Below are 288,358 nucleotides of genomic sequence, written 5' to 3'. Positions count from 1 at the left end.
CTTACTCAATAGCATATTCCAGCCCAGAGCTCAGCCAGAAATTTGCACATAAAGCAAATGATAAATACTGCATGAAATGGGCAAAGTTTGTCTTGTACCCTTCTGGATCTCGGTTCTACATCCTTCTCTTTACTCAACAGGCATTTGGATTTCTTTTTCTCTCAACCCATCAAAGCCGCTTGATAGAAATGATGGCAACTCGTTCGGAGGCATGAGAGGCTGATGGCAGCTTTTTGTGTTACTTCCCCAGGCATTTAATTTTTGGGGGGGGGGGTGGGGTTTAATAATTTTTATTGTGCTTTAAGTGAAAGTTTACAAATCAAGTCAGTCTCTCACATATAAACTTATATGCACCTTACTACATACTCCCACTTACTCTCCCCCTAATGAGTCAGCCCGCTTCCTCCTTCCAGTCTCTCCTTTCATGACCATTTTGCCAGTTTCTAACCCCATCTACCCTCCTATCTCCCCTCCAGAGAGGAGATGCCAACATAGTCTCAAGTGTCCCCCTGATGCAAGATAGCTCACTTCTCATCAGCATCTCTCTCCAACCCATAGTCCCAGTCCAATCCATGTCTGATGAGTTGGCTTCGGGAATGGTTCCTGTCCTGGGCCAACAGAAGGTTTGGGGACCATGACCACCAGGATTCTTCTAGTCTTAGTCCAACCATTAAGTCTGGTCTTTTTATGAGAATTTGGGGTCTGCATCCCATTGCTCTTCTGCTCGCTCAGGGGTTCTTTGTTGTACTCCCTGTCAGGGCAGTCATCGGTTGTGGCTGGGCACCATCTAGTTCTTCTGGTCTCAGAATGATGTAGTCTCTAGTTCATGTGGCCCTTTCTGTCTCTTGGGCTCATAATTACCTTGTGATCTTTGTGTTCTTCATTATCCTTTGTTCCAGGTGGGTTGAGACTCATTGATGCATCTTTGATGGCCACTTGTTAGCATTTAAGACCCCAGACGCCACACTTCAAAGTGGGATGCAGAATGTTTTCTTAATAGAATTTATTTTGCCAATTGACTTAGATATCCCCTGATGCCACGGTCCCCAAACCCTGACCCTTGCTCTACTGACCTTCAAAGCATTCAGTTTATTCAGGAAACTTCTTTGCTTTTGGTCCGGTCCAGTTGAGCTGACCTCCCCTGTATTGAGCGTTGTCCTTGTCTTCACCTAGTAGTTCTTATCTACTATCTAATCAGTAAATAACCCTCTCCCACTCTCCCTCTCTGCCCCTTCTCGTAACCACAAAAGAATGTGTTCTTCTCAGTTTAAACTATTTCTCAGGATCTTATAATAGTGGTCTTATACAATATTTCTCCTTTTGCATCTGACTAATTTCACTCAGCATAAGGTATTTAATTTTTAACGAGCATCAGAGGGCCCAATCTAGAAGCATCCACTTACAGGTGATTAGTGACCAGGGATAACATGGTGAGTTCAGAGCAGTGGTTCTCAACCAGGAGACATTGGCCATGTCTGGCGATATCTTAAACTGTTACTACTTGGGAAGGAGTGTGTGCTAATGGCATCAAGTAGATAGATGGCAGGATGCTGCTAAATCTCCCATAATTCACAGGATGGCTCCCCGCAAAAGAATTATCTAGCTCCAAAAGTCAATATTGCTGAAGTCAAGAAACCCAGGTTCAGAGAGTGTATTAATTTTTTTCTGCTGCTTGTAGCAATTTGCCACAAACATAATGGCTTAAGAAACACATATTTATTATCTTAGGGTTCTGGAGGCCATAAGTCTGAAATGAGTCTCAGGTTAAACCTAAGGTGTCGGCAGGTCTATGTTTCTTTTGGAGGCTCTAGAGGAGAATCCACTTTCTTGCCTCGTCCGGCTTCTGGAGGTGGCCCACTTCCTTGGCTCATGGCCCCTTCCTGCATCGTCAAAGCCAGCATTATCAGCTGAGTCCTTCTCAGGCACCATCTTTATAGTCCTCCTCCTTCTGTCTCCCTCTTCCACTTTAAGGACCCTCGTGATTGCATTGGGCCCACCTGATAATCCAGGAAAATCTCCCAGTACAAGGTCAGCTGATTAGCAACCTCAATTTCCCCTGTTGCCCTAATTCCTCCTCACCATGTGATACGACATATTTGTGGGGCTGGAGATTAAGACATGGACATTTGGGGGGCCACTGTTCTGCCTACCACAGTCTGTTATTGTCATACAGGCTATTGGTAGTAACCTAATCCTAAATCAAATGCATTTACCACCTTTATCAAGATGAATTTTCAAGTCATCTGAATAATGCTGAAATATGTGATTTTAACAGAAATAAGTGTAGACTGCTCAAGACGTATAATTGATTTCGTTCCCTTTGATTATAATTACTTAATGATCAAAGCCTTCCATATGACCTCCAATGACATTATTTACTGACCTGTAGGAGCTGTTAAAGGAGCCCTGGTGGTGCAACAGTTAAGTACTCGGTTGCTAACAGAAAGGTCGGCGGTTCAAACTCACCAGCGGCTCCATGGGAGAAAAGACCTGGCAATCTGCACCTGTAAAGATTAAAAAAAAAAAAGATTACAGCCTACGAAACCCTATGGGGCAGCTCTACTCTGTCATACAGGGTTGCTAGGTGTTGCAATCGACTCAACAGCACACAACAGCAACAACAGTAGCTGTAAAGGAGCCCTGGTGGCATAATGGTTAAGAGCTCGGCTGCTGACTGAAAGGTTGGTGGTTGAAACCCATCCAGTGGCTCCATGGGAGAAAGACTCGGCAATTTGCTTCCCTAAAGGTCACAGTCTAGGAAATCCTACAGCGCAGTTCTACTTGATCACGTGGGGCTACCTAACTACAACAACAGAAGCTTGTAAGGGCCCTGGGCTCAATCACACCCTCCTCCCAGTGTGGTTACATGAGGGATTCTATACAAGGATTATGCTAAATGGAGGGGACATTGGCAGCTCAGTCGGAGAATTTTCACCTTCTAAGCAGGAGACCCGGAGTCCTGCTTAAGAGTTCAGCTGCTAAGCAAAATGTTGGCAGTTCAAATCCACCAGCAGCTCCTTGGAAATCCTATGGGGCAGTTCTACTCTGTCCTATAGGGTCGCTATGAGTTGGAATCAACTTGACAGCAACGGGTTGATGCGGGACACCTGGGTGGGATTCCTGGGCAACGCACCCATGTGCAGCCACCACCTGTCTGGCAGTGGAGACTTGTGTGTTGCTTTAATGCTGAAGAAGTTCAGTGAGCCTCCAGACTACAGACAAACTAGAAGGAAAGGTGTGGTGATCTACTTTTGAACCAGCCAGGGAAAACCCTATGGATCACAGTGGTCCTATCTGCAACTGATCAGGGGACAGCAGCGTTTTCTTTCATTGTCCAAGGAGTTGCCGTGAGTCGGGGGCCAACTTGACAGCAGCTAACAACAACAACAACAACAAGCCAAATGGAAATCAACCTGTCTCTTCATTAAGCACCAGATCCAACAACTCCCAGTGCAGAGAGAGGAGATCCAAGACAGACTCCATTCCCCTTACCTGAAAATTAATGTGCCAGCCTAAATTTCCCACCCAGTTAGGTGGAGGTGGAAGACAGGTGAGAGCCTGGCTGGGCCCTCCCAGAGGAGGTTTCGTCAGGCGTGCTCCCCACAGGAAGCAGGGTGTGCACGAGCGAGTGCTGGTGGGTACTGATCTGTAGGCAGAGTGACCCTGCCCACCAATACAACATGGCCAGATGAACACCCTGAGCTCTGGCCAACCAATAACCATTTCTTGTCCATTTGGGACAATTTAGACAACTAGGTTTTGTTGTTTGTTTTAAAAGACTTGTTAGAGGGTTATATTTACCCTTAGGAGGCATGTTAGACTTTGGCGGCCCTGAGCAAAAGGATTGGGGTTCCCAGTAGTGGTGCAGATAGGGTGGTGGAGAAAGGGCTAGGGTTGGGCTCAGGAGGATCTGTGTTCTGGTGCTGGCCTTCCTCACCTGGGACCACTGCCTTATGCAGCCTTCCAGGGCCTGCGTTGTGATTCCTGCCCCTACTTGGCGTTCAAGCCCCAAAACAACCGAAGTTGTTGCCGTCGAGTTGGTTCCAACTCATGGTGACCCCATGTGTTGCAGAGTAGAACTGCTCCATAGGGTCTTCTTGGCTGTAATTTTACAGAAACAGATTTTCAGGCCTTTCTTCTGCAGCACTGCTGGGTGCATTCACACCATCAACCTTTTTTTTTTTTTTTTTAATAGCCGAGAGCAAATCGTTAGTGCCACCCAGGACCTTAAACCCTTTGCCGTTGAGTTAATTCTGACACATGGCAGCCCCATGTGTTACATAATAGAACTGCTCCATAGGGTTTTCTTGGCTGTAATCTTTGGAAGCAGGTCGCCAGGCCTTTCTTCCATGGTGCTTCTGCATGGGTCCAAATGACCATCCTTTCGATTAGTAGTCGAGGGCAAGCCAGTGCTCAAACCCCCTTAAAGCAGAGGGGTGGTGCATGCAAACTAATATTCTCTAGGAAATGTACCTGTGCATCAGTGGCCATTACTTTAGAAACAGAGCTACCATTCCAGGTCCATATTCCAGGTACTCTCCAGCTTTTGACAGTTGGCCCCTGTGCCTGGCATGTACCAGAGGCTGGGGTGCTGTTGTCATCTCAGGTTGTCATGTGAGCCTGGGCAAATACTCTCTTTTGGAACCAGCAATCTGGCTTATTTGAAAGAAAGCTTATAATGAGCATGTGCTTCAAACGAAAGAGTCAGGAAGGCCCTGCCAAAGCGCTCAGTTTGTCGTGTGTAATGCTCTGTGGGGAGGTAGCCTGGAAATTGCTTTTGTTAAGATAATGGGACACACAGAGCAAAGAGATGGAGGCTGCTGGCAGCCAGAGGTCTCCTATTTCTTCACCTTCAATTTGCAAGCGTCTGGGATGCCAGTTGCAATTGGCAGGGGCCGTTAGCAGGGGGCTGTTGCTGGACACTGGCCTCACTGCCTGTCTAGGCCTGCAGAGGGCTTGCCTTTCATCCTGCGGTCAGCCTGGACTCACTCTCCTCACTCTCCCCGGCTCTCTCTGCTCTATGTCCTGTGAGTGGTTAAGAGTAGAAGGCTCCCTGGCGCCTCCCCACAGGATGGAGGCATGTAGTGGAGAGGCTTGGAAACTTCAAAGGGCTCCCTGGACTTTGACTTCACCCTTTTAGCAGTGACCTTGTCGGGAAACGGGCCCTGATGGTGCAGTGGTTAAGTGTTTGGCTACTAACCAAAAAAAGGTCAGCAGTTTGAATCCACCAGCCGCTCCTTGGAAACCCTATGGGACAGTTCTACTTGAAGGCAACAGGTTTTGTTGTTGGGAATGTAAAAACATTTTCTACCCTTTCTTTTTCTCAATACAACTTTCACATCTTTAACAAAAAAAAGAAAAGAAAAAGAAAGGATCTTTTAAGGAATGATTTCCCTTAGCTTCTGGTACAAATTCACCTGCTTCTAAACAGGTGTACCTCCCAATTTAAGGTCAACAATCCATAGGAGCCTTGAGCCCCTCTTCTCCTACCTGGGCCCAACAGTACATTCTTACATTAGTTCCCCAGGGGAACTGGGTGGCTTATCCCTACAGAAATTTATTATCTCATGTTTCTGGAGGCCAGAGGTCTGAATTCATGGTGTTGCCAAAGTTATGCTCTTTTTGGCACTTTATTTTTCCACTTTTTGCCTGCTCTCCCTGGTTTTAACAGTCATCTGCATTGTTGACTCCCAAATATTTAGCTTATTGTATCTACCCTGAACTTCAGAATTGTGTGTTCAACTACCTGCTAGATACATTTGTGTGTCTATAAAAAAAAAAATAAGCCTCCCCAAATTAACATGTCAAAACCAGAATTTATAACCTCACCTTCTGCCCTCAACTGGCTCTTGGCCCTCGTCTTTGAGAAGCCCAAGCTTCTCCCATCCTTTGTTCCCGCAGGTTCAACCCACCACCGAGTCTTGCCACCTTTGTCCCTTTCATATTTCTTGAATCTGTCACCCCTCTCCCACCCTATTTCTATTGTCCTGGTTAGACTCCATTGCCTCTCCCTGGGGCCACTACTGTTCTTTTTGTTGCTAGCTGCCATCCAGTTGGCTCCTTACTCTTGGTGACCAACCCCATGCACAATGGAACTAAACACTGCCTGGTCCTCTGAATTGGACCATTGTAATCCATAGAATTTTCATTGGCTGATTTTGGGAAGTAGATGACCAGGCCTTTCTTCCTAAAGCATCTTAGTCTGGAAGCTGAAACCTGTTCAGCGTCATAGCAACATGCAAGCCTCCACGAACATAGGGCGGTGACTATGTATGAGGTACATTGACCAGTATTTGAATCTGGGCTCCAGCGTGGAAGGTAAGAATTCTACTACTGAGCCACCACTGCCCCCCAGGCTCCTGCTGTGTTCTCCTAACTCAGAGTCCTGCATGACCCAGGAATTCTTCTCCAGACTCATTTCCAGTATCTCCCTGTCTTGCCCTCTATGCTCAGTGGCACTTAATGACTTGTAATTCCTGCCATACACTAGTATGTCAGAGCCTGTACGTTTCCTAATCCTCACCTTTTTGAAGGGAATATCTTCCTCACACTTACTTGCTTTCTTAAGTTTCAAAACTCCTCTTAGATTTTCTTTCCTGCGGGAAGCATTCCCAAGATGCCTAGGACTATTTCCGTCTTGGTGGCACTACTGTATTATCCTGAAATTATATATATTTTTCGTGTCTTCTCATCCATTGGATCATTAGCTTCTTAAGACTAAGACATTTACATGCACAGGGCAAAGCCCAGAGTCTGGCTAATAGATGATAATCAATGTAGAAATTAGTTGTTTTGTTGTGGTTGTTTAAATCTGTTTTTTTTTTTTTTTCTAAATCACATACCCTGGGGGTATCCAAAAATATCCATTGGCATATAGGAAGAATACATTAGAATATCTATTTATATATTTCATCTCTTTAAAAAAATTTTTTTATATATACATTATAATGTCCACAATACACTTGTATAAGTACAGGTATGAAATTTAAAAATAAGTAACCAATAACATTAATAAATACAAATATTAGCTGTAATGGATGGAATTGTGTCCCACCCAAAATATGTGTCAACTTGGCTAGGCCATGTGTGGTTGTCCTCCATTTTGTGGTTTTCCTATGTGTTATAAATCATAATATCTGCCTGTGGTTAAAGATTAGGGTGGGATGTAACACCCTTGCTCAGGCCACATCCCTGATCCAATGTAAAGTGAGTTTCCCTGGGGTGTGGCCAGTACCACCTTTTATCTTACAAGAGATAAAAGGAAAGGGAAGCAAGCAGAATGTTGGGGACCTCACACCACCAAGAAAGAAACACCAGGAGCAGAGTGCATCCTTTGAACCCAGGGTTCCTGTGCGGAGAAGCTCCTAGTCCAGGGGAAGGTTGAAGAGAAAGACCTTCCTCCAGAGCCAACAGAGGGAGAAAGCCTTCCCCTGGAGCTGACACCCTGAATTTGGACTTCTAGCCTACTAGACTGTGAGAAAATAAATTTCTCTTTGTTAAAGCCATCCACTTGTGGTATTTCTGTTATAGCAGCACTAAATAACTAAGATATTAACACATACTAAAATATCTGTGTATGTGTGTGTTTTTCTTTTAAATGAGGAAGGTGGTTGATTTAAAATGGCTATACCTTGGCAAGCAAGAAATAGTTTTTTTGTGTAAAAGTGCTCAGTTTATTGTTTGGGCACCCACATCCAATGGCCCTTTCTCCCTGACCCATTAGAGTTTCAAATCCTGTGGTGTCAATCCTTTGGTTTTAAAAAATTAACGTTTAAGAATAAATGAGACTTAGCCCTTCCAGGAATACTTGCAAACATTTACAAAAGTAAAGAGAAGAGTGTAATGAGGCCATATGTGGACACCAGCTTCAGTAATGAACACACAGTCAATCTGGTTTCATCTACCCCACCCCAACCATCTTCACTCACTATTATTTTGAAAACACTTCATGAAATATAATACACACACACATTCATACACACAAAGAGAAAAGTGCATCTATTATAAACATAAAGCTCAAAGAATTCTCATAAAACACCTGTTGAACTAGCAACCAGGTCAAGAAACAGACCATGACTACATTAACAGTTGTTGGCCTTGTCCCCTCTACCAGTTATGATCGCATCCCCAGGGCGACCATTCTCTTGACCTCCACAAGTATTGATTCCTTTTATTTGCTTTGTACTTTAAATAAATAGAATCACGTTACTTCTCTATTATTTTAAGCTAATCCTAGGCATCATGTTATTTTATCCAAAAATATTATAATATGTGCCCCAAAAAGATGAGGATTTTTTTTTAAATGTGGCCAAAATACTATGATATTAAAATACTGTTCATATAATTAAAGTGGAAATTGTTAATCCCAAACACATCCCGATCTTGTGGAATGAGTGGAGAAGATGGATGGGAGATCCACATGACGGCCAGCAGTGTAGAGGGCTCTCCACTTGTGTGAGCTTCAGGACTCTCCAGATGCAGCAGTGACAACGTTAGGGACAAAATGTCTTGGCTCACTCTTTTGCTATGGTAAGTGCTTCTAAGGAGTAATCTCCTCAGCTGGTTACACAAAGTCCTCTCTGGGGGATTGTTGTTGTTGTTATTAGGTGCCATCGAGTCAGTTCTGACTCATAGCGACCCTATGCACAACAGAATGAAACACTGCCTGGTCCTGCGCCATCCTTACAGTCATTGTTATGCTTGAGCTCATTGTTGCAGCCACTGTGTCAGTCCACCTCTTTGAGGGTCTTCCTCTTTTCCGATGACCCTGTACTCTGCCAAGCAAGATGTCCTTCTCCAGGGACTGATCCCTCCTGACAACGTGTCCAAAGTATGTAAGACTCAGTATCGCCATACTTGTCTCTAAGGAGCATTCTGGCTATACTTCTTCTAAGACAGATTTGTTTGTTCTTTTGGCAGTCCATGGTATATTCAATACTCTTCGCCAACACCACAATTCAAAGGCGTCAATTCTTCTTCAGCCTTCCTTATTCATTGGGGGGTTGAAGGGTTGGAATTAGAGGGAGCTGATCCAGGCCACCCCTTCAGATGAGGACGAACATGCTTGTCCTACTACCCCTGACAAGCAGCAGCTCAGAAGGAGGAAGAACATATTCCTTGAGCGTTCACTTCAAGGGTCCTTGACTAGAGAGATCCTTTTACTTCCCACTCTTGGGGGCAATTTCACTGAAAAGTGTGGGGAAAGCAGATATCTGCTGAGGCCCTTCTGCTTCTTTGAGACTTAAGTGTACTTTACTCAATCCCCAGGCCACAGCCTGGAAGCAACCAGAGCTGTTCCCTTGGCGTCAGTTCTCTTCTCAGTACACTAATGGAGTCTCTCTTATGCCCTGTCAGCCTGTGGATCTCCATCCTGTCAGGTTTCCACAGAAAACGCAATCACACTTGCATTGTGTGAGCTTAATCACTTGACTGAAAGACTGCAAGGTTGAGTCAGAGGTCACCCCACCCACTACATAACCTACCTGCCTTTGACTCTCTTCTGTCGTAGGAAGAACCTGGGGGAACGCATTCTCTCAGGAGCAGACAGATGCCTCTTTTTCTCCCAGAGAGTAGTTCCACTGTTTCGTTTTCTGAAGCCCAAGCACTCAGGCTCTCAGCTACTACCTTTACAGCCTTAACTGGTAGCCATAACACTGTATATCCTAAGTATAGATATATAGATATAGAATGATACATTTATAGAAATATATATCTATACAATATCTATACAACAAATACGCACACATAGTTAATCCTAATTATTCTCAGATTCTGAGTTTGTGATTAGCCTACTTATTAAAATTTATTTGTAACCCCAAAATCAATACTTGTAATTCTAAGTTCTTTCTCTGCCTCTTTGGAATGTATGTAAATCTTTTTAAAGGCTGGATAAGCCTCTTGCCAATTTTGCAACCCAGGAATGTTTCCTCAAGGACCTGGAAACCATCTCTTTGAAATGTATGGTCGGGAACATAGCACCCCTACTTCCAGTTAGTTCCTGGGAGGACAAGAGCCTAAGTTCAACTGGCGTTTGGCTCCAAGTTGCAGACCTATTTCCGGCCATAAAGATACGAGATCCAGTTATTTATTTTTCTTTGGATAAAGGTAATTAGCAAACACAGGTGACTGTTCCAATTACCCAGTGAATTTAGGCTGAACTATGTATGACGAACGGTGCTGTCAAATCCGCTTGCCTGAGGACTAGTTATCATCTCTCTTGAGACTGTGTAGAAAATGGATTGCACCTGCTTGGCTATTTAAAAGGATAAAATTCCTTTCTGTCTTTGCAATCTCTTTAGTGGATTGCCTGTGATGCACTTCGTATTCTGGTTTAATGCTTACTTAATAATAAAACGGACTTCTTTCTCTTCTCCTCTTGTGGAGAGTTAGTCTGGGTTGGCAGGAGATTTCATTTTAATTATCCTTCCCAGCAACGTGCACAGCAGTGAACATTTCAGTTGCTGGACGTGCAAGTTCCCAACAGGTCAAACAAGGCGATTTTCTCCCTTCCGGTTTCAGCTCTTTTACTGTAAACAAGTGGCCTTTTCGTGTTCTAGTATTTGGCATTGCCTTTTTCACATTTTTGTGCTTTTTGTTGGTGATTTTGTGGTTTAAAATGGCCCCTAAGAGTAGTGCTGAAGTGCTATCTAGTGTTCCTAAGCTCCAAAAACCTGTGATGTGCCTGCCAGAGAAAATATGAGTGCAAAAGCTTTGTTCAGGCATGAGTTACAGTGCTGTTGGCCATGAGTTCAATGTTAATGAGTCAACAATATATATTAGATAAGATGCCTTTAAACAGGCATAAAACCAGGTTATGTATTGATTGGTTGACGAAAATGTAGTGCTCAGAGGCTCTCGGGAGCCAAATTCTGTGTTTTTCCTAGAACAATGGTTCATATTCACTAAATCAGTGTTTGTGGAGACTCTGTAGAGCATAACTATTATGAATATGGAGAATTGACTCTCTCCACACACACACATACACACATATGTATATACGTATATATGTATATATACCTGTTGCCATCGAGTCAGTTCTGACTCTTGGAGACCCCTTGGGTTACAGAGTAGAGCTGTACTCCATAGGGTTTTCTTGGCCCTGGCGGTGCGATGATTAAGCACTTGGCTGCTATCTGAAAGGTTGGCAGTTTGAACCTCTGCTGGAGAAAGAGGTGGGAATCTGCTTGCACAAAGATTACAGCCTAGAAAACCCTCTAGGGCAGTTCTTCTCAGACACGTGGGGTTGCTGAGTCGGAATGGGCTCGACAGCACCCAACAACAGCAATGATTTTTACCGAAGCAGATTATCAGGCCTGTCTTCTGTAGCCCCACTAAGTGGGTTCAAACCAGCAATTTTTAGCTTAGTACATACATATAATATTCATATTTAAGCCATACCTTGCACCAGGCACTGACTAGGTGCTGAGTACACAGGAAAGATCAGTCCAAGAGACTTTGTTGCCCTCCTGGAATTCTCACCTTAAGTGTTTTGTTTTTTTTTTTAAGAAACTTTTTATTTAGAATAGTTTCAGACTTACAGAAAAATTGCAAAGATAGTACAGAGCATCCCCATGCGCCTCGAATCCGGTTTTCCCAATTACTAACATCTTGAATTGTTGTCATCGTTAGGTGCTGTCAAGTCAGTTCTGACTTATAGCAGCCCTACGTACAACAGAATGAAACACTGCCCGGTCCTGCACCATCCTCACAATCATTGTTATGCTTGAGCCCATTGTTGCAGTCACTGTGCAATCCATCTCGTTGAAGGTCTTCCCTCTCTTTCACTGACCCTCTACTTTAACAAGCATGATGTCCTTCTCCAGTGACTGGTCCCTTCTGATAACATGTCCAAAGCATGTAAGACAAAGTCTCACCATCCTTGCTTCTGGGGAGCATTCTGGCTCTACTTCTTCCAGGACAGATTTGTTCATTCTTCTGGCAGTCCACGGTGTATTGAATATTCTTCAAAGTGGTTTTCACTAACACCATAATTTAAAGGCATCATTTCTTTTTTGGCCTTCGTGCAGCCTTTGCATGCGTATGAGGTGATTGAAAATACTGCGGCTTAGGTTAGGCACACCATAGTCCTTAAAGTGACATCTTTGTTTTTTTTTAACACTTTAAAGAGGTCTTTTGCAGCAGATATGCCCAATGCAATGTGACATCTTACATTAGTATGGTACATATGTCACAATTAATGAACCAATACTGATATATTATTATTGACTAAAATCCATATTTTGTTTACATTACCTTAGTTTTCACCTAATCTCCCTTTCTTGTTCCAGCGTCCCATCCAGGTCACCACATTGCATTTAGTCATCATGTATCTTTAGGCTCCTCTTGGCTTTAACAGTTTCTCAGACTTTCCTTGTTTTTGACGACTTTGAGAAGTACTGGCCAGGTGTTTTGTAGAAAGCTCCTTTATTGGGATTTATATGATGTTTTTTGAATGACTAGACCGGAGTTACAGGTTTGGGGATGAAGACCACAGAGGTAAAGTGCCATTCTCATCTCATCATATCAAGGGTATATACTACCAACATAACTTATCACTATTGGTGTTCAGCTTCGTCAGCTGGCTGAGGTAGTGTTTGTTGGGTGTCTCCATTATAAAGTTACTCTTTTATTTCCCCTTTTTATACTGTGATTTTTGGAAGGAAGTCACTATACACAGCCCACTTTTAAGGAGAGAGGAGTTACGTTGCACCTCCCTGCAAATTATCTACAGAAATTATTTGGAATTGTACTGCATAGGAGATTTGTCTCTTCTTCCCTGTTTACTTATTTATTCATTCATTTGCTTATGTATACCAGTATGGACCCTGGGATATTTATATTATACTTCGGATTGTATTATGTTATTTATTTTGTTGATCAAATCTTCCCAGCTTAGGGGCACCATGAGTCAAAATCAACTCAATGACAACAGGTTTTGTTTTTGGTTTGGCCATTGGGAGTTCTTTCAGATTGGCTCCTATGTCCCTTTAACATATCCATATCACTGTATTCTTTTTTTTTTTTTTTTGGGACTTCTTTTATTTTGGGTCCTAAAAAATGCTCCAGGATCATCTTGTATATCTCCTACCCCAGTTCTAGAATCATCCATTTCTTCAAAGAGCCTGGTTCTTTTCCTGGAAAAGGTACTGGAAACTAAGACCTGGGTGCTAGGTGTGTTCATTGCTACTTGGGTATTGTTGCTTTTAGGCCCAGTCAGCTGAAAGAGCAAGGAAATACATGCGTGTACACTAAGCCATGTTTTCAAGATGTTTTTCACTTTAGATGTGGTTCTTCTTGAATTCTTCTCCCTTATATCTGTTATAGGTATTTATGCACACCTATATGATGGGTTCATGAACATGAAATACCTACTAAATCATTATTATTCACGTAATGAATGAGTCTGAATGGACATTCTTTCCTTATCCTAATGATTTTATTTTATTTTTTCTATGAGAGAATCCATCTTTGTCAAGCCTGTGTCCTCACAGCCTCCTCAGATCCTCTCATGTGGTCCTATGTTGGGACTTTGACTCATGTTGTTCCTTTCACTTAATGTCCCTGGCTGGCTTGCTACCTCTGCTTATCCAAATTTTCCCCATTCTTCTAGGTCCAGCCCAAGTGCTCACTGCTCCATGGAGTCTTCCCTCCCTCCTTCTGGTCTCCTTAGAGCCCCACAGACTGGCTTGTGGTGTTCTTTGGGAAGCATCTTATCATTTGATTCTTGTATTGGGGGTGCACTTCCTCAGAGACCCAAGAACCTTTATGAAGTAGATGCACTTCTGTTAGTTTTGGGTCTTTATCTTGGTTGTGAGAAAAGGCCCCTTTGGACATCCTGGTGCTTCCTGTTTGCAAACCTTCTTAACAGAGTTTGGGAAAAAGGTTAATTAAGGAAACGGTACCACAAAGATGAAATGTATTGATTGCCTGACAAACTGTTCCACCTCAAACTCTTTGTGTAATGAGACAAAGAATAAATAAATAGAAATAGACAAGCTATGCAGGACTAATTCATAACTAATTTAAATTGAAATACATTAGTTCAAACTCCCAATCTCTTGAGAATCTTCCCTACAACCTACCTTAGACCCCCCAGAGAACACTGGGGGATGTAAAGAGGTGTCCTCTTTTCCTTGGACCAGGAGGCCCTTGATAGCATCTTGCATTATGTCCCTGGGATACACTAGTACAATGTTTCTCAGAGCATGGTCCCGAGAAAAATGGCTTCAATGTCATCTGGAAACTTTGTAGAAATGCTAAATCCTGGGCCTTACTGAAGGTCTTCTGAATCAGACACTCTACGAGTGGGGCCCAGCAATCTGTTTTAAGAAGCTCTCCAAGTGATTCTAACATTCCAGTTGTGAGAACCACTGCTCTAGTTGCTCGCCTATGTGTCTTCGCTCAGCTGGAAATTTCACCTTAACTATCTGCATATTTTCACTTGTGTCAGCTCTCTTGCTTAGCCGAGGGGTGTCTTTCCATTGTTTTCCTAGTATGACTTCCACAGACACACACATACATAGTCCAAGATAGGCCCACTGTCCCATGCAAGGACCTGTATATTCTTAGGGAGGGGATCTACATAGAAGACATCAACAGCTTTCCTCCCATGATACTAAAAATAAATTTTTTTCTTGAGTATAAGTTAAAATATATTTATCTTCCAGAAACAGAAAACTCAAGTCAAACTGGCTTAAATAAGGACTTTCTTTTATTATCTCAGGTAACAGGAAGTTCTGAGGTAGGCAGACAGCTGATTTGGTGTTGTGGTGATAGCCTCGAAACCCTAGGTCTGACTGTTCCGTCAGCCTCAGCGTTGGCTGTGTTCTCAAGCTAAAGCACAGTTCCAGGCATTCAGTCAGCCCCTTCAGCACTCAGAGTGCCTTTTCCCGTGGTTTAAGGAAACTTTTTCCAGCACTTTCCTGCTAAAATGAGTCTTCCCTTCATGCTCCCTCCATCAGAATTGGGAAAAGAAGTGAGGAATCTTGGTATCTGTAACACATATCTTCTGAATGGTTGAACTGGAGAGACAAGCAAATATCCCTTCTTACCTTTCAGACCTGACTTCAAGTTCGCAGAGCAGGCACACGCTGCCACAGGGTGAACAATAGCTGACTCAGCCCCAGCATGGCAGGGTCTGACCTCCAGAGGGAGCCCTGGGAGGCTGCCCACAGCTACCACTGCCCCTTCTCACCTGCCATGTTGACATAGCATAGGCCTCAGTTTTTCTGCTCAGTCCTCCAGTTTCCTACTGGCTGGAGCCCTGCAATTAATGCAGAACCCTGGTCCCCTCATTAACTCGTGTTTATATATACATAAAAACCAAACCCGCCGCCGTCGAGTAGATTCTGACTCATAGCGACCCTAGAGGATAGAGTAGAACTGCCCCATAGAGTTTCCAAGGAGCGCCTGGCGGATTTGAACTGCCGACCTAGTCGGCAGCGTGTATATATATATATAACCTGTTGCCGTCCAGTCGATTCCGACTCATAGCGACGCTATGGGAAAGAGTAGAACTGCTTCACAGTTTCCAAGGAGCACCTGGTGGATTCAAACTGCCGACCTTTTGATTAGCAGCTGTAGCACTTAACCAACTACGCCACCAGGGTTCCCATACATATATATAAAACCCAGACCCACTGCCGTCGAGTCGTATGTATAAAGTGAGCGGTATGTTTTAACACAGTGAAATAAATGTTCATTTCAAAAAGCCAACCATGCAATCGGCCAAAGCTAAGAAAGTATATTAAAGCTGACATGTGAACTCTCTTCAGATGAAAGGAATGAACAGCCTGCCTCTCTGGGAAGCATTGTGTTTCTAGGAAACCCACATACGGAGCCTTAACTAAGACATGCTATAGTTGTTCCCAATACGTCATAATCTGTTCCCCATCGTTCAAAAAAATATATTTTCATTACAAAAGGAATACATGTTTATTGTAGAAAATTTAGGCAAATCAGAAAGAAATACAGAAGAAAAAAACCTGTCATCCTATCATGCTACTCTAGATAGATAGATACATAGATTGTAGGAGCCCACGGGTGGTGTAAACGGTTAAGTGCTAAAATGTTGTTGCTAAACTGCCAAGTTGATTCAAAGCTCTGAACTTTCGGAAGCAGATTGCCAGGCCTGTCTTCCAAGGTGCCTCTGGATGGATTCAAACTGCTGTCAACCTTTCAGCTAGTAGTCAAGTACTTGCACCACCCAGGGACTCCTACATCTATCTCTGTTTCTCTCTGTCCCTTTATTTCTCTCTCTCCATCTCTATCAGACAGGTATAGATATTATTTACAAAATTGGAATTATACTATTTATAATATTGGCATTAAAGACCTTTTGGTAACATCATTTTTATTGGCTGGATAACATTATTATTTGTGTCAATCATCTTTTTCCAAGTCTGGCTGTGCTTCATAATCACCTGGGGAGCTTAACCATTTTTGTGACTTCCCGGGTTCCTTCCCACACATACTGCATCAGAATTTCTAGGTTTAGAGCTCGGTATTTTTGTAGACTGTGATTCTGTCACAGTCTGGCCCGCTGTGATCCATTTTTGGAGCCCTGGTGTCCTTGCGCCATCATGAGCAGTTTAAGATGGCCTGGCCCCAGGGCCACCTGCAGCAGCATGATGTGAGCAGTCAACGAGGAGCCCAGGCATCCTTCCGGCTTGTTCCTTGAGGGTAGTGTACTGAATCAGCCTCCCAGAGGACCCTGGCAAAGAAGAAAAATTCACTGAAATAGAGTAAGGCTTGGGTCTTCCTACATGTACCAAGAGAAGGAATGTGTGACCTCATTTTATAAATCCTCATATTTTACCCCATGCCAGTTTTTCACTTCCTAACAAATACAGCCATGAATATCCTTTCTATGTGTGTCTCTGATTATTTATTTCATCCTCTTCAGCTCTGTTATGGACCGAATTATGTCCCCCAGAAAGTTAAGCTAAAGTCTTAGCCCTTGCACCAGTAAATGTGACTTTGGGGACATAGGGTTTTACTTTTGTTAACAGTTAAATCAAATGAGGTCATGCTGCTGAAGGGTAGATCCTAGTCCTAATCCCTTCTTAGTGGCATCTTATAAAAGGAGAGTCACATACAGGGAAAGACAGCATCCACTTACAAGCCAAGGAATGCCAACAAATGCCTGGGGCTGCCAGAAACTGGAAGAGACAAGGAAGAATCTTCCCCTAGAGCAAACACAGAGGGAGTGTGGCCCTGCTGATGCCCTGAATTTAGATTTCCAGCCTCCAGAACTGTGAGACAATAACTTTCTGTTCTTTAAAGCTACCCACTTTGTGATATTTTTGTTACAGCAGTTTTAGGAAACTGGACAAAGTGTTTCCAAGGGCTGGACCTTATTGCCTATGTCTGGGTGTCTGTTGTGAAGGCATAACCCTGACTGACTCCCGCTGGCAGTGGACAGCCTCCTGTTGGCTGCGAAGCTTCCTCACACCCTCACACAAGCCCTTCAGGGTATCAGCTCACCTCACTGTGCTTTTGGGCTTTTGAATTACATAGTGACTCTTCAGGCATTTCAGCATCATGGCTCCAGTGGGCATCAACATTTTCTCACCTATCTGCTACCTATCCTACCCCCAGGGCCACCCCTTGGCCAGATGACCCCTTCTCCTGTGGTCTCTTTGGACCTGAGTGTCTGTGGCACTGCCCTGTTTCTCTGCCCACAAACACCCTCTGAACTCACACTCAGCTCCATCCAGCTTACTCCAGGCTGTGTCTCTAACTCTGACCTCCCCCCCAATAATGAAGTGATACTTATTCCAATGCCTGGCGCCTGGCTGCTGCTCTCTCCTTAAAAGCTGGCTCCTCTGGACCAGGTCTGGGTTCAGGGGCCATCGGTTCTACCTCAGCTTGGCCAAACTCTTGCAAGTTCCCCTCTTCTGTGCACTGCTCTCGCCCCCTCCCAGCTCATTCTCCTTTTCTTCACTGAATATAGGAGCTTCCAAGCTCACCTGCCAGACTGAACATCACCTTCCTGGCTCCACCCTCTGAGGTCTGTGACTCATCAGCACTCAGTGGCTTCAGACTCCATGCCGGCACCCAGGTCCTCTCTGGGCATCATAATGACTGACCTTCTTGCTGGCTGCATTCTGTGGTTCATGAACTGAGCTTAGCCTTCTAATTCCCTAGCACCTGTGGGGCAGTGGGGACTGGTGATACTGGCCAGGAGTTGGGGGTGAGCCCATCCTGTGTGCCTGGGGGAGTCATTGGCTCTTCCATTTCACCCACAGCTTGGACTCTCCCAGGCCTGATTTCCAGCTGACTCTGTACCCCTCTGGTGTCCATTGCTGATGCCCCCTAGCTGAGCCCATGCAGCCTGCTCAGTCTATTTCTGCTCTCACAGCTTTTCTTCCTAACCTTGCTCAATGAGTATTGGAACCAGGTCGTGTTAGATGGTCTCAGACAAACATTGAGTAAGAAAGCGGCCCCTTAGAGTGTATGATTCAAGGGGTATTAGACTAGGGACACAGTGTGATGGATAGTTTTATATGGCCTTTTTTGCCATGGTCTTGTAACTCTCACCAAATGATTGGATGGGACTATGCAAATAAGGTACTTGTGGCCCACCAAGGGGACTAGACAACTTGCTAATAATACAAATAAGGTGCATGACACTCTTGTAGGGGTTGGACCCTGCAAATAAGGTGTATGGAACCCTAACAAGGGGATTGGTCAGTTTTGCCATCCTGCTAGGCTTAAAAGAGAGCCAATCCCACAGCAGGGGGGGACCTCACTACCATCAAGAAGAAGAGGTGGGAGTGGACGGGTTCTTTGGATCTGGGATCCCTATGCCTAGACCCTACTAGAACCAGGAGACAGGGAGAGAAAGCTGTAACACCAGAGATGGCAAGATGGCAAGAAGCAGCATCAGAGAAACGGCAGCAGCAGAGGGAGCAGAGCCAGGAGACCAGCAGGAGACAGCGCCCTGAGCTTCCTAGCCCACAGAGTGAGAGAGTTGAACAGCTTCGGGCAGGAGGCTTGCTGGCAGAGTGGGGGACCTCTAGGCACTTTGTCAGAGCAGAGGCTGGGCTAAGGGGCAGAGGGGCAGAGAGAAGCCTGCCTGCCGGCACCACTGAGAATAGGCTGCCTTGATTAAAGACCTGTATCCTGAACTGTAACCTATTAAAAAAAATTACTTCCCTGATAAACCCCGGAACTGTAAGCAAGGCTTGTGAGTTCCGTGTGGCCATTGCAACACATTATTGAGCCCAGCAGAGAAGTAGAGAGCACTGTGGGAGGGACAGCTAGTGTCAGAATCTGTAAAAAGGTTGGAATTCATGGGAATAAGCTTTGGGTTGGTGATGCCGATCTCGAGTCTCCCTCCCCTTTGTGAAGTTATAGGAGGTCATACGCCTCCAGCTCACCATTTTTACAAGGTCCTCCCTAGCCCTCCCTGCACCGTTTCCACAATTAGAAAAGTCTTTCTTTAGAGTCAGAAGCCCTTTTGACTCTCTCAGAGTCCCCACTTCCATACAGACATCCTGAGAGGAAGCATGTCTTACATCTTTCTCAGGGGTGTTGCCCTAGCTGACAGGCAGCAGAAAGCGCTGTCTTTCTAAACTTGGTGCTGTTAGCTGCTGTTGAGTAGGCTCTGACCCATGGCAAAGAACAAGACCTTGCCGGTCCTGTGCCGTCTTCAGAGTCTTTGATATGTTCAAGTTCATTGCGGCAGTTATTGTGCCAATCCATCTCATTAAGGCTTTCTCTCATTTCTGCTGACCCTCTACCACTTGAGCAACAGTTTTAATTCTCCTGGAATCCAGATTGCTGGGGTCCATGGAGCTGGGGTGACCATCCAGGCCATTGTCCTTAGGTGTCCTTTTGAATTTTGAGCCTTGAAGAAACTGGTTTCTAAAAGTCACTTTTGAGTCAAACAACGGTTACATAAATTAGTAAAGACCGCTTGCCTTAGACATTATGTTCTTTTGAAGAATTAGATATGTGCAATCATTTCCAAGGAACAGACTCTAAAGCTCAGACTAGAGCTATTTTTTAGAGTAAATCAGTAATTATTTTAATTATTCTTCAAGACAATGCTGTATTTAATTCCTGATTTTATACAAATTGCTTATCAGTTTTGTTCTGACCCTTTTCCATGGCAATGTTGATAAAATGGGATATAAGAGTCTTTGGAGGCTCTGTTATCTTGTGGCACAGTGGTTAAGATCTTGGCTGCTAACCAAAAGGTCAGCAGTTTGAATCCACCAGGCACTCCTTGAAAACCCTATGGGGCAGTTCTACTCTGTCCTACAGGGTCAATATGAGTTGGAATCAACTCAAAGGCAACAGATACAGTTGACATGTTACTCTGATTTGCAAATCATATATTAAATAAACTTCAGTCAATTTCTATTATTGGTTTAATATGATTTTTGTTTTAACACGCCCATACTGTCCTTTTCTAGTGATTGGTTCTCCCTCATGATATGTCTGAGGTAAGTGAGCCAAAGTCTCAGAATTTAGAATATATCGCTAACCATTGTGCAAGGTATTTTTACTTGTTTCATTTCATTTCAATGTCACATCCCCTCCTGAAGCAAATATCAGTATCCCCATTTAGCAAGTGAGGAAAACAAGACTCATAAAGGATAAGCAAAATGTCTAAGCCACGTCACCAGTAAATGGGTATGAGCTTTGAACTGGAGCTTTCTGACCTCCTGCCTCATGCGGTGGGTCAGTGTTATTTCCCTGCCCTCACCTGGCTCTTCTCACCTCAAAGCCCCAGTGCATTGATCACCTTGTGGTCCATGATGACCTAGCAAACCCCCCTTGTCACCTTCAGTCCTGCCTCCCCTTTACCACTTTATCTCTCCCTCCCTCACTAGCCCTCCTGACTCCAACAAGGTTTGCTACAGTTTTATCCTGCTTTGCTTGAGAAGTGATGACTAGACCCTGCATGTCCAAGAAACTCACAGTGTTTCTGAGGAAGGCTTTGGGCCCAGGCGGAGCTGTGTGAACAACGCCCTTAGCGTGGAGCTTTCAGCCCAGAGTGGGCTGGAGCGTACACAATGCCTTGCCCTTTGTCTCTTAATCATTCCTTGGCCTTTCTGGTTGGTTCCTGCCATTGAAATCCTGTAACATCCAGTGAATAAAGAGCCATTGTGCTTGTTCCAAAACAGAATTGGGTCTCTCATTCAAATGCAGATAGGGAACTAGTCTTTTAGTCAGTGACTGTAGTGCCACTGTCCCCGGGATCCTCATCTCCCATGACAATAGCACCAGGTGCTGCCAAGGGCATGGCTGGCACAGCTGGAGGCCCACAGGAGGTGCCAGGCTTGACATCCTCTGGGAGAAGTCTTGATTTCTTGCCTTAGCCTCTGGGGTCTCCCAGCCCATTAGGTGGTGGAAGCTGGATGGGTGATGTTGCTGTAGGGTCAGGCCCCCTTTCCTAGGACTCTCAGTGACTTGTCTGCATATGCAGCCACTGATCTTGTTCCTGAATCAGGCCCTTGAGTATAGGTCACCTGAAGTAGCTACACTCTTTGGAAGATGCTACCTCTTACAGTGGTGCTTCTCAAATTTCAAGGTGCATAGGAATCACCTGGGAATCTTTTAAAACTCAGGTTTGGCCGCCACCTAATATTCTGCATTTCTCACAAGCGTCCAACTGAAACCCCTGTCCCTGCAAAAGACTAGAGACACACTCAGTAAGGTCACTGGGACCTTCAACCACCTGTGTATGGGATTGGGCCCTAAATTACGTTGTCAAGAAGGGCAAATTTTATTCATTTGTTCACCCAACAAATATGCAAGGAGTGTCTACTGTTGCTTAGGATCGAGGGATACCACAGGGATTTGGATAGAGTGTGCCTGCATGTAGTGTCCTGTGTGGAAGGCAGATAATTAAATTGATAATTAGAGCAGTGTGCTGAGTGAGATAAATGAAATGATAGGGGAAGTGCCTACTAGGGTCAGGATCTGTGACAAATGCAGACATTGCTGAAAAATGGAGAAGTGGTGAGGATGAAGAGAACAGGGGACAAAGGAAAGGCTGGGTTAAAGGTCAAAAATCTGGTTAACTCTGCAAGAACAGCAGGTCCAGAAGTAGAGAAAACAACGTGCTTGTCCAGATCTTGGGCTTCATACTTGCTTGGTACCAAGTGCCAAACGTCTGGTCTCTAATTAGTAGTACAAGCTCAAAGCTTCTCTTGCTCTGCTTAGTTTAAAACATCCCAACCCATCCCCAGCTCACCATTCCTTGGGGTCCCTAAGGGATGTTACCTGGATGTTCCACAAACTAGCCTTTCCAGCTTCTGCTAGGTTCTGGGCAGCAGGACAAAATCAGCCGTAGTTTCACCGTACTTTCTGTGAAACAATCCATTTTTGACAATTATGGCGCTCCTTGTAGCCTTGGCACAATCCCGGGGTAGGACCCAGGGACAACAGGAATGACACGCCCCCCCCGCCCAACATCGTCCCTCCCGTTCTACCAGAGCCCACCTCCCTTCACTCTCTCCGCAGGAGGTTTTTCATTCTCCTTGAAGCAACTGTCTGGTCCAGTGAATCTTAAGGTCATCAGAGCCCAAATTATGACACCACTGTGTTTTGAAATATTAAATAATTTAGTTCTCACAAGAAGACACTGACAGGCAGTATGATTATCTGCACTTTGAAGATGAGCAAACTGGGGCACAGGTAGTACTGCAACCTCCCTAACATCACTCTGCAGGCTGTGGCCAGGGCATGAGGTGCCACTCAATTAAGATAACTTGTTGTTGCTGTTGACTCTGACTCATGGTGACCTTCTATATCACAGAGCAAAATGTTGCCTGTTTCTGCATTATCTCCAGGATTATTGGCATGTTTGAGTCCATTACTGTAGGCATTGTGTCAATCCATCTCACTGAGGGCCTTCCATGACCTTGGCTCTTTGATTTGCCAAACAGGATGTCCTCCTCCAGTACCTAGTCTTTCCTGATAACACATCCAAAGCATGCAAGTCAGACAATGTTCTGTTATGCTCAATAAAGCTACCACAGGCTTATTTTTTGACGTAGATTGCCAGGCCTTTCTTCCTAGTCTGCCTTAGTCTGAAAGCTCCACTGAAACCTGTCCACTATGGATGACCCTGCTGGCATTTGAAATACTGTTGACATAGAGGAAGAAACGGAATTTATGGCTAATTGCCTCCATGAACAATTGCCTCCTTTGCCATGAGACCAAAAGAACTGGATGGTGCTCGCCTACCATTACTGAAGTTTTTAATCAAAGAGTCTATAGAAGAATCCTGATCAAAAGGGGGAAAATACATAGCAGAATTTCAAATTCTCGTTGAATCCAGATTTTCTGGAGCTGATGGAGGCTGGATGAACCCCGAAAGTATTGCCCTGAGATAATCTTTAAACCTTAAACCAAAAATATCCCCTGAAGTCTTCTTTAAACCAAACAATAGTTTAGCTTAGTTAATAAAGAATGCCATCTTTTAAAGAACTACCTATATGGGATCAAAACGACAACAGCAATTTGAAAGAGTAGATAGAAAACTTAAGGTCAGTGAGTTTATGGTAATGGGGGAGGAACAATTTGGAAAAGGAAGTTGAGAATGGTTGCATAATTTGAAGAATGTAATCAAGGTCACTGACTTGTACATGTAGAATTTTCAAATCGGTGTATATTCTCAACAATAACAAAAAAATAAAATAAGTTATTAAAAAAAAAATTATCCGTGACATAGCTTCCAGCACCGGAGCAGCATGCAAGCCACCACAGTATGACAAACTGAGAGAAGGGTGGCGTAAGACATTTACTGCTGTTAAATTAGCTTTCTCAGGCTGCTATAACAAATTACCTTAAACTGAGCTGCTTAAAACACCAGAAATTTATGCTTGCACAGCTCTGGAGGCTAGAAGTTTGAATTCAGGGTGTCCGGCACAGCCATGCTCTCCTGAAGGCTTTAGAGGACCACCTTTCCTGGTCTTTTTCAGGTTCGGTAGCTCCAGGCGTTCTGTGGCTCAAGGCAGGGTAACTCCAACCTCTGCCTCATCTCCACATGGCTGTCTTCCCTCTGAGCATTATGTCTTTGTCTTCACATGGTGTTCTCCTCTCTATGTCTCTCTGTATCTCTTCTTCCCTTTTCCTAAGGACATCGATCACATTGTATTAAGGGCCCACCTTACTCCCGTATGACCTCATGTTAATGAATTACATCTGTAAAGATGCCATTTCCAAATAAGTTTACATCCACAGGTACTGGAGGCTAGGACCTTTTTGGGAGACATAAATCCACCTATAGTAACTGTAGTCTAGCTCTAAGAGCGCTGCGCTGGGGCTGGAAAGACAGGAGCCTAGTCATGACTGCTTGCTGAGCAATTTACTCAGGCCCTGGGCCTCAGTGCCTTCCTCTGTGAAACAAAGGGCGGGTATTGCTAAGGTTCCTTCCAGCTTTAACTCCCCATAGCCCTTGTGGGCAGAAGTTGTTTTAACTTTGGCTCTTTGTCCATGATCAGTTACTTAGTAGAAGCATAACAGGCTGGGCACAAGCGGCATTTGCTGCTTTGAGGGAAAGTTAACTGATAAGGAACCTGTTTTGGTCTTTGCTGCTTCCTAAGGCATCATTTCCCTTTCTTCTGCCTCTACTATGCTTAAACCCATCTTGTAGCTTTTACCTAGGCTGTTCCTGAAGCCCTGAATATTCTGAAAGCAGTAAAGTGTGGGCATAACGTACCGTTACAATCCTAATACCAGTTCATGAAACAATCCATTTTTGAAGATTGTTGCACTGCTTGTAGCCTTTAAAACCAGTCCAGTTAAAACCAGTCTAGTTGCCGTCAAGTCAGTTCCAACTCTTGGTAAACCCATGCATGTCAGAGTAGAATTCTGATCCATAGAGTTTTTGATGGCTCATTTCTCAGGAGTAGATAGCCAGGTGGAACCCTGGTGGCACAGTGATTAAAAGCTTGGCTGCTAACCAAAAGGTTGGCAGTTTGAATCCATCAGCTGCTCCTTAGAAACCCTATGGGGCAGTCCTACTCTCTCCAAAAGGGTTTCTAGGAGTTGGAATCAACTCAATGGCAACGGGTAGTTGCCAGTCCTTTCTTCTGAGTCACCTGTGGGTAGACTCAAACCTCCATCCTTTTTAGTAGCAGCTAAGCATGTTACCATTTTATCACCCAGTGACTCCGTCATAATCCCAGCAATAGTTAATTAGGGTCTGGCTAAGGCAGGGTGAATGAGTATGGAGAAGAGGCAGAGAGTTTAAACAGGATCTTATGTCACCAGGTTTGCATTTGCATTTTAGAATCACTTTAAAGCACCATGAATGGACTGGACCTGTTTTCTCTGTTTGAATTATTGTATTGTTTCTTCTGAATTGTTTTACTGTTTAACGCACGTTTCATTGATTTTTGCCTCCATCCGGTGTTTGGGTTGAATTGTGTCCCCAAAAAGATATGTTGATGCCCTAACTCCAGACACCTATGAGTGTGACCTTGTTTGGAAAGAGGGTCTTTGCAAATGTTATCAAGTTAAGATGAGCTGATTCAGGTGGGCTCTAATCCAGTATGACTGGTGCCTCTTCAGAAGAGGAGACACACATGGAGAACACCATGTGATGACGGAGGTGAGATTGAAGTGATGCATCTACAAGCCAAGGGATGCCAAGGTTTGCTAGCAACGCCAGAGGCTAAGAGAGAGTCATTGGATGTACTCCCTCCCCTAGAGCTTTCAGAGAGGGTATGACCTTGCTGACACCTTGATTTCAGGCTTTGTTATGGCAGCCACAGGAAATGAATATGCCTGGTAATGCAGGCCATTTTCTCCCCTGCAGTGTCTGGAGGCCTGTCTCTACCCTACCATGTCAGCACTTTCTTAGAATGGTAGCAAAATGGGCACTCTTTTCCCATGGGCGCTCATAGTCATTTTCTGGGGCTCATCTCTTAAGGACCCTAACCCCAAATGCTAAACAGAGTGAGCAATGAGTGTGATGTCTCTACAGGTCTGCAGGAGTGTCTGGTCTCAACTCACCCCGACCCCCCACCCCCACCCCAAAGCCTCTGCTTCCTTCAAGCAGGCTGTGTTGTAGACAGGGCCCCTCCTTGTTTTTTGCTAGCCCCATCCATACTTTGGCCACGGGGGGCCAGCATCCCCTCTTTCCTCATCCGTATCATATTTTGGCAGAGGGGGACAAAACAATCCAGATGGCTAACAGGCTTATTAGTGAGGGTTTAAACTGGAGTCCACGGAGCCTGGTTCAGGGGCAAACACAAGTGACTGATACCACAATTCTCCTAGGGTTGGCTTTCTCTGAAGAACAAGGCCTGATTTCCGGAGCAAAGCTTGTTTATCCAACTCCTTCTTCCATTTAGTGTGGGTTTTTTCTCCCATGCAAAGGGCAGGTGTACCCTGACCCAACTGCTGGAGAAGTGGAGACACTGCTGTGTTCCAGCAAAGGGCCCTACTAGGGTTCATGCTGGGCGTTGAGTGTATCTCTATGTCCAGCTCTCATTTCCTTCCCTTGACTTTAGGGATTACTTTCTGGTGAGCAATTCTCAATGCCCATTGGCCAGTGTCTTAGTCTGCTAGTGCTGCTGTAACAAAAATACTACAAGTGGGTGGCTTTAAAGAACAGAAATGTATTGTCTTACAATTTTTGAGGCTAGAAGTTCAAATCAGAGCACTGGCTGTAGGCAACAGTCCATCTTTGTAGGTAGCCCTGGAAGTTCCTTGGCTTGTGGACAGACCCTCACATGGTCTCTTCCACCTATATGTATGTGACTCTTTGTGTCTATCTTCCCTTTTTAGAAGAGAGTAGTCAGACAGGATTGGGTTTAGGACCCACTCCACTACTCTTGTGAGAATCTACTCGATGGCACTGGGTACTGGGTTCCACTACTCTTGTGTGGCCTCATTAACATAACAAAACAGGGTCACATTTCCAGGTGCTAGGGTTTAGGATTTCAACGTATCTTTTTTGGAGACACAATTCTATCTGTATCAGTGAAGTTGAAATTCCCAATTTCCATTTTCTCCCCATTTGGGTCTGGTTGAATGAGACTCTGACAATGATGGGCCAGACAAGGCTTAAGGGAGCACTGTGGGGTGCTGAGGGGTGCTTCTACCTGGTTCTTCCCTCCACAGGGCTGGCTCTCTAATGGAAGGGGAGCAAGGGTTCCAGACCCCTCTTTACTTTCTCTTCTCAGCATAGCTGAAAAGGTCCGCAGTGGCCCTGGCTTCTGAAACCTCTGTTATCTCCTGCTGACTCCTGGGTCTTTAATAAGGGATGCTCACTAGGGGTTTATTTAATAACATCCACTGTGTGTGCCAGATTATTTGGCCATTTAGAGAGTTGAACTGTCGGTCTTAGATTTATCTCATTTAATTCATCATTTCTTCACTAACTGCTTTGGAGGGGAATGAGATAATTCAATACATTATAGCTTCCCATGTTATAAATTTTAAAGATTTGGAGTTTTAATAAAACTGGCTGGACTTTCTTCATTTGGGGTAGAAGTGCCTCATTAGTTTATTCATTCCACAGATTTTGGAGTGCCTCTTTTTCAGTAAGTGGACTCCCTTATTGAATGAAAGATTTTTTGAGCTCATCCTGAAATCCAGGCTGGGCACACTTTGCCACAGGATAATGTCGAACAGGGAGAAGCCACTTGCTTTATGATGCCTTAGGAGCTATTCCTTCTGGAAGGAGTTATAGCTCTATTAATGTCTCCAGTGACTATTTTCTTATTTCCAGGTCAAAATCAATTATCCTTGTTGCTCCTTGGGTCATATGGGAGATCTTCAGATAGATAAATGGTGCTGCTCAGCAGCTGTGACAGATGTGGGTCATGGGGACTTGGACGTCTCTCTCCAAACTTGCCCTTGGACTTTACTCGCAAGTGGGTATTGCCCCCAGGCCTGCATTCCTTGGACTGTTGAGCTGGCTTGGTCTATCACCTGTCCCCTCTACCCCCTGGCTTATGGGCCCCAAGTATCCTCAAGACTTTACTGAAGATAGGAACAGATGGTGCAATGAGTCAGTAAGTGGCAGGTTTTGTGAGGCATCAGCCAGGACCTCCTGCCTCATATGAGGCTCTACGTCTCCCAATCTTTCTACCTACCACTTTCTCATCCTTTCCGGGGCTTGACTTGGGCTAAGGCCTCTCACCATCTCTCCTCGCCATTTAGCCTGCTTTGGAGGTTGAGTCCACAAAGCCTCGTGGCTATTTCACCTCTATCCGGGCAACTGCTGCCTTCTTGGGAATGCTTGTTGTTGTGATGATGAACCAGGATTCAGGGTTTCCACTCTACAGCAACTCATGTATTTGGGCTCTTGTATCCAGAGCCTCTTTGCCTTTGCTTGGAAAAGTGTTATACAGACCATTACATCCCATAGTAAGAAAGGATCAGTCCCCTTCCTGGGTGGAAAGGTGACACTGAGAACATGCTTTAGGTCTCTCCTCCTCACAGAAGGAAAGTCAAATTCATTTTTTACTAGTACTATAATACCCTTAAAGAAATCTCCCTTGTTATATGGCCTGGAGAATTTTCCAACTCAGTATGGGTTTTACTGTGGGTGAATTTTCCTTTACCCTAATCTGTTAACCTCGTAGTAACCTGGGGAATAGCCCAAGGATTCACCTAGCTGATCCCTTTTCTTCCCAAAGTGCCAGTCTCGTAGAATTCTCTACATTATTCACAGCTTCTTCTCAAAGTTAGTAGTTGAGTCTAGCAAACTGACTTAAGGGATCTGACAGTTTAGTTAAGAAGAGGGAGAAATCTACACCATCATGGCGTTCTAGGTGATCACCCATTAAAACCTGATAATACAATGTGGAAATGCGTAGTGTTAACCAGGCACGGCACAGCTACCCACACAAATTAAGTCAAGGAACCAAACCAAACCTGTTGCCATCGAGTTAATTCTGACTCATGGCAAGTGCATGTATTACACAGTTGAACTGCTCCATAGGGTTTTCTTGGCTGTAATCTTTTACGGAAGTGGATCTCTAGACTTTTCTTCCACAGTGCTGCTGGGTAGGTTCAAACTACTAACCTTTAGTACATACTGTTTGTGCCACCCAGGGACCCTTACTTACATCAAGGAAAAAGGGTGTTGTTATAAGGATAAACATGGATGGGTCCATGGGTCTCTTTAAATTGACTGTTCTCTCTCTCTCTTCTTCTTTATTTCTATGCACAGCTGCTCCATTGTTCCTCCTTTGTTCATCAGCCAACTTCCTCTGTTTATTCTTGGGTTTTGCTTTCTTAAGGGCTTGAGATTGTCCATCATGACTATTTGAGCCCTATCACGTGTACTTTGAGTTTCAATTCTCATTCATTAGCTGACTCAGTCTCTTGGCCATAGTTTGCTGACCAGTCCATGGATGAGCAATCATGGATTGGGTGTCCATCCCTTGTCTAACCTGTTGTGGCCAAGGAGGTGCTGGGTCACATAGGAACAAACCATCTGCCTAAGTATTAAGGGTGCACAGGACTGCATTCCTTAGAATGTGGAGTGGGCACGGCAAGCACGCTAAAGTGAGCTCACCCAGTATTATTTTTGTTTAGTTATGGTGAGGATTGATTTGAGCTCTCCTCTCTCCTTTTCAAGTAAAGGGAGGAGAAGCAAGATAGACTGCTCAGTGTAAAAATGGCTCAGGCGCAGTGTCTGACCTCCTCCAACCCCACAAGGTGGGAAGGAGAACCCAGATCAACAGCCGAAGGCTGAATCCCATGAGACAGAGGTTAGACATGCCTCCTCTTTCCACCATCTTTACCTATTCTGACACCAACGATCCCTCCCACAGCACTCTCTGCTGGGTTTGATAATTCATTGCAACAGCCACACAGAACTCACAGACCATCCATACTCACAATTACAGAGTTTATTAGGGAAGTAAAAGTTACAATTCAGGCTCAGGAACACTCAGGATACAGTTCTTCCAGCAGGAGAGCCTTTTCCCAGACATGCTTATGGGGACCCCTTTCTCTGGCCATCAGTCACTGCCCAAAGGCGTTCATCTTTCTCTCTCTGAGGGCCTGGAAGCCCACTGCACAGTCTCCTGTTGCCAGGTGTCTCCTACTGGTCTCTCCTTCCTTGGTGGTGGTAGGATCCTCCTCTCTGCTCTGGAATTGTCTTTCTTTTAAGTCAAAACTGATCAATCCTCTTGGTAGGCCATAATTACCCTATCACATAATCACCTGAATGGGAGTTACAAGACCATGGCTAGAAAGGCCACACACAAAAGTAATTAATTCACCACACCCAGGGAAGGTGGACTCTGGTTGCTGCTGAGGGTACAAACTTCCCTTGGAAGGAGACTGGTGATCTGTAAGAAAATGCCACCATTCTTAAAAAAAAAAAAAAAAGGGAATCCTGCATATGCCAAGGATCTCCTGTTATGGCTGCTGAAAATGACTCTTCCTGGACTCTGGAATCTGGAATAAGTAAGGGGAGTGGGGGTCAGAAGGGGTGTTTCTCCGGTAACTCTAGCCCAACTTTATTCAAAGAGGACTATTTGGCTGGCTTCCCTTGGGCTAATTACAAGAGAGAAGCAAAAGTGGTTCCCCTTTTGTTTTACACCTGTTAAGGAAGCTAGAAGGGTATGTGTCTTGGGAAGGAGTGTATGGAATTTGGGTAGGGAGCAAAGTGAAAAATTTCCCTTTATTCGTGGTCTGCTGTTCTCATTAGAGTAGACAAAGGACTTTGTTCGTATTTTATTATGAATGGTCTTCTCATTTTTATAAATCAAGAAAAAATGCATAAACAGGAAACACTTTTTTTTTGGTGGGGGGGAGTTGTTTCATGTGCAGGTGTGATTATTTTTCCTTCCTTCACTCCTAGCAGGGAAGAAGGCATTGCTTAATATGATTGGTCTGAATGTGGGAAGACTTTATTGAACATACTCTGCTCAGCCCCTCCTTCTTTCTCTTGGCTTCAAGCTATCCGGGGTGTAGGAGTTTTCTTTTGTTTTATGCCATATATCTCAACGACGCAGCTAACCCTCTGCAACCAGAAAACTGCCCAGGATCGGGGCTTCCAGGGACTGGGTGGGCACAATAGGCAGGGTAGGCTAACCGCAGCAACAGCTTCTAGAAATTTAGTGGCTTAATCAGATAAATGTTTCTTATTCATGTCACTGTTCAGTGGGGGTTGGTGGTGGAGGGAAAGGTTCTATTTCATGAAATAATTCAGGGACCTAGTGTCCTTCCGTTTTGTGGCTTAATTCTCTTCTAAGTCCACAGAGCGTTCTTCATTCAGCTTGAAGACAGGGATGTGAGGGGAAAGCACGGGAGCCATGCATGGGAAGTCTATATGGACCATGCTAGAAGGCTGCATATCACTTTTCTCACTTTCTAGTCACCAAAACTGAATCTCATGAGTAGAGTTAGCTCTAAGGGAGATTTAGGAATACAGAGTGTAGATGTGCCCAGGAGAAGCAGAGAATACAGATATTTATGAGCAGTGGCTGTATATACCACAGTGAGAAAGTCTCATTCTGGAGTTCATTTTTAGTAGGCTCTCTTGCTTGCAGATACAAGCCACAGTTGTTAATAATAAGGGTGTTATTTTAATTCCCTTCTGTCATTCTTTGTTTTATTTTATAATCTTTTCAGAACTATCACCAGGAAGGGAGAAACTATTTTTGGTGCATGACCTCCAATATTTGGTACATGACCTAGGAACATTGAAAAATAAAACATAAGAGTTGAATAAGAATTTGGGAGGAATTTTGGACTTCAATTTCCTTTTAACTTTAAATCACAAGAGCAAGAGTATATGATTTTGGGCTTTAATTTCATTGGAAGCTAGTATCTTTGGACTTTAACTTAATCATTGAATTTAGTCATTGAACTTTGATTTCCTCCCAGAAAATTCATGATGAGAAGAAGTTTATATTTACATTTGTAACATCTTCTAATTGGCATTTTATTGCTGGATTATCTTAACATAGTCAATCAATCTCATTCTAGAACATGTAATAGTCTTTATTTAGAGTGACTATTTAAGTTGTCACCCAAATGAGGATAGTTTTGAGAGTGAAAGTTCTCTATGAATAATTACGCTGGGACAACAGGCATAAGCTCAGACTGTCTTGGGTATCTGGTAGGCATGGTCACCCTAGCTATATTGTACAGCGTAAAAGAATATAATTACCCATCGCCATTGAGCTGATTCCGACTCACAGAGATCCTGTAGGACAGGATAGGACTGCCTCATAGGGTTTCCAAAGCTGTAATCTTTACGGAAGCTGACTGCCACATCTTTTTCTGTGGAGCAACAGGTGGGTTCAAACCGCTGACCTTTCAGTTAGCAACTGAGCATTTAATCACTGCACCACCAGGATTCCTTAAAAGAATATAATTAGGAAAGAGAAATGGAATAGGCAGTGTATTTCCAGTCTTGTAGTAGATTTAATTAATAAGATTTTCCAATGCACTCAGGAGCCTTTTGAGGACAAATTTTAACTTGCCCACTAATGGACCCAGGAGGATACACAAAGGTGTTGTATCAGTCAGGGAAATAGAAAGCACACAAGGTATTTTAGGTGGAGGGGACTTAATGCAGAGAATTGGTTACACAGGTGTTGGAGGCTGAAAGAGCAAATGAAAGGGTAACACGGAGATTAGTATCTGCAGGCAGTAGCTACCATCCCTAAGACTGGGGAACAAAAGAGAAGTAGAGTTGTCCTAGGAACTCAGAGGAGGGGCTCCACGACTTGTGAAGGAATGAGTCTGAATGCTGCTAGCACCTCCAAGGATGCTGGTGAGGCTTATGCTTGGAGGACATGAAGGCATCCCCTCCCACCAACAACACCCTGCTTACCCCTAAGTCTGCCTCCCAATTTCTCGCCTGTTTCTCTTTTGCAAAACCTAACAGGAAGCCAACTGGCAAGGAACTCTGGGAAATGTGGTTTTCAGAGTCCCAGCCCCAGCATCACGAGTGGAGTATAGAAGGGTAAGCTTGGAGCTCAGCTCAGCTCAACTCCTTTCCCTTCTCTTGGGGAATTGGTTACACAGATGTTGTCCTCCATGTATAAATCTTACCAGTTCATTTATAATGTAATATTTATTGGGTACCAAATTCTATTCCAGGCACTGTTCTGGGCCCTGGGGATATAGGATTAAACAAAACAACGATTCGTTTCTCATGGGAGAGACAGATAATAAACAATAAAGATATATTATGTTTACTTTGAACATTAGGCAGTATGTTCAAAGGCGATAACTATTACTGAAAAAGATAAAATAGAGAATGGGGAGGGAGACAGGGACTGCTGGGTTGGCCACTGCAGTGTTAGATAATGTGATTCAGGGAGGCTTCACTTAAAAAATGTCATTTAAGTGAAGATTTGAAGAAAATAAGGAAGTTAGAGGTCTATTCTGGTATATTCTGGGAGAGGAGAGCAACTATACAAAGACACAAGTGGGAATGTGCCTGGTGTACTTCAGTAACAGTGGGGAGGCCAGTGCAAATGGAACTGAGGGAGTGATAGAATAGGAGGAGATGAGGTCGGAGAGTAAAGGTAGAGTAAAGGTCCTCCCAGAAAAAAATGAGAAGTACTATTTGTAGTCCACATTCAGAGCCCTAAAAACATCATGCCCATCTGGGGATTGTAGAACACGTAATGGTCTATATTTAGAGAAACTGTTTAATTTGTCACCCAGACAAGGATAGTTTTGAGAGTGAGAAGTCCGTATGAGTATTTATGCTGGGACAACAGGCATTAGCTAGGACTGTCTTGGGTGAACTGGCATGCATGGCCACCCTGGCCATATTGGACAGTGTAAAAGAATATAATTACCCATTGCCATCAAGTTGATTCTGACTCATAGCAACCTTACAGGACAGAGTAGAACTGCTCCATAGTGTTTCCAAGGCTGTAATCTTTACAGAAACAGACTACCAGATCTTTCTTCCGTGGAGTAGCTGGTGGGAATTTTGACCATTCTGTTCCTCAGTCTAAGCAATTGTTTTCCCCCAGTCCCAGACATTCCCTGAGCACCTTGTGCTGAGTAGGACCAGTGGTGCTCAATTCAGTAGAGGTAAATTTAATCATTGGGTTAACCTGTGGAGTGTTTCCTGGAGAAAAGCCTACCGATTAGTGTTTTCACCAGCTTTGCAAACAGACACAAGTGGACCGTTACATTGCTCATTTCACTCTGTCTAGCTTCAGTTTACACCCAAGACAGCAGAATTGCCACAGTGGCTAGTGCTACTGGCAAACAAGTGAGTACCTTATCTTTCTCTAAGAAGCAATATGGAGTCCCTGGATGGTGCAAATGGTTTAGTGCTTGATTACTAGTCAAAAGGTGGGGGTTGAAACCCACCCATATGCACCACAGGAGACAGCCCTGGAAATCTGCTTCCAAAACATCACAGCCTTGAAAATCCTGTGGTGCAGTTCTACTCTGCACACATGGGGTCCGCATGAGTCGGAATTGACTCAATGGCAATTAAACAAAGAAACAGCACTCAAAGTGTGGTCCATGGACCCTGGGATGGGTGTGTGGGGCCTTCCAGAACATTTCAGGGAGTCTGTGAGGTCAAAGTTATTGCCATAACAGCACTAAAATGATATTTGCCTTTTTCATTCTCTCGTTGAGTATAGAGTGGAATTTTCCAGAGACTACATGATGTGTTATAGTGCAACAGATTGAGTGCGGGAGCAGATCAAAATACTCCTTTTTCTCTAACTACATATTTGTGTGAGGCCTGATTTTCTTCATATATTTCCACCAAAACAACATATTGCAGCCGATTGAATGCAGGAGATATGAAAATCCAGCTGTCTTCTATCAAGCCGGAGTTAAAGAAATTTGTAAAAATTTAAAACAATGCCACTCTTCTCAGTAGACTTTTTTTTTTTTTTTCTGGAAATATAGTTACTTTTCATATAAAACAGTACTTATGTGAACATGCAATGAGTATTGCTATTTTAAAACAAATCCATAAGGAAATGTTAGAAAATTTTCACAGTTTTAATTTTTAATACAGTAAATATTGATAGGTGTTGTTGTTAGGTGCTGTCAGGTTGATTCTGACTCATAGCGACCCTAAGCACAACAGAATGAAACACTTCGGGTTTTGTGCCATCCTCACAATTGTTGCTATGCTCGTGTCCATTGTTACAGCCACTGTGTCAATCTATCTCCTTGAGGATCTTTCTCTTTTTCACTGTATGATGTCCTTCTCACTGACTGATCCCTCCTGATAACATGTTCAAAGTATGTGAGACATAGTCTCGCCATCCTTGCTTCTAAGGAGCATTCTGGTTGTGCTTCTTCCAAGACAGACTTGTTTGTTCTTTTGGCAGTCGTGGTATTATTCAAAATTCTTAGTCAACACTACAATTCAAAGGCGTCAATTCTTCTTCTATTTTCCTTATTCATTGTCCAGCTTTCACATGCATATGATGCCATTGAAAATACCATGGCTTAGGTCAGGCACACCTTAGTCCTCAAGGTAACATCTTTGCTTGTCAACATTTTAAAGAGGTCTTTTGGAGTAGATTTGCCCAATGCAATGCATCTTTTGATTCTTGACTGCTGCTTCCATGGGTATTGATTGTGGATCCAAGTAAAACGAAATCCTTGATAACCTCAATCTTTTCTCTGTTCATCATAATGTTGCTTATTGGTCCAGTTGTGAGGATTTTTGTTTTCTTTATGTTGAGGTGTAATCCATACTGAAGGCTGTGGTCTTTGGTCTTCATCAGTAAGTGCTTTAAGTCCTCTTCACTTTCAGCAAGCAAGGTTGTGTCATCTGCAAAATGCAGGTTGTTAATGAGTCTTCCTCCAATCCTGATGTCCCGTTCTTCTTCATATAGTTCAGCTACTCGGATTATTTGCTCAGCATACAGATTTAATAGTTATAGGGAAAGGATACAACCCTGACACACTGCGTTAGTTATCTAGTGCTGCTATAATAGAAATACCACAAGCGGATGGCTTTAACAAAGAGAAATTTGTTCTCTCACAGCCTAGTAGGTTACAAGTCCAAATTCAGGGTGTCAGCTCCAGGGCAAGGCTTTCTCTCTCTGTTGGCTCTGGAGGAAGGTCCTTGTCCTCAATCTTCCCCTGGTCGAGGAGCTTCTCAGGTGCAGGGACCCCAGGTCCAAAAGTTAAGCTCTGCTCCTGGTGCTGCTTTCTTGGCGGTATGAGATACCCAACTCTCTGCTTGCTTCCCTTTTCTTTTATCTCTTGAGAGATGAAAGGTGGTGCAGGCCACGCTCCAGGGAAACTCCCTTTACCTTGGATCGGGGGGTGACCTGAGTAAGGGTGGTGTTACAATCCCACCCTAATCCTCTTAACATAAAACGACAATCACAAAATGGAGGACAATGACACAATACTAGGAATCATGGCCTAACCAAGTTGATACACACATTTTTGGGGGGACATAATTCAATCCATGACACACACACCTTCCTTTCTTGACTTTAAACTATGCAGTATCCCCTTGTTCTGTTTGAACAACTCCCTCTTGATCCATGTGAGATTCCTCATAAGCACAATTAAGTGTTCTGGAATTCCCATTCTCTGCAATATAATCCATAATTTGTTATGGTCCACATAGTCAAATGCCTTAGCATAGTCAATAAAACGCAGGTAAATATCTTTCTAGTATTCTCTGCTTTCAGCCAGGATCCATCTGACATCAGCATTGATATTCCTGGTTGCACATCCTCTTTTAAATCCAGCTTGAGTTTCTGGCAGTTCCCTGTTGATACACTGCTGCAGCTGCTTTTGAATAATCTTCAGCAAAATTTTTCTTGCATGTAATATTAATGACATTGTTCCATAACATCCACATTTGATTGGATCACCTTTTTTGGGAATAGGCATAAATATGGATCTCTTCCAGTCAGCTGGCCAGGTAGCTATCTTCCAAATTTCTTGGCATAGACGAGTGAGCACTTCCAGGGCTGCATCCCATTGTTGAAACTTCTCAACTGATATTCCATCAATTCCCGGAGCCTTGTTTTTCACCAGTACCTTCAGTGCAGCTTGGACTTCTTCCTTCAGTACCATCTGTTCCTGATGATATGTTACCTCCTGAAATGGTTGAACATTGACCAATTCTTTTTGATACAGTGACTCTGTGTATTCATTTCATCTTCTTTTGATGCTTCCTGTGTTGTTTAATATTTTCCCCATAGAATCCTTCAGTACTGCAACTTAAGGCTTGAGTTTTTTCTTCAGTTCTTTCAGCTTGAGAAGTGCTAAACATGTTCTTCCCTTTTGGTTTTCTATCTCCAGGTTTTTGCACATGTCATTATAATACTTTACTTTGTCTTTTCGAGCCACCCTTTGAAATCTTCTGTTCAGCTCTTTTACTTCATCATTTTTTCCTTTTGCTTTAGCTACTGGATGTTCCAGAGCCAAGTTTCAGATTCTCTTCTGACATCCATTTAGGTCTTTTCTTTCTTTCCTGCTTTTTAATGATCTCTTCCTTACTTCATGTATGTTGTCCTTGATATCATTCCACAACTTCTCTGGTCTTCGGTCATTAGTGTTCAGTGTCAAATCTGTTCTTCAGATGGTCTGTAAATTCAGCTAGGATATACTCAAGGTTGTACTTTGTCTCTCATGTGCTTGTTCTAATTTTCCTCAGTTTCAGCTTGAACTTGCATATGAGTAATTGATGGTCTGATTTGCAGTCAGCCCCTGGCCATGTTTTAATTGATGATATTGAGCTTTTCTGTCATATTTTTCCACAGATGTAGTCGATGTGATTCCTGTGTATTCCATCTGGCGAGGTCATGTGTATAGTTGCCTTTTATGTTGGTGAAAAAAGGTATTTGAAATGAAGAAGTCATTGGTCTTGCAAAATTCAATCGTGACCTCCAGCATCATTTCTATCACCAAGGCTATATTTTCCAACTACCGATCCTTCTTCTTTGTTTCCAACTTTTGCATTCCAATCACCAGTAATTATCAATGCATACTGATTGCATGTTTGATTAATTTCAGACTGCAGAAGTTGGTAAAAATCTTCAATTTCTTCATCTTTGGCCTTAGTGGTTGGAGTATAAATTTGAATAATAGTCATATTAACCGGTCTTCCTTGTAGGCGTATGCATATTATCCTATCACTGACAACGTTGTCCTTCAAGATAGATCTTGAAATTTTTTTTTGATGATGAATGCAACGTCATTCCTCTTCAAGTTTTCATTCCCAGCATAGTAGACAATATGATTGTCTGATTCAAAATGACCAACACCAGTCCATTTTGGCTCACTAATGCTGAGGATATCAATGTTTATGTGTTCCATTTCACTTTTGATGATTTCCAATTTTCCTAGAGTAATACTTTGTACATTCCATGTTCCAATTATTAATGGATGTTTGCAGCTCTTTCTTCTCATTTGGAATTATGCCACATCAGCAAATGAAGGTCCCAAAAGCTTGACTCCACATCATTAAGGTCGACTCTACTCTGAGGAGACAACTCTTCCCTAGTCACATTTTGAGTGCCTTCCAACCTAAGTGGCTCATCTTCTGGCACTATATCAGACAATATTCCACTGCTATTCATAAGGTTTTCACTGGTTAATTCTTTTCAGAAGTAGATCTCTAGGTCCTTCTTCCTAGTTGGTCTTAGTCTTGAAGCTCAGCTGAAATCTGTCCACAATGGGTAGCTTTGCTGGTATTTGAATACCGGTGGCAAAGCTTCCAGCATCATAGCAACATGAAAGCCCCACAGTATGGCAAAGTGACGGATGAGTGGGGAATTGATATAATCCATATAAGCAAGCATAAAGGGATTCTGAGACCAAAAAGTTTGAGAATGGCTGCTCTAGAGGGTTTTGATAGGATCTCACATCAGCAAGTTAGTTTGTAGTCCTCAAAAAACCTCTTCAGAGGTATTCTTCCTTGTTCCCAGGCATCACTTAAACAGTTGGATGTATTTCCCAATTCAAAAAAAATTTTTAATTATCTATATACCCCGAGTGGTGCAGGAAACCCTGGCGGTGTAGTGGTTAAGAGCTACAGCTGCTAGCCAAAAGGTCAGCAGTTTGAATCCACCAGGCACTCCTTGGAAACTCTATTGGAGTTCTACTCTGTCCTATTGGGTCGCTATGAGTCAGAATCAACTCCATGGCAGTGGGTTTGGGTTTTTTTGGGTTTGGGTTTTTTTGGTTTTGGGTGGCACAAATTGTTAAGTGGTTGATTACTGGCTGAAAGTTTGGCAGTTGGAACCCACCCAGAGGAGACTTGGAAGAAAAGACTGCCCTGCTACTGAAAAGTCACAGCCATTGAAACCTTATGAAGTATAGTTCTACTCTGAAACACATGGGTTCGCCATGAATCAGGATTGACTCGACAGCAGCTGGTTTCCGTTTCTTGGTATGTACATACACATCTACTTTAGGTTAAGTTCTATTAAAAAAAAAAAAAACTTTTACTCTGTAGTGTAAAGAAGAAGAATTAGAAGTGTCTTGGGCTTACCAACAGTTATCTGGATAGCTGCAAGAGGTAGTAAGTTTGGACTTGTAGGAGACCACATTTTTCCTCAGATTGGGCCCAGGGGAACTGGATGGACACAGATGAAGTGACATGGCGCAGTTACTAGCCGTGAGGAACTGAAACTCTAACCCCCTGGGATGCTTTCAATCACTGGTTCCCAAGCACTGGTCCACTGAAGAGCTGCACCAGAACCACCTGCACCAGAATCGCCTGGGTTGCACGCTATCAATATAGATTTTCCGGCTCCACCAGAATCCAACAAATCTTAATCTCTGGGTCTGGGGATGCAGGAACCTATATTTTTAAAAAATACCTTGGGTGATTCTGTGATGCAGCCAGGTGTGGGATAGTTTGATCAGCCTCCTTAAAGTCTGTCAGGTAGTTTTTGAAGATGTATGAGTTATATTTCTCCCAGCCACACACCCTGGGCCCAAAATACCACTCTGGCGATCAAATCTTTGAGGTTATAAAAAAAACAAATCGGTTGCCATTGAGTTGATTCTGACTCATGGTAATTGCATGTGTCACAGAGTAGAACTCCATAGGGCTATCCTGGCTATAATCCTTATAAAAGCAGATTGCCACGCTTTCCTTCTGCAGCATTCCTGGGTGGGTTTGGACCACCAACCTTTTGCCCTGCCTAGCAATCTTTCTTTGAGATTAGGCAATACTATTTCCAGTGTCCCTTATTTGCAAATGCTTCCCTGAGGACTGCTGTATTCAGCTGTGCTTTGGGGGCAACGTGGTATATTATATACCCACCCCACCCTGAGGGGTGATAAAGGGCAGAAGGGAAGGGGAGAAGGAGGAGGAGACTTTTTAGAAGGATATAGAAGTGAGGCCAAGAGTGAAAGCTTGAGGATTCCAGGCTGCCTCAACAAGCAAGAAGTGGGTATTGATTTTTGCCCAAGTGACTTATGAGGCTTGATGGAGGAGCCAAGATGTTTCTGCAGACTTTGAAAAATGTTGGCATCAATGTCCCTGCTATCACTGGATGCTAATGCTGGCTCTCAATTCAGAGAATGAACCCAGAAGCATCTTTCAGCCACCTCTGCTGTTTTTTGTATGTGATTGAGACCCAGTTGATCACCCCCCTGTTCCTAGACTGGCTCCATTCTCTGCACAGCTTCCAGAATAATTGTTCTAAAAGGCTTTTTAAAATGCAGTTTTAGAAACTCATTTTATTGTGAAATATAACACATAATCCAGAAAAGTGCACAAAACATAAACACACATCATAAATAAATATGAGTTATTGTAACGTGAACACCCATGTAACTACCACCCCAGCTGGTGGTTACCCTGTCTCCAGGTGCAAGCCCTTGTACCCTGCATCATGGGTGCTGTGCCTCCCTGTCTCTGGGAACTGTGAATATAACAAGATTAGTTACTGTTCATGGCCTCCTTGACCCCTCTTTCCCAATCATACCTGACTTACCATCCCATGAATCTGTCAAAGCAATACCCAGTTGTCCTAGCACCCTGTATTCAAAAAACAAAACACAGCATTCTTTCCCTACTTCTCTGGAATGCTATCTATGAAACAAATCAAGCTTTCCTATATGTGGACATCTATTTTTCTGGGCTTTTTGTGCTGTTCCATTTGTTAATTTGTCTACTTTGGAGCCAATACCACACCTTTCATTATTATAGCTTTATGATAATCTCACTCCCTGGTCAAGCAAGTTCTCCTATTTTTTTCTTTCCTTATCAAGAATGTCTTTGCATTTCCATGTAAATTTTAGAGGCACCTTGTCCTGTTGGAACTTTGACATTGATTGAATCTTATAGATCAATTTGAGAAGAATAGATTAGTTCTTGATATTAAGTCTTCCAAGCAATAATCATGATGTATTCCTACATTTAATTAAGTTTACTTCAGTATCTCTTAATAGTATTTATGGTTTCTCCACAGGTATTTGTATACCTTTGTTGAATTTATTCCTAGGAACTTAATATTTTAAGGCTATTGTAAATAGTAACTTTTAATACATTAAAATTTTATTTGTTTTTATGTAGAAATGATATTGATTTTTATACACTGATTTTATATTTTGCAACCTTATTAAACCTCCTGATTAAGTCTAAAAAATTATCTGCATATTATTTTGGATGTTCCACTTAAATAATTATATCATTCACTAATAACATAGGTTTTATTATTCATTACCAGTCCTTTTACCTTTTAACTTTTTCCCCTTACTTTTACTGATTGGCTAGGATCTCAGTACAGTGTTGAACAGAAGTGAAAATGCTGACATTCTTCACTTATTCTTGATTTCAAAGAGAACATTTGCAAAGCTTCACCTTTAAGTACAATGCTTCCTGTAGGTTTTTGTACATACTCTTTATTAGACTAAGGAATTTCCTTCTATTTGAGTTTTCAAAGATCTTTTATTACACCTGAATATTGAGTAACTTTATCAAATATTTTTCCTGCATCTATTAAGTTGATAATATATTATTTTATCCTGTAACCTATTAATGTAATGAGTTATTTGATTGACTTTCAAATATTAAGCCTACTTTGGATTCCTGGGATGAACCCAACTATTTTATTTAGAATTTTTGCATTTACTTTCATGACAAACTTGGCTTGTGATTTTCTTTTCTTGTAATGTCCTTGTAGAGTTTTGGTATTAAAATTTTTCTAGTCTCATAAATAATCTAACAAGTCTCCCTTTTTGAATTCTCCTGAAGTATTTATATAATGTTGGAATTTTTTCACGTTTAAATGTGGGTGGAACTGACCAGTGAAGACATGTGAACTTTGAGTTTTATTCTGGGAAGGCTTTTTAAATAATCAATATATATATATATATTTTTATTAATAGCTACGGTACTACTCATTTTCTGTTACTTCTTGTGTCAGTTATAATAAATTGTCAGACTTATTTATATTTTCAGTTTGTTTTGGCATATAGTTCATCATAATATTCTCTATTTTTTGTTTTATTGACTCCAGGATCTATAGTGATAGCCACTGGGAAAAAAAAAAAAGTAATGCTGCTTATTTGTAGCTTCTCTTTTTCTTTCCCCGGTCAGTCTCACCAGAGGTTTATTTATTTTATTATTTTTTTTTTCAGAAAAAACTTTCATCTTTGTTGAGCCTCTCTATTTTATTTCAGTAATTTTTATTCCTGCCTTTGCTATTTTCTTCCCTCTAATTCCCTTGGGGAGCCCTGGTGGCACAGTGGTCAACAGCCTGGCTGCTAACCAAAAGGTCGGCAGTTCGAATCCACCAGCAGTTCGAATCCACCAGCTGCTCCTTGGAAACCCTATGGGCAGCTCTACTGTGTCCTGTAGGGTCATTATGGGTTGGAATCGACTCGAAGGCAAGGGGATAATTCCCTTGGGGCTTATTTTGATGATGTTTTCTAGCTTCATGTGATAGATGATTTGTTTGTTAATTTTTTATCTTTCTCCTTTTCCTTGAAGTATTGTTTTATCTGTATCCCACACATTTTAGCATATAATCCTTTCATTAGCATTCAGTACAATGGTGTTCTAGCTTCCATATGCTTTCTTCTTTGACAATAGGTTATTTAGAAGTGTATTTCCTAATTTTAAACATATGGAAATTTCCTGGTTATCTTTCTATTCTTCAGTTCTAGCATAATTACACTGTGATTAGAGAAACTACACTGTATGAATTCAATCCTTTGAATGTTTTGAAGCTTGTTTTATGGCTTGGCATGTGCTCAACTTTTGTAACTGCTTCACGTGGACTTGAAGAGAATATCTGTTCTGCAGTGGTAGGGGATGCGCTCTGCTGATGTTATCTATGTGGTACAAGTTATCCCGAGCCTTCCTAGGTTTTGTCTGCTTCAATTTCTAGAATTAAAAAAGGAGAATTAAGCATGGTAAAATTCCCCACTGTGGTTGTATATTTATTTGTCTTGTAGGCCTAACAATTCTTAAACATACATACTTTGAACCCACATTGTTAAATATATAGAAATTTGGGGTTATTTTCCTTATTCAAGTGTTAGTTGTTCTTATTTCTTTGCTTTCTTTAGAATTATTGGAATAATTTTATTCCTTTCCTTTTTAATTGTACTTTAGATGAAGTTTTACAGAACAAACTAGCTTCTCATTAAACAGTTAGTACACATACTGTTTTGTGACATTGGTTACTAACCCCACTACATGTCAACACTCTCGCTTCTTGACCTTGGGTTCCCTATTACCAGATTTCCTGTCCCCTCCTGCCTTCTAGTCCTTGCCCCTGGGCTGGTGCTCCCCTTTGGTCTAGTTTTGTTTTATAGACCTGTCTAATCTTTGGCTGAAGGTTGAACCTCAGGAGTGACTTCATTACTGATTTAAAAGGGTGTCCGGGAGCCATACTCTTGGGGTTTCTCCAGTCTCTGCCAGCCCAGTAAGTCTCGTCTTTCTTTGTGAGTTAGAATTTTGTTCTACATTTTTCTCCAGCTCTGTCTGGGATCCTTTATTGTGATCCTTGTCAGGGCAGTCTGTGGTGGTAGCTGGGCATCATCTAGTTGTACTGGACTCAGTCTGGTGGAGGCTGTGGTAGTTGTGGTCCATCAGTCCTTTAGATTAACCTTTCTTATGTGTCTTTAGTTTTCTTCATTCTCCCTTGCTCCAGATGGGGCGAGACCAGTGGAGTCTTAGATGGCAGCTCACAAGCTTTTAAGACCCCAGATCCTACTCACCAAAGTACAATATAGAATATTTTCTTTATAAAATATGCCAATTGCACTAGATGTTCCCTGAGAACATGGTCCCCATAGCCCTTAGCCCAGTAATTTGGTCCCTCAGGAAGTTTGGATGTATCTGTGGTGCTTATATGACCTGGACTTGTACAAGTTGTGCTGGCCTCCCCAGTATCGTGTACTGTCTTACCCTTCACCAAAGCTACCACTTATCTATTGGTCTACTAAGTGTTTTTCCATCCTTACCCCTTCCCTCCCTTTTAACCACCAAAGATTGTTTCTTTTTGTGTATAAACCTTTTCATGAGTTTTTATAGTAGTGCTCTCATACAATATTTGTCCTTTTGTAATTGACTGATTTCACTCAGCATAATGTCCTCCAGACTCATCCATGTTATGAGATGCTTCACAGATTCATTGCTGTTCTTCACCATTGCTTAGTACTCCACTGTGTATATGTACCACAGTTCGTTTATCCATTCATCTGTTGATGGGTACTTAGGTTGTTTCCATCTTTTTGCTATTGTGAGCAATGCTGCAAAGAACAGGAGTGTGCATATGCCTATTCGGCTGATGGCTCTTATTTCTCTAGGCTATATTCCTAGGAGTTGGGGGTTGCTGAATCATAGGGTATTTCTATTTCTAGCTTTCTAAGAAAATGCCATATCATTTTCCAAAATGGTTTTACCATTTTGCATTCCTGCCAGCAGTCCTTAAGAGTTCCGATCTCCCACAACCTCTCCAACATTTTGTATTTTCTGTTTTTTGGATTCATGCCGGTGATGCCAGAGTGCGATGGTATCTCATTGTGGTTTTGATTTGCATTTCTCTAATGGCTAGTGATCGCAAGCATTTCCTCATGTGTCTGTTGGCCACTTGAATGTCTTCTTTGGTGAAGCATCTGTTCATTCCCTTTGCCCTTTTTTTAATTGAATTTTTTGCCTTTTTGTTGTAGAAGTGTTAGATTTTTCTGTAGATATTACAGATTAGAACTTTGTTGGATTTTTCATAGCCAATTTTTTTTTTCCCAGTCTGTAGGTTCTCTTTTTACTCTTTTGGTGAAGTCTTTTGATGAGCATAAGTGTTTAATTTTTAGAAGATCCTAGTTATCTAAATTATCTTCTGGAGTTTATATGTTGTTAGTTATGGTTTGTGTCCTGTTAATGCTGTATATTAGGGCCTCTAGCATTGAACCTAGTTTTTCTTCTATGGTCTTTAGAGTTTTTGAGTTTATATTTAGGTCTCTGATCATTTTGAATTAGTTTTTGTGTATGGCATGAGGTATGGGTACTGTTTCATTTTTTTGCGGTATGTGCTTTGTTTCATTTTTTTGCAGATGGACATCAAGTTTTGCCAGTGCCATTTGTAAAAAAGACTGACTTTTCCCCCATTTGATGGACTTTGGGCCTTTGTCAAATATCGGGTAACCATAGGTGGATAAATTTACATCTGGGTTCTCAATTTTGTTCCGTTGGTCAATGTATCTGTCATTGTACCAGTACCAGCCTGCTTTGACTATGGTAGCTTTATAGTAGGTTCTGAGGTCAGATAGTGTAAGTCCTCCTACTTTATTCTTCTCCAATAGTGCCTTATTTGTCCAGGGCTCTTTCTTTTCCATATAAATTTAATGATTAGTTTTTCCATCTCTTTAAAGAATGTTGTTGGTGTTTGGATTGGGATTGCATTGTATTTGTACATTCTTTGGGTAGAATTGTCATTTTCTTAATGTTGAGTCTACCTACCCATGAACATGGTATGTTTTTCCATTTATGTAGATCTCTTTTGGTTTCTTGCAGTAGTGTTTTGTAGGTTTTTTTTTTTTTTTTTTTTGTATAGGTCTTTTACATCCCTAGTTAGATTTATTCCTAAATATTTTATTTTTTTTTTAGGGGCTATTATAAATGGTTTCCTGATTTCCTTTTCATTGTTCTCTTTATAGGTGTATAGGAATCAAACTGATTTTTGTATGTTTATCTTGTATCCTGCTAATCTGCTCAATCTTTCTATCAGTTCTAGTAGTTTTCTCATAGAGTCTTTTGGATTTTCTAAGTATAATATCATATCATCTGCAACTAGGGACAGTTTAACTTCTTCATTACCAATTTTGATGCCTTTATTTCTATTTCTTGCCTTATTGCCGTAGCTAAGACTTACAACACAAAGTTAAATAGGAGTGGTAATAAAGAGGGCATCCTTGTCTTGTTCCTGTTCTCAAGGGGAATGTTTTCAGCCTCTCTTCATTGAGAATGATATTGGCCATTGGTTTTGCATAGATGCCCTCTATTATGTTGAGAAAATTTCCTTCTATACCTATTTTATTAAGAGTTTTTATCAGGAATGGGTGTTGGACTTTGTTGAATGACTTTTCTGAGTCGATTGAGATGATCATGTGATTCTTTTATTTATGTGGTAGATTACATTGATTGCTTTTCTAATGTTGAATCATCCTTGTATACCTGGTATGATCCTACTTGGTCCTGATGTATTATTTTTTGATATAATGCTGAATTCTGGTGCCTAGAATTTTTTTTGAGAATTTTTGCATCGATATTCATGAGATATTGGTCTGTAAATTTATTTTTTTGTGTTGTCTTTACCTGGTTTTTGTATCAGGGTTATGCTGGCTTCATAGAATGAATTTGGAAATATTGCTTCCTTTTCTATGTTCTGAAATAATCTGAGTAGTACTGGTGTAAGTCCTTCTCTGAATGTTTGGTAGAATTCTCCAGTGCAGCCATGTGGGCCAGGGCATTTTCTTGTTTGAAGTTTTTAAATTACGTTTTCAATCTTTTCTCTTGTTATGGGTCTGTTCAGATTTTCAACATAACTTTGTATTAGTTTGGGTAGATAGTGTGTTTCTAGAAATTTGTCCATTTCCTCTAGGTTTTCAAGTTTGTTGGACTGGTTTTTCATTTTTTTATTTCAGTTGGGTCTGTTGTAATGTCCCCCGTTTCATTTCTTATTTGGGTTATTTGTGTCCTTTCCTGTTTTTCTTTTGTCAGTTTGGCCAGTGGTTTGTCAATTTTGTTGATCCCTTCAAAGAACCAACTTTTGGTTTTATTGATTCTTCTATTGCTTTTCTATTCTCTATTTCATTAATTTCTGCTCTAATCTTTATTATTTCTTTTCTTCTGGTGGCTATGGGCTTCTTTCGCTGTTCTCTTTCTATTTGTTCGAGTTGTGTAGCTAATGTTTTTTGTCCCTTTCTTCCTTTTTGATGTGTGCATCTGTTGCTATAAATTGACCTCAGAGCACTGCAAGGGAGTCCCCTGGAAGTGAGTCACCAGCTGAATGGTGCTGCACAACCCCTCCAGAAAGAGCAGAGATGTCATACAGCACCAGGTGTTCAGGACAAGGGTAAGAAAGGAAGGTAGAGGGAGACAAGAAATCGAGAAAAGAAAAGAAGAAAGAAAAAGGAAAAAAAAAAAAATGTCCCAAGGGAGCCCACTGGTGCGGTGTTGTGGAGCGGGGAAGTAGCTCCCAAACCTTGTGCTCCAGCCCATCTAGAAGTTGTGGAGATGGCACACGCTGCCAGGTACTAAGGAGACAGGAAAAGAAGGTAAGTAGAGAGAGACAAGAAACAGAAATGAAAAACAAAATGAAAAAAAAAAATGAAATGCCTTCAGGGATACCACTGGAGTGGCAGTGCAGACTGAGGAAGTGGCTCCCAAGCCACATGTACAATCCACCTAGAAGGCACAGAGATGGCATGCTCAGCCAGGTATTCAGGAGACAGGAAAAGAAGTTAAGTCGAGAGAGATGAGAAATGAAGAAATGAAGAAAAACAAAAAGGAAGAAAATGAAAAAGAAAAAAAATGGTCCCAGGGATCCCACTGGTGTGGTGGCATGGACAAGGGAAGTGGTTCTCCAGCTGAATGGGCTTCATAGCCTGTCAAGAAGAAGCAAAGATGGCACAGGGAGCCAGGTGTTTGAGAGAAAGGAAGGGAAGGATGTGAGAAAGAGGGAAGAAACTAAAAGAAGCTGAAAAAAGCAACACCAGCAACAAAGAAATGGTACTGAAGAGGCTGATTGGTGTGGACAAGGTGAATCCGAGTGGTAAGGTGCCGGTGCCTCCCCAGCCCAGCAACCTCGGCCCACTGGGAAGCATCGGGTACCCAGCATGGGGAAGAAGAGTAGGGAGCGGGAACGTGTGTATTGCTTGTTACTGGGTACTCTGTCTCTTGCTGGGAGCTCTGTGAAGCTGCTTTTTCGTACTCCCTGTCCGCTGATCTCTGACAGGAGTCCAAGATGGTGAATCTGAGCCATGTTAGCTGATGGGGACCTCCACTCTGTATCTCTCCTGGCTCTTTGTTCTCTGTCAGTTTCTTATTCCATTTGGTGATTGGTTGAGTTATTTATCTCTTCATTTAGCTTTTAGGGTTCCAGGATTGATATTTGTCCCTATTTTACTTAGCTTTTTGGGTCTTTGCTGTAGAAGGATGGCATGGTGCTTCTGTCTATAACACCATGTTAGCTCCACCCTTTTCCTTCTCTTTTAGTTTGGAAGTTATATAATTCTTTATTTCTGTTCTTTTAGTGATCACCCTGAAATTATAACATGCATTCTTACAGTATCTTTTTCTGATGTTAATCCATATTTTATCCTCATCCCAGGGAATTTGAGGTCCTTGGAACAACAACTGAACTACATTTAGTTTCCTCTAGATTTATATGCTATTATTATGTGTATTAATATTAATACTGAGTCCCCTCCTTGGAACTGCTTTGGGGCTTCCTGAGCAGTCTTAAAACTATTAGACTAGATGATCTTAATGCTTGGTTCAATTTAACATTCTACAAGCCTAGAATTTCACTTTTAAATGTTAACTGGACCACCTCTGTTGTGGGTAATGTATTCTTAAAATGGAATTGCAAATGAAATGAGGCATGGTTTTTTCAGGGTTTTCTAAAAGCAAGGAGGTCAGCACCTTAATAGTTAGAGCCACCTCTTTTCAATCAAATGAGATTGAAAAGCTGTGGGGGGGGAGCAATGGTAGACCTGCATGTCAGATGAGGTGTATTCAAATGATGGTGAAGGAGCTGGAGGTGCCAACAGGTCTGCAGCTCACCTAAGATAATTCTAGAAGAGAAGAATCACTTTATTTCCTGCTAAAAATATTATTTTCCTGTTTCCTCAGCAGACCAGCCAGCGTGGTATCCCTTTTCAATGCTGCTGATGCCAATGAAAGAGTCAAGGTCATTTCTGCATGTGTGAATAAAGTTGTTAGATGAAGCTAGGAAGAAAATTTAAACTGCACATTTGGTTAAAAAGGAACATCCCCCCCCCCCGCCCGCCACAATTAATCATAAATTAAAGCCATTAGAAAGGTATTAGCACTGAAACTTCAATTAAGTTATGCCCCACACAAGCCCTGAAAGCAGAAAAGTTTTTACCATTGGTATTTAATTTAGCTCATTAGAGTGGAAACACTTATTTTCTATAGGGTGGCTGCCTGTATTAGTGCATCTACTCTTGTTATCCTGAATTTTCACATGTCTCTGAAGCAGTGTGATAATGTAACCATTGACCTACTTGAGACCTTGGTGCATGAAGTAAGAATATTCTACAGAGCTCCCTCCTGGTTTTTCTGACTCCACTTGGGCATCAAAAGCTACAAACAGTGACTTCACACACTAAGCTTCTAATTTTCTGCAAAAGCAGAAACTATTTCTGAGCTGGGAAGTGATGCGTCTCTCAGAGTTCATAGTGATAGATAGGGAAGTCACACCTTCTGGAGGGCTAGTGGGTCATCCTTGAGTCCTTGTGTCATTGGTTCCCCTGGGAAAGAATTCCAGAAGCTCTGACCCTGGGGATATAATTTAAACCATTGCAACCTTACCACTTGTATCTATAAGGAGCCCACAAGATCCTCTACTTCAGTCTTGTATGATCCCATCTTGTGGATGAGACAACTGATGCCGAGACAGATTAAATGGTTTGTCCAAGGTCATAGACTAGTAATTACCAGCGTTCTCATAATGTTCAGAGAATGTCTCTCCAAGCTCAACAAACACATGGAAATGAGGTTTCCAGAATACATACCAACATATAGAATATTTCATTTTAATGACAGTTCATTTTGCAGCAACCTATACCATTGTCTTACTGATCTCCAGTCTTCTCAGGGAATGACAGACACAACATTACAACTACAAAATCATGTTCATAGTACTATTTGAACAGCATAAAGCCCCTTGTTCGACACTCTCCGTAACTTTAAGATTCTATTGATAGATGAGGTAGGCATGTAAAATCTTTTGCAGATGAGAACGTGACAGAGATTGAAAGCGTCTGTCAAGAGAACCCAGGCCTTCTGTTTCATGGTCTAGGATACCCGCCAGATTCTGCTCTGTTAATTGGCTTCCATGCAGACAGCTATTTCAACAAAAATTCTGTGGGTCTTCTGTGGTACATTTTCATTTAAAGTGAAATGTTGAAAAGTACTTCTCACCGTTCATAGCTTCCAAGGCTGCTCAAGTCTAGCTGATTGGACTGAGAGGGAGGCAGCCTTCAAAACTGTTGTGTAGACATGAAACTACAATATTCAGACTCCTGAAATTTAAAGCATAATTCTCAGAGAGATGATGACTGAGGAGTCTGATTCCTTCCTAAAGAGATGTTTCCTTAAAGTCAGAGTGAACTGAAGAGAGTTTATAGCAAAAATGCCACCATGACCTTAAACATGACATCTTTGGGTTGACACCATAATGAGGAATGGAATGTTATTAAAATATACTGAACATTTTAATGACTCCGCTAGCGGTAGGCCAAAAAAGGAAAAAAAAAAAAAAGATTTAAGCTTTGAATAATCCTGAGAAGGAGGATTTTGCCAAGGAGATTTTAATGTCAAGAACGTATGTGAAGCTAAATATAATGAGCTGAGGCACATCCCAGAGCTGTGGGTGGGGATGTGTACATAGTCAAATTAAATTATTCCATTTCCACTTACGGAAAAATCTGATGGTAAAAATTGACTGGAAAACAGTCACATTTCACTTGGATTATGCTTATAAATACCAAGCTCCAGACATGTCAAACTAAGCCCCACCAGTCCTTCCAAGCTGAGGTGTTAGATAGACAAAAGGTACAACTGCAAAAAAGTGTAAAGAGCTTACAGAAATATCATGCTTGGAAAAGCAACGGGAGTTCAGTTCCAACAAAAGAGAAGGTTCTAAGAGATAAAAGGAGAAGTGTCCCTGAGGTGTGAGGAACAGAGTCCAGAGAGGCCCAAGAGAGAATTCAGAGGGACGAGACTTCAGAGAACCTTAAGGACAGGGCTGGGCTCTGAAACTGAGGTCACGGCTTCATGACTCTTTAGCACTATTTTTATTTTCCCTAGGGGAGAAAAAAAAAGTACCCCTCAATTTTGATCTTACTTTGGAGGGCTAGCAATTGTGCTCTTTCCTCAAATCATTTGTTGATCCAGTGGGAGTAAAAGGTTGGCTGCTATCAACAAGCCCATCTGCAAACCAAGGCCAACAGCAGAGGAGGTGCCAATGCCTGGAAATGAATTTGTTGGCATTTCAAGGAAAAACATCTTCTTGGCTACAACTACTGAACCTCCAATCCAAACATGGGAAAAATTAAAAAAGCTAGACCTAGGTAAGTCTTTTATTTACTTCTTAAATTGTAATTAGAAGACTCCCATACAAGCCTGCTTCTTTCTTCTCCAGTGCTTGCCTTTTCCCTGCCTTCTCCAAGCCAGGACCTTGGGCCAGCGATGTCTCTGTCCACTGGGTTCTGGCGCTGGCCAGTAAAACTAAGGGCTAGGAGTGTTGGGAAGGAGGGCTTATCTCTCCTGTATGGCATGGAGAGTTGGCCAATACTTGCTGATGCAGCCAATACATGCTTATTGGGCATTTGCCTTGTGCATCCCCAAGTGATGACAGGAAGAGAGGGGAGAGTGCTTGGGTGCCATGCACACACCCAAGTTGCTGATGGGGAACCAAGAGAGGTGATGGAGTTCATCCTAGCACTGCTGCTGTCCTGGGACCTAGATGAATTCCGGTTTGGACAGAACCTGCATCTCATGCCTCTCGGTTCTCTCCTGGCAGGTCATTCTGGAATCCCGTGATTTTCGCTCCCTAGAGAAAGTCAGAATGAAGCAGGAAGGGAAAATAATTTGACCTGATGGAAAGGGAAGTAAGGATGTTAAGTGATAACAGTTATCAAGAATGTAGGTTCAGACACCATACAAGGAACTTTATCCTTCCCGCCCTTTCCTTCCCCATCACTTCCAGCCCTCCTTCCCACTGGTCAGCACCAGAACCCAATGGACAGAACCCTCACTGGCCAAGAAGTAGGAACTGTTATGAGACTCATTTTACAATGAGGAAACTGCTTCATTTTTATGGAAGTTAAATAACTTGCCCAAGGTCACAGACAGCTATGAATCAGCAATGACAAGTATGAACCTCAGCCACTGGCATCAAGTCCAACCCTTAAACCATTCTACTGTTTTATCTCATATTGATTTCTTGACTTACACACTGTAGCTTGTATAGGAAAATAGCTGTAAAAAGAGCAAAATGGCTGAGTGGTTGTCAGAGAGGTCTACTTGCAGCTCTGCCACTAATTATTCATATAACCACAACAATGTTGTTTAATTTCCTGAGCCTTAATTTGGTTACCTGTAAAATACCCCTTTGCAGTAGTGTCCCAGAATTGTAAGGCAATTCATTTTGCAGAAGCTTTGAACTAGACAGGTCCTCTAGGTGTGTCATGATTAAGATGGTTGCTACTGGAGGTGACGTGGTACAGTAGAAATAGCATTGGCCTTGGGTTGGGCCTGGGTTTGAATTTGTCATGCTAGGTAATGTTGGGCACATAATTGAAACTTTTGGACCCTTAAGTGTCTCATCTTTAAAATAGGGATGTTGTAACATGCCAGGAAGTTTTGGAATGAGGAATACACACACCGGAGTCCAAATGCAGTGGCCAACGGTGTGGTGGACCCAGGCAAGAATGCCCCTTACCTACAGGGGAAGCAGATGGAGCTGCTGAAGGCACAGTAGATGAGAGGGTTGATGGCACTGTTCAGGGCAGGCAGGTTCTGAATGATCACAGAAACATAGAAGCGCTCCTTGGTGTCTGGAAGAATGCTGAAATTGTCCAGAATATCAAAGAGGAAGTATGGGCTCCAACAGCAGATGAAGGCTGAGAGAGAAGAGGGCTGTTAGCTCCATCACAAGCCTCAGCTGAGGGTTTCCTCAGTCAGCCCTGACTGGAGCTTCATTTTGGAAATTCTTCGGCACCAGGGATCTCTCAGAAATACTGAGGTGGGTATAGTGTTTAGAATGGTGTATGTGTTAACATTGATGCCATGCACATGTATGCATACACACATACACACACACACTCACACACACACATCCTTGCTGATATATTTCTAAAACTGAGCAAACTTCCCGGGGCTTCTCTCTCGTAAAGGTGGATGAGGTTCCTACTGTTATGGAGTCTTTACTGAAAGCCTAGGAAAGCTGAGTATGGCCTTAGCCTCTTATCCAACATGGTGCTGAAGAGAGCAAACAAAATCCACTGGAGACTCTCTGGGAAAATACAGAACAGGAATCTTTTGACAGCAATTACTCCTGGTTGTAGGGTATGGCAGGTAAAAGAGATGGTACCCAATGTTTTCAAACTATAGCCAGGCTTAATCACAATGTTTTCAATTTTCTTTTCCATCTCTAAGTTGGCTGCTCCAGAAAACATCATCTACCCAACACACCCCTCTCCAAATTAATTGATGTGTATGAGAGCCTAATTCTATTTGATTCCAAACCCTTGGAGGAAATGAGTGGGAATTGGGGATCCATAGCTAAACAAAACACTCTTGGGGTTGACTGGATACACACATATACTCCCTTATTCTCTTGCCATGCCCTCTCTATCCTGTTTACCTTCCCATCTCCCCTACCAGGATTTTTTCTCAGAGAGAGAGAAGTGTGGCTTCCTTGGCCATCTGCCTACAGGGGCAAACTTGCCTCCATAATTGTTTGACTAACACGTGGCTTCTTTCTACAGATTTTGACAACTCATTAAAGGTGAGCAATTCAGACAAAAACACCACTGAACTCTGGTCTCTGGGTGGTTAATTCCAGTGTTGGCCTAGAAAAGTGGTTCTGGGAGGTTGAACTGCGTTGAATAGTATCCCCCCAAAATTCATGTCCACTTGGAACTTATGAATGTGACCTGATGCAATCAAGTTACAGTGATGTCATACTGGATTAGGTGGGCCCAAACCCAGTGACTGGTGTCCTTCTAAGAAGGAAATTTGGACACAGACACACAAGGAGGGGAGAAGGCCACATAGAGATGGAGTTATAAATTCAAGTGATGCATCTACAAGTCAAGAAATGCCAAGAATTGTCAGCAACGACTATGATTGAAGAGAGAGGCATGAAACAGATTTTCTCTCCCTCAGAGCCTCCAGAAGGAACCAAACCCACCAATAATCTGATTTCAGACATCTAGCCTTCAGAACTGTGAGACAAGAAATTTCTGTTGCTTTAAGCCACCCTATTTGTGGTACTTTGTTATATCAACCCAAAGAAACTAATACAGAGATTGTGGGACAAACTGCCTTTTGGGGTATTTTGAAAATATATATGTGTGTGGGGTTTGGTTGTCACAGGGATTCCAGTCCTCCTACACAGGGGTGCCGTCCCACCCAGCAAAGATTTATCCCATGTCCCATACATCCTCTGAGCCCAACTGAATGTTCATGTAGGGAGAAAATCCTATTTATTATTACCCATGTCTAGAAGCCTAACTGTGTTTTATATATAAATACAAAATATTTTTAATAAATACTGAATTTTTCCGAAATGCTATTCTCCTGAAAATGGAAGAAAGATTACTTTGTTTAATTAGGAACTTTACAAATCTGTTCACCTGCTCAGAAAATCAAGTCTACATTCAAACGCACCTGTATTGGTCTTCTTTTATAGCTGTTATCATGTCTAGGTGTAAGCATCTGACTGCTTCATTAGGTCTTCTAGAGGAGTTAGATTTACACATTGAAACCTGTGTTATAAATAATTTTCCTCCTAGTCCTTTATTGTTGGATCAGTATATTGGTTTTTAAAGAATTATGTTAGGTATATAATAAGGTTTACACATTTCATTTCAGGATGGCAAAGGGGGCATTACCAAATATTTGTTCCACAAAGGCCTGTTTTGGTCTGAGAGGCCTGTCGACATGGGCTGACCCTTTGGTGTGTGGTCCGGCTTTCTGACAGAAAAATCCCCTGGGGCCTGGGTATATGGCTCCTCGTTACTAAAGGCTATCTTGGCTCCAGTGCACATGAATAAGCATACTTTCAACATGCACCTCTGCTTCTGATTGTCTAGAATGGCAAGGAAGTCTTTGATCCACCTCAGATGCCTCTGATACAGGCTTTTGAGCCTTGGTGAGTTGTATTGCTTTATCCCCAGTTCTTCCTGCAGTGTCGTTTTGTGTCTATATTCCACTGGCTGAGCCATACTGCATTGGTCTGTTTGGCATTTTTGCAGTTGTGCTTTAAGAAGGTGAGACTGACTGTTTTGGTGATGTGACATGGAGGTAACATGAGAAATAGGCTTTCTTTTATGTTGTGCTTTCTTTAAGCTCCCAAGTGATCCGAGAGGGGCTGAGAGTGGCAGAAAGGCCTGTCTGGAGGACTTAGGCCTTGGAGACAATGAAAGGCACACAAAAGTAAAAATTATCACCCTCATAGATTCTAGCAGCAGAGACAAACAGTAAGCAAATCAATATATAGCCCATAATGTTAGGCAGAAGTAGGAACTATGAAGAAAAATAAGGCATTATAAAGACTAGAAGAGGTCTATTTTTGAAAAGGGCAATCAGGGAGGCCTTTCTGAGGAGGTGATGTTGTCAGGGAACAGGACTAGTTGAGGGAGTAAGCCTTGCCACCCAGAGAGTAGAACATTTCAGAGGTAAGGTGCCCAAGATGAGAGCAGCTGACATTTTGAAGAAACAACAAGGAGGCCAGTGAGACAAATTCCTTCCTTGGGTGGATTTTCCTCCTCCAGGCCCCAGATGCAAGTTTGCTTGGAATCTCCACACAGTTCTGCAACACATGAAGGGACATTGCTTACCGAGAATGATGACGACGCTATACTTGATGGCTTTGATTTTTGCCTTTGAGATGAGCCTTCGGTTGTAGCTGGTGCACAGCTTTCCATCTGTAGAGACAAAAGGGAAATAGGATGTCATAGTTTCTGTTTCTGTCAGTGGAAATATCAAAAGTTAGACCCACAGCTGTCATATGGATGTTGTTGTTTCTTAGTTGCCATTGAGTTGGCCCCCTACTCCTGGCTACCCCATGCACTGTCTGGTCCTGTGCCATCCTCATGATTGGTTGTGGCCCAGACCATTGTGATCCACAGGGTTTTCATTCAGTTCTACTCTGACACAAATAGGGTCACTGTGAGTCAAAATTGACTTAACCGTAACTGGTTAATAGCTTTAATCGTGTGTTGGCCATTGTTTAACGGTGAAACACTTGGGGGGTAATATACGAATACCCTGGAACGTGATCTTAATGAGGTCAGGCACTTTATTTCCTTCACTCCTGGATCTTCCAGACATAGTGAGTGATTAGGTAATAAATATTTATTGAATGAATCGATACATAGTTAAGAACCAATGCCAAAACGAAGGTTGATTTGAATGGAGAGAATTCAGTGAAATATCTCTTAGTAAAAGACGTGGACAGATGGCAAATTTGGGGATGAAAATGTTGAATGCAATGTCCCTTGACTCCGTGGAAGAGTTTTGGCTGGTAGGGCTTCTTCCAGCCCACGTGGCACTTTTGTGAAAATTAGGAAAAGGTATCCTTCCTCTGACTGGACAGGATGTGAGCCCCATGGCCCCCCACCGCCCAGCCCATAGGGGTCAAGGTGTACAATCCTAGCTGCGGCCAGGTCAGAGCCCACCAAGTGTGCCTAAGTTACCCAGGGCCAGGAGGTTGTATACTAGAGAGATCAGCTGCTTTGCTTATTTGTTCTCACTATGTTGTTGAGATTTCACATTTGAAATTTATTGTAATCCCCATAGAATATGGTCTGAAGTTTGTTATTGCTGTTGTGTACATTTAGTCAAGTTTGACTCATAGTTGATTCCGACTCTGACTCATGGCAACCCTATAGGACAGAGTAGAACTGCCTCATAGGGTTTCCTAGGCTGTAGTCTTTAAGGGAGCAGATCGCTAGGTATTTTCTCCTGTGTAGCCACTGGTGGGTTTCAACTGCAGAAATTTAGTTAGCAGCTGAGCACTTAACCATTGTACCACCAGGGCTCCTGGTCTGAAGTTTACCTTTGTGCTGTTTCCAATCCAGTCCAGTCCAATCCAATCCAATCCAATCCAGTCCAATCCAGTCCAATCCAGTCCAATCCAGTCCAATCCAGTCCAATCCAGTCCAATCCAGTCCAATCCAATCCAATCCAATCCAATCCAATCCAATCCAATCCAATCCAATCCAATCCAATCCAATCCAATCCAATCCAATCCAATCCAATCCAATCCAATCCAATCCAATCCAATCCAATCCAATCCAATCGGGATTCCAATCCAGTGCAATCCAACAGACCATCCGCTGGGCGATAGAAATCAAATAAAATGGCTAAAACAGAGTTCTTGTTCTCCAGGAACTTTCAGTCTAGCAGGAAAGATCACACCCTCTCCACAAGGCAGGGTAAGAGAGAAGAGACACGAACTGTGCCGGGAACAGAAAAGAGGGCAATAACCCCACCACTGTCTTCTGGGAAATGCAGGGGTGCATGAATTAAACTTTGAATGATGGGTGGGATCCCAGAAGGCAAGGATGGGGGTGTAGGCGTGGGATTGGAAAAGACTTGTTAAGCAGAGGGAACATCCTCAGCTCAGACAATGAAACAAGCAAACAGAGGATGTGTTTGGTCTGTGGTGAATCATCTTGCTTGCCTATAAGTGAGTGGGCTTGAGGGTGGGAAGAAGGGAGGCCTAACTGGGGAGTCTTTGAATGTCTTTGTGAGAAGTCTGAGCAGAATTCCTGAGGCAACATCAGGCTCTGGAAGTTTTTGAGCATTTTCGAAGTGTGAAAAGGACAAACTGCAATAACAGGAACAAGGGAATTTTTATGTGCAAAGAACTGAAATGCTAATTATAATTTACTCATATTTCCTAAAGTATATCCTGTCAGGTCACTCTTAGGCACTCTTAGAGCCTTCAAATTATTCTGTGCATTTCATAGAACCACAAAAACTCAAAAAAGCATCTGGAACATTTACAACTGTGTTTCTCCACTGGGAGTGATTTTGCTCTCCAAGAGATTTGTGGCAATGTCCAGAGACATTTTTTGTTTCATAACTGGAGGTGAGGGTGCTATGGACATCTAGTGCATAGAGGCCAAGGATGCTGCTGAACATCCTTCAATGCACAGGACAGCCTCCCCACCCCCACACACTAAGAATTATCCAGTTGAAATGTCAATAGCGTCAACGTTGAGAAACCTTGATTTTTTAAAATAATTTTTATTGTGCTTTAAGTGAAAGTTTACAAATCAAGTCAGTCCCTCACACAAAAACTTATGTACACCTTGCTAAAAAAAAAAAAAAAAAAAAAACTCCCAATTACTCTCCCCCTAAAAAGACAGCCCACTCTCTCCCTCTACTCTCTGTCTTCATGTCCGTTTCACCAGCCTCTAACCCCCTTTACCTTCTCATCTCACCTCCAGGCAGATGCCAACATAGTCTCAAGTGTCCACCTAATCCAAGAAGCTCACTCCTCACCAGCATTCCTCTCCAACCCATTGTCCAGTCCAAACCATGTCTGAAGAGTTGGCTTCGGGAATGGTTCCTGTCCTGGGCCAACAGAAGGTCTGGGGGCTGTGACCACCAGGGTCCTTCTAGTCTCAGTCAGACCATTAAGTCTGGTATTTTTATGAGAATTTGGGGTCTGCAACCCACTGCTCTCCTGCTCCCTCAGGGGTTCTCTGTTGTGTTCCCTGTCAGGGCAGTCATCGGTTGTAGCCAGGTACCATCTAGTTCTTCTGGTCTCAGGATGATGTAGTCGCTGGTTCATGTGGCCCTTTCTGTCTCTTGGGCTCATAATTACCTTGTGTCCTTGGTGTTCTTCATTCTCCTTTGATCCAGGTGGGTTGAGACCAATTGATGCATCTTAGATGGCTGCTTGCTAGCATTTAAGACCCCATACATCACTCTTCAAAGTGGGATGCAGAATGTTTTCTTAACAGATTTTGTTATGCCAATTGACTTAGATGTCCCCTGAAACCATGGTCCCCAAACCCCTGCCCCTGCTACACTGGCCTTCATAACACTCAGGAAACTTCTTTGCTTTTGGTTTAGTCCAACCTCCCCTGTATTGTGTGTTGTCTTTCCCTTCACCTAAAGTAGTTCTTATCTACTATCTAATTGGTGAATACCCCTCTGCCTCCCCACTTCCCCCCTCTCGTCACCACAAAAGAATGTGTTCTTCACAGTTTAAACTATTTCTCAAGATCTTATAATAGTGGTCTTATACAATATTTGTCCTTCTGCAACTGACTAGTTTCATTCAGCATTATGCCTTCCAGGTTCCACCATGTTATGAAATGTTTCTCAGATTCCTCACTGTTCTTTATCGATGCGTAGTATTCCATTGTGTGAATATACCATAATTTATTTATCCATTCATCCGTTGATGGGCACCTTGGTTGCTTCCAACTTTTTGCTATTGTAAACAGTTTTGCAATGAACATGGGTGTGTATATATCTGTTTGTGTAAAGGCTCTTATTACTCTAGGACATATTCCAAGGAGTGGGATTGCTGGATCATATGGTAGTTCTATTTCTAGCTTTTTAAGGAAGTGCCAAATTGATTTCCAAAGTGGTTGTACCATTTAACATTCCCACCAGCAGTGTAGAAGTGTTCCAATCTCTCCACAGCCTCTCCAACATTTATTGTGTTTTTTGGATTAATGCCAGCCTTGTTGGCGTGAGATGAAATCTCATTGTAGTTTTGATCTGCATTTCTCTAGTGGCTAATGATCGTGAACATTTCCTCATGTATCTGTTAGCTACCTGAATGTCTTCTTTAGTGAAGTGTCTATTCATATCTTTTGCCCATTTTTTAATTGGGCTATTTGTCTTTTTTTGTAGTCGAGTTTTTGCAGTATCATGTAGATTTTAGAGGTCAGGCGCTGATCGGAAATGTCATAGCTAAAAACTTTGAGAAACCTTGATTTTTTGGAAACTCTGTGGGGCAGTTCTACTCTGTCCTATAGGGTTGCTATGAGTTGGAATTGGCTCAACAGCAATTTTTTTTTTTTTTTTTTGTATCTTGGAAAGAGGAGTCCCTGGGTGGAGCAAATGGTTTGTGCCTGACTACTAACCTAAAGGTTGGCGGTTTGAACCCACCCAGCAGTGCCATAGAAGAAGGGTCTGGCAATCTGCTTCCATAAAGATTAGAGCCAAGAAAACCCTATGGAACAGTTCTATTCTGTGACACGTGGGATCACGATGAGTCAGAACAGACTCAATGGCAATGGATTTGGTTTGTTTTTAACCTCGGGAAGAAGAGTCGCTAGGTGGTGCAAACAGTTAAGGCACTCAGCTGCTAAAGAAAAGGTTGGAAGTTCAAGTCCTCCCAGAGGCAACTCAGAAGAAAGGCCTGGCAATTTATTTCCCAAAAACCAACCATTGAAAACTCAGTGGAACACAGTTCTACTTTGACACACATGGGGTGGCCATCAGTTGGAATCGACTCCATGGCAACTAGTTATTACCTCGGAAAGGGCACAGGCTTCAGGATCGGACCTGAACATACCCTCCAGCTCTACTAATTTCTAGCTGTGTAACCTCAGGCAAATCGTCTAAGGTCCCCAGCCTCAATTTTTCCATTTAAAAAATGAGGCATAGAATGTCAAACTCACAGGATTAAAATGAAATAATACACGCAAGATGCCAAGGCTCTTGCTAGAAATATCAGTTCCCTTTTTAGCTGGGATGAATGAGCTGGGCTGGATGGGCAGGAGGGATAAAGCTGCCTTCAGGGACATGAACAGAAGGTATTACAGCATTAGATATCTATTATACAATGTCGTTACCTGCATAGGGATTATACACATCAGTGAACTATCAGGGTGGGATTATACCTATGAGGGGCAAGTAAAGAAGACAGAAAACCAAGTTATATTCTTTCAACGTGTCCCTGCTTGCTGGCCCAGGGTAACAGCTGGCCTCTACACAGCATGACTCTAAAGACCCAGTTGGTCTTCCAGAAAAGTTCTCGAGAATGACCTCTGTGCTCTGAAACCCGCTTAACATGGAAACTAGCAGTGCTTTCCACTTGGCAACTGGGTGACAATATAATCAACTACCTGCCCTCCAATCTCCCAATGAGATCTGTGAAAGCGCCTTTAGCCCGATCACTCCGGGAAATGCAAAGCCTCCAGCTTTAAAGATGCCTCTTCAAAGAGAGCCTAGCTACAAAATGCCGGTAATTCTTCTTTATTGGGAGATAAAAGGATTATTTCTACTCAGGCCTGGGCACTAAGCTCAAGTGAAAAGCAGTTCAATTCAGCAGTCACTGCGCATTAATAGCTTGGGGAGCCTCGAGGTGGCAGGTTGATTAGCTTCCAGACTGCAAGCCACATGCTGCCTTCTGCAGTTTTAATTCAAAGGTGCATTTGCGAAGAGGATCCACACTGGAAATTTAGTTTTCAAATGGTCCACTGCTGCCCCTCACCTTCCTAAAGCTTTCCTGCTTCTTACAGAGCTGTTGAGAATCCCTGTTTCCAAAGGGCTGTGTATTTGAGGGGACCGATTGCTAAACTGGGATTTTAAAAGGAGGAAGAATTTGTTCTTTGTAAGGGTGTCGTCTGCGGACTGATAATGAGCACAGGCAATTTTTTTGGAAACAAGGAAGTCTAATGACAATGTTTTAAAATAAATATTCTCAGCCAGTAGTTTTTCATAAAATGTTGAGAACTTTATGTACCTTCCCTTTCTTCCCCTCCCCCATTAGCTAGACAGGCCTGCATATGTCTAAACCTTCAAAATGAAAAACATTTCCAGGAGATTTTTAACCCCAAGCAAATGGGTAGTCACTCTGCATAGGAGGAAGTATCACCTAACTCATTAGTCAGCCTGGTTTCGCTCAGGCTGAACCAGGAACCCTGAGGGAACTAAAATAATTGTAGCAAAGACAAACCCACCAAACCCATTCCTGGGCGTGTAGCAAGATCACATTTCCCAGCCTCCCTCTCAGCAGGGCATGGCCATGTGACTAAGTTCTGGTTAAGGGAACATGGGAAGAACCAATGTACACCATTTCCCTGCCTGGCTCAAATAAACCACCTGAGCAACCCTCCACTTTCTCTCTCCCCACACCCATACCTGCTGAATGTGGTTGCCGAGGGAGACCTTAGCAACCATCTGTTCAAGATGGCACAACCTCCATCCCCTTGAGTTGTGAATGACTGCATGGAACACTGCCCCTTGCCTTTGACCTCTACTGCCAACTGAAATTTAACTGAGCAAGAAATAAACTTCTATTTTGTCAAGGCCACTGAGATTTAGGTGGTTTATCTGTTACGGCTGCTAGTATGTTCTTAATGAAATAAGAAATTGTTAGCTCATATGCAATGCAGCTGAAATAAAACCCTAAAACATGTGGCATTGGCTTAGTGGGCAGATAGCAGGTGGCAGGAATCCAATATTGGAAGGTGGCACACTGGAGAGTCTTTTGATAGAAGTATCACAGATGATGTTTGGGAACGCAGTCTATGCCCCTACTGAGCCTGGAGCTCGGGGGACAAGACTAGAAAACAGGAAGCTAATAGTATGTATTAATTTTTACTAGCTGTGTTGAGTAAGATAGTAGAAGAAAGAGATAAGCTCAACCTAGAGTTGGCTGGTTTACCAGCAAAAATGAAAGGGTATAGAGAAAGTCCCCAAATTCAGGGTCTTGCAGAATTGCAAAAGCCAACTGCTTCTAGTCTCCAACAGGACCAGCTACATACTGTGCTGGGCCCAGAGCAAAAAGAAAATGTGGTGCCCCTGGGTCAATAATTATAAAGAATTTCAAAACAGTGACATCAGGGCATTAAGTCTAATGTGGGGTTTTTCTAAGTGTGGGACCCTGTACAACTGCACGGGTTGCATATCAATGAAGCTGGTCCTAGTCCCCAAATATAAGGTATAACACTGAGAGGTTTTAAGTAGAAAAGATATACTAAGGCTCTTCCCTGAAGCAAAGATCGGGCTGAGAATATGACTTCCCTCTGTTGTTTCAAATGGCCAAACTAGATTCCATTAAGTTGAGAGAGATGCATGCAGTAGGGAAAAAAGGAAAAAAATCAGACCTGATAATTATATTAAGAGAGAATTTTTAGATATGGTCCCTGGCACATGAAGCCAACAGAAAGTTTTTAAGGCAATTAAAAAGAAACCATGAGCTCTCTATCTTTGCTAACACTTAGAACTATTAGACTTTAATTTTACCAGTCCCATGGGTGGAAAACTGTATATTATTGATGTTTAAGTGTATGTTGTCTTGATTATTAATGAGGTTGAGAATTTTTTTATACAATCATTTTGTTGACCATTTCTGTACCTCATTCTGTGAAATTCATGTTTTTTCTTACCCATTTTTCTTCTACTAAAAAAAAACTTTTTTTTTTAGTTCTTTATATATTCTGCATACTAAATCCTTTTCTAATTCTATGCGTTTCAAATAGCTTTCCCTACTTTGTAGCTTGACTTTCACTTCTTTATAGTATTTTAATATTAACCAGGACTTCAGACTGGCTCCTTCTAGTTTAAACTCCTTCTGAGAATTTACATTTCTAACAAGTTCCCAAACCCAAACCAAACCCACTGCCATTGAGTTGATTCAACTCATTGTGACCCTATAGAACAGAGTAGAACTGCCCCATAGAGTTTCCAAGGAATGCCTGGTGGATTCGAACTGCTGACCTCTTGGTTAACAGTTGTAGCACTTAACCACTATGCCACCAGGGTTTCCAACAAGTTCCCAGGGGATGGCTAATGCTGCTGGTTAGGGATCAATTCTGAAAACCACTAGTAGAGCAGTGGTTCTCAGAATTTATTATACACAAGAATCACCCGGGTATCTTGTTAAAATGTAGATTCTGATTCAGTATATCTGGGGTAGAAATGGAAATTTTCAGCAGGGGTTCAAACCAGCAGGAACCTGGTCTAAGCGCTGATATTAACAGAGTAAGATTTAATGATCTTTTCTTTTATGACTTTTTGTATCTTGCATCTTGTTTAAAAAATCCTTCCTTACTGCAACTTTGTAAAGATATCACTTTACATTTCCTTTTAGAAGTTTTAAAAAGTTTTAATTTTCACATTTAAGTCTCTAATTCCCATGGAATTTATTTCTGCCTATGGATTGAGGTAAAGATCTAACTTCATTTATTTCCCCATAATCTTCTGTCATATCTCAAGTTGCCATTTATGTGTAGGTTGATTATGGGGCTTTTTTACTGTTCTATTTTCGATCGTATTGTGCAAAACCACACTCTATTAATCACTCTGACTTTATAATAAATCTTAATACTTGGTATAGCAAATGTTCCCTAATTCGTTCTACTTCTTCAGGAGTGTCTTGGCTATTCTTGGCACTTTACTTTTTCATGCACATTTTAAAAAATCAGCTTGTCAGCTCAATAAAATTTTCCATTTCAATTTTGATTGGGACTGTGTTTATCTCTAGATTAGGGAGAAGTGACATCTTTGTGACATTGAATCTTACTATCATTCAAAAGTTGCTGCAGCAATATATCGACAGGGAACTGCCAGAAATTCAGGCTGGTTTCAGAAGAGGATGTGGAACCAGGGATATCATTGCTGGTGTCAGATGGATCCTGGCTGAAAGCAGAGAATACCAGAAAGATGTTTACCTGTGTTTTATTGACTATGCAAAAGGATTCAACTGTGTGAATCATAACAAATTATAGATAGCATTGCAAAGAATGGGAATTCCAGAACACTTAATTGTGCTCATGAGGAACCTGTACATAGATCAAGAGGCAGTTGTTTGGACAGAACAAGGGGATACTGAGTGGTTTAAAGTCAGGAAAGGTGTGTCTCTGGGTTGTATCCTTTTACCATACCTATTCAATCTGTATGCTAAGTAAATAATACGAGAAGCTGAACTATATGAAGAAGAACGGGGCATCAGGATTGGAGGAAGACTCATTAACAACCTGTGTTATTCAGATGATGCAACCTTCCTTGTTGAAAGTGAAGAGGACTTGAAGCACTTACTGATGAAGATCAAAGACCACAGCCTTCAGTATGGATTGCACCTCAACATAAAGAAAACAACAATCCTCACAATTGGACCAATAAGCAACATCAAGATAAAAGGAGAAAAGATTGAAGTTGTCAAAGATTTCCTTCTACTTGGATCCACAATCAACACTCATGGAAGCAGCAGTCAAGAAATCAAAAGACGCATTGCATTGGGCAAATCTTGTGCAAAAGGCCTCTTTAAAGTGCGGAAAAGCAAAGATGGCACCTTGAATACTAAGGTGTGCCTGACCCAAGCCGTGGTATTTTCAATCGCATGATATGCATGGGAAAGCTGGCTGATGAATAAGGAAGACAGAAGAATTGGCGCCTTCGAATTGTGGTGTTGGTGAAGAATATTGAATATACCATGGACAGCCAAAAGAACGAACAAATCTGTCTTGGAGGAAGTACAACCAGAATGCTCATTAGAAGCAAGGGTACTTTGGACATGTTGTCAGGGAAGATCGGTCCCTGGAGAAGGACATCATGCTTGGTAAAGTACAGAGTGAACAAAAAAGAGGAAGACCCTCAATGAGATGGATTGACACAATGGCTGCAACAATGGGGTCAAGCATAACAACAATTGTGGGCATGGTGTAGGACCAGGCAGTGTCTTGTTCTGTTGTGCATAGGGTCACTATGAGTTGGAACCAACTTGAGGGCACCTAACAACAACATCATCCATAAAGATAGTCTTCATTTATTTGTGTCTTTCTTTGTCATTTTAAAATAGAATTTTATTTATTTTTTTTTTTCTGTAAGGTTCTTGCATGTCTTTTGTTAAATGTAATTATTTGTAGACACAGCCATTTTCTTCCTTATTTACTGATGAGGAAACTAGTACTGAGAGCAATTAATGGGCTTATATTAGATGTATTTAGCTAGTAAGTGATTAGGACTTTAACCCAGTTCCTAATTTAAAGCTGAAGCTTTTTTAAAATCTATTTTGTTCTGCCTCATTTTATTTGTAATTTGGGTTACATCATGTTTCCCAAGACATAATGGCCAGAAACAGCTACATCCAGATACATACTTTTTCTATTTCAAGGTTGTACCTCCCCAGTCTCCAGCTCCCATGCAGTGAATGTTCTGTTTTATAGGCATAGCTATTCCTGGGCATTGGGAGCATGCTCACTGGTGAAAGGTAATTTACAAGATTGGAAACCTCATCTGCTCTATCTCTGGCCTGTATAACTTGTTTGTGGGGGAAGTCTTTAGATGATTTGTTAAACAGTTCTCTCTCTCTTTTTTTCTTCTGTCAGCCTTAGAGTGGGGGGAGGATGGACATATTTCATATTTGTCATCAAGAACAGTGGTTCTTAAACTAAGGATGGCTTGAGTTTTGCAGCCAGTGTTTACAAAGTGAGCTTCTGTTCACACTAATCATTGCTAATGTCAGCTTGTTGATAAGCAGTAATCCTGGCATGTTAATACCACTGGAGACTCTATTTACCAGCCAACTCCAGAGCTGCTTGGCTGCCATGACAGATAGAAAAAAAGTAAATGAGTTCCATTTACGAATAGACAATGTATGGGCTTTTGAAAATACCAGCTGCCCCTCATTCCAGAAGGTCTTCGATGATAATGTAAATATATCCCAGGGCCGTCGAGTCGATTCCAACTCATAGCAACCCTATAGGACAGAGTAGAACTGCCCCACAGAGTTTCCAAGGAGCGCCTGGCAGATTCGAACTGCCGACCCTTTGGTTAGCAGCCGTAGCACTTAACCACTACGCCACCAGGGTTTCCATGTAAATATATATATATAAAATATATATATATAGACACCCGCAAAATAGGTATAATGGAGATTTAAAATTGCATTAAAGAATAAACACTGATAGCCCTTTCCACTTCTGTGGAGGGGTAATGGCATACTGCACATGAGTGGGAAAACAAATCCCTAAATGGATTTGTTCCATTTCAGAGACTGGAGGTCAGGGGAGCCTGAGAGAGCAGAAACTGGAGAATATTAGCATCAAGGAGACAAGAGAGGACTCTGGAGAGAGAAAAGGCTCAACCAAAGTGGTGAAAGACCTGTTGAGAAGGTGGGTGGGAGATACCACAGGTAATGGGGTAGTTGAGAGAATATGGAGACCAGAGGTGTCTAAAACCGTTCCATCACCCCAACACTCCAGCAATGTCTACTTTTCTCACTCTGGTGAGTGGTTCTTGGAAAAATTAAGGACTATGGGATGGGGTCCATGGCTAGTTGAACCTGAAGTGGAGGAAACAGAAAGCTGAGACAGGGAGAGTGGGGTTCAGAGATACTAGGCATGGTGGAGAACACAAGCCTCTGGGACTGGGAGAAAATACAGGACAGAGGTTTAAGCCAGTTTGATTTAAATCTCAAAGTTCAGGAAGACCTTGGCTGACCTAAACAAAATTGGGCTCTGCACATACTGGTAAGGTACCGCCTTTCAGATTTTAAAGAAACGAAAACAAACCACTTTAGGAAATGAGGCTGGAATAGTGCTCTGGAGGAAGAACACTGGAGAGAGTGCGGTGGAGAAAAGGCTATGCCAAAGACCTGAATCGGGGCTTTTAATTTTTTCATTGTGAGTTCTTCTTTTAGCCGCCCACTACCCCTCTTTCTAGATAGTCCCTCCTAGGAGGCTGCCTGATTTAGGGGGGAAAAGTAGGCTTTCTGGTCAATCAGGTGTGCATGTAAGTCCTGGCTACACCACTTGCTGCCTATAGAAATATATGCAAATTCCTTAACCTGTGACCTTGTCTCCCATTTATGGAAGATAGATAATAACACCACCTTGCAGGTTGCTATGAGGATCAAAGGATTTGTGACATGGCTGACGGATGTTCTGTCTATCTCTCTGTCTTGTCTGTTCTGATCTTTGACCTTTTTTCCTACTCCCCCTCTCTACCCCAAGCCAAAGCTCAGACCTTCCTAAATGTCTGGTTCCACCATGCTTGACCTGACCACCATCATTCTATGGTCATGCAAGCTGCTAAGTGCTAGCTCACTTGGTCAGTGTATGCCCGTATATTGCACATTTCCTGGTCCAGGTAACACGTGTACTTCTCCTGGGCCCCCCTAGAGACAATGTCTTAATGAAAAGGATCTGCTCTGCTGATGCGCATTTCAGGCATCATGGCAGACTCAGTAGGGAGAGATTTGAGTTCAGGTAGAGGCACCTTTTATACACTCATATCAGCCTCTGGCTGCTTCCTCATTGCCTGTGATACCTAGAGATATTTCCCATCATGATTCCACCTGTATATCAGGATATATTGATCTTGGCGATTTTCCATTCACTGAGCATGGGAGTCTCTAACTTTCAGAGGTTTAAGGATTCATAGGTTCAAAGAAAAATAATGATATTTTAAACCAGTCTCAGCACTGGTCCTCTCAGAGTTAACGCGTGAAGTTTATACAGAGAAGTGTATTGAAAATGACCTTTTGTGGGGAGAGGTCAGAGCTGATGATTTTAAAAACAACCCCAAATGAATATCTCATATACACAGCTGGCATATATATGGGAGGAAGAATATTCTGGAAAGAAGGGTGGCAGGTGGCTAAAAGAAGAACTCACAATGAAAAAATTAAAAATCCAAATTCAGATCTTTGGCATGGCCAAAGCTGTCTACCTAGGCTAAAGGGTCACTGAGGTATTATTTCATTGTATAAAATCGATGTAATTTTAGAACACATAGATAAGGGAAAAAAGAAAAATCAATTATAATTCTACTACTCAGAGATAATCACTGTAGCATTTAGTATTTGTCCTTCCTCACCTCTTCCTTAAATCTGTCTCACTAACTATCATCATCATCTATACCTTCACATACATATTCTACCATATATCATATTGCACATATTTATACAAGTGATACCACACTGTTTTCTCCTTTTTAATCAAATACCTTGTGAACATCTTTCTATGGCAATAAGCATACACTAGACAATAATTTTGAAAGGTGTAGTATTTCATTGTTGTTATTAGGTGCTGTTAAGTCAATTTTGACTCTCTGTGACCTCATGCGACAGAGGAGAATGGCCCCATAGGGTTTCCTAGGCTGTAATCTTTATGGATCTATGTCTTTCTCTTGCTGGGTGTGTTTGAACCACGACCTTTAGGTTAGCAGGAGAGCACTTAGACATTTCATCACTTGGGGCTCCCTTATTTCAATGTGTATGACTATAGAATTATTATACTCAGTCTCCCTCATTCTAGGGTATTCAGACCCTTTTTCAATTTTTTCTGAATAAAAACAAGGATTCTATCTTTTTCCTTTCCTTTCTTTCTCTTTTTCCCCCTTCTCTCTTTCATTTAAGCCTTTAATCATGAGTTTATTTCTTTATAGCATATGAGGTAGGAATTTAACAATTGATTTCCAGATAGATAGATAGTTGTCTGAACACCAATATTGAACAGTATAATTTCCTATCAATTTGAAATACTTCATCAAACACTCAATTCCTGGGTTGCCTCTAGAGTTCCTGTTTTGATCTAGTGCCCTGTCCATGTGATTCTATGACAGTAATGCCCTGTTTCAACAACTGTAGTAGTCGATGTTTTTATTTGCTGTCTGATAGAGGAAGATTACACTTCTTCAACTTTCTAATAAGTTTTCAGACGATCCATTGACTGGAGTCACTCACAATGGATAAAACGAATGCATTTGTGTGGATCCCTTCTGACTACTCTTGCTCTTCTAGAAAAATCAGAGTGTGGAAACTGGACCAGAGGGAGGGAGATGAACAGGAGCTGTGCAGTGTGTGTGTGTGTGTGTGAGTGTGTGTGTGTGTGAGTGTGTGTGTGTATGAAGTGTATATGTGGGGTATATATGGGTGTACGTAGGTATGGGTATATGTGGGTGTGTAAGTTTATGCATGTGACTGTGTATATGTATTTTGGTGTGTGTGGACCTGTGTTGTGTGTGTGCATACATGTGTTTGTGTGTGTGGGGGGAGAAGGAATGGGAGAAAGCATGAAGTCTCAGCAGAGCTAGTCACCTCCTACAAAGCTAGTTATATTACAATAAATGGAAAACTAAGAGTTCTTTCTCTCTCTTTCTGGCTCTGTAGTTTGTTGTGTTTTCTCCAGGTTGACCTCAGTCAGGCCCAGCAAGGTTTGTCTGGGAAGCAGGCCAAGCCTCTGCATGCCAGGGCCTGGTGTGTAGCAGGTTTACTGCAGTAAGGTTTACTGAAATTGAATTTTGGGAGGGGAGTAGTGGGTGACCTCTGGCTTGTTCTGGTGTGAATTACTGTGCTGAGGCAGTGGGGATAGTACAGATATGCCTCGATAGGCTTAGAGTTCACCATCTTTCTGTGGGTAGATTTGCTGCCATTCTACGGCAGTAGGTTTCAAATAGAAAAGTCTGTCCTCATGTTGCTGGATGCGTGATGTTCTCTGTGTCTAATGCTCTCTTTTTTCCCCAATGTCCTCCAAGGTGCTTCTCTGCCGTGCCTGGAAAATGGGTGACCCTTGGATCCTGGCTCACAGGCTATTTGGAGGGACTCTCTGTGGGCATAGCTTGGCTGGCCCTGAAATGCCCTCTTCCTTCTCCCAGTTTTTAGGGAGGCCAAGCGGAGACGGCAGGGCCTGCCCAGGACAGCCTTGGGTGGGCCTGCTCTGTTTGCTGGGCCTGATGTAACAGGCCCATGTTCTCATTTGCTAGAAGAAAATCTCTGCACAAGCAAATTTAGGCAAGAATTGGGCAATGCTGATTAGACACTTACTTGAGCAATTGGAAATCACCATATCATGGGCTTTGCTTTTAATCCAAATAGTCCGGATCACAATGCCATAGATGACGCTGAGGAAAGGACCAAAGACAATATTAAAATGGCTGGTGGCTCCCTACTATAAGGACACAGAGAGAAGACCACTCCCACTTCCCTGATGGTGAGGTGTGTAGGGAGGGGTCTCTCTCTCTCTTTTTATTTAAAAATTTTTTATTGTATTTTAGGTGAAGGTTTACAGAGCAAATTAGTTTCTAATGAAACGACACACATATTGTTTTGTGATATCAGTTGCCAGCCCCATGACATGTCAACACTCTTCCCTTTTTGACATTAGGTTCCCTATTGACAGCTTTCCTGTCCCCTCCTGCCTTCTCGTCCTTGTCCCTGGGCTGGTGTACTCATTTAGTCTCATTTTGTTTTATGGGCCTGTCTAACCTTTGGCTGAAGGGTGAACCTCAGAAGTGACTTCAGTATTGAGTTAAAAGCATGTTTGGGGGCCATACTCTCTGAGTTTCTCCAATCTCTGTCAGACCAGTAAGTCTGGTCTTTCGTGTATGTGCGTGAGTTAGAATTTTGTTCTACGTTTTTCTCCAGCTTTGTCTGGGACCCTCTGCTGTGATCCCTATCAGAGCAGTCGGTGATGGTAGCCGGGCACCATCTAGTTGTGCTGGCTCAGTCTGGTGGAGGTTGTTGTACTTGTGGTCCCTTAGTTATCTGGACTAATCATACCTGTATATGTTTGGTTTTCTTCAGTCTGTCTTGCTCCAGATGCGGTAAGACCAGTTGAGTATCTTAGATGGCGACTCGCAAGCTTTTAAGACTGCAGACACTACTCACCAAAGTAAGAAGTAGAACATTTTCATTATAAACTATGTTATGCCAATTGAGCTAGGTGTTTGGGAGGCGTTTCTTGACAATGCCTGCCACCAATACTTGCTGATTGTAGAATCACAGCAGATTGAAAGTGAAAGGATCATAACGATCAGGTGGATGCAACTACTTATTTTTTAAGTGAGGAGATTAGGACCTGGTGAAATTAAAGGATTTCCCGAAGGTAACTCAAGTGGTTAGAGGTACAGCTGGGATTGGAATCCAAGAAGATGGGCTGCGGAGTCAGAAAGACCTAGGTTGGTAACCAGTGCTACCACTTGCTGGTTGTATGAGCTTGGCATTAACCTATCTTAGTAGATGGTGGATGGTGCGAATGGCTAATATAATTGGCTGCTAACTGAAAGGTTGGAAGTTCAAGGCTACCCAGAGGCACCTCGGAAGAAAGACCTGGTGATATACTTCCAAAAAAATCAGCCTGTGGATCAGAATTCTACTCCAAAACACATGTGTTCACTGTGAGTTGGAGTCGGCTCTATGGGAACTGGTTTTAATGTGAAGGATAGACTTTGTTTCTGCCTCTGTTATTTTCACCTTTGTGTAATCCTCTCCCTTGAGTATGGAGAGAACCCGTGACTTGCTTCTTACCAATGCAGTGAAATGAAAGTGATGGGAAATATGTGATTATATAAGAGTGTAGTGCCTGTCTTACTAGTAGTATCTTTCTCTCTGTGTCTGTCTATGTCTCTTTCTTCTTCTCTCTCACCCTCCATTGCTGGCTTTGAAGAAGCAAGCTTCCATTAATCCTATAGCCACAAGAAGTTTAATTCTTCCAACAGAAGATCCTTCCCCCATTGAGCCTCCAGTGGGACCTCAGCCCTAACTGACATTTAATTGCACCTTGTGATGCCCTGAGCTGAGGACCCAGCTAAGCCGTGCCTGAACTCTTGGCCCACGGAGACTGGAAGATAATAAATGTGTGTTGTTTCAAGTCACTAAATTTGTGACAATTTGTTATGCAGCAAAAGAAAATCAATACAATGAGCTTCAGTTATGATTCTGTAAAATGGTGTTAATTATACAAACCTCTTAAGTGTTCTTCTGAGGATCATGTGATAATATTCAAAGCATCAAGCACAGTGCTTGAAAATGAGTAGAGAGTCTATAAATGTAGCTTCCTTTCCTCTCTTTCTTCCCTATTTTTTACAGTGTATCATACCCACTCTTGCATAATATAGTCTGTGCCTAACAGAAAAACATTGTTAATGACTCAAAAGCATCATCAAATTCTATATTTTATGGCTTCTTTGATAAATATAAAAACTTACATCCTTTTAAAATGTCATTTGCTGTTTCAAATACATTAAATGCCTTGACCAAAAGCTTTGGTACAAAGCACTGCTTTATTTTAAAGCTGTAGAACCCTCCCTCTTGAGAAACATTGATTAAAAAAACTCTGAGCTCTAGTGCGCAGTAGCTGACAAGGCACTAATTGCTTTTAATGATCTGCAGGAATATAGCTTAATTAATGACTGTGTTCAAGTCCTATGCTTTCTTATTGCTTTTTCCAATTCTGCTCAGTGATCCCCTCTGAGTACTCCAGGAAAGCTCGGGGCCTTTTTGGAGCATCCCCAGCAACCCCATAGGACTTTTCTGGAGTGTGTATGCCTGTATTAAAGAAAAAAAAAAAGAAGAACAAAAATATTACTGAGTCTATTCTTCACCCTAAATTGACTATTTCTTAGAACAGCGTAAGTTCTTTTCCAGGTAAATGAAATATAAGGTTATAACCACATGAAGCGTTAATGGTGTATTACAATTACAACCCCAGTACTTAATTAATCACTCAAATATTTATTGACCAGTAACCATACCTATGTATAACGGAAAAACGAACAAAGGTCTTAAGTGTTAGAGGTTTGGGCCTAAGTCACTCCCCTCCCCTCTTTTTGTCACGACCAACCAGGCAAGTGGAAATCCAGCTTTACTGTTTGCTGGGCAAACACTTAATAACCAGGTGACCCTATCACTTATTGTCCAAACAAAGGCACTTCTCAGAGTGTAGAAGTCACACATCAAAGAGACCTCTGAATTGTATTTGTCTCCTTCTTCTTCCTCATTACCTTTATCTAATTATTCAGCAAGTTCTGTGGATTGTCCCTTCAATACGTCCCTATAATCTGTACCTTCGTCTTCAACTCTGCTCTTCAGACCCTGATAGTTTCTTGCCTGACGATGCCCATAATCTTCTCACCACTTCTACTTGGCCACCATCCTTAAGCATCCACACTGCCATCACAGCTGGAGCTCCAGCTCAGAGAGCTTAATGGCCTTGACTTAAAGATCCTTTGGCAACTCTACTCTCCTACAGGATCAATCCCCGTCTCTTTAGTAGGACATCCAACATCTACAATCTGACTCTGCCTTCCTCACCTTTGTCATCATCACCCTGCCTACCCTACTCCCCTATTTCCCTTCCCACATTTCCCCTATGTCTGGAAGCCTGCCAGGAGTAGATCAACCAAACAAACCCTGACTCCATGCTTCTTAGACAGTAGACTTCAGGTAACAAGAATTCTGTCACCTTCCATCTCCCTGCTCCTGCTGTGCCTTTTTCTTGGAATGCATTCTTATCCTTTTTTGTCCATTCTCTGTACTTCCCTTTGCTATGAAACCTTTCTGAGCTGCCTTGTTCTCCACGTAAATGAACCCCTCCTTCCTTGGGACCCCTTCATGGTGGTATAACTTTCGCTACGTTGAGATTTGTCTGTGGTAATTAAAAGTCAGTGAGATCTAGAAATAGTCTACTTTCATAAACAGAGCTGAGGGAAAGCATCTCCATTCTCTTGGCTACAACTTCTACTTTTTTGATCTTTTGATCTATCTTCATTCTCTGAACATGTTTGGCTTCTCTGGACACTTCTGAAAAATCAGAAAACTGAAAGATTTCCCAGATTGAGGAAAGTGTCTCTTCCCTGTAATAGGTTGATTTATTTCTCAAATTTGTGGGCCTGTTTTCCTTCACAGAGGCAGCTCATAGCAGTAGGAGAGTGTGAGGGCCCAAGCCAGCAGAAGGCCTTGCTGAAATGTTTTAGGAGGATCCCTGAGGCCAGTTCCTGAGTCCTGGTTCTGGATTATGTGTGAGAAGTACACTGGAGACAGAACAGAGAATTTGCTTTACCTACAATGCTTTCAACATACAGCATTCCATTCAGACCACAAGTGCCCCCTCCTTGGCCCCGCAGGGCCCAGCACAGGGCTGGGGTCCTAATGGACAGCAATCGCCAGCTTGGACCCTCAGGGCCAGAGGGGGCTAAAGCCCCTTCTCTGGCAATGGGCTTTCTTGGCCCTCATATTTGAAGCTTGAGGATGATGTTCAGTTATGCCCTGCAGGTCTCATTAGAGGTCATTTGCCCCATATGCTCTGCCAAGCATTGGGGGGTGGGGTGGGGGGAGCTGATCTTGTATTACTTGCCCAGGCCCTTTTCCTTCTTCTCCTAGCAGGGGTCTTAAGGCCACTCCCTGGACCAAACTATCTCTCGTCCTTAATTAACTTATTAATGTTATGAATATTTCTCTGATCAACTACTTTGTCCCAGGTGAGCTATTGAAGATATTGTAGTAAGCAAAACAAATATAGCCGCTGTCCTTATGGACCTTACATCTTATCTGAGGAGATAGAAAATAATAAAATGAGGACACAGGGAATATATGATTACAAAGGAGCTAAGTGCTATACACGTGGACCTCGCCAGATAGAATACGCAGGAATCAAATCGACTATATCTGTGGAAAGAGACAATGGAGAAGCTCAATAATATTATCAGTCAGAACATAGGCTGGGGTCAACTATGGAACACACAATCAATTGCTCATATGCAAGTTCAAGTTGAAACTGAAGAAAATTAGGACAAATCCACGAGAGCCAAAGTATGACCCTGAGTATATCTCGCCTGAGTTTAGAGACCATCTCAAGAATAAATTTGATGCACTGAACACTAATGACTGAAGACCAGACAAGTTGTGGAGTGACATCATGCATAAAGAAAGTAAGACAGGAGTAAGTAAGTCATTAAAAAGACAGGAAAGAAAGAAAAGACCAAAATGGATGTCAGAAGAGACTCTGAATGGATGTCAAGTAGCTAAAATGAACGGAAGAAACAAAGTAAAAGAGTGGAACAGAAGATTTCAAAGGGCTGCTGCAGAAGGCAAAGTAAAGTATTGAAATGTGCAAAGGCCTGGAGGTAGAAAAACAAAAGGGAAGAACACACTCAGCATTTCTCAAGATGAAAGAACTGAAGAAACAATTCAAGCCTCAATTCGCAATATTGAAGGTGGCACAGTGGTTAACAGCTAGGGCTGCTAACCAAAAGGTTGGCAGTTTGAATCCACCAGCTGCTCCTTGAAAACCCTATGGGGCAGTACTACTCTGTCCTATGGGGTTGCTATGAGTGAGAATCAACTCGACGGCAATGAGTTATGTGGAAAATATTAAATGATGTAGGAAACATCAAAAGAAGATGAGAGGAATATACAGAGTCATTGTACCAAAAAGACTTGGTCAATGTTCAACTATTTCAGGAGGTAGAGTATGAGCAAGAGCTGATGGTACTGAAAGAAAAGGTCCAAGATACACTGAAGGCACTGGCAAAAAACAAGTCTCCAGGAATTGATGGAATACCAACTGAGATGTTTCAACAGACGGATTCAGCGGTGGGAGTGCTCACTTGTCTATGCCAAGAAATTTGGAAGACAGCCACTGGGCCATCCGACTGGAAGGGATCCATATTTGTACCCATTCCAAAGAAGGTGATCCAACTGAATGTGGAGTTTATTGAACAATATCATTGATATCACACACAAGTAAAATTTTGCTGAAGATCATTCAAAAATGGTTGCAGCAGAATATCAACAAGGAACTGCCAGAAACTCAAGACAGATTCAGAAGAGGACGTGGAACCTGGGATATCATTGCTGTCAGAGGGATCATGGCTGAAATTAAAGAATACCATAAAAATGTTTACTTCTGTTTTATTGACTATGCAAAGGCGTTTGACTGTGTGGATCATAACAAATTATGGATAACATTGCAAAGAATGGGAATCTAGAAGACATAACTGTGCTGATGAGGAACCTGTACTTAGACTAAGAGGCAGTCGTTCGATCAGATGAAGGGGATGCTGTGTGGGTAAAAGTCAAGAAAGATGTGTGACAGGGTCGTATCCTTTCACCATACTTATTCAATCTGTATGCTGAGCAAATAATCCGAGAAGCTGGACTATATAAAGAACAAAGCATCAGGATTGGAGGAAGACTCGTTAACAACCTGCATTATGCAGATAACACAACCTCGCTTGCTGAAAGTGAAGAGGACTTGAAAATTCTTACTGATGAAGATCAAAGACTACAGTCTTCAGTATGGATTGCACTTTAATATAAAGAAAACAAAAATCCTCACAACCGGACCAGTAAGCAACATCATGATTAACGGAGAAAATACAGAAGTTGTCAAGGATTTTATTTTACTTGGATCCACAATCAATGCCCATTGAAGCTGCAGTCAAGAAATCAAACAACACATTGAATTTGGGCAAATCTTCTACAAAAGATCTCTTTAAAGTGTTAAAAAACAAAGATGTCACCTTAAGAGCTAAAGTGCACCTGACCCAAGCCACAGTGTTGTCACCTCGTGTGCATGCAAAAGCTGGACAATGAATAAGGAAGACCTGGGAAGAATTGATGTCTTTGAACTATGGTATAGGTGAAGAATATTGCTTATACCATGGAATTCCAGAAGAACGAACAAATTTGTCATGGAAGAAGTACAAGAATGCTCATCAGATGCAAGGATGGTGAGACTTTGTCTCATATACTTTGGACATATTATCAGGAGGGACAAGTCCCTGGAGAAAGATGTCATGCCTCGTAAAGTAGAGGGTCAGAGAAAAAGAGGAAGACCCTCAAGGAGATGGATTGACATAGTGGTTGCAACAGTTATGCAACAAGCATAATGACTGTGAGGATGGTGCAGGACCAGAAAGTGTTTCCTTCTGTTTTCCATAGGCTGGCTATGAGTTGGAACTGACTTGACAGCACCTAACAAATGCTATGAAGGAGTCCCAGGGTGGTGTAAACAGTTAAATGCTTGGCTACTAACTGACAGGTTGGCAGTTGGAAGACACCTAGAGGTACCTTGGAAGAAAGGCCTGGTGATCTACTTTTGAAAAATCAGTTACTAAATACATTATGGAACACAGTTCTATCTGACACGCCATGAATCAAAATTGACTCTACAGAAACAGATTTTTATTTTTTATGTGCTATGAAGATAAAAATGCAGAATGGTATAAGGGTGTGTAATAGGGCCTTGACTTCTATAAGCATATCCGTGTATAGTTGAGCTCAGGAAGGTATGAAAGAAGAAGCAAGCTTTGTGGGAAAATGTAGGAACAGGTTGATACTTGAGGAACTAAGACAAACTTCAAATTCTGATATATACAGTCCATTGAACCAAGTTTGATGGGCCCCAAGGACTGAGAAAGACAATGGGATGCCTTTAGTAACTCACTTGGTATCACTAAATTAACAGATTTCTTACAGGTACCGGAAGAAATTAAGAGATTTTCTACAACTACCAGAAGAAGAGTTCACTCTGAAGCATTCAGTCATTCAGATGAATTCGCTGATGTCTTGGACCAGCAAGTATGGACAGCAGTGTATGACAATGCTGTTGTCATCAAGTTGCAGAAAATGCTCCACTCAAATTGACTTAAGCAATTAGAATATTTTGTTTCTCCCATCATTACAATGTCAAAAGTAGGGTAGGGTCTAGGATTGATTTCAAAAACTTGTATACCTTCCATGTCTCTCTCTTTCCTCCTCAGTGTAACCCAACCCATTGCCATCAAGTCACTTCCAACTCATGGCGACTCTATAGGACAGAGTAGAACTACCCCATTGAGTTTCCAAGGAGTGATTCGAACTGCTGAGCCTTTGGTTAGCAGCCATAGCACTTAACCACTACGCCATCAGGATTTCCCCTCCTCAGTGTAGGTCTTCTTAAATCAGACTAGAGCAGCTCCAGGTGTTAATCCAGAAACAACAATGTCCAGAAGAAGAAAAGAAGTTATCCTTTCCTGGACTTCTTTCTTAAGAATGGGGAACACTTTTTCGAAAACTTCTCAGAAGACATCTTCTCACACCTTGTTGGCTAGAATTGGATCATGTGCCTATTCTGAAGCATTCATGTGCAGGGGGAGGGTGTTGCCATGAGTGGCTTAGATTACTCTTCTGCGGTAGAAGTGGAATAGCTGTTAGGAATTCAACTACAAATGTCTACTGTAACCTAGCACACTAGTGAGAAAGGCTTTTTTGTTAGACATAAGTTCTTCCACCCCACAGATTACAATATGTATGTACGTTGTCACTTCCTTTACTCATGATGGATTGGCTTAGGTCCTGTCATCCTCCTTGGCCTTGTGCCTCATTCTCTGGCAGGGCTTGTCAGGCCCTAAGAACTCTCTTACCCACCATTGTTCTCTGCTTCAAAGCTGTGCCAACCCCAGCATGGAGCTTTCCACAGCCTGATCTTCAATCCTCAAACAAAATAGATTTTTTTCATATATTACAAATCAGTGCTCCATGACAAATCTGCTTTTTTCCACTTATTTCTTTGCACTTGTTAGCTATGGGTCTTTTATGCCTCTACCTTATCACACAGAGACAAAAATGATGGGAGAACGAGAAATCAATTAGGTAGCAAGAAAATATCACAGCTAAAGTAAAGCAATTACACCAGGGCTAATAACCTCTGCAACAACAGTTAGACAGTTATGTCAAGTGAATTTTGAAAACAGCAGGAGTTGTTTTGACCCAGAAAAACAGCTTAATTGCCTTTGCTGTCAGTCACTATGGTTTCAAGTCCTGGGAGCCTGATTTAGTTGATGATGGAGAAGCTAGATCTTTATGAATACATAGCTCTTGTGAGAGTTTGCTGCACACAATACAGCTCTGTTCTTCCTCCTTCCCTCCTTCTCTTCCTTCTGTCTTTTTTTCCTTTCAGATAGATTTATGGAGGACCTGCCACATCTCAGATCCTGATCTAGATACTATATAGCCTGCAATTTCTATAGTGTTTCGGAGGAGGGTGTGTGCCTGAGAGAGAGAAAAAAAATGAGAAACAGAGAAAGAGAGAGAGAGAGGGAGAGACAGAGTGACTTGGCTGTGGGTCATGTCTGTTGTGCGATGTGTGGCTGGTGCAGGTTATCAGTCAGGTGCATATGTTCATTCAATCCAAAATTTATCAAGTATCGTAAGTGTGCCAGATTTGGAATAGAGAAATTAAGAGCCACAGTCCGTGTATTCACGAGATACAGCCACACAAGCAGGCAATTAAATGTCCATGAAGCATTAATGGTGGCCTGGACAGTGACCAAGGTTGAAGGCTAGGGCAATGCACACCTGAGTTGCCACTTGGCCTAGGGTTGGCAGGGACACATTCCCTGTGAAGTTGGTATTCAAATTGGACCTGAAGAATGTGCAGTAATTTGCCAGAAAGAAGGCAGGTTAAGTTTGGGAGTGCATTCAGGGATAAGCAGTGACGTGTACAAAGACACAGGGATGAGATGAGTGTGGTGTTTCAGGAAATAATAGATACTTTGCAGTGGCTGGAGTAGTGGGTACATGAAGGTGTAGCAGCCACTTACCCGGGAGCAGCCAGAGAATCTTTCAAAAAGACAAGTAACCTTGCTCCTAGTAGATATTAAATGTATATAAAGCACCAATAACTAAAACCATGTGATATTCGTGCCAAAAAAGCAAGCAAATACATCGAAGATAATAGCAAGTACAGAGACAATAAAAATATTTAATACTATAAATGTCTATATGATAGGATTGACATTTCAATCCGTAAAAAAGGGATAGATTATTCAGTAAATGATGTCGGGAAAAATGACTGAGCATTAAGAAAAAAATTCAACTTAAATCCCAGACTCACGGCTAACATCAAAAATAAATAGCACAGAAACAATTGTCAAACCAATTAAAATACTTTTATATCTCAGGTTCTTAACACATTCCTAATACTGAAATTATTTCAGAATAATTAAAAAAATAAAATAATAAAAACATTAAATAAAAGTACAGAGAAATATTTATTGTAAATATGTGGAAGGGACACTTTCCTAAGGATGATATGAAATGTAAAAATGTAAAGAAAAAGATGAGTAGATAAGAACACACTAAAGTTTAAGATGTCTGTGTATTTTTAAAAAGCCATGTTCATTACATTCAGATTGTCGCATGTGTTTATATAAGGATTTACAAAGTGCTTTCCTACATGATTCTTTTAATTTTTGTATCTGGTCATTTGCTTTTCTCATTTCTAATTTTAGTTATTTGTCCTTTCTCTCCTTTTTCTTAATTAGGCCAGTCACTGTTAGCTGAAAACAGATTCAACATGAAAGGCAAATGACAAATCAGTGAAATTTTTACAACATAAAAAAAAAAAATTATATGTTACATATTATATTATGGAAACCCTGATGGCATAGTGGTTAAGTACTACGGTTAAGTACTAACCAAGAGGTCAGCAGTTCGAATACTCCATGCACTCCTTGGAAACTCTATGGGGCAGCTCTGCTCTGTCCTATAGGGTCGTTATGAGTTGGATTTGACTCGACGGCAGTGGTTTGGTTTTATATTATATAATTATAATATAATTATATAATATTATATATTTTTATATAATTATATTATATACAATTATATAACATAATTATAAAATTATATAAAGTTTCTCTAAAGGTAAAGAGCACAGAAAACAGTGTTTCAACAGAAAAATGGGTAAAAGAATTTTAAAAAGAAAAAAATGATAATAACCATATAAAAGTGTTGAATCTCATTTGTAATGAAAGAAATGCAAGTTAAAGCAAAAAATGCTGTTTTTTTTCCTTACCTGTGAAGTCGGTAAAGATATGTGTGCGTATCTAGTTGTTGCCAAGTCGATTATGACCCATGGCAACCCTATGTGTGTCAGAGACCTGTGCTCCGTAGGATTTTCAATGGCTGTAATCTTTTGGAAGTAGATCACCAGGCCTTTCTTCCTAGGTACCTCTGGGTGGATTTGAACTGCCAACTTTTCTGTTACTAGCTGAGTGCTCAACTGTTCACACTACCCAGAGAGCTATATATATCCAGGGATTTATATATAATTATATAATTTTTATATATAAATATATGGAAATATACATAATTACATAATATATAAATTTATACATAATTTTATATTTATATGTATAGCTATATCTATATCTAGGAAGCCCTGGTGGTGTAGTGGTTAAGAGCTATAGCTGCTAAACCAAAACATTGACAGTTTGAATCCACCAGGCACTCCTTGGAAACCCCATGGGGCAGTTCTACTCTGTCCTATAGGGTCATTATGAGTCAGAATCAACTCGAAAGCAACGGATATCTCTATCTCTATCTCTATATCTAAGAAAGGCACAGGGGACAGATCCAGTTTAGGGGGCCAAATTGTGGTTGAGGAAGAAAGAAAACAAACAAAAAAAAGGAGTTGAATCTTAGCTCTGAGAGATGTGAAACTGTAGCAACTTGTACCAGGAATTAGTTGAGAAAAAAGTTCCCCACAAAATTCCTCCTGGGCCTGATTTTGGTTCAAGAAGGGAGAAGAAGCTGAAAGATAGTAGAGGATAGGATGTCCCCCAGAGAGTAGCGCTTTCCTCACTGGGAGGAGCCACACTCAGAGATGGCAGAAGAGTGAAGGCAACAACTGATGAGTAGCCATGTTGTCAGTCAGGAAATGCTTCGGCGAAGCTCAAGGACAAGGCCAGAGGGAGGCAGAACTGAGTCTTCAAGGCTCCTTCACAGCTGGCAGCAAGGAGCAAAGGGTGGGACTTTGTTAAGTAGGCCCCTGGGTGGTGCAAATGGCTAAGCAGCTGGAAACTTGGTGGTTCAAACGCACCCAAAGATGCCTCAGGAGACAGGCCTGGAGATCTGCTTCAGGAAGTTCACAGCCTTGAAAACCCTATGGAGCAGTTCTACTCTGCAGGCATGGAGTCGCCATCAGCCTGAATCGACTCAACGGCGACTAACAATAACAGTCTGACGACAGCTGAGTGAGACCCACTTTTGGAACCATCCCCTTTAATCAACAATTTATATTATGCTTTTCCAAGGATGCTAAAGAAAAAAGCACACATTGGGCTAGAGCAGGTTTGAGGAGAGACCCTGGTGGGACAATGCAGCCTGAATTAATGGAGGAAATTTCAGATAGTGAAAGACCCACAGTGACAGATCTGCCCAGACAGTACTTTGTGAGTGGTGTGGTTTGTGCAAGCAGCTGATTCCACCTGAGCTGATGGGAAATCAATCAGGAGTGAGGCAAGCATAACAGCTGCTGAAGAAATCGATGCTTGTCAGTTGCCTGTGATGGCATGAACCACTTCCTTCCAATTGCTTCTCACTGCTGCCTTAGCCTCTTCAATCTTTCACTTATCCTTGATTGGCTGTCTAAATAACCTTTATCTTCCCTTCAAGCTTCCTTCCAAGTTCTACTTGGTGGAGAAGTGAGTGGTCAAAACCAAACCCACTTTTGTAGAGTCCATTCCGATTCACAGTGACCCTATAGGACAGGGTAGAACTGTCCTGTAGGGTTTCCAAGGCTGTAATCTTTACAGAAGCAGGCTGCCACATCTTTCTCCTGTGGAGCAGCTGATGGGTTCTAACTGCCAACCTTTCGGTTAACAGCCTAGCACTTTAACCACGGTGCCACCAGGGCTCCTTTTGAAATAAAATGTAGATGTTACATTTTTGATTCAGCAGAGATGGAGATGACTGGACAAGAGCAAATCACAGAAAGGCTGCTGGGCTGGCTGTCGGGGACACCCTGTTCCCACTCAGCTCCACCTCTGATGGGGAGCAAGTCATTAACTTCTGTTAGCCCCAGGTCTACTCTTGCGAAAAATTCAGGAGTTAGACTATATAATGGATAATATTCCTCCCAGCTTTAATATTTTGTGAGATTAAAGATGAGTAAAGACCAAGGCTGGGTGATATCCATAATGTCGGAAAACACTTGAAAAATGCTCAACCACCTCAATAATCAAAGAAATGCATATTAAAAGGAGATACTTTTTAACCTATTAGGTTGGCAAAGATTGAATGAAGAAACAGTAATATCTTCCGTTGGAATGGGTGAAGAGAAGCAAGGACTCTTTGATGCTGTTGGCAGTACGTCTTTTCTAAATGGCAGTTTGTTAGCATGCATCACAAGTGTTAAAATGAGCATTACCTTTGCTCTAGAAATTCCACTCAAATGAGTTCTACCTCACTCTGGCCATTAGAAGTTTATTACCAACCTTTCTTCCATTGACACTGCCTGCCTGTACAATTTTAAATACAATATAATTAAGTACTTCAATAAAGTACAATAAAATAAAGTACAATGTAAGTACAAGTAACCCATAGCATTGTTTATACTATCAAAAACATAACTGTTACTCCTTCTTCACCCAGGACATATTGTGTGACACACTATGGTAGGCTTGAGGGCACTCAAGATGTAAGACCAACATGTACACACTCAACATACCAGGTACCTCCCTGCAATTTCCTGCTCATCCACAGATGCACAGCCACCATTTCAGAGGGTGATCATGTCACATGGCCAATTGAGACCCTGCACCAGATCATTGTGTGCCTCTCTACTGAAAGACAATTGGTTGTAGAACACAGGGAACATTCTATGGCTTGGTTGCCAAGACCCTTCCCAGTTGAGCTCATCCCAGCCACTAGAAGAAGCTTATTGACAGCCTAGCCTCCAATGGCAACTGCTTGTCTATGCAATCACTGGCCCTGAGTGCCCTCTGGCCTCCTATCATCAGTAAGCCCACATCATCTCCACCTTTCTCAATCCTCCCCTCTTTCAGTGGTGGCTCCCAAGAAGTGTTCCCTGTATAACCTGTTGTTGTGGATTGAATTGTGCCCCACCCCTAAAAAGTAAATTTTTTCTCTGTTGAAATCCTAACTCCTGGTACCTGTGAATGTGACGTTCTTTGGAAGTAGTGACTTTGGAGAGGTTATCAGTTAAATTAACAAGAGGTCAGGCTGAGTAGTGGGGGTCCTAATCCCATCAGAGTAGTGGCCTTTATAAAAGGAAAAGAGACAGACAGACAGAGGAAGGACACCATATGATGCTGTAGCTGCAACCCAAGGAACACCTGGAACTACCAGAAGCTGAAGAGAGGAATAGAACAGATTCTCTCTCAAAGCCTCAGGAAAACTCAACAGGACCAATACCTTGCTTTCAGACTCCCATCCTCCAGAATTGTGAGACAATACATTTTTTTCTTATAAGCTACCCAGTTTGTGGTATTTTGTTATAGCAGCTCTAGGGAACTCATACGCCTGTCCTCACTGCACTCTACCTTCACTGCACACATGCATTAGCATATTAGTGTATACTGTGCTTTTTTGTTCAGTTTTGTTTCAAGTGTATTTATCTTTCCATTAATAAGATCTCTAAAACTGGTACTATGCCTTGAGAAAGACCGCATGATAAAGGAAGAATAACAAGATATGAAATCAAACTTCAGTTTAAATTTTGCGTGGTGCTGGGTAAATTACGTCTCTGAGCTTGAGTTTTATCATTTATAAAATGGGAACAACAGTAGCTCTTTCACAGAGTTGCCATGTAGTTAATGGGATAACCATTGGCCACTTAGCACAATGCCTGCTCTATAACACATACTTAGAAAATGTTAGTTCCTTCTTCCTTACTCTACTTTGGAGGAATGGGACTTAGATAAAATCTTGTGGACTGACCAGTTCCTCAAGGACACTAGGACCAATGAGTGACCTGTGGGGGAGGAGAGTGGCAGTTGGTGGACTAGGGAAGCCCCTGTGTGCCCAGCAGCCTCTTACCTGATGATGGTCAGAGGGATGAAATACACCAGGAAGGCCACGATGGTCATGTACGGTGTCCAGTAGGAGTCATCAGGCCACAGGGCCCAGCACTGCACTTCTCCATTGGAGAGTTTCCTTTTCCCAAATATGATCAGAGTGGGAATGGAGAACAGGAATGAGAGGCTCCAGGCAATCACAATGAGGACCTTGGCTTGCTTCTCTGCTCAAAGAAAAGAGAGAGATGCCTGGACATCTGGAAGCATCCTTGGGAAGCACACCCAGAGTCTAGTGTGGACAATGACTGCTGTGTGAGTCACCCTGGGCCTCTCAGGGCCTTTCAGAGCCTCAGTTCCTCATGTATAAAATGGCGATAATAATATAGGGCTGCTATGAGTCAGAATGACCTTGATGGCAATGGGTTTGGCTTTTTTAGTATAGAGGGCTGATGTAAGGATTAAAAAGAGAATGCTTTTTACAGAAGCTAGCACGTTGCTGGCATGAAGTCACTGCTAGTCCCTTCTTCCCTGATTTACCCACCTGACCCTTGAAATGTTGCTGTATCCAATCCTCTAGTGTTAAGGAGCTCAGTTAGTATCATACACATTTGATAGGTCACTTTGCAAATACTATATTGTATCTACCTACATATGCTCAGCCTTTCTGACCTCACTGACTCCACACAGGCAGGGACAGGGCCTTTGGTCTGTCTGGCTTTCTTCTATTGTACTTAGTGCTACCATGTACTAGGGCAGCATTTGAGGGTTGTTGACACAGTGGTTAAGAACTCAGTTGGTAACCAAAAGGTCGACAGTTTGAATCCAACAGCTGCTTCTTAGAAACCTTGTGGGGGAGTTCTTTGTCCTATAGGGTTGCTATGAGTTGGAATCGATTTCTTGGCAATGGGTTTGGTTGTTTTGGTTTGGTTAAATGTTAAGGAATCTAAACAAAATAAGTGGGCCAAGCTTACCTTCTTTTCTTTGTAGGTACAAGGAAGGAGTTGTGGGGCAGAGAAAGAACACTGAATTTGGTCTGGAAACCAGAGTTCAAACCAAGCCCTAGCTTGAAGGGCAGCAATGGGAATTTGGGTCAGGGAGGAAGCGTTGAGCACAATGGGATTAACAGAGCAGGTGGTGTGGCTGGAGGGGTTTTCTTCTTGGTGACAAGGTTAAAGGTTGGTGGGTTTCTAAGGACCTTGGCAACATTAGTAATTGTTCCTGCATGGCCTTGTTCTTTCACTGGTTAAAAAACAAAAAACAATGAGTTCCATCGGGTCAGTTCTGACTCAATGGCGACCCCATGAGTGTCAGAGTAGAACAGTGCTTCACAGGTTGTCAATGGCTGATTTTTTGTAAGTAGATCACCAGGACATTTTTTTCTGAGGTTCCTCTGGGTGGACTTGAACCTACAACCTTTCAGTTAGCAGCCAAGCATGTTAATTATTTGTACCACCCACTTTACCTACTTGTGTAGGTTCTACAGCCTGGACTTTTGGGGCAATCTGTGACTCCTGGGGCCCACTCAGCTTCTGCTTGAGGAAACGGTACATTCACTTTTAAGTGGGATGGACAAGGAAATAACTGGATTAAAAGAAGCAGGACACTATGCTTTCGAATAAACTCTACCAAGGGACCAGAAAATGTTTTCCCAATCAGGGCACATGCTTGTAGTTGATTTTCTCATGTTGATGCTGGGCTATACTGGGAAATCCCCACTATCTTAGGCTTCTAGGCAGCCAAGCATTGCAGGGGTACTACCAATAGGGGTCAAGTGTACAGCCTGTAAACATACAATGGCAGGTAGACTGCTGGCCTTCCAGGCAACTGAGCCCATCTGCCATGGAGAATGAGTGCTCAGGGACTGAACAGGTGAAATACAGGTTAGAATATTGGGTGGACTGTCTCCTGTGTCCTCCAAAGTGGCTGCTTCTGTCACTGGCTAGTCAGAATCTTTCATCTGTTCTTGTCCAATGCTACACTTCTTTGCTTTTGTCTTCTCCCTGTCTATGCAACACATGTGCTTCTTTTAATCACTAAGTAACACGTAGTGATCACAGAAACATCAGGAAATACAAATAGGCAAAAAGAAAGAAGTCCATAGTGCCACCACACAGAAACAGCCACTTGAAATTTTGATATGCATACATACATATTATCTAAATTACATATATAAAGTGAGATCATAATATACCTTTTGCTCTGTAGCCTAGTTTTGTTCTCTGAAACAAACATTAGGACCATCTTTTTGTGTCAAGAAATCTACTTCGACACAAATGGCGTTCAGATGTTTTCAGTCAGTAGGATTCCTTCTTTAAATATAATTTTATGTTGAGCCCAGTATAGAAAGGTACAGGGGCCTCAGGGAGCTTAGGCTGAAGTTGGGTAGCACCCAGAGCCCCCAGGCCTGCCCTGAGGCAATGCCACAAAAACAGAGAAAAGGAGTCCTCTGGGGGTCAGTGAAGCACAGTTTGAACAGCACTGATAATATAATAATTTTTCAGTGTTTACACCAAACTCCAATTTTGTAAATAGCCTATTATTAAGTATATAAATTGTGTTTAATTATCTTTTATTCTAAATGATCCCCATACATCTTTTTTTAACTGCTCTGATTATTTCTTTAGGATGAATTCTTAGGGGCTAGTTTTTTTTAATGTATAAGCTTTGGGCAAATATTGTTAAATTTCCCCTGAGAGCGTCTACAATTTATGGCTCCTGAAGGGTACACAAGTTCCCATTTCCTCACATTCTCCCAACACTGAATGTTCTTCCGTCTCGTCTCGTTACCTGATAGGTAAAATTTCCTATCAGAATGTTCAGGTTTGCAATTCTTTAGTGGTCAAGATGAGCATCACTCCGAATCAACCCGATGGCACTGGCTTTTTTTCCCCCTATGTTTCCAATTTATCACATTTTTTTATTCCTTTAAAGTTCACTCATGTCCTTTCAAAATCCTGGTGGGAACCCTGGTGGCATAGTGGTTAAGACCTACTACTACCCAAAATGTCAGCAGTTCGAATCCACCAGGCACTCCTTGGAAACCATATGGAGCAGTTCTACTTTCCCATAGGGTCGCTATGAGTCAAAATCAAGTCAACAGCAACAGGTTTGGTTTTTTTTTTTTTGGTTTTCATGTCCTTCGCCCATCTTAATTGATATATTCTTATATTTTTATTATCCGCCAGAATTCTTTATAAGGACATTACCCCTTGCTTGTTATGTAAAGTACAAATGTTTTCTATTTGAACTTTTGCTCTTCATTTACTGGGTTTACTATTTGGACAACGAAGTATTACATTTTTTATGTAGTAAAACCTGTTTTCATTGTCTTGACTTTTGGTGCTCTTCATAGGAAGGTCTTTCCCTTCCCAAGTTGATACAAGTTTTATTCATCTGTCTTTTTAATAATTTTATGTGTAAAACTTTTACTCCTTTATTCCTACTGGAATTTATTTTGTAATTAGCTGTGATATGTGTTGGTCTGGTCTTCTTTTCAAATTATTAGACAGCTATTTTACCACCAGACACTGACTAATTTCTTTTTCACTGATTTGAAATTCTATGTGCTTTATATATCACTATTCTGGTTCTGAAATCGCTGGGCGGTGCAAATGGTTAGCATGCTTAGCTGCTAACCAGAGGTGCCTTGGAAGAAAGACCTGGCAACCTACTTCCAAAAAACTCAACCACTGAAAACTCAACGGAGCACACTTCTACTCTGGCACACATGGGGTCACCATGAGTCAGAATCGACTGGACAGCAACCAGGAAAAACCCTGGTCCCAGTATCACATTAGTTTAATCATCAACATGTCATATTATGTTTTAATACCTGACACTGTAGTTCTCTCTTCACTATTAGTCAACATTTTCCTAATTGTTCTCACATTTTTATTTCCCAAAAAAACTTAAAATTGTCAACTTTTCTAGAGTCGTTGCTAAGGAAATAATCACTTTAGTAAAAAACAGTAATGAATAAATTGGGGCCCCTCTTCTCTTCTTCCCTTGGTGTACTTGTCATTGCCTTGTGCCTGCTCAGCCACGTTTGAGCCCGCCTGGCTTCCATCTTCTCCGTGACATTACTCTCTGGTCTCTTTTTCTCTCCTGCAATATGCATGTCCCTTTTACTCTTTCGTGCAATATGTATTGCATTCTCTCCTGCTCTTCTCTTTCTCCTTGTCTACATAATATCTGGCATTGTTTTGACTTTTTTCTTTTCATTAATGTCATCATACTGCGTAGGTTATTGTGCACATTGTTCTTATCACTCAAAATGTGCAGTATCTATTTTCATGTCCATGGATCTACCACATTCACATTGAGAGGCAGGACTTGTAATGTTGAGGATACCTGAATTAGGCCCCAACTCTCTGAGTTCAAATCCTACCCCTGCATTTACTGTGCCCTTGGGCAAATTAATTTAACTTTCTGGATTGCAATTGCCTTGTTTGTAAAATGTATATAATAATAGAACTTAGATTATAGAGCTGTTGTGAGGATTAAAGTAATATATTTTGCCCACCCATTGCCATCAAGTCGATTCTGACTCATAGCAACTCTATACGATGGAGTAAAACTGCCTCATAGGGTTTCCAAAGCGGTAACCTTCATCGGAGCAGACTGCCACATCTTTCTTCTACAGAGCAGATAGTGGGTTCAAACCACTGACCTTTCAGTTAGCAGGCAAACGCTTAACCACTGCACCATCAAGCATGACATAGAGTACGCACTCAATGAACATAAGCTACCGAAACTTCTACCGTAGGATAGTTAGCCATTTCTCCACTGAGAGACACCAAGGTCAGCTTGAATTTTTGCTATTCTGAGCAATGCTATATGGCCTAGGCTGCCTTCTCTAGAGAAGCAAAACCAATAAAACATATAAATATGTACAGTGAGAGATTTACATCAAGGAAATGGCTCATGCGATTGTAGAGGCTGGAACTTCCCAAGTCTGTGGATCAGGATAGAGGCTTCTCCTGATTCAAATAGCCACAGGGGCTGGTGAACCCAAGATTGATAGGTTGGAGAACAGGGCTCTTGCTCACAGGCTGTGAAGACTGACGAATCCCAAGATTGGCAGGCAAGACCACAGGTAAGCTGCTAGCTCAAGTCCCAAGGACCAAAAGTCAGACGAGCAGGAGCCAGCTGCAGGATCCAGTGCAGGCAAAAGCCAGAATGTCTACTTATATTTGGATGCAGGCCACACGCCCAAGGAAACTCATTTTCAACTGACTGGCTACACACAGCAGATCCCATCATGGGAGTGATTACATATCAAATCTCAACAAGGAATCGATCACAACAATATATGACTGCCAAGACACTGAGAATCATGGCCCAGCCAAGTTGACACCCAGTCTTAACCATCACTATATTATACAATATATGTGTATTTTTTTTACATGCCTCCTTCTGTACACACGTGGGTGTTTCTTGAGACCAGATACAAAGAAGTAGAATTTTTGTATCAAAGGGCTGTACATTTTATATTTTAATAGATATGGCTAACTTGCCCTTCAAAGTATCTGCACCAATTTACAGGCCCACCAATAAAAAAAAAAAAAAATAGTAAACTAAATTTCCGTATCTCCCCACCTTCTTGCAGTTCGCTGACATTCATTGTATGTATTCTAAAGTCTTATTCTGCTTTTGCTATTAATTTTGTTTCCTTAGGTGTAAGTTCTGCAGAATGGTATTTTAAATTTAGTATCTATTATTTTCCACAGTGTTGGCTTTTGCCACATTTTTATGATATTTAATTATATCCTTGTAGTCAAGATTCCCTGTTAGGGTCTTCATTTTCTCAGTTTTCACAGCCTGCTTGAAGGGTAATGCAGGTCACTAAAATTTAGATTCTTGAGAGCTGTCAGAGACATGGAAGAGAATGGGCAGAGAGGGAGCTAGGCCTGTGACCAGCTACCCGCCATTCCTCCAGGTCATTTTTTTCCCCCCCAGAATGCCTTTCTTTCTCTTCAAACTCATCATCCTACCACTTGGAAGCATATACCTCCATCCTTGTTGCCTGTCTGGGATATGGAAGGGCAGCAGGAGGAGAAACATGCTGTAATTAACTTTTCTCCTTGTTGTGATGGAGGAATCACCCTGTCAGTAGCCTTGAATCCTTTGTCATTTACGCCATCTACTCGGGAAGCACTTGTAATAATGCTGCTTTTCTGCAGTATCTTCTGTGAGTATTGTGTGCCTTCCGTGTGTTGTTTCAGCTTTCCCTCGGACCCATACACTTCCTTCATTCGTAGAGTCCTTACTGGTTCTAGATCAAGGAGGATTTTCCTTCTTGTTTCCCAATATGATTACCAATTCAAAATTGTTTTCTATCATTTCTGGGGTTTTGAGGTAAGGAGGGCACAGGAGTTTGTATCTGGGAAATGAGCAAGCTGAGTAGGATGTTCATTGCTTTGGAAGGTATACGTGTCAATGTGGCTCTAAAGGAAAAGCGGGGGAAATACTAGCACCAAGGTGAATGATCACAAAGCAAGCCAAACAAACCACCTTCCTTAGTGGCTTCAGACCATTCATGGAACCATCAGCATTTTTCCAGGCTCCCTAGCTTTCTTTTCTACATCTTTTTGTACAGTCAGACCCGTGAAACAGGGAAGGGGATAAAGATGACAAAGGAGAAGAGAAAGAGGAGGAGAAAGGGGGAGTAAGAGAGCTATTATTAAGAATATATTAGTAAACCTTAAACAAAAAATATTCCCTGAACTCTTCTTAAGGAGCCCTAATGGTGCAATGGTTAAGCACTTGGCTACAAACTGAAAAGTTGGTGGTTTGAAGTCACCAGCCGCTCTGCTGGAAAAAGATGTGTCAGTCTGCTTCCCTAAAGATTATAGCCTTGGGAATCCTAAGGGGCAGTTCTATTCTGTCCTGGAGTATCTCTCTGAGTTGGAATTGACTTGATGATTTTTTTTTTTTTTTTAATGGATGCCTTCTCAAAACCAAACAATAATTTAGCTTAACCAGTAAAGAATGCCTGCCTTGAGCATTGTGCTCTTTCACGATCTATCTGCATGGGATCAAATTGACAACAGCAGCTCAAAGGATTAAATAGGAAACTTAGGAAGCAGTGAATTTATGTTAATGTGGGAGGAAAATCTCAGATAAAGGAGGGTAAGAATAGTTGCACAACTCATACAATATAATCAATGTCATTGAATTCTACGTATAGAAACTGTTGAACGGATGTTCTGTATGTTCTTTACATATTCTCAACAAAAACAACAAAAACAAATTATATGAAAAAAGAATATATTAGTGAAAGCAGTCCCACCCTCACCCAAGGATGACTCCTCACGAAAGAGCTCGTGGTCAAGCGAACTCACCTCCTTGCAGGAACTTCATGGGGTAGACGATGGCGTGGTACCTGTCTATACTGAGGGACACCAGCACGTAGGTGGAGGCATAGAGCAGCACAACCTGAAGACAGAATTGAGAGGAGGTACATCACTTCACAGAGATGAGGGAATGCACGTCACGGAAAGAATAGCATTGTGTGATATTTAGAAACCTGGAGACGGAACCAAGGTAGGAGTGGGCGTTGGGCTAGACAGAAGAATGACTCCGAAGCCAGGAAGCTGATTGCTGTTCTTGGTGCTGGGATTTGCATCGCAGCTGTGACAGGTGAGAATGCTTCCAGCTCTTACTTGTTCCCTCACTTACTTGGCTTGCAAACCCTGCATTTCAGAATCAGACCCTCTCGACATTTGCATGGTACATTTGTTTGTAATTGACTCTTAAAGCTGAACTAATTTTCTCTGCCACAATTGACATTCCAGAATAATTGGAAACAAAAGTTCATTTGCCTTTTATCAGTGAAAGTTGTTGAGAGACAATAGAAGGGTTGGGGAGTTCCAGGGCATCCATGTGCTATTTTGAATCATTTATAACCATTGCACTGGCACATCAGAGCTTTTCTTCCTTGTCTACTTTCCTAGCAGGGCTGTTCCCAAGGTCAGTCCCTGGGTCTCCTCATTCTCCTTCCCACTCTCTCTTTGTTAGTCTTCTTCATGTCTTTTAATTACCCTGTGTGTGGTATTATTTGCATTCTTTAGACTTAAGGAAACTGGAATATAATAGGCTAATATCTCTTATATGAAAAACATATTCAAATGTAATTATATGAAATGTCTATGAAAGGATGATCAAGGTACAAATTTTTCAGGCAAGTTGGAGTCTCATTTCTTCCAAAAGTCCAGCTAAATCTCTACCTGATAACCTTAGGGTCAAACCCCAGAGAGCGTATAACAGTAACTAGAAAATTAGTCTAAGTGTGAGTCTCTGACTTCCTTCTAAAATGAAATAGAAATTATACGACTGTGACAGTAATCTTTGTTCTGAATTAGTATCTTTGTTTTTTTTTACTGGCTTGAATAAGAAATAATCAACTTCATTGTTTTTCTTTATTATTTTTATTTCTTTAACATTACCAATATTTTGCCCATTCAAAAAAAGCAAACCAAACCTGTTGCCGTTGAGTCGATTCTGACTCATAGCTAACCTATAAAAAAAAAACCTATAGGACAGAGTAAAACTGCTCCAAAGGGTTTCCAAAGAGCGGCTGGTAGATTTGAGCTGCAAACTTTTTAGTTAGCAGCCAAGCTCTTAACCAGTGTGCCACCAGGGCTCCTATTTTGCCCCGATAGAATCCTTCAATATTGCAACTTGAGGCTTGAATTTTTTCTTCAGTTCTTTCAGGTTCAGAAATACTGAGTGTGTTCTTCCCATTTGGTTTTCTAACTCCAGGTCATTGGACATGTCATTATAATACTTTACTTGGTCTTCTTGAGCCACCCTTTGAAATCTTCTGTTCAGGTCTGTTACCTCAACATTTCTTCTATTCGCATTAGGTAGTCTATGTTCAAGAGCAAGTTTCAGAGTTTTTTCTGATATCTATTTTGGTCTTTCTTTCCTGTCTTTTTAATAACCTTTTGCTTTCTTCATGTATGATGTCCTTGATGTCATCCCACAACTCACCTAGTCTTTGGTCATTAGCGTTCAGTGCGTCAAATCTGTTCTTGAGATGGTCTCTAAATTCAGATGGGATATACTCAAGGTTTAACTTTGGCTCTCATGGATTTGTTTTGATTTTCCTTAGCTTCAACTGTTCGGAATCAACTCGAGGGCACTGGGTTTTGGGTTTTGAGTCAACTTGAACTTGGATATGAGAAATTGACTGTTCTGCAATCTGCCCTGGCCTTGTTCTGACTGATGATATTGAGCTTCTCTATCATCTCTTTCCACACATATAGTTGATTTGATTTCTGTGTATTCTATCCAGTGCGGTCCACGTGTGTAGTTGTGGTTTATGTTGTTGAAAAGGATATTTGCAATGAATAAGTCATTGGTGTTTCAAAATTCTATCATGTGATCTCTGGTGTTGTTTCTTTTGCCAAGGCCCTATTTCCCAGCTACTGATCCTTGTTTGCTTCCAACTTTTGCATTCTAATCACCAACAATTATCAATGCATCCTGACTGGATGTTTGATCAGTTTCAGACTGCAGAAGTTGGTAAAAAAAAAAAACAAAAAACAAAAAAAAAACTTCAGATTCTTCATCTTTGGCCTTAGTGGTTGGTGCATAAATATGAATAATAGTCATTAATTGGCCTTCCATATTCCTTATAGGCATAAGGAAACACTGGTGGAGTAGTGGTTAAGTGCTATGGCTGCTAACCAAAAGGCCAGCAGTTCAAATCCACCAGTAGCTCCTTGGAAACTATGGGGCAGTTCTACTCTGTCCTATAGGGTTGCTATGAGTTGGAATCAACTTAATGGCAAAGAGTTTTTACAGGCATATGGATGTTATCCTATCACTGACAGCATTGTACTTCAGGATAGATCTTGAAATATTCTTTTTGATGATGAAGGAGATGCTATTCCTCTTCAAGCTATCATTCCCGACATAGCAGACCATATGATTGGCTGATTCCAAATGGCCAATACCAGTCCATTTCAACTTACTAATGCCTAGGATATCAATGTTTATGCATTCCACTTAATTTTTTGATCACTTCCAATTTTCCCAGACCCATATTTCATACATTGCATGTTCCAATTATTAATGGACGCTTGCAGCTGTTTCTTTTCATTTTGAGTCATGCCACATCAGCAAATGAAGGTCCCTAAAGCTTTATGCCATTTCATCAAGGTCGACTCTACTTTGAGGAGCCAGATTTTCTCCAGTTGTATTTTGAGTGACTTCCAATCTGAGGAACTTATCTTCTGGCACTATATCAGCCAATATTCCGTGGCTATTCATAAGGGTTTCATTGGCCAATTTTTTCAGAAGTAGGCTGCCATGTCCTTCTTCCTAATCTGTCTTAGTCTGGAGGCTCTGCTGGAACCGGCCCACCATGGGTGAAATACCAGTAGCATAGCTTCCAGTATCACAGCAACATGCAAGCCACCACAGTACAACAAAATATTGGTGGCAAAATATTGACGGACGCAGGAAGCATCAAAAGAAAATGAAAGGAATACACAGAGTCACTATACCAAAAAGAATTGCCGAAGTTCAATCATTTCAGTAGGTAGCATATAGTCAAGAACCAATGGTATTGAAGGAAGAAGTCCAAGCTGCACTGAAGGGACTGGTGAAAAGGCTCCAGGCATTGATGGAATACTAATTAAGATATTTCAACAAATGGATGAAGCACTGGAGATGCTCAATTGTCTATACCAAGAAATGTGGAAGACAGCTACCTGACCAATGGACTTGAAGAGATCCATATTTGTATCCATCCCAAAGAAAGGTGATCCAACAGAAAGCAGAAATTATCAATCTCAATGTCACACACAAGTAAAATTTTGCTGAAGATAATTCAAAAGCAGTTGCAGCAGTACATCAACATGAAATGCTCAGAAATTCAAGCTGGACTCAGAAGAGGACAAGGAACAGGGATATCATTGCTGATGCCAATGGATCTTCGCTGAAAGCAGAGAATACCAGAAAGATATTAACCTGTCTTTTATTGACTATGCAAAGCAGTTGACTGTGTGGATCATAACAAATTGTGGATAATATTGCGAAGAATGGGAATTCCAGAACACTTAATTGTTCTCATGAGGAACCTGTACATAGACCAAGAGGCAGTTGTTTGAACAGAACAAGAGGATACCACGTGATTTAAAGTCAGGAAAGTTGTACGTTAGGATTGTATTCTTTTACCATATTTATTCAATTTGTATGCTGAGCCAATAATTTGAGAAGCTGGACTATATGAAGAATCCAGGATTGGAGGAAGATTCATTAACAACCTGTGATATGCAGATGACATAATCTTTCTCACTGAAAGGAAAAAGGACTTAAAACACTTGCTGATGAAGATCAAAGATCAGTATGGATTGCACCTCAACATAAAGAAAACAAAATCTCACAACTGGACCAATAAACAACATCATTATAAATGGATAAAACCCTGAAGTTGTAAAGAATTTGATTTTAACTGCAATCACAGTCAATGCCCATGGAAGCAGCACTCAAGAAATCAAATGACATACTATTGCACTGGGCAAATATGCTGCAAAAGACCTCTTTAAAGTGTTGGAAAGCAAAGATGTCACTTTGAGGACTAAGGTACGCCTGACCCAAGCCATACTACTTTCATTTGTCTTATACGTATGGCAAAGCTGGACAATGAATAAGGAAGACCAAAGAAGAATCGATACCTTTAAATTACGGTTTTGGCAAAGAACAATTGGATATACCACGGACTGCCAAAAGAAAGAACAAATCCGTCTTGGAAGAAGTATAGCTAGAATGCAGAAGCCAAGATGGCGAGACTTCGTCTCACATACTTTGGACATGTTATTAGGAGGGATCATTCCCTGGAGAAGGACATCATGCTTGGTAGAGGGCCAGTGAAAAAGAGGAAGGCCCTTAATAAGATGGATTGACACAGTGGCTGCAACAATAAACTGAAGCAGAGCAATGATTTTGAGGATGGTGTAGGACTGGGCAGTGTTTCATTCTGTTGTACGCAGGGTTGCTATGAGAAAGAACCGGCTGGACAGTACCTAACAACAATAACAAAAACATTACCAAAAATACATTCTAGCAACAGTGTTGCAGAAGGTGCCACAGGGAGGGGTTCTGAGGACCAATTAGAGATTGAAGACCTTTTCTGGGGAATATAAGAAGAAATTCCCCTTTTGGTAAAGAAAAAAAAGAAAAGATTAATGGAGAGAAAAGAAAAAGGATGGCCAAGGTGAAGAAAGAAGTTAGACAATTGTCCTCTTAGAGAAAAGTGAGGGTTCAATGTGTGATTCATGAGTTTAGAATAATTGAGGCTGGCTACACAAAGCAAGGATGTACCAAGTGGGCAGATTCATGGAGGATGGAAAACAGGGCACCCAACCGTGGAATCCATGGGGCAGAGTGTCCTGGTTGGAAGACCATGAGTTTCTAGACATTTGGGGTCTCTTGAGTGAGGTGGATGACACACATTCAGAATCCAGAGTAGGAGGAAGTGTTGAAAGAGAGAGTGCCCTAAGAAGCAGTCAACATTAATAAAGAGAGACCTACTGTGCTTTCGGACACAATCAATATGAGTATTTAATTTCAGGAATTAAACATCTTCAAACATGTAGGCTGGGTAAAAAGAAAAAGAAAGGTTACCTAAAAGAAATGCATCTCAAATTGTCATGTCTCTTCTCCATGATAAAAATGCCAGCAAACAGCATAACAACATGTGCAGAGCTTTGAAAGAAAAATTATGATCCAAGAATTTTGTAAATATCATTCCGGTGCTAAGAGAAAGAACAATCTTCTTGGATATATGAGAAAGAGGAAAATATAACATTCCATACTTTTCCTGAAAATCTTTGAGGTATACTTCAGCAGATTTGGAATTGTTTCAAAATTAAGAATTCAAGAAGAGGGAAGGGAATAGAATAATAACGGCTATTATAAGCAATGAAATCAGAAAAAATACATTGTTACAAAATGACTATGAAAATAGTTATGGAATATTTCGGGAAAATACCCAGGGAGTTAAAGGAGGGGAAAGGGTGAAGGAAGAAGATCTTGTTAAATTTCCTATTTTAGATATCTTTTATTTTTTACTTTGATAGAGATATAGTAAATTAAAAAAATTAAACTGTAATAAAATAAGAAAGGATAAAATTAGTCTATTAGTTTCCTATGGCTATTGTAACAAATTTCCACAAACTTGGTGTCTTAACGCAAAAGAAATTTATTCTCTCACAATTTTGGAGGCCAGAAGTCCAAAGTCAAGGTGTTGGCCAGGACACCTGTACCAGCGGCTCTAGGGAAAAATTCTTTCTTGTTTCTTCCAGCTTCTGGTGGCTGCTGGCATTACTTGGCTGCATCATTCTAATCTCTGAATGCTTGGTCATTTCTCTTTCCCCCCTTCCGTCTCTTTCATATCTCCCTCTGCCCCTTTCTTGTAAAGATGCACGTGATTGCATTTAGGATCCACCTAAAGAATCTAGGATAATAACCCCACATCAAGGTCTTTAATTACATCTACAAAGTTCTTTTTTTTTTGTCATATAAGGCAACATTCACAAAATCCAGAGATTAGGATGTGGATATCTTTTAGATATCTTTTAGAATATACCATGGACAGCCAGAAAAACAAACAAATCTGTCTTGGAATGCACCTCAGAAGCAAGCATGGTGAGGCTTCATCTCACATACTTTGGACATGTTATCAGGAGGGACCAGTCTCTGGAGAAGTACATCATGCTTGGTAAAGCAGAGGGTCAGTTAAAAAGAGGAAGACCTTCAGTGTGATGGATTGACACACTGGCTGCAACAATGAGCTCAAGCATAACAACAATTGTGAGGATGGTGCAGGACTAGGCAGTGCTTCATTTGTTATGTTCTGTTGTAGGTAGGGTCACTATAAGTCAGAATGGACTTGACAGCACCTAATGACAACATTTTTTAGAGGATTTTTTTTAGCTTACACAATTCATGACCAAACAAAGTAGAAAAACAAGAAAACAGCATTAAAACCTTAAAACAGAACAATTAAAGTAACACCAGAAGATAAGCAAGATAACTGGGATATTCTAAAAATTAAAAACTCATGCTCATCAAAAGCCTTCACCAAAAGAGTAAAAAAAAAAAAAGAGAGAACCTACAAAAAACTTTTGGCTACGAGAAACCCAACAAAAGTCTAATCTCTAATATCTATAAGAAAATCCAACACCTCTTCATCAAAAAGACAAATAATCCAATTAAAAAATGGGCAAAGGATTTGAACAGAAACTTCATCAAAGAAGACATTCAGGCAGCTAACAGACACATGAGGAAATGCTCACGATCACTAGCCATTAAAAGAAATGCAAATCAAAACCACAATGAGATACCATCTCACCCCAAAATTACTAACATGAATCAGAAAATAACAAATATTGGAGAGGCTATAGGGAGACCAGAACTCTTATGCACTACTGGTGGGAATGCAAAATGGTACAACCATTTTGGAAAATGGTATGGTACTTCCTTAAAAAGCTAGAAATAGAAATACCGTATGATCCAGCAATCCCATTCAGGAATATATCCTAGAGAAATAAGAGCCATCACACTAATAGACATACGCACACTCATGTTCATTGCAGCATTATTCACAATAGCAAAAAGATGGAAACAACCTAAGTACCCATCAACAGATGAATGGATAAAGAAACTATGGCACATAAACACAATGGAATACTACACAATGATAAAGAATAATGCTGAATCACAGCATGGATGAATCTGGAGGGCATTATGCTGAGTGAAATAAGTCAATCACAAAAGGCCAAATATTGTATGAGACCACTATTATAAAAGCTCATGAAAAGGTTTACACAGAGAAAGAAACAATCTTTGATGGTTATGAGGGAAGGGAGGCCTGGGGAGGGAAAAACACTAACTAGACAGTAGACAGGTGGTAGTTTTGGTGAAGGGTAAGACAGTACACAACACTGGGGAAGCCAGCACAACTTGACTAAGGCAAGGTCACGGAAGGTCCATAGACACATTCAAACTCCCTGAAGGACTGAATTACTGGGCTGAGGGCTCTGGGAACATCTAGCTCATCTGGCATAACATAGTTTATAACGAAAACATTCTACATCCTACTTTGGTGAATAGCATCTGCGGTCTTAGAAGCTTGCGAGTGGCCATCCAAGATACTACACTGATCTCACTCTGTCTGGAGCAATGGAGAATGAAGAAAACCAAAGACACAAAGGGAAGATTAATCCAAAGGACTAATGGACCATAAGCACCACGCCTCCACCAGACTGAGTCCAGCACAACTAGATGGTGGCCAGCTACCACCAATGGCTACTCTGACAGGGATCAAAATCGAGGGTCCCAGGCAGAGTGGAGAAAAATGTAGAACAAAATTCTAATTCACAAAAAAACAAAAATACCAGACTTACTGGTCTGACAGAGACTGGAGAAACCCTGAGTGTACGGCCCCTGGGCACCCTTATATCTCAGTAATGAATTCATTCCTGAAGTTTACCCTTCATCCAAGGATTAGACAGGCCCATAAAACAAAATGAGACTAAATGGGCACACCAGTCCCGGAGCAAGGACAAGAAAGCAGGAGGGGAACCCAAGGTTGAGAAGGGGAGAGTGTTAACATGTTGTGGGGGTGGCAACCAATGTCAGAAAACTATATGTATATTGTTAAATGAGAAACTAATTTGCTCTGTAAAACTTCATCTAAAATACAATTAAAAAAGAGATTAAACTCCTTCAATGAAACAAACGCTATTTACAAAGTCCTCTGAAAATCTGACTATATACTGTTTAGTAGAGAAACATTGAAAATAATGTTATTAATGTTTAAAAATAGAGTGATGATCAAAGGTGTATTATGCAAGCAAAAACTAAAAGAAAGCATTCATTATGTTATTATTATTAAACAAAGTAAAATTCAAGGCAGATTATATGGGATGAAAGGATTATTTATATTGATAAAAGATATAATACATTATAGCAGTAGAACAGTCATAAACTTTATGTAACAAGTAACATAACACTAAATATATATAAAATATTTCAATGTTTTATGGAGAAAAAACAAAAATGTATAGATAGGAAAAAATTAAGTAAACTGTGTGACGTAAGAATAAGGTACATTCTTGTGAAATATTTAGAGAACATTTACAAATCTGGTTGTATACTGAACCACCAAGAATAAATCTCAATTAATTCTAAAAAGTGGAATTTATGCAAATCACATATTTAAACTAACAAGGAATAAAAGCTGGAATTAGCAACTTTTTTTTTCTTAAATACCACTTGGAAATTTAAACACCCTCATAATTAACTCAAGTCAAGAAGGAAATCAAAGTACAATTATAGTCAATTCATAAATGTCAACAATGAAAACTCTACACATCAACAACATATGGGAAACCATTTGGAGAACAGATGGAAGCTTGAGGACATATGTCTGGAATCTCACTACCCCACCCCTCAATTCTGACAGAAATGACCTAGGAAATATGAATCCAAAGAAAATATTGCACAGAGAAGTGAGACTCAGACAAAGGAAGCATAGAGAAATTTTACTCAGCAAAATTCCAGACTGGATTATTTTTATTTTTTTTTAGAGAAAGATCCCTGGGTTAAAAGTATTAATAGACTTAAATTTTTAGAACAGTTTTAGATTCACAGAAAAATTGAGTACACTGTACAGAGAGTTCCCATATTGCTCCATTCCCTCACCACCCCCACAGTTTACCCTATTATTAACATCTTGCCTTAGTGTGGTTCATATGTTATCGTTAATGAACTGATATTGATGTATTACTAATTAAAGTCTATAGTTCATATTAAGGTTCCCTCTTTGTGTTTTATAATTCTTGGCACCTGTACACATCCCTGTAAACCACACATAATCTCTAAATAAAGACAATTATAAAGTCATAGTCATGTCTAACATGATACGACTAACGTGCATACAGCTGAAAACCCACTAGCCCCATTTACGTCTTATATTTTATTAGTGATGGGATAAGGGAAGGAGTGGTTAAGAGCTTAGCTGTTTACCAAAAATTTGGCAGTTTGAATCCATCAGCAGCTTCTGGGAAAGCCTATGTGGCAGTTCTACCCAGTCCTATAGTGTTGCTATGGATTGGAATTGACTCGATGGCAAAGGGTTTGGTTTGGCTTTTTTATATATAAATATATATACTAGTATATATATATATATATATATATGGCTTGGCTTTTTTAATATATAAATATACATATATATAAAACCAAAAACCAAACCTGATGCCATCAAGTCGATTTCGACTCATAGGGACCCTGGAGGACAGGGCACAACTGCCCTATATGGTTTCCAAGGAATGGCTGGTAGATCTGAACTGTCGACCTTTTGGTTAGCAGCCATAGTTCTTAGCCACTGCATCACCCGGGCTCCTTATATATATATGTATGTATATATACACACACACATACAAACACACATATACAAGTATAATAAAACAAAGAAATACTCATAACAATTACATTCCTCATTTCTGCAACTGGTCATGTGGTCATAATTGGTATTTAGAACTACCTTCTTTTCACCACCCATGCCATATTCCCTTTACCCTTACCACTTCAGCTGGTCATGGTTCTTTACCTGGTGGGATGACAAGACTTTCATTCCTGAAGGGTCTGGGCCATTCATAATCTTGTCAGAATTGGGTTGCTGTAGTTTTCCACTGACTTTCATCATAGGCCATGGTAGTTATAAGACATGCCCTAAGAGATTTCCTGTATTCCAGACATACTCTTCCTACTCTTCCTTACCTCCATTATATAATGTCAATCTGATCTCCCCTTGATAATCACGATCAATCACACTAGCCAATATGGTTACCCCCTTCTTTGCCTGAGGCATGAGGAGTCCGAAGTGGCCAGGTGGCATTCTTAACTTTCAGTTCAATGCAATCAGTGTTGTGTTTCCAGGTTGGAGCATTCCTCCCTTTGGAACTAAGACCTCTAGACCTGCAGAATATGGGGTCGTGAGGACAGGAAGTAAAAATTTGCAAGTGGGTCACTAGGAGTAATAGTGAATGATGCCACTCCCATTTCTACTCCTTGGTTCCTGGACCCACAAATCCTGGCAATGGGAGAAACAGCACTGTATATTGAACACTGGTTTAGAGCATATACAGCTTCCTGGAGAACATTGCCCCAACCCTGTAAAGTACTGCCACTTAGTGGTGATGTAATTGTGTCTTTAGGAGGCCATTCCATCATTTTATCAAGCCAGCTACTTCAGGATGATGGGAAACATGGTAGGACCAGTGAATTCCATGAGAATGGGCCCATTGTCACACTTCATTTGCTGTAATGTGAGTCTCTTGATCTAAGATGATGCCGTGTGGTATAAGGTACTCTATGAGTCCACCGGTGGTAGTTTTAGCAGAAGTATTGTGTGCAGGGAAGGCAAATCTGTATCCAAAGAGTCTATCCCAGTAAGGATGAAACACAGCCCTTTCCATAATGGAAGTGGTCCAACGTAATCAACCTGCCACCAGCTTGCTGGCTGATCACCTCAAGAAATCTTGCCATATTGGGGTCTCAGTGTTGACTTCTGTTGCCGGCAGATTGGGCACTCAGCAGTGGCTGTAGCCAAGTTGGCATTGGTGAATGTGAGTTCATGTTGCTAAGCCCATGTATAACCTCCAACTCTATCACCAAAACCACTTTGTTCATGAGCACACTGGGCAATGACAGGAGTAGCTGGGGAAAGAGGATGACTGATTATCACAGAATGCATCATTGCAGCTACTTGATTGTTAAAATTCTCCTCTGCTGAGGTCACCCTTTGATGAACATTCATATGAGACACAAATATCTTCATTTCTTTGTCCTATTCGGAGAGGTCTATTTGTATTCCTTGCACCCATATCTCCTTGTCACCAATTTTCCAGTCATGTTCCTTATATGTCCCTGATCATCCAGCCAAAGCATTGGCCACAGCCCATGAATCAGTATACAATTGCACATCTGGGCATTTCTTCTTCCAAGTAAAGTGAACAACCAGGTGCACTGCTTGAAGTTCTCCCCATTGGGAGGATTTGCCTTCACCACTGTTCTCTGGGAGTTTTCTGAAAGGGGCTGCAGTGCTGCCACTGTCCACTTTCAAGTCGTGCCTGCATATTTCCCAGTCAAATGGTCTTAAGGAAATCCCTGTGAGTCCATAGGTGCAGACTGAGAGGGGCAAGGTAGTGTGACAGAAGTGGAAACCATGGGCATTTGAGCCACTTCCTCACGTAACTCACTTGTGCCTACAGGTCATGCTCTAGCCTGAAGCTTGTATATACCACTTCCATTTAATAATGAAATGCTGCTGTGCACATCTGACTTTATGACTCTGTGGGTCAGGCAACACCCAGTTCGTGATAGGAAGCTCAGGTTGCATGGAGACTTGGTGGCCCATGGTTAGGCATTCAGTCTCTTCTAAGGCCCAATAAAAAACCAAAAGCTGTTTCTCAAAAGGAGAATAGTCATCTGCAAAGTCCTGTCAAGGACTTTGATCTGAAATTCTAAGGGTCTGTGCTGTGGTTCACCAATAGGGGCCTGCCAAAGTCTCCAAAAAGCACCTGTATCTGCTGCCGACACTTCAAGCACCATTAGATCAGCTGGATCAGATGGCTCAAGTGGCTAATCCACTTACCTGGCAGGCTGAACCTGTTGCAGAGCCTTCTCTTGTTCTGGGCCACACTCAAAACTAGCAGCCCTTGGAGTCATTTGATAAAGAGGTAGGAATAACACACCCAAATGCCTCCTTTTTAGCTGTAGGAGGGGCCAGATGCAATAACTTATCCTTCACTTTAGAAGGACTACTCAACATGCCCAAACCACTACACCCCTGGAAATTTCACTGAAGTGGAAAGCACTTGAATTTTTGTCAGATTAATTTCCCATTTTCTAGCATGCAAATATCTTACCAATAAGCCTAGAATCGTTGATCTTTCTTCCTTATTGGGTCCAATTAAATTAATGTCATCAGTGTAACAGACCAGTGTGATGTCTTCTTGAAGGGAAAAGCAATCAAGGTCCTTAGGGACTAAATTATGACATAGGCCTGGACGGTTGATATACCTCTGGGGTAGGACAGTGAAGGCGTATTGTTGGCCTTGCCAGCTGAAGGGAAACTGCTTCTGGTGATCCTTCAAAACCAAAATAAAAAAAAAGGCATTGACCAGATCAATAGCTGCATATCAGGTTCCAGAAGATGCAATAATTTGCTCAAGCAAAGAAACCACACCTGGAACAGCAGCTGCAATTGAAGTGACCACTTGGTTAAGGTTTTGATAATCCACTTTCATTCTTTAAATCCATCTGTTTTTTTGCACAGGCAAAACAGGTGAGTTGAATGGGGATGTGCTGGGAATCACCACGCCTACATCCTTCGAGTCCTTGAAGGTGGCACTATTCTCTGTAATTCCTCCAGGGATACAGTATTGCTTTTGTTTTACTATTTTCCTAGATAGAGGCAGTTCTAACAACTTTCACTTGGCTTTTCTCATCATAATAGCCCTTACTCCACATGCCAGGGATCCAATCTGGGGGTTCTGCTAGTTGCTGAGTATGTCTATTTCAATTATGCATTCTGGAATTGGGGAAATCACTACAGAACAGGTTCAGGGACCTACTGGATGCACTGTGAGAGGACCTGAGCTAAGACTACATTAATAACTTTACCCCCATATGCCTCTACTCTGACTGGTTGGCTACAGTAACATTTGGGTCTCCTGGAGTCAGTGTCAGTTCAGAGCCAGTGTTCAGTAATCCCATAAAAATTCTGATTATTTCCCTTTCCAATGTACAGACATTCTTGTAAAGGGCCTTAGATCTCTTTGGGGAAGGCTGAGAGAAAAATCAGTAGTATAGATTTTTTGCTGTGCAGTGGAGTCCTTCCTAAATGGGACCTGGATTTCCCTTCATTCAAGGGATTGTGGGTCTATAAACTGTCTCAAGTTGGGGAATTGATTGAGGGGCTGTGACTGTGTATTCTGGCGACTCAAGTTAGACTGCTGTTCACTTGACCTAGAATTCTTTGGCTTATACAGATCAAGTAAATATTTAGTAGATTCCCATTTATTTCATTCCTAGGTACACCAAAACTAAGTAGCCAACTCCACAAGTCCATAAGAGTCAGACTATTCTAATTACTGCTTTGACTTTGCTGTCCGTTATAGTAACTGTGCCCACCTTGTCTTTGGTGATTAAATGTTATCACTTGGTCCCTACCACAATGGACTCCAATTGGCCCCATTTTAGTTAGCTGTCTTAATGCAACTAGGGCAGTTCCTACTGTCAAATCTGACTTACATAAAATAGCAATCACAGCAGTCTTCAAGGATGCTGGGGCACCTTTCACAAATTTGTTCCTCACCGTTGTGGTAAAATGTGTGTCCTCTGGGTACTCCATGTATGGATCTGTGGGTCTAACCTGATAAGTCCACTCTAACATGCCAATTTCCCTGTCTTTGGATACCTTCTTCTACTGCATATGAAGGCAGGCCTGGCACTACAACTTCATTAAGTGTAGGCCACCGTTTAATCCATACTTCAGTGAGTTAACCAAATAAACTACTGGATCCTTTTCTAACCTCTCGAGCTGAAACATCGATTGAAGAATCTGTGCTTAGTGTGCTAATATCAAGAAACTCATACTGATCCTACTTTATGTTCCTCACATCATTGTACCACACCCTTAATAGCCATTCTCACTCATTTTCCCTAGGTTTTTGTTTGTACATATTAGAAAAGTCAAGCAGTTCTTTTGGAGTGTAGCATACATCCTCCTGGGTCACCCTTTGTGCTTTACCTATCAGGGCTCACTGGGATTGAAGTCTAGTCACAGGTCTAGAAGCAAAATGGGTGGTGAGGCTGGGTCCTAGGAACATTCAGCAATGTCTTATAAGGCATGTGCCCCAGGTGATGCCCCAGGCAATGACTCAGACACCGCCCCAGGTGATATCTGAGACCAAGGCTTTTCAGACACAACTGGGTTAATCTCAACAGATGGAGTAGAGGGGATAATGGTTTTGCTGGAGAAGATGGCATAGCAGACAAAGATGGAGTAATCTCTTCAAATGGGAGGGCTAGTTCTGTTGGCAGGAGTGATTCAACTGAATTTAGGGGCTCAATGTCCCCAGCTTCCTGGTTATCTGCCCATATGGCCCCATCCTAAGTTTCAGGATCCCATTTCTTCCTAATCAATGCCCTCACTTTAACTTCAGATACCATTCGAGGCTGTGAATTTAATTGGCATTGTAATTCAGCCATTTTTATGATATACTCTGGATTTGATTTTAAACAATATCAGCTCTGTTACTACAAGACATAAGTCTTTTTTTCATTGTACGAGTGACAACTTTGTAGTCTTTTATGTGGCACTTGAGATGTGACTCTGAAGCCTTGAGCTCATCTCTTTCTTTCAACACTTTTTCTAGAGAAAGTAGGACCAACCAACCAGTTTCCCTATACTTCTTATTCTGAGAAAATTGTAGAAAAGTATCAAACATGTGATCATGAAGTGCCTCACCTCTCAATAATACATCATCTGTTGGTGGTGATATCTTGTATATTAAGACCTTTACTACATTCCATGGATAAGCAGCACCTTTATAACTAGCCAGACTTGAGAGCCAATTTAAAAAAGGCATCCTTATGATTTTGTTTCTCTAGAACCACTCTTGATAACAAATGTCTTAGGATGGGTTCTCTAGAGAAGCAAAACCAGTGAAGTGTGTGTGTATATATATATATAATCCAAATCCGTTGCCATCGAGTCAATTCGGACTCATAGTGACCTCATAGGACAGAGTAGAACCGCCCCACAGAGTTTTCAAGGAGCACCTGGAGGATTTGAACTGCCAACATTTTGGTTAGCAGCTGTAGTAATTAACCACTACACCACCAGGGTTTCCATATATATGGAACACACACACACATATGTATATGTGTATACATATATACACATATATATGCGTATATACATATATAATATATATGGAGAGAGAGAGAGATTGAGCTTTATCTCAAAGAAATGTCCCAAAGTATGTTGTTCAGGTGTTGGCTGGAGGCTTCTGACTCATGTGGCTGCAGAGGCTGATGAATCCAGAATTGACAAATCGGGAGGCAGGCTGCTGGCTTAAGCCCCAAGAACTTGAAGTCAGATGATGACAAGCCAGAAACAAGATCCAGAGCAAGCAAGTGAGCTTTGCCAGCATGTCCATGTATATGTTGGGTGCGGGGCGCACTCCTGGAGAAAATTCCCTTACAACTGATTGGCTGATTTCGTCAGATCACATCAGGAAGGTGATTACATTATATCACAAAGTGGAGGATAATTACATCAGATCACAAAGTAGTGGATAATTACTTAATACTGAGAATCATGGCCTAGCCAAGTTGACACATAACATTAACTATCACCATAATTATGAATAATGTTGTTATAAACATTTGTGTGCAGGTTTTTGTGTGGACATAAGTTTTCAACTTGATTGGGTAAATGCCTAGGATCATGATTGCTGTATTGTATGGTAAAATTATGTTTACCTTTGTAAGAAACTGCCAAACTGTCCTCCTAAGTGGCTGTGCCATTTTGCATTTCCACCAATAATGAATGAGAGTCCTGTTTTTCTGCATCCTCGCCAGCATTTGGAATTGTCATTGTTTTGGATTTTAGCAATTTTAAAAGGTTTGTAATGGTATCTCTTTGCTGTTTTAATTCATGATTCCATAATTATGTATGATACTGAGCATCTTTTCATATACTTGCTTGCCAACTGTATATTTTCTTTGGTGAGGTGTCTGTTCAGATATTTTGCCCAATTTTTAATTGGTTTGTTGATTTTCTTATTATTGAGTTTTAAGGTTTCCTTCTGTATTTTGCATTCAAGTTCTCTATCAGTATGTGTTTTGCAAATAGTTTCTCCCATTCTCTTGTGAGGATGAGACTGGTGACTTGTAAGTTCTTTACATGTCAGAGCAGAAACTGAGAGTACCCCACTGGACCACTTTTAACTGATCTTGCTTTGAGAATGACCTCACCCCTGGGGAACAGGACTAAAAGGCTTAACTGGCTGTGTTGAGCCAATCACCTGGGGCAGTAGTGAATTGCAGTGTGGTCCTCCTGGTGAGAGGCTATTTGGCAACATGAGGGACTGGGAAGTTGTGCCAAGCATTGGGGCACAGGTGGCAGTGAGGGGAGGATTGGAGTCACTCTTTTCTGAGGCATTGTTGTTGTTGTTGGGTGCCTTCAAGTTAGTCCTGACTCATAGTGACCCTATGTAGAACAGAATGAAATACTGCCCAGTCCTGCGTCATCCTCACGATCGTTTTTATGCTTGAGCCCATTGTTGCAGCTGCTGCTGTGTCAATCCATCTTGTTGAGGGTCTTTCTCTTTTTCAGTGAATCTCTACTTTACCAAGCATGATGTCCTTCACCAGGGACTGATTCCTCCTGATAACATGTCCAAAGTATGTGAGACAAAGTCTGGCCATCTTTGCTTCTAAGCAGCATTCTAGCTTTACTTCTTTCAAAACAGATTTTTCGTTCTTTTGGCAGTCCATGGTATATTCAATATTCTTCTTTAACACCACAATTCGAAGGTGTCAATTCTTCTTCTTATTCATCGTTCAGCTCTCACATGCATATGAAGCAACTGAAAACACCATGGCTTGGGTCAGGCACACCTTAGTCTTCAAAGACATCTTTGCTTTTCAACACTTTGAAGAGATCTTTTGCAGCAGATTTGCCCAATGCAATGTGTCATTTTATTTCTTGACTGCTGCTTCCATGGGTGTTGAATGTCGATCCAAGTAAAATGAAATCCTTGACAACTTCAGTCTCTTCTCAGTTTATCATGATGTTGCTTATTGGTGCAGTTGTGAGGATGTTCGTTTTCTTTATGCTGAGGTGTAATCCATACTGAAGACTGTAGTCTTTGATCTTCATTAGTAAGTGCTTCAAGTCCTCTTCCCTTTCAGCAAGCAAGATTGTGTCATCTGCATATCAGAGGTTGTTAATGGGTCTTCCTTCAACCCTGATGCCCTGTTCATCTTCATATAGTCCAACTTCTTGGATTATTTGCTCAGCATACAGATTGAATAGGTATGGTGAAAGGACAGAACTCTGATGCGTACCTTTCCTGATTTTAAACTTTTTCTGCTTAAATGACTGCCTCTTGATCTATGTATAGGTTCCTCATGAGCACAATTAAGTGTTCTGGAATTCCCATTCTTCCCAATGTTATCCATAATTTGTTATGATCCACACAGTCGAATGTCTTTGCATAGTTATTAAAACACAGGTAAACATCTTTCTGGCATTCTCTGCTTTCAGCCAGGATCCATCTAACATCAGCATGATATCCTTCGTTCCATACCATCTTCTGAATCCAGCCTGAATTTCTGGCAGTTCCCTGTTGATGTACTACTGCAGGAGGTTTTGGAAAATCTTCAGCAAAATTTTACTTGTGTGTGATACTAATGATATTGTTTGATAATTTATGCATTCAGTTGGATCATCTTTCTTTGGAATAGGCATACATATGAATATCTTCCAGTCAGTTGATCAGGTAGCTGTTTTCCAAATTTCTTCACGTAGATAAGTGAGTGCGTCCAGTGCTGCATCCTTTTGTTGAAATATCTCCATTGATATTCTGTCAAGTCCTGGAACCTTGGGTTTCACCAATGCCTTCAGTGCAGCCTCCACCTCTTCCTTCAGTGGCATTGGTTTCTAGTCATATGCTACTCCTGAAATGCTTGAACTTTGATCAATTCTTTTTGTTTTAATGGCTCTGTGTATTCCTTCCATCTACTTTTGATACTTCCTGTGTCATTTAATATTTTCCCTGTAGAATCCTTCAATATTTCATCTCAAGGCTTGAATTTTTTCTTCAGTTCTTTCAGCTTGAGAAATGCTGAGCTTGTTCTTCCCTTCTGGTTTTCTAACTCCAGGTCTTTGTATGTGTCATTATAATACTTTGTCTTCTCAAGCCACCCTTTGAAATCTTCTGTTCATTTTTTTTACTTCATCATTTCTTAAATTTGCCTTAGCAACCATCATGGATTGAATAGTGTACCCCAAAACTATGTGTCAACTTGGTTAGGCCATGATTCCCAGTACTGTGTGGTTGTCTTCTGTTTTGTGATTCACATTATTTTCCTGTGTGTTGTAAATCCTAATCTCTGCCCGTGGTTAAGGAGGTAAGATTAGATTATGCTAAAGAGGATTAGGGTGGGATCCAACACACTTACTCAGGTCACATCCCTGATCCAATGTAAAGGGAGTTTCCCTGGATTGTGGCCTACATAACCTTTTATCCTAAAAGAGGTAAAAGGAAAGGGAAGTGAGCAGAGAGTTGGGAACCTCATACCACCAAGAAAGCAGCATCAGGAGCAGACAGTGTCCTTTGGACCTGAGGTTCCAACATGGAGAAGCTCCTAGACCAGGGGAAGATTGATGGACCTTCCTCCAGAGCTGACAAAGAGAGAGAAAGCCTTTCCCTGGAGCTGACACCCTGAATTTGAACTTGTAGACTACTAGACTGTGAGTGACTAAATTTCTCTTCGTTAAAGCCATCCACTTGCGGAATTTCTGTTATAGCAGCACTAGATGACTAAGACAGTTATTTTATGTTCAAGAGTAAGTTTCAGAGTCTCTTCTGACATCCATTTTGGTGTTTTCTTTCTTTCCCATTTTTTTAACGACCTTTTGCTTTCTTCATGTGTGATGTCCTTGATGTCATTCCACAACTCCTCTGGTCTTTGGTCATTAGTGTTCGACACATCAAATCTATTCTTGAGATGGTCTCTAAATTCAGGTGGGATATATTCAAGGTTGTACTTTGGCTCTTGTGGACTTGTTCTAATTTTCTTCAGCTTCCACTTGAGCTTGCATATGAGCATTTGATGGTCTGTTCCACAGTCAGCCCCTGGCCTCATTCTGACTGATAATAGTGAACTTTTCTGTTGTCTGTTTCCACAGATGTAGTTGATTTGATTTCTGTGTACCATCTGGTGAGGTCCACATGTGTAGTTGCCATTTATGTTGTTGAAAAAGGTTTTGCAATGAATAAGTCCTTGGTCTTGCAAAATTCTGTTATGTGATCTCTGGCAGCATTTCTATCACCAAGGCCATATTTTACGACCACCGGTCCCTTTTCCAACTTTTGCATTCTAATCACCAGTGATTATTAATGTATCCTGATTGCATGCATGATCAATTTCAGACCGTAGAAGCTGGTAAAAATCTTCTTCTTCTCCATCTTTGGCCTTAGTGGTTGTTGCGTAAATTAGAATGATATTCATGGTAACTGGCCTTCCTTGTAGGTGTATGGATATTATCTTATCGCTGACAGAGCTATTCTCCTGGACAGATCTTGAAGCTTTCTTTTTGATAATGAATGCCATTCTTCCTCAAGTTGTCATTCCAGCATAGTAGACGATATACTTGTCTGATTCAAAATGGCCCACACCAGTCCATTTCAGCTCACTAATGCCTAGCATATCTATGTTTATGTGTTCTATTTCATTTTTGACGATTTCCAATTTTCCTACATTCATACTTCATACATTCCATGTTCCAACAGTTAATGGATGTTTGCAGCTGTTTCTTCAAATTTTGAGGCATGCCACATCAGCAAATGAAGGTTCCGAAAGCTTGACTCCATCCACATCATTAAGGTCAACTCTACTTTGAGGAGGCAGCTCTTCATCAGTCGTCTTTTGAGTGTCTTCCAATCTGAAGGGCTCATCTTCCAGCACTATATCAGACAATGCTCCGTTGCTATTCATAAGGTTTTCACTGGCTAATTCTTTTCAGAAATAGTTTTCTGGGTCCTTATTCCTAGTCTGTCTTAGTCTGGAAGCTCAGCTGAAACCTGTCCACCATGGGTAACCCTGCTGGTATTTGAATATTGGTGGCATAGCTTCCGGTGTCACAGCAACACACAAGCCCCCACCATATGACAAACTGACAGACACGTGGGGGTTCTGAGGCATTATTAGACTTCTTTATTGATGTATTGAGCCATTGCCTGAAATTGGTCCAGGGCTGAGAAGAAAAGGATCGTTTACCAAGAAAAATGCTAGCAATGGAAGTAGGATAAATTCTCACTGAAGAAGTTTTTAAGCACCAAGAATGAGGCTTGGTCACACTGGATTATAATTCTGGTACTTTCACCTCAGCAAACATAGAGAAACATCTAAGTGAAACAAAACCTTTCATCTGGTGTTTCCATGGTTCTGACTGTATTCTTATTTCACCTAATGTATGGATCAGAAAACTGTCCACAAGTTTTCCAGTTTAAGATCAAAGTAGAGAACTCTTAACAGCCTCAACAAGATAACTGAAGAGCTTTAAAACATATCCACTCTTTTTTTTCTGAAGAAAAATAATAATTTATATAATGCCCATTATGTAAAAGTGAGTAAATTATTTTTAAAATGATATGAAGTATATGAAAAAATTATAGCATTATGGATGAAGAGAATAACATGCAAGAGATAGAGACAGAACAAGCCTTTGGTAATGATCTGTCTCAGAACACAGAAAGAAGCCTGATACAGTCCTCGGATTTTTTAATCTTTGCTTTAAATTTTTTTAAATTTATTTTTATTTTTTGCTTTTTTTTTTTACTAAGGTAAAATTGACATAACATAAAATGAAGCATTTTATAAAAGAAAATTCAGTGATATTTAGAATATTCACAGTGTTGCGAAACCACCACCTCTATCTAGTTCCTAAACATTTTCACTACCTCAGAATAAACCACGTGTTCGTTAAGAAGTCGTTCTTCATTTGCCTGTCTTCCTAGCCCCTGGCAACCACCGATCTGCTTTCTGTTTCTATGGATATACCTATTCTAGATACTTCATATAAGTGGACTCATACAACATGTGACCTTTGCTGTCTGGCTTCTTTCACTTAGCATGAAGTTTTTGAGGTTCATTCGCTTTGTCGCATGTTATCAGTCCTTTATTCTTTTTTTTTTTTTTATGGCTGAATCATATTCCACTGTATAGATACACAACAATTTGTTTATCCCAGGCTTTGTATTTTAATCTCAATAAAATTAAGGAAACCTAAGTCTATGAATTAATAAAGAAAAGAAAGATGATCTGTTAAAATGAACCTGGCTTAGCAACGGCATGAAATAAAAGAAGAATCTAAATGAGATATTTTTTTTAAATCAGAAAGTCAAAACTAAATATAAGTGAGAACCAACAAAGGATCAAATAAATATTGCAAAAATCTAATCAATGTCTTGGAAGCCAAACCTCAGAAACTATCTCGTAAAGCAAAAGGAAAATACAAAGTGGTAAAAACATGCAGAGAGAATTTGGAAAATATGGAAGGAGTACTGGATAAAAACAATTGGACATAAATAGTATTCAAAGGCACAAGAGAATAAGACTTCTGTGACATAGAGGAAACCTCGGGTCTATTGATTGAAAGAGCTGACCAGGTGGCAGGAAAAATTAATGAAAAGAGATCAACATGTAGATGTACCGTAATAAAAGCATTGGGCTGCAATGAAATAATTAACAAGCAAGTAGTAAAAAACATAGGTGACTTACAAAGGAAGAAAAAGAAGGTCTTTTTTTTTTTTTTTTGTCTTCTTTGTTATACTACTACAGGAGGAGGATGAAACAATATCCATAAATATTTTAGGAGAAAAGGGAATGACTCCAAAATATTAATCCTAGCCAAATTATTGGTGAGTGCAATAGGTGAAAGCAACAGAAAAATGTTCTTAGATATATAAGCACTCAGGAAATACATGTATATATATTTTCAGAAAAAGTTGTTGAAAGATGTATTATAGTCAAATGAAAGGACTGAAAGTACTGAAAGAATTTATATATATAAATGTGTGTATACGTGTATAATTGAGATATATAATTCATATACCATAAAATAAGGACAATTAAAAGCATACAATTCAGTGGTTTTTAGGATATTCACAAGGTTGTGCAAAAAAAAAAAAAAAAAAAAAAAACTATTACCACTCTCTAATTCCAGAACATTTTCATCGTACAAAATGAAATCCCATGCCTATTAGCAGTAATTTCTAATTCTTCCCATCCTCCAATCCCTGGTAACTACTAATCTACTTTCTGTCCCTGTGGATTTGCCTATTTTGGAAATTTTATATAAATAGAATCATGAAATATATAGCTTTTTGTTTCAACTTCTTTTTCTTAGTATAATGTTTTCAAGGTAAAATAATGTTTCCTTTCATTTTATGGCTGAATGATATTTTACTAAATGAATATATCCCATTTTGTTTATCCATTCATCAATTGATGGACATCTGGGTTGTTTAGACTTTTGGCTATTATTCATCATTCTGCCATGAACGTTTGTACAAGTTTTTCTCTGAAACACGTTTTCAATTTTATTGGGTGTATACCTGGGAGTGGAATTGCTGAGTCATAAGGAAGACCCTCAATGAGATGGATTGACATAGTGGCTGCAACAATGGGTTCATACATAGCAACGGTTGTGAGGGTGGTGCTGGACTGGGCAGTGCTTCGTTATGTTGTACATAGGGTTGCTATAGGTTGGAACTGACTTGACGGCATTTAACAGCAACATGATAACTCTGTGTTTTGAGTTTTCTGAAGAATTTCTAAACTGTTTTCTACAGCGGTTGTACCATTTTATATTCCCATCAGTAATGTATGTGGGTTCCAATTTCTTCAAATCCTTGTCAACACTTGATGTTGACCCATTGACTATTTGGAAGTATGTTATTTAATTTCCACATACGTGTGAATTTTTAAAATTTCTTTCTGTTATTGATTTATAATTTTATTCCATGTGGCACAGAACATACTTTGTATGATTCTGATTCTTTTAAATTTATTGGAGTATGTTTATAGCCTGCTGGCTAATGTTCCATGAAGACTTGAGAAGAATGTATATTTTGCTGTTTTGGAGTTGGAGTATTCTATAAAAGTCTCTTAGGTCTATTTGGCTTATATTCAAGTTTTCTATTCCTTTCCTGATCTTTCCCCTAGTTGTTCTATCCATTATTGAAAGTATGCTACTGTGTATGGGTTATACTTGCTTGTTTTTTTGCAGATCCAGTAATTTTTTGTTTAAAGTTGGGCATTTAAAATAATATAATGTGGCAACTTTGGAAAGATTCTCACCCCTCACCAGAGTCTGTGGTTGTTGCTATTCCTCGTAGTTGTTTATTTATTTAGTGACTTTTTCTGAATGAACTCTGTAAAGTCTACATTCTTTTTCCTCTGTGGCTACTGAAGTGTCTGCTCAGTTAATTTAGCGATCAGTTAGTAATTGGACAGATAGCCTTAAATGCCTTTTGGTCTTTGCTGAAGATCTTTCTGTGTATGTTGGGTCATACATTTGATATTCAGCCAGGCAGTTGACAACACTGCCTTAAGCTTTATTTCTTGCTTGCACAAAACCTCAAGGTTAGCCAGAGGTGCCAGCTTAGGGCTTTCTCTGGTCTTTTCTGGGTATTCATACAGTCCTGAGCATGCACATGGTCTTCTAGGTGCCTATGAATATGTCAGGGCTTTTCAAAGCCTCTATGAACATTTCATTACCCAGATTATTTTTTAAGCTTTGGTTAGTCTATTGTTTTCTCCAACTGTTATTCAACACCTCAGGCATTCATGAATGTAGTCAATTGCCTGTAATTGTTTTTGGTAATTGCTCCCAGGGAAAAGTCTTTTTGCATTGGGTGAGCTCTCAATCAAGTAAAATATAGACTGTGACACAAGTAGGGTTTTCCAGGGAACCCCAGACAGGTCAGATAACGGACATTTTCCTGGGAGTGAGACTTTGAAAGAGCTCTACACTTGTTCTGCTCCTGCTGGTGGCTGCTAGACTATTTGTTTTCACTGTGAATGTGGGCCATTTTTTTTGAGTGCTGCCACAGAGCTGAAGAGTGAGAGATGAGACTAAGGCATGTTAAAATACCACAAAGCTTACTTTTATTACTGAGATTCAGTCATTTTTCTTGAACGAACACTTCCACATCGCTACAAGATTTTGTTTAACTTCTAGCAAACCCAGTGCCGTCGAGTCGTTTCCAACTCATAGCGACCCTATAGGTCAGAGTAGAACTGCCCCATAGAGTTTCCAAGGAGCGCCTGGCAGATTCGAACTGCCGACCCTTGGGTTAGCAGCCGTAGCACTTAACCACTATGCCACCAGGGTTTCTAAAGTGCTGAAAAATTTGATTCTGATATATATATATATGTATATATATATATATAATTTTTTTTTTTTTTTTGGCCAATTTTCTTGTTGCTTTTATGGAAGAGAGAATTTTTTGGGTTTTACTCCACCATTTTCACTATGTCACCAAGATACATTTTAAATAAAATATTATCTTAATATTGACTGTAAATACTGTAAAAAGAAATGCTACTGGTATGAATAATGCTCAGTTGAGAAGATGCTTTTAAGTTAAAAATCAGAAAACACATAAATTATAACATAAATTATGTTTTTGAAAAATATAGCCAGTCCTCAAGATGGTCTCCAAGGATGTTTACCTACTGATTTCCCTCCTCTGTGTGGTTCTCTTCTCCCCATCCTGAACCAAGGTTGGCCTCAGTGACCAAGAGAATAATTTGGAAGTGATGGTGTATGGCTTCTGAGGCTAGTTCACAAAAGACATTGCCACTTTCACCTTCGTTTTTTGGATAGTCTATTCTTGGGAAAGCCAGCTGGTATGTTGTGAGGCTACCACCCAACTGTCACTTTGTCCTACCGTGGTGGCTTGTGTGTTGCTATGATGCTGGAAGCTATGCCACTGGTATTTCAAATGCTAGCAGGGTTACCCATGGGAGACACATTTCAGTGGAGCTTCCAGACTAAGAGACTAGGAAGAAAGACCTGGCAATTTACTTCTGAAAATCAACAAATGAGAACCCTATGGGTAGCAACAGAATATTGTTTGATATAGTGCTGGAAGATGAGCCCCCTAGGTTGGAAGACACTCAAAATATGCAGTGACCACAACAATGGACTCAAGCATACCAATAATCATGAAGATGGCACCGAACAGACCAACACCTTGTTTTGTTTTACATGGGATCACCACGAGTTGGAACCAACTCAACAGCAGCTAACAACCAGTTGTAAGAACACTCAAGAATACCTATGGAAAGGCCCACATGAAACTTAAGTATTCTGTCAACCACACTAACTTGCCAGCTTTGTGAGTGAGCCACCTTCCGGGTAAATCCTCCAGCTCCACTCAGGAGTTGCTAAGACTGTAGTCCCAACCAACATCTGACTGAACTTTATGATGAACCTTTAGCCAGATCTGCCTAGCTAAACTGCTCTGAAATTCTTGACTTATAGAAACTGTGAGATAACAAATGTTTATTGATTTAAATCACTGAGTTTTGGGGTAATTTATTTCTTAGCAATTGATTATTAATACAGCAAGCAATTGAAAACATTTTTCTACAAGGAAGCAAGAATCCTTAAGAAGATATTGAAATTAAAAAAAAAAAAAAATCACCCTCCAGAAAATATCAGCCCCAGATGGTGGTAAAGGCTCTTTCACACCTATCAGGCTCTCAAGAATATGTTCAGAGCACAAAAGATTGAAAAGGTTCCCTAGTCACTTCTGAAAATGGGATAACTCCATTACTGAGATCTGAAAGTGAGAAAACAAATGAAAATCATAATCTCCTTATGAACATAGATATAAAGATTCCAAAAAAATCCTACCAACAAATGGAGTTTAGCAGGGTAAGGTTTTCGAGAAATGCTTTGTAAATCTATAAAGCTACAATAATTTAGACCTGAAGTGCTGGCATCAAAATAGATATATATTAATTGAATAAAATTTTAAGAACTCAGAAACAGAACACATTCATCTAAAACCAGTTACAAAACTGTCCTTTCCATACTTAGTTGAAGTACCATTTATCTATATCACATAACTCTATGGGGCAGTTCTACTTTGTCCTATAGGGTCTCTACGAGTCAGAATCGACTCGACAGCAGTGGGTTTTGTTTGGGTTTTATGATAGATTAATGTACATGATATGTTCTTGTATGCTGTTGAGTTGCTTTTTCACATATTATACATGTACGTGACTTATATGAAAGCATATATGATAAAATGAAAATATCTTATATCTAAAAATGGATCTCATCAATAAATTAGAAAATAAGTACTCCAGTTTATAAAAAAGAATATTAACAGGAAATTTAGAGATTAAGAAATTCACATGCCAAAAAATATAAGACAAAACTATAATTTTGCTCATAATAAATAAAATGCAAGTTAAATAACACAAATTGACACGTATTTTCTAAAAAATTGCCAAAGTTTTCAAAACATGACAGTAACCAGTATTGGGTTAGTTCAAGGAAAAAAAGATGAGTATAATTGACAAATATTCTGGAGATTATTTAGCCAGAATATTGACGCAGATATTTTACTTATTGCTTGAAATATGAATGTTTTATGTTCTTATTATTGCTTATTTGTTTTTTCTTTATAGGTATTATTTTTAGCAAAAGAAAACGTAAAAATATCTTACAAATTTTTTTTGTTCTTTTAACTATAAGGAAATGGTCAGATTGTTGCATTGGAAATACCATTTTCCTTATAGAAAGCCCAAGAGCTAATCTGGTGTTAGTTTGTCTCACCACATTTGGAAGTTGCTACATACCTGGAAATAACGGACTACTCGGCAAACCAGGTCAGGTGCCATGAAGTCTCCAGTGAATCGCCAAATAATGTCTGTCAAGATGTTGAACAGCCCTGTGAAAGAGTCTAACCAAAACACACAGTGGTTAATTTCAAATTTGCAGCTGTATGGCACAGGAGAAATTAATTTGCAAGAAATTGTTTCTGACTTATAGGAATCTTGTTATGGCTACTGAGGAAAAGTAAGGCAAGGCAAGAATTCCTTGACTTTTACCACTCAGAGTAACCACCTAGGAAGGATTTCAATACTGACTGAGGAGGAATCATACAAATCAAATAGGTAACCTTTCAAGTAGTAGAAAAGGAGTTTCAAGGGTATCAGCTCAGTACTAAAGCAAGGACTGTTTGAAGATCAATAAAGGACAAAAAAGAGAAAAGCACAGTGTTTACTTTGGGAGGAATCCTTGGGTGGTATAAGTGGCTAATATCCTCAGCTGTTAACCAAAAAGTTGGGGGTTGGAATCCACCCAGAGACACCTCTGAAGAAAGGCCTGGGAATCTACGTTCAAAAATCCAACCGTTGAAAGCCCTATAGAGCACAGTTCTACTCTGACACACATGAAGTTTCCATGAGTTAGAGTCCGGGTTTTTTTTTTTTTTTAACCTTTGGGAAGTCCCCTAAGATTCCCCTTTCTGCATTCATTTTTTTTTTTTTTTTACAACTTGTGCCTCTCATTACCTCACCATTTCCCAATTTCAGCCCCCAGTTCCCTCTATTCGCTTCCCCTTTTTCCCTTTCAACATCTGCCTTGCAAAAAATCAAGTGAGTGATTTATCAACTAACATAGATGGTTAAACTACAGAGGAGCTGAGGTCAAGGTCTGAGGCCAAGATCAGGGGCTTAGTATTCCTATGAGCAGGTCATTTCACTCAATTCTATAGTTAGAGAATATACAGCAAGGAGGGCAAATATGGCATATGTGTATAAAGCTCCTTTCACCCCTCCATTGCAGACATCACTAATTGATTGTGTGATACAGAGTCTTTCTCAAAGCAGTATTGTAGGCAGCCCAATCCAATGGATCAGAGAGAAACCACAAGATGAATCACATGTGTCATCTCTGACCTACTTAGCCAAGAAGTGGCCTTTATATACAGGTATGGATTTAATAGCTGGTGATGGTTAAGTATTTGTATGTTAGCTTGTAAAACAATATGGTATATACTACTGACTCAAAAGCAGTGTCTCTAGGGATTCCACAAGAACAGGAGCAAATTGGTAGTGATTGCAAAGGAATCGAGGGAAAGATGCTAGTCACCATGAAATGACAAGTCTGGAAACCAAGGGAATTACTCCAGAAGTCTATGTCCATGCTTGTCTTTTTGTCCAATGGAACATAACAAATGGATGCTATAAATATGAGCAAATATTCCTCCTTGAGGAGAAGGTGAAAAAACTACAGGAATGCCTCTGAACATTCTGCAGTGCTTCTAAACTAGGTGAGAAGGACAGTCCATGTGTTACATCAGAAAGAAGAAAGGTTTGATGTGCTTAGTGGAATCAAAATAGCATCTTTGAACTGGTGAATAAAAAAGAGAAGAAGAGACGTGAAAACCGTTATGGGTGTCTGGAATTATTCCACAGGGTTGAGGAGAAACTCCTATGGGGAGCATAGCTGACTGGCAGCCCCAGCTGAGAGAACACTGAAGCCCTGCTTCCATCAGGCTGTTCCCAACCAATGACTGAGCACAGTGTGGTACTAGTGCTGACCCATTCCTCTCTGATAAGGAACTCCTCTAATGGGCAATTTGTGCTCTGGTCACCCTACTGAACTGCACTGTGATCTGAGGCTCTTCCTACCCCGTCCTTCTTTCTCTTCTTACCAGGGTTGGAATTGTCTCATGGGTTGGAGACTCTGCCTAATTCCACATCCTCCCCTTTGATCCTTCACAGGGGAGCCAGGAGTGGTCCTAGAGAATAGGTGGTAAAATGGGCTTTGGGGGCTGGCTCACTCACTGAGTCATGGGTAAGGAGAGCCTCGACGTGAGTGGTATGTGAGGCACAGATAGTCCCTGGCACAACGTAACGTCCTAATTGCTAAGGATTTCACCTGCGCAGATCTGGAAAACAGTGTGGAGGCAAACGCTGTGGCTGGTGGGCTGATTCAGACAGTTGAGAGATGTGGGGGGAATAGCAGAAAAAGAATGAGAAATGGAGGATCATTAACAAACAGATAGAGGCTTAAGTGTGACAGCCAGGTCTCTTTGGTAGCTTACAAGAAGTTCCTCATCTCCTCCAGTGGGAGAGGGGACATAACTGAAGAGCAAACTTAGAACCTGAGAGCTGGGTCCCAGAACTGCACAGACATTTAAATACTCAGCGAAGGCAGTTCTGATACATCAAGGTCAGGGTTCTGGTTAGAGAAACTTGGAACTTCAAAACATGGGGTGAGGATATTTGGGTGGATCTCCCCATTGATTTTGGATCTGCAAGGCTCCTGAACCTTCAGAGCTGGCAGAGGCAGCCTACCCCTCTGAAGTAAGAGCTAGCACTTAAATGTAAGCAAGAAACCCAGAAGCCTCCCTCCAACAAGGCCTCAGGAGCTGCCCTCACTTTCTCTCCTGGCTGCCAGAAGTATAACAACACAAATAAATACCAGCATAGGCTGGCAGGGGATGTTCTGAGTCTGATAAGGGAAGAGTTTATACCCCAAAGGAAATGCAAGACTTAGTCAGTATACCTCCAGGAGCTGCATCAGTACCCCTGGGTTTTAGATGGACGGGACTGGAACATAAGACTGTATAAGTAAGAATTTATCAACTTGGGGTCACTTTCTTCAGATGTGAGATATAACATCCTATCTAGGGCCCTAGGACACAGGGTAAGCTCACTGTTAGGATGGCTCTTAGAAGCCTGGAGAAAGTGATGGTCCTTCGTAAGCAAAATGGAAATGCCTTCATCGCTCAGAAAGAGAGTAGAGAAAAGGATAAAAAAGCTAAGGCAAGTGGACTTGCTGTAATTGATATATTATGTAAATCCAGAAGACCTACCAGAGAATTATCTTCCTGGAAGAGCTTAGTATACACATAATTCATTAAGACCATTAAAATGCACTGCTGAGGAGGGCGACAGCATCATGAAGAAGCTCAGGGGTGGTTTCCCTCTTCAGGCTAGGGCAATGGTAGGAGAGGAAGTCACAGAGCTAGGCCTTGCAACACTATGGCAGGTAGAGACAGTAATTATTCACCAAGTCCTTCACCAAAGGGACCTATGACCATTTATTTACATTACTGTATACTGGGGGATGAGAGATTACCCAGACATTTTGAAGACTATTAGACACATGAGTTGACATGATACCCAGAGACTTGATGTGTCATTATGTCCCTGCTGTTAGAGTGGGATCTTATGGGCCAGGTAATAAATGGAATTCTGGCTACAGTGGGACAGGTCACTTGGTCCACAGACCTTCCTCGTGGTTACTTCCCCAGGCCCCAGGTGTTTAATTGGGATTGACATACTTGGTTTCCCCATCATAGTGGGCAAGGCCAGTGGAAGTCTTCAATTCATCAGTTTGTCCTTGCAGAAACAATTCTGGAGAATGACCGTAGACTAACATAAGCTTTAACAAATAGTAGCCCCAATTATAGCTACAGTGCTGGATGTAGTATCTTCGCTATAGCAGATTAATAAGGCTTTAGGTATATGGTTAGCAGGCAAATTGACTTGGCAAGGATGTTGTTAAATAATGTGATCCTAAGAGAATACCAGAAACAATTTGCATTCACATGGAACAGACATTAATGTTAACTTACAGTTTTGCCCCAAGGCCATGTTAACTCTCTTATCCTCTGTCATAATAAGGTCTGAAGAGACCTGGACCATCTGGACACTCTGCAGAACATCGTATTAATCTACTACATCAATGACATCATGCTGTGAGCAGCACAAGCTAGAGGTTGCTAGTACATTGGAGGGCTTGGTAAGAGATAAGCACTCTAAAAAAAAAAAAAAGCACTCTAGAGGGTAGAAAATAAATCCTATGATGACTCAGGGACCTGCCACATCAGTCAAGTTTTTAGAGGTCCAGGAGTGAAGGACTGCCAGAATACTCTCTCCCAAGTAAAAGATAAATTGCCGAATCTTAAGTCTCCCCAAAAAAGGGAACATAGCACCTGGAAAGCCTCTTTGGGTTCTACAGACAACATGTTCTATATCTTGGAATATTGTTTTGGCCCATATACTGGATGACATGGGAGGCTGGTAGCTTTGAGTGAACCTGGAGAAGGAAAGGGCTCTGCAGAATGTCTGGGCTTCAGTAAAAGCACCCTGATACTGGGGACTTAAGATCTGGCAGACCTGGTGTTGGAGATAACAGTGGGAAAATATATAATTTGGAGTTTATGGAATCCCCAATGGGAGGATCTGAATCCAGGCTCTTTGGGTTCTGGAGCAATGCCATGCCATGCTATCTGCAGTGTAAATTTATACTCCTTTTGAGGAACTGTTCCTAGGATGTTTATGAGCCCTGACAGTGGTGGAATACCTGACAGTGGGGCACCAAATAAGTATTATATCTAGGATTTCCCTTTCTGTCTGGATTCTGTCAGACACACCAAGTCATAAAGTAGTAAGACAGGCCCAGCAGAGTACATCGTAAGATGGAAATGGTATGTCTTAGAGTAGTACCAGATTGGCAGGAAAGAGCTCTATGGGTAGGTAGCCCAGACCTACCATGTCACCCACCAGAGTTGCACCAGTTCCCCACCCCCAGCTCAAATTTGTGGCTATATAGGGTATTCTCTATGATCAGGTGAAGAGAAGTACTATGGATTGAATTGTGTCTCCTCCAAAAGGTATATTGAAGTCCTTACCCAAGTACCTGTGAATGTGACCTTGTTTGGAAATAATTCTTTGACAATGTAATCAATTAACACAAGGTGATACCAGAGTGGAGGGGGTCCTAAACCCATCTGAGTTGCACCTTTATAAAAGAGAGAAGAGACACAGAGAGACAGAGGAAAAGGCAGCTACATGTAGATACACCTACATGCAAGGAATGCCTGGAGCTACCAGAAGCTGGGAGAGACAAGAAAGGATTTTCCTCTAGAACCTTCAGAGAACATAGCTCTGCCAACACCCTAAATTCAGACTACTAGTCTCCAGAACTGCAAGAGAATAAATTTATGTTGTTTAAAATTGTTTACTTTGTGGTAAAAGTATTAGAAAGCAAAGATGTCACCTTGAAGACTAAGGTGCATTTGACCCAAAGCCATGGTATTTTAAATTGCCTCATGTGCATGGGAAAGCTGGACAATGAATAAGGAAGACCAAAGAAGAATTGATGCCTTTGAATTTTGGTGTTGACAAAGAATATTGAATATGTCATTGACTTTCAAAAGACCAAACAAATCTGTCTTGGAAGAGGTAAAGCCAGGATGCTCCCTAGAAGCAAGGATGCAAGACTTCTTTTCACATACTTTGGACATGTTATCAGAAGGGATCAGTCCCTGGAGAAGGACATCATCCTCGGTAAAGTGGAGGGTCAGTGAAAAAGAGGAAGAACCTTAATGAGATGGGTTGACACAGTGGCTGAAACAATGGCCTCAAGCATAACAATGTTTGTGAATGTGGAGCAGGACTGGACAGTGTTTTATTCTGTTGTACATAGGGTTGCTGTGAGTCAGAATCAACTCAACAGCACCTAACAAGAACATCAACTTTGTGGTACTTTGTTATGGCAGCTCTAGAAAACTTATGCAAGGAGGTTAAAGCCCACTGTAAAGCCAGTGGGTACAATGTGTGAAGATTTTTGAATCACACATTAGCACCCATCAAAAAGCATCTACTACAGAAAAAACACTGAATAACCAAGTAGACAAAATGACTTGGTCAGTTGACATTATCTAGACCTCATCACTGGCCACCCAGAACTGGCAAAATGGACACATGAATGGTGTTGCCACAGTAGCAGAAATGGGGACTACACATTGACCAATATCATGGATGACTATTTAGCTACTACTGTCTTTAATGTCCAACTTGGCAGCCAGAGAAGCCAAAGCTGAGCTACCAGTACGGTAATACTTCTTTTTTTTTTTTAATTAAAGCTTCAAGTGAACATTTACCATTCCAATCAGTCTGTCACATGTAGGTTTACAAACATCTTACTCCCTTCTCCCACTTGCTCTCCCCCTATTGAGTCAGCCCTTTCAGTTTCTCGTTTCGTGCCAATTTTGCCATCTTCCCTCTCTCTCTATCTTCCCATCCCCCCTCCAGTCAAGAGTTGCCAACACACTCTCCAGTGTCCACCTGATTTAATTAGCTCACTCTTCATCAGCATCTCTCTCCCCCCCACTGACCAGTCCTTTTGATGCCTGATGATTTGTCTTCGGGGATGGTTCCTGTCCTGTGCCATCAGAAGTTCTGGGGAGCATTGTCTCTGGGATTCCTCTAGTCTCAATCATACCATTAGGTATGGTCTTTTCATGAGAATTTGGGGTCTGTATCCCATTGGTCTCCTGCTCCCTCAGGAGTTGTCTGTTGTGCTCCCTGACAGGGCAGACATCGATTGTGGCCGGGCACCAACTAGTTCTTCTGGTCTCAGGATAATGTAGGTCTCTGGTTCATGTGGCCCTTTCTGTCTCTTGGGTTCTTAGTTGTCGTGTGACCTTGGTGTTCTTCCTTTGCCTTTGCTCCAGGTGGGTTGAGACCAATTGATGTATCTTAGATGGCCGCTTGTTGGCATTTAGGACTCCAGGCGCCACAATTCAAAGTGGGATGCAGAATGTTTTCATAATAGAATTATTTTGCCCATTGACTTAGAAGTCCCCTCAAACCAAGTTTCCCAGACCCCAGCCCCTGCTCCGCTGACCTTTGAAGCTTTCATTTTATCCCGGAAACCTCTTTGCTTTTAGTCCAGTCCAATTAGGCTGACCTTCCTTGTATTGAGTGTCGTCTTTCCCTTCACCCAAAGCAGTTCTTATCTACAGATTGATCAATAAAAAGCCCTCTCCCTCCCTCCCTCCCTCCCCCCTTTGTAACCACAAAAGTATGTGTCCTTCTCCGTTTTTTCTATTTCTCAAGATCTTACAATAGTGGTCTTATACAATATTTGTCCTTTTGCAACTGACTCATTTCGCTCAGCATAATGCCTTCCAGATTCCTCCATGTTATGAAATGTTTCAGAGATTCGTCACTGTTCTTTATCGATGCGTAGTATTCCATTGTGTGAATATACCACAATTTATTTACCCATTCATCCATTGACGGACATCTTGGTTGCTTCCAGCTTTTTGCTATTGTAAACAGAGCTGCAATAAACATGGGTGTGCATATATCTGTTTGTGTGAAGGCTCTTGTATCTCTAGGGTATATTCCGAAGAGTGGGATTTCTGGGTTGTATGGTAGTTCTATTTCTAACTGTTTAAGAAAACGCCAGATGGATTTCCAAAGTGGTTGGACCATTTTACAATCCCACCAGCAGTGTATGAGAGTTCCAATCTCTCCGCAGCCTCTCCAACATTTATTATTTTGTGTTTTTTGGATTAATGCCAGTCTAGTTGGTGTGAGATGGAATCTCATCGTTAGTTGGTGTGAGATGGAATCTCATCGTAGTTTTAATTTGCATTTCTCTAATGGCTAATGATCGGGAGCATTTTCTCATGTATCTGTTAGCTGCCTGAATATCTTCTTTAGTGAAATGTGTGTTCATATCCTTTGCCCACTTCTTGATTGGGTTGTATGTCTTTTTGTGGTTGAGTTTTGACAGAATTATGTAGATTTTAGAGATCAGGCGCTGGTCTGAGATGTCATAGCTGAATATTCTTTCCCAGTCTGTAGGTGGTCTTTTTACTCTTTTGGTGAAGTCTTTAGATGAGCATAGGTGTTTGATTTTTAGGAGCTCCCAGTTATCTGGTTTCTCTTCATCATTTTTGGTAATGTTTTGTATTCTGTTTATGCCCTGTATTAGGGCTCCTAGGGTTGATCCTATTTTTTCTTCCATGATCTTTATCATTTTAGTCTTTATGTTTAGGTCTTTGATCTACTTGGAGTTAGTTTTTGTGCATGGTGTGAGGTATGGGTCCTGTTTCATTCTTTTGCAAATGGATATCCAGTTATGCCAGCACCATTTGTTAAAAAGACTATCATTTCCCCAATTGACTGACACTGGTCCTTTGTCAAATATCAGCTGCTCATACATGGAAGGATTTATATCTGGGTTCTCAATTCTGTTGCATTGGTCTATGTGCCTGTTGTTGTACCAGTACCAGGCTGTTTTGACTACTGTGGCTGTATAATAGGTTCTGAAATCAGGTAGAGTGAGCCTCCCACTTTCTTCTTCTTTTTCAGTAATGCTTTGCTTATCCGGGGGTTCTTTCCCTTCCATATGAAATTAGTGATTTGTTTCTCTATCCCCTTAAAGTATGACATTGGTATTTGGATTGGAAGTGCGTTATATGTATAGATGGCTTTTGGTAGAATAGACAGTTTTACTATGTTAAGTCTTCCTATCCATGAGCAGGGTATGTTTTTCCACTTAAGTATGTCCTTTTGAATTTCCTGTAACAGAGTTTTATAGTTTTCTTTGTATAGGTCTTTTACATCCTTGGTAAGATTTATTCCTAAGTATTTTATCTTCTTGGGGGCTACTGTGAATGGTATTGATTTGGTTATTTCCTCTTCGGTGTTCTTTTTGTTGATGTAGAGGAATCCAAGTGATTTTTGTATGTTTATTTTATAACCTGAGACTCTGCCAAACTCTTCTATTAGTTTCAGTAGTTTTCTGGAGGATTCCTTAGGGTTTTCCATGTATATGATCATGTCATCTGCAAAGAGTGATAGCTTTACTTTCTCCTTACCAATCTGGATACCCTTTATTTCTTTGTCTAGCCTAATTGCCCTGGCTAGGACTTCAAGTACGATGTTGAATAAGAGCGGTGATAAAGGGCATCCTTGTCTGGTTCCCGTTCTCAAGGGAAATGCTTTCAGGTTCTCTCCATTTAGAGTGATATTGGCTGTTGGCTTTGCATAGATGCCCTTTATTATGTTGAGGAATTTTCCTTCAATTCCTATTTTGGTAAGAGTTTTTATCATAAATGGGTGTTGAACTTTGTCAAATGCCTTTTCTGCATCTATTGATGAGATCATGTGGTTTTTATCTTTTGTTTTATTTATGTGATGGATTACATTAATGGTTTTTCTGATATTAAACCAGCCTTGCATACCTGGTATAAATCCCACTTGATCAGGGTGAATTATTTTTTTGATGTGTTGTTGGATTCTATTGACTAGAATTTTGTTGAGGATTTTTGCACCTATGTTCATGAGGGATATAGGTCTAAAATTTTCTTTTTTTGTAATGTCTTTACCTGGTTTTGGTATCAGGGAGATGGTAGCTTCATAGAATGAGTTGGGTAGTAGTCCGTCTTTTTCTATGCTTTGAAATACCTTCAATAGCAATGGTGTTAAGTCTTCTCTGAAGGTTTGGTAGAACTCTGCAGTGAAGCCGTCTGGGCCAGGACTTTTTTTTGTTGGAAGTTTTTTGATTACCGTTTCAATCTCTTTTTTTGTTATGGGTCTATTTAGGTGTTCTACTTCTGAATGTGTTAGTTTAGGTAGGTAGTATTGTTCCAAGAATTTATCCATTTCTTCTAGGTTTTCAAAAATTTGTTAGAGTACAATTTTATGTAGTAATCTGATATGATTCTTTTGATTTCATTTGGTTCTGCTGTGATGCGGTCCTTCGTGTTTCTTATTCGGGTTATTTGTTTCCTTTCCTGTTTTTCTTTAGTCAGTCTAGCCAATGGTTTATCAATTTTGTTAATTTTTTCAAAGAACCAGCTTTTGGCTTTGTTAATTCTTTTAATTGTTTTTCTGTTCTCTAATTCATTTAGTTCAGCTCTAATTTTTATTATTTGTTTTCTTCTGGTGCCTGATGGGTTCTTTTGTTGCTCACTTTCTATTCGTTCAAGTTGTTGGGACAGTTCTCTGATTTTGGCTCTTTCTTCTTTTTGTATGTGTGCATTTATTGATATAAATTGGCCTCTGAGCACTGCTTTTGCTGTGTCCCAGAGGTTTTGATAGGAAGTATTTTCATTCTTGTTGCTTTCTAAGAATTTCCTTATTCCCTCCTTGATGTCTTCTATAACCCAGTCTTTTTTCAGGAGGGTATTGTTCATTTTCCAAGTATTTGATTTCTTTTCCCTAGTTTTTCTGTTATTGATTTCTAGCTTCATTGCCTTGTGGTCTGAGAAGATGCTTTGTAATATTTCGAAGTTTTGGATTCTGCAAAGATTTGTTTTATGGCCTAATATGCGGTCTATTCTACAGAATGTTCCATGTGCACTAGAAAAAAAAGTATATTTTGTAGCAGTTGGGTGGAGAGTTCTGTATAAGTCAATGAGGTCAAGTTGGTTGATTGTTGTAAGTAGGTCTTCCGTGTCTCTATTGAGCTTCTTAGTGGATGTCCTGTCCTTCTCCGAAAGTGGTGTGTTGAAGTCTCCTACTATAAATGTGGAGGTGTCTATCTCACTTTTCAATTCTGTTAAAATTTGATTTATGTATCTTGCAGCCCTGTCATTGGGTGCATAAATATTTAATATGGTTATGTCTTCCTGATCAATTGTCCCTCTTATCATTATGTAGTGTCCTTCTTTATCCTTTGTGGTGGATTTAAGTCTAAAGTCTATTTTGTCAGAAATTAATATTGCTACTCCTCTTCTTTTTTGCTTATTGTTTGCTTGATATACTTTTTTCCATCCTTTGAGTTTTAGTTTGTTTGTGTCTCTAAGTCTAAGGTGTGTCTCTTGTAGGCAGCATATAGATGGATCGTGTTTCTTTATCCAGTCTGTGACTCTCTGTCTCTTTATTGGTGCATTTAGTCCATTTACATTCAGCGTAATTATAGATAAATAAGTTTTTAGTGCTGTCATTTTGATGCCTTTTCATGTGTGTTGTTGGTCATTTCATTTTTCCACATGCTTTTTTGTGCTGAGACGTTTTTCTTAGTAGCTTGTGAGATCCTCATTTTCATAATGTTTAACTTTGTGTTTGTTGAGTCGTTACGTTTTTCTTGAGTTATGGAATTGATATTCCTTTTTGTGGTTACCTTTTTATTTACTCCTATTTTTCTAAGTAAAAACCTAACTTGTATCCTTCTATATCGCCTTGTATCACTCTCCATCTGGCAGTTCAATGCCTCCTATATTTAGTCCCTCTTTTTGATTATTGTGATCATTTATCTATTGATTTCCATGATTTCCTGTTATGTGTATTATTTTGTTTATTTATTTATTTTTTAGAATTAGTCTTAATTTGTTTGTTTTTGTGCTTTCCCTATTTGAGTTGCGTTAATATCAGGACGTTCTGTTTTGTGACGTTGTATTGTGCTGGTACCTGATATTATTGGTCATCCGGCCAAACAATCTCCTTTAGCATTTCTTGCAGTCTTGGTTTAGTTTTTGCAAATTCTCTAAACTTGTGTTTATCTGTAAATATCTTAATTTCTCCTTCATATTTCAGAGAGAGTTTTGCTGGATATATGATCCTTGGTTGGCAGTTTTTCTCGTTCAGTGCTCTGTATACGTTGTCCCATTCCCTTCTTGCCTGCATGGTTTCTGCTGAGTAGTCTGAACTTATTCTTATTGATTCTCCCTTGAAGGAAACCTTTCTTTTCTCCCTGGCTGCTTTTAAAATTTTCTGTTTGTCTTTGGTTTTGGCAAGTTTGATGATAATATGTCTTGGTGTTTTTCTTTTTGGATCAATCTTAAATGGGGTTCGATGAGCATCTTGGATAGATATCCTTTTGTCTTTCATGATGTCAGGGAAGTTTTGTGTCAGGAGTTCTTCAACTATTTTCTCTGTGTTTTCTCTCCCCTCTCCCTGTCCTGGGACTCCAATCACTGGCAAGTTATCCTTCTTGATAGAGTCCCACATGATTCTTACGGTTTCTTCATTTTTTTTTAATTCTTTTATCTGATTTTTTTTCAGCTATGTTGGTGTTGATTCCCTGGTCCTCCAGAAGTCCCAGTCTACATTCTAATTGCTCGAGTCTGCTCCTCTGACTTTCTATTGCGTTGTCAAATTCTGTAATTTTATTGTTAATATTTTGGATTTCTACATGCTGTCTCTCTATGGATTCTTGCAACTTATTAATTTTTCCACTATGTTCTTGAATAATCTTTTTGAGTTCTTCAACAGTTTTATCGGTGTGTTCCTTGGTTTTTTTCTGCATTTATCCTAATTTCATTTGTGATATCTTTAAGCATTCTGTAAATTAGTTTTTTATATTCTGTATCTGATAATTCCAGGATTGTATCTTCATTTGGGAAAGATTTTGATTGTTTTGTTTGGGGGGTTGGAGAAGCTGTCATGGTCTGTTTCTTTATGTGGTTTGATATGGACTGCTGTCTCCGAGCCATCACTGGGAAACTAGATTTTCCAGGTAATCAGCTAAAAAAAATGCAGTCAGCTCCCTATCTGAATTCTCTTCTGGCTCCGGGTATTCGGATGTTAATGGAGCCGCCTGGGGAGGGTGGGGGAGGGATCAGAGAACTAGGAGTGTAGCACCACAGAATATAGAGCTGATCACCGCGTTCACGCTCTGCCCCCATCCGCCAAAAGCCGGGCGGGACGGCTCCCCGGTTGGGACGCTACTCTCCCCGCTCCGAGACCAGTCACTTCCTCCCGGGGACTTCTCTCTCCGATGTGCGGCACCGCTCGCGCGAACTGGGTGGGCGTCTCCCGCACGAACGGGTGGGCCCGCCCCCAGGGTCTATTCAGGAGAATATAATTGGACCCAGCACTCACGCCCCGCCTGCGCGCGCCCGAATCCCAGCGGGACAGCTCCCCGGCTGGGACGCTGCTTTCCCCACTCCGAGACCAGTCAATTCCTCCCAGGGACTTCTCCCTCCGGTGCATTGCGCCACACGCGCGAACTGGGTGGGCGTCCCCCCGCACGAACGTGTGGGCCCCACCCCGGGGTCGCTTTAGGGAAATATAGCTGACCCCCCCCCGCTCGTTCCCTGCCCGCTTCCCGCCAAACTCATGGCGGGACAGCTCCCCGGCTGGGACGCTGCTCTCCCCGCTCCAAGATCAGTCACTGCCTCCCAGGTGCTTCTCCCTCCGGCTGCGCCGCTACGCTGCCAGTGCCAACCAGCTAGACTCTCTCCCGGGATGGGTTCGGGGGGGTAGGGCTGGGCCCCTTGTCTGTGCCGTCTGCCCCCCTGGGCTCTGCCCCAGGTTGGGCTCCGAAGGTCACCTGCCTGGTACGCTGGCTCCTAGTTCTGAAAACGGTCGCTGTCTGCCCATATTTGTTCGTTTTCCATCTCTAAGTCTGTGCTTGTTGTTCAGAGTTCGTAGATTGTTATGTATGTGATCGATTCACTTGTTTTTCCGAGTATTTTTTGCAAGAGGGATCCGCGGTAGCGTCCACCTAGTCCGCCATCTTGGCCCCCACGGTAATACTTCTTGAGGAGACCAACTTTGTGGCAAATTGACTACACTGGTTTCCTTCTATCCTGGAAGGGCCAACTGCTCATCCTTCCAGGGATATATATATTCTGGGTATGAGTTTGCCTTTTCTTCCCTTTGAGTTGTAGCCAGTATCACTAGAGGTGTGGAATCCCACACAACATAGTATGCGATCAGGGGACTCACTTCATAGTGAAGGGGGTGTAGGATTGGGCCCGTGATCATAGGATCCACTGTGTGTATCACATACTGCATTATCCAGAAGCAGATGGCCTCCTAGAGCACTGGGATTATCTACTGAAGTCACAGATGAAGTGCCAGCTTGGAGGCAATACTCTGTAAGGATGGGGTCCCATTCTTCAAAATGCAGCATATGCATTAAATCAGAGTCCTCTTTATGGTCCTGTGTCCCCATTAGGAAGTATAGATGGGTCTGGAAACCAAAGGGTAGTAGCAGGAGGACCCTCCCTTACCATCACTCCCAAGACCAACTGGGGGACTTTGTGCTTCCTGACCTGCACCTTTGTGCTTTACAGGTTGGAGGTCTTGGCCTCCAAATGAAGTCCACTCCTGCCAGAGGACATAGTAAGGATTCCCCTAACCTAAAAGCTATGGTTCCCATTCTGAACTTCCTGTGTGCAGGGACTAGTAGTTAAGAAGAGGAGTCACCACCTCGGGAGGGGTGATAGGCCATAATCAGTAGGAGGTAGGGTTGCATTTACACCATGAGAGGAAGCGCAAATATGGGCAGAACCCAGGTTTACTAGTAACTCACTGTCAAGCTATAACTGACTGCAGGCAATTAGTGGATGAGGCCAAGGATGCTGAGCCCTTAGAACAGGATTGCGCAGATTATTAATGCAGTAGAATGTCCTGCCCCAGGCTTGGGGAAGGGTGAGTGGGAGCTGCCCAAAGACAAGGGTAATGTCAACTCTGTCCTGGAGTACACATGGACTACACCCTGTAATAAATCGTTTAGCTTAAAATTCCAATCATGCTTCTGTTTGGAGTCACTGCTAGGCTTTATGCGAGAGGGTTTGTGTTTTCTGTGCAGTCCAACTAAGACAGAGAATTGGGAGGCAAACCCTACACAGGAATAAAGATTATGCATTCGGCTAAGTTTAATCTCTCAGAAAACTGAAGAGTCGAGCAACAAAAGAAACTCTAAAGTTGAGGATGAAGCTAGGACACTTACAATTCCATTTCCAGTGGTTGGTTTTTATTCTTGTTTCTGCTGATGAGGAATAGCAAAAGTTGAAAATCACACTGTCATTTGGTTGACTACTTTTGTGAATACTGGAAAATGAGATTTATTAATGTCAGAACAGAGGGATCCAGATGCCTTAAGTAGGGCATTACGCATAGTAGGGCTCAGCTCATACTCGTTAAGTGAATTGTCACTGTGGTTTGAAATAAGTGCCTTTTTTTAATTTTTAGTTTTACATACCCGTAAACTTATAAGAAGTTGCAAAAATGATACAGAGAAGTTTGATGAACGTATCACCCAGCTTCCCTAATGAGGATCTCTTACATAACTATAGCTAGGCTCAATGTTTAATTGCATTTCTTCTCCTTGGAATGATCTTCTTCCTTTATCAGCTTATTGAATTCTTATTTACCTTTCAATATCTAGCTAACACACCTTTTTCTCCAACAACTTATCCTTCACCATTCTGTCAGACAGAAGAGTATGACCCTTCCAGTCTTACACCTATCTGTCTGTATCTGCCTTTTTGTCTCTCTATAGCTAACAGTAGATGAGTGACTGCTTCCATCACTGCATCTGTTTGTTGAAACATCTCAGTTGGAATTCTGTCAATTCCTGGAGCCTTGTTTTTTGCCAATGCCTTTAGTGCAACTTGGACTTCTTCCTTCAGCACCATAGGTTTTTGATCATATGCTGCCTCCTGAAATGGTTGAACATCGACCAATTCTTTTCGGTACAGTGACCGTGTATTCCTTCCATCTTCTTTTGATGCTTCCTGTGTCGTTTAATATTTTCCCCCATAGAATCCTTCAAAACTGCAACTTGAGCCTTGAATTTTTTCTTCAGTTCTTTCAGCTTGAGAAATGCTGAGGCTGCTCTTCCCTTTTGGTTTTCTATCTCCAGGTCTTTGCACATTTGATTATAATACTTTACTTTGTCTTCTTGAGCTGCCCTTTGAAATCTTCTGGTCAGTTCTATACTTCATCATTTCTTGCAGCACTGGAAGTGCTCACTCACCTATGCCAAGAAATGTGGAAGGCAGCTACCTGACCAACTGGCTGGAAGAGATCCATATTTGTGCCCATTCCAAACAAAGGTGATCCAACAGAATGCAGAAGTTATCGAACAATATCATTAACATCACACCCAAGTAAAGTTTTGCTGAAGATCATTCAAAAGCAATTGCAGCAGAACAAGAACAGGGAACTGCCAGAATTTCAAGCCAGATTCAGGAGAGGATGTGAATCAAGGGATATCACAGATGATGTCAGATGGGTCTTGGCTGAAAGCAGAGAATATCAGAAAGATGTTTGCCTGCGCTTTTGTAACTATGCAAAGGCATTAGACTGTGTGGATTATAACAAATTATGGATAACCTTGCAAAAAATGGGAATTCCAGAACACTTAATTGTGCTCGTGAGGAACCTATACATAAATCAAAAGGCTGTCATTTGAACAGAACAAGGAGATACTCTGTGTTTTAAAATCAGGAGAGATATGCATCAGGGTTTATTCTTTCACCATATTTATTCAATCTGTAGGCTGAGCAAAATCTGAGAAGCTGGGCTGTATGAAGAAGGAGGCAGCATCAGAATTGGAGGAAGACTCATTAACAACCTGGAAATTGCAGATGACACAACCTTGCTTGCTGAAAGTAAAGAGGCCTTGATGCACTTACTGATGATGATCAAAGACCACAACCTTCAGTATGGATTGCACCTCAACATAAAGAAAACAGAAATCCTCACAACTGCCCCAATAAGCAACATCATGATAAATGGAGAAAATATTGAAGTTGTTGAGGATTTCATTTTACTTGGATCCTCAATCAACACCCATGGAAGTAGCAGTCAAGAAATTGAAGGACATATTGCATTGGGCAAATCTGCTGCAAAAGATCTCTTTAAAGTGTTAAAAAGCAAAGATGTCACTTTAAGGCCAAAGGTGCACCTGACCCAGGTCAATCGCCTCATATGCACGTGAAAGCTGGGCAATGAATAAGGAAGACTGAAGAAGAATTAATGCCCTTGAATTATGGTGTTGGCAAAGAATATTGAATATACCATGGACTGACGGAAGAACAAACAAATCTTTCTTAAAAGAAGTACAGCCAGATGTTCCTTAGAAGCAAGGATGAAAAAACTTTGTTTCACGTATTTTGGGCATGTTATCAGGAGGGACCAGTCCCTGGAGAAGGGCATCATGCCTGGTAAAGTAGATGGTCAGGGAAAAAAAAGAAGACCTCAATGAGATGGATTGACACGGTGGCTGCAGCAATGGCCTCAAACATAACAACATCGTAAGGATGGCATAGGACTGTGCAGTGTTCTGCTCTGTTGTACGTAGTGTCATTATGAGCCAGAACTGACTGGACAGCACCTAACAACAACAACATAGGTCACAATGATAAGAGTCGTTGGTAATCACATGGGAACTACAACAGAAATGTTAAATGCTTGGAGAAGTGAAATCGCATGGTAGTCAGAGAAGTTGTTACTGAGAAGGGCAGGACTGAGCAGGAACTTGAGAGCTGTGGATTAAATAGGAACTTTATGAAGCTTTTCTTGGAAGGAATAGACTCTATGAATGAGTGGAGGGGATACTGCTTTTACTTGGATACAGTATTCTCTTTTGGTTTGCTAATTACTTATGGAAAAAAAGCAGCTAAGCTTATGCTTCTCTAGATCTAAGTGGCTATATGAACAATTGTGATGCATTCTGGCAAAAAGTCTTTTTTCCCTGGAGCACGATCTTAAATAAGCCTATTTCTGGGAGTATGCTGTCAGTGGAAATGTGCCACAGCATTAGTTATTTGCTATTAAATAAATGATGCTCTCTCTGATCATAAAAAGCTATTTAGTTACCTAAGTAATTGAGTCTGTTGTAAATAAGCTGTTCCTAAATGGTAATTAAGGAGCCCTGGTGGCACAGTGGTTAAGCTCTCTGCTGCTTACCGAAAGGTCAGCAGTTCCAACCACTCTGAGGGAGAAAGATGCTGCAGTCTGCTTCTGGTAAAGATTACAGCCTTGGAAACCCTGTGGGGGAGTTCTACTCTGTCCTTTAGGGTCACTGTGGCTTGGAATCGACATGATGGCAAAGGGTAAATGGTAGTTTATAGGACGTTTGGAACAAAGGGTACACTTTAAAGGCTCAATCACTTCCATATATTACTGTTGCTTTTTAAAGTATGTTCTCTGGAAGATCCTAAGAAACTGTAATACTCAGAAAAGACAAAACAGATGCATTGCAACCTCTATTATACCTTTGAGAGTTTCTTGCAAACATGAATGTGGGTTCTGAGTTGGAGCACAAATATGAGCGGGGTGGGGAGAAGTCAAGAACTAGTTGATGTCTGAGCTGGTCTGGGAACACACACCTCTGACTCGTATAAGAGGTGGGAGCAGAAATGGCCAGGCTCTCCAGCACAACTAGATGGTGCCCGGACACCACCACTGGCTGTCCTGACAGGGATCACAGTGGAGACTCCTGGATAGAGCTGGAGAAAATGTAGAACAAAAGTCTAACTCACATGCACACAAAAAAGACCAGACTTACTGGTCTGACAGAGACTGGAGAAATGCCATGAGTATGGTCCCTGGCCACCCTTGTTGTAGCTGAGTAAGGAAGTCATTCCAGAGGTTCACCCTTCAGCCAAAGATCAGACAGGCCTATAAAACAAAACAAGACTAAATGGGCACACCAGTTCAGGGACAAAGACAAGAAGGCAGGAAGGGACAGGAAAACTGGAAATGGAGAACCCAAGATTGAGAAGGGGAGAGTTTTGACACATCACAGGGCTGGCAATCAATGTCACAAAATAATATGTGTATTAATTGTTTAATGAAAAATAATTTGCTCTGTAAACCTTCACATAAAGTGCAATAAAAATAAGCATAAATAAAAAAATAAAAAAGCAGATTTGGCTCTGGCTCAAAAAAAAAAAAAAAAAAAAAAAGAAATCGACAGGCTCACCAGGGTTTATCCTGCTACCTGTGGGTACTCAATTAGTCATGGTGTTTTGCAGAAGGAATGAGAGCATTGGTTAATCTGCTAAGGCAGTTAAGAAGTTGAAGTTGAGAGAGCTTTTACTTTGAACTGCTTGCTGTTCCTTCACCATATTCAGATGTTTAACTCTGCTATGCCCTTTGAAACCCTGGTGGTGTAGTTGTTAAGTGCTACAGCTGCAAGCCAACAGATTGGCAGTGCAAATCCACCAGGCACTCCTTGAAAACTCTATGGGGCAGTTCTACTCTGTCCTATAAGGTCGCTATGAGTCAGAATCAACTTGATGGCAGTGGGTTTGGTTTGGGTTTTGGTGCCCTTTGATTATGCTGCTTCCTTGGCTTAGGAGGCTCTTTCTGTACCTCTGCCTAAAGAATGTCTCCCAACTCCTCAAAGTTTAGTTCAAGGTTACCTCATTTATGAAGACTTTTTTGACTACTGAGATGGGCTTGATTATTCCCTTCTCTGTGCCTCTCCCTACCCTTCTATCCTTATACCTGCATTAGTTTCCCAAGGCTGCTGTACCAAAATACCACAAAGTGGGTAGTTTCGAAGAACAGAAATTTGTTTTCTCAGAGTTCTGGAACCTGGGGGTCAGAGCTCAGGGTGTCAGCCATGTTGATTTCTTCTGCAGCTTTGAGAGAGAATCTGTTCCATGCCTCTCTTTCAGCTTCTGTTAGCTCTAGGTGTTCCTTGGCTTGCAGCTGCAGCGTCGCATGACATCCTTCCTCTGCCTGTCTCTCTGTGTCTCTTCTCTTCTTTTGTAAGGACGTTGTTCAAACTGGATTAGGACCCACACTACTCAAGTATGATCTCATGTTAATTGATATCATCTTCAAAACTCTGTTTCCGAGTAAGGAAATGTTCACAGGTACCAGGTGTTAGGATTTCAATGTATTTTTTGGGGGAACATAATTCAATCTTTAACAGTACCTATGAATCATTAATGCATTTATTTTTTTTCTCCTCTCCTTCCACTATACTATGGGAGGACAAAGATTATTTTGTGTTCATCCTCACATCTGCAGGCCCTAGCACTGTGTTATTACAATGGTGAATTTTCATTAAACGAACTAGTGGAGTATTACTGCTGCTCCTGATTGACCCGTTGTGGCAGAGGTGGTTTCACAGAGCAGATTGAGCCCCATTAACCGTCTCTTTCATCTTTCAATTATGAGAAAGATCACAGATCCAGATGCTGGAAGGAGAAGCATGATTGGATGTTTTGGTCCCTAAGCAGATTTCTAAGAGGGCTCCCTGGATTCTAAAATCTCTGCTAGATTGTAAGCTGCTGATCAGCAATGGCTGTGCTTTACTCATGTTTTTATTCTCAGGCCTTTTCATAGTGCCTAGTTTTTTTTTTTTTTTTTTTTTAGAAAGATAGTACTTGCTAGAAGGAGGAGGAAATACTGGGCAGCAAAACAAATTTGCAGACTTCTTGAAAATGCAAAGGCCACCATTGTAGAAATCACACCTGCATAGAGGGCAAGTTGAGGCACCATTCCCTAGATTTCTGCTTGCTTTCTCTCAATTGCCATCTATACTTTCCCATGCAGCTGAGCCACATGAATAATGACAGCCAGCTGAGTAACTCTTTTTTGGCAAGTGAGTAGCAGCTGGAAGTTTCGTCACACCGGATAAGGTAAGTATTAAATATGAACATAATTTTTCTGGAGAATTTGACATTTCTGATAATGTAAGATTTTTTTTTTTTTTTTAGCTCCATCTGTGCTGTTATGAATAAGAGATGCAATGGCTTTACTCAAGGGACCCTGTGGATAAAAATTCCAGCTGTGAATCTCCAGAATACTTACTGCTCCAACTCAACTCAACTCAAGGTCTTTAGATTTGTTGTTTGTTTTGTTTTCAAAGCAAGAGAGGCAATAACAGCTTGTTTGCTTGAGGTTGCACAAGAAACTATTTTTGATATCTCTAAGGGTCACTCTCACCCTACTTTTCCTTTTTAGCAACCAAGTGCCTGAGGACAGTCTAAATGGAACAAGACTTGAAGACCTTATGTGAAAGTCTGCTTAATGATAGAACTTGCGTTGCCTACCCTGATGTCAGGTACTTAACCGGCAACTAAAATTATTCCTCAAAAAAATAAATGCTAGTGTCTGTAAATTTGGGGCTCATTTTACAATACTGGTATAATCCTGGCTCTGTGCCCTTCACCAAGATTAACTACCAGCTGAGCATAATGGCCTAAATTGTCAACAGCTCAGCTCTTCATTAATCCCGGGGAAGTGGCCCACACCTCAGTCATTACTGCTCAATTAGGTAAATAATCATCACATCCATTCTCATTACAGCACTCTCCTCACAAAAAGCTTTGTTCCCAAGATTTTCAATTAGTCTTAACAAGTCACCAATGCTGCCAGTGTTGCCCTTTCTCCGTTAGTCTGTTGACCAAATAAAAATCCTGTGTCTAATTAAACAAACCCAAGTCATACTAAAACTTATTCTCTTTGCACCTGTCATGTGTGAAAGTTGAAACTCTCATTAAGTGAGGCTGACTTCCCTCCTTGGGTCATTGATCATTGCTAGGTGATGAAGAACTTTTGTGCTCATATGTTCAAGTGTCGGGTTCAGCAAGGGCAATGTTTCCTTGAAATAGGAAAAATAAGACATCAAGTCAGTACTATTTCAATTCTTCGCTCTACTTTGAGAGAGTATTCCTTGATACATGACTGTGTGTGCCATGGTTAGTTTTAGGTGTCAACTTGCCTAGACTATGACGCCCTGTTGTTTGGTCAAACGTTAGACAAGATGTTGCTGTGAAGGTATTTTGTAGATGTGATTAACGTTTTCAAACAGTTAACTTTAAGGAAAGAAAATTGCTCTCCATAATGCGATTGTTATTGTTGTTAGGTGCTGTCACGTTGGTTCCAACTCATAGTGAACCATGTACAACAGAAGGAAACACTGCCCAGTCCTGTGCCATCCTCACAATCATTGTTATGCTTGAGCCCACTGTTGCAGCCTGTCTTAGTCATCTAGTGCTGCTATAACAGAAATACCACAAGTGGATGGCTTTAACAAAGAGAAATTTATTCTCTCACAGTCAGTAGGTTACAAGTCCAAATTCAGGGTGTCAGCTCCAGGGGAAGGCTTTCTTTCTCTGTCGGCTCTGGAGGAAGATTCCTTCTCGTCAGTGTTCCCCTGTAGAGGAGCTTCTCAGGTGCAGAGACCCCAGGTCCAAAGGATATGCTCTGCTCCCCATGCTGCTTTCTTGGTGGTATGAGGTCCCCAACTCTCTGCTTGCTTCCCTTTCCTTTTATCTCTTGTAAGATAAAAGGTGGTACTGGCCACACCCCAGGGAAACTCCCTTTATATTTGATCAAGGATGTGGCCTAAGGGTGTTATATTCCACCGCAATCCTCTTTAGCCACAGGCAGAGATTATGATTTATAAGATTTATAACACAGGAAAATCACAAAATGAAGGAAAACTACACATGGCCTGACCAAGTTGACACATATTTTGGGGGACACAATTCAATCCATTACACAGCCACTGTGTCAATCCATCTCATTGAGAGACTTCCTTTTTGCTGACCCTCTACTTTGCCAAGCAGGGTGTCCTTCTCCAGGGACTAGTCCCTCCTGATAACATCCAAAGTATTGTGACATGTAGTCTCACCATCCTTTTGTCTAAGGAGCATTCTAGTCGAACTTCTTCCAAGACAGGTTTGTTTGTTCTTTTGGCAGTTCATGGTACATTCAATATTCTTCTCCAACACCACAATTCAAAGCCCTCAATTCTTCTTTGGTCTTTATTCATTGTCCAGCTTTTGTATGCATATGAGGCAATTGAAAACACTATGGCTTGGATCAGGAGCACCTTAGTCTTCAAGATGACATCTTTGCTTTTCGATACTTTAAAGAGTTTTTTTTTTTTTTTTTTTCCAGGAGATTTTCCCAATGCAATGCGTTTTTTGATTTCTTGACTGCCGCTCCTATGGGTGTTGATTGTGGATCCAAGCAAAATGAAATCCTTGACAACCTCAATCTTTTCTCCTTTTATCCTGATGTTGCTTATTGTTCTAGTTGTGAGGATTTTTGTTTTCTTTATGTTGAAGTGTAATCCATACAGAAGGCTGTGGTCTTTGATCTTCATCAGTAAGTGCTTCAAGTCCTTTTCCCTTTCATCAAGCAAGGTTGTGTCATCGGCATAATGCAGGTTGTTAATGAGTCTTCCTCCAATCCTGATGCCCTGTTCTTCTTCATATAGCCCAGTTTCTTGGATTATTTGCTAAGCATACAGATTGAATAAGTATGGTGAAAGGATACAACCCTGTCGTCACACACCTTTCCTGACTTTAAACCATGTAGTATCCCCTTGTTCTGTTCTCACAACTGCCTCTTGATCCATGTAGAGATTCCTCATGAACACACTTAAGTGTTCTGGAATTCCCATTCTTCACAAGGTTATCCATAATTTGTTATGATCTACACAGTCGAATGCCTTCATGTAGTCAATAAAACACAGGTAAATGCCTTTCTTTTATTCTCTGCTTTCAGCCAGGATCCTTCTGACATCAGCAATGATAGCCCTGGCTTCATGTCCTTTTCTAAATCCAGCTTGAATTTCTGGCAGTTCTTGATTGATATGCTGTTGCAGCTGTTTTTGAATGATTTTCAGCAAAATTTCACTTGCATGTGATATTAACGATATTGTTTGTTAATTTCTACATTCAGTTGGGTCATCTTTCTTGGGAATAGGCACAAATTTGGATCTCTTCTGGTCAGTTGGCCAGATAGTTGTCTTCCAAATTTCTTGGCATAGTTGAGTGAGCACCTCCAGAGCTGCATCCGTTTGTTGAAACATCTCAATCGTCAATATTCCGTCAATTCCTGGAGACTTGTTTTTCACCAATGCCTTCAGTGTAGCTCGGACCTTTTCTTTCAGTACCATCGGCTCTTACTCATATGCCGCCTCCTGAAATGTTTGAACGTTGACTAATTCCTTTTGGCATAGTGACTGTCTTAGTCATCTAGTGCTGCCATAACAGAAATACCACAAGCAGGTGGCTTTAACAAAGAGAAATTTATTTTCTCACAGTAAAAGCAGGCGAAAAGTCCAAATTCAAGGCGTCACCTCCAGAGGAGGGCTTTCTCTGTCTGTCAGCTGTGCAGAACAGTCCTTGTCCTCAATCTTCCCATGATCGAGGAGCTTCTCAGGTGCAGGGACCCCAGGCCCAAAGGATGCACTCTGCTCCCGGTCCTACTTTCTTGGTGGTTTGAGTTCCCCAATTCTCTGCTTGCTTCCCTTTCCTTTTATCTCTTGAGAGATAAAAGGTGGTTCAGGCCTTATCTCTGGGAGACTCCCTTTACCTTGGATCAGGGAGGTGACCTGAGTAAGGGCGGTGTTACAATCCCACCCTAATCCTCTTAACATAAATTACAGTCACAAAATGGAGGACAACCACGGAACACTGGAATCATGGCCTAACCAAGTTGATACACACATTTTTGGAGGGACACAATTCAGTCCATGACAGTGATTCAGTGTATTCCTTTCATCTTCTTTTGATGCTTCCTGTATCATTTAATATTTTCCCCATAGAATCCTTCAGTATTGCAACTCGAGGGTTGAATTGTTTCTTCAGTTCTTTCAGTTTGAGAAATGCCCAGTGTGTTCTTTCTTTTTGATAGTCTATCTCCAGGTTTTTGCACATGTCATTATAATACTTTGTCTTCTGTAGCTGCCCGTTGAAATCTTTTGTTCAGTTCTTTTAGTTCATCATTTCTTCCTTTTGCTTTAGCTACTCAACATTCAAGAGCGAGTTTCAGAGTCTCTTCTGATACCCATTTTGGTGTTTTCTTTCTTTCCTGTCTTTTTAATGATTTCTTGCTTTCTTCATGTATGATGTCCTTGATGTCATTTCACAGCTCACCTGGTCTTTGTTCATTAGAGTTCAACACATCAGATCTGTTTTTGAGATGGTCTTTAAATTCAGGTGGGATATCCTCAAGGTCATGCTTTGGCTCTCATGGACTTGTTCTAATTTTCTTCAGTTTCAACTTGAACTTGCACATGAACAACTGATGGTCTGTTCCTCAGTCAGCCCCTGGCCTTGTTGTGACTGATGATATTGAGCTTTTCCATCATCTCTTTAAACAGATGTAGTCGATGTGATTCTTGTGTATTCCATGTGTGAGGTCCAGGGGTATAGTCACTGTTTATGTTGGTGAAAAAAAGGTGTTTACAATGAAAAAGTTGTTGGTCTTGCAAAAGTCTGTTATGGGATCTCCAACATTGTTTCTATCACAAGGCCATATTTTCTAACTACTGATCCTTCTTCGTTTCCAACTTTCACATTCCAATCACGAGTAATTATCAATGCATCCTGAATGCACGTTTGATCAATTTCAGACTGCAAAAGTTGGAAAAAGTCTTCAATCTCTTCATCTTTGGCCTTAGTAGTTGGTGTGTAAATTTGAATAATAGTTGTATTAACTGGTCTTCCTTGTAGAGATGTTGGTATTATCCTATCACTGGCAGCATTGTATTTCAGGATAGATCTTGAAATGTCCCTTTTGTTGATGCACGTAATGTCATTCCTCTTCAAGTTGTCATTCCTGGCATAGTAGGCCATATGACTGTCCAATTAAAAATGGCTAATACCAGTCCATTTCAGCTCATTGATGCCTAGGATATCGATGTTTATGTGTGCCATTTCATTTTTGACTATTTCCAATTTTTCTAGATTCATACTTCGTACAGTCCAGGTTCTGATTATTAATGGATGTTTGCAGCTGTTTCTTTTCATTTTGAGTTGTGCCACATCAGCAAATGAAGGTCCTGAAAGCTTGACTCCATCCAGGTCATTAAAGTCAACTCTACTTTGAGGAGGTGGCTCTTCCCCAGTCGTCTTTTGAATGCCTTGCAACCTGAGGGGCTCATCTTCTGACATTATATCAGACAATGTTCCACTGCTATTCATAAGGTTTTCACTGGCTAATTCTTTTCAGATGTAGATTTCCAGGTCTTTTTTCCTAGTCTGTCTTAGTCTGGAAGCTCAGCTGAAACCTTTCTACTAGGGTGACCCTGCAGGTATTTGAATACTGGTGGCATAGTTTTCCAGCATCACAGCAACATGCAAGCCCCCACAGTAGGACAAACTGACAGACACATGGGGAATAATGTGGTTGAGCACCACCTAATCAGTTGAAGGCTTTAAGAGTAAAAACTGAGGTTTCCTAGGGGAGAAGGATTCTTCCTCAAGGGTGTAACTGCCATAACCCTGTTGGAGTTTCCAGCCTCCCACCTGACCTATAGATTTTGCCAACCCCCACAATTGTGTAAGCCAATTTCTTAAAATAAATTTCTATCTGTCTGTCTATCTATCTATCTGGCATCTATTTCCATTTGTAGTTATCCAAGAGGCCAGCTCTTCAAGTGTCTTTTTTTGCCTTTACAGTTCTGGCCCAAGGAGAGCTGGGTTGCAGCAAGTTAGAAGGCAGTGCTTGATTGGACAGATACACATTTGGTTTTCACAAAGGGTGGTGAAGCAGACACAGGAATATGTCACTGAGATTCCTCTTCAAGAAGGAGTTTGCTGCCCAACTGCATGGAGCATGGTTAGCTGGCTTGGCTTCCTCCAGTGGTTAGATTCCTCAGCGTCCACCTCAGCTTTCCAGTTGAGATCACGCTATTCCTGGTGTGACCACTGGCCAATGATTCAGCAAGGCGGGGGTACAAAGGCCTAGTCATTTTGACCCAGGGTGGGAATCCTCTAGCAGGCAGTCTCTGCTCTGGGTGTCCCCCTTGGGATTGCACAGGCCTTGTCAGGTCAACATTGTGCTCCAACTGTCCTCCAGCTCAATCTTGCTTCTGTTCTTTTCACAGGTGTTACATCCCCAAAAACTTTTCCATGCCTAATTCTGTCTTAGCATCTGCTTCCCAAAAAACCTAACTTGCAGCATAAGGTAAGGCAGGAAAGGACAAGATCATTTCATTGTCTAGGAATGGTCTTCAGGGATACCTCTGTTGCATAATCTGAGATCTTAGCAAAAATCCTATTTGTTCAAAAACAAAGCCACTAAGGAAGCTTTCAGGATGCTAATACTATATTCAGAGTCTATTTCCCTTGTAGCCTACATGCCTGCACTTGGACTTCATGCTTTTGGCTTCTAGTGAAGTCACTGTAAGAATCACTGATTCGCTCATTATAAGGGTTGTTGTTGAGGGCATTTGTAGCTATATATCAAAGCTCTGTACATAAAAATCCACAGAATTAATTTTCTTAATCTAAGTGCCAGGAAACATCTTGCTGTGCTTTTTCTTAAGGCTACTGTGAGTCATATTTGATCAGGGTGGCCCTTAGTGTTGGTCACTAAGAAGTACAGAATGAAACAGCTCAGCTGCAGTAACTTTGTAGTATCTCAAAGCCTAAATTTAGTTCTTTTTTTTTCTATAATTATGGTTTAGTATACTCCATGACCCTCCTTTACTTTGTATTTTTTCATTTTATTGGGGTATGTTCTTAGGTGTATAGGCAGTATATGCAATGGTAAAAAGCATGGGTCCTGTAGCCTGACTACAGGGGTTTGAATTGTGGCTCTACCACCTACTAGCTATGAAATCTTGGACTTGTAACTAACCACACTGAATCTCAGGTTTTTTGTAAAATTTGAATGGTAAAAGTACCTGATTTATAGGACTATTGTGAGGGTTAAATGAGATAATATATGCAAAATGCTTAGCACAACTCCTGATACATAGACAGTTGGAACATGTTATATGCAATGAATATGGCTGAATGACTAGTCAGAGTGCTACAGGAACTGGAGAGGAGAAGATGTGTCTTACCATAAGTTTCAAGTTCCCAGCAAATTTACTGGAAGATAGTATTCTAGGAAAAAAAGATTGTTACATAAGAGGTTGAGGTTGAGTGTTTGAACCAAACCTACTATTCTATTTGCTATCAAGGATACTAGTTAATCTAATACATGAATGTCTACTAAGAAAATAATAGTGATTAAGAGGTTGGTTGACAAACCAATCCTTTAGAGAACAGAACACAAGAAATATGAGTTGTATTGAGTGGTTCAGGAATAGAATCACCATTTGTTAACAGAGATGCTATTTAGGGGACAATTTTTTGTTATGTTAGATAGACCTTACATAGCATTAAGGGAAATTGGGCATCTCTGGCACCTACTTACTAAATACTGAAAGGCCTCCTAATCTTTGTGATAATTGCAATTGTTCCCACCATTTCCAGTGCCCCAGGACCGCCTCTAGTTGAGAACCACTGAAGTGGAAAGACTTCAATCAATCTAGAGGTGGATTGAGAATATAACCTGGCATACCCAGGACAGTACCCATTTACACCTGTCATGATTACATCTGTAGCCATTTCACTCAAGTGTGCCCTGGTTTTTATAGCTCCTTAAAAAAAAAAAACAAACAAAAACCCATTGCTGTAGAGTTGATTGCAACACACAGCAACACTATAGATGGCTGATTCCAGGAATGGGGCTGGTAAAGTACAAGATGAGCCTAGAACACCTTATTGTGCCAGAAGATAAGGAAGTTCCAAAAAAATGTTGAGAATAGGAGCCAACTTGAAAGGCTCTCCCTGGCCAAATCTAGGGCAATTTGAGCATTAAAGTAACTGATGATATTTACAAATTATTATCCTTGTTGTTACTTGCTATCAAGTCGATTCCAACTCATGGTAGCCCCGTGTGTGCAGAGTAGAACTGCTCCATGGAGTTTTCAAAGCTGAGACCTTTGGAAACTAATCACTAGACCTGTATTCAGAGGTGTCTGTGGGTGGGTTCAAACCACCAACATTTCAGCTAGTAGTTGAGCGCTTAACCATTTGTGCTACCTAGGAACCCCTAGTAACACATTATAACCCATTAAATAAAACAACAATACACAAACCCATGCTGATATAATTAAATAAATGGGGGAGAAGGAAAGTTCTTCCTTACAGAAGAAAGCTAACTAATAAATGTCAAAAGTATGAGGGAACTTAGAAAATCATCATTTGGTAACCATCACAGTAATTGATTCAGGCAAGAATCATCAATGTCAGGGAACAAAATCAATATAAAAAACTAAGTTCTATTTCTATACACCAACAATGAACAATCTGAAGTTTTTTTTTAAAATCCATTTACAATAGCATCGAAAGAATAAAATACTTAGAAATAAATTTAACCTAGAAAGTGTAAGACTTATACACTGAAAACTACAAAATGTAATAGAAATAAATTAAAGAATGCCTAAATAAATGGGAAGACATCTTGTGTTCATGAATTGGAAGACTTAATATTGTTAAATTGCAATACTCCCCAAAATGATCTATGCAGTCAATGTAATCCTTATCAAAATCTCGAATGCACCTCCTCACCAAAATGGAAAAGCTGGTTTTAAAATTCAGGTGGAATTGCAAGGACCTCAAATAACCAAACCTTGAAACTCTTGAAAAAGAATAACAAAGTTGGAAGACTGGTACTTCCCGTTTTTGAAACTTACTTCAATGCTACAGCAGTCAAAACAGTGTGGTACTGACATAAGGGTAGACACATAGATCAATGGAATATATCTATGGTCAACTGATTTTTAACAAGGGTACCAAGGCTATTCAATGGAAGAAAGAATAGTGTCTTCAGCAAATGATGCAAGGGCAACTGGATATCCATGTGCAAAAGAATGAAGTTGGACCCTTAGCTCACATCGTATATAAAAAGTGACTCAAAATGGGTCAAATATGTAAATATAAGCTCTAAAGCTATAAAACTCTAGAAGAAAACAGAGATAAGTCTTCAAGAGCTTAGATTTGGCAATGATTTCTCAGATATGATATCTAAAGCACAAGCAGCAACAACAAAAAAGATAATTTGATCTTCATCACAATGAAAAATTTTTCTGTAAAGTGAAAAGACAACCCAAAGAGCAGGGAAAAATATTTGGGAACCATGTATGTAATAAAAGCTTAATATCCAAAATATATAAAGAACACCTACAACTCAACAACAAAAAGGCAAACAACCCAATAAAAAAATATGCAAAGGACTAGAACAGACATTTCTGCAAAGATGATATATAAATGGCCAGTAAACACATGAAAAGATGCTTAACATAATTAGGCATTAAACCAAAACCAAACCCAAACCCAAACCCACAGCTGTGAAGTCCATTCTGACTCATAGAGACCCCATCGGACACAGTAGAACTGCCCCACAGGGTTTCCCAGGCTTTCAATCTTTATGGAAGTGACTGCCACATCTTTCTCACACAGAAATGCTTGTGGATTCGAACCACTGACTTTTTGGTTAGCAACTGAGTGATTTCATCACTGTGTCACCAGGGCTTCTCAATTAGCCATCAGGGGAATACAAATCAAAACCACAATGAGATGTTACTTCATACCCACTAGAATGGCTATAATTAAAAAACAACGGGAAATCATAAGTGTTGGTGATGATGTAAAGAAATACATTGGAAGCCTCATACATGGCTGGGAAGAATGCAAAAAGGTACAACCAAACTGAAAAACAGTTTGGTAGTTCCTCAATAAATTAAACATAGAATTACATACGATCCAGCAATACCACTCCTAGGCACGTACCCCAAAAGAATTGAGAACAGATGCTCAAACAAAAGCTTGTACACAAATATTCATAAAAGCACTATTCATAATAACCCAAAGGTGGAAACAACTCAAATTTCCATCAACTGATGAAAAGATTTAAAAAAAATAAAAATCTAGTATATCCAAACAGTGGAGGAATATTATTTAGTCATAAAAGGAATGAAGTACTGATACATACTAAAATATGGATGAACTTTGGAAACATTATGCTAAGTGAATGAGCCAGACAAAACAACATATTGTATGACTCCATTTATATGAAATGTTCAGAGTTGGAAAATCCATAGAGACCAGATATAGATCAGTGATTGCCAAGGGCTGGGGAAAGGAAGGAATGGGGTGTGACTGCTTAGTGAATACAAGATTGCCTTTTGGGTAATGAAAATATTCTGGAACTAGATAATGGCATGTTAGGAAAACACTGTAAATGTACTAAACATCACTAATGGTAAATTTTATATTATGTGTATTTTACCACACACACACACGAAACCTATCAGTGGGTGCTAAGAGTAGTGGGTTAAAGTTTGAGGAGTAACAGGGTAGTTATGCAGTCTTAAATACTTATTAATTGCCAAGGAAAAATAGTATCTTCCAGTGGAGAAATCTATCAATAACATCACCAATAATGGGACAAATTGACATCCTGTGCCCACTGGTGCTGTATACTAAGAGAATCACAGAATCACTTTTGTGGTATATCTGCTGAAAATGCATAAGTTGAATCTAATCAGGAGGAATCATCACATATACCCAAATGGAAGGACATTCCACAAAATAAAATGTGATTTTTACAAGTGTTGATGCCCTGACGGAAACAGAGGAACTGTTCCAGATCGAAGAAGACTAAAGAAGCATGACAACTCTATACAACACACGCTTCAGAATTTCCTGTTGCTCTAAAGAATGTTCTTGAGACAAGTGGTGAAAATGAAACAGATATGTAGATTAGACAGTAGTACATATGATAAATGGAATGATAAAGCAAATGTGGAAAATGTTAATATTGGGGAATGTATGTCAAAGGTACATGGAATACGTTGTACTATTCTTGCAGATTTTCTGTAATCCCGAAGTTATGTCAAAACAAGAAGCTAATGATGAAAGATATCCTGGTTGAGGAGACACATTGTGATGGTTAAGGTTGTGTGCCAACTTGGCTGGGCCATGATTCTCAGCAGTTTGGTAGTCGTGTGATGGTGTGATCACTTCCATGATGAGATTTGATGTTATGTGATCACCTCCATTATGGAATCTGCTGTGACTAGCCAATCAGTTGAAAGGGAGTTTCCTTGGGTGTGTGGCCTGCGTTGAATATACGTGGATATTCTGGCAAGGCTTGTGGCTTTTGTTCATTCTGGATCCTGCATCTGGCTCCTGTTCATCTGATCTCTGGCTCTTGACTTGAGTTAGCAGCTTACCTTGCCTCCCAATCTTTGGAATTTGTTGATTTTCACTGCGTGTGAACAAGAGCCCTGCTCTGTGACCTGCCGATCTTGGGTTCGCCGTCCCTGGTGGCTACGTGCATCAGAAGGAGCCTCTATTCTGACCCATGGACTTGGGACATTCCAGCCTCTACAACTGTGTGAGCCATTTCCTTGATATAAATTTCTCTCTATATATATACTTACATGCTTTACTGGTTTTGCTTCTCTAGAGAACCCAGCCTAAGACACACATGATGTGGATGCTGAACCTACAGGGGCAGAGCTGGCAGGATATGATGACTAGAAACCCTGCACTGTACTTTGAATGTGGGTAACATGCTGAACAAATGGTGCTGCTATATTAGAAAGTGAGTTTTATAATTTTTTTTGTGAAATTTTCTTCTCATTCAGACCAGTGTAGTCTTTCCTGGTAACCTACTGTGCAATTTAAGTGCTTATCATTTGCTCAGAAGAGATATTTGGCCAACAGTGCTGATATCTGTACCTTAGGGCCCAGCCGACACTGCAGCTTCACACTCTGATGGTGGGGAGGTCTAGGATCCAGAAATCTAGATGTTATTATTATTTTTTTAAAGTCACAGAATCTCACACATGTGCACTTGCAATGTGCCAGGCACTGTTCTAAGCACTTTATATGTATGAAGTAATTTAATCCTCATAACCATTTTATGAGGTAGATGCTAGTATTATAACCCCATTTTACAGATGAAGAAGGTGAGGCATAGTGAGGATAAGTAATTTCCCCAGCTGTTAGTCTGCAGAGGAGCTGTGATTTAAAACCAGGCAGCCTAGTTCCAGAGCACAGGCTCTTTGTTAACCACTATACTATTCTGTCTCTCAAGGGGCTCTGAGCCGTGAAACTCTTCCTTTGAGACTGTTCCTATAAAGCAAGCCAAGGTTTCCAGGATTAGAGTTATTTAGAAGAGTCTGAGTTGCTGCACCATATTTTGGGGCAGAAGAGAGTTCCCTCTGTCGAGGAAACATCAGAAGGTAGGAGCAGTCATGCAGAGCAGACTAGCAGGACAAAACTGATATAGGATTTTCGTAAAGACTGAGTCATAGAATAACAGAATGAGAGGAAGCAGTGCCCAGCCTTGTGGGTGATTGGTTGAGGCAGACGCTGGAGGATCGGTCCAGGAATAAGAGAACTGGCCAGACTTCAGAGCCAGAATTCACATGTAGGACACTCTGGATTTATTTCCTTAGAAAAGATTTGTTTGTTCCAAATCTCACACATGGCCTCATCTTTGCAGGTGGCACTCACCTTTCCCCCAAAAATGGTTCTCTGACTCTTATCCTTGTCATTAGTGAGGGCGGGGACAAACATTGGTTGACTACCTCTACACCAGGCACTGTGCTAGGCATTTAATCTTTCAATCTTATTTAATGCAGTGTTCTGAATAGAGTAGGGACTAAGAGGCAGTCGTTCGAACAAAACAAGGGGATAGTGTGTGGTTTAAAATCAGGAAAGGTGTGTGTGTTTCAGTGTTGTATCCTTTCACCATACTTATTTAGTCTGTATGCTGAGCAAATAATCCGAGAAGCTGGACTATATGAAGGAGAGCAGGGCATTTAGGATTGGAGGAAGACTCATTAACAACCTGCGATTACGCAGATGACAGAACCTTGCTTGCTGAAAACGAAGAGGATTTGAAGCACTTACTGATGAATATCAAAGAACACAGCCTTCAGTAATGATAGCACCTCAACATAAAGAAAATAAAAATCCTCATGACTGGACCAATTAGCAACATCACGATAAATGGAAAACATTGAAGTCATCAAGAGTTTCACAACACACATGAAAGCAGCAGTCAAGAAATACAATGACATATTGCATTGGGCAAATTTGTTCCAAAAGACCTCTTTGAAGTGTTAAAAAGCAAAGACATCACTTTGAGGACTGAAGTGTGCCTCACCCAAGCCATAGTATTTTCAGTTCTTTCATACGCATGCAGAAGACTGAAGGAGAATTGATGCCTTTAAATGACGGTGTTGGTGAAGAATATCGAATATACCATGGACTGCCAGAAAAACAAGCAAATCCGTACAGCCAGAATGCTCCTTAAAAGCCAGGATGGTGAAACCTCGTCTCACGTACTTTGATATGTTACCAGGAGGGACCAGTTCCTGGAAAAGGACATCATGCTTGACAAAGTAGAGGGTCAGGGAAAAGAAGGAAGACCCTCAATTAGAGGGATTGACACGTTGGCTCACAACAACAGGTTCAAACATTGCAACGATTGTGAGAATGGCACAGGACTGGGCAGTGTTTGGTTTTGCTGTACCATAGGGAGGCTATGTATGAGTCAGAGGCAACTGGACGGCACCTAACAACAACAACAAAGGATCATTTAAAGTGTGCAGTCAGCTTTGGGTTCAGTGAATTTGGGGTGTAAATTGGGCTTTGATAAAATTCTAATTGAATGAAGTAATTTTAATTGGATAAAAAATTAGATCACTCTAATCTGATTAACTCTGTGAGTGCCATGCAACTAGAGGTATTCAAAAGAATCACAGAATCTTAGCAGAAACAGGAACCATATCTATTATTGAACCAACAAAGAGACCCATGGCATTTAATAGAACCTTAAAGAACAAAGAAGTTCCGGCCAGGCACATTTATACACTTAATCACTTTTAATCATCTTGACAATTTAAAGAAAGCCAATGATGCAATTTCTGCCTCTTGTGGTCATTATGAGTCAAAAATTGACTCGACGGTGTCTGACAGCAACAACAAAGCATATAAAGCAAGAGGCTCAGTGCCAGCCACATAGGAGGTCCCCAGTGCATGATAGCTGCTCTGCTTATTTCCCCAAGAGAGAAATGAAGCTCAAAGGGGTTAAGGAATGTATCAAAGGCCACAGATTTAATAAACGGTAGAGCCAGGATTCTAACCCAGGTCCTAGACTCTGCTGCCTATTTTTGTAAGACTTAACAAACTAAGAATGGCTTTTCTATTTTTTAATGTCTGAAAAAATTTAAAAGAAAAATATTTTATGACTTATGAATACTGCATGAAATTCAGATTTCAGTGTCCATAAATAAAGTTTTATTGGAGCAATAAAGCAGCTGCTGTCAAGTCGATTCTGACTCATGGTGACCCCACATGTTTCAAGAATAGAACTGTACTCCATAGGGTTTTCAATGGCTGATTTTTTAGAAACTGTTCTCCAGGCCTTTCTTCTGAGGTATTCCTGGGTGAGCTTGTACCTCCAACCTTTCAGTTAGTAGCCAAGCACTTTAACCGTTTGCTCTACCCAAGAAACAAAACAAAACCCAAACCCATTGCTGTTGAGTGAGTTCTGACTCGTAGTGGTTAAGAGCTCGGCTGCTAACCAAAAGGTTGGCAGTTCACATCCACCAGCTTGGGTTTCATGCAATTTCCTTGGAAACCCACGAGGCAGTTCTACTCTGTCCTATAGGATCACTATGAGTTGTATCACCCAGCCCACCCACCCGAGGCAACTTAATTGGAATAGCCACACCCATTTTTCACATATCACCCATGTCTGCTTTCTTGCTACAAGGCCAGAGTTGGGTAGTTGTAACAGAGATTGTATGGCCTGCAAATCCTAACATATTTATCATCCGGACCTTTACTGAGAAAGTTGCCCGATTCCTGTACTAGGCCCCAGATTCCTGTGCTTTTCACTATACCCTAGGGCTGGTGGGTCCACATTGGTAGTGACATTGCCAAATTTTCCAGAAATCTTGGGGAATCACTAAATTGCCATGGAAGTTGTGTGGAAGTGCTCCTTGCTGGTTTAAATATGCAGAGTTTTGAAGGTGCCAGATGGGAACAGATTCCTTTCTTCCATCTTACCAAAAATCCAGCCCCTCTCTCTCTTTCATGTTCAAAAAGATTTGATTAATTAGGACACAATGGGAGAAAAAGAACATGCCATGCTATGAGGCTGGGTTGGGCAGGCAGTTTGAGCTGTTGTCCTCCTCACCTCTGAAAGGTCCCTGAACACCCGACCTTGTCTAATAGGAGTCTGCTTGTGTAGTTGAAGGTTGACTGCATAAGCTTTAGAGTCAGAGATCTGTGTTAACACCTGGTTCTCCATTTACTACCTGTATGACTTTGGCCAAGTTATTTAACCTCCCTCAGTCTCAGTCTCCACAGGTACAAAATGGAAATAATAAGAGTATCTGTCTAGGTAATTTGGAGGGTTAAATGAGATGATACAAGTAAAGTTCTTTGCAATGAATAGGTTCGGTAAGCATTCAGTAAATATTAGCTATTATTCACTGATTTATTCATTCTTTTCTTTTTTCCGCCTCCTGTTTGACAGGGAAGAAGTTAAGTCTCTGATCCTAGTTAAAAGGCTCTGGAAGTTGTTTTAAAAACATTTTTTTTTTTAAAGTAATACAAGTACACAATACAAAATCTGAGTAGTAGAAATAATAAAAACGAGAGTCTTACAGAACAACATGTACAGGAATATTCAAGGTAGCACTCTTCATAACAGCCCTTAACAGGAAACCACCCAAATGCCCAACACTGTAGAACTAAGAGCTCTGTTGTGGTGCATTCACATGATGGAACACCAGTCAATAAAGAAAATGGATAGTTTACAACTACCTGCAACCATGTGGAGAAGGGCATCACAGACACACAGATACAGATACAAAAGGAGTGTGTATGATATAATTTCATTTATATAAAGTATAAAATCAGGAGAAACTCCTCTCCTTGGTGAAAGTGAGGAGTAGTGACTGGAAGTTGGCAGGAGGGAGCTTTGGGGAAGCTGGTGATTCTGTCTTTCTTGATCTGGGTGCTGGCTACTGATATGTGTACAGGATTAGACTTCATACTTTAATAAATTTCAAAAAAACCCTAAAAATGAGAAAAGTGCCTTCCTTCTACTTTTGACCCCTAGTCACCCTGTTTCCTTCCTTAAAAACAAACACTGTTAACATCAAACACAGACTATCCAGAGATAGTCACAGAATGCACAAGAACGTGTATACCTGAGTATGTTGTGTGTATTTCTTTCCTTAGAGCAGGTTTGGATGAGCCTAACCCTGTGTCTGGTTGATGACCTGCCACAAAGGAGTGGTAGACTCAGGAGAAGAGCAACAGGGAGAACAGGGGAGATGGGGAGGAGCCCTGATGCTGGGAAAGCCCCTGGCACCTGGCAGGGGCTCAACAAATACTCAATGAACTGTCCAAGTGAATTTTGGGGCTTCAAGATGGCTAGGCCTTCTTGGTAATGATGTCCTTGGACTCAGATGAAGTGTCCCTATGTCCTCTCTGTGTTTGGAACTCTGCATGTCCCTTTGGGCAGCCCTGGTACCCAAGGTCAGTCTCTGTGGGAATTGGACCTTACGTTCATAATGAGCATACAGTTGATTTTGTCATTCACAAAAACATCCATCTCCTCTGCGAAAACATATTCTCATCTTGAAGCTGCGATGTTGTCTAACAACAATATGGAATATTTGAAACTAGGGCCACCATGAAAAACCTAGGGAGGTCACCTTTGTATTTCAGGTCTTTTATTTCTCCTTATCTTTCCAGGTGGGGGTTCTCTTCCCTACCGTTAGCAATGTCAGCCATTCCAAATGTTTTTCTTTAAGGCCTAATATATGTTTCATTCCCTCCATGAAGTTCCCATCATGTCTCTCTAGAAGACTATGGTTTGCATCACCTTACTTAAACCAGTTGCTGTTGACTCAGTTCCAATTCATGGCCACCCCATATGTGTCAGAATACAAATGTGCTCCATAGGGTTTTTGATGGCTGATTTTTCAAAAATAAATTGTCAGGACTTTCTTCTGAGGTGCCTCTGGGTGGACTCAAACCTCCAAACTTTTGGTTAGCAGCTGAACATGTTAATGGTTTGCTTCACCCAGGGACTCCCACTTCATTTAGTGCTTCTAATGCTCATCAGTCAGTAACTACTGATAGCTGTCTACCTGACTTCAGATACAATGCCATGTGCTAGGACTACGAGGAAGGACACCCTATTCCTGTCCTCAATTTGTTTACATTCTAGGGTCAAACAAAGACGTGTAAAGTAATTAAATATACTGTTGCATGATATCTGCACAAAGGAGGGGCAATTAATCAAATCTTCTAGGATAGGAACCAAGGGGACAGGGCAGGCTTCACGGAGGGCCCTCTGAGCTTTGTATCTGGAAAAATGAGCAGGGCTTTGCTAGACAGACTAGGGTGAGAGAAGGGTATTTCAGGCAGAGAGAGCAGCAGGTCAAGGGCATGGAAGTACAAACACACATTGTAATTTACTAATCCTATAATATGCCATTTCGTTATTTAATAGTCTCTCCAACTAGACTGTGTGAGACTCATGACCATCCCCACTTCCCCTAAATGCTTAGCAAAATTCTGGATGCTCAGATGGAAACAAAAGATTAACGGGAAACACAGAAAGAATCTTTTCAAAAGATTTACTTGAAGGCCTGAACTTTAAACATTCAGTGGGATATCCTTTTCTTCCAGTAAGATTTTTAGAACGCGAACTTCCCAGAAGACTTGGAATATAAAGGGAGTCTTCCAATGAGATGAAATTAAACTTTAATTCTACCAGTTATTATAAAAACCCAAACCCAGTGCTGTCGAGTCGATTCCAACTCATAGCGACCCTATAGGACAGAGTAATAATCAAGGTCAAACTGATAAGCAATTTGTCTCCTCTGTGCTTTCTGTCCTATTCAGTATTCACCCTGGAGGCCCCCAGTCTTGGCTGTCCAAACCAAACCAAACCCACTGCCGTTGAGTCGATTCCGACTCATAGCGACCATATAGGACAGAGTAGAACTGCCCCACAGAGTTTCCAAGGAGCGCCTGGCAGATTTGAACTGCCAACCTCTTGGTTAGCAGCTGTAGCACTTAGCCACTACGCCACCAGGGTTTCCCCTTGGCTGTCAGGAGGATGTAAATTATTCTGAGTATAACTGGTCAGTCAGAGTCACTATCTGAATCTGTTGTTTGCCATTTAATTGCTCTGGGTCCTTAGGCAAGTTATTTAGACATTTTGGGTCTTAGTTGCTACCTTATAAAATTGAAATAAGTATACTTTGTCAAAATTAAATATAAATAGACTTTCGATTATGTAAGCTTTCCTTCATTCCTTCTCCCCATTCCTTTCCTAACCCCCTTCCCTGTCTCCTTGGAAGCTTTAGGGAGAGAGTTTTGGAAAGAGACAGCCTAGGTAGGGGACAGAGTCTTAGAAGAAATAAAGCACAATGCTGCTTAAAAGGGAGGATGGAGAGACTTCGTCTTGCTTTCTCCGAACACATCATCTAGAAAGACCAATCTCTAGAAGAGGACATTAAGTATGATACAGGGTCAGCAAAAACAAGGCAGATCCTCAGAGAGATGGGTTGACACAATAGCCACAACAATGGGGTCAAACGTATCAAAGATCTTGAAGATGGTGTAGAACTGGACAACATTTTGTTCTGTTATACATAAGGTTACCACGAGTCAGAACTAACTCAATGGCAACTAACAACAACAAAGAAGACAGAAAATTTGGTGAAAAGATTCTAAGCTCATGGAGACTTTGGGGGAGATGGACGTATGGGTAGAGAGAAATTTAAGACACTTGCTGTATTTCCTGTAATTTTTCATCATCTCTGTGCCTCTGAGATACTAAATTTGAAGGCTGGGCTGGTGCTTCTTTGGGTACAACATCAGACTGAGACAGACCACAAGAGGATTCAGGTTTGTTTGAGATGAACAAATTACGGACAAAGGATCGAGCATGATGTATCTGAAAAAAGAGAAGATTCAGAAAAAAGTGCCTGTGTCACTCTTTCTCAAGGGCTGTCACCTGGGAGAAGGATTAGACCTCAGACTGGGCTCAGGGTCTTTTTCTTAGTAATATCAAAGGTGCTGGCCTTAGAAGGAGGCAACTACCCCATCATTGTTAGCTGCCGTGGAGCCCGCCCCCAACTCATGGCGACCGCATGAGCAGTGGAAGGAAGCTCTGCCTGTTCTTGCACCATCCTCATCAGTTGTAGATCAGACAGTGTCCTGTTGTGATTCATAGGGTTTCCTTTGGCTGGTTTTCGGAAATAGATCTCCAGGCCATCCTTCTTAATCCAGCTTAGTCTGAAAGCTCCACTGAATCCTGTTCAGCGACACAGCAACACTCAAGCCTCTACTGACAGATGGGTAATGGCTGCACATGAGGGGCATTGGCTGGAAATTGAACCCCGGTCTCCTGCATGGAAGGTGAGAATTCTATCGCTGAATCACCAATATCCCTATGCCCCATTTATTGAGCAAAGATTGTCAGTCCATTTGTCAGAGATTCAGGCACTGGGGGAAGATGGATGCAATGACTACTGCTATGCCTCCCAGACCTGGGTGTCTGTGTTTCTATATTGATGCAACGGGACCTTTCCCTGTGTACCCACCCCACTCTGGACAGGAGATTCCCTGCACTCCTACAAGGCTTCTCCCAAGTCCTCCTCCCTTACCTCATCCCATCAACACCTAAAGAGCTCTTGGTTGTAAACAAATCTAACTGATGAACCAATTCTCCAAGGGTAATGGCTAAAGCCATTTACTTTTTCAACAGCATTTTTATTTTAACAGGGCATCAAACATTGGCCCAGGAGTGACTCCGTAATGAAGGGATTCCAAGCAGTGTGGAATGCAGAGTAACAGAATGGGTTGGCAGCTTGCCCAAGGTCACACAGCAAGGTGGTGGCAGAGCTGTGACTAAAGCCCAGATGTCCCAACTCCCAGTCTCATGCTCTGGTCCCTGCTGGTGGCTGCCTCCTGTCTGGGTACCCTGGACACTCCTCAGCCTGTGGTGTGAACTGCAGCACCTGTCCAGGGTAAAAGGAGGCTGTGATGGTGAGCCCTGAAACAGCCCTCCTTCACTGCCAGAACCTGGCATAAAGAATAGCAGCAGCAAGGAGACTTGATCAATAGATATTACACAAATGCCTAGAGCAATAACATTCTTTTCCATTACCAGCCTAACGGTCCCAGTAAAGATCAAGCAGTGATCCTGACAGTTTTATTTTTCCTGGTTTGTCAGACTGAAATCAGGGCCTGACTGATGCCTGTATGAAAAGCATAATAGGTGCATGTCTGGCAGAGGCCCAACTCCTTTTTCTCTGAATTAGAGGCCCCTGCTCCATGAGCTGGCAAAAACCTCGGTTCCGTGCACATCAATTATGTCCCCTGGCCCAGAGACTCACCAAGCAGAAATATGCAGTAAACATGCCTGGAGCTGCGAGGAGCCTCGTTTGTGATGAGGTCCAGATAGAAAGGAAGCAGTGAGACAGCAATGCCCAGGTACCCACATACCTTCCCTTGATCCTCAGCTTTACCCCTCAGCCCTGCCTGTTGCCCCAGCTAAGGGATCCTGGGTATGAGTACTCATTATATTTTTGTATGTAGTTATATAAGAAAAATAACCTTGTTCATTTTCTAGAGCTGAAATTAATTGCTGGTATGAATACCTACTCTGTTAGGTGTCAAAATGTAATTGCAGACAATTAAGTGTTTGCTCTCCCCTCTCTGGAGTCGTGTTTATGCTCTAGAAAGTTTCCATGGTATCAAGTCATGTGTGTGTGTGTGTGTGTGTGTGTGTGTGTGTGTGTGTGTAGAGACAGAGAGAGACTATGTGAGGTGTCTGGTCCTTGGTGTCACCTTTTATCCTCATGGCATCTGCTGAGATGTCACCGATCCCATCCTGCCTGTGGTTTTCAGCCTACCTTGTGAGTTTTGTGTTCAATTGCAGAGTCTCTTTAGGCCACAAAGGCACTGCTCTCGGTTGCTTTGAAGACATTCCTCTGATCCCTGGGCAAGGTTACAGAAGCAGAGACTGTATGTGGCTGTTTCAGGCTCTCTGCTGAGATGTCCATACAGACGTTTCTTCTCTCAGTCACTGCCGGGTGGAGCGGGGAACGAGTACCTTACTCATGGTGCCTTCCTGGATTTTCTCTTGAGAAGGGCGGGGGGAGGAGTGGGTCTCGAACCCCTGTTGTTGCATTTCTCCACCCTGTGGCTCTTGGCCATATTCCCCTCAGGATTTGCCCTGGGGAGGAACAGGGTTCACTTCTCTTTTTCAGCAAAGCCCTGATGTCTAAGCGCTTGTCTCCTTCTGACTTTTCTCATCCTTTCTCTTTCTTGGATCCAGATAGCCTGGCTTTTCATATTTCCTTACAAATCTGAAACTCAAAAGCTAAGAAATAGACTATTTTGGTTTCCATGTTCTCTTAATTAGCCTTCATTGGGGTAGTAGAAGCCCCATGATGGAGTTGTGCAAACGGAGGATTCTGAAGTGATGAAAGTGCTAAGGTGGGTGGAGCACATTGGGTTTCCAGTGGTTAAGAAACCGAAATATTATGCTGCTGCTGAAAACTTGTTTTTCTTTGCAGTCTTTCTTAACTAGAGTTCCGTGAGAAAATTAAGCCCTCCGGAAAATATCTTAAGTTTTCATTTTCTCCATTTTCCCAAGGTTGGCACATAGGCAAGAGCAATTCTAGACGCTTGGGAGAAAAATTAATTCATTACACCAATGGATGCTTTAGAAAAGTGGTAATCAAAGATGTGGTCCGAGGATATCTGGGGTCCCTGAGACCCTCTCAGGGAATCTATCAGGTAAAAACTATTTTCATAATACTAAGACTTTATTTGCTTTCTTCACTCTCATTCTTTCATGAGTGTAGAGTGGTGTTTTCCAAAGGCTACCTGTGTGATAACACAGCAGATTAAATTCAGAAGCAGGTTTGAGAACGTGGTCCTTGAAGAGATTTGCAAAAAAATAAAACAATGCTATGTCACCATTAGTTTTTTTTTTTTTTTGGAAACATGGTTATTTTTCATAAAATCATGTTATCTATGTTAATATGTAATAGATGTATTGTTGATATTTTTAATTGAATTAGTAATAATATCTTAGCTATGCTTTTTAATACAGCAAGCTTTGAGAGATATAATCTACATAAGCAAAAGCTCTTTGGGACCCTCAGTAATTTTTCGGAGTATAAAAGGATTCTGAAAAGAAAAAGTTTGAACCTTGGAGTATTTGGGCTTAGAGAAGGGTTGTAGGAGTAACGGCAAGCACAAGTGTCATTATTTTAAGAACATGGTCATTGGCGTCAGGAAGCCTACTGTACTCTTGCCCTCTATTTCCTACAAGATGACTGTTACCTCCAGAGGCAGGGGTCCTACTTGGGAAATGGAGTTATTTGTTCCTGACCATGTCCTTCATTCTCATGACTCAAAGCCATGCTCCTCATGCGTTTTTATTTTCAGTCCCACAATCTGAGGGAATAGACCCTCTTTCCTGTGGTACTGGCCTAATCATGATGTTTTGATATGGGTATTTGTCCAGCACACCCAACTTTTTTTGTACTAGACTGAGCACAGTCATTATCTTCCCTTAGAAATTTATTTCATCTCATAGCATGTCCGTTTATGTCTGTGGCATCACTATCCTCTTCTCCCTCTCTGTTGTTGTCTACTCCTTCATATTTATATGTTTAGCCATAGCTCTTCACCACTGTGCCACCAGGGCTCCTAGCCAAAGCTTAGCTCTTTCATACTGAAGGGTAAAGGGAAGAGGCAATCAAGTCAGGGAATGAGATTTGGAAACACTTTACATCAGAGCAGTTCTACTCTGTAGCACATGGGTGGCCTTGAATCAACTTGATGGCAACTTTTTTTTTTTTTAGTGCTGTTCAGTACAGTGATGTAAGTGAGAAATAGCATAAATCAGATGTACAATGATTTCATGTATTGGAAATATCAGATAAAAATATTATATAACATTTAAAAATATATTAAAAGAAATAAATATGGAATTGAAAGTTGAATGAGATTAAAAGTAAATTTCTGATTGACCAGATATATTTAAAACAGAACGTCTAGAAAGAACTTCTAGAAAGAACGTTTTAGAAAGAAAGAAGGAAAGAAATTGTAAATGGAAAATTATGTAATAATTAAAATTCCAACTTCAGTAAACATTAAATAAAAGATCGGAATCAGATGAAAAGAGAGTTAGTGAACTTGAAGATACATCTAAAGAAATTACCTAGTAGGCAATACAGAGACAGAGAGAAACGAAAGAGAGATTAGGAGACATGGCAAAGAGGGTGAGAAAGTCCAGCAGATAGCTCATCGAGTCCCAGAAAGAGGTAATAAAAACACTGGGGGAAGAGACGCTAGTCAACGGAGGATGATGGCTAGGAATTTTCTACACTTAATGAAGGATACCCGTCCTGAGAGTGAGGAAACCTGACAAATCCTAGAGCAGCCCTGGTTTCAAATATCCCATCCTGTAATCAGACAATGTTGCAGCTTCGAGATAAGAAAAATGTTTTTACAGAGAAGATGGATATTGCTTTGAATCACAAGCCCCTCAGTACTCACTATGAACGTAATGCCTAATCCCCACAGAGACTGACCTTGGGGACCAGAGCTACCCAGAGGGACACCTGGAGTTTCAAACACAGAGAAGGCATGGGCTGACTTCATCTAGATCCAAGGACACTGGGAGGAAGACCCAAGCATCTTGATGCCCCTAAATTCATTTGACAGTTCAATGAATATTTGTTGAACCCCTGCCAGGTGTCAGGGGGCTCACCCAGCATTAGGGCTCCTCCCTGTCCCCCTTGCTCTCCCTGTTCCTTTTCTCCTGAGGCCTACTGCCCCTTTGTAGCTGATTGTCTACCAGACACAGTGCTAGGTAGGTACCTCAAAACCTGCTTTCAGGAAAGAAGAAGAAATAAGCATCTACAGCATAAAGACACAAATGTTGAAATAAAACAAGAAAGGATATACGAGGCAAATATTAACCAAAGGAAAGTTGCTACATCAAAGAAGACACAACTGTCTTTAAAACAAAAAGAATTACTATAGATAAACAGAATCACAGTATGGTGATTAAAGTTTCAACTCTTCAGGAAGATGTAACAACAATTCTAAGCCTGTTGGAATAAAGCAAAAAATTATTAAAACCTCAAGGAGTTATAGACATATCCACTGGGATAAATGGAGATTTTAGCAATCTGTCTTAGTTATTTATACATCAAGTAGTTTAAAAATCAGTAAGTGTAGAGGAGAATTGAATCACAAACTTGACCTAATGCAAACATATAAAACAATACTTCTCAAATCTGAAGAACACATATTTTTTCCAAGGGCACATGGACATTATACAAACTGTCATGCCTTATGCCATATGGCTAGTTTCATTCAATTTCAAAGCATTTAAAACATACACATGATTAAACTAGGAAATAGTAACAAAAATATAACTAGAAAAGCCTGGCACTTTTGAAAAATTAAAAATGCACTTCTAAATAACAGTGGGTCAAAAAAGAAATCATAATAGAAATTAGAGATTAATTAACCATAATAAGATGGCAATAGAAATAACACTTCTCAGAACTTATGTGATGGAATTAAGCATCTCTGAGAAACACTTATGGTCCTTAAATGCTAACTTTAGAAAAGAAGGTGTGAATTATCTGAGCATCTAACTTAAGAAGTTAGAAAAGGAACATCAGCATATAAACCAAATGAAAGTAAAAGAAAGGAAATGAAGAAAGTAAAAGAAAATAAATAAAAATTCCCCAAGATATCATACAGAAGATGAACAAAGCCAAGGTGAAGTATTGGGGATATAGATGAAGAAAATGAGAGTGAAGCCCAAAACAAACTATTAGAAACTAAAAGTGGGCCTTTAACTATAGGTGCAGCAAACATAAAAATAATAATAATAATAACACTATTAACAAGTTTATGTCCATGAATTTGAATGCTTTAAGAAAATGCAGAAATCTTAGAAAAAATAGCTTACAAAAATGATTCAAGAAGAAATATGAAAACTAGTTGTTTTCATAACCCCTAAAGAAATTGAATCAGTAGTTTAAAATCTTCTGGCAAAGAAAATATCATATCCAGAGAGGTTTACCTGTGAATTCTACCAGACATTTAAGGAATGGCACATTCTTATCTCTCTTATAGAGAATGGTAAAAGAAGGACCATGACTAATTTATTCTATGATGACAGTACAATACAACAAAGGAGAATTACTAACAAATACCATACAAATTTCTTATTCTTCAAGAAACATTGGCTTGATTTTGGTTCCTATGCTTTCAAAAATTCTTCTACCTGTCTAGCCTTCAATAACTCAATTGAACCATCTGAGTCCTCCAATTTCCAATTTATTTATCCATTGTTCAACAAATATTTATTACATGTCTATTATATGCCAGGCACTTTACACACACTAAAAAATAAACACTAGGATGGCTAAAATAAAAAATTCAGAAAATAAATAATTGCCCTTTTAAGCCACTAACTTTAAGGTTAGTTTGATACACAGCATTATTGGGGAAGTAGATAAATGATACAGAAAGGAAGAGTAGAAGATGAGATCAGAGAGGCAGTGGAGGAGGGGAAGTCATCTAAAGCCTTATGGCCATGGGAATATTTTGACTCTGAGTAAAATGAGAAGCCATTGGAAAGTATTGAGCAGAGGCATAGCATGATCTGATTCATATTTTAAAAGGATTTCTCTGGCTCCTGTAATGAGAACTGCCTGGGGTTGACGTGGTAAGGGTAGAGGCAGTGATACCAGTTTAGAGACCATTGGAAGAACTTGGGTAGATATGACTTGGATCACTGGAAATGATCAATACTGGTTATATTTTGGAGGCTGAGACAACTGGATTTCATGGTAGATTAAATGTAGGGTACAAAAGGGGAAGAAGAATCAAACATATCTCCTGAGGAACTAGAAAAATGGAGTTGCAATCAATTGCAATGGTGTGCTGGATAGTCAGCTGTCATCTTCGCATCCCTCTATCCATTTCTAGGAGGCTCTTCTGCATAACAGAGAAGAAGCCAGGAACCACATTTTCTAGATTCCCCTTCCCCATATGGCTCCAAATGAGAGTCAATGAGAAGAATCCACGTGAGATTTGGAAGGCCAATATAATAAGAGGCCACTGGTGTCAGGAGGCCATAGAGGGCGGATGCACAGGCAGCTGTGAGGTTGATGGTGGCTTCTCAGGCTTCTGGAAGAGCCCGCTTTGCTGCCGAGGCTGAGACAGTAGGTGGGAGCTTTTTCAGAGACCTTGAGATTTGCTGCAGTCCCCCAGAGAACTTTTTGAGAACCACCAGCTTTTGCACATCAGGCTGAAAAACAACAGTGAGATTTTCCTTGACCTTATGGCTTTAGTCTCCCTGACATTCACTCTTTCAGCTCTGCCCACACTTGGGGGAGTACTAATTTAACTACTAAACCCCTTTATTGCTGTAATAATTAGACCGGTTCTGATTTCTTGACCAAACCCAGGCTAACACAAATGGGAAAAGATTGAAGCAGAGAGGTAAGATCAAGAATTCAACTTTGGACATGAATTGTTTGAGATATCTTTTTGTGGAGATATGTAGAAGGCTTGCCTATACAAGCCTAGAGTTCAGGAGAACAGTCTAGTCTGGAGATATAAATGGGAGAGTTATTGGGATATAAACAGTAAACCAGTTGCTTTTGAGTTGACTCCAACTCATGGCGACCTCATGTGTGTGAGAGTAGAACTGTGCTCTACTTTGATTTTTTGGAATTAGATCACCAGGCCTTTCTTTCAAAGTGCTTCTGAGTAGAGTTGAACCTCCAATCTTTCAATTAGCAGCCAAGCACTTTAACCTTTTGCACCACCTATGGATACCTCATGGGGATGTAGATGACATTTAAAGTTAAGCTACTGCATGAGGTCATTAAGGAAGTGGATGCAGTTCTCAAAGAGAGAAGACCTGTGGGTCAAGCTCTGGGTGCCCAATACTAAAAGGCCAGAAAGAAAAGTAGGAACAAGAAAAGGATGCAGAGAATGAAGGACCATAAGGGTGAGAGAAAAACCAGGAGTGTATGGTGTTCTGGAAGGCAAGTTAAGAAAGGATGTCAGGGGAGAGGGAGTGATTAGCTGTGCCAAATGTTGCTGACAGCTCAATGAAGAGGAAGACTGAGAACTGAACATCGATTATGTTCACCAAAAATATGGAGTGTGGAGAAAACTATAATCTTGGGGGAGGAGGAGAATCATCTGTTTTGTCATCACCCCAAACAACACTTATTTACATTCTTGAGTGATCCTGCCCATCTTTTTCCTACATAAGGCTTTACTTTTTTATGTACCTGGAGTTCATAGCACATACACAATTTTCTATCTTGCTTTTCATTTACTTTATAAGTTTTTTCTATGTGATTACAAATTTATTATTAACATTATTTTTAATGATGTATAATATTCTATTCAGTGGTTGTACCATACGTTACTTAGCCTTTCTTTCAACATTGGACATGCAAGTTGTTTACAATTTTCTGTTATAAATAGCCCTGTGTTGAAAATCTCTTTGTAAAAAAAAATTATCAGCAGTTTCAGATGACTTCCTCAGGATAGATTACCAAAACCTTAACTACCATTTCAGGAAAATGACCATATTTAAAGCACTGTTTCAGGCATTTGGAAATGAACCTTTAAGGACTTATTTTCACAAGCCCCTTTCTGTTTTCTCTGCATCCTGCGTTGATAGCTCTCACTCTTTCAGCTCTTATATTCCAATAACCACAATTCATGTTTCGGAGGGAAAAAGGAGGGCTGGCATAAGGTATAGGGAACAGATGTGTAACCCCGAAACATATATTCATTTACTTATTCTTCATTTATTCATTTATATACGCTAGCAAGACAGAGGAGAGGTATTGGGCTCTGGGATAGGAAACAAGAGGTAAGGCCCTGCCAAGAATGGCACAAGTTGGCCTTCATCTTAGTTGGATGATCTTTTCTCTGTAACCTCCAGGTCCTCCCCATAAAGCATGACAACCTCTATCTTCATGGATAGGGAGACAGTACAGTAATCTGTGGGTTATTCCTGGGTCACATTACACTAGTGATGGTTAGGGGAATGGAAAGTTAGGAGAACCACTGAAGTTTTACTAGTCATCTGTGTTTTTTTTTGCTTACCCTATATTTATTTTTTCTTCTGCTAATAGCACCTCAATTATCCTCCCCAACCAGGTCTTAATTTACATGATTTAGGTGGTGTTCACTCCATTCCTCCCACCTAGGGTGAACTCATGACTTAGGCCTGGCCAATAAAAGTAGTCCATCTCATGGCCACATGATTGGTTTCTAGACATAAGGGTAATGTAAGCCTAGCACTGCTGGAGTCCCATGTGGCGACATCCTGCCCGAGAGAAACACTATCTCATGGAAAAATACAATAATTAAATGGGGAGAGAGCAAGCAGGCAAACAAAAGATACGGTCAGCAGGAGATAACAGAAAACACACTTGTTGGTAGATATGGGTTTTCAAGAAGGCTGAAATCTCATAATTACCAAAAACCACTTTGCTGAGAAAAACTGACCTCTGGGGAGACTTGCTCTAATTAAGTCTTAAAAAGTTCATAAATATAATCTCACACAGCAGCAAAATCCTCAGGATGGGATGTAACTACTTCAACACCCAGATCTCTCTTGAGAATAGGCATCTATAGTCAAGACATATTTTCCTTGTGTCTTTTGAGAGAATATACTTTTGCCAATGATAGCAACTAATTATCTTACAAGTAATAGAAATTTTCTTCTCTGATTGCCACTCCAAGGCTGTATTTGAAGGGCAGGTTTGGTTATGAAGTGATCATATTTTATAGCATATTTGAAGCTTGAAACATGTCCAGCTTTGAGAATGTCCTTCCTATTTCCCATCTTAGTAAGTGCTACCCTGTACTCTCAGCTGTCTGAGACTGACACCTTGAAATTAGATCCTTCCTATTCTTCCATATCCATCCTCAGTCACCATCAAGGTCTCTCTCCTAAATATTTTTTTTTTTTACTATGTCCACATATATTGCCATTGCTTGGTTTAGAGCAGCATTCTCAACCTTCATTTGCATTAGAGCCTCTAAGGGGCTTTTTAAAAAATATTGATGCCCAGGCCACACCCCCAGAGATTCTGGTTTAATTGATCTGCAAAGGTGTTCAGGCATCCATAGTTTCAAAACTCCCCAAAATCCAAACCGATCTTATTGCCGTCAAGTTGATTCTGACTCAAAGTGACCCTATAGGACAGAGTAGACTGCCCCATAGGGTTTCCAAGGCTGTAATCTTTACAAAAGCAGACTGCCACATCTTTCTCCCATGGAGCACCTAGTGGGTTCAAACCACTGACCTTTTGGTTAGCAGCTGAGTGTTTAACCACTGCCACCAGGGCACTTCAAAAGCTCCCCAGTGACTTTAATATCCAACCAATGTTGAAGACTGCTGGGTTTGAGTCTATCTTTAGATTCTCATCAGATTTGGAGGACTATTAATATAGTTTATGTTGGACAGGTCATCAAGATAGACCAATCACTAGAAAAGGGCATCATTCTTGGTAAAGGGTCATTGAAAATGAGGGAAACCTTCAAGGAGAAGGATTGATATAATAGCCATAAAAATGGACTCAAATATACCAATAATGATGAAAATGGTGCAGGACTGGGCAATGTTTCATTATGTTACATATAAGGTTGCTGTCTGGATTGAATTGTGTCCTCCAAAAATGTTTGTCAACTTGGCTAGGCCATGATCCCCAGTATTGTGTGGTTGTCCTCCATTTTGTGATCTGATGTAATTTTCCTAAGTGTTGTAAATCTTAATCTGTGCCTGTGGTTAATGAGACAAGATTAGGTTATGTTAAACAGGCTTAGGGTGGGGTGCAACACCCTTACCCAGGGCACAGTCCTAATCCGATGTAAGGAGAGTTTCCCTGGGGTGTGGCCTGTATCACCTTTTATCTTACAAGAGATAAAAGGAGAGAGAAGCTACCAGATAGATAGCAACCTCATGCCACCAAGAAGGAAGTGCTGGGAGTGGAGCACATCCTTTGGACCTGGGATTTCTGAGCTGAGAAACTCCTAGACCAGGGGAAGATTGATGATAAAAGCCCTCTCCCAGAACCAACAGAGAAAGGTTTCCCCTAGAGCTGGCACCCTGAATTAGGACTTCTAGCCTGCTAGACTGTGAAAGAATAAATTTCTATTTATTTAAAGCCATCCACTTGTGCTATATCTGTTATAGCAGCTCTAGGTAGCTAAGACAGTTGACATTAGTTGGAGTCAACTTGACAGCAACTAACAACAAAATAGACTCCTAAACTGTTTTCTGGAGCGCTGGTGGTGCAGTGTTAAGAGCTTACCTGCTAACAAAAAGATCAGTGTTTTGAATCCACCATCTGCTCTTTGGAAACCCTATGGGGCAGTTCTACCTTGTCCTATAAGGTCGCTATGAGTTGGAATTGGCTCCATGGCAACGGGTTTGGTTTTTTGGTTTAAACTGTCTCCTTGCCTCCACCTCCTCCAATCTGGCTCCTTTCCACATCACTGCCATGGGAATCTTTTAAAGCACAACTCTGATTCTTTCACTCCATGATTATGACCCTTCAATGACCCTAAAGCCTATGCATGGCCTGAAAGACAATCTCATGATCTGCTTCCTCCTTCCCCCACCACAATCAACCCATTTCCGAATTTCGTCTTCTGTCTCTTTCCCCTCCCAATTCATACAGCTACAGTACCAAAGCAGTCCTTGGTATTCATAAGAGAAATATCTCAACAGTTGTGAAACTCCTTTTTTTTGAATGTCATGTAATTTCTTTTGATACAATGCAGCAAATTATAACTAAAAAAGTTTGTGACCCCCAGAATGATTATATAAATGCAGAACAAGAATAATTTAAATAGCAATAGAAATTACAGTATATTTTGTCATGAAAATAACCTCCTCACAATATTTCATTGCATCGCTATAGTAACACTGGCCAAGAGCAATGAATGATGTTAACTGTTCCTAAAGAGTCCACATTTGAATAGAACTGCAGTTATGAATCCCTCTCCTCACAAAAGCCTATTTACTGTCTTAATTCTGCAAAGAAAAATACTTCCTAAAATTTCCAACCAACTTTATTATTTGCAGCATATGCTAATCCAAAGCCTTAGTGGTACTTTTGTTGCTTCCAAAGGTGTTTGGATGGGCTTGTAAAGAGTCAGACACCTGGAAACACTAGAGGTTAGCCACTGTTCCATCACTCATATATTGTGTCTCTTACTTGATGATCAATGTTTTAATCTGTCCGGGCAATCATTAAAACAGTTTCATGAATCATCTTTACTGTTTTTCTAAATAGTGGACTTGTTTACCTCATAGATGCAAAATTTACTATTACCCACTGATGTTGAGTTGATTCCGACTCATAGCGACCCTATAGGACAGAGTAGAACTGCCCTATAGGGTTTTCAAGGAGTGCCTGGTGGATTCGAACTACTGACTTTTAAGTTTGTAGATCTTACCCACTATGCCACCAGGGTTTGCACGCAAACTTTAGATGAATTCGTATCCCCCCTCTTTTTAATTTATCCAGAACTTCTATTTTCTGGCCAGGAGCTATCCATTTCTTTCTCTTCATGGCCACCATTAGTATTAGCACTTAGCTCCCTTTTGTGGCTACTTTTCACAAAGTTAACAGCTTCAGTGTATAAGTGTGCATGTGTATGTGCTGACAAATACACAAAAGGAAGTCAAGAGGAGGTGTGGGCTCTAGACTCACTCAATAGCTTAGTGATGTGTTCTGCACACTGACTTTAAAGCATGGATGAGTCAAATCCAGTTTTGGCAAAGTTAGAATTAATAAAATGTCATGGACATTCTGGTTTGGCAAACAGAATGTTCAAAAGCGACCTTGGGTATTCCCCCCTGGATTGCCTGGCCAATGAGCCTGCAAGGATAACAGGTTTTCCCTGTGTCTGCAAGTGGGGCTGCACCTGAACTCCACTTCCCCTGAGTCTCAAGCTGGCAGCTGACTTTCCTAAAAAACTGCCGTAAACAACTGACATCTAAGCCAAACCATCTAGTGCTCAAGTAGTCTATTTCATGCCACCACCGTGCCCTCTCTGCCCACTGATAAACTCGCTCCCTTTCTTGCCAAAAAAGGTGAGCATTCCGTGAAGATGGGTCCTCCCCTGGAAGGTACACCTGTGACCTGTCCAACGGAGTGGCATGATTCTGGCACTCCCTGGGCTGAAGGGTCACAGAAACATGTGCTTTCTCTGCTTGCTGACCCTTGCTTCGTGAGTTTCATCAGTGATCCTGTCTTTATCCCCTAATCAGTACCCAGTACCAACTGCCCTGGAGTCAGTCCCCACTCATGGTGACCCCATGTGTGTCAGAGTAGACCTGTGCTCCATAGGGTTTTCAGAGGCTGATTTTTCTAACGTAGATGGCCAGAGCTTTCTTCTGAGACAGCTCAGGTTGGACCTGGCCCTCCAGCTGGGTGCTTATCTCTTTGCATCACCCAGGGACTCCAGCGAAGTGGAATTCATCCTGAGTTCTGCTACCTGATAACCGACTTTTGGTGTCAGATGTGAATTTTCAGAACTGAGAATTCTGTCTCTTGTTTGTATTACTACTGTCTTGCTGCCTTCTGCTCCTCTACCTTTGCACATTTTATTCTTTTGCCTATAATGCCCTCTGCCTTCTGGCCAACTGGAATACCTCTACTCACCCTTCAAGGTTCATCTGTGAAGTGTTAACCTCCACCCGTTGACTCTCATTCAAGGCAAAGAAAAATCACGCCCACCTTCCTCTGTGTTCTTGAAAGGTGTGACATACCTAGGCAGTTGTCCATACCAGGGTACTTTTTCCTGGACTGGCCCATCCTGGGAGCCAGACATTTACCACATCTCATGAGTCTGAATCAACTTGACAGAAACAATAACATCTTTTAAAAATGTGTAATTACTTTTTTATTATATAACCAAAAACCAAACCGTTGCTGTCCAGTCTATTCCGACTCATACCGACCCTACAGGACAGAGTAGAACTGCCCCATCAGGTTTCCAAGGATCAGCTGGTGGATTTGAACTGCCAACCTTTTGGTTAGCAGCCAAGCTCTTAACCATTGTGCCACCAGGGCATAAGTGATGTATTGTTGTTAGGTGCTGTTTAGTCGGTTCCGACGCATAGCGACCCTACGCACAACAGAAAGAAACACTGCCCGGTCCTGCGCCATCCTTACAATCATTGTTATGCTCGAGCTCATTGTTGGCAGCCACTGCGTCAATCCACCTCATTGAGGGTCTTCCTCTTTTCTCCTGACCCTGTACTCTGCCAAGCATGATGTCCTTCTCCAGGGACTGATCCATCCTGACAACATGTCCAAAGTAGTAAGATGCAGTCTCACCATCCTTGCTTCTAAGGAGCATTCTGGTTGTACTTCTTCCAATACAGATTTGTTCCTTCTTTTGGCAGTCCATAGTATATTCAATATTCTTCGCCAACACCACAATTCAAAAGCATCAATTCTTCTTCGGTCTTCCTTATTCATTGTCCAGCTTTCACATGCATATGATGCGATTGAAAATACCATGGCTTGGGTCAGGCGCACATTAGTCTTCAGGGTGACATCTTTGCCCTTCAGCACTTTAGAGAGGTCCTTTGCAGCAGATATACCCAATGAAATGCATCTTTTGAGTTCTTGACTACTGCTTCCATGGCTGTTGATTGTGGATCCAAGTAAAATGAAATCCTTGACAGCGTCAATCTTTTCTCCCTTTATTATGATGTTGCTCCTTGGTCCAGTTGTGAAGATTTTTGTTTTCTTTATGATTTTTATCAGCTGCTGCAGTCTGAAAAAGTGATATGTATGGGTGAAAAATTAGAAAGTACTAAAAAGTAAAATATGACCGAGGGATAAATACTTTTTAACATTTTGTTGCTATCACTTCAGATTTTATAAAATAAAAATGGTCTAATGCACTACAAATTTCTTGAAATCTACTTTTTCTTAATAGTCACTTGTGGCAGCTCATTGTTATTTTAATTTGCATTTATTTAGTTAGCAGCAAAATCAAACATTTAATATTGGTTTACTGGTGAATTACATTTATTTTTTGCATCTTGCCTATTCATATATTTGTGTTTGTTTTTCTATTAAGTACGGCACTGGGTTTTTTCTTCTACGTATTGGTTTGTGGAGAATCCTTATATGGTGAATACATGAATTCTTTATTTTTTCTATAAATAGTATTTATATTAAATATTTTAGTTTATAATTTTATTTTTATTTAAAATTATTTTAACTTTATAATTTAAATTTTATGTATAATATTTTTCTTGAACACTTTTAGTCTTTCTTAATGATCTCTACCTTGCTATAGATGATTAATGATGCTCAAAAAAGTCCTTCCCCCAGGGTAAGACAGTACGCAATACTGGGGAAGTCAGCACAACTCAGCTAAGGCAAAGTTACAGAAGCTTTATAGGCATATCCAAACTCCCTGAGGGGCCAAATTACTAGGCTCAGGGCTGGGGACTATGGCCTCAGGGAACATCTAGTTCAATTGGCATGACATAGTTTGTAAAGAAAACTTTCTACGTCTTCCTTTGGTGAGTAGTATCGGGGGTCTTACAAGCTTGTGAGCAGCCATCTAAGATACTCCACTGGGCCAATCCTATTTGGAGCAAGGGAGAATAAAGCAAACCACACAAGGGAAAGGTTAGTCCAAAGGACTAATGAACCGCAACTACCACACCCTCCACCAGACTGAGTCCAGCACCACCGACTGCTCTGACAGGGATCACAACAGAGAATCCTGGACAGAGCTGGAGAAAAATATAGAATAAAATTCAAGCTCACAAAAAAAGACCAAATTTACTAGTCTGACTGAGACTGGAGAAACTCCAAGAGTATGGCCCCCAGACACCCTTTTAACTCAGTACTAAGGTCGCTCCTAAGGTTCATCTTTCAACCAGAGATTAGACAGGCCCATAAAACAAACAATAATACATATAGCTCAACGATGTATACAAGACTAAAAGGGCACACCAGCCCGGGGGCAAGAAAGATAAGACTAGAGGGGACAGGAAAGCTGGACAAATGGAAATGGGGAACTCAAGACCGAGAAGGGAAGAGTGTTGACATGTCGTGGATTGGCAACCAATGTCACAAAAAATGTATGTATTCATTGTTTAATGAGAAACTTATTTGCTCTGTAAACCTTCCTCTAAAGCACAAAAATAGAAATAAAAACAAAACCAAAAAGTCCTTCACCACTCTATTTATTGAAATTTTTTCCTAATAATAATTTCGTATTTACATTGAAATCTTTAACCTTCCTGATTCTTATTTTGGTATTGCTCCTTCTCTTCCTCCCTTCTTTTCTTCCTTCCTCCAGCACATGTTTCTTGTTCTTCCATTCTGTTTAGTTGCTGTCTTGGCACTGGGAAAACAGCAAAGAATAAGATGGACACTGTTCCTGCCTTCATAGAGCTAAGTTTCTAATGAGGGAAACAGACAATAAACACAAACGTGAGTAATTATTGATCATAACATCATGCAGTTGTAAGTACTACAAGATATGAAGTGAGGCAAAGGGCTAGAGAAAGGGGCTAAGGAAGGCCAGCGAAAGCCTCACGGGGAGGGAACATTGAGTAAAGACCAGGAATTGGGGCAAGATTGTTCAAGTCAGGGAGTCTCTGTGTGGTGAAAATGGTTAACATGCTCGACTGCTAACCAAAAAGTTGGAGGTTAGAGTTTACCGAGAGGGACCGCAGGAGAAAGACTTGGCAATCTACTTCCAAAAATTCGTTCACTGAAGACTATAGAGCACAATTTTCCTCTCTCACACGAGTTAAAGTCCACAGCAACTGTTTTTTGTTTGTTTGTTCAAGTCAGAAGGAATAGCAAATACAGAAGCCTTCAGGCAGCAAAGAGTTAAGTGTGTTCAAGGAAGGGCAGGGATGTCAATCTGCTGGAGCACGTGGCCCTTGCCACTGCTTATTGAAAGTGCCATTTCCCCTACCCTCCCCCATCCATTTCAAATGCACTTTCCTCATATCCTAAATTCTTATGAATATTTAATGTGTTTCTGGCCTTTGATTCTGCTCTCTTACTTTTGAGTTTTGAGGCAACACAGCCTTGTTTTAAGGTTGGCAGCTACATTTTACTCACTGCAGTCCTTTTCACAAGTTTCTTATGAAATCCCAAGAGTATTTCCTTCCAGATGTGTTTTAGATAATATTTGTAAGTTTAACAGATTAAAGATTCAGTTGGCTTTGTATCTGAATTGCAATAAATTAAATTTTTGACTTGGGAATATTAGAGTCTTTACAATATAATCCCTTCCTGACCAGAAATATTCAATGGATTTTTAATTATTCAATTTTAAAATGTCACTCAGTAAGCTTTTCTAATTTTCTTTATATAAGTCACCACATTTAAAGTTTGTTTGTATGCATTTTGTATTTTGGTTACTACTGAAAATTTAATCTTTTCAAATTATATTTTCCGACAGGTTGTTGCTAGTACATACAAAAGCTAATTCATATGTATTATATATATATATGTATATATAGCAATTGGTTGGTTGTTTTATAACCAGTTATTTGAATTAAATGTGTTAATTAGACCCAATAGTTTTTCAAAGCAATCTCATGTTCTCTTCTTAGAAAGTCACATCATTCACAAACAATAAGAATTTCACTCAGATTTCTTGTTGAGATACATTTGCTAAATTCCTTGAGCAGATTCCTTTTAAACTACAGAATCTTTGTACATGTTCATTGATTATTTTTCCCATCCTTCCAAAGGATGGTCTACTTTTTCAAGATGGTTAAATCTTCCCAAGTTAAGGGAATGAATACGACTTCTCTCTGGCATTGAACATATTTTGATTCTCTTACTTACAAGTAGATGGAAGTTTCAGGACACAAAGAACCAAAGAGATATTGATTAAGGGGTTTCCCTCATCCTTTATTCCCTCTCAAGAGCAAGGATGTTGCCTACACTGCCACAATCCTCACCCAAGATCAGATTGTCGAATGACGTGAGCCGTCCTGGACCCTGGGTCGGACAAAGCTCCCTGGAAAAGGATGATGATCCCAGAAGGGTTTTGTCCACAGTTGAACCTCTGAGGGGGGACTGGGTAATGTCTCCAGCAAAGGGCATGGGGGAGCTTTTAGATCCCCTTATTATTTTCCTTGGATTAGAATCTGGGTTTAACTATGAAATCTAATCCAACTTCCATTCTTCTCTTGGAAGGCTGAGAGACAAGTTCCTCTCTTTCCTTTAATAGAAATATAGAAAAACAAGCAAAAGTACTCTTTTTTTTTTTTAAGTTTAACTTGCTGTACTAACATTTTCGCCCATTACTTTCTTAAAACAAGATAATCAACAAAACAATGAATAGCATTTGCTAATTACCTGTGGTGTAAATATTCTCACCGTGGTTGATTTCTTTCTTTTTGAGCATTTTATTATGGTTTAGGTGATAATTTACAGAGCAAATTAGTTTCCCATTCAACAATTTATACACAGCTTGTTTCTCAACATTGGTTACTCTCCCCTTGATGCGTCAGTACTCTCCCCACTTCCTCCCTGAGTTCCTGTTTCCATCTGTACTTTCTATTAAAAGATGGGCTTTAGTGAGGAATTTGTAGATATTTTTATGGTCTCTGTTCTTCTTTACAGCTTACTGGGGAAGAGACACTGAGAGATTTTGGCCAATAACCACAGTCTGCCATTCTCACTGGCTTCTGTGAGAAGGAAAACCAGTGCCTGTAATTGTCAGGGAGTCTCAAGCCCAGCAGAGGAGTTCTTCCAGGTGCCCTCCCAAGCAACAGACCTGGGACTGGGATGATTTCTTTCAGAGATGATGTTGTCCTGCCTCAAAGGCTGAGGCAGCTCCTGAAAAACCTTAGGTGAGCAGACAAGAAAAGAGGCAGGATTTTCTCCACTCCCATTTGGCCAGATCTAAAATCTAGTTATTTTTAGAGACCAAGGCAAGGGCATTAAGCTCTACTTTGAACTTTTGAACTTGGTATTAGCATGACATCTCCAAGTAGGAACTAGCTCTGCCAGCATGAACCCCACTCCCACACCCCCACCTATCCTCTCCAGCATAATTTCTTTACCCGGCGTAGATTGGGAGGACACCATGATCCTCTGCTTTGTGGCAGGGTCTGTCCATTCCCTCCTTAACTGCCACCCGGAACACCTTTTACTTCCAGCTCTTGGTTTTCTGAGCTTGAGACAGAGCCTTGAGTATCCCTTCCACTTATTACAAAGGCAGATTTTTGTTTTTCTTCCCACACGGTGGCATCCATCTCACCTGTTCTGTATCCAGCAGGAAAGTCCCATATTTTGGGGAACATGGATAGCATTATTTCCTATCACCAGGATATAATTTATCTTTTTCCCAATAAGACTGGTTTTGGGGAGGGCAATTAAACTCAGAGATACTCAATTAGGTCACTGGAAGTGGAAGGCAGGCACTTTAATAGCATGGCGGGGTGCTCCAATCCGTGCATTCACAAGCAACTGTCAGCTCTAGACTATACAAATAAAAATAATTTGTGAGATTGGCTGAGCCCATACTCAACTAAGAAGAATTATGTGGTGTTTATATGTCATCCATTCAGTCACTTGCTTATTCATTTGGTCACTGAGTTATTTAACAGTATTTTGGATATTTTGGTCAACACTGGATAAAGCAAATGAACAAGATATTGTGGTGGTGGTTACATGAATGTACACATGTGACAAAATGGCTTAGAACTATATACCCATTGTTGTTGTTGTTTTTAGTTGCTGTGGAGTGAATTCCAATTCATGGCGACCTGTGTGCAGAGTAGAACTGTTCCGCAGGGTTTTTTCTAGGCTGTGACCTTTCAGAAGCAAATCATCAGGCCGGTCTCCAGAGGCGCCTCTGAGTGGGTTCAAGATGCCAACGTTTCCTACCGTAGTTGAGTGCTTACCTATTTGCAAAACCCAGGGACTCCCACACACATTGTACCTATGTCAATTTTCTGATTTTGACATTGTACTACAGTCAGGCAAAATGTTACATAAAAACCGCTGGGGGCAACTGGTAGAAGGGTAGAGGGGACCTCTCTGTACTATTTTTCGCAACTTCATTTGAATCTATATTTCAAAATAAAAAGTTTAAAAAAGCAAACAAGATAAACATGACTCTCACCCCTCCTGGGGCTCACAGTAAATAAATAAACTGTAAAAGACTGCATGTGTTTGAAGATCATCCTCCACTTTCTTTTACTAATAGCCTGGTGACAACACTTAGCTGCTGTGGCACAGACAATAGCCTCTCTGCTAGGTTCTGCCCATATTCTGGGGACTCCACCATGCTCCTGACTCACACAGGAAGCGACATGGGATCTGGCTATGAGCACGGACCCTGGAATCTGGTGTTCTGGGCATGAATACGGGTTCCACTGTCTATGAGGTGAGTAGCCTGGGTAACTTACTTAATCTCTCCGCCCTTCAGTACCCTCAGTTGTAGATGGAGAGAATACCAACACTTGCCTCCTAAGAGGGAGCCCTAGTGGTGCAGTGGTTAAAGTGCTTGGCTACTAACCAAGAGGTCAATGGTTCGAGCCCACCAGCTGCTCCATGGGAGAAAGATGTGGCAGTCTGCTTACATAAAGATTATAGCCTTGGAAACCTTATGGGACAGTTCTACTTTGTCCTGTAGGGTTGCTGAGAGTTGGAATTGATTCAATGGCAGTGGGTTTCGTTTTGGCTTATCCCCTAAGGTGGTTGCCAGGACAGAATGAGCTAATCCTGCTAGAGGATTTGGTGCAGTCATAGACAAAAACCGTTGCCCTGGAGTTGATTCCAACTTATGGTGACTCTATAGGACAGAGTAGAATTGCCCCACAGGGTTTCCAAGGCTTTAAATCTTTACAGAAGCATATTGCCACATCTTTCTCCTTCAGAGTGACTGGTGGGTTTGAACTGCTGACCTTCCAGTTAGCAGCCAAGTGCTTAACCACTGCGCCACCAGGGCTCCTGATGCAGTTACAGACATAGTAAATGCTCTATAAATACTATTATGGGTATTGTGATATGTGTTGTGATATCCTTTTTCAGCTTTAGTGTATTAATTAGTAAGTTTTAATCTTAAAAGTATTTTGTCTTCTTGGAATATGAGTGGTTTCTGGAAAGGTTGTACCTGCACTTAACCCTGTGACAGTGACTCTTCTGGGAGCTCTGCTCTTTGTGCTGGGAAGAGTTTTAAAAGTACCCTCCTTTTTTTTTTTTTCCATTTTTGAAGTGAGAACTTAAAATGGGTCATTCAACTGGGTAGCGTGGTAAATGTTTTATAGTGCCATTAAACATTTCCCTCCTCTAACACCTAACAGAAGCTTGGGGATTTGTGTTTAATCACTTCTGTCCAACAAAATGAAAGCTTTGCTGTGTACTATGTTAACTACTTCATACTTTTCATAGACTATAATGATCAAAATAATCATTTATTAATCACCTCCTACAGTTCAGAAGACAGCTACCTGGCCAACCGGCTGGAAGAGATAGATGTTTATGCCTGTTCCAAAAAAAGGTGATACAACAGAATCCAAAAATTATCAAACGATATTATTAATATCACACAAAAGTAAAATTTTGCTGAAGATCATTCAAAAATGGCTGTAGCAATACATTGACAGGGAACTACCAGAAATTCAAGACGGATTCAAAAGAGGACATGGAAGCAGGGATATTATTGCTCTTGTCCGATGGATCCAGATTGAAAGCAGAGAATACCAGAAAGATGTTTGCCTGTTTTAGTGACTATGCAAAGGCATTTGACTCTGTGGATCATAACAAAGTATGGATAACATTGTGAAGAATGGGAATTTCAGAACCCTTAACTGTGCTGACCAAGAGGAAGTCATTTCAACAGAACAAGGGGATTCTGTGTGGTTTAAAGTCAGGAAAGGTGTCCGTCAGCATTGTATTCTTTCACCATACTTATTCAATCTGTATGCTGAGCAAATAATCTGAGGAGCTGGACTATATAAAGAAGAACAAGTCATTAGAATTAGAGGAAGATTCATTAACAACCTGCATTATTCAGATGACACAACCTTGCTTGCTGAAAATGAAGAGGACATGAAGCACTTACTGATGAAGATCAAAGACTATTGCCTTCAGTATGGATTACACCTCAACATAAAGAAAATACAAATCGTCACAACTGGACCAATAAATAACATCATGATAAATAAAGGAAAGATTGAAGTTGTTAAGGATTTCATTTTACTTAGATCCACAATCAATGCCCATAGAAACAGCAGTTAAAAAATCAAAAGATGCATTGCATTGGGCAAATCTGCTGCAAAAGATCTTTAAAGTGTTAAAAAGCAAAGATGTCACCTTGAAGACTAAGGTGCATCTCACCCAAGTCATGGTGTCTTCAATCACCTCATATGCATGCGAAAGTTGGACAATGAATAAGGAAGACCAAAGAAGAACCGACGCCTTTGAATTAAGGTGTTGGCAAAGAATATTGAATATAACATGGTCTGCCAAAAGAATGAACAAATCTATCTTGGAAGAAGTACAACCTGAATGCTCCTTAGAAGCAAAGATGAGAAGACTACATCTCACATTCTTTGGACATGTTATCAGGAGGGATCAGTCACTGGAGAAGGGCATCATGCTTGGTAAAGCAGAGAGTCAGTGAAAAAGAGTAAGGCATTTAATGAGATGGATTGACATAGTGGTTGCAACAATGGGCTCATGCATAACAATGATTGTGAGGATGGTGCAGAAGCAGGCAGCATTTTATTCTGTTGTACATAGGGTCACCATCGAGTCAGAAGAGACTTGATGGCACCTAACAACAACAACAACATATTTCAGACATTGCACTAAGCACTATACATATACATGTTATCTTGTTGAATTTTCATATATTATCAGCCCTGTGCATTAGAAAATTAACTTTACTCATGAAGTGTTTTGTCTTTTGTCCTTGACTCCTGGGATACAATTTCTAAGCCCTTGGGATTCTTGCCTGTTGAGAATGTCTTTGTTTATCTTAGCAGCTTAGACCAGGCCAGATAGTTTATGTTAGCAATGTAACTTACAGTGGGGACTTTGGGACCAAAGGTATCACTTTGACCTCCAGGGGATGGCGCACTGGGTACTAAGGTCAGCCAAGTGGGTGGTCAACCATATCTGCATGACCAAGCCCCAATAAAAACTTTAGACACCAAGATCTGGGTGGTCAACCCTAGCTGGCAATAATACCTGAGTTGTGTCACATTGTTGGTAGGAGATGTTAGCGTTGTCCTTGACTCCAGTGGGACAGGACAACTGGAAGCTTCATGCTTAGAACTCTCCTGTTCTCTGCCCCATGTACCTTTTCCTTGGATGATTTTAATCTGTATCCTTTCACTGTAATATATCGTAACCGTTAGGGTAATATCTTTAAGTGAGTACTGTGAATCTTTTTAGCAAATTATCAAACTTGGGGGTGGTCTTTGGGGATCCCTGAACTTGCAATCACTGTCAGAAGTAAGGGTTGTCTTGGGGACTCCCAAACTTTGTAATCCTCATTTTAAAATTGGGGAGATTGAGGCTTAGATAGCTCATGGACTCTCCAAGTTCACACAGCTGGTGAGAAGTACAGCTGGGATTTGACCTCCAACTCCAAATCTGTAGTTCCTTACCATTATGTGCATACCACCAAACATCCTACTTCAGAGTTTCTCAAAGAATTGTTCCAGGACCCCTTGAGGAAGAATAACTTTGAGGCATGGTTAAAAAAATTCAACTTCAGGGGCGGAGCCAAGATGGCAGAATAGACAGACTCTTCCGGCGAGCTCTCTTTACAACAAAGACCAGAAAAAACAAGTGAAACAAGTATATTTATGACAAGCTAGGAGCCCTGTACATCAAAGGCAAGCTTAGAAAATGAACTGAGGGGCAGGGGAGGAAGAGATGGTTCAGAAGCAGAGAGGAATTACTGGACCTGAATTGCAGGGAGCTCTCAGGCACCATTTCTGGAGTGGCAGTGGCGGCAGGCTGGTACTAGCATCCGGCGGCAGTTTTCTCAGGGAGAAGCAGCCAGCCACACGGCCTACTCACACCTCCAGAACTAGAGAAGAACGGCGCTCTCGGCAAAAGCTAAGTACTTACGTATATTTTACCACTCCCCTGCCCGCAAGCTGGCTTCGGGGGCTGTTGATTCCCCTGGGCCTGAGATAGGCCCTGTTGAGTGCTGAGAGCCATCCTCCCGGCCTTGGAAGAGGAATAAATTTGCAATTATTTGACAGCTCCACTAACCGGGGGAGCTCAGTAGAGAAGTGGCTTCTGTCCAGGCACAAATGGTCCATGGACTTTGAGTACCTTCCCCTCTTCATGGACCTGTGTGGGACTATTTCAGGAGAATAGGCCCTTGTTGGCAGACTCCAACTGTTTCAGCTGTGTGGTGGAGAGGTGAGTGTTTTGTGTTTGACATTGCTTTGTCTATTAAACAGGGTCCTCACCTACCCACATCTGGGGTTTAAGAACTGGTAGCTCCACTCAGGTCACCCAGCCACCTGCAACAGGGATCCAAGGATAATTGGTACGTCCCAGTCCTTACAACCAAAAACACTGGGTGCCCGTGGTCCATCTGCAGAATCCACCCACACGTACACTCTAGGGAACAGGAACATGCTTTCCTCAGAGACACGTGGGGGATGATTCTCAGCCCCATGCCTTGTTCAGAGTGTGACCTCTTGCTGCAACCAGATACCGGTAGCTACAGCAATCGCCCCTGCCCCTCTAAGGCTGTAGGACAGAGCCTGTACCATACACTTGATGATCAGCTACCTGGACACCTGAGCTGAATTTATACAAGAAAAGTGAATGGGATCCTAGACTGATATACCTGATAACACCACTAGCCATTTGGGAACAGGACATAAGAGTTCCAAAGGTGAAAATAAACAAGCTAGCTTACTCAAGCAACCCATATCGGCATATCAAAACAAAACAAAGCAAGAAGCTATGATACAGTAAGCAAACATAAAATAAACTAATACAATAACTTATAGATGGCTCAGAGACAACAGTCAATATCATGTCACATAAAGAAACAGACCATGATCACCTCAACAAGCTCTCAAAACAAAGAGTCCAAGGATTTTCTAGATGAAAGTGCCTTCCTGGAATTACCAGAGGCAGAATACAAAAGATTAATATACAGAACCCTTCAAGACATCAGAAAAGAATTTAGGCAATATGTAGAACAAGCCGAGGAACACACAGATAAAGCAATTGAAGAAATTAAGAAGATTATTCAGGAACATAATCAAAAATTTAATAAGCTGAAAAAATCCATAGATAGCAATCAGAAATTCAGAAGATTAACAATAAAAGTACAGAAGCAGACCACAGAAAGTCAGAGAAGCAGATTTGAGCAAGTGGAAGGCAGAATTTCTGAACTTGAAGATAAAGCACTTGGCACTAATATATTTGAAGAGAAATCAGACAAAAGAATTAAAAAAAAAAGAAGAAACCTCAAGAACCATGTGGGACTCTATCAAGAGAAATAACCTACGAATGATTGGAGTACCAGAACAGGGAGGGATAACAGAAAATACAGAGAGAATTATTGAAGATTTCCTGGCAGAAAACATCCCTGATATTGTGAAAGATGAGAAGATATCTATCCAAGATGCTCATTGAACTCCACTTAAGGTAGATCTTAAAAGAAAGTCACCAAGACATATTATAATCAAACTGTGCTGAAACCAAAGATAAAGAGAATCTTAAGAGCAGCCAGGGTTAAAAGAAAAGTCACCTACAAAGGAGAGCCAATAAGAATAAGCTTGGACTACTCAGCAGAAACCCTGCAGGCAAGAAGGCAATGGGATGACTTATGTAAAAAATTGAAGAAAAAAATTGCCAGCCAAGAATCATATATCCAGCAAAACTGTCTCTCAAATATGAGGGTGAAATTAGGACACATCCCAGATAAATAGAAGTTTAGAGAATTTGTAAAAACCAAACCAAAACTACAAGAAATACTAAAGGGAGTTCTTTGGTTAGAAAATCAATAATATCAGGTATCAATCCAAGACTAGAACACTGGGAAGAGAAATCAGAAGTCAACCCAGATAGGGAAATCAAAAAAACAAAGAAAGATTAAAACAAAACAAAACAAAAGCTCAAAACAGGGTAACAACGATGTTATTATATAAAAAAGGGCAATATTAAAACGATAAAGAGGGATTAAAAAATGTAATCATACACCTTCCATATGGAGAGGAACATACAGCAATACAAAGAAATAAAAGTTAGTTATAAATTTAGAAAAATAGGGGTAAATAATAAGGTAACCACAAAGGAGACAAAGCATCCTACTCATGAAAATAAAATACAAGAAAAAAATAGACTCAGAAGAAAAAAAATCAACAACAACAAATATGAGGAAAGGACAATATATAAAGATAATCTATTCAACACAGAAAATTAAGTGGGAAAAAGAAACCGTCAACAACACACAAAAAAAGACATCAAAAGGACAACACTAAATTCATATCTATCCATAACTACACTGAATGTAAATGGACTAAATGCACCAATAAAGAGACAGAGAATGGCAGAATTGATTAAAAAACAAGATCTGTCTATATGCTGCCTACAAGAGACACACCTTAGACTTAGAGACACAAAGAAACTAAAATTCAAAGGATGGAAAAAAAATATGTCAAGCAAACAACAATCAAAAAAGAATAGCAGTGGCAATGTTAATTTCTGACAATATAGACTTTAAAGTTAAATCCATCAGAAAGGATAAGGAAGGACACTATAAAATGATTAAAGGGACAACACAGCAAGAAGATATAACCATATTAAATACTTATGCACCCAATGACAGGGCTGCAAGATACATAAAACGAACTCTATCAGAATTGAAAAGTGAGATAGACAGCTCCACAATAATAGTAGGAGACTTCAACACACCACTTTTGGTGAAGGACAGGACATCCAGAAAGAAGCTCAATAAAGACACAGAAGATCTAAATGCCACAATCAACCAACTTGACCTCAAAGACATATACAGAACACTCCACCCAGCAGCAACCAAGTATACTTTCTTTTCTAGTGCACATGGAACATTCTCTGGAATAGGCCCCATATTAGGTAATAAAGCAAGCCTTAGCAGAATCAAAAACAGGAAATCACCAAATTGAAAGCATTTACAGTAGCCCCCAAGAAGATAAAATACTTAGGAATAAATCTTACCAGAGATGTAAAAGACTTATACAAAGAAAACTACAAAACACATCTGCAACAAACCAAAAAAGACCTACATAAGTGGAAAAACTTGCCTTGCTCATGGATAGGAAGACTTAACATTGTGTGTAAAAATGCCTATTCTACCAAAGGTGATCTATAGATACAATGCAATTCCTATCCAAATTCCAATGGCATTTTTTTTAATGAGATGGAGAAAAAAATCACCAACTTCATATGGAAAGGAAAGAGGCCCCAGATAAACAAAGCATTACTGAAAAAAAAAAAAGAACAAAATAGGAGGCCTTACTCTACCTGATTTTAGAACCTATCATATCGCCACAGTAGTCAAAACAGCCTGGTACTGGTACAACAACAGATACATAGACCAATGGAACAGAATTGAGAATCCAGACATAAATTCATCCACATATGAGCAGTTGATATTTGACAAAGGCCCGAAAACTGTTAAATGGGGAAAAGACAGTCTTTTTAACAGATGGTGCTGGCATAACTAGATATCCATCTGCAAAAAAATGAAACAAGACCCATACCTCACTCTATGCACAAAAATGAGCTCAAAATGGATCAAAGATGTAAATATAAAATCTAAAACGATAAAGATCATGGAAGAAAAATAGGGACAACGTTAGGAGCCCTAATACATGGCATAAACAGTATACAAAACATTACAAACAATGCAGAAGAAAAGCTAGATAACTGGGAGCTCCTAAAAATCAAACACCTATGCTCATCTAAAGACTTCACCAAAAGAGTAAAAAGACTACTTACAGGCTGGGAAAAAGTTTTTAGCTATGACATTTCTTATCAGCATCTGATCTCTAAAATCTACATAATACTGCAAAAACTCAACTACAAAAAGACAAATAACCCAATTAAAAAAATGGGCAAAAGATATGAACAGACACTTCACTAAAGAAGATATTCAGGTAGCTAACAGATACATGAGGAAATGCTCACGATCATTAGCCATTAGAGAAATGCAGATCAAAACTACAATGAGATTTCTTCTCACTCCAACAAAGCTGGCATTAATTCAAAAAACACAAAATAATAAATGTTGGAGAGGCTGTGGAGAGATTGGAACACTTTCTACACTGCTGGTGGGAATGTTAAATGTATAACCACTTTGGAAATCGATTTGGTGCCTCCCTAAAAAGCTAGAAATAGAAGTACCGTATGGTCCCGCAACCCCACTCCTCAGAATACATCCTAGAGAGGTAAGAGCCTTTACATGAAAAGATATGTGCACACCCATGTTTATTGCAGCACTGTTTACAATAGCAAAAAGATGGGAGCAACCAAGGCACCCATCAACAGATGAATAGATAAATAAATTATGGTATATTCACACAATGGAATACTACACATCAATAAAGAACAGTGATGAATATGTGAAACATTTCATAACATTGAGGAACCTGGAAGGCATTATGCTGAGGGAAATTAGTCAGTGGCAAAAGGACAAATATTGTATAAGACCACTATTATAAGAACTGTAGAAATAATTTAAACAGAGAAGAAAATATTCTTTGATGGTTAGGAGAGGGGGGAGGGAGGGGAGGTGGGAGAGAGGTAGTCACTAATTAGATAGTAGATAAGAACTACTTTAGGTGAAGGGAAAGACAACACACAATACAGGAGAGGTCAGCACAACTGGGCTAAACCAAAAGCAGTTTCCTGAATAAACTGAACATTTCGAAGGCCAGCGTAGCAGGGGCAGGGGTTTGGGGATCATGGTTTCAGGGGACATCTAAGTAGACTGGCATAATAAAATCTATTAAGAAAACATTCTGCATCCCACTTTGGATAGTGGCATCTGGGGTCTTAAACGCTAGCAGAGGCCATCTAAGATGCATCAATTGGTCTCAACCCACCTGGATCAAAGGAGAATGAAGAACACCAAGGACACAAGGTAATTTTGAGCCCAAGAGACAGAAAGGGCCACATAAACCAGAAACTACATCATCCTGAGACCAGAAGAACTAGATTGTGTCCGGCTACAACCAATGACTGCCCTGACAGGGAACACAACAGAGAACCCCTCAGGGAGCAGGAGAGCAGTGGGATGCAGACCCCAAATTCTTGTCAAAATACCAGACTTAATGGTCTGACTGAGACTAGATGGACCCCAGTGGTCATGGCCCCCAGGCCTTCTGTTGGTGTAAGACAGAAACCATTCCCAAAGTCAACTCTTCAGACAGGGATTGGACTGGACAATGGGTTGGAGAGGGATGCTGGTGAGAAGTGAGCTTCTTGGATCAGGTGGACACTTGAGACTATGTTGACATCTCCTGCCTGGAGGGGAGATGAGAGGGTAGAAGGGGTTAGAAGCTAGCAAAATGGACACAGAAAGAGAGAGTGGAGGGAGGGAGCAGACTGTCTCATTAAGGGGAGAGCAATTGGGTGTATGTAGCAAGGCTTATATAAGTTTTTGTGTGAGAGACTGACTTTGTAAATTTTCACTTAAAGCACACACACACAAAAAAATTCAACTTCCCGGGCCCCACCCAGACCTATTGAAGCAGGCTGTCTGCTTTCCCTCCTGTTATGAAAATGTCTTATCCCCACAAGCATCTCATGCTTTATCAGAAGAAAGGAGCCTTCCAAATCCTCGAAGGAGGAAATAGATGTCAAAAAGTAAGGATATATGGCGTCATTGGATGGGTTTGTATCCAACTATGAACAAAGACTACCAAAGTCTATTGAAAAATTAATTTCCCGTATGTTCTTTCTCTAGAATTTCTCAGGTTTATTTTTCTGAATTTGTTTCTGTAGGAGTATGCCTATACTCTTTAGGTGTTTTCCTTCAGGCCATATTTCCAGATCTATTTACAGAAGGTTGTGACCAGGAAGTCAACACTAATTACTACTTTGGAGGAATCAGCTAGAATTCAGGTTTGGGTGATTTTGATGGCAAATGTCGAAGTGAAAATATAATGGGTGTCAGTCTTTCTTGAAGAGTTAGACTAACTTTTCAGTGTGGGAAATAGATTGGATTTGATTCAATCAAATGGATAAGTTTTCTTTCTGATATCTGTAGTAATGAGGACCTTCTTCATATGATTATTGTAAAGATATAATGAGATATGTTCATAAACTTACAAACTAACAAATGTTAGTATTATTTTATTATTATTGTTCTAAACTATAACTGGTAAGAAGTGTTGAATAGATCAGGTAGGAAAGAGCTCTTTTGATAATGGATTTCAGTGAAGATTTGAAATGGAAATCACAATGACCTATTCCTAATTCGAATGTTTGCTACAGATAGATAATTAAATACCACTTTTATTCTTTGCTTTTTTAAATTGGTGTCCCCATTATCCTGCCCATAAAAGGATGCTTTGTTCAAATCCTTAGGCACTTGGCATCCTCAGGGAGAAGTCTGTCAGCTTGATGGATCTTCACATTTTGACAGGGGCCCAGATCAGCTGGATGGTATTTTAGAGCAGGCCTTTGGGGAAAAGGACAGCTCAGTCCCAGTGAAGGTCATGGTGATTATTACTGGACAATGAGAAATCACTCTGCTATTGTAGGTCATTGGGGTCAAATGAAAATTTCCTAGAAATAGCAACTAGATTGTGCCTGGCTCATCCAGGATTCCCAGGAGTTCTCCATTCAGCAGCAAATGAGCCTCTCTGCAGAGAATCATCCTTTTCTGCAAAGCAGCCTTGACTGTATTGTCTGGGGACTGTGATGGATGAATTTTCTCTGACTTAACGTGGTCACAAGTTCTGGAGGGAGCAGTGCTTTCTTCCCACTTTGAAAGTGTTAATTCAAATTCTGCGAGTGTGTTTGCAATTTTGTCTGGGAAAGGCCATTGTGAGACAGTTCAAATAATGGGACACACATTTCTAGCTTAAAAGCCCTCCCCTGTCTCTCTACCAGGTCTGACTCTTCCTCATCCTTTAAAACCCAGAGGAGGCACTGGTTTTTCTAAGAAGCGTTGCCAACTCTCCCCAATCCCATCCCACCCAATCAGACCAGACTGATCTCTTAGCACCCTGAAACATTTGTATTAACACAGTTCTGGACCACTGCACTGTAATTGATCTGCAGGCTTGACTCTACTCTCTTTCATTCCCATATCTAACCAATACCCAAGCCATATCAGTTCCTCTTTTTAGGAATCACTTGAGTCTGCTCATTTTTTCCATCCCCACTGCCACTGTCTGGGCTTGAATTGCCATGATCTCTCACGATTTGTGTCAATGACCTGGGATAGTTCTCCTTGTCTCCTATACTTCTCCCTGCAATGCTATCTCTATCCATGAAAATTGAATTATATCGCCAGTAAACCAGTTACTGTTGAACCAACTCTGACTTGTGGCAACCTGATGTGTATCAGAGTAAAACAGTGCTCCATAGGGTTTTCAATGGCTGATTTTCTTCTTTTTCGTGAAAGTGTATACAGCCAAAGATACGCCATTTCAACAATTTTCTACATGTACAATTCAGTGACAGTGATTACATTCTTCAAACTGTGTTACTATTCTCACTATCCTTTTCCAAATTATCCCACCACCATTATCTTAAACTCATTGCCCCTAAGCTTCCCATCCAACCTTTGAGTTGCCATTGTCAGTTTGATCTCACACAGATAATTCTTTAAAAGAGCACAGTGTTCAAAGCATACATACTTTACTAATTAAGGTAAGCTACTTTGTAGTTCACAGAAGACTTCAGGGGCTTTTATATACATTGTTCTTTTGTATTGCATTCTACGTATAAATTATTATTTGCACAGTTTCAGCTTCTGTTTTATTCTTATTAAAATTTTTCACTTTATAAATAACATTTATAACTAACTTTTAAACTTTTACACTCATCCTTAAATAATCCCTTGCGAAAATTTTCTATTAAAGAATTATTTAAAGGTGTGCACATTTATATATTTTTTCTACATTAAATATTTGACATTTATTTTCAGTTTATAACCATGGTGTATGCCTATCTGTGTCTTAACAATTTCACGTCTTTTATGCTATGAATTCTTTACCCTTGGGCCTTTAATTCTGCTTTAGCCTTCAATTGGTCGTAAAGCACCTTTGTATGAGCTTCCTGTAGCAGCTGTAACAAATTACCATAAATTTAGTGGCTTAAAACAATGGAAATTTATTCTCTCACAATTCTGGAGACTAGAAATCTGAAATCAGGTGTCAGCAGATCTATGCTTCCTCTAAAGACTCTAAGGGAAGAATCCTCTCTTGTCTCTTTCTAGCTTCTGATATCTTTGCCTGTTCCATAGCTTATGATTGTATCACTCCTGTCTCTGACTCCATCTGCCCATGATATTTTCTTCATGTGTCTTCACGTGGCCGTCTTATAAGGACACTACTCATTGGATTTAGGATCCACTGTAATTCAGTGGATTACTTCTCAACATAAAGAAAACAAAAATCCTTACGACTAAAACAATAAGCAACATCATGGTAAGCGGAGAAAAGGTTGAAGTTGTAAAGAATTTCATTTTACTCGGATCCACAATCAACACCCATGGAAGTAGCAAACAAGAAATGAAAAGGAAGACCAAGAAGAACTGATGCCTTTGAATTGCGATGTTAGCGAAAAATATTGACTATACCACGGACTGCCAGAAAAACGAACTAGTCTGTCTTAGAAGAAGACATCCTTAGAAGAGAGGATGGTGATACCTCCTCTAACATACTTTGTACTTGTTATCAGGAGGAATCAGTTCCTGGAGAAGGACATCATGTCTGGTAAAGTAGAGGGTCACCAAAAAAGAGGAAGACCCTCAGTGAGATGGATTGACACAGTGACAGCAGCAGTGGGCTCAAATATAACAGTGATTGTTAGGATGGCACAGAACCAGACAGTGTTTTGTTGCCACTCTGAGTCAGAACAGACTTGACCACACCTAACAACAATAACATAATTCAGTATGACATCATCTTAACTAATTATATCTGCAAATATGTTATTTTCAAGTAAGATCACATTCTGAGGTTCCCAGTGGGCATGAATCTTGGGATGACATTATACAACCCAGTTCAACTGTGAAGTTTTTTTTTTTTTTTTTTTTTTATGTGACCCTAGCTGCAATCCCTATAATGTAACAACACACTCCCCCTTTCCATCCCAGGTTTCCCGTGTCCATTCAACAAGCTCCTACCCCTTTCTATCTTCTCATCCTGCCTCCAGACAGAGCTGCCCATTTAGTCTCGTGCATCTTAAACTAAGAAGCACAGTCTTCATGAGTATCATTTTATGTCTTATAGTCTAGTCTATTCTTTGAAAAGTTGGCATCAGGAGTGGTTTTAGTTCAGGGTTAATAGAGAGTCCTGGTGCCATGTCCTCTGGGGTTCCTCTAGTCTCCGTCAGACGAATAAGTCTGGTCTTTTTATGTGAATTTGAGTTCTGCACCCCACTTTCTCCAGCTTTGTCAGGGACTCTGTTTTGTCCTCTGCCAGGACTGTCATTGGTGGTAGCCAGGCTCCATCTAGTTTTTCTGGCCTTAGGCTGATGGAATCTCTGGTTTATGTGGCCCTTTTGTCCCTGGTGGTACAATGGTTAAATGTTATGTCTGCTAACCAAAAGGTCAGCAGTTTGAATTCACCAGGTGCTCCTTGGAAACTCTATGGGGCAGTTCTACTCTGTCCTATAGGGTCACTATGAGTCAGAATCCACTTGACAGCAATAGGTTTGGTGTTTCAGTTTTTATGTCTTGGGTTAATATTTTCCTTGTGTTTTTGGTATTCTTCATTTTCCTTTGCTCAAGGTGAATTGGGACCAATTAACACATTTTAGATGGCCTCTCACAGGGCCCCAGATGCCACTCACCAAAATGGGATGTAGAACATTTTCTTAATAACCTTTGTTACACCAATTGACCTAGATGTCCCCCAAAACCATGGTTTCCAGACCCCTGCCCCTACTACTCTGTACCTCGAAGTGTTTGGTTGTGTTTAAGAAACTTCTTAGCTTTTGGTTTAATCCATTTTTGCTGACTTCCTCTGTATTGCATGTTGTCCTTCCCTTCACCTAAGATAATTCTTGTCTACTATCTAGTTAGTGAATTCTCTTCTCCCTCCCTACTCACCGTCATAACCATCAAAGAATGGTTTCTTCTATGTTTAGACTTTTTCTTGAGTTCTTATAATAGTGGTCTCATACAGTAGTTATCCTTTTGCGACTAATTTCACTCAGCATAATGCCTTACAGATTCATCCATGTAGTGAGATGTTTCACAGATTCATCATTGTTCTTTACTGTTGCATAGTATTCCATTGTGTGAATGTACCATAATTTGTTTATCCATTGATAGGTACCCAGGTTGTTTCCATCTCTTTGCTATTGTGGACAGTGCTGCAGTGAACATGGGTATGCATATATCTGTTTGTGTGACGGCTCTTATTTCTCTAGGATATATTCCAAGGAGTGGGATTGCTGGATTGTATGGTACTTCTATTTCTAGCTTTTTAAGGAAGAGCCAGATCTATTTCTGAAGTGATTGTACCATTTTACGTTCCCACCAGCAGTGCCTAAGTGTTCCAATCTCTCCACAACCTCTCCAACATTTATTATTTTGTGTTTTTTGGATTAATGCCAGCCTTGTTAGGGTGAGATGGTATCTCATTATAGTTTTTTTTTTAATAATTTTTATTGTGCTTTAAGTGAAAGTTTACAAATCAAGGCAGTCTCTCACATATAAATTTATACACACCTTACTACATACTCCCATTTACTCTCCCCCTAATGAGTCAGCCCGCTTCCTCCTTCCAGTCTCTCCTTTCGTGACCATTTTGCCAGTTTCTAACTTCCTCTACCCTCCCATCTCCCCTCCAGACAGGACATGCCAACATAGTCTCAAGTGCCCACATAGTGCAAGTAGCTCACTCCTCATCAGCATCTCTCTCCAACCCATTGTGCAGTCCAATCCATGTCTGACAAGTTGGCTTAGGGAATGGTTCCTGTCTTGGGCCAACAGAAGGTTTGGGGTCCCTGACTGCCGGGGTTCTTCTAGTCTCAGTCAGACCATTAAGTCTGGTCTTTTTATGAGAATTTGGGGTCTGCATCCCACTGTTCTCCTGCTCCCTCAGGGTTCTCTGTTGTGTTCCCTGTCAGGGGAGTCATCGGTTGTGGCCAGGCACCATCTAGTTCTTCTGGTCTCATGATGATGTAGTCTCTAGTTCCTGCGGCCCTTTCTGTCTCTTGGGCTCATAATTGCCTTGTGTCCTTGGTGTTCTTCATTCTCCTTTGATCCAGGTGGGTCAAGACCAATTGATGCATCTTAGATGGCTGCTTGCTAGCGTTTAAGACCCCAGATGCCACACTTCCAAGTGGGATACAGAATGTTTTCTTAATAGATTTTATTATGCCAATTGACTTAGATGTCCCCTGAAGCCATAGTCCCCAAACCCCTGCCCCTGCTTTGCTGACCTTTGAAGCATTCAATTTATTCAGGAAACTACTTTGCTTTTGGTTTAGTCCAGTTGTGTTGACCTCCCCTGTATTGAGTGTTGTCTTTCCCTTTACCTAAAGTAGGTCTTATCTACTATCTAATCAGTAAAGAGCCATCTCCCACCTTCCTTCCCTCCCCCTTTTCATAACCACAAAAGAATGTGTTCTTCTCAGTTTAAACTATTTCTGAAGATCTTATAATAGTGGTATTATACAATATTTGTCCTTTTGCAACTAATTTCCCTCAGCATAATGCCTTCCAGTTTCCTCCACGTTATGAAATGTTTCACAGATTCATCATTGTTCTTTATTGATGCGTAGTATTCTGTTGTGTGAATATACCGTAATTTATTTATCCAATCATCCGTTGATGGACACCTTGGTTGCTTCCGTCTTTTTGCTATTGTAAACAGTGCTTCATTGAACATGGGTGTGCATATCTCTGTTCGTGTAAAGGCTCTTATTTCTCTAGGATATATTCTGAGGAGTGGGATTTGTGGATCATATGGTAGTTCTATTTCTAGCTTTTTAAAAAAGTGCCAAATCGATTTCCAAAGTGGTTGTACCATTTTACATTCCCACCAGCAGTGTATAAGTGTTCCAATCTCTACACATCCTCTCCAACATTTATTATTTTGTGTATTTTGGATTAATGCTAGCCTTGTTGGAGTGAGATGGAATCTCATTGTAGTTTTAATTTGGATTTCTGTAATGGCTAATGATCGAGAGCATTTCCTCATGTATCTGTTAGCTGCCTGAATGTCTTCTTTGGTGAACTGCCTGTTCCTATCCTTTGCCCAATTTTTAATTGGGTTGTTTGTCTTTTTGTGGTTGAATTTTAGCAGAATCATGTAGATTTTAGAGATCAGGCACTGGTCAGAGATGTCATAGCTGAAAATTTTTTCCTAGTCTGTAGGTGGTCTTTTTACTCTTTTGGTGAAGTCTTTAGATGAGCATAGGTGTTTGATTTTTTAGGATCTCCCAGTTATCTGGTTTCTCTTCATCATTTTTAGTGATGTTTTGTATTCTGTTTATGCCTTGTATTGGTGCTCCTAGTGTTGTCCCTATTTTTTCTTCCATGATCTTTATTGTTTTAGACTTTATGTTTAGATCTTTAATCTGTTTGGAGTTAGTTTTTGTGCATGGTGTGAGGTATGGGTCCTGTTTCATTTTTTTTTCAAATGGATATCCAGGTGTGCCAGGACCATTTGTTAAAAAGACTATCTTTTTCCCAATTAACTGACACTGGGCCTTTGTCAAATATCAGCTGCTCATATGTGGATGGATTTATATATGAGTTGTCAATTCCATTCCATTGGTCTATGTGTCTGTTTTTATACCAGTACCAGGCTGTTTTGACCACCGTGGCTGTATAATATGTTCTAAAATCAGGTAGAGTGAGGCTTCCCACTTTGTTCTTCTTCTTCAGTAATGGTTTACTTATCCTGGGCTTCTTTCCCGTCCATTTGAAGTTGGTGATTTGTTTCTCTATCACATTAAAAAATGTCATTGGAATTTGGATCGGAAGTGCATTGTATATATAGATAGCTTTTGTTAGAATAGACATTTTTATAATATTAAGTCTTCCTATCCATGAACAAGGTATGTTTTTCCACTTATGTAGGTCCCTGTTAGTTTCTTGCACTAGTACTTTGTAGTTTTCTTTGTATAGGTCTTTTACAACTTTGGAAAGATTTATTCCTAAGTATTTTAACTTCTTGGGGGCTACAGTGAATAGTATCGATTTGGTGATTTCCTCTTCAATGTTCTTTTTGTTGATATAGAGAAATCCAAGTGGTTTTTGTATGTTTACCTTGTAACCTGAAACTCTGCTAAACTCTTCTATTAGTTTCAGTAGTTTTCTGGAGGATTCCTTAGGGTTTTCTGTGTATAAGATCATGTCATCTACAACTAGAGAAACTGAATTCTTCCTTGCCAATCTGGATGCCTTTTATTTCTTTGTCTAGCTTAATTGCTATGGCTAGGACTTCCAGCACAATGTTGAATAAGAGCAGTGATAAAGGGCCTCCTTGTCTGGTTCCCATTCTCAAGGGAAATGCTTTCAGGCTCTCTCCAGTTAGGATGATGTCGGCTGCTGGCTTTGTATAAATGCCCTTTATTATGTTGAGGAATTTTCCTTCTATTCCTATTTTGCTGAGAGTTTTTATCATGAAAAAAAAAAAATTTTTTTTTTTATCATGAATGGGTGTTGGACTTTGTCAAATGCCTTTTTTGCATCAATTGATAAGATCATGTGGTTTTTGCCTTTATTTTATTTATATGGTGGATTACATTGTTTTTCCAATATTGAGTCAACCTTGCATACCTGGTATAAATCCCACTTGGTCGTGGTGGATTATTTTTTTGATATGTTGTTGAATTCTATTGGCTAGAATTTTGTGGAGGATTTTTGCATCTATGTTCATGAGGGATATAGGTCTGTAATTTTCTTTTTTTGTGGTGTCTTTACCTGGTTTTAGTATCAGGGATATGGTGGCTTCATAGAATGAGTTAGGTAGTATTTCATTCTTTTCTATGCTTTGAAATACCTTTAGCAGTAGTGGTGTTAACTCTTCTCTGAAAGTTTGGTAGAACTCTGCAGTGAAGCCATCCAGGCCAGGGTTTTTTTTGGGGGGGATGGGAGTTTTTTGATTACCTTTTCAATCTCTTTTTTTGTTATGGGTCTATTGAGTTGTTCCACTTCTGATTGTGTTAGTTTAGGGAGGTAGTGTGTTTCTAGGAATTCCTCTATTTCCTCTAGGTTTGCAAATTTGTTAGAGTACAATTTTTCATAGTAATCTGATATGATTCTTTTAATTTCAGTTGGGTCTGTTGTGATATGGCCCATCTCATTTCTTATTTGGGTTATTTGTTTCCTTTCCTGTATTTCTTTAGTCAGTCTGGCCAACGGTTTAACAATTTTGTTAATTTTTTCAAAGAACCAGCTTTTGGCTTTGTCAATTCTTTCAATTGTTTTTCTGTTCTCTAATTCATTTAATTCTGCACTAGTTTTTATTATTTGTTTTCTTCTGGTGCCTGATGGATTCTTTTGTTGCTCGTTTTCTATTTGTTCAAGTCGTAGGGACAGTTCTCTAATTTTGGCTTTCTTCTTTATGTATGTGTGCACCTATCGATATAAATTGACCTGTGAGCACTGCTTTTGCTGTGTCCCAGAGGTTTTGATAGGAAGTGTTTTTCAGTCGCATTGCATTCAATGAATTTCTTTATTCCCTCCTTAATATCTTCTATAACCCAGTCGTTTTTGAGCAGGGTATTGTTCAGTTTCCAAGTATTTGATTTCTTTTCCCTGATTTTTCTATTATTGATTTCTACTTTTATGACCTTACGGTCTGAGAAGATGCTTTGTAATATTTTGATATTTTGGATTCTGCAAAGGTTTATTTTATGACCTAATATGTGATCTATTATTGAGAATGTGCCACATGCACTAGAAAAAAAGTGTACTTTGCCACTGCTGGGTGGAGTGTTCTGTATAAGTCTGTCAGGTCAAGTTGGTTGATTGTAGCAATTAGATCTTCAATGTCTCTATTGAGCTTCTTACTGGAAATCCTATCCTTCACTGAAAGTGGTGTGTTGAAGTCTCCTACTATTATTGTGGATATGTCTATCTCACTTTTCAATTCTGTTAAAGTTTGTTTTATGTATCTTGCAGCCCTGTCATTGGGTGCATAAATATTTAATATGGTTGTATCTTCCTGGTAAATTGTCCCTTTAATCATTATGTAGTGTCATTCTTTATCCTTTGTGGTGGATTTAACTTTAAAGTCTATCTTGTCAGAAATTAATGTTGCCACTCCTGCTCTTTTTTGATTGTTGTTTGCTTGATATATATATTTTTTTTCCATTCTTTGAGTTTTAGTGTATTTGTGTCTCTAAGTCTAAGGTGTGTCTCTTGTAGGCAGCATATATATGGATCGTTTTTTTTTTTTTTTTTTAATGTGGTCTGAGACTCTTTGTCTCTTTATTGGTGCATTTAGTCCATTTACATTCAGTGTAATTAAAGATAAGTATGAGTTTAGTGTTGTCATTTTGATGACTTTTTTGTGTGGTGTTGACAATTTCATTTTTCCACTTACTTTTTTGTGTGGAGAAGTTTTTCTTTGTAAATTGTGTGTTCCTCATTTTCATAGTAGTTGAATTTATTTTTGCTGAGTTGTTATGTTTATCTTGGTTTTTATTTTGAAGTATGGAATTGTTAGACCTCTTTGTGGTTACCTTAATATTCACTCCTATTTTTCTAAGTAAAAATGTAACTTGTATCATCCTATATCACCTTGTTTTCCTCTCCATATGTAAGATCTATGCCTCCTGTATTTAGTTCTTCTTTTCTGATTATTGTAATCTGTTATGTAATGACTTCAATGAATCCCTGTTTTGAGCATTTTTTTTTAATTTAATCTTATTTTGTTTTTGTGATTTCCCTATTTGTGTTGATATCAGGATGTTCTGTTCTGTGACCTTGTGTTGTTGGTATCTGATATTATTGATTTTCTGACTAAAGAATTTCCTTTAGTAATTCTTGTAGCTTTGGTTTGGTTTTTGCAAATTCTCTAACCTTTTGTTTATCTGTAAATGTCTTAATTTCACCTTCATATTTGAGAGAGAGTTTTGCTGGGTATATGATTCTTGGCTGGCAGTTTTTCTCCTTCAGTGCTCTATATATGTCATCCCATTGCCATCTTGCCTGCATGGTTTCTGCTGAGTAGTCTGAATTTATTCTTTTTGAGTCTCCTTTGTAGGTGACTTTTCATTTATCCATGGCTGCTTTTAAAGTTTCTTTTTATCTTTGGTTTTGGCAAGTTTGATGGTAATATGTCTTGGTGATTTTCTTTTGGGATCTATCTTGTATGGTGCTTGATGAACATCTTGGATAGATATCCTTTCATCTTTCGTGATGCCAAGGAAGTTTTCTGCCAACAGATCTTCAGCTATTCTCTCTGTATTTTCTGTTATCCCTCCCTGTTCTGGAACTCCACACGCAAGTAATTCTTCTTGAAAGAGTCCCACATGATTCTTAGGGTTTCTTCATTTTTTAAATTCTTTTATCTCATTTTTCTTCAACTATATTGGTGTGAATTGCCTTATCCTTTAACTCCCCCACTCTGCATTCCAATTCCTCGATTCTGCTCTTCTGACTTCCTATCGAGTTGTCTAATTCTGTAATTTTATTGTTAATCTTTTGAATTTCTGAATGCTGTCTCCCTATGGATTCTTGCAGCTTATTAATTTTTTCACTGTATTCTTGACTAATCTTTTTGATTTCCTCAACTGCTTTATCAGTGTGTTCCTTGGCTTTTTCTGTAGATTCCTTTTTCACTTCTGAGGTCATCCCTGATGTTTTGAAGCATTCTGTGTATTAGTTTTTCATATTCTGCATCTGGCAATTCCTGGATTGTATCTTCGTTTGGGAAAGATTTTGATTCTTTAATTTGCGGATTTGTAGAAGCAATCATGGTCTGGTTCTTTATGTGATTTAATATCGACTGCTTTCTCCAAGCCATCTATAAGATATTGTAATGCTTTATTTTATATTTGCTTACTGAGTCTTATTATATTGTTTTGTTTTGTTTCAATATATCCAGATTGGCTATTAGATTGCGCTATCTTGATTATTGTAGCCTTTGAATCACTTATGTTGTATTACCAGCTGGTTTGAGCTGTTACCAGATATATGAGCCTATGAGTCCATTCACTATTCCTGAGTAGAATCAGCTTAGGTGTGCTGATTGTGGGTCACCTAGTGTGTGGTGTAGGCTGTCACCTATTAACTTAGAAGACTAGTGATGATGGATGTATGCACCAGATTCTAGTAGTGGCAGGGGGTCACACTCCGAGGAGGGCAGGATGCTGACAGCGTTCCCCCATGTGGAAGTGAGGTAGGAGTGTCTGTACTCCCAGAGCATTTTAGTGGGTGGGCTCTTCTGCTGTACCTTAGGCACCCAATGCTTGTACCTCTAAAGATTGGTAGATGTCACTATCCTCAGACCCCTTTAGCAGGTGGCTAGGGTGGAGCTTTAGCCCTCAGTTTCCTGCTGTGGATCAGTGAGGGCTCTATTTAATAGGTACAGAGGTATCAGAGCTCCAAAACTTGTCTTTCCACTGCTTTGCTAAAACAATTACAGTCAGATCTCTATCAGAATTACCTTTGCATTATAATAGCCACCAGGTTCCCTGTAGGGATAAAAGCCAGAAACTGTGGATCTCTTTTGCTTGGCTAGAGCTGGTTGTGTATTATTATTCCAGTTTAGGAAAGTCAGGGAAGGATTTTTCTCTCCTGGATTGTTAATTGCTGCTTCTCTCAAGCTAGGAGAATGGATAAGAAAAAAAAAAAAAAAAAAAAAACCCACAGAGCACTTCACTCCCTGGCCCAGGAAATTCCAGTGTTAATGAAGCTGCCTGGGGCAGGGAGGGGTGGGATCAGATAGATAGGAGAGAGTAGCAAGGGAATACAAACAAAATTACTTATCTTGTTTGGCGAAAACTGTTTTATCTGAGATTCCCGAGGGGTGTGTAGCCTGTGTGCGCTGGCTGGGTCGAGATTGCCCCCAGGGTCAGGCCTGTGTCCCGTGCTTGCACCGTCTCAGGAAGCCACGATCAGCTCCTCTGCTCCTAGTCCAAAGCCCAGCACCAAGGTTTTCTGGCTGGGATGCTGGCTCCAGGCTCCGGAAACTGTTGCTGCTTCCCCTTGGGTTCTTGTTCTCCTGTCAGCCGCATCAGTGTGCAGCCTGCTTGCACTTGCTGAGTCTCTGCCAAGGTTACTCCAGGGGGTTAGGGGTTAGGGCTGTGTCCCTTGCTTGCCCCATCTCAGTAAGCTGCGATCAGCTCAACCACTCTGGCACCAGGGAACCATGAGGGCTCAAGGCTGTGGCAGGGGATGCTGGTTCCAGAAGCAGTCACTGCTTCACCACGTGGTTTTTTGCTCTCTTGTCACTCAGGTCAACTCCTTAGTTCTGTGTTTGATGGTCAGGATTCGAAGGCTGTCATGTATGTGATCAATTCACTTGTTTTCCTGAGTCTTTGTTGCAAGAGGAATCCATAGTAGCTTCTACCTAGTCAGCCATCTTGGCCCCACCTCCTCATTATAGTTTTGATTTGCATTTCTCTAGCAGCAAATGATCGTGAGCATTTCCTCATGTATCTGGTAGCCACCTGAATGTCTTCTTTGGTGAAGCGCATCTTCATATCTTTGCCCATTTTTTAATTCAGTTATTTATCTTTTTGTTGTTGAGGTTTTGTAGTATCTTGTAGATTTTAGGTAGACCCTGATCAGATATGTCATAGCCAAAAATTTTTTCCTAATCTGTAGGTTGTCTTTTTACTCTTGTGGTGAAGTCTGTTGATGAGCATAAGTGTTTGATTTTTTAGGAGCTCCCAGTTATCTAGTTTCTCTTCTGATGTTTGTATATTGTTAATTATGTTTTGTATTCTGTTTATGCCATGTATTAAGATTCCTAGCATCGTCCCTATTTTTTCTTCCATGATCTTTATTGTTTTAGATTTTATATTTAAGTCTTTGATCCATTTTAAGTTAGTCTTTGTGCATAGTGTGAGGTATAGGTCTTGTTTCATTTTTTTTTGCAGATGGATATCCAGTAATGCCAGCACCATTTGTTAAAGAGACTGTCTTTTCCCCGATTAATGGACTTTGGACCTTTGTCAAGTATCAGCTGCTCATAGGTGGATGGATTTATGTCTGAATTCTCAATTTGGTTCCATTGGTCTGTGTATCTGTTGTTGTACCAGTACCAGACTGTTTTGACTACCATGGCAGTATAATAGGTTCTAAAATCAGGTAGTATGAGGCTTCCTACTTTGTTGTTCTTCTTCAGTAATGCTATACTTATCCAAAAACTCTTCCCTTTAGATATGAAGTTGGTGATTTGTTCTCCATCTCATTAAAAAATGTCCATTGGAATTTGGATCAGGATCGCATTGTATGTATAGATTGCTTTGGGTAGATTGACGTTTTCACAATGTTGAATCTTCCTATCTATGAGCAAGGTACGTTTTTCCATATATGTAGGTCCCTTTGGGTTTCTTGCAGTAGTGTCTTGTAGTTCTGTTTGTACAGGTCTTTTGTCTCTGATTAGATTTATTCCTAAATATTTTATTTTCTTGGGGGCTATTGTAAATGGTATTGGTTTGGTGATTTCCTCTTTGAAGTCCTCTTTGTTGATGTAGACGAATCCAACTGATTTTGTATGTTTATCTTGTATCTCAATACTCTGCTGAAATTTTCTATCAGTTCTATTGCTTTTCTTGTGAATTTCTTGGGGTTTTGTGATATGAGATCATATCATCTGCAAATAGAGATACATTTACTCCTCCCTTACCAATTTGGATGCCCTTTATTTCTTTTTCTTGCCTAATTGTTCTGGCTAAGACGATGTCGATTAAGAGTGATGATAACGGGCATCCTTGTCTGGTCCCTGTTCTCAAGGGGAATGCTTTTGGAGGATGATGTTGGCCCTTGGCTTTGTACAAATGCCCTTTATTATGTTGAGGAATTTTCCTTCTATTCCTATTTTGCTGAGAGTTTTTTCATGAATCGGTGTTGGACTTTGTCAAATGCCTTTCCTGCATCAATTGATAAGATCATGTGGTTCTTATCGTTTGTTTTATTTATGTGATGGATTGCATTGTTTTTCTAATGTTGAACCATCCCTGCACAGCTGGTATGAATCCTGACTGATCATGGTGAATTATTTTTTTGATATGTGGTCGAATTCTATTGGCTAGAATTTTGTTGAGGATTTTTATGTGTATGTTCATGAGGTATATTGGTCTGTAGTTTTCTTTTTTTGTAGTTTCTTTAAGGAAAAAAAATAAACAGGGTTATGCTGGCTTCATAGGATGAGTTTGGGAGTATTCCGTCCTTTTCTATGCTCTGAAATACCTTTAGTAGTAGTGGTGTTAACTCTTCTCTGAGACTGTGGTAGCGTACTTCAGTGAAGCCATCAGGGCCAGGGCTTTTTTTTGTTGTTGTTGGGAGTTTTTAAATTACCTCTTCAGTCTGTTCTTTTGTTATAGGTTTATTTAGTTTTTCTACCTCAGTTTGTGTTAGTTTGGGTAGGTAGTATGTTTCTAGAAATTTGCCCATTTCCTCTAGGTTTTCAAATTTGATGGAGGGCAATTTTTCATCATATTCTGTCATCATTCTTTCAATTTCATTTGGGTCAATTGTGATATCACCCATCTCATTTTTATTTCAGTTATTTGCTTCCTCTCCTGTTTTTCTTTTGTCAGATTGGCTAATGGCTTATCAATTTTGTTGATCTTTTTGAAGAACTAGCTTTTAGTCTTGTTAACTCTTTCGATTGTTTTTCTATTATCTCTTTCATTTATTTCTACTCTATTTTTTTCTTTTTATTTCCTTTCTTCTGATGCCTGTGGGCTTCTTTTGCTACTTTCTATTTGTTCAAGTTGTAGAGTTAATGTTTTGATTTTGGCCCTTCTTTTTGTATGTGTGCATTTATTGCTATAAATTGACCTCTGAGCACTGCTTTTGCTGTGTCCCAAAGGTTCTGGCATGATGTGTTTTCATTCTCATTTGATTCTGTGAATTTCTTTATTCTATCCTTGATTTTTTTCTATATCCCAGTAGTTTTTGAGCAAGGTGTTTTTCAGTTTCTGTATGTTTCATTTTTTTTCATTGCTTTTCTGTTATTGATTTCTACTTTTATGGCTTTATGGTCAGAAAAGATGCTTTGTAATATTTTGATGTTTTGGATTCTTATAAGTTTTGTTTTGTGGCCTAATATGTGGACTATTCTGGAGAATTTTCCATGTGCATTGAAAGAAAGTATATTTGGCTGCTCTTGGATGGAGTGTTCTGTATATGTCTATGAGCTCAAGTTGGTTGATTGTGGCATTTAGATTTTCTATGTCTTTATTGAGCTTCTTCCTGGATGTTCTGTCCATCACCAAAAGTGGTATGTTGAAATCTCCAACTATTGTTGTGGACCTGTCTATTTCTCTTTTAAGTGCTGTTAGAGTTTGTTTTATGTATTTTGGAGCCTTGTCATTGGGTGTATAAATATTTCTTATGGTTATGTTCTTCTGGTGCATTGACCCTTTAATCTTTACAGTGTCCTTCCTTATCCTTTGTCATGATTTTACTTTAAAGTCTATTTTGTCAGAGATTAATATTGCCACTCCTGCTGTTTTTTGGTTGTTGTTTGCTTGATATATTTTTCTATCCTTTGTGTTTTAGTTTGTTTGTGTCTTTGAGACTAAGGTGTATCTCTTGTAAGCATACAGACGGATCGTATTTTTTATCCATTCTGCCACTCTCTATCTTTTTATTGGTGCATTTAGTCCATTTACTTTCAGCATAATTATTGATAGGTATGTGTTTTTTTTTTTTAATGTGTTTAGTGCTGTCATTTTGATGTATTTTTTGTGTGTGTCGTTGACAGTTTCTTTGTTTCATTTATTTTGCTGTGCCGAGTCATTTTTTTAATGTATTTTCTTTTCATCTTTTTCATTGTTGTTAATTTTGTATTTGCTGAGTCTATGTTTTTCTTGTTTTTTACTTTGATGTGTAGGATTGTTAGTTTCCTTTGTTATTACCTTAATATTTACCTCTATTTTTGTAAGCTTAAACCAATCTTTTACTTCTTGATATTGCCTTGACTTCCTCTGCATGTGAAAGTTCTATGACTACATTATTTATTCCCTCTTTTTTGTCTTAATGTTGTCATCTCTTACATATTGACATCTCTGTTTCCCTATTTTCAGTGTTTTGGCTTTGATTTATTTTTGTGACTTCCTTATCTGTGTTGATAACTGGTTCTTCTGTCCTGTGTTCTAATCTTGGGTTGTTATCTGATGTTACCGATTTTCTAACCAGAGGACTCCCTTTAGTATTTCTGGTAATTTTAGTTTGGTTTTTACAAATTTGCTAAGCGTCTTTATCTGGAAATGCCCTAATTTCACCATCATATTTGAGAGACAGTTTTGCTGGATATATAATTCTTGGCTGGGAATTTTTTTCCTTCAAGGCTTTATATATGTCATCTTATTGCCTTCTTGCCTGCATGGTTTCTGCTGAGTAGTCAGAGCTGAGTCCTATTGACTCTCCTTTGTAGATAACTTTTCATTTATCCCTAATTGCTCTTAAAATTCTGTCTTTATCTTTGTAGATAACTTTTCATTTATCCCTAATTGCTCTTAAAATTCTGTCTTTATCTTTGGTTTTGGCAAGTTTGGTTATAATATGCCTTGGTGACTTTCTTTTGGGATTCACCCTGTGTGGGGTTCAACGAGCTTCTTGCACAGATATCTTCTCATCTTTCACATATCAGGGATGTTTTCTGCCACCAATTCAACAATTATCTCTGTATTTTCTGTTGTCCTCCCCTGTTCTGATTCTCCAATCACTCATTATTTATTCTTCTTAATAGAGTCCCACATAATTCTTGGGGTTTCTTCATTTTTTAAAATTCTTTTATCTGATTTTTCCTTAAATAAATTAGTGTCAATTGCTTTCTCTTCAATTTCACTTATTCTGACTTCCATTGCCTCAATTCTGCTCCTATGACTGTCTATTGAGTTGTCCAATTCTGAAATTTTGTTGTTAATCTGGATTTCTGTTTGCTGTCTCTGTATGAATTCTTGCAGCCTGTTAAATTTGCCTTTTTGCTCTTGTATAACCTTCTTAAGTTCCTCTGTTCCTTTTTATGTGTGTTCCTTGGCTTGTTCTGTACTTTGTGTGATCTTCCTGATCTCTTGAAGAGCTCTGTATGTTAATCTTTTGAATTCTACCTCTGGTAATTCCACGACTTTGTCTTCCTCCTGGAGGTCTCTTGGGTCTTTGTTTTGGTCACTTGCTGAAGCCATCATGGCCTCCCTCTTTATGTGATTTGATATTGACCATTGTCTCTGAGCCATCAGTAAGTTATTATGTTTACTTACTGTGTCCTAGCTTCTTGTTCTGTTTTGTTTTGATATGCTGAAATAGGCTGGTGTGTGAGCTACTCTGATAATCAGCATCTTTGAAGCTCTCATATCTTGTCACCAGGAGTTTAGAGCTTTTACTAGGTATGTGAGCCCAGGAGTCAGTTTTACTTTTCTAGAGTGGATGCTATGAGTCAGAATCGACTCGACAGCACTGGGTTTGGTTTGTTTTTTTGGTAGTGTGGATTCAGCTCTGGTGTCCAGGTTGCCAATCATCCAGTGTGTGGCGCAGGCTCTCACCTACAGTCCTTGATGTGCAGGAGTGATTGGAGTGGGCACAGGCATCTAGCTGCAGTAGGAGGTCATGTGCTGAGCAAGACAGGGGGGCTGATGGCTGCCCCTGAGTGGCTGAGTGGAAGGTGTGTCCCTGTTCCTGAGATCATGTAGGTAGGTGGGTTTTGCAGTTGGACTTAGGGTATCCAGTGCTGTTGGTTGTAAAGGTTGGGAGGCACTACTTATTCTCAGACCCCTGTCTTGGGTGGCTAGGTGGAGTGGGTGGGGCTACAAGTCCTCAGCTCCCTGATGTGGATAGGTGAGCACCCTGCTTAATGGGCAGGCTGGTGCCAAATGCCATGAATCTGACACTCCCCTCTAGCTGTTGCAGTTGAGAATAGCTTCAGGCACATATCTTGTTGTACTATGCTAATGAGGGCTTACACGGTTGAAATGGGCCCACACAGGCTTAGGCAGGGGTGGAAGGCATTCAAGTCTGAACAGCTTATGCAGATACCTAGGCAAAGGGGCTGTGCCCACCGTGAGGGAAGCTGGAAGATTATTTTTTCCTGTTTGTTAATTTGTTCCCTCTCCAAAACCAGGAGAATCCCTTGGGCCACATGATGGGTCCTACTTCAGGCCCAGGGGTGCAACAATCGCTGAAGCTGGACCAGGACCGGAACAGAGTGGAGTGGGGCAGGGAAATGGGAAAGAGGTACTTCCCAGATAGGTGGGATGTTTATTTTGATCCTGCATAGTAGGTTAGATGTTTGTACTTAACTTTTGCTGATTCAGCACCACTTCTCCCTGACTCCAGAGGCTTGAGCAGACTGTCTGCTGCTCAGTTTCTCCTGATGTGGAAAACGAGTCCTGAGCTCTACTGCTTGCCTCCGCTTATGCACACCAGCTGATCCAGCCTGCAGGCTGCGGGTCAGGTCAGATCTGGCAAATCCTCACTGCTTCTGAACTGTCTCTCCCTCCCCCTGCCACTCAGTCTGACTCCTCAATTGTCTTTGATGTTCAGGGCTCTTAGAATGTTATACATAATCAACTCACTTATTTTTTGGGGGGGGGTCCTTGTTGTAAGAGGGAGCACAGGAAGCATCTGACTACGCCGCCATCATGGCCCCCTTGAAGCATTTTTTAAGCATTCAAAATTAAATTGTATGGTTTACAAGCCATGCATATCTGCATTTGTTATTTTGTTGCCTTCACATACAAAAGATAAATAACTTGGTGTCATATGAAATCCTGGGTCACAAACTATTCCTGCCCATTTTTTCTCTGGGACTCGAATTTCATTCTTGGAAATAGAGAATGGGGTGAAAAGACCACATTCTGCTGGCCTCCGAGCCCAGTAGCACCCCATAGTTAGGTCCCTCTTGTCTGGTAGGTACCATCTGTGGTGTTGGATCAGGACCCAGGTGATGTGTTGCCTTTGTCTTGCCAGTGTTTTGCAAAACTAATCTAGGTGTGGCATAGAGAGCTCCTTGATGTGGTGTTCCTTAATGCAACTCCATCTGCCTTAAAATTAGTGTCAATTTCTCTCTAACTGTGGCATTAGATTTCTGTAAATGGCAATTTTCAACAATAATGGGAGTTTTCATTTTTTCCTACGTTTTTTAAGTGAGAAATTGGGACAGGTTGCATTGAGAGCTATTAGCCAGATGCAGTCTTGAACGAGTCCACCCAGAGTTTTTGCATAAAAAAATGGAAACAATCTGTCTATGATTTAGGAATGAACTCTGGCATCAGTATGAGAATATATTTTAAATCCTCACTAAAATCGGGTATGAAATAAATTATGTTTATTTTATAAGGTGCCTGCTGTATAAAAATCCTTTTCTATTTCTCATAACATTTTTAAAACTTCTTTGCAGTGTCCAGAGACAGAATGTCATCATTATCCAGGGACAGCATATTATCATTTTATTTTTCCTTAAGGAAGATCTTTTCTGGGTCACTTGCTTCTTCGCCAAAGCTCTGAGCAATCTAGCATGCTAACCATAGTTTCCTAAGTAGTGAGAGAGAAACTGCTTTGCAGTAATTTATGCCAGACATCAGCATCTAATTGAACAGAGAGGAAACTCCCTCTCATCCCTCCCCACACATCTAAGGGGTACATTACCTGCACTACTGCAACTCCAACAACCGGTCAAGTTGCCATCCTATTTTTCCAACCTTTGTATAAACCTCCTGCATGCAGTTATTAGGTATTGAGCGTTCACACACTCCTGGCATAGTTACTATGTACCATGGGCTCTGAATGAAGGATAAACTTGAAGAAGGAATTGCATCCTCCACTTTCTCTGCCCCTTGCTGATCCTGGGGGCCTTTTCATTAAGGTAGCAAAACAAAAATGAAACAGTTTTTGCCAAGTCGATTCCAACTCATGGTGACTCAGTGTATGTCAGAATGGAATTGTGTTTCATAGGGTTTCCAGTGGCTGATTTTTTGGCCTTCTGAGGTGCCTTTGTTGTACTTGAACCTCCAACATTTTGGTTAGCAGCTCAGTGCATTAACTTTTGTACCACCCAGAGGATGAGCTGTGGACAAACCAATCTGGATTCAAATTCAGACTCTCACTTTTGTCTACTGGAAAATGTCTACTGGGAACTTGGTTGAGCATGTAATCTCTCATGTAAAATGTTAAAAAAAAAAAAAAAAAGTAGGTGACAATAAATTCCAGATTTTCCATGTCTATGTGTGTACACTGTGTGTGTGTGAATCAAATGAGGTATAATGCTCAGCTTTTATCTTTGTTTTACAAATGTCGATGCCTCATGAGTTAATGGCTTTCCCAAGTTTATTCTGCTGCTAAGCAGCAGATTCCTCACTTCTCAATCTGTATTCTGCACACCACAGCTACCTCTTCTCTTGTTCACAGACAAACCAACACTGAGGTTTAGCAAAGAATCTGCAAACATTTGATTCTGTCCCAACCCATAGTTACTCTACAAACTCCAAGGCACACTCTTAATCGTGAAACAGATTTTCTGACCTCCCCTCTAACCCTAGAGTTGCATATGGTATTCAGGGTTTGTGATCATTAAGGTTGTGTGCCAAATTGGCTGGGCCATGGTTCTCAGTGATTTGGCAGTTACGATATAGATTGGCAGTTGTATAATGATATAATTACCTCCATGATGAAATCTGATATAATGTGATCACCGCAATGATGGGATCTGCTGTGAGTAGCCAGTCAGTTGAAAAACTTTCCTTGGGTCATGGCCTGCATCCAATATGGGTGGACTTTCTGGCAAGGCTTGTGGGCTTTCCACTTGCTCTGGATCCTACAGCTAGCTCCTGTTCTTCTGACATCTGATTCTTAGGACTTGAGCTAGCAGCTTACCTGCCATCTTGCCTGCTGATATTGGGGTTTGTCAGTCTCCACAGCCCGTGAGCCAGAGCCCAGCTGTCTGACCTGCTGATCTTGGGTTTGCCTGCACCTGTGGCTAAATGAGCCAAGAGAAGCCTCAGCCTCACCCACAGACTTAGGACTTTCTAGCCTCTATATCCATGTGAACCATTTCCTTGATATAAATCTTTATATATATTTATATGCTTTACTGGTCTTGCTTCTCTAGTGAACCCAGCTGAAGATAGGAGCCAAGTAAAAGATAGTTTCAGAATAGCCTAATTGCAGAAAACAGCAATTTTCAAGTATGTTCTTGGAAGTCCCTGAGACTCATTCGGGGGTCTGTAAAGTCAAAACTGTTTTCACGATAGTACTAAAGTGCCGTATGCCATTTTCACTCATTCTCTCACGTGTATTCAGTGGAGTTTTTCAGAGGCTACATGGCAAATAATATCACAGCAGGCTGAACACAGAAGGAGACATTGAAGAGATTGCAAATACGTTAAACATTCTGATAATTTTTTTGTTTTGGAATACATAGTTACTTTTTATAACATGTTATATGTTAACATTTTATTATTGTTATTTAAATGAATAAATAAATAAATATTTTTAGATGTTCTGAATTCTAATGTCTAATATGGTAGCTATCTGTAGATAAAAACTAGCCTACACAAACAAAAGTTTTCAGGGGTCTTCAATATTATTAATTGTGTAAAGCAAAAAGTTTAAAACTGCTGCCCTAAAATATGACACCAGGATAATTCACAGCAAGGCTTGACCATTCATGTTGTTATGGATTGAATAGTGTCCCTCAAAAATGTGTGTCAACTTGGCTAGCCCATGATTCCCAGTATTCTGTGGTTGTCCACCATTTTGTAATCTGATGTGATTATCCCATATGTTATAAATCCTAATCTCTATGATGTTAATGAGGCAGGATTACAGACAGTTAACAAGGCAGGCCACAATCTACAGTATTAGTTTTTATCTTGAGTCAATCTCTTTTGAGATATAAAAGATAGAATGGAGCAGAGAGGAGAGGGACCTCCTACCACCAAGAAAGAAGAGCCATGAGCAAGTGCATCCTTTGGATCCAGGGTCCTTGCACTGAGAAGCTCCTAGATCCAGGAGAAGGTTGATTACAAGGACTTTCCCTAGGTCTGACAGAAAGAGAAATCCTTCCCTGGAGCTGGCACCCTGAATGGGGACTTCTAGCCTCCTAGACTATGAGAGAATAAATTTCTTTTTTGTTAAAGCCATCCACTTGTGGTATTTCTGTTATAAAAAAAAAAAAAAATTAGCAGCACTAAATAACTAAGACACATGTGTTTATTCTTGTGCTTACACTCCATGAGGGACCATGGTGGTACATTTTTTGGCTAGGGGGACCCTGGGTCTTTTAAATGAATGGGAGGGCAGGCATTTGAAATATTTGGTGACACTCAGTATTTCCCTTGCAGGATATGTCCAAATGAAAATGCTTGCCTTCGGTTCTGGAACACAAGCCTGCTTCACTTGCCCTCTGATTACTCATTGTTCAGTGATGAATCACACTGGCTTCTCAGATTACTATTATTATACACTTGATAATCCCAGGGTTTGGAAGCAGTGCTCCTCCACAGGGTAATCCTGAAGGCCCTACTGGGTTCTTGAGGGTATGCCTCATTTTGGGCCCACCAACCATCTGTTAGCTTGTTGAACTGTGGTGGCTTGTGTGTTGCTATGACGCTGGAAGCTATATCACTATTATTGCAAATACCCATGTTCGACAGATTTTGGCAGAGCTTCCAGACTAAGACAGACCGTGATGAAAGGCCTGATGATCTACTTCCGAAAACTAGCTAATGAGAAACACTATGGATCACAAAAGGACATTGTCTGATTACAAACAAACATGGAGATTGTGTAGTGTCAGGCGATGTTTCGTTCTGTTATATGTAGGGTCACCTTGAGTCAGAGCCAGCTTGATGGAAACTAATAACACTCATTTTGGGCATAGCCAGTACAGTGGGCTGACTAATGCCACCTCAAAATTCATGTTCGCTTGGAAACTCAGGATGTGACCTTATCTGGAAATAGGATCTTTGCAAATGTAATTAGTTAAGTATTTCAAGATAAGATCATGCCGGAATTAGGGTGGGTCCTAAATCCAATGATTGGTGTCCTTATAAGAAAAGGAGAGGGCACAGAGAAGATGCCATGTGAAGATGGAGCAGAGGTTGGAGTTATGCTGCTACAAGCCAAGGAATGCTTGGGACCACTAGGAACTGTAAGAGGCAAGGAAGGATTCCTCCTTCAAATCTTCAGAAGGTACAAGGCTTAGCTGGACACTTCTGGCATCCAGAACAGTGAGAGAATAAATCTGTGTTGTTTTAAGCCACAAGTTTGTGGTAATTTGTTACGGTAGTCCCAGGAAATTAATAGAGCCTGTTAGAAGCAGGAATAAGAGAAGCTCTGTGCCAAATAGGTATCTCCACAGTGACTGTCTTTGGTGTTCCCAGGACTCTCATTTTATTCCTTTTTCTTTTTATCTGCCTCCCAAATACCCAGGCCTTTCACCTTCTCTTACATTTCCCTTTCATCTAACCTGCTTTCAGAAAGTAAATCTAAGAAATTAATTTATACATGACTGATAAGGCTAAATATATGTCCTCTCCCTGTAATTTTTTGTATTTTAGCTAAATTAATGTGTCCTGTCTTATAAAACTTTAGACATTAGAAAGTAAGTGGGAAATAAAATGTCCTTGGCAGTGGGATTTTCTGGTGTCAAATAAAGCATACCAAAGAGGGGACTGTCTGGCTTCCCACTGCTAAGAGAAGCCCTTGATAGTGGTGCACAGTTACAGGGCTCCACGTAATTTAATCTGGTCCTGAATACTCATGCTTTAGCAAGAAATGGACAAAGATGGTGACAAGTAAGAGACGGGGGACACACAAGGACAGAGAAATGAATTGGGAATCTTAAGCTGTGATGTTGCCCTCCCAGGGTCATGTAGACCCCACAATGCAGTTCTGTTTGTTCCTGAATTGCGTAGAAAATTTTTTTTTTTTTTTTTTTAGCAGGGTGGAAATGGGAGGTGTGTCCTGTCTTAAGCTTGTAAGAGGAGGGCAGGTAAAGGAAGGGGTGGGGATAATTGTCTAGTACTTTAAAGGGTCTTGGTAAAATCACAACTAAAAAAAAATGTTGCCGTTGGGTTGACTCTGAACCATGGTAACCCCATGTGCGTCAGGGTAGAACTGTGTTCCGTAGGGTTTTCGGCGGTTGCTTTTTTAGAAGTAGATCATTTGGCCTTTCTTCTGAGGTTAGGGGGGACTCTAACCTCTAACCTTTTGGTTAACAGACTAGTGTGTTAACCATTTGTACTACCCAGAGACTCCAAAAAATTACAATAGCTAACATGTATTGAAGACTTATATATCAGTCACTGTGCTAAGTACCTGGAAACCCTGGTGGTGTAGTGGTTAAATGCTACAGCTGCTAATCAAGAGGTCAGCAGTTTGAATTTGCCAGGCGCTCCTTGGAAACCCTATGGGGCAGTTCTACTCTGTCCTGTAGGGTCTCTATGAGCCGGAATCGACTCGATGGCAGTGGGCTTGGTTTTGATTTTTGGTGCTAAGTACTTTTCTTTTGTTATCTGTTATAATTCTGATAATGATTCCATGAAAAAGGAACCACTTTTATCTCCATTTGACAGATGAGGAAATAGAAAGAGAAAGAAGTCAAATACTTAAATTGCAAGACCTCCCAATAGCAAGCAGCAGAGCCAGGATTTGAACCCAAAACTGTCTTTGGAACCTGCTTCCAATATCCATGCTCTCCTGCTCCTCCTAGGTAAAAGCTAAAGTAGGACAGCAGTGTTTTCCTGGCAATGTTCAAATCTCTTTCTATAGCTTCAGGTAAAGTGCTGTGAGGGGGGTTAATCTTGCTATCATTTCATAGGTTTATAAATGTTATATATCTGCCCATTTCCTCCTATGGAGAATGCATGACCGTGTCTTTGTTACAGTCATCTCATGGTCTACGCAAGAAGACTCCCCATGGACAGAAGTTAGAGCACACTCTTCATCCCATGTATGTTTCTACTCAATGAGCATGAGGCATATGTTGCCCAGTAGTTCACTGAGTTCTGAACAGGTCAGTTCCAAGCACAATTTGTACCACATATTAGTCGTCTCAACACTGGAGGCCACCCATGTTGCCACTCAGTCTCCCAGGTTTTCTATGCTTTCTTTGTACCTGACTGACAATATCTCCCTCTTTCTGCATTTGGCTTCACTCAATTTTCTTCTCCTGGTGCTACATCCTAGGACTGTTTCTGCTAACATCCTTCTTGGCTGGCATAGACCTTTCCCACCTAGGTTCTACTCCTATTGATACCCCCCCACCCAACCATGTGGCGTCAAAGTGCACCTGGGGCTACCAAGATGAGCCCGCCAAATCTGGAGTAACAGCAGCAAACAGGCCCCAAATGGTTCTGTGACCCAGGACGATTTGATCCAAAGACTCTGCCATCCCAATAGATGACCCCCACGCTCACTACTGAAAGTGAACAGAGAGATAGGCCCATCTTACAGGAGCTTTTTTTCCTGGTCACCTGGATAACTTGGTGGCATACAATCACTTATGCTCACATCTCATTGGCCTGAACAAGCCAAAGACCCCATCTAGATAAAAAGAATGGGACATGGGAGACAGTGAACATATGGCATTAATTCTTCCACAAGTTTAAGATAAGGGAACACAGAACATTCTGTTAGACTGTTATGGATTAAATTGTGTCTCCCCAAAATATGTATTGGAATCCTAACCTCTCTACCTGTGGCTATAATCCCTTTTGGGACTAGGGTAATCTTTGTTACATTAATGAGGCCTTAACATGTAGGGTGTGTCCTAAACCTAATTGCTCCTGAGTTAAAAGGAGCAGCATAGACACAAAGACCAAAAAAAAAAAAAACCAAACCCACTGTCGTCAAGTTGATTCCAACTCAGAGCGACGCTATAGGACAGAGTAGAATTGCCCAGTAGAGTTTCCAAGGAGCACCTGGCGGATTCAAACTGCCAACCTCTTGGTTAGCAGCTGTAGCACTTAACCACTACACCACCAGAGTTCCCCAACACAAAGACAAGGAAACATAAACAGGGGAAGATAGGTGCCATGTCACGGGAAGATTGCCAAAGAACTGAGGAACAGAAACTCAAAGAGACAAGAATTTTCCCCAGAGCTAACAGAAAAAGAGCCTTCCCTTATAGGTGATACCCTGAAGTTGGACTTCTAACCTCCTAAACTGTGAGAAATTAAATTTCTGTTATTTAAAGCTGCTTGTGTTATGGCAGTACTAGGAAACTAAGACAGGGACTGCTAGTTCCTTGGTAGAGGTTCCGGTGACGTGAAGGTTCTATGACTCTTAAGTGTTTCAGTGCATGAGCTGCTTTGTAATCCATGTGGGCCTGGCTGGGTTTTAACAAGAAGATTTCTTTGGGAGTAGAACTTTCTGGGATCACATTCCCATTTACTTATGCCAAGAGCAATGCTGGCTTGAGACAGCCTCATCTTTACAAGCTTGGCTGAAATATCTCCCTCGTTCTGTGTTTGGCCTTACTCGACTTTCTTCTCTTGGTGGTACACCCTAGGACTGTTTCTGCTAACGTCTCTCCTGGATGGCATGGAGCATTCCTACCTAGGTGCTGCCCTCATGGATGAACCCTGCTCCCGGCCAAGTAGCTTCCCCAGCATCATAGTACACCTGGGGCTACCAAGAAGGGTCCACCAAGTCTGAACACTGAGAGAGGCCTGTAGGTGGTCCAGTTTGTGGAGGTCCTTCTGTGGTACAGCTGTGTGGTCACTTCTGCAGGGCACCATTGTGTTGACTTATTCTGAGCCCCTGTTTTCATAAGCTTGAGCTCCTGATTGTGCTACATTAGGTATTCTTTCATTGCTGCCTTTCAAGCAGCCCAAATTACAAGGCCGTCATCTCTTTGCTCTCTTCTGAAGCCTCTATTCAAGCAGCCCAAATTACAAGGCCATCATCTCTCTGCTTTACTTTGAAGAGAACCTGCCACAATGCTAAATGTCTGCTCTGACAGCCAGGCTTGGCATGCTCGTGCTTCCCCACATCAGGTGTCCTCAATTAATCTTTCTGCAGATACAGGGGCACAATGGAACTTGTCATTTCTGTTCATCTGAGCACACTTCTTCACTGTGAATTGTACCTGCCTGGGGTGTAGTGTGAGACATCTTTTCAGAGATCCCTGCTGCTGGCCTGCGATGGGAGTTTTGTGATCCTAGCACAATTTCTTATAGATAGGTGTATGGGCTTATGGCCTTCAAAATAATAGCAAATCTTCACCTATTTGGCTCCTGGTCTCTATGGCACTCCTCTACGGAGTCCTCTATGTCAGTGGACAGCCAACCTACCCATCCAGCCCTGACCCTGCCCTGATTCATTTCTGAGGCTGGTCAGGAAAATTTGACCAGGTCTTAGGTGGCTAAATCCTGTGAACTCAAACTAGGCAGGCCTTGCAGAGGGTCCAGCTGGGAGCTCACATCCAAGCTCTGTTAAGTGGGGCCTTATCTTCTCTCTGAATACATCCCCCAGGGGCCCTATCAACTTTGGGAACCCAGAGACAGCCCTGTGGGTCCTCCAGTTTGAGGAGGTCCTTCCGTGGTGTAGACGTATGGTCACTTCTGAAGGGTGCCATTGCGTTGACTTATTCTGAGCCTGTGCTTCTATGAGCTTTTACATTAGGATATCTACAACCGTAGCCTTGTACTGACATATTATACAATCCCAGGGGTGTGGTGGCTAGTCTCCAAAGATGACTCCCCAGTGAGCCATGCTTCATGCAATTTACATCCTAGTGTAGTCATTTCCCTTGAATTCTGGCTGTGAGTCACTCTTGACCAATGGAATGTGGTAAAAGTAGCACTTCATGACTTCTAAGGCTGGGCCATTGGAATCCTTGTATCTTCTACATCTTTATCCTCTTCTACCCCAACTACCATCTTGCAAGAAAGCCCTGGAGAGGCCCATGTGAAGAGGAACTGAAGAATCTGCCTGACAGTTGCTGCTAAGTTCCCAGCAGATAGCCAGCACCAACATGCTGGCCCTGTCGCCCTGTAGGTCAAGAAGCCATCTTGAATATTCAAGTCATCCCAGCTGAGTCCCAGACATCAGGAGCAAAACAAAACTGCCTCATTATGCCCTGCTTGAATTCCTGACCCTCAGAATTAAGAGAGGTAATAATACATTGACTTTAAGGCACTAACAATTGAGATGGTTTGTTATACATCAGTTCATAACTGGAACAAGACAAAGGTGCTGTTCACATGATAGTGTCCAGTGGACATGGTGCTGGCACATAGTGCACTGTGGGTTTGTGGTCCTATTTATGGAGGTTCCTATTTCTGGAGGGTGATTATGCAAGGTCTAGGACAGATGGCTGGCTTCCCAACCAGTGGGAGTTTGTTTCCTATTCACAGAAGCTTCCCCAGCTCCAGTATTTAAGAGCTCAGTTCTAGGATCTAGACTTGGAGCTTTGACTAGCACCCCACAAGTCTTAAATACAGCCTTTTGATCCCCTGTATGTTCTGAAGAGCTTCAACTCCCATAGCTTTCATGCCTAAGGGGACTTGCTTTTCATGTCTGGTACCTGGGGATTTCTTTCTCTGCATTTGAGATAAATTATTATTATCGTTGTTTAAAATTATATATAATTTTTTTTCTAAGGATTTCTAATTTTGAGTGGGGGTGAGGGTGGGCTTCAGAGAGAAATTCCAGAGGCTGCTCAGTCTGACATTTTAACCTGAATTCTCTAACTTCTCTGTAGAATATTTTTGGGCATTTTCTCTCCAGATCACAGGATGGTGCTGGCAAAATCATCTATTTGAAAAGATGCAAACTCACTCAGAAAAGTGAGATTACGTCCTTGGTTTCTAGATTATTACATTCACAGTTGTATTCTATTGTTGCCCTGGGAATGGATCTGACAATTGAAATTCTGTTTGCCATGAGAGCCAGTGATGATGGCTACTGATCAGGGCAGTACTCTTCCTGTCCAGTATTGGCTCCTTCTTAACAACCACCAAAGAGCTGAGTCCTGAAGACCATGCCCACTCATTACCCACCTACACTATAGACAACAGCTAATGAGGCAAGGCCATGCACATGGATCTAGAGAACTTTCCTTTTTTTTTTTTCATTTAGATTTTAATAAAACCAGCAGATGGGAATTCAAGCTGCAACATTCAGCCAGAGAATTAATATACTGAAATGTGGTCTTTTGACAGATACACAAATGAGTAGAAGGCTATCAGGGTGAGGGAATGGAAAAAAAATAATAATTATGGAAGGAAAGAAAGTGGAGACAGAACTGAGGCAATTACATAAGTCCGTTGAGAAATGAATAAAGGACTTCTCATAGAAGTAATTAAGTCTCCTTCTTAAATCCACATGTTTTATTTTGACTTATAAGCTTAAACACATCTCTGCTATGGTTGCTTCTCTGATCAAAAACTTCAGTGATAGCTCAGTGCCCTAATTTTTTACACTGCAACACTTGGTACTGGGTCTCAGCACCTTATACAACCTGGCCTTGACCTTCCCCTAGAAAAGTGTTTCTTAACTTTGGATGCACTTTTTAATCACTGGGAACTCTATAAATGATCAACACCTGAACATGTCCACAAAAATAGACTATTAGAACTAGCACATATGTTAACTATACTATTATCTATGTACTGTTATCCCCATCACTCAGCTTCAACAATGAAATGGGTTTATGTTTTGAAAAGTTCATTTTGGCTACAGTGTGAAGAAAGGCTATAAAAACAACAAGAGCACAAGAAAACTTAAGAAGAAATATGAGTGGAGTAGATAAGTCAGAGTTTTGGATAGTTACCTCTAGCCTCTGACAGTTAATTACATTCATATTACTTGAATATAAAGCATGTTCTAAAACTGTGCTGGGTGCTGAGTGCAAGGGGAAAGAGATTGTATAAAAACGAAAAGTGCAACAAAAAACAGCCCTCTAGTGGTTCACAGTACAGTACAGTGGGAAGGAAGAATATAAACACGCAGCTATAATACAAGGCAAATTGTGAAAACTAAAATGGGACTGAGAAATGCAAATCAGTTATAACTGGGAAATGGAGATAACAGAACACAAGAATAATTAATGGTCCCACCAACAGCGATTCGTTTGGACTTAATTGATCAGGGACGGACCTGAGCATCGGTACCTTCAGGAAGGTCCCTGTTGATTCTAATGTGCAACCAGCGTTGAGAAGTATTGCTCTATGGTCTCTATTCCACCACTTCAAGGGAGCTGTGGGCAATGGAAAGGGACCCCATGTAGGTCAGAACTTGGGTCCAAGTCTCTGCTCTCCCAAACCATGACAAAGAACAAAAGCTAACATTTATTGAGCAGGCTCTGCACTGGGTATTTCATGTGCATCAGCTAAAAGTTTCTCAACCCAGGCTGCAGACTGGAATCATCTGGGGAGCTTTGAAAAGATAGTAATGTCTAGATTTGGCCCCAGGCCAAATAAATCACAGTCTTTGATGTGGGGCAAAGACGTTACTGCTTTTTAACTGCTCTTGAAGTTGGTTCTTATGTGCAGAATGATTGAGAACCACTAGCCTAGGACTCTAAAAGATGCTTCCAGTGCATATCTGACCCACGCCATCATCTTTTCAATTGCCTCATATGTGTTTGAAAGTTGGATGGTAAACAGGGAAGATGGAAGCAGAATTGGAATGTTCGAACTGTGGTATTGGAGTAGAATATTGAATACACTGTGGACTATCAAAAGAATGAACAAACCAGTCTTAGTAGAAATACAAGCAGAATGCCCCTTAGAAGTGAGGATTGTGAGGCTTTGACTCATGTATTTTGGACACATCATCAGGAAAGACTAATTTCTAGAAAAGGACACCATGGTTGATAAAGAACCAAACTTGCTGATAAGTATAGGATCTGCAAAAATGAGGGAAACCCTCAATTAGATGGATTGACACCATAGTTGTAACAATATACTCAAACTTCCAATGACTATGAAGATAGCTCAGGACTGGGCAATGTTTTGTTCCGTTATACATAAGGTCACCATGAGTGGGAGCCAACTCTATGGCAACTAACAACCACAACAAGTGCTAATATTTATGAACCTACTCTTCAATGGAGTCCTCCTGTGGCACCTGCCATCCTGTTTCCTGGGTTACAATGGCCTCCTACCTCTCGTTAGGAAATCTACTCATCTTTCTAAGAAGACGTGGTTGTGCAGCAGTCTAGTGCTCAGCTGCTAACCAAAAGGTTGGTGGTTAGAACACACCCAGCGGCTCCACAGGAGAAAGACCTGGCAATCTGCTCCCGTGAAGATTTTAGCGTAGAAAACCCTGGGAGACAGTTCTACTCTGTCACACGGGGCAGTTATGAATCACAGGGGGTCGCTAAAATAATCATCTTTTAAGATCCATCTCTTCTAGAAAGGCCGTCCTGATTTCTCTGACCGGAATATGATTTCAACTTCTTTGGAGTCCTCTTAGCTCTTGTTTTCATGGATTTTTACTCTTATGACATTTTCTTTCTGTCCCGTGTCACTTCTGTTCAGGAATGCATTACTCAATATACAAGGTATGCACAGGCTTAATCGTGCTTACTCACTAATCTGCAGTGCACAATTTCACCTGGTTTTCACCACAGCTAAGCCCATGCATACCTTGTTGACTGTAAGCTGGTGCATACCATGCTTCCTGGTTAATCTGCCCCTATTTCTAACTTTTATTTATTTTCCCTGCTCTGTACAAGTCCCTCAGTGAAAGACTATTTGTTACTAACTTCTCTCTTCCCTGCAGTGCATAGCTGAATGCCCTGTATGCTGTACATGCCAAATTAATATTTCCCCATTGAATCAAGCCACAGAACAATGGGCTTCTCAGTTATTCAACACCAGGCCAAATATAGACATCTCACTTTGTTTTATCGTCTAACAGAATTCTTTGAGAATTTCTGATTATTCTTTGCCTTCGACAATCTAATACAGGAAGTGGAAAGAACAGTTTAGTCACAAGTAGCAAAATGTAGAAACAGGTAATTCGTAAACAATAGATTATTCTCCTCCCTCCCTTCATTTTCTCTCCCTTCCTCAAAGGGAGACCATGTATATTTAACCTCAGGACCTTGAGGAGAGGATAAAAAGAATTGGGAACAGCCCTTTCTTACAAACCTACAAAATTAATCAAAGCTCGGACAGAATGTAGCTTTCTGGGGTTCCCAGCAGGAACGGTATTTGATACAGGGAATTAGAGACTTGATCAGGGAAGCTATGGCTCATATTAATAAAATCAAAAAGTGTCTAGAAAGCTACTGTAGGTGTTCTCAGCAGCTTACAGCGCCCAAACAGGTGGTTTGCAGAAGCTCCCCTGGAAGACTCTACAAGCCTCAAGAATCTTTGGAAATATAGAAAGCAGGAAATGAGGTGATTTCCAGGAGGCTCTGGTAATCTCATGTTTGCTATCTGCTCATGCTCTGCCACCAGAGAATAATAAGCTCTCCTCGTCTGTCTTCCAGACCTCATGTCTGTACCCCTCCTTGGCAGAATCTAACATGGAAGCAAATGGGAAAAATAATCCTGGGGGATGCTGGCTTCTCTCTTGTGATTCAAAGGAAGCTGTAGAGGGAGGCAGTGATAGTGTCAATTGACGACAGACAAGCTGGCATTCCTAACCCAAGACAAGGCAAAACAAACAAACAAAAAAACTCAAGCCCGTTGCTATCGAGTAGATTTTGACTCATAGAGACCCTATAAGACAGAGTAGAACTGCCCCATAGGGTTTCCAAGGAGCTGCTGGTGAATTTGAACTGCCAGCCTTTTGGTTAGCAGTCAAATTCTTAACCTCTGTGCCACTTTTGAGATAGACTTAAAGAACAAAAAGGAAAAGGGGAGAAAAGTGTAAATGGAAGAAGGGAAGAAATGCCAAAAAAAACTTTCTCTTGAAAGGGCAGTGGTGTCTCTGGGAAGGCTTGTATACTTGTCCCCATGACCCACAGGGTAGCTTACCTACGGTGAATTTGCCATATGACACTGTAACAAAAAAAAAAAAATTCTTTTTTTTATGACACTGGGGTCTGAATCTGCTGCCCTACACCACCCAACCCCCTACCTCCTGCTAAAACACACAGCTTTCTCATAATATCTATTTGAAAGACCACAGCAGCCATTGGAAAGTTACTTTACGATCAAAGAATCAGTGGAAAAAAGCTGTCTGGTCTTGGAAACTCCTCACACCCTCCTTGGCTAGTGGGATTATTTTGTAAAATATTTGTAATCTTCACTAAACTTGTGCTCCATATGGGAAGGAACTTTGTATTATTTGTCTTGTTCACCACTCCATCCCTAGCACTTAGCACATGCCTGGTGCATAATATATGCTCAATGAGTTTCTATTGATTTAATAAATATATAACCATAATGAGGTCTAATGATACATCCCTGACTCAAAGGACAGAATATCACTCCAATCACCTGATTTAATGCCTGTCTCTCTTAGGTAGTAGTACATACTTAATTTCATAGTTTCTTTCTTTTAACTCAATTTATTTCAGGTGGTTATTCACTTCAAATTATATATGCACATATGCTATATATTATATATGTGTATTATATATGTGTATATGTAATATATATATGCTATGTCTTTTTTTATGTATTATATTTTTTATATATTATATATGTGTGTGTATGTACACGCACATATGTAATATACATGTGTTATGTATATTATATATCTTTATATATACACATACACATATATATATTTACAGGATTTAATATCATTGATTAAAGTGAAGTAAAGTAGCTGTTTCAGTGGATCTAGAAATCTGTTTTTACCCATCACAGATTGGTTTAGTTAGTTTAATTATTAAGACAGAAACTTCTTTTTCTTAGTTTCAAGTCCTGGGGTAGGGAACTTCATGAATACCCACCAAGGTTTCCTATATACAGGTGCAAGAAATATGTACTGTAAGCCACTGAGAATATCTATAGTAGCTTTCTAGGTACTTTTTGATTTTATGAATTAGAGCCATAGCTTCCCTGATCAAGTCTCTAATTCCTTGCATCCCTCACCTGCTCTCCTCAAGCACAACCTTGACAGATCTTTTCCAGAAAGTTGCACGTTCCCTTCCATACCTTGCCTCTTTACACAAAGATCCACCCGCAAAACAAACAAACAAAAAAAGAATCAGAACAAGCTCTTCACTGTTCAATTGACTGATTGACTAATTGAAAGGAAGAAATAAAAATTTTATGCCTGTGTCCCTGCTCATCTCATGTGTTTTGGGCAAAGCTGAATCTCTAAGAGTGGGACATTTGACTTCAGCCTCAGTTCATCAGTGTAATTGCATCTAATGACCACACTCATTAGCTCAAATAGTGCATAACTCAAGGTGGGTCAATTAGGCTTTTGTAGAGGTTTGCTGATTACTGCTGGGAAGAGTGCTTTCCTACACTTCTAAGGAATCTTCCAAAAGTCACAGTCTTTTTCCATGTATGTAGACAAAAGTTCTCTGGGAGTTATTAGCAGGAACCACCTGTCTGTTAGTTTGTCTTACTCTGGTAGGTTGCATGTTGCTGTGATGCTAGAAGCTATGCACTGGTATTCCAAAGATCAGCAAGTGGATATGTTTCAGCGGAGCTTCCAGACTAAGAGTAGGAAGAAAGGCCTGGTGATCTACTGAAAATCAGCCAAGGAAAATCCTATGAATCACAACAGAATATTGTTGGATATAGTGCTGGAAGATAAGCCGCCTAGATTTGAAGCCACTGAAATTACACAGTAGCCACAACGGTGGACTCAAGCATACCAAGATGCTTGTCAAGATGGTGCAGGATCAGGCACTGCTTCATTCTCTTGTACATGGGGCTGCTTTGAGTTGGAGCCTGCTCAATGGCAACTAACAACAACAACAGTATCCTATAACCAAGATGGGAAGCAAGACTTGGGATAAGGCTCGCTCCGTCTTCAACTATGTCAGAGCCAGGTCTTTGGCGGCATTGCTGAATTGCTAAAGAAAACCAAGTCCGAGGCCCATTTTCCTTTTAGAGGACTTTTTGAACTATATGGCTTCTGGCCTGCTAAATTCTCAAATTTCTAAAGACTCTCCATTTTAGAGATCAGAATACTGAGGCTTAGCTAAGTAAGTGTCTTTCCTAAGACACACTGTGCTAATGGTGGAGCAAAGGCAAGGAACAAAAAGAAACCCAAGTTCTCTAAAGAAGAAAAGGCTTTACTCAAAGAAAACTCATTCCTTTTTGTTAAAGTATTCCCATAGTGATCAGACAATACTTTTTTTTTTCTGCTCCAGAGAAACTGATTTTGTTTATGAACATAGACCATCTCTTCTCAGAAGATGGGAAAATGAAGATATTGTGCAGCCACTGTAGAAATAACCTAAATAAAAGGCATGAACATTTATTCAGATGTTGGCCAATTAAAGAACTTTCAGCAGAGGGAGATTTTGTAACAATTACTAAGTAGAACAGAGCACACAAATGTCAGAAAAAGAATATACATACACAAAAAATTTAGCTCAGAAAAACACTTAAATTTTAGACAATGCTTGTTTTGTGTCTCTTTTTACAATTTAGGAGGGAGCCGTGGTGGTGCAGTGATTAAGAGCTTGGCTGCTAACCAAAAGGTCAGCAGTTAGAATCCACTCACCGTTCCTTGGAAACCCCGGTGGGGCAGTTCTACTCTGTCCTATAGGGTCGCCGTGAGTTGGAATCGACTCGATGGCAAAGGTTTTTTTGGTTTATTTTTTGCTTTTTTTAGGTAATAGAAACAAAGAATACTTTGAAACTGAGAAAAAACAACTTTAAAAATAGAAACAATCAAAAAATAGAATTAACACTGCTAATAATGGAATAAAATCCAAATCAATGACAAGGAAAAGTTTAAATAATTCTTCGAAATGTGGAGGAACAGGACTAAGATTTTTCAATGATGAGAGAAAAAGACCATGATTACTAACATATGGATAGTTTGTGTTTCTGAAGATAAGATCGGAACAAATGGAAGATAATCAATATTCAAAGACATAACACACATACACACACACATGCACTCTCACACAATGAGCTATGGAAGCACTTTTAGCTACATATCAAAAGAGGCTACTTGATACCCAGCAGAACTAACATAACAGACTAATAAATAGAAACAGCCAGGTGAAAGTATGGACTTTCAAAGAAAAAAATGCAACAAGCAAAAAACAGAATCTGATGGCTTATAAAGGAAGAAACCCCATGCTGACTCGAGACTTTTCCTTTTCAGAATTAGACGCCAGAAGTCAACAGAGCAACATCTATGGAGACTTGGTGTGATCTGAGATTTCTATACCTATCTATCCTGTCACTCTTGTGAAAGCAAGAGAAATGCCAGGTGCTTAAGAATCTTATGCAGGTACCCATCCTGAAAGGGAAAAAAATTCCTCTCAAAATTTTCCAGAGGACCCAAGAATGGGGAAGCCAACTGTTGGTGAGCATTGGAACACCCAAACACAGAAATACACATTGATAATTATTGCAAATATAGGCACAAAGCAGAAGGCATAATTTTTTAATAAGATGAGACATTATGTAAAGTGCTTAGCCTAGTGCTGGGCAAATGAGAAAACTCAATTAAATTCAATAAAAAAGAAAATATATAATCTGAATATTAGTATCATATAAGTAAATCTAAAGCAAAATTAATAAGTGAAACCAAAAGAATTGTGTGTATGTATGTGTGATTAAACACATGAACCTATATTAAAGATATACTAGTCAGGAAGCTTTGTAAACCAAATAACAAAACGTCAAAATATATAAAGTTAATATTGATTAAGAAAACATTAGGAGAAAATGAGAGAAAATGTGAAAGTTTTTAACATATAAAATACTTAAGAAATATAGAAATATGAAAATAGAGACAATTTGAAGATTACAATTAATAAGAGCAAATTTTAAAAGATAAATATATAGGATAAACAATTACGTCCTATTTTTAAAGGCACACTGAATATTTCCAAAATGATCATTACATATTATACCTCAAAAGACACTATTAATAAATGTTGAAGAGTAGAAATCCTTTCAAAGACATTCTTTACTTTAAGACAAAAAAATTAAACATGAATTACAAAACGATAGGGAAAATAAAATCACCTGAAATTAAATGCACACACACAGCAAAACACACTTGAATGTTATTGTGTGAAAGAGAAAATAAAAACTCCAAAACTAAAATATTAGAAAATAAGAAAGCATTATTTCATTAAAAAATTTATGAATGCAGAAAAAATCATAGTTTTAAATGCTTTAGTTATAAATGAGAAGAATTAAACTAAATAGAGCATGCAAATCAAGAAGCTCAGAAAAAGGAAATAAAATCAGCCCAGGGAAGTGCAGTATATATTTGGATTCTTAGAGACTCTTGGCCTCACCTTCCTGGCTGGATTTCTCAAATTCATCTACCTTTCTAAATCTCTCGAAATTCAGATAATTTATAGGGAGGTTGCGAGGATGGAAAATTCTTAGGTTCATTAGTAAATTGCTCTCCAGAAAGTGCTTTGAGGCAAAGCTAATTTTCTTTCCCAATATGAAAAGAGTTGGGGCCTACTGAGAAGAAGGAAATTATTTGAGCATGTGCCAGAAAATATGTTTTCTATCTTTCCTTTGTTGGATATTCAATGGGAGTTAGTCTCATTTGCTCCTCTTTACTGCATTTGAATAAAACACAAGCCAGGCTTGAAGATGATAAATGACTAATACATTTTAATTGGCACTTCAGCTCATAATATATAAACAGTCATTAAATTCATCCAGAAAATTGTTAGAATGGAAATGCTCAAAATTGCAGAATGTACCAAAATAGCAGCTTCAAGATCATCTATTTTCCTTCCAGTTTCAAGACTAACCCTAGGACCAAAATTCCTAATGGGATGTATAGGAAAGTAGAAGCTCAAATTTTTTTGAAGGGGTCAGAATTGCTGGGGAGAAGACAGAAGTGGGTTAAAACATGGAGGAACGGAGAGCGGGGCCAAGATGGCGGACTAGGTGGACGCTACCGCGGATCCCTCTTACAACAAAGACTCGGAAAAACAAGGGAATCGATCACATACATAACAATCTACGAACTCTGAACAACAAGCACAGACTTAGAGACGGAAAACGAACAAATACGGGCAGACAGCGACCGTTTTCAGAACCAGGAGCCAGCGTACCAGCCGACTACTTGGAAAATCTAGTTTCCCAGTGATGGCTCGGAGACAGCAGTCCATATCAAACCACATAAAGAAACAGACCATGACAGCTTCTCCAACCCCCCAAACAAAACAATCAAAATCTTTCCCAAATGAAGATACAATCCTGGAATTATCAGATACAGAATATAAAAAACTAATTTACAGAATGCTTAAAGATATCACAAATGAAATTAGGATAAATGCAGAAAAAGCCAAGGAACACACCGATAAAACTGTTGAAGAACTCAAAAAGATTATTCAAGAACATAGTGGAAAAATTAACAAGTTGCAAGAATCCATAGAGAGACAGCATGTAGAAATCCAAAAGATTAACAATAAAATTACAGAATTAGACAACGCAATAGAAAGTCAGAGGAGCAGACTCGAGCAATTAGAATGTAGACTGGGACTTCTGGAGGACCAGTGAAACAACACCAACATAGCTGAAAAAAAATCAGATAAAAGAATTTAAAAAAATGAAGAAACCCTAAGAATCATGTGGGACTCTATCAAGAAGGATAACTTGCCAGTGATTGGAGTCCCAGAACAGGGAGGGGGGACAGAAAACACAGAGAAAATGGTTGAAGAACTCCTGACACAAAACTTCCCTGACATCATGAAAGACGAAAGGATATCTATCCAAGATGCTCATCGAACCCCATTTAAGATTGATCCAAAAAGAAAAACACCAAGACATATTATCATCAAACTTGCCAAAACCAAAGACAAACAGAAAATTTTAAAAGCAGCCAGGGAGAAAAGAAAGGTTTCCTTCAAGGGAGAATCAATAAGAATAAGTTCAGACTACTCAGCAGAAACCATGCAGGCAAGAAGGGAATGGGACGACGTACACAGAGCACTGAACGAGAAAAACTGCCAACCAAGGATCATATATCCAGCAAAACTCTCTCTGAAATATGAAGGAGAAATTAAGACATTTACAGATAAACACAAGTTTAGAGAATTTGCAAAAACTAAACCAAGACTGCAAGAAATGCTAAAGGAGATTGTTTGGCCGGATGACCAATAATATCAGGTACCAGCACAATACAAGGTCACAAAACAGAACGTCCTGACATCAATGCAACTCAAGTAGGGAAAGCACAAAAACAAACAAATTAAGACTAATTCTAAAAAATAAATAAATAAACAAAATAATACACATAACAGGAAATCATGGAAATCAATAGATAAACGATCACAATAATCAAAAAGAGGGACTAAATATAGGAGGCATTGAACTGCCAGATGGAGAGTGATACAAGGCGATATAGAAGGATACAAGTTAGGTTTTTACTTAGAAAAATAGGGGTAAATAATAAGGTAACCACAAAAAGGAATATCAATTCCATAACTCAAGAAAAACATAACGACTCAACAAACACAAAGTTAAACATTATGAAAATGAGGATCTCACAATCTACTAAGAAAAACGTCTCAGCACAAAAAAGCATGTGGAAAAATGAAATGGCCAACAACACACATGAAAAGGCATCAAAATGACAACACTAAAAACTTATTTATCTATAATTACGCTGAATGTAAATGGACTAAATGCACCAATAAAGAGACAGAGAGTCACGGACTGGATAAAGAAACACGATCCATCTATATGCTGCCTACAAGAGACACACCTTAGACTTAGAGACACAAACAAACTAAAACTCAAAGGATGGAAAAAAATATATCAAGCAAACAATAAGCAAAAAAGAAGAGGAGTAGCAATATTAATTTCTGACAAAATAGACTTTAGACTTAAATCCGCCACAAAGGATAAAGAAGGACACTATATAATGATAAAAGGGACAATTGATCAGGAAGACATAACCATATTAAATATTTACGCACCCAATGACAGGGCTGCAAGATACATAAATCAAATTTTAACAGAATTGAAAAGTGAGATAGACGCCTCCACATTTATAGTAGGAGACTTCAACACACCACTTTCGGAGAAGGACAGGACATCCAGTAAGAAGCTCAATAGAGACACGGAAGACCTACTTACAACAATCAACCAACTTGACCTCATTGACTTATACAGAACTCTCCACCCAACTGCTACAAAATATACTTTTTTTTCTAGTGCACATGGAACATTCTCTAGAATAGACCACATATTAGGTGATAAAACAAATCTTTGCAGAATCCAAAACATCGAAATATTACAAAGCATCTTCTCAGACCACAAGGCCATAAAAGTAGAAATCAATAACAGAAAAACGAGGGAAAAGAAATCAAATACTTGGAAAATGAACAATACCCTCCTGAAAAAAGACTGGGTTATAGAAGACATCAAGGAGGGAATAAGGAAATTCATAGAATGCAATGAGAATGCAAATACTTCCTATCAAAACCTCTGGGAAACAGCAAAAGCAGTGCTCAGAGGCCAATTTATATCGATAAATGCACACATACAAAAAGAAGAAAGAGCCAAAATCAGAGAACTGTCCCAACAACTTGAACAAATAGAAAGTGAGCAACAAAAGAACCCATCGGCCACCAGAAGAAAACAAATAATAAAAATTAGAGCTGAACTAAATGAATTAGAGAACAGAAAAACAATTGAAAGAATTAACAAAGCCAAAAGCTGGTTCTTTGAAAAAATTAACAAAATTGATAAACCACTGGCTAGACTGACTAAAGAAAAACAGGAAAGGAAACAAATAACCTGAATAAGAAACGAGAAGGACCACATCACAACAGAACCAACTGAAATTAAAAGAATCATATCAGATTACTACATAAAATTGTACTCTAACAAATTTGAAAATCTAGAAGAAATGGATAAATTCTTGGAACAATACTACCTACCTAAACTAACACATTCAGAAGTAGAACAACTAAATAGACCCATAACAAAAAAAGAGATTGAAACGGTAATCAAAAAACTCCCAACAAAAAAAAGTCCTGGCGCAGATGGCTTCACTGCAGAGTTCTACCAAACCTTCAGAGAAGACTTAACACCATTACTATTGAAGGTATTTCAAAGTATAGAAAAAGATGGGATACTACCCAACTCATTCTACGAAGCTACCATCTCCCTGATACCAAAACCAGGAAAAGACATTATAAAAAAAGAAAATTTTAGACCTATATCCCTCATGAACATAGATGCAAAAATCCTTAACAAAATTCTAGCCAATAGAATCCAGCAACACATCAAAAAAATAATACACCCTGATCAAGTGGGATTTATACCAGGTATGCAAGGCTGGTTTAATATCAGAAAAACCATTAATGTAATCCATCACATAAATAAAACAAAAGATAAAAACCACATGATCTTATCAATAGATGCAGAAAAGGCATTTGACAAAGTTCAACACCCATTTATGATAAAAACTCTAACCAAAATAGGAATTGAAGGAAAATTCCTCAACATAATAAAGGGCATCTATGCAAAGCCAACAGCCAATATCACTCTAAATGGAGAGAATCTGAAAGCATTTCCCTTGAGAACGGGAACCAGACAAGGATGCCCTTTATCACCGCTCTTATTCAACATCGTACTTGAAGTCCTAGCCAGGGCAATTAGGCTAGACAAAGAAATAAAGGGTATCCAGATTGGTAAGGAGGAAGTAAAGCTATCACTATTTGCAGATGACATGATCGTATACATGGAAAACCCTAAGAAAACCTCCAGAAAACTACTGAAACTAATAGAAGAGTTTGGAAGAGTCTCAGGATATAAAATAAACATACAAAAATCACTTGGATTCCTCTACATCAACAAAAAGAACATCGAAGAGGAAATAACCAAATCAATACCATTCACAGTAGCCCCCAAGAAGATAAAATACTTAGGAATAAATCTTACCAAGGATGTAAAAGACCTATACAAAGAAAACTATAAAACTCTGCTACAAGAAATTCAAAAGGACATACTTAAGTGGAAAAACATACCCTGCTCATGGATAGGAAGACTTAACATAGTAAAAATGTCTATTCTACCAAAAGCCATCTATACATATAACGCACTTCCAATCCAAATACCAATGTCATACTTTAAGGGGATAGAGAAACAAATCACTAATTTCATATGGAAAGGAAAGAACCCCCGGATAAGCAAAACATTACTGAAAAACAAGAATAAAGTGGGAGGCCTCACCCTACCTGATTTCAGAACCTATTATAGAGCTACAGTAGTCAAAACAGCCTGGTCCTGGTACAACAACAGGCACATAGACCAATGGAACAGAATTGAGAATCCAGATATAAATCCATCCACGTATGAAAAAAAAAAAAAAAAAAAAATGAGCAGCTGATATTTGACAAAGGACCAGTGTCAGTCAATTGGGGAAATAATAGTCTTTTTAACAAATGGTGCTGGCATACCTGGATATCCATTTGCAAAAGAATGAAACAGGACCCATACCTCACACCATGCACAAAAACTAACTCCAGGTGGATCAAAGACCTAAACATAAAGACTAAAACGATAAAGATCATGGAAGAAAAAATAGGATCTACCCTAGGAGCCCTAATACAGGGCATAAACAGAATACAAAACATTACCAAAAATGATGAAGAGAAACCAGATAACTGGGAGCTCCTAAAAATCAAACACCTATGCTCATCTAAAGACTTCATCAAAAGAGTAAAAAGACCACCTACAGACTAGGAAAGAATATTCAGCTATGACATCTCAGACCAGCGCCTGATCTCTAAAATCTACATGATTCTGTCAAAACTCAACCACAAAAAGACAAACAACCCAATCAAGAAGTGGGCGAAGGATATGAACACACATTTCACTAAGGAAGATATTCAGGGAGCTAACAGATACATGAGAAAATGCTCCCAATCATTAGCCATTAGAGAAATGCAAATTAAAACTACGATGAGATTCCATCTCACACCAACTAGACTGGCATTAATTCAAAAAACACAAAATAATAAATGTTGGAGAGGCTGCGGAGAGATTGGAACTCTCATACACTGCTGGTGGGATTGTAAAATGGTCCAACCACTTTGGAAATCCATCTGGCGTTATCTTAAACAGTTAGAAATAGAACTACCATACAACCCAGAAATCCCACTCCTCGGAATATACCCTAAAGATACAAGAGCCTTCACACAAACAGATATATGCACACCCATGTTTATTGCAGCTCTGTTTACAATAGCAAAAAGCTGGAAGCAACCAAGATGTCCATCAACGGACGAATGGGTAAATAAATTGTGGTATATTCACACAATAGAATACTATGCATCGATAAAGAACAGTGACGAATATCTGAAACATTTCATAACATGGAGGAATCTGGAAGGCATTATGCTGAGCGAAATGAGTCAGTTGCAAAAGGACAAATATTGTATAAGACCACTATTATAAGATCTTGAGAAATAGAAAAAACGGAGAAGAACACATACTTATGTGGTTACGGAGGGAGGGAGGGAGAGGGCTTTTTACTGATCAATCTGTAGATAAGAACTGCTTTGGGTGAAGGGAAAGACAACACTCAAAACAAGGAAGGTCAGCCTAATTGGACTGGATTAAAAGTAAAGAGGTTTCCGGGATAAAATGAAAGCTTCAAAGGTCAGCGAAGCAGGGGCTGGGGTCTGGGGAACTTGGTTTGAGGGGACTTCTAAGTCAATGGGCAAAACAATTCTATTATGAAAACACTCTGCATCCCACTTTGAATTGTGGCGCCTGGGGTCCTAAATGCCAACAAGCGGCCATCTAAAATACATTAATTGGTCTCAACCCACCTGGAGCAAAGGCAAAGGAAGAACACCAAGGTCACACGACAACTAAGAACCCAAGAGACAGAAAGGGCCACATGAACCAGAGACCTACATTATCCTGAGACCAGAAGAACTAGTTGGTGCCTGGCCACAATCGATGTCTGTCCTGTCAGGGAGCACAACAGACAACTCCTGAGGGAGCAGGAGACCAATGGGATACAGACCTCAAATTCTCACTAAAAGACCACACCTAACGGTATGATTGCGACTAGAGGAATCCCAGAGACAATGCTCCCCAGAACTTCTGATGGCACAGGACAGGAACCATCCCCGAAGACAAATCATCAGGCATCAAAAGGACTGGTCAGTGAGGGGGAGAGAGATGCTGATGAAGAGTGAGCTAATTAAATCAGGTGGACACGGGAGAGTGTGTAGGCAACTCTTGACTGGAGGGGGGATGGGAAGATAGAGAGAGAGGGAAGATGGCAAAATTGGCACGAAACGAGAGACTGTAAGGGCTGACTCAATAGGGGGAGAGCAAGTGGGAGAAGGGAGTAAGATGTATGTAAACCTACATGTGACAGACTGATTGGAATGGTAAATGTTCACTTGAAGCTTAATAAAAATTAAAAAAAAAAACAAAAAACATGGAGGAACAAAATTGAAACACTTTCTCAATTAAAATGTTCTGGTAATTAATGTGTTCTTTCTTCCCGCCAATACATGCGTGCTGCCATAGGCAGTGTGGGCAACAAAGATGATTTTGGTGTGGGTTCCTCTGTGTCGCACTGGCCAGGATGGAAGGAAATGCTTTCTTTTTAAAGTAAGCAAACTACCAATGAGTAGGTGGTTAAGTATCATTAATGGAGGAACAACAAGAATCTCTCCCCTCAAGGAACTGGTGATGATTCTATAAAAAAAAAAAAAGCTACTGCAAAATAATAATGCTTTTGTTTTTAGGGACCTTTTTAAACAACTCAGTGGGTCTGTGCTGGTGGCTTCTAGAGCATTTATCTCATGACATTTTCAATCATCTTTTAGAAATGGGTGACCTAAAAGGACACCAGCCAATTCAAAGCCACAAAATTACCTTCTTTGAGGCAGCAATTCCACTTTTCTAAACTTTCCCTAAAGAAATAGTAAAGGATGATCACAAAGATTTAATTGAGACTGTTCATTGCAGAATCACTGATAATAGCCAAAAATTAGAAAAGAAAAAACAAAGAAAACGGAAATACTCAACAATAGGAACTTATCTACGTAATGGGACAATCATCCAGTGGGTCGTTGCAGTGTGGGGAAACGTGCAGTGTTGGCCTGCCAAGGTCAGAGGTCAAAAGAAGAGGGCACGGCATTCTGAAGGAAGCATTCTCAAAGCGGGCAATGGGTGGAGGGACAGAGATTCATTGTTTAAGCTTCTGGTTCTCAGTGTAACAGTGTAGAAGACAAGCTCTGATAGAGCCTACTGCTTACCTACTACCTATTCTCATCATCTTCCTTAGGGAAAGAAATCTAATTTTTTTCTGGCCAATGGGATCAGGTTAAAAACAAAACATTTCCCAGCCTTTTCTTCAGTTAAAGACAATAAATAAGATGCAAGAAAAAGTTACTGGGTGGGATTTGGAGGAATACCAATTAACAGGAAGACAGGTAGCTGGCCGCTTTGTCATTTCTCCCTTCTTGCTTCCTGCTGGCTTGAATGTGGTCTTGACGACAGGAGTTGTAGCAGCCATCTTGGATCAAGAGCTATCCGTACCATAAGCTGACTGTGAGAATACCAAAAAAACCCAAACCTTTGTTGTCCAGTTGATTCCAACTCATAGCTACACTACAGGACAGAGAAGAACTGCCCCTCGGAGTTTTCAAGGCTGTAATCTTTACAGAAGCAGACTACCACATCTTTCTCCCTCAGAGTGGGTGGTGGGTTCCAAGCTCAGACCTTTCAGTTAGCAGCTGAGTACTTAGCCACTGAACCACCAGCACTCCTCACTTCACAAATAGAAGTCCCTTAATAGAGTAGAAATATAGAAAAGACTTGGCCCCTGATAATACAGAACACAATATGAGCCCTGGACTGCTACCTCAAGACTTCTTTACATAAGACAAAAATAAATCTTTATAAATGTAAGCTACCATTGTCTGGAGTTTTCCGTATGAAGAGCTGAATCTAATTCCAACTGATTCACCAATTAAATGAACAAAAATACCAAATAGAAATCAAACTGTTCTTCAAAACTTCACTCAAGGCTATTGGTTCTATAAGTGGGAGACTGTTTTCAAGCAGTGACATCATGATGGAAAATATTATTTAAAAGCATTAGTAATGCCTTACCCAACAATGCTTGTTAGCACTTATTTTTCCCCTTCAGAAGAGCCAAGTACAAAATGCCCCTGAATTTACTTTTCCAAATGCTGGTATCACTGATGATGTCAGTTGAATCTCATGACTTAAGAATCTGTTTCTACAAAAAAAGTTTGGTCATCCTGTGAAACAATACTTAAGATTCAAAGGGGAAAATCAGTTCAGCGTAGAGATGAATTTCAGGCCTTTTGGAAAAATTTTACTCTTCAGCAAGTTACTCAGTTTAAGTTAACAATTTTTCGAAAGAAACCAACACAGTGCTAGCATTAACTAGCATTTATCGAGCAGTCACTTTGTGCCTGCTTCTATATAGGCACTTTATAAACATTGTCTCACCATGAGCGGTATCCCCATTTTTTAGATTTGGAAACTGGTGCACGGGGTCACCATGAGTCGGGGGCTGACTCAACAACCTCCTCTATGTGGTACGTACTCACACTTCGATTGAAACATCCATTTCCAAAGCCCACATTTAACAGTCCTGGATATTATCTTATTTCCTTATAGTGCTCCCAGAAGTGGTGTTCCACATCACTTGCATTTCTAAAGCAATACCCACAGACTTAAATCTTCAAAAATACTTGAAACTTCACATTTATTATTCAATAGAGACAATTCTGGTCCATTCTTGGGGATTTCTCCCTTAAGTACATAATTACCCTCCTGGAGATATGTGGATATCATACCATTACCTTAGTGAACCATAGAGATTGCTGTGTGAGACTCTGGGTATGGGGAGAGTGAAGCCCTATAGAACCCTTTGTACCTGATGGCACTGATAATAGCCACCAAGTTTGTTATATAGTGAGTTATTTTATAATGGCATCTTATAATGGAATGGGCATTTAAATGTGTTAAATTTACTGGAAGAAAGATTCAAACACGGGTTTTACATCCCTATAGAAATTACTCCAGAATTTCCTAATGCATTAAACTGCTAGTATTATATTTCTATTGGAAAAATAATTGAAAATGTGGAGCCATAGGGATCTGGTGCACAGCTTCCTCCTCTCCCACCCGCACAGTTACTCACTTACCTGTGATGGCCAGCTGAGTCACAAAGAAGGTCATTCTTGACTTCCTCTTCCTCCTCCACGTGGAGAAGAGCACGATGGCATTTCCAACAGTGGTGAAAACAAAGAGGACCCACAGAGTTATCAGCTGCTCAGTCTGCAAAACCAGAGCAACAGAAAACCAGTGCACTAGTGAGAAGCACGGTACTCTTCTCAGGGTGTAGCTCGGGCTGGGGTGTTGGAATCCTCCCTCCTCCTTCTTCCATACCCCCTCCTGTCAAAGCTCTGTGCTTGAGGAAACAATAATGCAAGGGCCCTTATTTACACTGGTAGCAGGGTAAATAGGCATAACATTTAAGAAATCTATTTAGAAACACATATCAAGAGACAAAAAAAAAAAAAAACGTATTCCTTGACCAAGCAGTTTTAAGTCTATGTGAAAGAACTCAGGGTACGAAAAAGAATACCACATATTCAGCCATAAAGAAAAATGGAGTCCTGATACATGCCATGATATGGATGTCCTTGAAAATGTTATACTGAGCGAAATAAGTCAGACACAAAAGGACAAATATTTTATGATCCCACTTGTATGAAATTTCTAGAATAAACAAATTAATGGAGACAAAAGTTTATTCGTAATTACTCGGGGCTGGGAGGAGAGGAGGACGGGCAATTATTGCTCAGCAGGTACTGAGTTTCTCTTTGGGGCAATGAAAAATGTTTGGAAATGGATAGTGCCACGGTGGCACCACGTGGGGAAGGCACTTAATATGACTTGTACACTACTTAAAAATAGTTAAAATGGCAGATTTTTATTATCTATTAAAATTAAATATAATAACATTTTTAAAAACTCAGGATGTTAAATAAAGGAACACTATGACCATAAAGATGTACAAATTTATTATAAGAAGAAAGTAAAGTTTAGTTTAAAGGTAACAGGATTGTTAAGCAAATAAATGCATTTTGATTCTTTGAAATATTGTGTAGCTATTAACACGATGGCCATAAAGACTATGTAGCAACATTAAAAATGCTTATTAATAAGTACAAAAAAATGATGAAAATAGTATATTCAATGATTATAACCCTGCAAAATTATACACCTAGGAAAAAGACTGAAGAACACTGAAATGTTAAGAGTGGTTATTTTAGGGTAGTGTGATTATGGGTTATCATTTCTTTTTTCCATTTGACAGAATTTTATAATATAGTAATATTAAAGTTTCACTGAATAATATGTAATTAGTTAAATAAAAAGCTGGAATTCTAGTCATTTAAAATGCCAACTCCGTAAGACGTTTTTCACAATCCCTTCACATGGGGCTTTTCATCTGTTTGAAGTCCACAGCTAAGGATAAGCAGAGGCCCAGGGCATTGGACTAGGCTGGGTAGGGACAGGGACCAGGCAAAGATAGTCCATGGCTGAAGAGCATGGGGCCAAGGAGGTCCAGGAGATGGCACCCAGGGGCAAACCTGAAATTTAAAACCAAATGACCCAGCAGAGACATCAGCCCAAAAGGTCTGGGCAGAACCCAGGTAAGAATGCCCACGTCTGAAACTGGAGCCTACAGTGCAGAGGAGCCTGTTTGGAGGAAGAGATCAGAGGGACCTGAAGAAAACTTGTAGTCCCTGAGGCACTGCAGCAGCACCAGGCAAACAGTTGTACATGAATGTGCTACAAGCCCTGCAAGTTAGGACAAAACCAAAAAGCAAGCCGGTTGCCATTGAGTGGACTCCCAGTCATGGCAATCGCATGCGCTGCAGAGTCGAACTGCTCCATAAGCTTTTCTTGGCTGTAATCTTTACAGAAGCTGTTCCCCAGGCCTTACTTCTGTGGCACCACTGGGTGGGTTCAAACCGCCAGTCTTTCAGTTAGCAGTTGAGCACAAACCCTTTGTACCACCCAAGGCCCTGCAGGTTAGGACAGGCCCCTGGAAAAGGGGAACCAGGAAGAATTTGGAATTTTTCATCCCGGCAAGTGGAAGGCTAAGACTGGACTTGCCCCAGGTTCTGGACTTGGGCTGAGGAAGGCAGCAGGGCAGAACATAAGCCTACAGAATGTATTGCTGAAAGTGGTTCACAGGCAGTGCTGAGATATGGAAGATCAAATCAAGAGCCTCAGCTATGCAAACCATTTATAAAGCAAAGGTCCAAAGGGGCTGAGCTAAGTGACAGCACCCAGCAGTGGGGCAGTGGGCATAGACAGGAGATGTCACATAGAGGGAAACCTCAGATCCTGTTGTGATGCCAGAGTTTGGGGGGGTGGAGGGAAATGGGGGGTGGGTAGTCAGGGCATCTCCCAGTCCCTTCCTCATAATAACGAACGCATACATCAGGATACACATACAGAAATAAAGTTATAAAATACAGAAAAAAAGAAGGAACTAAAACTGTTGTAATTTTGGTGTATAAAAAATATAAAACCGAATCCATTGCCGTCGAGTTGATTTCAACTCATAGTGACCCTATAGGACAGAGTAGAACTGCCCCACAGGGTTTCCAAGGAGCACCTGGTAGACTCAAACTGCCTACCTCTTGGCTAGCAGCCATAGCTCTTAACCACTACGCCACCAAGCTTTCCTAATTTTGGCGTACATACTTTCAAAAACAATCCTCCTCTCTCTTTCTTCTCTTATCGTCCTCCCGCCCTTCTTTTCTCTCTCCTTCTCTCTCTCTCCATGCCCACAAATAGAATCTTTTTCAAGGTTTTGTTTTGGAACTTCCTTTTTTTCTTATACCACAACATATTGAACCAAGACAATACTAGCATTTGATACCATCACTTTAGTTAACAGTTCCAGCAGCTCTAAAAGAGTGTTTTTGTTCGTTTGTTTGTTTATCCCCAGGATTTTATGTGAGTGAATTAAAGCTCAGAAGAATTAACCCAGTGTCAAAAGAGGTCTGATCTGTGCCTACTTTGCTTCACTCCTGTCTTCGAGTTCTCCAACAATGAGACACAACTTTACTCAATCCCTGATAATGGCCATCCACTTTCCACTGGGTGGATATATTGTAACGTACTCAACTGACCCCTTGTTACTGGACATTGATTTTTAGCTTTTTTTTTTTTTTGAGTCATAAATAATCCTATAGCAAATATCTATGTACATTTGCTTGATTCATTGCTGAGGAAAAATTGCTAGATGTGCACAATTGGAGTCAAAGAAATATGTAGATTATAAAGACCTTGCATACATATTAATTGTTATCAAGAAAATGCTTACACCAGTTGTTACTCACTCTGCCAATACTTAAATATGAATATTTCAAAATACTCTCCTAAAGACAGTGTACTTTTTTGTTTTTGTTAATCTTTTCCAATTTAGTAAATGACAAATAATACTTAATGCATTTTACTATTATGAACTGCTATTATCTTTCATTACTACTTATTGACCATTTCTTCTTTTAAAATTTTGTATTTGGAAACTTGACTCATTTTTCCACTCTTTTAGATTGATTTGTAACAATCCTTTATTTATAAAGAATGTAATCTCTTGGTAATGTAAGTGGCAAATGTTTTATCAGTTTGTACCTGCGTTTTGTTTTGGTATCTTTTTATAACATAGGCACAAAAAAGTGCATAACATATGTATGTACAAATTACTTAAGGAGCGTTTAGATGCTGTCTTAGGCTAGCTTCTTGGTTCTGTAGAGAAGCAAAACCAGTGAGGCGTACACACACACACACACACACACACACACACACACACAGATTTATCTCAAGGAAACGATTCACCTGGTTGTAGAGGCTGGTAAATCCCAAGTCTGTGGGTCAGGCGTCAGGTTGGAGGCTTCTTCTGGCTCATGTAGCTGCAGGGGCTGATGAATCCAAGATCAGCAGGCCAGATGGAGATGGCAGGCTGCTGGCTCATGGGCTGCAGAGGCTGATGAATCCAAGATCGACTGGTAAAATGGCAGGCTGCCAGCTCAAAGGCTGCGGAGACTGACAAATCCCAAGATACGGCACGTTGCTGGCTCAAGTCCCAAGAACTGGAGTTCAGATGATGACAAGCTGGATTCAGGATCCAGAGCAACAAAAGAGCTTTGCCAGAACATCCATATATATATTGGATGCAGGCCACATCCCCCAAGGAAACTCCCTTACAACTGATTGTCCAATTGCATTGGATTACATCATGGAGGATGACTATATCATTACTAAACTGTCAAATCACATCATTACATAACTGCCAAACCAATGGAGAATCATTGCCCAGCCAAGCTGACACACAACCTTAACCATCACAGATGCTAACCAAAAGGTTGGCCGCTTGAATCCACCCAGTGGCGCCATGGGAGAAAGACCTGGTGATCTGCTCCTGTAATGATTAGAGCCATGAAAATCCTATGGGGCAGTTCTACTCTGTCACATGGAGTTGCTATGAGTCGAAATCAACTTGATGACACCCAATAACAACACAGATTTCTTAACGAACATATGACAAAAACTCATGTAATGATTACCAAAATCATGAAGACCATTGACAGCACCAAAAACCCCTCTATTACATTTCTTGTCATAATCCCATTCTATCCCTCCTAGAAAAAACCTATAACTTGATTTTTCTGGTAACAATTTCCTTACTTTTACTTAGTTTTTAGTTTTACTGTTACTACTAAAAATTCATCCATAAAGAGTTTTGCCTGTTTTTCCACCTTATGTGAATAGTTTCATGCTGTATGTATTCTTTTTTGTCTTGCTACTTTGGCTTATGGTTGTAATTTTCATCCCATATATAATTCTATTTTATTTATCCATGTACTTTGATAAACATTCAAGTAGTTTCCAGTTAGGAGCTCTTATAAGCAATGCTACTAAGGTATGCTTTTCTCTAGCATATATTTCAAGGGAATGCAGGAACATGGCGGAAACAAATCTTCAACTTGATCTGATAATGCTGTTTTCTTTATTGGCTCTGGGTAGAGTTTTTCAGCTTTCTTCAGAAAGCTTCCTTTACATTTTGTTTCTGGGTAATTTCTATTGTAAATGGGATCTTTTACTTACACCATTATATTTTCCTAATGGGTTAATGAGGTCTTATGTGAAAATAACTCATTTCTGTTTGCTTTGAAATCAGCAAAGTGATAAATGGTTTCACTAGCTCTAACAGTTGTTTGATTAATCCTTTTGTACTTTTAATAGAGAGTATCATGTCAATGGCAAATTATATTTTTCTTCCCTACTTCCAAATATCTTTGATGTGGTGAAAAATGGGTGAAATTGTGCACTACAGAGTAGTAAGTAAGCACAAGTAAGACAATGTGTACCTTGTTTGCTGGGTAATCCTTATGCATTAGGTCTCCTTTCGTTGTGATTCTTCTTGACTTTTTTATATTAAAAGACTCAGTTTTTAAAGATAGGTAAGTTGTCTTCTATTATTGCTTTCATTTTTGTTTCTTCACTGTCCTCTTCTCGCTTCTGACATTTTTATTGCATGGATCTCACGGAATTTTCCTGCACATCTCGTCTTTTTCTCCCTCCACCTTTTCTTTCTCCTCCTCCTCTTTCTTCTTCTCTCTCTTCCTCTTCTCTCTCCCCCAGTCATATTCAGCTCTCCATTTTCTATTGTGAACTTTATGAGAATTTCTTGAATTTTCTTACCACTAACCACAGTGAACTGTTCACTTTCTCCATTCTTTGCAGTTACTGTATTTTCAGGTTAAAACAATATTTTCTGAACTCAGACATGTCCCTTTTTTTTTGTTTTCTTAATAGAATTTATCTTGCCAATTGACTTAGAAGTCCCCTTAAGCCACAGTCCCCAAACCCCCACCCTTGCTCCGACAACCTTCGAAGCATTCAGTTTATCCTGGAAACTTCTTTGTTTTTGGTCCAGTCCAGTTGAGCCGACCTTCCCTGTATTGAGTATTGTCCTTCCCTTCACCTAAAGTAGTTCTTATCTATTATCTAATCAGTAAATAGCCCTCTCCCACCCTCCCTCACTCCCCACCTCTCGTAACCACAAAAGAATGTGTTCTCGGTTTATACTATTTCTCAAGATCTTATAATAGTGGTCTTATACAATATTTGTCCTTTTGCCTCTGACTAATTTCGCTCAGCATAATGCCTTCCAGGTTCCTCCATGTCATGAAATGTTTCACAGATTCGTCACTGTTCTTTATCGATGCGTAGTATTCCATTGTGTGAATATACCACAATTTATTTACCCATTCATCCGTTGATGGACACCTTGGTTGCTTCCAGCTTTTTGCTATTGTAAACAGAGCTGCAATAAACATGGGTGTGCATATATCTGTTTGTATGAAGGCTCTTGTATCTCTAGGGTATATTCCTAGGAGTGGGATTTCTGGGTTGTATGGTAGTTCTATTTCTAACTGTTTAAGATAACGCCAGACAGATTTCCAAAGTGGTTGTACCATTTTACATTCCCACCAGCAGTGTATGAGAGTTCCAATCTCTCCGCAGCCTCTCCAACATTTATTCTTTTGTGTTTTTTGGATTAATGCCAGCCTTGTTGGAGTGAGATAGAATCTGATCGTTGTTTTAATTTGCATTTCTCTAATGGCTAATGATCGAGAGCGTTTTCTTATGTATCTGTTCGCCACCTGAATATCTTCTTTAGTGAAGAGCGTGTTCATATCCTTTGCCCACTTTTTGATTGGGTTGTTTGTCTTTTTGTGGTTGAGTTTTGACAGAATCATGCAGATTTTAGAGATCAGGCGCTGGTCTGAGATGTCATAGCTGAATATTCTTTCCCAGTCTGTAGGTGGTCTTTTTACTCTTTTGGTGAAGTCTTTAGATGAGCATAGGTGCTTGATTTTTAGGAGCTCCCAGTTATTTGATTTCTCTTTGTCATTTTTAGTAATGTTTTGTATTCTGTTTATGCCTTGTATTAGGGCTCCTAACATTGTCCCTATTTTTTCTTCTGTGATCTTTATCGTTTTAGTCTTTATGTTTAGGTCTTTGATACACTTGGAGTTAGTTTTTGTGCATGGTGTGAGGTATGGGTCCTGTTTCATTTTTTTGCAAATGGATATCCAGTTATGCCAGCACCATTTGTTAAAAAGACTATCGTTTCCCCAGTTAACTGACACTGGGCCTTTGTCAAATATCAGCTGCTCATATGTAGATGGAATTATATCTGGGTTCTCCATTCTGTTCCATTGGTCTGTGTGCCTGTTGTTGTACCAGTACCAGGCTGTTTTGACTACTGTGGCTGTATAATATGTTCTAAAATCAGGTAGAGTGAGGCCTCCCACTTTCTTCTTCTTTTTCAGTAATGCTTTACTTATCTGGGGTTTCTTTCCCTTCCACATGAAGTTGGTGATTTGTTTTTCCATCACATTAAAAAATGTCATTGGAATTTGGATCGGAAGTGCATTGTATGTATAGATGGCTTTTGGTAGAATAGACATTTTTACTATGTTAAGTCTTCCTATCCATGAGCAAGGTATGTTTTTCCACTTATGTAGATCCCTGTTAGCTTCCTGCAGTAGTACTTTGTAGTTTTCTTTGTATAGGTCTTTTACATCTTTGGTCAGATTTATTCCTAAGTATTTTAATTTCTTGGGGGCTACTGTGAATAGTATTGATTTGGTGATTTCCTCTTCGATGTTCTTTTTGTTGATGTAGAGGAATCCAACTGATTTTTTATGTTTATCTTGTAACCTGAAACTCTGCTGAACTCTTCTATTAGTTTCAGTAGTTTTCTGGAGGATTCCCTAGGGTTTTCTGTGTATAAGATCATGTCATCTACTACTAGAGAAATTTTTAATTCTTCCTTGCCAGTCTGGATGCCCTTTATTTCTTTGTCTAGCTTAATTGCTCTGGCCAGGACTTCAAGCACAATGTTGAATAAGAGTGGCGATAAAAGGCCTCCTTGTCTGGTTCCCGATCTCAAGGGAAATGCTTTCAGGCTCTCTCCATTTAGAATGATGTTGTCTGTTGGCTTTGTATAGATGCCCTTTATTATGCTGAGGAATTTTCCTTCAATTCCTATTTTGCTGAGAGTTTTTATCATGAATGGGTGTTGGATTTGTCAAATGCCTTTTCTGCATCAATTGATAAGATCATGTGGTTTTTGTCTTTTGTTTTATTTATATGGTGGATTACATTAATGGTTTTTCTAATATTAAACCAACCTTGCATACCTGGTATAAATCCCACTTGGTCGTGGTGGATTATTTTTTTGATATGTTGTTGAATTCTATTGGCTAGAATTTTGTGGAGGATTTTTGTATCTATGTTCATGAGGGATATAGGTCTGTAATTTTCTTTTTTTTTGGTGTCTTTACCTGGTTTTGGTATCAGGGATATGCTGGCTTCATAGAATGAGTTAGGTAGTATTCCATCATTTTCTATGCTTTGAAATACCTTTAGTAGTAGTGGTGTTAACTCTTCTCTGAAAGTTTGGTAGAACTCTGCAGTGAAGCCAGCTGGGCCAGGACTTTTTTTTGTTGGGAATTTTTTGATTACGTTTTCAATCTCTTTTTTTGTTATGGGTCTATTGAGTTGTTCCACTTCTGATTGTGTTAGTTTAGGTAGGTAGTGTGTTTCTAGGAATTTCTCCATTTCTTCTAGGTTTGCAGATTTGTTAGAGTACAATTTTTCATAGTAATCTGATATGATTCTTTTAATTTCAGTTGGGTCGGTTGTGATATGGCCCATCTCATTTCTTATTCAGGTTATTTGTTTCCTTTCCTGTATTTCTTTAGTCGGTCTGGCCAATGGTTTATCAATTTTGTTAATTTTTTCAAAGAACCAGCTTTTGGCTTTGTTAATTCTTTCAATTGTTTTTCTGTTCTCTAATTCATTTAGTTCAGCTCTAATTTTTATTATTTGTTTTCTTCTGGTGCCCGATGGATTCTTTTGTTGCTCGCTTTCTGTTTGTTCAAGTTGTAAGGACAGTTCTCTGATTTTGGCTCTTTCTTCTTTATGTATGTGTGCATTTATCGATATAAAGTGACCTGTGAGCACTGCTTTTGCTGTGTCCCAGAGGTTTTGATAGGAAGTGTTTTCATTCTCGTTGCATTCTATGAATTTCTTTATTCCCTCCTTAATGTCTTCTATAACCCAGTCTTTTTTGAGCAGGTTATTGTTCAGTTTCCAAGTATTTGATTTCTTTTCCCTAATTTTTCTGTTATTGATCTCCACTTTTATGGCCTTGTGGTCTGAGAAGATGCTTTGTAATATTTCGATGTTTTGGATTCTGCAAAGGTTTATTTTATGACCTAATAAGTGATCTATTCTAGAGAATGTTCCCTGTGCACTAGAAAAAAAGTATACTTTGCAGCTGTTGGGTGGAGTGTTCTGTATAAGTCTATGAGGTCAAGTTGGTTGATTGTAGCAATTAGGTCTTCCGTGTCTCTGTTGAGCTTCTTACTGGAAGTCCTGTCCTTCTCCGAAAGTGGTGTGTTGAAGTCTCCTACTATAATCGTGGAGGTGTCTATCTCACTTTTCAGTTCTGTTAAAGTTTGTTTTATGTATCTTGCAGCCCTGTCATTGGGTGCATAAATATTTAATATGGTTATATCTTCCTGGTCTATTGTCCCTTTAATCATTATGTAGTGTCCTTCTTTATCCTTTGTGGTGGATTTAACTTTAAAGTCTATTTTGTCGGAAATTAACATTGCTACTCCTGCTCTTTTTTGCTTGTTGTTTGCTTAATGTGTTTTTTTCCATCCTTTGAGTTTTAGTTTGTGTCTCTAAGTCTAAGGTGTGTCTCTTGTAGGCAGCATATCGACGGATCGTGTTTCTTTATCCAGTCTGAGACTCTCTGTCTCTTTATTGGTGCATTCAGTCCATTTACATTCAGGGTAATTATAGATAACTATGTGTTTTTTTTTTTAGTGCTGTCATTTTGATGCCTCTTTGTGTGTGTTGTTGACAATTTCATTTTTCCACTTACTTTTTTGTGCTGAGACGTTTTTCATTGTAAATTGTGTGTTCCTCATTTTCATAGTGGTTGAATTTATGTTTGCTGAGTTGTTATGTTTTTCTTGGTTTTTATTTTGAGTTATGGAATTGTTAGACCTCTTTGCAGTTACCTTAATATTTACCCCTATTTTTCTAAGTAAAAACCTAACTTGTATTGTCATATATCGCCTTGTTTCCCTCACCATATGGCAGTTCTATGCCTCCTGTATTTAGTCCCTCTTTTTGATTCTTGTGATCTTTTACATATTGACATCAACGATTCCCTGTTTTGAGCATTTTTTTCCTTTTAAAAGTAATCTTAATTTGTTTTTGTGATTTCCCTATTTGAGTTGATATCAGGGTGTTCTGTTCTGTGACCTTGTGTTGTGCTGGTATCTGATATCATTGATTTTCTGACCAAACAATTTCCTTTAGTATTTCTTGTAGCTTTGGTTTTTTTTTTTTTTTTTTGCTTCGGTTTTTGCAAATTCTCTAAGCTTGTGTTTATCTGTAAATGTTTTAATCTCACCTGCATATTTGAGAGAGAGTTTTGCTGGATATATGAGCCTTGGCTGGCAGTTTTTCTCCTTCAGTGCTTTATATATGTCATCCCATTACCTTCTTGACTGCATGGTTTCTGTTGAGTAGTCTGAACTTTTTTTTTATTGATTCTCCTTTGTAGGAGACCTTTCTTTTATCCCTGGCTGCTTTTAAAATTTTCTCTTTATCTTTGGTTTTGGCAAGTTTGATGATAATATGTCTTGGTGACTTTCTTTTTGGATCAATCTTATATGGGACTCAATGAGCATCTTGGATAGACATCCTTTTGTCTTTCATGATGTCAGGGAAGATTTCTGCCAACAGATCTTCAACGATTCTCTCTGTATTTTCTGTTATCCCTCCCTGTTCTGGGACTCCAATCACACACAAGTTATTCTTCTTGATAGAGTCCCACATGATTCTTAGGGTTTCTTCATTTTTTAAAATTCTTTTATCTCATTTTTCTTCAACTATATTGGTGTCAATTGCCTTATCCTCCAGCTCCCCCACTCTGCATTCCAATTGCTCGATTCTGCTGCTCTGACTTCCTATTGAGTTGTCTAATTCTGTAATTTTACTGTTAATCTTTTGGATTTCTGAATGCTGTCTCTCTATGGATTCTTGCAGCTTATTAATTTTTCCACTATGTTCTTGACTAAAGCTTTTGATTTCTTCAACAGCCTTATCAGTGTGTTCCTTGGCTTTTTCTGTAGATGGCCTTATTTCATTTCTGAGGTCATCCTTGATGTCTTGAAAGATTCTATAAATTCGTTTTTTATATTCTGCATCTGGCAATTCCAGGATTATATCTTCATTTGGGAAAGGTTTTGATTCTTTAATTTTGGGAGTTGTAGAAGCAATCATGGTCTGCTTCTTTATGTGGTTTGATATCGACTGCTGTCTCCGAGCCACCTATAAGATATTGTGATGATTTATTTTATATTTGCTCACTGAGTCTTATCTTGTTTTGTTTTCTTTCAGTATACATAGATGGGCTACTAGATTGTGCTGTCTTGATTGCTGTAGCCCTTGAATCACTTATGTCCTATTACCAGCTGGTATGGGCTGTTACCATATATATAAGCCTAAGAGTCCATTCACTATTCTTGAATAGAATCTGATTTTGGGTCACCAAGTGTGTGTTGTAGACTGTCACCTATTAACTTAGATGAGTAGTGGTGATAGGTGTGTGCACCAGATTCTAGCAGCAGCAGGGGGTCACACTCCAGGGGGGGCAGGATGCTGACAGCCTTCCTCCAAGTGCCAGTGAGGTAGGTGTGTCTCTATTCCTAAAGCACTTTGTTGGGTGGGCTCTTCAGCTGTACTTTAGGCACCCAATGCATGTACCTCTACAGATTGGTAGGTGTCACTATCCTCAGACCCCTTTGGCGGGAGGCTAGGTGGTTTGGGTGGAGCTTCAGCCCTCAGTTCCCTGTTGTGGGTCAGTGATGGCTCTGTTTAATAGGTAGAGATATCAGACCTGGAAAACTTGTCTTTCCAGTAATCTGCTAAAACAATTACACTCAGATCACTATCAGAATTGCCTTTACATTATAATAGCCACCTTGTTCCCTGTAGGGATGAAAGGCCAAGACTGTGGATCTCATATGCTTGGCTGGAGCTGGTTCTGTATTTTTATTCCAATTTTGGGAAGTCAGGGAAGGATTTTTGGTCCCTGGGTTTTTAGTAGCCGCTTCTCTCAGGCCAGGAGAATGGGTTAGGAAAAGACAACAACAACAACAAAAAAAAAATGCAGAGCACTTCACTCCCTGGCCCAGGAAATTCCAATGTTAAGGAAGCCGCCTGGGAAGAGAGGGGAGGGATCAGATAGATAGGAGAGAGTAGCACCCAGAAATATAGACAAAGTTACTTATCTTGCTTGGTGATGACTGTTTTATCTGAGGTTCCAGAGGGGCTTGTAGCCTGTGTGCTCTGGCTGGGTTGAGATTGCCCCCGAGGGTCAGGCCCGTGTTCTGTGCTTGTGCTGTCTCAGAAGCCGTGGTCAGCTCCTCCGCTCCCAGTCCAAAGCCCAGCGCCAAGGTTCCCCAGCTGGGACGCCGCACTCCAGGCTTCAAAACCAGTCGCTGCCTCCTGTGACTTCTCCTCCTTTGAGCCGCATCGCTGCGCTGCCTGCATGCACTTGCTGAGCTCGCCCTGAGGTCACTTCAGGAAGCTAGAGCTGTGTCCTGTGTTTGCACCGTCTCAGGAAGCCATGCTCAGCTCCCCTGCATCCAGTCCAAAGCCCCGCGCCAAGGTTTTCTGACTGGGACACTAGCTCCAGGCTCCGAAAACAGCTGCTGCTTCCCCATGGTTGCTCGCTCTCTCATTAGCCCCGTCAGTGTGCAGCCTGCTTGCGCTGGCTGAGTCTCTACCGAGGTTACCCCAGGGGGCTAGGGGTTAGGGCTGTGTCCCATGCCTGCCCCGCCTCAGCAAGCCACAATCAGGCCCGCCACTTAGCACCAGGGAACTGAGAGGAATCAAGGCTGTGGTGCCGGACGCCGGTTCCAGAGGCTGTTGCTGCTTCAGGATGCAGGTTTTCACTCATCTGTCACTCAGGTCAACTCTTTAGATCTGTGTTTGATGGTCAGGGTTTGTAGATTGTCATGTATGTGATCGATTCACTTGTTTTTCTGAGACTTTGTTGCAAGAGGGATCCGAGATAGTTCTACCTAGTTAGCCATCTTGGCCCCCCCCCTTTTTTTTAAATAATTTTTATTGTGTTTTAGTGAAAGTTTACAAATCAAGTCAGTCTCTCACACAAAAACCCATATACACCTTGCTACACACCCCCAATTACACTCCCCCTAATAAGACAGCCCACCCTCTCCCTCCACTCTCTCTTTTCGTGTCCATTTTGCCAGCTTCTAACCCCCTCCACCCTCTCATCTCCCCTCCAGGCAGGAGATGCCAACATAGTCTCAAGTGTCCACCTGACCCAAGAAGCTCACTCCTTACCAACGTCCCTCTCTAACCCATTGTCCAGTCCAATCCATATCTGAAGAGCTGGCTTCGGGAATGGCTCCTGTCTTGGGCCAACAGAAGGTCTGGGGGCCATGACCACCGGGGTCCTTCTAGTCTCAGTCAGACCATTAAGTCTGGTCATATAAGTATTTGGGGTCTGCATCCCACTGCTCTCCTGCTCCCTCAGGGGTTCTCTGTTGTGTTCCCTGTCAGAGCAGTCATCGGTTGTAGCCAGGCACCATCTAGTTCTTCTGGCCTCAAGATGATGTAGTCGCTGGTTCATGTGGCCCTTTCTGTCTCTTGGGCTTGTAATCGCCTTGTGTCCTTGGTGTTATTCATTCTCCTTCAATCCAGGTGGGTTGAGACCAATTGATGCATCTTAGATGGCGGCTTGCTAGCGTTTAAGGCCCCAGACACCACTCTTCAAAGTGGGATGCAGAATGTTTTGTTAATAGATTTTATTATGCCATTTGACTTAGATGTCCCCTGAAATCATGGTCCCCAGACCCCTGCCCCTGCTACACTGGCCTTCGAAGCATTCACATTATTCAGGAAACTTCTTCGTTTTGGTTTAGTCCAATTGTGCTGACCTCCCCTGTATTGTGTGCTCTCTTTCCTTTCACCTAAAGTAGTCCTTATCTACTATCTAATTAGTGAATGCCCCTCTCCCACCCTCTCTCCCTCCCTCCTCTCGTAACCACAAAAGAATGTTTTCTTCTCAGTTTAAACTATTTCTCAAGTTCTTATAATAGTGGCCTTATACAATATTTGTCCTTTTCCAAGTGACTAATTTCACTCAGCATAATGCCTTCCAGGTTCCTCCATGTTATGAAATGTTTCACTGTTCTTTATCGATGTGTAGTATTCCATTGTGTAAATATACCATAATTTATTTATCCATTCATCTGTTGATGGGCACCGTGATTGCTTCCATCTTTTTGCTATTGTAAATGGTGCTGCAATGAACATGGGTGTGCATATATCTGTTCATGTAAAGGCTCTTATTTCTCTAGAATATATTCCAGAGTGGGATTGCTGGATCTTTTGGTAGTTCTATTTCTAGCTTTTTAAGGAAGTGCCAAATTGATTTCCAAAGTGGTTGTACCATTTGACATTCCTACCAGCAGTGTAGAAGTGTTCCAATCTCTCCACAGCCTCTCCAACATTTATTATTTTGTGTTTTTTGGATTAATGCCAGCCTTGTTGGAGTGAGATGAAATCTCATTGTAGTTTTGATCTGCATTTCTCTAATGGCTAATGATCATGAACATTTCCTAATATATCTGTTAGCTACCTGAATGCCTTCTTTAGTGAAGTGTCTATTCATATCGTTTGCCCATTTTTTAATTGGGTTATTTGTCTTTTTGCAGTTGAGTTTTTGCAGTATCATGTAGATTTTAGAGATGAGGCGCTGATCAGAAATATCATAGCTAAAAACTTTTTCCCAGTCTGTAGGTAGTCTTTTCACTCTTTTGGTGAAGTCTTTGGATGAGCATAGGTGTTTGATTTTTAGGAGCTCTTAATTATCTAGTTTTTCTTCTGCATTCTGTAAAATGTTTTGTAAACTGTTTATGCCATGTATTAGGGCTTCTAACATTGTCCCTATTTTTTCTTCCATGATCTCTATCATTTTATGTTTTATATTTAGGTCTTTGATCCATTTTGAGTCAGTTTTTGTGCATGGTGTGAGGTATGGGTTTTGTTTCGTTTTTTTGCAGATGGATATCCAGTTACGCCAGCACCATTTGTTAAAAAGACTGTCTTTTCTCCATTTAACTGTTTTGGGCCCTTTGTCAAATATCAACTGCTCATATGTGGATGGATTTATGCCTGGATTCTCAATTCTGTTCCCTTTGTATCTGTTGTTGTACCAGTACCAGGCTGTTTTGACTACTGTGGCGGTACAATAGGTTCTAAAATCAGGTAAAGTAAGGCCTCCCAACTTGTTCTTCTATTTCAGTAATGCCTTATTTATCTGGGGCCTCTTTCCCTTCCGTATGAAATTGGTGCTGCGTTTCTCCACCTCATTAAAGAATGTCCTTTGGATTTTGATCAGAATTGCATTAAATGTATAGATTGCTTTTGCTAGAACAGACATTTTTATAATGTTAAGTCTTCCTACCCAGGAGCAAGGTATGTTCTTCCACTTATTTAAGTGTCTTTTGGTTTCTTGCAGAAGCATACTGTAGTTTTCTTTGTATAAGTCTTTTACATCTCTGGTAAGATTTATTCTTAAGTATTTTATCTTCTTGGGGGCTACTGTAAATGGCATTGATTTGGTGATTTCCTCTTCAATGTTCTTTTTGTTGGTGTAGAGGAATCCAACTCTGCTGAACTCTTCTATTAGTTTCAGTAGTTTTCTGGAGGATTCCTTAGGGTTTTCTGTGTATAAGATCATGTCATCTGCAAATAGAGATACTTTTACTTCTTCCTTGCCAATCTGGATGCCCTTTATTTCTTTATCTAGCCTAATTGCTCTGGATAGGTCTTCCAGCACAATGTTGAATAAGAGTGGTGATAAAGGGCATCCTTCTCTGGTTCCCAATCTCAATGGGAATGTTTTCAGGCTCTCTCCATTTAGGGTGATATTGGCTGTTGGCTTTGTATAAATGCCCTTTATTATGCTGAGGAATTTTCCTTCAATTCCTATTTTGCTGAGAGTTTTTATCATGAATGAGTGTTGAACTTTGTCAATGCCTTTTCTGCATCAATTGATAAAATCATGTGATTCTCGTCTTTTGTTTTATTTATGTGGTGGGTTACAGCAATTGTTTTTCTAATGTTGAACCATCCCTGCATACTTGGTATGAATCCCACTTGGTCTTGGTGAATTATTTTTTTGATATGTGGTTGAATTCTATTGGCTAGAATTATGTTGAGGATTTTTGCATCTACATTCACGAGGGATATAGGTCTATAATTTTCTTTTCTTGTGGTGTCTTTACCTGGTTTTGGTATCAGAGATATGGTGGCTTCATAGAGTGAGTGTGGGAGTATTCCATCCTTATCTATGCTCTGAAATACCTTTAGTAGTAGTGGTGTTAACTCTTCTCTGAAAGTTTGGTAGAACTCTGCAGTGAAGCCCTCCAGACCAGGGCTTTTTTTTTGTTGGGAGTTTTTTTTTGATTAACGTTTCAATCTCTTCTTTTGTTATGGGTCTATTTAGTTGTTCTACCTCTGTTTGTGTTAGTTTAGGTAGGTAGTGTGTTTCTAGGAATTCATCCATTTCTTCTAAGTTTTCAAATTTGTTTGAGTATAGTTTTTCCTAGTAATCTGATTTTTTTAATTTCAGTTGGGTAGGTTGTAATATCGCCCATCTCATTTCTTATTCAGGTCATTTGCTTCCTCTCTTGTTTTTCTTTTGTCATTTTGGCCAGTGGTTTATCAATTTTGTTGATTTTTTTCAAAAAACCAGATTTTGGCTTTCTTAATTCTTTCAGTTGTTTTTCTGTTTTCTATTTCATTTAGTTCAGCTCTAATTTTTATTATTTGTTTTCTTCTGATGCCTGTGGGTTTCTTTTGTTGCTCTCTTTCTATTTGTTCAAGTTGTAGGGATAATTCTTTGATTTTGGCCCTTTCTTCTTTTTGGATGTGTGCATTTATTGATATAAATTGACCTCTGAGCACTGCTTTTGCTGTGTCCCAAAGGTCCTGATAGGAAGTGTTTTCATTCTCATTGGATTCTATGAATTTCTTTATTCCACCCTTAATGTCTTCTATAATGCAGTTTTTTTTTTTTTTTTTTTTTTTTTTGAGCAGGCTATTGTTCAGTTTCCAAGTGTTTGATTTCTTTTCCTGTTATTGATTTCTACTTTTATGGCCTTATGGTCAGAGAAGATGCTTTGTAATATTTCAATGTTTTGGATTCTGTTAAGGCTTGCTTTATGACCTAATATGGTGTCTATTCTAAAGAATGTTCCATGTGCACTAGAAAAGAAAGCATAGTTGATTGCTGTTGGATGGAGTGTTCTGTGACATGTCCCTTTTTTTTTTAATGAAATGCCCTCTCAGTTCCTGCTGAGAATACACATGAGAGGTTTTCCGAGATTTTTCTCCCATTTCTTCAGAAAATCTGTTTCATAGTGAGGAGCATTTTGATGCCTTAAAGTAATTCCATTTCTGAAATTATAGACGCTGTATCATGGCCAGCAATTTTTCTCATCCTGGGTGGTGGTGATGATGGTTTGTTTCCATACTTGTCCAGTACTATGTCTCTGTTGCGCTGTTTTAGTCTAAGATTAAGGAGGAAGAGAAAAGCTAGATTGCTTGTGATGTTTTTTTGCCAGACCAGAAATTCAGGTCTCCATGGTGAGTGGGGAAAGGGCAATTATCTAGAAGCAGCTACAGAAGGAGCCACGCTGCTCTGCCAGGTACGATTGGATACTGGAAAGGTACTAGTTACAGGCTATTGTCCCACCGAGATTATCTCTTCATTAATACCATCATGGTCCTGCCCACATTTTCCTTAGCCATGTGTCTATATCCCTTTTTAACTGGGAGTAAGCACTGAGCACTTGCTATCATCTTCCTCTGTAAGCTCTGCAGAACCTCTATAGAAATCTGCTGATGAATGTCTTCTGCAACCTCAGGCATTTACCCTGTGTAGTGTATTTCCACTAGGGCTGGAATTTTCTCTACTCATTCTCCAGGGGGAAACCCTGGTGGTGTAGTGGTTAAGTACTATGGCTGCTAATCAAGAGGTCGGCAGTTTGAATTCACCAGGCGCTCTTCGGAAACTCTATGGGGCAGTTCTACTCTGTCCTATAGGGTGGCTATGAGTTGGAATTGACTCGACAGCAGTGGGGTGGGGATTCTCCAGGGAGAATGAGAGAATACATGGTCTGTCTTCTCTGTTCTCAGAACATCTTACCTACTCTACACCTTGTAGAAATTCCTCCAATTCTCTAGCTGGTGGATATCGACTTTTCCTGTTTTCTACTCCTGATATAGATTTTTTTTCCAACTAAAGCTATATTCTGATGACTATTTTGATGAGAATTGGAAAGAAGTAGAGAATTAAACAAGTGAACTCAAGGGAATCTTGAACTAGAAGTCAGGCTTATGTTTCCAGACCATTTCTCTCCTTCATATCCTCTTTCCTCACATTACTCACTGCCTATGGTAAGTATGGTTAGGCCATATTTCCAGGGAAACAGCACTGAAGTGGGTAAAATGTTTTCTTTTCTCATGATGAGTTGGTGACTGTGCTATCAGCATCTGTCATAGATTGAATTTTGTTCCCCCAAATATGTGCCATCTTGGCTAGGCCATGATTCCCAGTATTGTGTGATTGTCCAACGTTTCGTCATCTGATGTGGTTTTCCCATGTGTTGTAAATCCTGCCTCTATGATGTTAAGGAGGCAGGATAAGAGGCAGTTATGCTAATGAGGAAGGACTCAATCTACAAGATTAGGTTGTGTCTTAAGCCAATCTCTTTTGATACATAAAAGAGAGAAGCAAGCAAAGATATGGGGGACACACACCACCAAGAAAGAAGCACCACGAGCATATGTATCCTTTGGACCCGGGGTTTCTGTGCTGAGAAGCTCCTAGACAAGGGAAGATTGATGGTAAGGACTTTCCCCCAGAGCCAACACAGAGCGAAAGCCTTCCGCTGGAGCTGGTACCCTGAACTCAGACTTCTAGCCTAGACTGTGAGAGAATAGATTTCTCTGTGTTAAAGCCATCCACTTGTGGTATTTCTGTTACAGCAACACTATATAACCAAGACAGCACCAAAGTTCAGATTTCTAGAAATCAACCTTCTCTCAAATGGAAAATTCTCTGACTTCCTGATTGGCAGGGATTGGCTGCCTTCTTAGCCCTTGCGCTGCACAAACCGGGCTGATGCCCCCAATCTCTTCAAAGTGGACTCAGGCCCCAGATCTATTCTTTCGGGAGCACACAGTGACGAAGACTGCAAATTAAATTCCCCTGGTTTGATGTTTCAGGGAAACGGAACTAGCCTTTAGGAGAGCTGGTACAGTCACTGCTTGCTTAAATGGGGCATTTTTCTTAGGAGCTTGAGGCAAGTGTGCTATGGGCTGGTAGGTCCAAGTAGCTCTGCAAACAGGTCAAGATTTATCCTCCTTGGGACTGGATGATGTCTATAGGACAGGCTGGTCCAATTCTGTGATATCAGGCCCTTCTGCACCCTCTGCCAGAGTTTTCTATTAGAAGGAGGTCACACCTTTTCTCACAGGCTTCAGGAAAACTTCCAGATGGGGGTAATCCCACTTCTGCTTTCTGGAATCTTCCTAAGAACCAAGTTTATTTGTTCGTGTACTAGTTCATCCAACATTTATTAAATGCCTACTATGTGCCAGATGTAGTGTAAGGTGTTGAAACTATAAAAAACCGACCCATCACCATGGAGTAGATTCTGACTCATAGTGACCCTACAGGACAGAGTAGAACTGCCCCATAGGGTTTCCAAGGAGTGGCTGGTGGATTCAAACTGCTGACATTTTGGTTAACAGCCTGAGCTTTTAACCACTACGCCATGGAACTATACAGGAAAATAAAATATCTAGAGTGTATAAGTTATATTCAGCCTTAGTTTAAGACCTGTTACTTCAAATAATGCAAGGCTCTTTAAGTATGAAAACATTTAGCTGCAGATTCATTTATTCGTAACATTATGACACACACGCACACCCACACACATGCTCTAGGATAGTGTCCCATCCAGGTGAGTGGCATGATAGAAGAGTGGGTAGGCTTTGAATCCAGATTGACTTTGGATCAGATTCTCTGCTATTTGTTAAACTAGAAAAAAAAATTTTTTTTTTTCTAGTTTATGTTTATGTTAGTTGGGTAATATATCCGGTAAATGATAAGCTCATTTAGCTTCCATTTTCTCATTTATAAAATGAGGATAAACACAAAATCTATCTCCGGATCGTTGCGATGGATAGATGAGATGATGAAAATGGAGATTTCTAGCTCAGTGCCTGAAGTATAGTAGACATGTAATACAAACTGGTCTATCTCCTTCCTTATTTTCATGGACTACATAAAGGTTGGGAGTAAGTTATAAATAACTCACTATCTTTTCAAAAGGATGCTTGAATTTACCCTCTTCATCTATTTTTAGTGCCTACTGGGATTTCACTTGAGCCTAACAGTTGCACTCCACTTACCCTCTCTCACTTCAGGTTTTGATGGTGAGCCAACACCATTTTCCAAATTTTGCAGAAAATAGCCGAGGATTAAATGCCCCCTAGTGGTTATGTGAGGTAAAAGTCTGGCCAGATTCAAACTCTGAGTAGAAATAAATGGTGATTTTGGAAATTTTCAATAAGTGAAGACTAGATTATCTTCAACTCAGCTACATGATTTTGGTCTCCTGACTGCCTTTCAACTTCAAGTCAATCTGTCCACACAGTGACATCAGCTCTCTGCAGACTCAGAATTGGATTTAGGGGAATGTATTGCAGAGCTTCCTTGATAATGCTGGACTTCCTTAATAATGCTGGTGCTGGCACCTGGTATTTGGCTCCATGGACCATCCTTATAGAGTCAAAAGGAAGCCCATGAATGTAGGAGTTGTGTCTGTGTTACCCCTCTATCTCCAGACCTGGCTTTTATCTGGCCCACTAACAAACAAACAAAAAATAAAGAACAAAAACCAAACTCATTGCTGTCAAGTTGATTCTGACTCATGGTGGCCCATGTGTTACAGAGTAGAACTGATCCATAGAGTTTTCTTGGCTGTAATCTTTACAGAAGATCCTGCCACCTAGGCACCTTCATCTGGCCCAACAAAAGCCAAACATATTGCTGTCGAGTCAATTCTGAGTCACAGCAACCCTATAGGATAGAATAGAACTGCCCCTCATAGGGCTTCCAAGAAGTGGCTGGTAGATTTGAACTGCTGACCTTTTGGTTAGCAGCTGAATGCTTAACCACTGTGTAACTACATAAAGTGCTTAATAAATACCTGTTGAATGGGTATATGGTAGATGACAAGCTCAAAGGTGTAAGGATCACAAGACAGGTCATTTGAAATGGTGATTATCTGAGGACATATACGACAGTTACTCTGGTTGAATCTGGATATGGCAGACTTGTCTGGAGTGGATTACATGATTTATCTAAATCCAAGGAGTAATGATCCTCTTTTATAGTATAGTCCTGGAAACTAGAAGACAAAAACGTAAAGTGTTTTTAACAATTGTAGGGTGAATGACAACTAACATTATTTGAATGAATCATATTAAGTCAATATCTGGCTTATTTAGTTTGTTATACATAGTAGGTGCTCAGTAAATGTTTGTTGTTGATTGATTGTCATATGCCAAGCATCTTTTGAGAAGCTATACATATTGCTAGCTCAATTATACTGTCTAACCAAGGAGATGTCTTTGTTCTCAATCTTATAGGTAAAGAAATGAGGCTATAGAAGTTACTTAGCTGGGTTATCTGGCTCCTAAGTGATGTAACTGGGATTTGAATATAGCTTTACTTGGCTGAAAAGTCCAAGTCCCGTTACTGTAATCCTTTCCTGCTTCACTCTTGGGCCAGAGATAGTGAAGTTGCCTCATTTATTTTGAATTTTCAAGTGGGAAACATCTCCATTTTCCTTCTGACCCGAAACTTGTCTGAGGCTGGGTTTCCAGGGCTAGGTCGGATTCATGACTATCTCCCCAGCACTGTCTTCCCAGCACAAGGTCAATGCTTAATACATGTTCAAATGGATGGACACTGGAGCAATATTTAGCTTCTGCACATTGTCACCATGAATATCATACAAGATGAAGCTACACCATTATCACAGGGGTCAAGAGCTTTCTGTATCCCTCACATTTTCATGGTTCATTTTATGATTATTGTCATTTCTGTGATGTTCAAGATGAATATCTCAAACAAGCCAGGTTCAAAAGAGGATGTGGAATGAATGTTATCATCACTGATGTCAGATGGATCTTGGTTGAAAGAGAGGATACCAGAAAGATCTTTACCGGTGTCCTATTGACTATGCAAAGGCATTTGACTGGTGGATTGTAACAAATTACAGATAACATTGCAAAGAATGGGAATTCCAGAACACTTAATTGTGCTCATGAGGTAACCTGTACATAGACCAAAAGATAATCATTCAAACAGATCAAGAGGATACTGCATAATTTAAAATGAGGAAAGGTGTGTCAGAGTTGTATCCTTTTACCATACTTATCAATGTGTATTCTGAGCAAATAATCCAAGAAGCTGGCATATATGAAGAAGAATCCTACATCAGGATTGGAGGAAGACTCATTAACAACCTTCAATATGCAGACGACACAACCTTGCTTGCAAATGGAGAGGACTTGAATCAGTTACTGATGAAGACCAAAGACTACAGTCTTTGGTATGGATTACACCTCAACATGAAGAAAACAAAAATCCTCACTATTGAATCAACAAGAAACATGATGATAAACAGAGAAAAGGCAGAAGTTGCCAAGGATTTCATTTTACTTGGATCTACAATCAACACCCATGGAAACAGCAGTCAAGAAATTGAATGACAAATTGCATTGGGCAAATCTGCTGCAAAAAAACCTCTTTAAAGTGTTAAAAAGCAAAGATGTCACCTTCAAGACTAAGGTGTGTGTGACCCAAGCCATGGTGTTTTCAATCGCCTCATATGTATGGGAAAGCTGAGCAATGAATAAGGAAGACTGAAGAATTGATGTCTTTGAATTATGGTGCTGGTGAAGAATATTGAATATACTATGGACTGCCAGAAGAGTGAACAAATCTGTCTTGGAAGAAGTACAGCCAGAATGCTCCTTAGAAGTGAGGGTGGCAAGACTTCGTTTCACATACTTTGGACATGTTATCAGGAGGGACCAGTCCCTGGAGAAGGACATGATGTTTGGTAAAGTAGAAGGTCAGAGAAAGAGAGGAAGACCCTTGATGATGTGGATTGACACAGTGGCTGCAACAATGGGCTCAAACATAGCAATGATGGTGAGGATGGTGGGGCACCTGGCAGTGTTTCATTCTTTTGTACATAGGGTCACGATGAGTTGGAACTGACTTGACAACACCTAATAACAACATCTGAATCACAGGAAGAAGCAAATATCTGCTACTTTGCAAGAGGGAAAATTAAGTCTCTTAGACTGGCTCAGTGATTCAGCCTCAGTTCTCAGCCTGCAGGCAATATGACTCCCCTGTCCTTTGGAGTCCTGTGAATGAGTCATCTGTCATTTGCAGCACTTAGGTGGCTGCTCAAAGCCTCATTAATTTGCCTAGGTGGGTTGGAAATATCAAAAGCAAATATCTGAAATCTCAAATTACATTGAGAATGACTCACTGTAACATAGGGATGCACACACAGGAGCACACAACTTCAAGAGACACAAGTAGGAAGAGACTTGCAAAGCTTTGGATCCCTAAGGCTGCTTAATTAGACTTGAAGAATGAGATAAGTTTCAAGGATTTAGAGACCTCTGGGCAGTAACCATTTCTGAACAGTTGGGAACCCCTCAGACTTGAGTTTGTTCCATTTTCTCCCTACCTCTTGCCCTACCTGCTGTGTCAGAAGCACTGCCAGGTGGTTAATAACAAGTAAAGGTCAACAAGGAGGCCAGGAGGTAGGTGGGGCTGGGCTTGTCAGAGTGCCACCTTCACTTCTTCTCCTCCTCTTTCTGAATTTTAACCACCCCCTAGAAACCCAGCTGGGAGGCACCCTTGCAAATGCAGGTGAGTTACTGTCATTGCAGCCCCTTTTCTGCATTCACCTTTTCAACATGTTTTACTTAGATCTGTGGGGATTCCATCTTGGATTACTCATAATAAAACCAAAAAAGCCCATTGCTGTTGAGTTGATTCCGACTCACAGTGACCCTATAGGACAGAGGAGAACTGCCCCATAGGGTTTCCAAGGAGTGCCTGGTGGATTTGAACTGCTGAACTTTTGGTTAGCAGCAGTAGCTGTTAACCACTATGCCACCATGGTTTCCTACTCATGATAGTCTTCATTTTTAGTGCTCAATTATGAACACATGAATACCAAGATTTTTTAAATTATCACTACTAATAAACGTAATAAAATTACTTAAAACAAAACAAATCCAAACCCATTGCTATGTATGGATGTAGATGTTAATTCAAGTTTTATTTTTTTCTTAAAGATGTTTCATGTAAGTTAAGCAGGGGTCAAGAACAGGGGTACAGATTGCACAATCTTGCAATACCTCTGGAGCTGATTATCCACATAATTCTTTACGAAGTCTGCAGGAATGTGTGTGTGTGTGTGTGCGTGAGAGAGAGAGAGATCTACCACTGGTCTCTGCTGGAGGCACTTACAAATAAGGGCAAGTGTCTGAGGAATCTTCTCCACTGAGGGCCCATCTTACCTGCAGACCCTCATAACTTCAACCTGTAGTTTCTACCTCATTGTTTGGACTCAAGTCCCAGAAGAACTAGCATCAGTGACTTAGTGGGTTCAAATCCAACTACTGATGTGGTTTGGGGCTCGACATGGTCTTTGGTTTGTGAGAACAAAGCCAGTCTTCTTCTTTAAGAGAGATGTGTGTGATCTTGAGGGCTCTCAGCTAGACTGGGACCCTCTCTCCAGAGACAATGGTGGGAGGCGAAGGGTGGTAAAGTCTGAGGAATAAACAGAACCAAGAATTTTATTGTTGTTGTTGGGCTCCGACTCATGACGACCTTATGTATAACAGAAGGAAATATTTCCTTGTCCTGTGCCATCCTCACAATCATTGATTTGCTTGAGTCCATTGTTGCAGCCACTGTGTGTTTTGAGTGCCTCCCAGTCTAGGGTGCTTATCTTCCAGCACTATATTGGACAATACTCTGTTATGATCCATAAGGTTTTCACTGGCTAATTTTCAGAAGTAGATCATCAGGCATTTCTTCCAGCTCTGTCCTAGTCTGAAAGCACCACTGAAACCTGTCCATCATTGGGGGACTAGTCTAGTATTTGAAATAATGATGGCATAGCTTCCACAATTATAGCAACACACTAGGTACGACAGTATGACAAACAGAATTAGAATTACTAAGTCGAAGAACATGTTTAGACTTGCTATGTATTAACAAATTGCTCTCCAGAAAGTTAGGTCAGGTTGTCCTGATTTACTCTCCCACGAACAGCTTTGTACAACTGTCACATGCTGTATGTATTATTTTTCTTTAATCTTCATCAATTTGATAGGTCTAATACTATGTTGGAAACCCTGGTGGCATAGTGGTTAACTGCTATGACTGCTAACCATAATGTTGGCAGTTTGAATCCTCCAGGTGCCTCTTGGAAACTCTATGGGGTGGTTCTACTCTGTCCTGTAGGGAGCTATGAGTCGAAATCAACTCAGCGGCAATGGGTTAGGTTTAGGTTAATAATATGTTGTGGAGCTCTGGTGGCACAATGGTTAAGTGATATGGCTGCTAATCAAAATGTTGGCTGTTAGAATACACCAGCTGCTCCTTGGAAACCCTATGGGACAGTTCTACTCTGTTCTATAGGGTTGTTATGGGTCGAAATCAACTTGACAGCAATGGGTTTTTAATAGTATCTTTTATTGTTAAATGTCTATTGTTCAGACCACTAGCAAACAATATTTTTGCCATAAATTCCTTTTCCTCTATTTTAATCTAAAATTTTGTTTATTTTCTTTGCCAATTTTTCTGTTAGAAATGTGTGTTTCTTCAATAGATATTTATATAGTAGGGATTTAAATGATGTTGTTTTGTTATTTTATTATTGTTAACCATCATATTATTAACTATAATATTATATATTTATTGCAAATCATTTCCTCAGCTTTTCTTTTTCCCTTTCAAATGTAGTTTTTAGGTTTAGAGTATCCTTGCTTATCCTATAGTAAGTCTGATAATTGTGCTTTTTTCCCTGGTTGTATTGTAAAAACATAGCTCCAAACCCAACTGAAATTTGTCTTTTAACATTATATTTGGTAAGAACCATACCAGCTCAACTTGCCCACTACTTTATTACTGAAATACCTTTTCCTTTTTGTCAATTTTGGTAGCCCCTTTGCAGTATTAAGTTGATATATGCAGTAAAATTTTATTTTGGGGACAAATTATTTGTACTTACTGAAATGTCTATCAATTATTGTGCTAATTCCATAATGTTTTCCTTAATGCAAATTGATTTTTATACTAATTTTTAAATATTTTATGGGAAAAAAAATCCCCTTTCCCCATTATCATTTATGTTTACATTTATTAGCTTTTATCACCTTTTTTTTTCTTAATGAGCTTTTGACTTATTCTTCAAATTAAAACAATTACATTGAAGCTTTGACTGAAATTGTTTTAAACATTGTAAACTAATGCAGGGAGAATTGACATCTTCACAAAATTTAATCTACCCATCCTGGAGTGACATATAGTTTTCCATTCATTCAAATCTTTTGTATTCCATATTTTTATGCAATGAAGTGTGCATTATATGCTTTTGCAAACTGTGCAACCCCCTCTTACATTATGCACTATGCATGTTATATGTGCCGGCACATTGTTTACATGGGCACATTATTTGCGAAAAATATGGTATTTCAAGGAGGCTGAGTACTGAGAATTAACGTTATCTTAAATTTGAATAGGGCCTTGAAGTTTATAAAACACTCTTATATTTTCATGAGCCTCTCGGTTACCTCAGGAGCTCTTACTTGGATATGCAAAGATTATAATTCTTGTCTTGACTTAACCATTTACCAGCTTTGTGACCTTGGAAAGGTCATTTCACTTCTCTGGGTCTCATTGGTCCAAAGATGCAGCTTTGTTAGGTTATCCCACAGGTACCTCATTAACAACCTGCAATATGCAGATGACACAACCTTGCTTGCTAAAAGAGAAGAGGACTTGAAGCATTTAGTGATGAAGATTAAAGGCTACAAATTTCACTATGGATTACACCTCAATATAAAAGAAACAAAAATCCTCACAACTGGACCAATAAGCAACATCATGATAAATGGAGAAAAGATTGATGTTGTCAAGGATTTTGTTTTACTTGGACCCACAATCAATGTCCATGGAAGCAGCAGTCAAGAAATCAAACAATATATTACATTGGGCAAAGCTGCTGCAAAAGACCTCTTTAAAGTGTTAAAAAACAAAGATGTCACTTTGAGGACTAAGGTGAACCTGACCCAAGCTGTGGTATTTTCAATTGCCTCATATGCATGCAAAAGCTGGACAGTGAATAAGGAAGACCAAAGAAGAATTGACGCCTTTAAATTATGGCATTGGTGAAGAATATTGAAGATATGATGGACTGCCAGAAGAATGAATAAATCTGTCTTGGAAGAAGGACAGCCAGAATGCTCCTTAGAAGTGAGGATGGCAAGACTTTGTTTCAAGAACTTTGGACATGCCCCTGGAGAAGGACATCATCCTTGGTAAAGTAGAAGGTCAGCGAAAAAGAGGAAGACCCTCAATAAGATGGATTGATACGGTGGCTGCAACAGTGGGCTCAAGAATAAGAATGATTTTGAGGATGGTGCAGGACTGGGCAGTGTTTTGTTCTGTGGTACATAGGGTCTCTATGAGTTGGAACCAACTTGATGGCACCTAACAACAACAGCAACCTTAGGGAGAGAACATGATGCAGCTGTGCATTTCCTGGGGCCATTGACTTCGTAGGATGTTAATAGAGGTAACATCATAATGCCTGGTGGTCAAATAAATTTAAGAAACTCTGGCTAAGCAGAGTCAAACGGGTTTCTTCACTATTAGATTTCATAGAGACTTAAATAGGCCAGTGGTGGTTCAGTGGTAGGATTTCCACCTTTCGTGCAGAAGACCAGGTTTGATTCCCGGTCAATGCACTTCATGCTCAGCCACCACCCGTCTGTAAGTAGGGGCTTGGATGTTGCTAGGATGTTGGACAGGTTTCAGCAGAGCTTCCAGACTAAGACAGACTAGGAAGAAAGGTCTGGTGAGCTACTTCTGAAAATCAGCCAGGGAAAACCCTATGGATCTCAAAGGTCCGATCCACAGCCAGTCATGTGGATGGTGCAGAAACCTGGCAAAATTTTGTTCCATTGTGGATGGGATCACCATGGGTCAGGGCTGATTAAAAAAAAAAAAAAAACACTTCCGTCGAGTCGATTTTGTCTCATAGCAACCCTATAGGACAGAGTAGAACTGCCGATGGAGTTTCCAAGGAGTGCCTGGCAGATTTGAACTGCCGACCTCTTGGTTAGCAGCCATAGCACTTAACCACTATGGCACCAGGGTTAGGCAGTAACAATACCAACGTAGTTAATATATACGTGTATATATATATATCCCTAGGTGGTGCCAATGGTTAAGGCACTTGGCTGCTAACTGAAAGGTTGGAGGTTTGAGCTTACTCAAAGTCATCTCAGAAGAAAGATCTGATGCTCTACTTGCAGAAAATCAGTCACTGAAAACACTATGGAGCATGGTTCTACTCTGACACACATGGGGTTACCATGAGTCAAAGCTGACTCCATGACAGTTGGTTTGGTTTTTTATATAATATGTAGCATTTCCAAATTTATTTGTCTACAGATGTCTTTTGTTTGCTTAGCAACTCATAGAATCAGTTCTGTAGAGCACCCTTTGGGAAGTTCTGGCATGGTGGAAAGAGCACACAATTGAGTCTAGATCTCGTGGCACAAATGGTTAAGTGCTAGACTACTAGCCAAAAGATTAGCCTCCAAACCCACTCAGAGCACCTCAGAAGACAGGCCTGGTGATTTGCTTCTGAAAGATCACAGCCTTGAAAACTCTATGGAGCAGCAGACTATATCCTAGTGCCGTCGAGTCGATTTCGACTCATAGCAAATAGTTCATCAATATTCACTGCCTCTGCAAGAGGAAAGATTGTGTTTCTCTGATCCATTGATATTGGACTTGACCATGAACTCACTTTGATCAATGACTTGTGAGTGGAAGTGATGTATGTCATTTCCAGGCAGAAGCTGTAAGAGCCAGAACAGGGTTCACAAAACTCTATTTTCTCCTGACTCTGGCATTATGGAAGGCTGTGTTGAGATGGAGCTATTGTTAACCTGGTTCCCTGAGTGACTACATGAGGCAGAGCTCCTTTGTTAACTTGTGATGAACATGTGGCATGAACAGGAGGTAAATATTATGGTTTCAGGTCTCTGAGAATATCCAGTAATTTGTTACTACAGCATAACCTAGCTTAACCTGACTAATGAAGGGGTAAATAAACAAATCAGTGGAAAAGACTAAGTGCTTGGTAGAGTAAGCATTCAATAAACTATTCTAAGTTTTATTTTGTGTTACTAGTTTCTGTGTTCTTTATCCCATCCAAGGCCAAAAATCCTCAAAAGATAGTAAAAGCATTGGAAATGGAATCAAGTTTATTTTTAATAAACAAACAAAAAAAACTTTATTTGCATGGATTTCTATATGTTGCCTACAATACCAGATGAAAGAAGGGAAACTTGCATTTGAGCCCTAACAATATTCTCTTTCATTTTTATTAAATTTATGGGTTGTGAATAATGTTCCTTGAGCAAACACTTTGGTTCAGTACCTGCATGTGAATAGAATTCTGAGTGCTTTGGGGAGATGTCTTGTCTGATTCAGAGCCTAAAACATAAGAAGGCAGCTCAGCAGAGGAGCAAAGCAAAGAGACTTCAGAAGCTGGAAGAAGAAATCATTAATGGGGAGCCCACTTCCCAGTTGCTGTAGTTTCTTCTAGAAGAATCCTCTAAACTCTGTTTGACTTTAGCTTTATCTCACCCCAGGGAGCTCAGGAGAGTGAAAGCACATTTACATTAAACCAAGACCTCTTTTAAAATGCAAATAGCCAAGCAAAGTTAGGCTATGGGAGAGATACTTGAGGGATGGAATTAGTTTACCAGAATGGTTTTTCTTCTTCTGCTTGGTATCAGCTAATTGAGGAAAGAAAGCTAATTGATGAGATGAAAGGAGGGTTGGGGAGAAAGAGGAAATAATTTTTTTTTTTTTTAAAGAACATGGAAGATCTAAGTGAATGCCCTACTAGGGGTGAGGGCAGGCAGAGGTGCCTGGGAAGAAGGAGAGATGTGTGAGAGGGCAGACAAGCTTAAACTGGGTTCTTGTGAATCACGGAGAGGTTATTCTTACTTATTTCTTTCCAACAACTCGCTCCCAGGTGGCACAACAGTTAAGCGGTAGAGCACAAGCTGAAATATTGGCAGTTTGAACAAAACCAGAGGTGCCTCAGAAGCACTGCCTGGAAATCTGCTTCTGAAAGATCAGAGTCTTCGAAAACCCTATGGAGCACAGTTCTACTCTAAAGCACATGGGGTTGCCATAAGTGGAAATCAACTTGATGGCAGCTGGTCACTCCTGTCTGTAGGAGAACTGTGTCTTCCCATCTGAAAAGGGAACTGAAGGGTAGAAGGAGACCAGGGAAGTTTCTATTCTACCCATCTTTGGTAATGGTGGGTGGAGAGTCTAGGAAGGTGGAGCGTGTGGGAGGGTGGAGTTCTGGGAGGGTGAAGGTATGTACTTATAGGTGGGTGAGGAGTATGTGAAGGTGGGACATGGGAGAGCAGAGGGCGTAGGAGGGCCGGAGGCCTGGGAGGGTGGTCTTTGAGGGGAAGGGCACCAGCTCTCTCCCAGCCCCCGCCAGGCTCGGAAAGGACCCTCAGGAGATTAGTGAGTGGAATGCATCCGTGACTATCTCCCTTCTCGCTCCTAAAACTTGGCTCCTTCCTCACTTCACCATCCCTCCCTCTCTACTGAGGGCTGTGGTGAAGTAGACAGGAGCTGAACTGAAGAGGGGCAAAAAGGAGGTCCAGGGCAAGTGTTTGGTAAGGTGACTTTTGCATGGAGTTCAGCACAGAGGCCATTTGGAGGAATGAGATCAACCATGGCCTAAGTAGGTTATGCTAATAATAGGCGAGTTATGCTAATAACAGGCGAGGATAGTGGGAAAGCTAACATTTATTGAGTGTTATTATGTGCTAGGCACTGCTCTAAGATTTTTGTTTGTTTGTTTGTTGAGTAACTCACTTAATCCTCACAACATTCCTGTTGTTGTGTGCCTTTGTGTCGATTCTGACTCACAGCGACCTCATATGACAGAATAGAACTGCCCTATAGACATTTTCTAGGCTGTTTTTTTTTTAATCTTTATGGGAGCAGATCACCAGGTCTTTTTTCCCTCAGAGCTGCTGGTGGATTCTAACTGCCAACCTCTAAGTTAGTAGCTGAGCGCTTAACTATTCTGCCACCAGGGCTCCTTCACAACAACACTATGAGGTAGTTATTACTATTATTCCCACTGTACAGATGAGAAAACTGAGACATTAGAGAAGTTAAGTAAATTGCTCAATATAACATCAACTTCTTTATCTTGGGTGGTTCAGAATGCACCTGGGGAAATGTAACACTTACATATGAAAAGTGAAATAATAAGTTAGATCAGAATTACATAAAAAATGAATAAAAAGAATAGTAAATGCCAAAAAAATCCACATACCTTCATTGTGGATGAGGAAATTAGGAGAGGTGATCTGCTTCACTAAAGATACAAAAAAAAAAAACCCAAAAAACAGAAAAACACCAAAACCGTTGCCGGCGAGTTCATTCTAACTCATAGTAACCCTACAGGACAGAATAGAACCTCCCCATAGGATTTCCAAGGAGGGCTGATGGATTTGAACTGCCAGCCTTTTGGTTAGCAGCCAAGCTCTTAACCACTGAACCACCAAGGATCCTCACTAAAGATTGCATCTTAGAAAACCCCATGGAGCAGTTCTACTCCGTAACGCGTGAGTTCCACGAGTCAGAATCAAATCTATGGTAATAAGTTTGTTTGTTTCATGGAAGAGGTATATCCTGAGCTGGTGAGATATGAAAATCAATTTCATTTGATTTTCTAAACTGCCATTCCATGGAAGTTGGGAAGTTGCCATTGTCCTGCACTCACAGGGTGCTGCCTGCCGCCAAAGTAGTCCTGTGAGGTGCTCCGGACCACACAGCCCAGGACTGTCTGTGGGGTTCAGAGTCCAAGTCTCCAACTTACACTCTCCTGTCTTATTTTCAGCTGTCAGGAAAGGACACAATTCCTTATGCTTCAGGAAGGAAAATAAAAAATCTTCTTATCAAGCTGTCATATTAAAATGAGTTAATGTTTTGGGTAGTTTTTTTTTTTTTTGAGCTAAAGTTTTTTAAGTGCTTTCAATATTTTTCAAACATATATATATATATATATAAAAGTATATAAGTAAATGGCTTTGTTATTATCTGGAGTGTGAAGAATCATTCTGAAAAATTTAAGGCCCCCCTTTTTTCGAGATGGAGAGGAGAGTTTCTTGCTTACTCAGAAGCATGCAATGTAGCCCGAATCACTGTTGACAACAGTCTATTCAATCTCTTTGTAACCTAGGTAATAAAAGGAGGAGAAACATGGGCGTAGCCAGCCCTTGGGCTCCCCATATGTGGAATAAGTAAAATGTCTTTTTGACTCTCTTGGCCCTTTTCTAGGGCCTTGGTGTCAATATTCTTAGTATCCAGTTTTTCACTTGGAATTTGTAACAATTAGGAAAGTGTTAGCTCAAAAATAAAAGGAAGCTGGCTTTACAGTGGCTTAAACAAATAAAGATTTCTTTTTCTCATAAAACAGGAAATCTGATGGCAGATGGTTGCTGACCTCGATTTAGTAGCTCCCAGATTCACTGAGGTTGCCTTGGCTTTGCTCATGTGGTCACAAAAAGGCAGCTGCAACTCTGTACACTGCATTTAATTTGGGGCCTAAAAGGAGGGAAGGGAAAACAACAGCTATGTTTTTCTCCTTTTAACAGAAAGCAAAAATCTTTAATGGAAATTTCATAGACTCTGCTTAAGTTTCTTTGACCCAAACTGTGCCATATGGCCACCTCTAACTGCAAGGGAGGCTAATGCTTAGCCGGGCAAACTAGTGTTTAACTGGGCAAGTAACAAGGGTTTGAGACTAATTATTGGGTCAAGCACATAGCACTTTTGGCCACAGGAACCTGTCCAGGATGTGTTCCTGAACATACCTGGTTTTTCTCCTGGCTTATTTAGTGTCTCCTTTGTGGTTTTCCAAAATTTGGAAGCATCATTACTCTTTTCCTCATGTAGCATAGCTCTAGTAGAAGGCAGATAACAAACACATAAATGTATAATAAAATGTCGTGTAAGTGCTGTACGGAAAAATAAAGCAGGGCGGGAATAGGAGATGATTATGGGGGTCTTACTATTCTTGATGGAGTAGGTCAAAGAAGGCCCTTTAGGAGGTGACCTTTGAGCATAGAGCCCTGTGATGGTTAAGACTGCGTGTCAACTTGGTTGAGCCATGATTCTCAGTGTTTTGGCAGTTGTATAATGTTGTGATCACTTCCCTGTTGAAATTTGATATGTAATCACCCCCATGATGGTATTTGCTGAGTGCTACCAGCGGGGGTGGGACCTGTGGTGGCTCGCCACACCCTCAGCCTTCATCTCTCTGCCTTCCACTGCCTACTTCCTTCCTGCTCACCTTGCCAAGGTTGTTGGCTTGTTCTGGATCCACAGCTGCCTCTTGTCTGACCTCTGGTTCTTGGAACTTGAGCTAGCAACTTACCTGTCCATCTTGGGATTCGTCAGTCTTCGCAGCCTGTGAGCAAGAGTCCTGATCCTTGACAGCTGACCTTGGGTTCACCAGTCCCTGCAGCTACGTAAATTAGGAGAAACTGCGGTCTTGTGTGCTGACCTTGGGACTCCTTGACCTTCACAGCCTGTGAGTGGGATACCTGCTCTCTGACCTGCTGATCTTGGGTTCACCAGGTTCTGTGGCTCTGTGAATTGGGAAAGGCCTCTATCCTGACCCACGGACTTGGGAAGTTCCAACCTCTACAGTCGCATGAGCTGTTTCCTTGATATAAATCTCTCTATATACATATTTATACACTTTATTGGTTTAGCTTCTCTAAAGAACCTAGCCTAAGACAAGCTTCTCTGTCCATTTTGATTCATGCTTACTGTTTTTGGGAGTTCATCCATCTATTTATTCTGCACTAATTATTTCTAACTCTGTGTCACAATTCAGGTCTTCCTGTGGCTTCAACTATACTTCCAAAAATGCTATCAGTTGGATTTATGACTTTTCCATGAAACACACTGTCATGGATTGAATTGTGTCCCCCCAAAATGTGTCAACTTGGCTAGTCCATGATTCCCAGTTTCATGCGATTATCCACCATTTTGTCATTTGGTGTAATTTTCCTATGTGTTGTAACATCCTATCTCTATGATGTTAAGGAGGTGGGATTAATGACAGTTATGTTAATGAGTCAGTACTCAATCTACAAGATGAGATTGTGTTTTAAGTCAATTCTTTTGAGATATAAAAGAGAGAAGCAAGCACAGACAGGGAGACCTTATACCACCAAGAAATCAATGCCAGTAGCAGAGCGTGTCCTTCGAACCCAAGGTTCCAGTGCTAAGAAACTCCTAGATCAGTGGAAGATTGATGACAAGACCTTCCCCTAGAGATGACAGAGACAGAAAGCCTCCGCCTGGAGCTGGCATCCTGAATTTGGACTTGTAGCCTACTAGATTGTGAGAAAATAAATTTCTCTTTGTTAAAGCCATTCACTTGTGGTATTTCTGTTATAGCAGCCCTAGATAACTAAGACATACTGTTGAAAACTAAACTCAACATGTGGGTCTTTATATCACTTAAAACTTTTTTTTATTAAGTTATAATTTATACAAAGGAATACTCACCTTTTAAAACGTACAGTTCTGAGAGTTTTAACAAAAGTAACTACCACTATAATCAAGATAAAATAGCTCCATCATCCAAAATAATTTCTGTGTCCCTTGTAGTCAACCTCTTCTCCTATCCTCAACCCATGGCAACCACTAATTTGTTTTCTGTCCTTATAGTTTTACCTTTTTAAGAATACCATATAAGTGAAATCATATAGCATGTAGCATTTACCGTCTGGCTTCTTTCACTTAATATAATGCATTTGAGATTCATCCATGTTGTAGATTCATTCAAATCTGTAGTTCATTCCTTTTCTTTGCTGAGTAATATTCCATTGTATGGATGTGCCACAGTTTGTTCATATATTTTCCTGCTGAGGGATGTTTGGGGTTTTTCCACCTTTGGCAATTTTGAATGAAGTCACTGTAAATATTCACACACAATTTTGTGTGTAGACGTATGTTTTTATTTCCCTTGGATAAATTCCTCGAAATGGGTTTTTTGGGTTGGATAGTAAATGTGTGTTTAACTTTCCAAGAAACTGCCAAAACATCTTTCAAAATGTTTGTATCATGTTGTCTTGCCATCAGCAATGCATGATGGTTCTAATTGCTCCACATTCTTGCCACTGCTTGGTACTGTCAGTGTATTTTTATTTTAGCCATTCTTTAATGGATGTACATTGTGTATTTTGTTATGGTTTTATTTTGCTTTTCTCTAGTGACCAACGATGTTGAGCATCTTTTCATGTGCTCATTTACCACCCACATATCTTCTTTGTGTTCAAATCTCTTGCTATTTTTAAAAATTGTGTTGTTTTATTTCACATTGAGGTTTGAGAATTTTTAATATATTCTGAGTACAATTCCTTTACCAGATAAGTGGTTTGTAAGTATTTTCTCCTAATATATGGCTTGCCTTTTTATTCTCTTACTAGTATCTTTCAAAAAATAGTTTCTTAACTTTAATGAAGTTCAGTTTATCAATTTTTTCTTTTACGAATTGTGCATTTAGTGTCATATATAAGGAACCTTTGCCCAATCCAAGGTTACAAAGATTTTCTCATGAAATTTTTTCTAAATATTTTGTAGTTTTAGGTTTTACATTTAGGTTTACTATCCATTGAGGATTCTTTTTTATAGCATGCAAAGTATGGATTGGGATTACTTTTTTTTTTTTTGCATATAGACATTCATTTGTATTTTTTTCAATTGAATTACTTTTTTACCTTTGTGAAACATCTATTAACTGTGTGTGTGAGTCTATTTCTGGAATTTTTTATTCTTTTCCATTGATCTGTATGTCTCTTCTTTATTCTATTCTACACCATAACTTCACAGTAAGATGCAAATCAGGTAGTGAGAACCCTCCAATTTTTTCCTCTTTATCAGAATTATTGTAGCTATTCAATTTCCTTTGTGTTTCCATACACATTTTAGAATCTGTTTTCCAGTTTTAACCCCCAGATCATTTCCTTCTCTGCCTCTGCCAAACTTCTGATTCCCTACATCCACGTACAATTCCACATGAGAGCAATTGCTTCTCTTTTCCAATCTCAGAAAATCCTTGTCAGACTGCGTCCTCAACACCCCCTGATGGGCCATCATAATTTGACTTTCTTTTCCCAGTGTACCTTCCAGGGCCTGGTTAATCCCCCTAAAACCACAGCTTTGAACTGTCAACATTTCTGTTAAGAAAAATTAGAAGATTCCTTATCTATAGGAAAAAAGTCCATATTGTTTAGCCTGCTGTTCTACTTTGTTGTGTTTCCCTCTCTAACTCTTCCACCTGCACCCTCAGCTTCAATCTAATTGGTCTACTTGGATCTATATGTAGAAATCCTGCATATGTACAAATTTGTTTATACTCCCCATTCCTCGTCCTCCCTCCACCAGTCTTTTCTTTTCTTCCCTCATATAAGTGACTATATCCTCTTCCCTTACATTTAAGTCATAGTTATTGTTTCCTCCATTACAGAGAGCTGCCTGAGGACAGGGCACCTGTCTTAGCCTTCACTGAACTCCCATTGCCTAAGGTAGTGGAAGCTCTATCAAGTCAATCAGTGATTATCAACTTGGTCTGGTAAGGGGGTACATAGTGTAGCAATGAGGTAGAGAATAGAGTTTAAAAGTTTATATTCAGCATTACCCAGCTTTGACTTATTTTTAGACATGGTCCTTAATTTCTTTTAAAATTAAAATAACAGTAACTTAAATAAGAGTGAGAAGCATTTATGCTTATGTATGGGTTTTAAGAATTTAAAAGACTGATGATCATTTTAGTCTTATTTGTTGAATTAATTAATATGTTTACCAGCCCCTAAGGACAATAATAATAAACGCTTTTTGGCTCCCTGTTACCTAGCATGGGGTCCAGTGCAGAGAAAACCGTTGTAGTTCCACTGTTCACAGGGCACATCTTCTGAATGTAAGCATGCAGCTAACAGCAGGTGGGAATTAAGTGTGACTTCCTGATTCAGAATCCTAGTAGACAGGGCTCGATCCAAACTCTGCCCACCTTCCCACCACTGAACTCCTCCGTGGCTGTGCTTTAATAATCAGACACAAGGACCCACATGGACAGAGCAGAGAAATGCATGTGACCACTGTGCTTGCTCAGTGCCTGCCTGGGGCCCTTGGGCTTGGAGGTGGATGGTCCCGAGGCCTCAGATGCCAAACAAGAGTCGGCAGCATGTGGAGGGGGCCCTGGATGCTGTTTGGATCTAAAGACCTATCTATGCTTCCCCTGACACGGCTGGTTGTGATGTTGGGAATTCCCCAAATCATGGCACCTTTAAAATCTAAACTTGGTGGCTGGCAAGTAAGGATTAAGACTCCATCCACCCTCATCTGTTCATATGGATTTCTTGAGATTTTAGGAATAAACCTTTTATGCAGATTGTTTTGTGATATGCCTTTTTATGGTCAAAATATTTATTAACTATCTACTATGTCAGGCACGGTACGAGGTACATTGGGCACTAAAGATGGCTTGAAAACCTGACATCCAATGTGTGCATACATGTGTTCTTGCACATGTGTGCATATATGTCTATGTGTGCATGGACATTATATATGTGTGAGTGTGTGTGCTGTGTGTGTCTAAGTGTTTCTGTGTATGTGTATGTACATGCGGGCATGCATGTGAGTCTAGGTGTGTCTGTGTGCACACGTACACTGTGTGTATGTATACGTGTGTGTGTGTGCCGTACCTGTGTGTCTGAGTCTGTGTATGTGCACTGTGTACACACACATGTGTCTGCATATGTGTGCATGTGGGTGTGTCTGAGTCTAAATGTGTCTATGTGCATGTGCACTGTGTTTGTGTGTTTATGTTCATGTACGTGTGTGACTGTATCTGTGTGTGTGCACATGCATGTGTGTGAGCGTATGTATGTGTAGGTGAATAATCATACTACACAGAGATGCAAAGTGCCTTGGGAGCAGGGGTAGTGGTGGTGCGGGACAACTAAAAATACCTGGAGGCTTCCCAGTGTGGTAGCAGAAGGAAAAGGTGGCCGAAAGGCATTTTAGGAAAAGGGAAAAAATCTCAGTTCTCTGGAATTTGGTGAGCCATTCAGTGCACTGTGGTAGAAGTCGTGAGGAAAAGTTTAGGGAAGGTGACAGAGTCCAACTGTGAAAGGCCACTCTGCCAAGCTGAAGAAGGTAAGGACCAAACAGCTTTCAGCAGCACGCTACGTCCCTGCACTGTTTCATCTTCCTGGGCATTCGGTTAACCTACCTGTCCCATGGCCCTCAGGTCACTGACTCCTGTGACATGTGTCACCTTGTCCCAGAGCAGACATGAGGAGTTGTGCCACCTGTCTGCTCTCTCTTCCCCAGGTAACTTGGAAGCCACTTGTTTCTTATGGTTTATCTACAAGTTGGAGAAAACCTGCTTGAGACTGTGTTGTGACAGAGAAATAAACTTTTACTGTTTAATAGCCTAACCTATTCTGAGTAAAATAAGCACTATATACATATATAGATAGAGAGAGAGACAGAGATATATATAGAGAGATATAGATATATAGAGATAGAGAAAGAGATATATAGATAAATATAGATATACATATGTATATGCACACTTGTATGTACAGATTTGTGTATGCATACATACACGTATAAAAAAAATTATACGCACATATATATATATATGTAGTCATACCTTGGAGATATGGCAGTTAGCTTCCAGACAACTGCAATAAAGTGAATCACATGAATTTTTTTGTTTCCCAGTGCATGTAAAAGTTATGTTTACACTATACTGTAGTCTGTTAAGTGTGCAATAGCATTAAGTCTAAAAAACAATGTATGTACCTTAATTAAAGAACACTTAATTGCTAAAAAAAAAAAAATGCTGACTAATAGAGCGGTGGTTGCTAAAGTGTGGCGTGGCTGTGGCAATTTCCTCAAATAAGGCAAAAATGAAGTTTACCACATTGATTGACTCTTTCACAAAAGACTTCTCTGTAGCGTGTAATGCTGTTTAATAGTATTTTAACCACAGCAGAACTTCATCGAAAATTGGAGTCAACCCTCTCAAATCCTGCCACTGCTTAATCAACTAAGTTTATGTAATATTCTAAACCTGTCGTTGTTATTTCACCAGTGTTCATGACATCTTCACCAGGAGTAGATTCCATCTCAAGAAACCACTTTCTTTGCTCATCCATAAGAAGCAACTTCTCATTAGTTAAAGTTTTATCATGGGATTGCAACAATTCAGTCACATCTTCAGGCTCCACTTCTAATTCTAGTTTTCTTGCTATTTCCACCACATCTGCAGTTACTTCTTCTACTGAAGTCTTGAACCCCTCAAAGTTATACATGAGGGTTGGAATCAACTTCTTCCAAACTCCTGTTAGTGTTGATATTTTGACCTCCTCCCATGAATCACAGATGTTTTAATGGCATCTAGAGTGGTGAATCCTTTCCAGGAGGTTTTCAATTTACTTTGCCCAGATCCATCAGAGGAATCACTATTTATGGCAGCTATAGTCTTTTTTTTTTATAGTCTTACAAAATATATTTCTTAAATAATAAGACTTGAAAATCAAAATTGCTCCTTGATCCATGGGCTACAGAATGGGTGTTGCTAGCAGCATGAAAACAACATTAATCTCCTTGTACATCTCCATCAGAGCTCTTGGGTAACCAGGTACGTTATCAGTGAGCAGTAATATTTTGAATGAAATCTTTTTTTCTGAGCAGTAAGCCTCAACAATGGGCTTAAAATATTCAGTAAACCATGTTGTAAACAGATAACGCTGTCATCAAGGGTTTGCGGTTCCATTTATAGAGCACAGGCAGAGGAGATTTAGCATAATTCTTAGGGGCCCTCCAGTTTTTGGAATGGTAAATGAGCATTGGCTTCAACTTAAAGTCGCCAGCTGCATTAGTCCCAAACAAGGGAGTCAGCCTGTCCCTCTGAAGTTCAAAGCCAGATATTGACTTCTCTCTGGCTATGAAAGTCCTAGGTGGCAGCTCCTTCCAATATAAGGCTTTTTTGTCTACGTTGAAAATCTGTTGTTTAGCTTAGCCACCTTCATCCGTTATCTAGCTAGATCTCCTGGCTAACTTGCTGCGGCTTCTATATTAACACTTGCTGCTTCTCCTTGCACTTCTATGTTATAGAGACTTTTCCTTCAACCTCATGAACCAATCTCTGTTAGCTTCAAACTTTTCTTCTGCAGCTTCCTCACATCTCTCAGACTTCAAAGGATTGAAGAGAGTTAGGGGCTTGCTCTGGATTAGGCTTTGGCTTAAGGGAATGTTGTAACTGGTTTGATCTTCTATCCAGACTACTGAAACTTTTTCCATATCAGCAGTAAGGCTGTTTTGTTTTCTTATCATTTGTGTGTTCACTGGAATAGTGCTTTTAATTTCCTTCAAGAACTTTTCCTTTGCATTCACAACTTGTCTAGCTGTGTGGCGCAAGAGGCCTAGTTTTCCGCCTGTCTCAGCTTTTGATGTGCCTTCCTCACTAAGCTTAATTGTTTCTAGCTTTTGATTTAAAGTGAGAGATGTGCGACTATTCATTTCACTTGAATCCTTAGGGGCCATTGGAAGGTTATTAATTGGCCTAATTTCAGTACTGTCATGTCTCAGGGAATAGGGAGGCCTGAGGAGAGGGAGAGAGACAGGGGAACGGCTGGTAGGTGGAGCAGTCAGAACACATAACATTTATCAATTAAGTTTGCCGTTTTATATGGGCACAGTTCATGGTAGACCAAAACAATTACAATAGTAACATCAACGATCAGAAATCACCATAAAAGATATAATTAAAAAGTTGACACGGAGGCATGAAGTGAGCACATGGTGTTGGAAAAACGGTGCCGATAGACTTACTTGACACAGGGCTGCCACAAACCTTCAGTTTGTAAAAAGCACAATATATGTGACACACAATAAAGCAAAGGGCAATAAAAGGAGGTACGCCTATATATATGTTGTTGTTGTTAGGTGCCGTTGAGTCTGTTCCAACTCACAGTGACCTTATAGGGTTTCCAAGGATTCGAACTGCCAAACTTTTGGTTAGCTGCAAGTTCTTAACCACTGCGCCACCTATGCTTCTGTGTATATAAACACATGCACACACACTACACACACACACACACACATATGTGTTTGTATATGTTGTTAGGTGTAGTCAAGTCAACCCTGACTCATGACAACCCCGTGTATCACAGAAAGAAACACTGTCTAGTCTTGAGCCATCCTCACAACCTTTGCTATGTTTAAGTCAATGTTACAGCTACCATGTAAATCCATCTCATTGAGGGTCTTCCTCTTTTTCACTGACTGCTACGTCTTTCTCATGGTGCGGCTGGTAGTTTAGAACTGTCAACCTTTCGGCTAGCAGCTGAGCACTTAACCACTGAGCCACCAGGGCTCCTTTGAATAAAATATACTATATACCAACAAACCAACCCACTGCCGTCGAGTCGATTTCGACTCATAACGACCCTATAGGACCGAGTAGAACTGCCCCATAGAGTTTCTAAGGAGCACCTGGCGGATTCGAACTGCCAACCTCTTCGATTAGCATCTGTAGCACTTAACCACTACGCCACCAGGGTTTCCAAAATATACTATATATATATTTAACTAAGTTCACATCTTTAACTTCTCTCAGATTCCATTTTCACAACTGGTTTAAGAGAAACAAATGCTATTTTAAATTCCGTAGAGATGATGGGAAGGATTCCTGGCGGTGCAGTGATTAAGTGCTCTGCTGTGAACCGCAAAGTCAGCCATTCGAACTCACCAGCTGTTCTGTGGGAGACAGATGTGGCAGTCTGCTTCTGAAAAGATTACAGACTTAGAAACCCTGTGGGGGCAGTTCTAATCTGTCCTATAGGGTCGCTATAAGTCAGAATCTACTCATGGCAATGGGGTCAGGGTAGAGATGATGGGAGGGTCAAATGGATCACATGGTAAACTGAAAGAGCTGCTGACAAGACTAAGAGAGCCATCATTTTTAGATAACTAAGTAGGCAATACAAAACAAAACCCTGATTATTGCTCACAACTTCCTTGTGACCTTGGGTGATTTTGCCATGTTGTGGCCAGGAAAGTCTTTGTGCCACCCTAGAAACCCATTCTTTCTTGTTCTGGACAGGGCATAACTGTGCATCTCTGCAAACAGCCCTTCATTTGTGGACACTTAACTTGCCTAGAAAAAAACTAGACATTATATCAGGATGATAAAGTAAGAAATGCAATCTTCCCCGAATATCTCTACCTTAACACCATGAGTCAAAGTCGACTCGACAACATTTTTTTCTCTTTAATCTACATTTAAAAAAGATTTTTTTTTTCTATTTGGGAAAAAATGAATATATAGTTTCATCATGTTTGAGAACCTAATGTATATTAAAACCATCATGAAATATTTCAACCTCCAGTGGTCCCTTGGAACCTTCAGAAGATTCTTGATGAGTGGCCTGGAGAAAATAGAGTGAACCAGCTAATTCCCGGTAGTAGCTAATATTTACTGAGCAGTTTATTTTGACCCACTCACTGTTCTTAAAGATTTTACAAACATTCTGTCACTTACTTTCCACAATATCCTTCTGATGGACGTTCAGTCATCAGCTTCATTTTTCGGAAGAGGAAACCAAGGCACGGGTGTCAGTAAACTGTCCACCGTCACACAGCGAGATGGTGGGGGAATTGGGGTTAGACCTCAGCAGTCTGGCTCTACAGCCTAGCCTCTAAGCAACACTGCCTCGCTGACCTGAAGGTAAAAACTTGAGAGCCCGAGTTTACCTGGGGATAACTAAGCTACCTTTCTGCACTCAGATGTCCTGAGAGTTCCAGAGAGCAGCTAAGTTCAGTTACAGAAAAATAAAGTAACATTTCCTGTCCACTTGAATGCGTAGCTTTAAACATCTTACTCTATCAACCACAAATTACTTCAAGGACGACAGGGTGACATTTTGAGGTGTTAATGGATGTGCGTCTTCCCACTTGCTTGATATAAACTTCCCCAGCCCAGGAGGCCATGGCACACTACCCCACCTGCTCTCAGGGTACCTTCTTTACTCCGTCAAGTCTGATAGAAATGAGTTTGCATTCAGCTTTCAAAATACCTCACGATGGATCTCATAAGTAGCTTGAAGAAAAATGGCTTTTTTAAAAAGGAATTTTTGGTAAAATATACACAGCAAAGCATTTGCCAGAGAAATGGCATTTGCCATTGTAAGAACACCGTCTTTTGAGTATGCAGAGCAGAGAGCCTGAAATAAGTTTGGAAGAACTTATAGTACAGTCAGATTCCCCACCACAGAGAAAGGAGGCTGAAGGAAACGGAGAGCTAAATGGTGCAACAGTGGTGCAGGATGTGAGGAGAGATGTGGGAGAACTTGATGAGAAAGTATGTGTATGTCTCTGTCAGTTACCATGGAGTCAATTCCCACTCGTGGCGACCCCATGTGTGCAGGGTAGAACTGCTCCCATAGAGTTTTCAAGGCTATGACCTTTCAGAAGCAGATGGCCAAGCCTGTCTCCTGAGGCACCTCTGGGCGGGTGCCAACCACCAACCTTTCAGCTAGTATTGGAGTGCTCGACTGTTTGCGCCACCCAGGCACTCCTACTATTCCACTGTAGAAACTCAAATTGAATATACAGAGTGAAACTAATTAGAAGAGGACAAAACATACATAATGGAAATGCAGGACCCCTTGGTATTAACTGCAGGAGATACTTTGGGAGGTTGTGGGCTGCAGGTTCCTGGATTCTAGGAAGGGCAACATTGACATTGTCCTGGGATCCAAGGCAGGAAGGAAGATAAGCAAGCCATGGAGAAGTGTGATGGGACAAGTGGAAGATTCAGGAAAGGAGGCACTTGGGCAAAGAGGAGTTGAAACAGCAGTCACAGATGGTGAAAATATGGATACTCAGTAGGTAGACTGAGCTCTTAGAAATGAGTTGTGAACGTAAATGTAATGAAAACAATCACAGTTACTTAAGCTTCTTAAACTGAGCTTTTCCTAAAAGCGTCCTGTGAGATAATTGGGTTATGGGTTGAGCTGAAATTTGCTTTTTTTATATATTAATGGAGGAAGGGTGTGTTAAGAAAATGAACAGTAAGGCAGCATGGCAGGGAGGGTGTACAAACAAAGGGAACAAACCAGGTCCAATCACCCTCAAGCACTTAGGCACAACCATTTACACATAAACAATAGTTAGACTAATTGCATATCATTTGTAGTTACCCACTGAAGGAGACTGAATAAAAGATTCTCATTAGGTAATATTTAGCAGTCTTGGTTCACGCTTTGCTCCTCACCTAAGAATAATAAAACTGAGCTTCATTTGCATTATGGTATCATTCAGATAATTTACTAATTCAGATGGACCTCCTTCCCAGTTAGTTAAAATTTGGTTTCTCATCACTAAGAATCAAAGATTCAGGAAACATTGCTAGTGAATTCATGTGCCAAGTTAAGGGCTGTACAAAGGATTCCCTCTTAATCTTCCATTCAGACAGTGTTATATTTGGACCCCCTATGTTCTTTCTGATGAGCCAGTTTCCATCTTCCTTGAAAACTTCTGGAAGCCCATATAATTCCTTAATGTTGGGGGCTAGGACTTGAGGAGGTCATCTGGTTGGGATCTTGAAAGGACAAATTGGAAAATGGAAAGGAAACAAAGGTCTGAGCTGAGAACCTTGAACATAGGACCACATGGGGTTAGTCACAGAAAACCCATGATACAAGGAGGAGGAAAATTCACCTTGATTTCTCTGCTAACGTCTAAGGAATACACCATGCTTAGGACTACAGAGCAGGTTAGAGTTGTGGGGAGCAGAAGCAAGAATTTGGAGGTGGAAGGAAGGAAAAGGTTCTCAGCCTATGAAGGAGGGATGGTAAGATCTAGACAGGGGTGTCTTTTCTCTGGCCAAAAAGGCTTCAGGGTTAGAGGAGAAGAACCAGAGCGCTAAGCAGGAAACCAAGTCAGAGACCCAGGTATGTGGACTGAGCAAGACAGCTGAGACTAAGTAAGGCAAAAACACAGTGGGTATAGGTTCTTGAGGGCTAAACCAGGTTCTGGGTACTGGCCTATGGCCCCACAACAAATCTCATAGCTTACCCACTGAAATATATCACTTACCTTCATCACAGTTGGCTTAAAAATGGGATAAGGATAAGCTAAACATTTCTGCAGAGGACTTCTGTCAATACAGCTGATAGAGGCCAGACAAGGCAGGGGCTGACGTGTGAAACTGTGGTTGATAAGAACCCCTACCCTTGTCACTGGGAATGTGACCTTCCTGACTTAATTTAGGCATGGACAGAAACAGACACCACAGTTCATTTATGTAGTAAATGTTTATTGAGGGTGTGCAGTATGCATAGTGCTGAGCTCTGAATCCAACATCAGGCATGCCTTTCCTTCAAGGAGCTTAATGACTGTCCATACATATTTAAATAACAGTTTAAAACAGAGTTGGATTAAGTGGAAGGAAGAGAAATACAACCCATAACACTATTGGAACTCAGAGGAATGAGTCAAGAGGGGCTTCAGGGAGGAAGCAACCCAAGCTGAGCCTTAAAGAATGGGTAGAATTTAGATAGATGCAAATGAAGATGGAAGGCAATTCCAGATGGAATTCAAATCACCTTGAATTGTGAGAGCTAAATGAGATACGTCACAGAAGCTGCTTGGCAAGATTCCTGCACCAGAAAGCCCCCAGTGAATGGACAGTACGGCTACTGCCGTTGCTATTATTTCTGCTGTTAATATTTTACTACTTTTATTGCTGTTACAATTTTTTTTATGCTAGTTTTTTTTTTTTTTTTTTTACTGCTTTTTGTAAGGTAATGGGGATAAAAAGGATAGGTTTGGAAGATAGTGAGGAGGGACATTTCTGTTTCTTTTTTGGGAAGTATGTGGAATAAAAGCAAAGAGAACAAGGGCTTGCATCAGACCTGTTTGTCAAGCATGCTTCCTGCCCCCATCCCCGCAAAAAAAAAAAAAAATGCTTGGGCTCAAAGGGGACCACAGCAGAAGTTACACTAGGAAATTTAAGCTAGATGCCTACAAACACCGCTGCTGATTGCTGTGTAGCTAAAACTCATCGTGTGTTAGCAAAGAGAACACGTGAGGCAGAGCGTTCCAAGCACCTGACCAGATTTCCAATTCCTGTCTTTCTGCGTCTCTCTTTGTCCAGGGTCTAGCTGTCTTTACGGCAAACATGTCAATAGGAAAAAGATAAAAATAAGACAATGCTATTTAGTGCCTGGAGCCCTGTTACCGGCACAATAGTTAACCAAGAGGTTAGCAGTTCAAATCTACCCACTGCTCCTTGGAAGCCCTATGGGGCAGTTCTACTCTATTCTTTAAGGTTCCTGTGAGTTGGAATTGACTCAATGGAAGTGGATTTCTTTTATTCTTTTTTTTTTTTTTTAGCAATGATGTTGCTAGAACAGAGAGTAGAAACACTAACAGAGTAAGCAGGTATTTGTTCACATATTTGGCACATCCCCTCTGGTGCTGTGTTCAAGGAGTGGCAAATGAGATTTCATTTCAGAGTAATTATTGCCTGAGTCTCAGAACAACTGCTTTATTGCATATTATTACCCCCTTGCTATGGCCAGTCTCTCTTCATTCTGTTTGCTGTCATGTTCTATAAATATCAGAGGCTGCAGAGGCAGCCGTCACTGAGTGCAGTGTGTGTTTCCCAAGCACACAAAGCTTGCTCCTCCGCCATACCGTCTTGGGGTCTGCAGGCTGCTGTCCTAGAGGAGACTAGTCAGCCACTGGCAAATGACAATGAACTCCAATTTTAGTTTCTATTTTATGCCGTGGACCTTGTGTGTGTGTCTGTGTGCAAAAGTTAGGAGCTGGTTCCAAGGGACAAAGTCCCGCTGCCAAGAGCCTAAGTGATTTGTTTGGGCTCAGCTTTGCTACAGGGGCTCTTGGTTCTGAAGGAGCGCAAAGAAGCAGGCTCCTGGGATAGCTCCCTGCTGAAAGTTTTATTCTGAGTAGTGTTCCCAAAGAGGCGGGCCTCCAGTAGCAAGGTGGTCCTGCAAAAACCAGACCGAATCATTTCGAGAACACCAGAGGATCAAAAAAAAAAAAAAAGAAGCAAAACTATCATTTTTTCCTGGAGTATTTTCTTTTTGAAATAAAGGAACAGTTTGAGACCTGTGAATTATTGCAATGACTGAACACACCATGGAGGCAGCATGTGAAATAACGTGAGGCCTCAGTGTTCTCATGTAAGATGCAGCAAACTCTTGTTTTCTAAATGCCTGATTTATCCCTGGCCGCCAGAACTCGTTGCAGCTGAAGGAGCAGTAGCAGCTCAATGAGGATCATTTCCTTAATGTGGATTTCAGATGCTTTTAGTGAAACTCACCAAACTCTTCATTTGTTCTAGTAGGCAGCTTGTTGCAAACTGTGGTACCGCAAACTGTGGTCACGGGCTCTGTTTCTCACCGATGATTTTCAGTGAAAAGGATCAACAAGTAAAGTGTAGTCCTTCCTTACACAGCGCTGTGTCTCTCAATGCACTGGAAGCTGTCCCGAGGGGCCGTGGGCTTTCCTCACCCCGATACTCCTAGCAAAAGACTTACAACTCCAACCCCCATTACAAATACACCATTTCAAACACTGCTACAGGGTTAAGTACAAGTGCCTTTTCCTAAAGAAAGGAGGAAAATAAACAAACAAAAAAATCCACTCATCAAAATTACTCATTCACACATTCAACAGTAGCAGGAAAAAAAAAAAAAAACCCTTTAATCATATGAAACTACAATACAGCTTCTTATCTACTATGAAAAACTCGTTGCTTTAACCTATCCTTCTTTCAACCTTTTTAATAAAGGAAATAAACTCCACTCATTTCAGTGCTAGCTAGGATACCGTCTCTTAGGCTCCACCTGTTTCATCCTTTAAATCAAGGTTCAGCATGGAAGGCTTACCTTGAAGGAGGAGTAGAAAGAGCCCCACTCTTCTCCCTCCACTACTTCGGTGACAGTCACTGTTTCGGAGCAGGCGGCCGGGGAAGAATCCAGCATCTGTGTGGTCCCACTGGAATCGGGGCTGCCCTCTGTGAGGTTGGCTGGCATGGCTCAGGCAGGGTTTAGCCTCTCTGTCCCTGCACCTGCAGCCAAATAGCAGAGTCTGGCTCACCTCTGGAGAGCCGGGCAACAGGCAGCAGCTCTGCCTCCCAAGTCTTCTGGCTGGAGCTGGGCTGAGCAAAGGCACACAGAGCCCTCCTGAGCTCACCTCATTGAAGAGCTCTGCCTGATGATAGGGAGGATCCACGTGCTGCTCTCTCCTTGCATTTACCATCCAGTAGCCAGCACAGTCCTGCCCAGGGTCGGGGCCTCATCCTGACGGCAATCCCTGTGGTCCCTGGACAGGCCTCCCTTCAGTGTGTCTCTGCCCAGGTATCCTTTTCCTAACTTCCAGAACGGACCCCCACTTCTGCTCAAGCTTCAAAAATACAGGAGTTTGGACTGTTCAGTAGGTTGATCAATTCAGGTCATGTTTGCATTTCTGAAATCAAATCAAAATTATGCATTTGTTTCAGCTGAGATTATTGTCTGACTTAGAATCCTTACCCAGCCTTGTACTGAGCAGCATACACCTTATTCAGAAAACAGATGCAACTAGCACATTTGGATTTCACACCTGTGGTTTTGCTCCAGGTTTTCAAAAGGCAGTTCTCAGAAAAGCCTGGAGTCTATGTTTGTCAATAAGGCCTGACCCCTCTGTGATATGGCTGAGAACGGAGCCTGGTACAGAATCCTGTCACCTCGAGTGTATTCACCTCTGTTGTTGCCCAGGACCATACTCAGGGAGGGCTGGATGGAGGTAAGGGAGGTATCCTTGGCGCAATAGACAGGCGTGGGCAAGAATAACCTTGGCTGCTCCCATTTCTCACACAAATAAAACAGATATATGTGTTTTGATTTAACTTCCAAAACAACTCTGTGAGGCCTTTGGGGAAGATAACTTTATGTTTCATTTTACACTGGAAGAGACTGTCTCTGAGAGATGAAATGACTTGCTCAAGATCCTAAAGCCGACAATGGAAATGAGATGAACTCCCATCCCTTCAGAAATCCCTAGACAGTGGTGCTTTCATCTAATACAGACTGGTTTGCATTAATTCCCAAATGCCTACAGGGGCATGGAGTTAACATAAATAGGGGTGGCAGGCCAGGTGTAAAACAATAGGCACTAAGCTGCTTATTGTATTGCAAGCAAACGTAATACCTGAGTACTTACACTGAAAACGCCCCAAGAGTCAAATAAACATGCCCAGCCACCTGTTTTTGACACTTGGTATAAGAGAGGTGGCAGGTTTAGTATAATCATAAAAGACTGCAGCCCCCCATGAGACTTCCTGGGAAAGCTTTGGCATAATCCATCCAGCCCCAAGAAGGGTACAGTATGCTACAGTGTGTCTATAAAGAAGGGGCAGGGCAAACAGGAAAGAGCTGTCCAGAAAACTGTGTAAGCTTTGGCTCTTAGGGAAAGGGTAAAACAGAACAACAACCCAATAGCAAAATGAGCAAAGATATTCCAACTGGCAAATAAACATGGAAAGATGCTCAACCATATTAATAAATAAAAAAAGCAACTTAAAACAATAAGAAAGCATTTTTACCTGTTAGCAGATGAAAAATACAGTATGACCTCCCCTAGCGCTAATAAGAATAAGGAGAAACACATATGCTTTTCCACTTCTGATGTGAGGATTAATTGACATGGTGGCTTTGAAGATAAATTTGGAAGTATATAGTAAGATTGAAATTACACATCCTAAGTGCATGATTTCACTTCTGCGCTGCTGATAATTTTCCATCTCTGTATCTGGGTTATGTATGCGTGTTCCGTTTGGGGAAATCTGTTGTGCTACACTCTTAAAATGTATGTGCTTTTCTATCGAAAGGTTTTACTTGAATTAAAATTTATAAAAAAAAACCTGTGAGAAACTTCTGGAGGTGAGGGGTGATGCAGAAGCTGGTTGGGTCACAGTGTAGTAGAGATGGGGAAAGAAAATGGCAGATGCTTATGGACAGGCTAT

At 40.6% G+C, this 288,358-nt stretch overlaps 1 protein-coding gene across 3 annotated transcripts; it reads right to left on the bottom strand.

Moving 5' to 3' along the window:
• Positions 1–52,093: 52,093 nt before the first annotated feature.
• NPSR1 (neuropeptide S receptor 1) lies at positions 52,094–286,388 on the bottom strand. 3 transcript variants are annotated; one of them, XM_049893672.1, is made up of 10 exons: positions 286,242–286,388; positions 237,746–237,878; positions 120,566–120,669; positions 93,208–93,301; positions 85,887–86,088; positions 71,109–71,185; positions 56,200–56,286; positions 53,076–53,256; position 52,946; positions 52,331–52,417 (listed from the first exon to the last, which is right to left on the bottom strand). In XM_049893672.1, exons 1-10 carry the CDS (start codon positions 286,386–286,388, stop codon positions 52,331–52,333), a joined length of 1,113 nt encoding a protein of 370 aa, XP_049749629.1. The 3 variants fall into 3 exon arrangements, with proteins under 3 accessions (XP_049749628.1, XP_049749630.1, XP_049749629.1); XM_049893671.1 differs by lacking the exons at positions 52,331–52,417; position 52,946 and adding an exon at positions 52,094–52,184; XM_049893673.1 differs by lacking the exons at positions 52,331–52,417; position 52,946; positions 93,208–93,301; positions 120,566–120,669 and adding an exon at positions 52,094–52,184.
• Between the last annotated feature and the right edge of the window lie 1,970 nt (positions 286,389–288,358).

Source organism: Elephas maximus, chromosome 8, assembly GCF_024166365.1.
Source record: "Elephas maximus indicus isolate mEleMax1 chromosome 8, mEleMax1 primary haplotype, whole genome shotgun sequence".
NCBI lineage: Eukaryota > Metazoa > Chordata > Mammalia > Proboscidea > Elephantidae > Elephas > Elephas maximus.
This window is presented reverse-complemented; position numbering and strand designations above follow the sequence as displayed.

Excerpts from the sequence above, each read along its gene's own strand:
- NPSR1 (XM_049893671.1), bottom strand. The coding sequence starts at position 286,388 with ATGCCAGCCAACCTCACAGAGGGCAGCCCCGATTCCAGTGGGACCACA. Across the intron at positions 237,879-286,241 it reads CTTTCTACTCCTCCTTCAAG|ACTGAGCAGCTGATAACTCT; the intron begins GTAAGCCTTCCA and ends CTGGTTTTGCAG. Across the intron at positions 56,287-71,108 it reads GGTGATTTCCAATTGCTCAA|ATGGAAAGCTGTGCACCAGC; the intron begins GTAAGTGTCTAA and ends TTGTCTCTACAG.